The sequence below is a fragment of the Anastrepha obliqua genome, chromosome 3, assembly GCF_027943255.1.
Source record: "Anastrepha obliqua isolate idAnaObli1 chromosome 3, idAnaObli1_1.0, whole genome shotgun sequence".
Taxonomy (NCBI): domain Eukaryota; kingdom Metazoa; phylum Arthropoda; class Insecta; order Diptera; family Tephritidae; genus Anastrepha; species Anastrepha obliqua.
Genome location: NC_072894.1, coordinates 30,763,192 through 31,051,549, shown reverse-complemented (window position 1 = coordinate 31,051,549; position 288,358 = coordinate 30,763,192). Strand labels below are relative to the sequence as shown.

Here is a 288,358-nt window from a genome sequence, read left to right as displayed (position 1 = left end):
GAGGAAACTGTTTGTGCAAATTCTAATATCATTTTTTCATTTATAAGTTCATGTACTATTTCTCTACTCGCTTCAACTGCAATACAATTATTATATTCCAATATATTATTATTAGTTTTTCTAATAATTCGTGCATGATTATGCCATTCATCATTAGGATCATTAGCAGCAATATTTAAACGTTTAACAAATGCAGATCTATTTTGTATAAATTTAGGATTATTACGTAAAAAAAGTTTAGTTTCTTCAATTTGTTTATTAATTTCTTCCCTATTAATTGTTTTCATATTATTAAGTCTTAATTTCAATACAGGAGGTTCATTTTTTTGAATAGTTGTAATGGTATGAATATTTGACATTTTGGCAATTTTAATGGTTTACAAAAATAAATTTATTATTTATAATAATAAAAAATATTCAAAAAAATTTATATATATAAATTATAAAATAAATTAAAAATGAATTCAAAGAAAATGATATCACCAGCACAATATTATATACCATCACAACCACCTCTAAAAAAACAATCTAATTTAAGTATTGTAAAACAACATATATCTAGTTTGAAAAATGCAAAAGTTGGTGTAAATATACCAAAAAATATGAATGAATTAAATCAATTTAGAGCTGAAAATTATGCATATGAGTATTTAAAATCTGCACTTGCTCTCAAGATAACTAAAACTGATTTTTGTAAACAAAAACATATTTCCCCTAATACACTAAATATTGGACTAAAAAACATTGGTATGAATACTATACGTAAAACTAATAAACAAGAGAATAAACAAGAACAATTGCGAATAAATGAAAATCAACAAGAACAATTGGGAACATTTGAAAATGATTCAAACCAAGAAAGAAAGAAAGATAGAAAAAAAGGTGGATATAATTATAAAGCTGAAATTATTACTGAAAATTTCTAAAAATTTGGTAAATATAATAAATATAATAATTATCCAAATAAATAAATAAATACATCACATTTTCTATTATAATAAATGGTACGATATTATGGTAACGGTATTATAAATAATCTTATAAATAATCTTCCATTTGAATTACATTCTCCAGGATATAATTATTTAGGACCTGGTACTAATCTTGAATTAAAACTTGAAAAAGATATACATCCAATTAATAAATTAGATGAAGCAGCTAAAGAACATGATATTGCATATTCTAAAAGTAATGATATAAAGAAAAGACATGAAGCTGATAAAATTTTAGAAGATAAAGCATGGTCAAGAGTTTCAGCAAAAGATGCTAGTTTATCAGAAAAAGTAAATGCATATTTAACTACTAATGCTATGAAATTTAAAAGAAAAATGGGTATGGGTTTAACAACTCACAATTCATCAACTGAAGAATTGATAGATAATAAAAATGAGAATAAAGATGAAATTAATTTTATTCCAAAATGTGGACGATATATTAAATATCCAATATCTCTAAATGAAGATCAACAAAAACAAGTTTATGATGCTATGAAAAATAAAACAGATATTACTATAAAATTAGAACCAATTCAATTACAAAGAACTAAAGAAAGTGTAATGAATGAAACATATTTACCATTAACTAGAAAACAAATTAATTCTATAAAAAAACATGTTTCACAAAGTCAAACAGGTTTACAAAGTAAACATTTGGATAATAATAAAACTACTTTTAAAATTTTTATATTAAAATTATCTATGTCTCAGTTACAAAGTTTTAATAATGAAAAAATTGGAGGATTTTTACCAGCACTATTACCACTTATTCCAGCAATAGGAGCTGCAGTTACTGCAGGAACAACATTATATAGAGCATATAATGATAAAAAAACTAACGATAAATTATTAGAAGAAAAAATACGTCATAATAAAGCATTAGAAGAAAAAAATATAAAATCTGGTAATGGTATGTTACTTAAAAAATCTGGTAATGGTATGTTACTTAAAAAAAATTTGATTTTGAATTAATTCCAATTAAACCATTAAGTAATTATGATTTAAAAAAATATGCTAGAAAATTTAATATAGCAAATTTTAGAGGTGTATTCATGAAAGATAGATTACCAAAAAAGATAAAAGATATAGAATGTGGAATAATAAATTTAGATAATAATAATGGTAATGGTACACACTGGGTAGCATATAAAAAATATAATAATCATATTTTTTACTATGATTCCTTTGCTATAAATAAATTACCAATATTAATAGAGAAATATTTCAAAACTAATGAAAATACTGTAATTTTTAATAATAATATTGATCAAGAAATAAATGAAATAATTTGTGGTCATCTATGTTTAAAATTTTTACTTAATTAAATAATGCCGACTATATCATTAGATGGAAATACTTCAATAATTTCATGTAATTTTGATGAACCAATAGTTTTAGATAATAAACATGATTTTGAAATGTGTTTGCTTAATTTTTCTACTTATAATTCTATACCGAATATATCTGAAAAATTAAAAAATAATATTTTACATTATGTTTCCGATGGAAATGATTCACAAGATAATTTACATACAATTAACAGTGTTAATAAAATAATTACATTCCCAACTGGTTCATATGAAATAAATGATATAAACAATTTTATAAAAGAGAAAATAAAGGGTATTACTATTAAACCAAATATGACAACATTAAAAGTTGAAATTAAAAGTAATTATATTATTGATTTTACACAAAAAAATTCCATAGCTTCATTACTAGGATTTAGTGAACAAATTATTCAACCTAATACATTAGTATCATCTGATTTACCAGTAAATATTATGAATGTTAATTCTATTAGAATAAAATGTAATATTGTAGGAGGTAGTTATGAAAATAATAAACAAACAAATATTATTCATGAATTTTTCATTAACGATAAACCTGGTGAAAAAATAAATGAAATACCTAGAAATTTAATATACTATCCAGTAAATACAAATACTATTAGAAATATAACTATTTATATAGTTGATCAGGATAATAATTTAATTGATTTTAGAAAAGAAAAAATTAGTATAAGATTAAATATTAGAAAAGTGAATTGATATTTTTGAAGAAAATAGTTAACAAAGTTAACATAAATTAAAAAAAAAATTCTTAATAAATTAAAAATGGTTGAAAATTTTCCTGAGGAAACAATTCAAAAACAAAGATTATATCAAAAAATAGTAAATGGTCAAAAAATATGTTTATCTATTATAAACGGTAAAAAAATATGTTTTTCATGTTTGGAAGAAAAAAATATTTCTGATTTTATTTCAAATAAAAGATATTGTAAAAACTGTTACAATCAAAAATATGCATATCGTAACACATTACCACATAGAACTCAAAGAGTAGAGTGTGAATGTGGAATGAATTATACTGTATTAAATAAACAACGTCATTTTAAATCTCAATTTCATATTAAATATATTAATAATAAAGAAAATAATTAATAATTTATTATAAAGTAGCGAAATTAATTTCTAAATTACATCACAATTAAAAGTATTATGATATTATTTAGTGAAGAGTAATCAAAATATTTAAAAAAAATTTTTCTATATAAATAAGGAAAAATTAAGTAAAAATATCAAATAAATAAAAATGAATTCATTTAATATTAAAGAATTGAAATCCAAAAATTTAAAAAATCTAAAAAAATATATTAGAGCAAATAAACATATTTTTCAATTGCCAAAATATTGGTATAATAAAAATAAAAATAGTTTATTAAACATAATAAGTGTTTTAATAGAAAAGCATAATAATGATGTTATTCAAAATATATTTCAAAATTTTGATGATTATGATTTTGATATTATTGATGTTCAAAAAAAGCAAATTAACAATGGTTCATGTTTTAACAATATGGTTGCTGATTTAGAGTTTACAAATAATGAAGAATATAATATTCAAAGACACTTGGAATTAATCAAAAGAGATTGTTTCAAATATTTTTTCAAAGGTTTTAAAAAATATAGTAATTTTAAAGTGTCTTTAGGAACAGCAGTAAATATTGTTGTTATTGATAAAAAAACTAATAAAATTAATGAAAGTTATGAATATTGGTATAGATCAAAGATACATTATGTTAATAAATTAAACTATTCAAAAGAATTTAATTTAATGATTGAAGAAATAGTTAATAAGTTCTCAGAAAAATGTAGAAAAGAATCTACAGCTAGCTTTGTTAAAATATTAAAAACACATGTTAGTACAGATAAATCACAACCATTACTTGGTGGATCATATATTCCATTTACTAATATGAATTGTATTAACATTAAAAATATTGATAATAAATGTATTTTATATTGTATCTTATATTCTATACATCAAGATGTATTAAAAATTCATCCAGAAAGACCAACAAAATATAAAAAATATCTTGAAGATTTAGAAAATGATGATAAATTTAAAAATCTAAATTTAGAATTTCCATTTATAATTAATGAAGAAAATGTTAAAAAATTAGAAGATTATTTTAATATTACCATGAATTTTTATCATTTTGATTCAGAAGAAAATGATGCAACTGAACAAATTCAATTAATATATAAAAGTAATTCTTTTGATTTTCAAAGAAAACATATTAATATTTTATATTTAGAAGAAAATATTACCAAAGAAAATATTTCCAAAGAAGAAACATACAAATCTCATTTTGTAGTTATTAAAAATTTATCTGCATTTTTAAGTGGTAAAATTCATCATCAAAATGAACATCTATATATCTGTAATAAATGTTTTAAAAAATGTAAATCAATGAATGACTTGGAAGAACACGTTCACATATGTTACACATTAAAAGATGATAATAATATAATACAAAATATAAAGTTACCTAAAGAGGGTGAAAATATTTTAAAATATAAATCTAATGGTGCAGAACTATTTCATCCATATACTTTATATGCTGATTTTGAATGTACTTTGGAAAAAATTAATAAAAGAAAATCTAATAAATGTACAAATACAACATTACTTCATGAACACATTCCAAATAGTTATGGTATTTATAATACTTATAATAAACAATATATTACAAAGAATAATTCTAATAGAAAAGTACTATTGAAATCATTCTTGAATAATTTAATAGAATATGCTAAACAATATAATAATGTTAGAAAATTGAATAATAAGTTTCCGAAGGATTATGAATCAATATTAAAGTATAATAATACTAACAATTGTGAAATTTGTGATATTCCATTTTCTGAAGAAAATAAAAAATGTTGGGATCATGACCATACAACTGGTAAATATAGAATGGCTTTATGTAATACATGTAATCTAAAATTAAAGATGCCAAAATTTTTACCAATTATTATTCATAATTTAAAAGGATATGATTCAAAACTATTTCTAAAATATTTAGATGAATTTCATCCTGAAACTGAAACTAGTGTTTTAGCAACAAGTACTGAAAAATTTAAACAAATTAGAAAACCAGTTATTGTAGATGAAACTAAATATTTAAAATGTAATAAATGTAAATATAATTATAATTTAATAACAAAAGACACCTGTTATAAATGTGAATCAACAGATTTAGAATTATACACAGTTGCCGAAAAAATAGAATTAAGATTTATAGATTCAATGGAATTTATAAATACTTCATTAGATAAAGCTATTAAAAATTTATTAGATGTTAATGATATATATTGTGTAACATGTAAGAAAATAAGAAAAATTGATTATGTATCTTACAAGGTAGGTAAGAATAGTAATACCAAGAATAACTTGTATGCTTGTAGTACTTGTTCAGCTTGTAATACTAAAAATATAAAATATATTAATTTTGATCATTTAGAAAACTTTAATAATGTTTTTAAAGAATTATCATTAAAAGATAAATGTTATTTACTTAGAAAAGGTGTATATCCATATGAATTTATTGATAATTATAAAAAATTAAGTATAACAACACTTCCACATCTTGAAGATTTTAATTCATCATTAAATGGAAATATTAATATTAATGATTATAAATTTGCAAATAAATTTTGGAAACATTTTAATTGTAAAACATTTAGAGACTATCACAACTGGTATTTAAAATTAGATGTTATACTTTTAAGTGATGTATTTGATAATTTTAGAAAAGAATGTTTTAAAAATTATAATTTAGATCCTATACATTATATAAGTTCACCACATTTAAGTAATTCAGCTGCTTTAAAATTAACCAAACAAAAATTAGAATTATTAACAAATAAAGATATGTATGAATTTTATGAAAGTGGAACTAGAGGTGGAATATCACAAATTGCACATAACTATGCTAAAGCTAATAATTGTTATTATTACATTAACAACGATTCACAGAGTCAAAATGTTGACATAGTCAACGGTTCACAGAGTGAACACGCTGATATTGTAGAACAAGTTTATAAATTAAGTAAAGAGGAAGCTTCTCTTAAAGGTATATACGATTCTAAAAAATTAACAAGTTATATTTTATATTTAGATGCAAATAACTTATATGGATGGGCTATGTCACAAAAATTAAGTGTTGGTAATCATGAATGGTTAAATGAAGATGAAATTAAATACTTTTATAATATTAATAATATAATAAATAAAGATTTTGAAAATGGTAATATTGGATATACATTAGAAGTTGATATAAATATTCCTACAGAATTACACAACTTTTATAATGATTATGCTCCAGCACCACATCATTATGTTCCACAATTTGAAGATTTATCACCAAATCAAACAGACTTAATTAATAAAGGTATTGGTAGTAAACCAAATGATAAAATTAAGAAATTAATGTGTACGTTATTACCTAAGAAAAATTATATAATTGATATAAGGTTATTAAAAGAATATTTAAATAATGGGGTAGTTTTAACTAAAATTCATAGAGGTATTAAATGTAGACAAGAAGCATGGTTAAAAAATTATATTGAAAAAAATACAACGCTTAGAAAGAATGCTAAAAACGATTTTGAAAAAGATTTTTTCAAACTTATGAATAATAGTGTATATGGTAAACAAATGGAAAATGTTAGAAATAGATTTAATGTTAGAATAGTTAAAACTGAAAAAATTATGAGAAAACTAATAAGTAGAAATACATATCAATCAAGAAAAATAATAGATAGTAATATATGTGTAGTATTTGGTAAGAATACAAATATTAAATTAAATAAACCTATCTTTGGAGGACAAAATATTTTAGATTTATCAAAACTATTAATGTTTAAAATGTATGTACAACTTAAAACTAAATATGGTAATAGAATGAAATTATTAGGAACAGATACTGATTCATTTATTCTTTATTTTGAAGGTAAACATATTGATGATGATTTTGATATTTATTCTGAAATGAAAGATGATCTAAATATTTATGATACTAGTGATTATATTGATAATTTTCCAATTGAAGATTTAAAATCTAATATTAATAAAAAAGTACCAGGAAAATTCAAAGATGAATATAATGGAATACCAATTAGAGAATTTTGTGGACTTAGAAGTAAAATGTATGCATTTAAGACAGATGTTTGTGATAAAAAAGTTTGTAAAGGAATAAAGAAAAATAATATTAAAAAGTTATCAATTGAAGATTATAAGAATTGTTTAATTAATTTACAAAATAAAAATGAAACTGTTCATAATATTAGATCATATGATATGAAGCTATATACTACAGAAGAAAATAAAATTGGATTATCACCCTATGATGATAAATTTTATTTCAATAAAAAATTGAATAATAATAACAACTTAAATATTACCTACAAATTATCTTGGGGACATTATGAAATAGGAAATGTAGGTAACTAAAACGAACCCCCTCTCTACTATACATTAATATTAACTTAGATTATTTTAAGTATTTTGATATTGACAAAGTCAACAGTTTCTGAAGGAAATATTTAAATTATTAATTACATTAGATTAAGTTTTTTTAAATTTTTTATATTAATATTTTTTTTTAATTTTTTCCATTTAGATAAGTAAAATTTTTTAATTATTTTTCAATTATATTTGTTTTAATCTGTAGTTTACTTTTTTCAATAGTTGATTCACTTTTTTCAATATCTGATTCAATATTTAATTCACTTTTTTCAATATCTGATTGTTTTATAAATTCGTCTACTTGAATACCTTTATCAATCTTATTATTAGTTTCATCATTTTGGTTAGTAGTATTATTTTGAATAATATTATCTTTATTTTGTAAAACTAAATCTTTAAGATAATTATCAATTAAAATTTGTTGTTCTGAATAACTATCCAATTGTTTTTCTAAACTGTTTTTAAAATTTTCAATGTGTGTATCTATAAAATCTACTCGTTTAATTATGTTAATAATATTAGACTTATTATGATTTATATTCTTTTCTAACTGTTCTATTTCTTTATTTAAAATAATAATAGCTTCCTGATTCAAATCTACTAATTTACTAATACTCTCTTTTGATTTATCACCATTTGAACGAATTTCTTCAACTTCATTTTCTAACGATATTATTCTATTAAGAGAATATTCGTTAGATGAATTTAATTCTGAAAAAGATTTTTGTCCAAACTTATCAATTCCCATTTATTAGAATAAAAACTTTTCAATTTATTTAAATTTATGTTTAATTTAATTAAATAGTCAACATGTTTCCTTCGGAAACCGTTGACAGAGTCAACATATTTTCTTCTCTTAATTCCTCAATAATATTCATAATTTCATTATGTATTTCTGGACTATCATTTCCTGCATTATACTCGCCTATCAACAAATTTAATCTATCTTTTAATTCATTAATATCATTCCAATAAACACGTTCACATTGTGAACGATTCGCAAAACGAACATATTCAGTAGGTAAACTAGTTTTAATTTTAAAATTTTTTAATGATTTTGAAAGATTATTTTTTGAATTTAAACCAGATCCTACTTTTTCTTTTATAATTTTATTTTTAATCAATATTGGTCTAATAAAATTCATATATTTATTTCCAACGCTAGATTTAATACGTTTAGAACTTTTGTCATTATTTTGCATGTAAGCATATGTTGATAATATAATTTCTTCATAAGTTTGTAAATCATTATTTGTTACAGCTGTTGATGGTTCTTTTAAAGTTATTAATTCCCATAACCCTTTTGTTCCATTATAAGTTTTATTATTTAAAATAATATCATTATTACTAATTTTTACTTCAGTATTACCAATCCATAAATCTTTTCCATCTTCAGATCTTAGACCAAAAATATTGTCACATAATTTCATATCAGAATTATTTAAATTTAAATATTTCATTGCCATATTTCCAATTTTTTCTGAAATAAATTGTACTGGTGTAGATAACGTTTCATTTGCACTACGCAAAAGAGCGTCTTTTGATGTTGATGGAGTCAACTGTTCGCTTCGTGAACATGTGCTAGTTGTTGGTGTACTTTCAACTAATTTTTGTTTGTTTGTTTTTCTAATTGGTGATAGTTGCTTTTCGTTAAATTCATTAGTTTGTAAATTCATATTATTGTTAGGTGGTTTATATTCATGTTGTGAATCGTTTCCTTTGGAAGTATATTCACTTTCAGTGTCGTTTCTTTTGGAAACTTGCTTGACATTGTCAAACGGTTTCGACTCCGTTGAAACATGTTCACTCTGTGAACCGTTTCCTTCGGAAACGTGTTCCTTTCGGGAACGGTTTCCTTTGGAAACATGTTCACTTTGTGAATGTCCATCTATTGTTTTTTTATATGATTGATTTGATTGATTTAAATCTACTATTAAATTTTTAAAGCTATCATTTAAATTGTGAACATTAATAACTGATTGATTTAATGGTTGAATAATTGCTTGAAGATCTTCATTAATTTTTTCTTGTTTTATTACTTTGTTTAAATTAAATTGTTGAAGTTTATTTTTTAAGTCTTTTTGTGTTTTAATATATTCTTTTAAAACTTTATCTGATATCATTGTTATTTAATTAAAATAAATTTTAAATATTTTTGAAATGGATAAAGATGAATTTATTGATACTAAAAATAATTATTTTCAAATAGCAAAAGAGTTGCATAAACCAGTAAGAAAAAATTTTGAAAGAAGAAAAATTATTACTAAAGGCATAAATGAATTATGGGCAGCAGATTTACTAATTATGACAACAGTTAATGTTAGAATTAATAGAGGATACAAATATATGCTTAATGTAATTGATACATTTTCTAAATTTGCTTATATAGAGCCATTAAAAAAGAAAGATGGAAAAACAACTTCTGAAGCATTTTTAAATATTATTAAAAAAGCAGGTTGTGCACCAAAATTACTTCATACAGATTCTGGTAAAGAATTTTTAAATAAACATTTTCAAGAAGTTTTAGATAAATACAATATTAACATATATCAAACATTTAGTGAAAAGAAATCATCAATTGTAGAAAGATTTAATAGAACCATTAATGAAAAACTAAAAATACGATTTGAAATTCAGAAAAATACTAATTGGATTGATGTAATTGATAAAATATTATATGAATATAATTACAAAGATGTACATAGAACTATTGGTATGAAACCTTGTGAAGTAAATGAAAAAAATGAACAATTGATTTTTGATAATTGTTTTAAAATTAATAGAAACAATTTAGAAAAACCGGTTTTTAAAATTGGAGAAAAAGTAAGAATTCAGTCACATAAAAAACAATTTGAAAACAAATATAAAAATAATTGGACTCGAGAAATATTTTATATTAGTAAAATTTATCCATCTAATCCAATAACATATTTAATAAGAGATTTAAATTATGAACCAATATTGGGTAAATTTTATAAATTTGAACTTCAAAGAGTTCAAATTTGAAGTTTCAATTTTTTTTTGCGTCCACCCTCTTCTAACGCTAAATACATACTGCACTTTGTAACCATGTTTGACAAAGTCAAACGGTTTCGACTCTGTCGAAACATGTTCACTCTGTGAACCGTTTCCTTCGGAAACATGTGTTGATGTATAAAAGCTTAATTGAATATTCTAGATCAAATATTATGCTTATCTTGCAATTTGTGACTCATATTTACTCTGTCAATGGCATACGCTTATTCTATTTATAGCTTGTAAGCAGTGTTGATAAGATCAGCATTGCTTGCTTTGCATACTACTCAGCTGTAATTACATTACTTCAGAATGTACGGTTTAGCTGAGTTGGTTAAGCGGTTGGTATTGTAACAATAATTTTTGTTGCGAGTTCGAATCCGGGATATTTTGCGTTCCATTTGGAACGCTTTTTTCTTTTGGAACGCTTTTTTAAAAGATACTTGCAAAAATGAAGGTGCTCTTTTTTTTTTTGTTTTGCTTTTTTTTGAATAGATTACTTTAAATATTTTGTAATCAATATTTTAACATTTTTTCACTTAATAGACATCGACCCAACTTTCAAAAAATAGATATATTTATATTATTTTAATCAATATTTTGTATTATTTGAGATCGACCCAACTTTCAAAAAATAGATATATTTATATTATTTTAATCAATATTTTGTATTATTTGAGATCGACCCAACTTTCAAAAAATAGATATATTTATTTTAATCAATATTTTGTATTATTTGAGATCGACCCAACTTTCAAAAAATAGATATATTTATTTTAATCAATATTTTGTATTATTTGAGATCGACCCAACTTTCAAAAAATAGATATATTTATTTTAATCAATATTTTGTATTATTTGACATTGATCCAACTTTCAAAAAATAGATATATTTATATTATTTTAATCAATATTTTGTATTATTTGAGATCGACCCAACTTTCAAAAAATAGATATATTTATTTTAATCAATATTTTGTATTATTTGAGATCGACCCAACTTTCAAAAAATAGATATATTTATATTATTTTAATCAATATTTTGTATTATTTGACATTGATCCAACTTTGAGATCGACCCAACTTTCTGGTTGGACTACAAAATGTACCACCCCCAAATATTGATCACGAATAACTATAATATTTGGGTTTTAGCTTGAAATTAGCGATCCACATTTCAATTTTTACTTCATTTTTTGAAATAATGTAGGCTTAAAAAATGAAGTAAATTTTAAAAAATGTTAAAAATTGAGTTACTCGTAGTTAAAAAAATGAGGTAAATTTAAAAAATGTCAAAAATTTGAGTAAAATTGATAAAAAATGCTAAAATTTTTGACATTTTTGATATTGTCCTGGATCACGGAATATACATACTACTAATGTTTATTTAAATCGATAGTGCAGTCCATATAATTTAATGTATTAAGATTATTTCATGCAAATGTTGACCGCGACTGCTCTTCAATTGGTCCATCCGCTTAGTCCAATTTTGGCATACTCTTTTCAATGTTTCGGCCGGTATCTCACATATAAATGCTTTAATGTTGTCTTCTTTTTGTTTGTTTTTTTTATATTATTTTTTGCAAGCGATATCTCATGTAAATTCAAAGGCTGTTTTGAATTTCTTTTGAAGAAATAAAAAACTGCTGGACGGACTGGCTGACTATATATAGAACTCTGGAGATGGTTTCATCGCAAAACGAGAGGATTGGGGTTCCCTTGAGCACCCATGGTATACTCTTGAGTTAATTCAGCGAGCGCTGAGCTAATGCGCAAACGCGCATAGTGACGAAATGCTTCCGGCTACTGGTGGATCGGGGGCACTCGAGGGATCTCTTGAGGCTAACGAAGCTGCAACTCTCGTACTTGGATGGTATTCTTACCGGACATTACCCGTTAGGTGTTCGGTGAGACTTAGGATTGCCTCAAGTCCTTTTTGCAGAAGCTGTCTAGAGGATGAGGTGGAATTATCTTAGCATCTTCTTGTCAGCCAGCCTGATCTCGCTGGGCAAAGATTTAGATATCAGAGCGCTCACTATTCTGTTACTCCCACGGATATTGCGGGTCTAAATATCACACACCTGGCGAAATTCATCAGTAACTTGAAGCGGTTAGTAAAAATGTAATAAGCCACTGTTGGTCGTCATCAAATCCAAAGCCTTTTCTTCCTTCTTCCACCCCCTTCCTTTTTCTACACCCTCCTTTAACCCCCTTTCCCCTTGCTTGGTATCACAACGGACGAATTTTGAGTATTTGTCCAAGTGGGCCCCCTCGCATGGGCAGCCATTTATACCTAGTCAATTCGAATGCTAAATAATACAATAGTTATTATCATTATTATTTATTAGCACACTGGAACTAATAAATAGTTGAATACTTCCGTTGAAATTCCAAAAAACACAGCTACACAACAACCAGAGAATACTACCGTTCGTCTTAAGACTAGAAAAATCTCTGCTCGCATTCCCCTCTCCACAGCTGACAATGGTTGCAGATAGCGAACTTACGTCTTGAGCTACTTCTCTTCTGTGAACGTTGAAGCACATTCCTCTCGATTTCTCAACTTCTATGTTTACTATGCCCGCTGCAATTTAAATAATATTTGAAAAATTTGATTATTGTAAATATAAGTTTTGCCATTTTTGGCTTATTTTATACATCCTGAAGGAATTTTGTTGAGATCCTTAGCAGTGTGCTTTTATTTGACACTATTTCTGACGTTGAGTGCCTATTCAAAATGTAATAATGCACATCAGTGAATTACGCTCGTATAGGGTTTGGAGTGCCTAAACTTCCTACCATTTGTCACATGCACACCTAAACTTGAAACCATTCTTCTGGCATTAATTCTCCTGCCACATTATCAACGCAATCTGTCGACCTCAGCTAACAAACGCATTGTATCCACTTGTAAAATTTCAACACAATTTATTTATCCCATAATTTGGTTGCTCATACGACGGCGCATACCCACTCAGACGCTTGTCCGCCTATAAATATTTATGCAGCATAAAACATATGAAACTGGCAGCCAGTGAAACATACACACCCTACCTATGTTTCTTTTCTCCATTGTGGATAGGGAATTGTAAAATAAATTTCCATCTATTCCCGCTAGAACATGGCCACGTCCACACACACACACACATACAAATACGCACTGTAATTTAAATGTGTACTTTGGACTACTCTCCGAGCCCAGTTCGCCGTCAGGCGTAGGTGGTGGTACAATTGAAATCCCTTTTTAATGAAAAAAAAATGTGTATACACACTTTTCATGTGAGTTAAATTTATTTTTGAAAATAAAATAAATTTGTTAAAGTTTTATTTTTATTAGTTTTATTTTTATTAAAATGGAACAAGTTTGATTACACTTCAAAATAATTTGTTCTTTACTCTTCAAGGTGACTTTGAAGACTGCCTTTAACATTAAAAACTATACTTATTCAATTTATTTTAACAGTTAGATTTATACTTAAAATGAAGAGAGAAAGAGTTCCCCATTTACTATTACAACAATTACAACAATTAAATATATAACTTACATAGCTATAATAATTATTCCAGTTAGATAATGAAGAGAGCGAGAGCGAAAGGGGAAAGTTACTTATAATATATAACTCGCCTCTCCTTAAAGAATTCGAGTCTCGTCGAATCTTTTACAAATATAATATACAATCCGAAAATTTAATAGTTTCTTATAGTGATACAGATTTAAATCACACTTAACTAATAACTTGAAATATATTTAAGTTGTTTAGCGGTTTTTTTTCCAAGATAAATATTAAACTATATTAGCCATAAATATTCATTTCTTATTCTATAGTTTACATTTTAAAAAAATAAATATAGTGTGATTTAATATAAAAAAAATATTAACGAATAGTTTTCCATGTTTTGCTCTACAAATCCATTTCATTTTTTTTATTATTATTATTTTTTTTATTTTTTTTTATTTTATTTTATAGACTTTAATGGGCGTCTAAATTGTGCAGTGTCTACTTTATTAGGGTTGCTGTGGTGGTATCTGTTAAATCTTTTAGCAGTTTTTTGTCTAATTGCAGTAGGATTTTTAATATATAAATTAGATTTTTGTAAATTAAGTGTAATATTTTCTCTTTTAATATTTTCTCTATCAATGGTTTTCTTTTTAATTGCTTCAGATCTTACCTTAACCTCTTTTAAATTTATGTGTAACTTATTTATAAAATCAATTGGTTTTAATTTAGTCGTGCTGTGAATTGTATTATTATAGAAATTAACTGCTTTTAGTACTAATTCTTCAGAGTCATTAATATTTTCAGCGTTTTTTAATATTCTTATATGCTCTAAGAGAGTCGAATGCATTCTTTCTACATCTGAATTTCCTGTGTGCGAATTCGGTGTTGTAAAATGAGTTTCTATATTATTTTCTTGACAGAACAGCTTTATAAGTGCATTATTAAATTCATTATCCATAATAATTTTATCAGGTTTTCCTAAAAATGCGATTCGCTCTTCGATTTTAGTTTTAATTGTTACCATATTTTTGTCATTTAGTTTATGTGCCGTTCCTAATTTCGTAAATTTGTCTATTGTTGTCAAAAAACTAGTCTTTTGTATCTGAAAAATATCCATATGTACTATTTCATTTGGTTTTTCTGGTGTTGGAGTATGTTGAAATATTTTATTTATTGGTTTTCTGTCATATTTGTTTTCATTACATATTCTGCAGTTATTACAATATCTATTTATAAATTTTAATAATTTAGGATTATAATAATTATCTTTTAATTCTTCGAAATTCTCCTGGATTCCTCTATGGTTACCTTTAATATGAATATCATCAATGATATTCAATAAAGATTCCTCGGATTCAATATCACTAGCAACTTTAGTACAATTTATGAAATTTATTTTATTGTTATTGGAAAATAATTCAATTAATTTGTTCTTTATTATATTATATTTATTATTGTCAAGCTCCGAGTATACCCCAATTTTTCCTCTTTTTATTTCACGTCTAAATAAATCATTCAAATAATGAGTATTATTTAAGTCATTCTCAGACACATATATTATTTTATATTTTTTAAAAAGTATTTCGGTTTCTTTATTTTTATTTTTAACTATTCTTATTTGCGTCCTATATTTATTAACAATTTTATTTATTCTAAAGAAATTAATATTTACATTTTCTTCCGTACTATGATTTACTTCAACTCTGCTCAAAAAATCAGCTACCTTATTCTCATTTCCCTTAATATATTCAATATCGAGATCAAATTCATCTAATAATATTTTCCATCGGATGATTCTAGAATTGGGCTCTTTAAGTGAATAAAGCCATTTCAAAGGCTGATGATCAGTTTGAACTAGAAACTTTCGACCAAAAAGGTATGGACGGTAATATTTCACTGACCATACAATGGCTAATAATTCTTTTTCCAGCGTTGAGTAGTTTTTTTCATGTCCATTTAAAGTCCTACTGGCGTAACTTACTGGTTTGCCATCCTGGCTCAACACCGCGCCAATAGCAGCATTGCTTGCATCCGTGGTCAATACAAATTTTTTATTAAAGTCTGGATAGCATAATATTGGTGGATTTGTTAAAATTTTCTTCAATTTTTCGAAAGCGTCAATATAAGATTTGTCATTAATATCAATTTTACTATTTTTTTTAAATATTTTATTATAGGGCTAGCAACAAAGGAATAGTTCCTAATGAATTTCCGGTAATATCCGGTTAAACCTAAAAACGATTTAATTTCTTTTACTGACTTTGGTAGCTCCAAGTTTTGTATTATATTAATTTTCTCGGGGTTGGGCTTTATCCCATTATTTGTTATGATATGACCAAGAAAGTTTGTTTCTTTCGATAAGAATCTACACTTATCTATTTGAACCTTTAAATTGTAGTCATTCAGTTTATTAAATACTTTTTGCAAGCTTTCTAAGTGTTCTGTTAGCGAGGTTGAAAAGACTAGTATATCATCCATATAAATTATACAAATTTTATTTATATAATCAGCCAAAATGTAGTTTAGCATTCGCTGAAATGTAGCGGGCGCGTTTTTGAGACCGAAGGGCATTCGAATGAACTCGAAGTGACCACGGGGCGTTGAAAAAGCCGTTTTCTCAATGTCGCTTTCCTCCATCAAAACCTGATGAAAGCCTTTCGCAAGGTCCAAGGACGAGAAATATTGTGCCTTACCTAACTTGTCAAATAATGACTCTATATTTGGCAGAGGAAATTTGTCATCCACAGTTATTTCATTTAGCTTCCTAAAGTCTATAACTAATCGCCATTTCTGCTGGTTCGAATTATCGGACTTCTTTTTAACAATCCACAAAGGGGAATTATAAGGCGATTTGCTGGGGCGTATTATATTTTCTTTTAACATTTCATTTATTTGCTTTTCTATTTCATTTTCTAAAATCTGTGGATGCCTATAATTCTTGCAGTATACTATTTTATTAGAAGTAGTTATTATTTTATGTTTTACACAGGTAGTTGTAGTTAAATTTTGGTTTTTAATATAGAACGTCTTTTTATTTTTATGTAAAAAATTTTCTAATAACTTATTTTCTTCCTTATTTAAGTTTGTAGGCATTAAATCTTTGAATTTATCCAGCTCAAATTTTTCTATATAATTAATTTCCTCATAAGAAATGTTAAATTTATAGTCAATTAGTTTTATTTCGTTATTATTTACTTTAAGAGTATTATTTTGAAAATCTATTATAGCTCCAAAGGGCTGTAAAATATTTATTCCTATTATGCAATCGAATTTTTTATCAATAAAATTAATTAATTTAACAGACATGGTGCTATTTTTTTCTTTGAATTCATCCGGCACATTTACTATCACTTCATCTATAATAATATTATTACCGACCAGGGTATTTAATAAAATTGGTTTTATTAAACTTTTCTTTATTCCTATATTGGAAAAAAAATTATAATCTCCGAGGGTAGTAGCAGCACCACTATCAATTAGGCATCTTGTTTTTGTATTATTTATAGTTAATATTACTATGGGTAATGATAATTTCGAGGCTGCACAGGAAAATTTTCTGTAACGTGAATTGCATCAATTTCCATTGGTTCTTCATTATTACTTAAATGTCTATTATATGAATTTTGTTGATTTTGTCGTAAATTACTAAAATTTTCTAAGTCATAATTTTGGGTTTGTTGTTGCTGATTATTTCTGTTAAAAGTGTTAAAAGTTTGCGTTTGAAAATTTCTGAAATTTCTGTTACAATTATTAAAACCACCACTATTATTTCTGTTATTACGGCTACTATAATTAGGAAAGTTGCTTGAATTTTGAAATCTTTGAAAACCATTCCTATTTAATGAATTATTTGCATTTTGAAAGTTATTATTTGGAAAGGTATTGTTATTTGGATAATCATTATTGTTTTGAAAACTTTTATGCGCAAAACTATTCGCTTGTTTATTATTTACTAGTTTTATATCTTTTAATATATTATTTTCTAAATAAAATGTATAAGCTATGTTAATAGATCTAATATTATTTTGTAGCAAAAGAGATTTAATACTAATAGGTAAGTAGTTTACATAAATATCAAAAATTAGTTTTTCATTATGTTCAGGTGTATACAAAATGTCAGGTTCTAAGCTATACTTTGTGTTCATTAAACTTAAAATTTTACTTAATTTATAATGTAATTCCTCAATGTTCCTAGCTTCTTCGTTTAGTGCGTCACTTCTTAAATTAAAAAAACTTCTTTTTACTCCAAATTCCTCCTTAAGCTTAACTATTATACCCTCCCATGTAGGGTTAAATAAGGTTTCAACCGCCTTTAACGCCTTACCTTGCAGTCTGTTGCTTAATACTGTTTTTATTGTCTGTACATGTTCTGCTGGCGTTAGCTGCAACACAGTTGCGACGTCCCTCAGGTAGTTGCTGAGCGTATATTCACTGCTCCCGTTAAATGCAGGCAAGCTCCTCGCTTCACGCAAGCTCTCAGCTAGCGTCAAAGCCATTGTGGGTGTTGTTGTTTGTTCTAAGCAAACGCTGCTCTGCTTCTTTCTCTAATGATAGCTGGCTTGCTTTCTCTTTCGTCTTTCACGCCGTTAGCACTGGAATGCACACCGTACACTTTCTTCTCTTTTTCCGTTAACTTTTAACTTCTAGTAATTTCTTTTCCTTTTTTTTTTTTGTTTTTTTACGAAGCCAATCTTTTTTCTTGTTTGTCAAAGATTTTGTCCGCTTTAAATATATATATGTACAGTAGTCATATCAATTTGGGCAGTAAAATTGCTCACAAATTATGCACAAATTTGCCGTTTTGCACTCAACTGCGCTAAGTTCAAATTATTTTCAACGATCATAAATTTGTTAGAACTATTCTTTCGGATTAGTTATTACACGAAATATTTTTTTTTTTTTTTTTTTTTTTTTTTTTTTGGTTTAGTTTTTAGTTTTTAAGTTTACAAAAATTTCGCTTTTTGCCACACTTTAGTAATGTCCACTTGAATTATTTGCGGTTCACATCGGTTTCTTGAAAATTTTAAACTTTTCTTTTGCCGATTATCACTGGATATGTTTTAACTAACATATCCCATCCTCGTCGCCAGTTAAATTTATTTTTGAAAATAAAATAAATTTGTTAAAGTTTTATTTTTATTAGTTTTATTTTTATTAAAATGGAACAAGTTTGATTACACTTCAAAATAATTTGTTCTTTACTCTTCAAGGTGACTTTGAAGACTGCCTTTAACATTAAAAACTATACTTATTCAATTTATTTTAACAGTTAGATTTATACTTAAAATGAAGAGAGAAAGAGTTCCCCATTTACTATTACAACAATTACAACAATTAAATATATAACTTACATAGCTATAATAATTATTCCAGTTAGATAATGAAGAGAGCGAGAGCGAAAGGGGAAAGTTACTTATAATATATAACTTGTGTGCGCATATGTATTGGTATGGGCAACCGTATGTGTGAATTACCATTCCATGTCTTTTCATGTGTGGTTTTATGAAAAAATGTCGCCTTTATAGGTGCTTATGCACACGTATCCAAACGTGTGTGGCATGTATGTAGGGTGTATGTATATATGACTTGAAGCACATACTTGGTGGCATCTGTTCCGGTCACATGCCGACTACTTCTGTATAAGGAATTCAAATTTTACAATATGCGTGAATATTTGCTGTGCTGGTTGGATGCTTTAGCTATGCTAAGCATTCCATTCACTTGTGCATGCTCTTGTGTGCGTACATATTTTCATTGTGGGTGTATACTCCTTGTTATATACTTCTACACCTTTCATTTCTTTGGCGTACATAAGTGCAAAAGCACAAAGTACAAACAAAAGAGCACATTCAACCTGCAACTTTTTTTTTTATATTCATCCTTTACTTATTTTATTCTTCTAAATGGGCTAACATTTAATTTACGGAATAAATTCTACTCCCTTCCTCTTTCAAGCGTACGCATAGTTACATAAAAATATGATGATGCATGACAGCTCAAGATGCGCTACTTTGTATAGGCGTTGAAATATGCACCTTGTAGGAATACTCCTTGGCTTACTTGAAATGCACTTGTTCACACCATTTGACTGGCCAAGTCGGCAACTGCAGCTTTTCGCATCATTTGTTCGTATCTCAACAACGCCGCCAAGTGCTTTTGTCAGCTGGATAAAGGAAATCTCATCCAGTTGGTTGAGCCAATTCAATTCGCACGTGCTCACTGCAGTAATTACTTAAAGAAAAAGTTCATATTGGCTTGCACACATAATAAGCAAGTGATGGAGTGGATTTTATAAATCCAACTAAACTAAGCAATTAGCAACACTTCACGAGTGGATATGAGAAATTTATTATAAAAATACTAACGTTTTCATCAGCACAGTTCCTTCCAGGAGCTGTGAAGTTTTTCTCAAATATTATGTATAAGGTTTCTTCAGCAAATTTTAAGTTTTCAAATTTCAATGAATACAAATACTTTTTTTGTAAACTTAAAATTCCATTTAGCCGATGCCTTGAACAAAAATTAATATGTTTCAATCAAACTCAGTACGTATTACGCTTTACCCAAGCTGAGTTGGAATTGAAAATGAACGTAATTGGTCGATAACCACGCCCACCTTCACCTTAATAAGCCGTCCTCTGCACAGAACCATGCACCCGCATAAGAGATGTTCGACTGTCTCTTTCTTTTCTAACTATGCTGACAGCTTCTACAATAGTCATTGGATGGTGCCCCTAATCTACTTATACAGTGCTCAGTGCTTTCTACGATTCTTAAATCTATCCTTCTTATTTTATTGCGACCCATGTTCTATTCGAAACACGTAATGTGCGATAGAAATTCACGTCGATAGAAAAATAAACAGGGACGTCTTGGGAGAGGTATTTGTGAACATAGACGTCTTTTGATTATTTTTATTCAGTTCAATCACTTTAAAGAATACATAATTTTGTATTTCAAAACAACAGACAGTTGAATAAGATTAATAAATTAAGGCGTCACTAGTGAGGTAAACCAAAAGAAAGCCTACAGGCGATTTCTTTTATGATACTATATGACACTATCACCTTCAAAGTATTCCCCATAAAGCAGAAAAAGAGTCATAGGGAACCATTCAGGTTAATTCGATGACAGTTGGTATTGGTAGTCGTTCCTTTCTTGATCAAAATTTCACGGAGAATGATGCCACTCTGCGACATTGTATTATCATGGTGCGAAATCCACGAGTAGTTTTCCCCGTTTTGACTGAAAACGACGTCGTTTCTTTGGTCTTGATTAACTGAAAGCTCTCCCCTCAATCACTTAATGTCTGGATTACGCGTCGTACTCAGAAACTCTCGCCTTAGCTCCTGTAATGATGTGCTTGTGCGTTTAATGAATGTTGGAACAGATTCAGCTTTGAAAATCAAGCAAGTGCCGATATCAACGTGATGCTTTTTTTTGCACGAAATACAGGTCATTTGGGAGCAACTTTGCAGCAATCAACCAACACGGCGCAAACCTAAATCATTAACTAAGAGTTTTCCAATAACAGGTATTATTGGTGAATGGAATGCGCTACCGAGAGATGATTAACGATTTTTTATGGCCGGAATTGCATGGTATTGATCTGGACAACGTCTATTTTCAACAAGACGGCGCTACGTGTCACACAAGTAACGAAACCATTGATCTTTTACGGGAAAAGTTTCCGGACCGTGTTATCTCTCGAAGAAGTGGTCACAATTGGCCACCGCGATCTTGTGATTTAACAACTTGTGACTTTTTTCTTTGGGGCCACGTGAAAGGCAAGGTCTACGCCAATAGCCCAGGGTCGATTCAAGACCTCGAAGATGGAATTCGTGAGGCTATCGAGGACCTAGGGTAGCCACTTTGCAATTCGGTTATGGAAAATTTCATGAAAAGGATATTGTCCTGTAAGCGCGGTCGTGGTGGTCACTTGCCTGGTATTATTTTCCACTATTAACGGCATACCTTCTTCTTTATAATGAAATAAACATCCGATCATTTATATTCAAAAATAGTATTTTTCTTTGAATATCAAAATAACATCTCTTATTGGAAAACCCTTTACATATATGTATAGCGCTTACGTTTACTATTTATGATGTGTGGCTTGGTGTTGTTCCACAAATGAAGGGACCTACAGCTCTATGCCGCCTACAAGCAGCAGATATTTTTTAATGAGGAGCTTTCTCATGGCAGAAATACACTCGGAAGTTTTCCATTGGCTGCCGAGGGACCGCAGCTATTAGAAAAAAACTTGTTCTATCATTTGGTATTACATGCACGGAGGTTTGAACACGAGCACTACTGCTTGGTAGCCACACACCAACGCATTCATCTGCGGCAACCACCACGTAAATATTTACAAATATTAAATTCAACTGACTCACATACAAAACGAGGCCTTACACATTCTGTTTACTGAGCAAGAAATTTGGTATTTTATAAGCACTTAATCTAATCGACAGGGGTTGGCGCAGATAGGCTCTGGGTGGGCATTTGTCGGCAAAGAAAGCGAATAATGGCTTGAGGTATGGTTATCTTTTGCCAGCCGGTCTAAAAAGAAGCAGCCCCAAGGAAGCAATTTACACACACAAAAGGATTCAATAACAACATTTTTTACTTATTTAACCACCAAATACTCAATTTCCTGGGATTTAATTTAAAAGTATTTTTACAATACCCTTCTAAGGATGCATAAAGGCAACTGGAAAACGAATTTCTCTTGTATTATCCTCGACGAAGTTTTCTCGCTTTCGCTAACATTTACTACATATAAATACATCATAAAAGCTAACTAGTCTGGCTGTCCATTCATCCTTTTATTTTCGTCCGTTTTCCTTTTTTGGCGAAAACGGAAGCATTTTTCAGCACTTTAAATAATTACAAAAATAAAAAAGAGGCATGCAAATCCAGCCGGATAATAAAACGCATTTACATGAATAATAGCCAGAAAAAACCGAACAAAGTTTACACAGAAAAGAATGCTGCGTTGCCACTAAATAATAAATCTAGGAAAACCAACAATGATAAAGAACAAAAACAACATTAATAACAATGAAAGCTGCAACGTCAGCAGTGATTTTTTATTAAAAACAACAAGCAAATTACAAAAACACAATAAACAAGTAAGGAAGTGCTAAATTCGGTCCGGAATGAACTTTTTATACCCGTATAAATTTTAGTAAAATTTTATTCGGGCTGAATGTTAATTTTCTTTGATCCCAAACAAACTCATAGGCAATGAGTTGCATAAACAATTAATAATACAGGGTGCATAAGGTAACTAATGACATGCATTTATGTGGCTATAACTTTGCGAAACCATTATTTTTCTTTTCACTTTTTTCTGATAAGACAGGACTACAACTTAAATCAAGAAATGAAGAGACATGCAGTTAACATCGTCATCGATCTCGAAAACTCTAATTTTCCTAAGTGCACCCGTTCATAAGATTCGCTGTGAATTGGAAGTATCAGCCGGCGTTGTAGAATCTGTTGTAAAACGAAAAAAACATGAGGAACTTTCTGGCACTGCCCGATCTGCTGAATTTTTTCCACAAGTGCAAGCGATCATTGACGAGAACCCTTCAAAATCAACGGGGGCCTATGCGTTAATGTTTCTGAGGGTCTCATCTATTGAGTTGTTCAAGAAGATCTACGGTATAAATCTTACGTTATTTACAGAGAACAGTTTATGTCGGGGCAAACACGAGAACAGCGAGTTATCTGCTCAAAACGCATTCTAAACAAATTTAAATACCTTGAAGTGCCTGAGATGCTAAGGTTTTTTTCTGACGAAAAAAATGTTGGCCAAGACTAAAAGGCCAACGGTAGAAAGACCCGGAGGAAAAAATGGCTATGCTCTTACCCTATAGAGGTTACTGTTGTCATGCACACAAAGTTTCTAGCCAGTTTTATGATTTTAGATGTTGTGAGCAACTAAGCGCAAGTCATGCAACCACACTTCTCAAAGACTCAAAGATTTCGAGTGAATTCTGCTGCATATATCAAGTTTCTAAAGACAGTAGTGGAACCCTGAATAGAGAGTATACGTGGTTACAGCCCATACATCTTTCAGCTAGCCTCTGTTAATTCACACAAGGCCAAGGCGACACTAGATTGGATTGGACTGAGAATTTCCATGACCACAAAAACCCGAACTTGTGACCACCTAACTCCCCACGCCTTAACCACCTAGATTACTAGGTATAAGGCCTAGTTGAACGTAAAACCAATCAAAAATATTTATAAGATATTTTCTTCTCTGAAGGCTGCAATTAATACTGTTACGGTCAATATGCATTAGGAACATTTGATGAGAGCAAGCAATCGTTTTCGGACCCGGATCGAGGAGATTAATACAACTAATGGAAATTGTATTTATAATATTTATTGAATATTTTTAGATATGTAATAAGTAAAAGTTGTGTAAAAAATTTGTAAAGTTTCACTACAAAAGCTTTTGTTCAAAACAAAAGCTAATTCGTTTTCCTTTTTCATGTTGCCCTCAAATACCGTACGCATCCTGTATTCATATCTGATCTAAATGAGGTGCGAAGCAAATGTGTATCGAACCAAATGTGTACCGAATTTGAGCGAGTTGCAGTAAATCGTGGCGAGGCACCGCCAATTTTTTTTTTAATTTCTATTTTTCGTATTTCTGTTTAGAATTCATCACTTGGGCCAAGTTTCAGTCATTTTTTCTATTTCCATTTCGAAAATTTCCGTTACGAGTCAGGTGAGCGTGGTTATTAGCCGATTTCGCCCATTTCCAATACCAAACTACATCGGAAAAAGTGTAAATTTTCTCGTCATATGTGCGAAGTTTCATTAAAAATATTAATTTTTCCTCGGGCAAAGCTAAATCGACTGCTCTCACCATTCTGAGCATTTTGATTATAAATGCCTGTATGCTAGCTGCTGCAGTGCACGCGGGTATACGACAAAATAAACGAAACGGAACACAAGCAAGTCCAACGCCGCTGCATTACACCAGCAGCCAAAACAAAAACCACAGCAAAGTAGCAAGAATAGCAAAAAAGAAACCCCAGCTAAATCAACGTTGCCACAAAACTACTCAAATAAAACAAAAAAAAATGTCTATGTATGTGGTTTTATTAAAAAACATATATTTTTAAAGATATAAAGATATGCATGTGTGTATATGTTGTTGAGCACATAAGTAAGGCAACTCCCGTGTGCCGCCGACACAATTCAACCTGTCGCTGGGCATAACTTCCGCGAACTGTTGTCGCCATTTATAAATAGAGCAAAACGTGCAATGATGCCAGGAGCTGCTGCTGCTGTTGCCACCGGTGTGGCACCGTCAACAACCGCAATAGCAGTTGACTGCAATTTTCAGACATGTGGCGACGTTTTACAGATATTCGCGGTTGACTCATTGCTTTGTCATTTGACTGCACTCGACTCAGCAGCCGGAACGGAAAGCAAAGGCACATTCATGGCCCAGAAAAGTCCGCATTCTCAAACACTTGCATCAAAATAGAATGGAAAGCATTATGTTTGCTACTTTGAAGAAAACGAAAAATGTATGCAATATTTCATGATGTTGAAAACTGCCGAGACCGCATGATAAATTACTTCCTTAATCATATTAAGCTTTGCTGCCGAACTCCCTTTTTGTTATTGATTGATATGCTAATGGCGTAAGAGAATTTTTAGAGTTCAATAAATACTTCAATAATACTTTCAGGAAATTTGAGCAGCGAAAAATTAGATAGAGATATGCTACCCCTACATAGCATCTGTTGAAAGGCGGTGATTTCAGCCTTTGCGCTTACGAGGGCATCAACCAGCCGGGCGGAGGCACCTTTCCCTTTAAGGAACAGGACAGTCCAGATGCATACCTGCAAATTATTGTCCTTAAATCGTTTGCCATTAGGTCAAGTTAGGTTAGGTTAGTTTGGCTGAAAGCCATCACATAGACCTATTGGTCTTTAGTGGTAACAGATGGAGCTTAAGCCTTACGCTTCCTTGTAGTAGGCTTCTTGTAATAAACCTGTGTCTTTTGCGAATCAAAGTAAGCTATGAAGCTCTAACCCCGAAAGACATTCTAACCTCTTATACTGTAGAGCTCCTAAACATTTCATTCGGGTTCTAGCTAATGCAGGGCAAGACCATAGAAGGTCTTCAAGATTTTCTACCGTTTGCCGTAGTAGTCATCAAAACAGGGAGCTATCATCCGAGACATTGTTTCTCTGCTCATGGGATTTCTTTTTTATGTGCCGGGTCCCAAACCCAATACACAACCAGAGATCTTGAGCTATTTCACCTTCTCACTTTTACTCGCACTCTGACGGATGTTCGGAAGCTACCCAGAGGATATCTTGGTGAAGCTCAAAAGTTGTGAGCTATTTTAAGCGCATGCAGAAGGAATTATACCATCTCGAATGAACCGGTTTCAATTACGATTAAAAAAATTAAAAATCGCAAGTCTGCAGGAATGGATGGAATCCTCAACGAAATGATAAAATGTGGTGACGAAGCTTTTTCAGATGAATTAATCAATTTTTTTGAAAAGATTCTCGATACGGGTGAGGTAAAAAAAACATCACAATACCCATCTTTCAAAAAGGTGACAAAAAGGACCCAAGTAATTATCGGGATATAACTTAGATCTATGTTAAAGCTATTTACAAAAATTCTCTCTCAGGAAATAGCATGCGCGGGAATAAATGAAGCCTCAGGAAAAACCGATCACCAACTGATGCTATATTTATACTAAGACAAATTATCGAAAAAATCCAGCGAATTTAACTGCCCCATTTACCTCTGCTTTATTGACCTTACAAAGCCATAGTATTTCTTAGAGATGTTATAGATGTACTTACGCAAAAAAGTTGAGGATAACAAAAGCACACACAGATATCAAATCGAACAGCATCGTCAGTTCTAAACTACCAATTGCAACAGGTATACGACAAGGCGATAGGTTAAGCCCAATCCTATTAATTACTATAATGGATGAAATTCTTAATGACGTTACACACGGTTTTGACATCTCTAACTCTGAAGTAAAAATATTATGTTATGCGGACGATACAGTGCTCATGGTGAATTCAGAAGATGATCTTCAACGTTTGTTATATTCTATTGAAAAATCTTCGGAAAACTACAACATGCAAATATCTATAACAAAGACGAAATCACTAACAATTTCAAACGACCCATTAGGATGCAAGTTAGCCGTATATGGCAAAAGCATCGAGCAGGTCATGGAACTTAATTACTTGGGCACAAAAATAACATCTTCAAAAAATGTCGCTGATGAAGAGCGAAATCAGGTCGAAAAAGCCGCACGGGTGTCCAGGTGTTCACGCGATATTATATGGAGAAACAAAACAATGAGCATCAAGAGTAAAGTTCGCTTATATATATAAGATATGCGTAAGGCTAATTATGACATATGGAATTGAGACTCGAGCGGATACAACTGCAATAGAGCGAATAATATCCCCCGTCGTAATTCAAACGCTGCGAGCAATAGCTGGCTACATAAGGCGCGATCTCAAACGAAACGAGGAGATACGAGAGATATGCGAAATCACTGACGTAGTAAAATGAAGCTGCAAGAGAAGGAAATAATGAAACCAGTATGTAAAGAGAATGAGAATGGGAGACGATCGATTGACAAAGATTGTGATGGAAGGTCAACTTAAAGCACCCCGACTTCCAGGAAGACCACCAAAGCGTTGGCATGAGCGCTGGACGTCTGATTCCTGACCCGAATGGTGAAATAATTATATTTTATTAAAAAATAATACAAGAATATATTGTAAATTTTTTTTTCATTGAAAGAACAGGACACAGTCCTACAATAAAGATTAAAAACAGCTTCAATGATGCAGTTAAAAGTACTCCTGGGGAAAGTTTCAGCGACCGATATTGTATTTTTGTTTAGAATGCGAAAGTTTGTAGAGCGAGTTTGAACAAAAACAATATTAAATTTTATATAGGCTTGTTTATTCTAACCATGTGAAAGCATATTTCATTAAAAAGCGTGAGTTTGTATTGGAGCATTTCCAAAAAGAGGAAAGTCATATCGTAAAAAAGCTAAACTTGTACATTTAAGTTCTTCAACAGTTGAGCACATTATTGAACACTTTATTGGATTAAAATCGTGTAGTAAATAAGGGACTACAGGCTCCAAATAACGATTTTGCAAAGAAAGAGTGCCACTGGTTAGTACACCAAGAGAAGAAAACTCCAGCAGCACACAAACATGCGCTCAAAAGTGAATTAAAATGCCCAAAAAATACTTAGGTAAGACTTGACATCTAGAAAGTGTTCGCATTGAATGGTAGAATAGAATAGCCCGTAATAAACCTTTTGTAAGTGCACGGAATAGAACTGCAGTTTGCGCAACAACCACATGCGGCTCTTTGGATGTGAAGTTGCGGCTCTTCAGTTCCATTCGCAAATATTATGTAAAAATCTTTCTGAATAGATTAACGAGGATAATGCACCGATATGCTACCTCTCTGACTCTTTTACTCGCTGGCTGTATTGTATATTGTGATCAATCATGAGGTGCTTTTTTCAATAGTTAAAAAAAAACAAAAATGTAAATTATGTTCAAAACCTTTATTTATCATTTGAAAGGACATTCTTTGACATTTACTTTTTGAATATGACTTCATTCAAATGTTGGCCGCAACTACGCTTAAGGTGGTCCATTCTGAAGGTCCAATTTTCAATCACTCGTTCGAGCATTTCGTGAATAACACGCGTAATGTTGGCTTCCAGAGCTTCAATCGTAGCTGGTTTATCAGCCGTTGTTTTCTCTGGGTGTAAAGGTAGCTCTTGAACCTGTTCTGGTTGCTCTTCATCCCAAATACGGCAATTTTGCTTATTGACGTAACCATTGAGCCAGAAATGCGCCTCATCGCTGAACAAAATTTTGCTCGAAAACAGCGGATCTTCTTCAAACGCTGATTTTCATAATACAGTTGAACAATTTGTAGACGTTGTTGCGGTGTGAGTCTTTCCATGATAAAATGCCAAACGCTGTTCAACAAATCCACGATGACAGTTTGCCACAACTCGCGCGCGATCTGTAAAAAAAACGCAAATGAAAAAAACTCCTCTTAATTGATCACCCTATATAAGAATTATTGAACGAAATTGAGACTCCTTCTTCACAATAAAGTGCGTTGGCTGTGGAAAGGTTAGCTGCTGAAACGTTTTGCTTTGTGGTCGAGTGAGATAAATATATTCCTAAATGGAAAAAGGCATTCATCACCCTATTTTAGAGAATGACAAGTGGCTGCAAAAGTTTTACTTTATGGTGGATATCCCAGCGAAATTATATGAGCTGAATCTAACACTGCTAGGAGAGCCCATGTTTTGTTAGAAGAAACGGTTATAGTAAATGTCAACATAAATATGTAGTAATGAATTCCTCATTGGGCTATTTAGAATGGATACTGGATCACTAGAAATCATAGATGGGCAGTTTGCAGTAGCAACAAAAATGCAGAAAATATAATTTTTCATTGATATTGCAATTTAGTTTGCATTAACAGTAAAGTTTTACTAATTACTGGAAAAATTGCATTATCTGTAGTAGTCAAAATGTAATGCACTCTCATCAGGGAAATTAAATCATTTTTATATATACTCAATAAAGATATTTAGTTTTGGATTATTTTCATTTCCTCAGGAAGAGAAAAGGCACATATGGCACAATAAATATAAAAGAATATAAGAAAATATTCAGAAAAGGCTGAAATAAAAATAACGTGCAAATGTATTTAGTATTATGAACGGATTGAGCTCATTAATAAAAAAAGTCCACCTTACTTGAAACGCAATCTTAAAACAAATTTTTCTTATGACTATATTACAGGGTCCGCCATATAACTTTACGGAATTAAAAATGCTATAAAAAAGAAACTACTCAATATTTTTCCAAACTGTTTTTTTATTTTGAAGTACAATCCTTCCGGTTAATGATGAAACACAACTTCATTCATATGGCTGCCTCGGCTAGCCATGCACCATCCCATACGATCGGTCCAATTTTTCAACACATTTTCGATTGTATGCGGCTGTATTTCAGCTATGACATCGCGTATGTTGGTCTTCAGTGCATCAATTGTTGCTGGTTTGTTGGCATAACACTGGTCTTTGACGGTACCCCAAAGATAATAATCCAACGGCGTCAAATCGCAGCTCCGAGGCGGCCAAACGATATCAGAATTTCGGCTGATAATGCGATATTCGAAGACAGTGCGCAAAGTAACGCACATACGCTTCATTCGGTGCTTTTCTTCTTCCCATTGCCGTACGTAATTTTCGTACACATTCCGCAACATTATCATGATTTTCAAAGTAATGTCGCAATATTTCCCAGCATTCTTTGAGCGTATACACAACCATTTTCGTTCAGCGGAAGAATAAAACTAATTTTCTGTCAAATCAGATGACAGCTAAGTGTTACCATTCTTCAAATAATATTATACCTAGTTCAAATCCGTAACGATAGATGGCGGGCCCTATATATTAGATATAAACTATAAATTCTTGCACAGAAAACCAAGGTTGAAAATCTTGAGTTGTGACTCTCTGCATTTCGCGTACGACATAACAAAATCATCACCTCATAACTGTTACTGCTGTACAATCCAAGCAAAAGAATTGTGTGAAGAAGCAAAGAGATTTGAGAAGTACTTCCTGATTCAGCCTGATGCTTGGGATGCTGTTATTGCCGCTATTTCTATCTCTGACATTAAATTGCGTTTTTTAAAAACCATTTTAGATGTCAGCCTGAAAATCAAGTAGAGAATAACTCTTGCCAACACTTGTTGGTATGAATAGGCAATCGAGAATAAGAGCTCTCTCCAAAAGACCAAACTGTCACTACAAAACGCTCATCATTCCCATCCTGCTATATGGCGCAGAAGCATAAACGACGTCAACAGCAGATAAGCAAGTTTTAGAAGCTTTCGAGAGAAAAATTCGCCGTAAGATCTTTGGCCTTCTTCATGTTGGTAAGGAGTATCGTGTATGGGGGAACAGCGAGCTATGTGGGCTATATAGGAACATCAACATAGTTAAGCGGAAAAATACAGAAACTAAACTGGTTCAGCTATGTCACCCGTAGAACGAAGACACTCCAGCCAGGCGAGCCTACAAAACAGTGTCCCAAAAAGGAAGGCGCTAAAAGAGAAGACCACATGGTTGGGTATTGATTTGTAACTACCAGTAACAATTTTCAGTAAAGAGCAAATATTTTACTGATAAAGCAAATCAAATTACATTATCAGTATTTTCTCTGCAATTTTTTCCAGTTATCAGTTCAAAAATATTTTTACTTCTTTTTTTCCTGTGTCAGTAAAAACATATTTGGAGTTCATCTCCATGGTGCTGGATCACTGCACACCGACGCTAGGTCCGGGCGGACCTTTTTCCACTCATATTCCCTCAAATTGGACGAAAGGATTGGTGCGGGAGTATTTTGTAAGAAGCTCCCCATCAAGCTCAAATTCAGGCTTCCACTGTAGTGTTTTCTAAGCGGAGGTAGCCGCAATTAAGGAAGCAGTAGATTGGCTCATAACGAACGTAAATCAGCCACCGTCGCCGTCGTCGTAAATGCATGGTCATCTTCCTCTAATTTCAAGGTTCCTTCTTCCTTCCCTTCTCCTTTCCCCTGTATGGCATCACAAATGGTGAATTTTGAACATTTGTCCAAGTGAGCCCCAATCTAGGGCAGCCATTTAACCTAACCTAATCTAACCTAAAAACATATTTTCACTGGAACCATTTTCAGTAATCTGTAAAAAAATATTTTTACTGAAACTTTTTCCATTAATCTGTAAAAAAATATTTTTACTGCAGTTTTTTACAGTAATCAGTAAAAGTTTACTGGTAATGCAAATTTAATTTCATTATCAGTAAAATTTTACTGTTGCTGCTGTTTGTAATGCAGTAAATACGTAATGCAATGTGCCCATCTCGAAATGTGGTTTGAAGAGTTAAAAAGCAAGTTGGAAGAGTTGGAGGGCCAGAAATGTACATTTGTACGTATGGCAACAAAAATGAGGCACGCATGGAATAATCTTCCAGATTGACACAGTGAGGTAAAGAAATTGGCATTTCGAGTGCTGACTATCTTCATACCCACATATTAATGCACGCAAGCGTTCTCTTGCGTGAATATAATTAAAAGTTAACTAAGAAGCCAGCTAACAAATGAATATTTAGAGTTGTCTTTGAAGCTTAAAACAACAATTTATGAGCCAAATTTATCCAAACTTTCCACAACCATGGAAGGCCAACACACTTATTGAATTTGTTTGCTCAGTTGTTTGTTATTGAAGTACAAGTTAGTGTTGTAAGTAAATACTTCATGCTTTTGATTTTGAAAACCACTAATTTATTGTGAGAAAATACTACTCTCATAAATAGGAATTTTTTCTAATAAATAAATAGATTTTTTACAATCGAAAAACTTTATTTACGCGAATAATATTCATTGTGTGCAAGAAAAAAATGTGTTCCCTCTTTTAAACGTCGAAATTGTGTAAATTGTTATTTTCGACTCCTCCGGCTCAAAAGGTTGTCAACCCCTGGAATAGACCACATAACTCGAATAGAGCGCAACACTCGGACATATTCCGAATATTATAAAGGGTGTTTTTTTAGAGGTTAGGTTTTCAAGATGAAATAAAACGTATATAATTTAATGTTATGGCCAAGAATTTAGCTTTATCTATACTAATATTATAAAGAGGAAAACTTTGTTTGTTTGTTTGTTACGAATAGGCTCAAAAACTACTGGACCGATTTTAAAAATTCTTTCACCATTCGAAAGCTACATCATCCACGAGTAACATGGATTATATTTTATTTTGGAAATAGGGCTCGAGATATAGGTCAAAACGTGGACCCGGGTAACCTTCGGATGTGTATGTACAATATGGGTATCAAATGGAAGCTGTTGGTGAATGCTTTAGTCCAGAGTATTTTTCATGCCGCTCTGTGACTGGGGTCTCGAGATATAGGTCAAAACGTGGACCCGAGTAACCTTTGGTTGTGTATGTACAATATGGGTATCAAATGGAAGCTGTTGGTGAATGCTTTAGTCCAGAGTATTTTTCATGCCGCTCTGTGACTGGGGTCTCGAGATATAGGTCAAAACGTGGACCCGGGTAACCTTTGGTTGTATATGTACAATATGGGTATCAAATGAAAGCTGTTGATAAGTGCTTTAATGCGGGGTTATTTTCATACCTATTGATGACTAGGGTCTCGAAATATATGCCAAAAGGTGGACTCGCCGTGTCTTTGAACCGAATTAAACCAAACTTACACACATTGTTAAGTAGGTATTGAAGATGATTTCCGTATAGTTTGAATACCTATTGGTAGATAGGGTCCCGAGATATAGGTCAAAACGTGGACCCGGGTAACCTTCGGACGTGTATGTACAATATGGGTATCAAATGAAAGCTGTTGGTGACTACTTTAGTACAAAGTATTTTTCATGCCGCTACGTGACTGGGGTCTCGGGATATAGGTCAAAACGTGGACCCGGGTAACCTTTGGTTGTGTATGTACAATATGGGTATCAAATGAAAGCTGTTGGTAAGTGCTTTAATACGGGGTAATTTTCATACCTATTGATGACTAGGGTCTCGAAATATATGCCAAAACGTGGACCCGCCGTGTCTTTGCACCGAATTAAACCAAACTTACGTACATTGTTAAGTAAGTATTGAAAATGGGTTTCGTAAAATGTGGTTGTAGTTCGGAGCACTGGCAACGGGTACATCGTTCTTTTGAACCAGCCATAATGTCGCTTACTTTCTTAACGCTTGGGGCGGAACTGAACTGTCAAATTGACAGTGTGAGTTACAATGTGTCAATATTTCTTTCTGATTTGGATGCCATAAGGAAAAAGTAAGTGCAACATGTAAAAATTGTTTGTGAATTTTTTTGGAGTGGATTTTGGAACAGTGAATAATTTCTTACGAAATTTGAGAATTTAATGTGAAATCCGAATGAAATTATGTGTTCGTGGAAAAAAAATTTTTTTCGTTTTTTTTTTTTGAAAAATATAAATGGATAATGGTTAAAAAAGCTCCAATGCTTAATAAAACATATAAATTGAAACGAAAAATTCATGGATGATCATATGCGTTGATTTGAAATTTAAAAACAATCTTCTTTTTTCCTGATTTTCAATTTATATTTTATATTTACTCAAAAACAAATAGAAAAACAAAAAATATTGTTAATGCCAAAGCGCTTGAATAAAGAATAAAGAAATAAATAATATGAAAAGCATATATTTTCTGTTCTAAACCATATCTATTCTATTTTAGTGTGCCCAGCGAAGGGGGCCGGGTTTGCTAGTTATATTATAAAGATAAGGGTTTGCCATTATGTTTTAAAAATGATTTCGGACAAGTGGCCGCCGCGGCTGGCTCGAATAAATTCCAGCCGAGAGGCCCAATTTTCGACCACTTTTTGCAGCAATTGGGGCCGTATGTCAGCAATAACGTGCCGAATATTCTCTTCCAAGACGTCAATCGTCTCGGGCTTATCTGCGTAGACAAGCGACTTCACATAGCCCCACAAGAAATAGTCCAGCGGTGTTATAACGCACGATCTTGGAGGCCACGCCACAGGTCCACGGCGCGAGATAATGCGCTCACCAAAAGTTTCCTTCAATAAATCGATTGTTGCGTTGGCTGTATGGCATGTAGCGCTGTATTGTTCGAACCAAAGGTCGTCCACATCAACATCGTCCAATTCAGGCACGAAAAAGTCATTAATCATGGCTCTATAGCGCTCTCCATTGACTGTAACATTATGGCCGGCTTCATTTTTAAAGAAATATGGACCAATGATTCCCTCTGCCCATAGAGCACACCAAACAGTGACTTTTTGAGGATGTAACGGCGTCTCAGCAATGGCTTGTGGATTATGTTCACTCCAAATGCGACAATTTTGCTTATTGACATACCCATTCAACCAAAAGTGAGCTTCATCGCTGAACAAAATTTTCTTCGATGCGTCGCGCGAATCGAACCATTATTTTCGTAATAAATTTGCACGATTTGCAAACTTTGTTCAGGTGTAAGTCTATTCATTATGAAATGGCAAACCAAACTGAGCATAAATCAAGTGACAGCTGTCAAAAAGACCATCTACGAAAAAAGTAGTGCCAACTTGAAAACCTAACCTCTAAAAAAAACACCCTTTATATAATAATATAGCCATGAAATTATCTACCAGATTATAATTAACAAAAATTCATTCCGACAATACTTCTGTTTTGTCCATCATTTCAAGTTCTCAAGTTCTTGATGAAACGCCCGATGTATACATAATGTTCGGAAGTTAGAATATCAAAATGTTGAATTTAATGTTTGTTCAAAAGCTAATGATATTTTGCACTCTTAATTCTGAGATGGAAAGCCAACTTTCTGCTAGGCTTTCAAAAGCGATTCAAAAATAGAAAAATTCACTCTACCCTAATGTTTATACTATGAACGATATGAAGTGTTACCTATTCAAAACACCATAACTTTTTGATGTGAAATTAGTTTTTATTGATTTCAAAGATAAAATTGTTCAAAAATGATTACAGTTTTAACATATATTCACTTTAGAACGATATGACCACCTTTTGCCTTGACTATAGCCTTCAAACGGTCAAAAAATGAGTTGCATGCTGCACGAATGTGATCTTGAGGTATTTTGGCCCATTCTCGTATAATCGCTTTTTTCAGCGCATCCATACTGGCATATTTTTTAGTCCTCACCCTGCTCTCCAAAATGGACCAGATGGAATAGTCCTTCGGATTTGCGGCTGGCGAATTCGAAAGCCATTGTGTGGACGAAATGAAGTGTGGAACATGAGTTTTTAACCATTCTTGGTTCACACGAGCTTTATGAGACGGTGCCGAGTCCTGTTGGAACGTCCATGGTCTACGACCGAAATGTTTGCATGTTCGCGGCTCTAAAGTAGGTTCTAAAGCATTTTCCCGATAATAAGTCGTATTCACTTTGACACCAGGCTCGATAAAAACGATTGGAGAGCGTCCATCAGCGGTCACTGCGGCCCAAACCATTACTTGCGATGGGAAATTGCTTTGAGTGGCCATACGTAGGCTCAATTCTCGTATGAGCGTTCGGTCAAGTAAACACGATCGTTTTGAGTGTTTATGAACTGCTCAATTGGGAAATTTCTTTTCATCAGAAAACACAATGTTAGGAAATTTGCCACGTTCGTGCAAGCGCAACAACTCCTTTGCTCTTTCGCACCGAACTTTTTTTTGCTGGGGTCAAAGATAGTGTGCTTTTTGGAACTTGTAAGCCTTGACCTTGAGCTTATTTTTCAATATGCGTCGAATGCTGTCTTGCGATATTTTCAGTTCTTTGGCCATTTTTCTTCCACTTCGACATGGATTTCGTTCAAGTCAAGCCTTCACTTTCCGAACCATTTCTGACGTTGTTGCGGTTTTTTTTGGGCCACCTTCATAGCGTTTTGCAATGCTACCAGTATCATTGTAACGTTTTATAGTGCGATACACCAACATTTTATTCAGTTTGAGGTGACTGAACTCACGAACAATGGCTGGTTGTAATTTTCCAACCAAATATGTATAACGAAATTACACTATTACGTTTGAATTCCATCACAGAAAAAAAAAATTCATCAAAACTGAGACACAAATGCTTTTGATGTCTTATAACCAATATATTAAACTGTCATTAGAACAATTTTGACGTTGATGTCATGAGCAGTTTTACAGATACAAGCAGTGTGAAGTTGGTAACACTTCATATCGTTCACCCTCTATATGCTCCTACATCACTTTGATTTTATTATAATGGCATTTCGAATGTAACTGCTTGCACATAAGTGCCTAAGTACATAAGCCTGTTTCCATACTGCTCACTGAGGCATGAATGACATCTACTTACATACCTCTATGCGAATTTATAACGAAAGCCCAACGTTTCTTAACTAAAATCAAAGTGATTCCAAAAAGAAAGTTCCCCTCCATCTTTGCCTTCCCTAAATTATTTATCTATTTTATAGTCACGTCGGAGTAAATAAGCGGCAATCGATATGCCTGTCACCGAAATCGGATGCTGCTGACCGGATATGACGGTGGGGTCCATTTAATTTGCGTAGATGTATAAGCGCTTCTTCGATATATAATATGTTGGGGTGTGTGTGCATGTTTTGATATGCAATGAAAAACCTCTAAAGTGTAAGGCGAGGGTGCGAATGACATTTATTGGGGATTACAGTTTTTTATTTGCCCCACCTCTTCGATATTGAAATAGTTTATTAAAGCATAGATATATTCAAGCGTACTAACAAAAATATAAATTTTCGATTATTGAATAGAATTCATTTTGTGGCCATTGAATGGCCAAAACCAGTGAGCACATAGCGAAGTTGTTTGCTGAACATCTTGAGAAACCCCGTGGCTCACATGACGGCCACGACGTACCCAAAGCTACAAAAAGTTTGAATGATTGCAATATTCACATTACTCTAGCAACTCCAAAATAATTTGGCAAAGAAATCAATAAAATAAACTTGAAAAAGCCTGCTGGTTTTTAATTTGTTAACCGTTAAATTGCTAGGAAATCTCCCACTGAACTGTATAATTCACTTGACCAACTTAGTTGATAAATGCTTGAGCTTGAGATATGTGCCAATATACTGGAAATTCGCGGAAGTTATATTGATACCCAAGCCTGGATACTCTTCACTAGGGAAGTCTCCTCCTATAGGTCAATACCGCTGCTAACAGTAATGTCAAAATTATCACTTCATCTATTTGGTCTCAGAAAAAAAACATTGAACAATCGACCAAATTCACCGTGTAGGAGAAGAACGTAAGTTCTGCCTTTTTTCTTGTCGTGACACAATCACTTGACAAGTTGCGGTACGTAGAGCTACTCCAAAAGCTGAATTCGATGCTCCCAGCATAAGTCTGCGAGGTGCTTTCGTCACATCTTGATTACAGGTACTTTTACTCTAAATAGGAAAATGCCTATTCTGATTTAAAAAAATAAGCGCTATGGTACCACAAGGGAGCATCTTGTGGCCTCTACTGTATCTCCTCTAGACACAAGACCTATCGTTGGTAAACCAGTATGTAACTGCAATATTTGCTGCTACTAGGCTTCAAGATGCTGTCCATTTTCTGCTGCCTCCTGGGTCACAAAGTCGTGGGTTAACCTAAACAAAATAAATCAGTCCACGTAGTTTTTTCTCTGTAAAATACAGAATCTCTGTGAAAAATACAGAAACTATTTCAATGAAACCAAATATTTACTTAGATATTACGCTCGACGCAAAACTGCGCTAGAAAGCGCACTTACAAAAACAACGGGACGAGCTCGATTTGAAACTCAAACAACTACATTACCTAGTTGAGCGGTGATCTAAGTTATCAACTTTCATCAACTTATTTATTAACAAACAAATTTTAAAGCCTATCTGGACCTATTTCATCCAATTCCGGAGAAGTGCATAACTTCCATTAAACGTCTGCAGCACAAAGTTCTTGCCCCATACTAAGCAGTGATCATCACCGTAATCTTGACTCTAAACTGTGACTGAGGTGACGAAACACTTCGCCATTGCTCACAAACAGCGTGCTCACAAAAACCATGCCAACGTGGCTGCTTCCAGCTTACTTCAGCTACGCAAAGACGACTAAAGCACCTCATTCTTCTTCTTAATTGGCGCGATAACCGCTTACGCGATTTTGGTCGAGCTCAATAAACGGTGCCAGTCGTTTCTTTGTTATGGTAACCGGTGCAAATTGGACACACCAAGTGAAACCAAGTCCTTCTCCACCTGATCTTTCTACCGCAGAGTAGGTCTTTCTCTCTCGTCTGCTACCACCAGCTGGTGCTGCATCGAATACTTTCAGAGCCGAAGCGTTTGTATCCATTCGGACGACATGCCCCAGCCAACGAAGCTGGATCTTTATTGGCTGAGCTATGACTATGTCTTCGTTAAACTCATACAGCTTTTTCCGCAGAATCTTTCTCTAAAATACTCCAAGAGACGCCTCACCGGATTTTGTCATCGTCCAAGCTTCTGCGCCATACGTTAGGACGGGCATGATGAGAGCCTTATAAAGTGCTAGTTTTGTTCATCGAGAGAGGACTCTACTGGGCATTTGCCTACTTAGTCCAAAGTAGCACTTGTTGGCAAGAGTTTCTCCTTCAAGTTTCTGGATTTCAAAGCGGACATTTTTATCGGTGTTAATGTTGGTTTCTATATAAACGAAGTCTTTTACTACCTCGAAATCACAACTGCCAAAAGTGACGTGGGTGCCGATATACGAATGCGCCGACTGTTTGTTGGATGACATTTAATTTTGCCCTCGTTCACCGCCAGACTCTTTTGCCACACATCTCATTGCAGATCATAAATTCAAGCGGGTACTTTAAGCTGGCACGCCTTGTTAAAATTTTATTGTTTGTTTGTTATAAAGTCGCATACTCTTTAAGTACAAAAAAAAAACAAAAGGGTCCTTGAACTAATATAACATTCAAATAGTATACGCAGAAGCAAAAAAATTGGTTTATTTTTAAACGGTTAAATTTGGATAAAAATGTGGTAAAATGTAATCATGTAAAGTGAAACTTGTATTGTATTATTGTATATTATTTAATTGCTATAATTTCGTTTATTTTAATTTTATCGCTTTTTGACACTGGCCATTAAGCGATGTATATAAATCCTGACCAAATTGTTAAACAACATACTTAATGTCAAAGGACAGATGTATAAAATAAATGGGGAAATGAAAAAAAAAAAAAAAAAAAAAAAAAAAAATTTGGATATGTTACCAAATTAGTCAAAAGCCCAGTTTAATTGAAAAAATATGGTATAAGTCATCAAAATATATAAACAATTCGACGGAGTATAGACAAACTTTAACCGATTTCATGAACCCTCGCCCCTTGAATGTCATTATTCGAATTCAATCACTACATGTAACAGGCAAAACGATTAAGTTGGCCCGCTGCAACGTTGCATAAAGTCATCAGAGGCAGTATAAAAATGTAGGTCTCTCCATTTGTGAAAAATCCTCAAGACGCACGCACAAATAGGAAAAGGAGTTCGATCAAACACCCAACAAAGGGTGTAAGACACAATTATTATTATTAAGAGAAACACTTACCTCCCCGAAATTGACCGCAACATTAAGGAATATAATAACTATAAGCGCCGCCAGCATCATATGAATTTTAACACGCTTTATATTTTAAAAAAGAAAAAGGAAAAAAGGAAAAAGGAAAAAGAAGTGGCAATGGATTGGCCACACGTCAAGGAAAGGATTAAGAGGTATTAAGACAATGTCGCTAAACAAGCGCTACGCTGGAGTCCATTTCAACAAACTGGTAGAGGGATTGGCAGACCAGCGCTCAACAGAAGCCGAAATGAAGTATCTTGGTATATCGTAGAACGAACTATGGTCCCTAGCACAAAACCCAATCCGTTAGCGAAGAGGAGTGGTTGACGCCCTATAGTTGCTCCAAATAGTAGTTAAAGGATAGCAGATATATTCATATTTTACCCATATTCCTCTATGGCTTACTTATTCTGCTCGTCTCCTTAATAGTATCCTGTATGATCTGAACAATGTACTTAGAAGACTAGCATTAATTTATTACAGACTAGCATTAAATTACTACAAATACATCAACAACATCTTCCAAATAATAAACTCAAGACATGAACGGCGAAATACGGTGAAGATACTCCGCATGACATTGACCACCTCTTCACATGCCTATTTAAAAATACTCGTCTAGCTCCTTTCTTAGCTCTTTCCCTTTGTTTCCTTCCTGCTGAAACATCCGCCTTCCTGGATCCATCATTAGAGGAGATTTCCCAATGAAGACTGATGGCTTCAAATCGCTAGGCAGGGACCTGTAAGCTGTTACAGCAATAGCATTGATAATTGGCAAATCAATAATTTTTAAGTCAGTTGACAATTCTTCAGCCAAAAAATTCCGCTTAGATGTTATCTCAAATTTGTCATATGTCTGAGAATGTGATGAAAAATCGTGTTATTTTGCCTTAAAAATAATTTCGATGCAGCTTAATTAATTTTCCTCATACGACTGTGGGCAAAAAGTAAGGTGGATTTATATTATTTGTCAAACTTCGCGGGATTAAAATTTCGCTCTAGTTATTTTTTTCATGAGTTGGCAGCACTGTTAATAACATCTGGGCCAACTTTCATGTGAATGTCATTAGCAGTAACACGCTTGTGTTTACCAAACGACCAAGAGTGCCTTTTTCGATTTTTACAATGTCTGATTTAATTGAGCAGAGAAGTGCCATCAAATTTTGTTTGCGGAATGAGATTTCGGCTGCGGAAACGTTTAGCATGTTGCAGAAGGCATTTGGTGATTCGACCATGTCGCAGAAAAATGTTTTGTGTACTCGTACAAAGGCTTCAAAGAGGGTCGAGAACGTGTTGATGACTTGGAGCGCTCCGGACGACCATCGACGTCAACAGATGACCAACACGTCAATAAAGTAAAGGAGTTAGTGCTCAAAAATCGTCGGTTGACTGTTAAGGACCTTACTGATATGATCGAAATATCAGAAGGATCTGTGAAAACCATTTTGAAAGACCATTTGGGCTTACGAAAAGTCAAATCTCGTTTGGTACCGAAAACTCTCAATTTCTTGGAAACAATTCGTCGCGTTGATGTGTGTGAAACAATGCTTTCAGTCTATCAGGACAAGCTCAAATGCATCATTACGGGAGATGAGACTAGGATTTATGCTTACGACCCTGATACAACCGACCCATTAACCGAATATCGTGCTAAAGGCGAGGCCAGACCGAAAAGAGCACGTCAAAGTCGTTCAAAAATAAAGGTCATGATGACAGTTTTTTTCCATTTTCGTGGTGTGGTGCATTATGAATTCCTTCCACCTAGCCAAACTGTTAATAAGGAATATTATTTGAGCGTTATGCGTCATTTACGTGAAGCAATTCGTCTAAAAAGTTCAGAATTATGGGCCAACAACTCTTTGTTTTTGCATCACGATAATGCACCGTCTCACACTGCACTCGTTCTTCGTGACCATTTCGCCAAAAATTCCACGCATATCGTTCCGCAACCACCGTATTCGCCTGATTTGGCTCCGTGAGACTTCTGGCTATTCCCAAAACTCAAGAGACCACTCCGGGGAACGCGTTTCGAGTCGATTGAGGAGATAAAAGCTGAATCGAAGAAGGTGCTGATGGCTATACCGGAAATGGACTATTTGGAATGTTTCGGGGATTCGAAAAATCGTTGGCATAAGTGTATTTCATCGAGAGGGGATTATTTTGAAGGGGATGAAATTGATTTACAAGAATAAATAAAGATTTTTCATTTTACAACCAAATTCCCCTTACTTTTTACCCACAGTAGTATTTTTATGAAAAAACTACCACCAAATTATACTTCCTTTAGAGCAACTTTTCAACCAGTAATTCATCATTGCAAAACTTCCAACGTTTCTTTGCCTATTATCAATTAGCCATTTAGGAAGTGAAAAGTTTTCGCAGCCTTAAAGCAAAGTTTTTTCCATACCATTTTGGGTTCCCGCATATTTCCCATTAAAAAAGGTGCAAATTAGAACAACTTTTTTCTGACTTCTGACTTTCACCCCGCTCCAGGCAATTAACTGCAAGTATACTGTGAAACTTACGTTTTGCTAGTTTTGCTTTTGTCCTGTTTCCTTCATTTATTCAAAACTGCCAACTGCAAATGTTGCGTATCCGCCTGACCTACTGCTTTTTCCACCAGCCATTCGCAAGCATGCACCACAAGAACAAAAAGAAAACTCTCACGTTGGCACATGACAAAAGCACAAACGTAGGTAACCGCTCTAGTGGCTAGCATGGTGGTCAAATCGCTTTTCAATGATAGTAACGGTATGTTGTTCGGTGGCTTCATTTTGGCACCAACCTCTTGCCGGCTTAGAGTGGGCATTGTGTAGAAAAAGTAGTGGCGTTGCCAACTATACATTTTTTTGGTTTTTTTTTTTTATTGAACTCAAATTGCTTAGGAGAAATTTTGTTTTATTTTACTAATAACTTTTATTCAAACTCTTCTCAATTTTATGCTCAATGGGTTATAACAGTGATGACTTGGCGTTGCGGTTTTTGTTATTGCTCGAACTTGTGAAATTCATACTTTAAATACCAATAGTTTGGAAGTTTCGTTTAATTAAACTCAGCCAAATAATTGTTGAGCGTTCAATACCTAGCAGTCCTCATCTAATATATCAACACTTTAAAAAAGTACAGCATAGGATATTGCAAACGCAATATGAATTATTCTTGGAAACTAATTCCAACTCCATCCGACTTAATCCTACCTTAACTCACTTAATTTTTTTTTCCTTGCTCACTCCTCTCTGGACAATAGGCCTCGACAAGACTTGTCTTGGGTTAGTTTCATTAATCTATTTGATTTCTGACAGGGTAGGGTATTAGCGGGAGGCTCACTTAATACCTGTCTCTCTTAATACCTGCTTAATAATATATATTTACGTATCATTAAATATAATTTAAGACTGATCAACGTAATGAACCGCTACCTTAAAATATTGGGCGTGATGGATAGACGCAGTCGGAAACGATCTTAAGGACTTGGGAATACGTACCCATGCAGCAAAAGCTCAACATCGACCGCATTGGAGGAGCTTCATGAAGGAAGCTTTGACGCACCCTGCGTTGTAATGCCGTGAAAGAAGAAGAAGAAAACTTTAAAGTATTCCACAAAATTATTCGTAACCCTCACATCCACTAAGTGCGAGTGCGCCATGAGAGGCTTTCAATTCGGCTTTAAAAACGCATTGGGTACACGTGAAGCTCTACTATGCATTAATATATCAATTCAAAATTGGAAAAATATACTCAGGCTAAAAACTAGCGTCACTATACATAAATGAAAGAGATTTGGCGGGAATACAACATCAGTACTGGAATCAAACCGAAGAAGTCAAAGGAAACAATGAAAATACAAATAAAATTGAAATATTAAAAGAATTTTGCTAATGATGCATTTTGCACCGATGCAACTATAAAAAAAAATACTCTGTAATAATAAATTTAAATTGCGATTAAAAAATCAGTCCGTTAAACGCTATTTATGGTCAGTATTCTTCGAAGGAAAAGTCGAAGGACGACGTGAGATTGGGAGGATAGCTGCGATATAGATATTAGGCACTAGACGGGGTATTTGCTATGGGATATTGCAAAAGACATGGAAGCTTTTTCCGAAATTACAACGAATATTTTTTAAGAATTTAAATTTATACATAACAAATTCAATTATATAAATACATACACTTTTGTGCGATCGCTTACGTTTGCAAACGAACATGCAAGTAAAGAAGAAGATTTTTTTTTCGGCCAGAAAGTGGCATACTTCGAAAGTAGCAATTCCGAAATATGGAAAACTTACTCAGTACTGTATTGTGAATACTGTCATCTATTGAAGGCAAGCTTCACCAGAACTGCAAAGTCATGTATGATAGATGGCTCTGTTAACACATAAATTTGGCTTAGCCAATGCATCGGCAGAGAGTAACAGTTTGATGTCAATTTTTGAGTAATGGCTTCACTATCTTTTTTCGAAAATATCACTGAAATTGCTTTTACGGCTAAGGAGCCATAATTAATGACTTTCTGTGAACTAAAAATTGATTTTCTGAACTTATATGATATTTTATTTTAGCAAGACGGCGTAGCTTATAATATAGATCATCTAACAATTATTCCTCTGCTACTATATTCACAAATTTGCGGTGCACTTATTTTGTGAGTCATCCTAAAATATTGATATTACGTAGATAATCTAAAAACTATTGAGACTCTTTAAATGAATGTTAGTTATAATCAGTCACTTGAATAACTAGAAAACTAAGTCGCACGATTTAAATATACTTAGTTATAATACTTTTTTAACGAAGTCAGTTTCATTTAATCATGTAAGTATTAGTAAACAAATTTGCACACTTTCCTTCGAAATGGTCACCATTTACTTTTACACAAACGTTTAAACGTGTACGCTTTCCATAGTTATTGACGTTGCTGCTGGAACCAAAGATTGTTTGAGACTCTTCAAATGTCTGTGAGGTATTCAACAGGCCATGTTCTCTAATTCTGACCACAAACTGTAGTCCAATGGATTCGGCTATCTTCTGCTGCTATAAACCCAGAAATATTGTTTCTTAATCACTGCTGTGTGGTTTTTATCTTATGAGCTGGAGCGGAATCTGGCAGGAATATTCAACGCTCTCCATTGAGAAGAGTACTGTTCAACTGCTTTTCCATGCCTTCTGAGACATCCTTCCGTGATATTTTTGGCCCAGTCTTAACCCCTTAACCCCCAGAAATGAAGAGATGTAACGCCTTTATAAGACACTCTCCACCAAACCATTACGGAGGCTAGATGGTGACCACGCTGAACCCTTGAAACAACATTTTTGGGTTTTTAGAAGTTTTACCATAGATTTTGTCGTTTTATTGATAAAACTTTTTCAACAGTGAAAATTTTTTCATCTCTGAAAAAAATATTGTCATAGCCGTTAACCGCCTGCAACCGAAAAAGCTGCTTGCATCTGTGGAATCTAATTTTCTGCAAGCGCCTTGTCAAAAGATGATCAGTTGAGCGACGAAAGGCTTTCATATAGAGATCGTCTCTAAGTAGCCTTGACATGTATGTGATCCATGGATATGATTTTCTGCTTTTTAAGGGGATTTCAGCGAATTCTTTCTCGAACGACTTTCATGGCTGCTCTGGTTTGAACCACGCGAGAACGACGTCTTTTTCTGTCTGTCACTTCAGACATTTGGGAAAAATGATTGATCGTAAACAAAATATTCTCGAAATATTAAGTTTTTTTCGAAATCTCACTTACGCTTTTATTTCATCTTTGAAATGCAATCACTGCAATGCGCTTTTTCTTAACTCCCTTCTCCATTGTTAACAAATGAAATTTGCCACGAAACTGAGTATAGTTTATGAATAGACAGTGAAAACGAAAAAAGAAAAAATAACGGAACTTTTTTCTGCGAATTGGTTCCCGCCATATACGTTGCAAAATTTGTCACTGAATTTATGGCACGACTAAATATATATAATTGGCGCGTACACCCTTTTTGGGAGTTTAGATGAGCTCCTCCTGCTATTTGTGGTGTGCATCTTGATGTTGTTTCTCAAATGGAGGGATCTACAGTTTTAAGCCGACTCCAAACGGCAAATGGTTTTTTATGATGAGCTTTCTCATGACAGAAATACACTGGTAGGTTTGCCATTGGCTGCCGAGTGGGGACCGCATTAGAAAAATTTTATCTTCATTTAGGTATTTGATAGAGACTCGAACCAACGTACTCGGAATTCCGAATGGCAGTCGCGCACCAACTCATTCGGCTGCCGCAAGAGTTTATTATTTGTAGTAAAGCAAAAGCGATGGTGTTTTATAATAATCGATAAAAAACTATCCAACGGCAAGGCTGTTCCTTTTACCTACACATTTTTAAATGAAAAAAACGTACACACACACATTTTACTTCTTCTTCTTCCTGCTCCTGTTCTGCCTTTGATCGTCCACCTATTTTTGGGTAAAAAGTAATAGTCCATTGCTGCCAACTAGAAATTATTGCTAGTAAAGGAGCACACGACCGACCTTTGCATATCGAAATGAATATTTTTCGGCAAAAACTCGACCTGCTTTCCACCATTATCGGAAACTCCTACGTACGTATGTATGTGTGTGCATATTTTTGTTAGAATGTGCAAACGTAGATATGTACTTTGCGGGTGTAATAAATAAATTGCACGCTCGCCGCAAGTCCCATAATTCTCCATCATCGCAAACTACATGTTCACTAATATGGTAATATATTGTAATGATTATACCATTGCCATTAGCGTTGTCACATTACAATTTACTGCGCATTTCGGAATTAAGTCAAATTTGGCACTTAACTACCTTCGGATAAATTGGTGTGCAGATGGGCATGTATACATATACATATGGACATATATGCATATATATGGCACATATATATGTATTCAGCAGGTAGGTATATGCATTGTATGGATTATATAGGGTGCCAGGTAAGTAATTTTAGTAAAACACCAACGGTGTGAGATGCTGCATTCATGAGATAATGTCAAACCTTAGACTGTATTTCCGACAAGAGAAACCTACTCATAAAAGACCATCTACCGTTCGAGTACTGTATGCTTCTCAATTTGTGAAAAAAGATCAAAATGCGCACTTCAAATAAAAAGCGGAACTCGTCCAAACACCCAATAAATGGTGACGTTGCCTAAAGTCGTAAGTGTCAAGTCGCACAGTCGCAGCGCCTATTTACTGAACGCTCACCGTGAGATAACTCAGTCGTCAAATTTCTTCTACAACACAGCTTTGTCAAAACCACAGCTCGAATATATCCACGTTAGCGTGGCCTAGTCACAGAAAGTGTGATAATATCGCTCTGACAAGAAGACCATTGATGGTAGCAGTGTCTGCTTACCCATTTTAAAAAAATTAAACTGCACCAGTGCATCAATCTTTGCGGATGCATTGATGTTTCGTCAATTATTCACTTGTGAATTTTATTCGATCGAATAATAACAATTTCGCCTCTTGACATAGCCGCAGAGCCAAAAATATTTTTTCGATCAAAATTCAGATCTCCGCATGTACAACTGGAACAAAATTCGGTAACATTTTTAATCATTTCCACCCGTTCGGCAAGCGGGAAACGTTGCAAGATGAAATGGCAAACCTTCGTAAACATTTTTGCAGCTGAATGTCTTTACTAACTTTCACAGCTGCTGAAACATAACAGTTGGCCAAACCATTATTACTATCTAATCACCCTGTATTTTATACACAAATCGAAAAGTTAGTGCATTATCCCGCTTGTGTAAGTAAGAGATAAACGCGCATTAGTGCTAATAACCGAGAATTTGATTGTCCTAATGGCATTGGGTCCGTCATTGAGGTTAGTTTAAATTCATTCATTAGCGCATGGCCGAATGAGTTTGTGCGTTTTTGTTAGCAAAGCTGGCTTCGATTTACAATAAAACATGAATTTAGCTAGCATTTTACAGACTATGTTTTTATTTCAGGAGAACATAATTCGATTGGTTCAGAGTTTGTAAAAATTAGATCGTTTTGTTGTTTAATTAAAAGTAAATCTATCAAATTCAATTATATAACGATGAATCTTTTCTTAGTAAATATTTTTGTTGGCATTTGGCAGAATGCCTACGCATATTTCAAAATGCTGTGGCTACCACAACCAAAGAATATGAAAAACCCAGTTGTTCAGTAGCTGCATGTAATGTAGGCAAAGTTCGGTCTGAACCAAACTCAAAGCCGGTGAGAGTTATAGTTTGTAATCTCAAAGGGATTGACGGGACGTTTGTCCCGAAAAAATAGCATTTGCGGAAAGTCATGCTTCATTACTACCTTCTAAAGAAAAGTGCAGCTGAAGCGTGTCGTATTTTGATCAATATCACGCTCCACCAAATGCAACTTGTAAATAATGGTTGCGATGCTTCCAAGGAGGAAATTTCGACGTGAATGAAAAAGATCGAACGAGCGAAGGGGCACCGAAAAAATTCGAAGATACTCAACTGCAACAGTTAATGGATGAAGACGCATGTCGAACCTTTCATAATATGTCCAAAGAGTGAGATGTTGACAGATCAACCGTGGGTAAACGTTTGCACGCGATGGGAATGGTCCAGAAAGCAGGTAACTGGGTGCCACATCAATTGAAGGAGAGGGATATAGAGAGACGTTTGGTGACGTGTGAGATGTTTCGTGAAAGACAGAAAAGAAGAGATTTTCTGCATCGGGATCTTTTATGATAACCCTAATCGTCGAAAATGTTGGAGCCTGCCAGGTGGATCAGGTACATCGACAGTGAAAAAATATATTTATGATTCAAAGGTTATGTCGCGCATCTGGTGGGACCAAAAAGGAGTAAACTATTACGAACTCCTTAAATCATCCGAAACCATTACTGGTGATCGTTACCGACTGCAGGTAATGCGTTTGAATCGAGCTCTCAAAGAAAAGCGGCCGGAGCGGGACAGTAGACATGACAAACTGCTTTTACTGCATGACAACGCCTGGCCACCCGTTGCTAAATCGGTAACGAAATATTTAGCGGGACTTCATTTGGAATTCTGCCCCCCCCGCCGCATTCCCCAGACATTACACCTTCGGATTACAATCTGTTCCGATTGGAGAGCGGTTCCTATTGGAGAGTGGTTCACTTCTTACGAGAGCATCGCAAATTGGCTCAACCAATTGATCAAGAACTCGAATTTTTCGTCAGAGAAAGATGGAGTAAAGTAACTTCTAATGGCATGTACTTCACATAATATCGAGTATTATTTATTTATTTAAATAAATCGTAACTTTGACTAGGAATGGACGGAAATTTATTCCCATACCCTATAAGTAGAATGCATATACGTGGTCCAGGTTGGGCGAGTTTTATTAAATTGTTATCGCTGAGGCGTATTTATCCAAAAGTAGACGGAGCACCGACGCAGTACTTTCGACGAACAAAACTAACACTTTAGGAGGCTCTCATCATGCCCATCCTATCTTATGGCGCAGAAGCTTGGATGACGACAATATCCGATGAGACGTCGCTTGGAGTGTTTGAGAGAAAGATGGGTTGGTGACAGCGAGTATCGCAGGCGATGCTCCAATGAGCTGTGTGAGCTTTACAACGACATAGACAAAGCGCTGCGAACATACTTATAGATCGAGTGTCTACATTGGCTGGGGCATGTCGTCCGAATGGAAACAAAAGCTTCGGCTCTGAAAGTATTCGATGTGTTAACAGCTGGTGGTATCTCTAAGTTGGAAAGTTCAGGTGGAGAGGGACTTGGCTTCACTTGGTTTGTCCAACTAGCGTCGGTTAGCACGAGAATGAAACGTCTGGCGCGATTTGTTAAACTCGGTCAAAATCGCGTAAGCGGTTATCGCGGCAATCAAGAAGAAGGATAAAAAGATGGAGCACAAAGATAAATGATACTGCTTGAAGAATACCTCTGACTAGTCAATCGGCAACGAAAATCGAATTATGATCCGGTATTCCGGTCTAAAATACTGAATGAATTTAGTGCGAAACGCACATAAATGTTTTCCATTTATATAGACTGCATGATAAGGTCTCCAAATAAAGGAAGAGTAATCTAATTTGAGCCAAATAAACGAAGATTATAATATTTTAAGAGCATGTGGGTCAGTGAATGGCGATGAGGGGCGTCTTACGAAAGCAAGCATAACTAGCGCATTGGAAACGGCAAAATTTAAGTGTGCGATAAAATTGGGCCTTGAACCAAAGAAAACTGCTAAAATTTTAATCACATCAGATATTTTTCAGTACTAAGAAGCTGTCGATTCATAACGAACCAAAAAAAAATTATTTAGCTTAGACTTTAGGACTAGAATTTTGTATTTCAGCATACACTTTTAGATCATGAGCATAGAGAAGACAATTAGCGGACAAAAAACACGAACAGATCAATGATGGTAAATGTAGGGAAAATTCCCTACATGTAGGGATTTTTGTCGAAAAATGTGGGTGTAGGGAAAAGAAGGACAGATTTTTTTAAATTCTGTAAATGTAGGAAATTTTCAAGAAGGACAGAAAAAATTTTAAAATAGCGGGGAAAAATTAAAAAAGTTCATTTAAAATAAAAATCCGCAGTAAGATTTCATGCCAGACTTCTTTTCCTTATGACAGCATACTTTTAAAAGCGTTAATACGGCAGCATTGCCTTTTTTTACTTCGTTAACGCTAGCACGAAGTAAGTTTGCAATTATTTTAGTTTTAGCTTTTTTTATATTTAAAATGAATATATTTTACAGAAATGAGCTCTTCGACTGACTCTTCGGAGGAACACCAGGAAAAAAATTCCAGTATCGGAAACAAAAGTTCAATAACAAGTGGCTTGACGACGATAATTTTAGTGGCTGGTTGAAAGCTGTGGCTAACGATTCATTCCCAAGCAAATGCGCTGAGTGCGATAAAGTCTTGAACTGCGGCAATTCTGATTTGCAGAAGCACATCGAAGCAAAAACGTACCAAAAAAATGTGAAGACAATAAAAAAGACCCCTAAAATAAACAGCTTTTTTTAGAAAAAGCGAGTAAACCAAATGGCTCCAGAAATTTCGAAATAAGACTTAGCATGTTCTTCGCTGAGCATAATGTTGAGCTGCAAGTGGTGGACCATTTAATCCCACTCTTAAAAGAAATCGTGCCCGACTCTGAAATAATAAAAAAATCTGAGCTTAGAAGAAAGAAGTGCACCAGAATAATAAAAAATGAATTGGCAAAAGAAGAAAAAGAAAATTTATTATAGTTAAAAAATTAAAAGTAAACAAATTTTCCATAATGATCAAAGAGAGCACAGACATCGGACTCAATAAGCATATGTGTCTCATGGTGAGATTTTTCGACGAGGAAACCGAGCGGCTTGTGGTTAAGCTGCTGGATCTAATTCTAATAAGAACTGATTGCACTGCAGAAGCTCTGTACAGAATTTTTAAAAAATCTTTAGCAAACAATTCAATTTTGACGTTGTAAACACAGGAGAAAAAAATTTAGGGAATTTCGTAGGGAAACTTTGTTGTAAGCGTAGGGAAAAGTAGGGAATTTTTTTAGGCTGTGTAGGGATTTTTCAAAAAACCATTTACCATCACTGGAACAGATATCATTAATAAACAAAACAAATAGCAAATGTCCTAAAATATTACCCTAAGGTACACCAGATGTGGCAATAAACTGTTTCGAAGAACATCCATCGCTAACTACTGTGCTGCACCTCTTTATTAAAAGCGGTCGAGTCCAATGAAGGAAAGTCGAATGAAAACCGAGAAATGATAATTTAGTTACTAAAATCGTATGGGAGATTTTATCGAAGGCTTTAGAGGAGTCCACGTATATCGCGTCATTTTGGTATCCGCTCTGAAAGCCTGCGTGGCATAATTTACGTACTTTGGGTTATAAAAAAAAATAAATAATTGGCGCGTACACTTCTGTTAGGTGTTTGGCCGAGCTCCTCCTCCTATTTGTGATGTGCGTCTTGATGTTGTTCCACAAATGGAGGTTATGTAGATATATTTAAATGTAAAACTACGTATAGCGTAATATTTAGATTACTAAATGTGACGGCGACTATCCAGCAATGGAAAGTTAGTTCAAGCAATTTGAATAAATTTGGGGAATTCAATTAAGTTAATCTTTTTACATTCTTTTCATCTTAAACTTTTAGTTTTCATTCTCATTAAAAGTCGAGTTAGAAGAATACAAAATTAGTTTCCCACACAAGTCATCTCTTGCTAGGCTAAAGTTTTTATCTGTCTTCACAACACTTCTAATAATGAAAAAACATCTGTGATATGCATGTGACACCAAATTGTAACTGCCACTATTTAAGGCACGATATCTTGACGCATACCTCACATCAGAAGAGAATATTCATCCATGAACGTAAGCTAATATTATTAAAATAGTATATCAGTTGGACCCAGTTTAAGTTAACAAGTTCTTCCTATACATTTGGATAAAGTACATAACATGCTTCAGAATTTCTGTTAAGTTAGAATTCAGGGGAAATGATAACATTTAAATGTTATGACTTCAATGAGATTTCAATAGAGCGCCATGTTTGAGCCATGGAATTTGCTATGCTGTGAAATATCTTTGTTTATTTTATGAGCGATGTGAGGTCTTTAGAGTTGCGGCATATGTTTGTGATGGTTATTTCGTGGTAACGATAGCAGAGTTTCTAACGCTCTGCACCATCATTCTGCTAAATTATTTGAAGTTTAAGTCATTACAATCTATTTAGTTCTTAAAATATTTACAATGAATGTATGAATAAATTCATACATTTTCAAAGGCATTGGCATTTATTGCACATTCTGTCAAAAAGTACCGAGAATTGTTCAATAAACCGCAAAATAATTGTTTAATCAACAAAATTTTTTTTGTCCCCTTCAAAGTAGGATCCATTCGAAGCAATACACATAAGCCAATGACTTTTCCAGTCATCAAAGTAGCTTTTAAACGCGTTTGAAGAGATCTTCTTCAGCTCCTTCAGCGAATTCTCCTTAATGGCCTCTATCGACTCAAAGCGGCGTCCGTTACAATTTATGTTTTGGGAATAAAAAAGAGGCTCAGTGGCTCAGTTAGATGATATTTGTCGAGTTTTTGGTCAAAAAAGTGTTCACAATATGAGCCTTGTGGTGCAAGGTCCATGAGTTTTTTTCCACAAATTGGGGGGTTTCCAACACACATTCTCTCCCAAACGTATCACAACTTCCAAATAATATTATTTATTTACCGTAGAACCATTTGTAATGTATTCCAAGTGCACAACACCATGATAATCAAAGAAAACGAGTAGCATGGCTTTCACTTTTGGCCGATTTTGACGTGGTTTTTTGGGTTTCGGCTCATGTGGATAGCGCCATTCAGCAGCCTGTTCACTGCTTTGCATGTCAAACTCATATACCCACGTCTAACCAGCTGTTATGATGCGCTGGATAAACGTTGAGACCGAATTCACTTGCTCAAGCAAGTCTTCAGCTACCTTTTTCTGATGAATTTTTTGAAAGCAATTTAACTTCCTTGAAATGAGTCGTGTAGCCACGTATCTCATGTCCAATAGATTGTGTAAAATATTGCGAATTGCGAGAGACACGCTAAGGTCACGAGCTACCTCCCTCAAACTTAAATGATGGTTTTCAAGCACCATTCCCTTGACATTGTCGACGTTTTCATCCGTTGAAGACGTTGATGGGCGATGGGGCAAATCTTCCACGACTTCTCGGCCCTCTGCACAAGCTTTATACCTTTCATACGCCCGTATTTTTGATAAAGCAAACTCGCCATAGGCACACGAAATCCCATTCAAAACATAAAATTTGAGACAAATTCTTGGTGCGATATTTTTATCCATATTGAAAATTGTAGAGCACACCTGCGGTTGACTAATATAATGCAACACGCGCTTTTTAAATGAACAATTCCCGATATTCTTTCTACAGAATGTATTTTACTAAAGCCACCTTTTGTAGTATTATATTCTGATAATTCCATTTATTTCAGTATGAATTTTCAATAAGCAAGAAACTGGGCACAATGCATTGTAAGGTGAGCAAGTTTGTGGCTCTCGCTTCGTTGAAAATCTATTATTTACAGAGTAGACACAATAAAATAAATCTACTTTACTATTGTTGCTTGCCTCATTTTTCCTCTTCTATATTTGTAAATTCTTAATACAAATTGTAAGCGATCACAGTAATGAATTGTTCATTAATTTTAATACAAATGTGATGAATAATTCTTTATTCTTTCTTAGTTTTTACATTTAACATAACTATGAAGTATTAGACTAAAAAATATTCTATTTTATTATGTGATATTTGTCTCTGCTTCGTGCTGCTTCACCCAATTGTTCAATAGTCAACAGTCCTGAATCCTGTCCACTCTCTTATGTTACGTAACCAAGGCATTTGCTTGCTTACAATTTCTCACTTACCTTCGATTTTGCCTTGCCGAATCAGTTGCAACAACTCATATTCAGGACCACGCATAATATGACAGAAATAAATGGTCTTGCGGCGCTTTATCGTCAGAGACATCCTCCATCCTTTCTAAATTTCTTTAAGACTTCCTGTTACTAACTTTGTCTGTCCACGATATTCTCATCATCCACCGTTAGCAACACATCTCTTTTTTTTTTTGTTAATTTTTGTAAATGTACGAATAAATATATTTATATGCATCTAAAACTGAACCAAAAAAGAGGCTTTAAGAACAAAAATTAAAAGCGGTTTGAAAACGAATTGAATAAAACTTTCAAAAGAAACACTTAAGCCTGTTAGTCGTAGAAATTCTTACTTGTCATCAAAGCAAAAATCTTGAACACATTTGGAAGCACAAATAATTCGCAGCCCATTCAGTGCAATCGATTGCTTCATTTAAATTTATGTGAACGTACAGGGTGCGCCGTCTTAGTCTAATAAATTTGGAAAATTATATTTTTTATTATTAATTATTATATAGTTAAAAATCGTTAAAAAATATAATATTAGTTAAAAATCGAACAGAAAAACCCAATTATGCCATAGAAGATATAATCACTGAAAATAGGATAACCAGGGCAGTGAACACTTTTAAACGATTTAAATCACCGGGTTCAGATGGATTATTCCACGCGTTGACGCGTAACACTTAGGCCAGATTTTCGTTGAGTTAAATGGCACGGCAAGGAGTTAAGGGCATCACTGACTGTTCAGTTCTACTTGAACGGATAAGGTTTAACGTTCCCCAAAGAAGTCTTCACAATTTTTACCCTTTTTTATTTTTATTGAAACTAAATTTGCGAGGAATGCATCTATTGCTCGCGCTTTTGGAAACTATAGTTCATTATATAATACCAGTCAGCTTGATTTTGCTTTATCCAGATCTAATTTTGTAAAAAATTTAAACTTAGTTACTTAGTATTGTATTTGTATTAATTGCTAATAGTATAGTTGCCAAATTTGGCTTGCTTTTCTTTACATTTGTGTCGAGTCTGCAAGGTAATTTTGCACTGTAGATTATTAAATAAATAAATCACACATTTGAGCGCAGTACGTCAACAATATTTGAGATCGATTCTACAAATCGATTATTTTCAATGCAAGGCGACACTATTTCGGCGCACTCGTTGGACGTTTATCGGTACTTAGTTCAAGTTATACTGAATTAATGTTTAAAAGACATAAATGATGTCACCTATTTGTTCAAAATTGTCAGAGTTATTCAATATTTCCGTCTCTACACTTTGCGCATTCCATACAATTGTAAGTACGCATTTGAGTAATTCATATTTGAAACTCCCTTTAATAACGCCTGAGTAAGCTTAAACGAGAAAGGGCTGAGATGTATGCACATATATGAATATATTGCTTACGTAGTTATACGTAAACATGTGCATGTGAAATTTGTGCAATTGCATTGAGATAGATTTCCTTTCGGAAATGCCCGAATCCACAAAAGCAGTTTTACAATCTAATAGTCGCATTTAATCTGTGTACACCACTTTTCACAGCAGCATAGGCATTGCATACAGATATGCATACAGATATATGCATACAGATATATGCATTACATTGTACGAGAATTGGTAAATCGAAATAGAATTCGAGATAGATTGTGCAACATTCCTTCTACCGCAAGGAAAATCAATTTCACTATGTGAAATTGAGCCTCGATTGTCTTTTAAATGCGGTACAGTATTGAAATTGCATGAAATTACTGCGTTTTAAATGTCGGGTATTTTAAGCATTTGATGAAAGACAGAGGAATGGGTAAGGAGATATTTTGAGCGATAATGATTGATATTGAAAAAATATACCACATGCTAATGAGAAAATTCTACTGCATCTTAAAATCTAGGCTTGTTAACCACTCAGCCGTACTAAAACAAAGAAAATACAAGATACGCAACCGTTTGCCGCTTGTAGGGTAACTGAGGAGTAGATGAGTGAGAACAAAGGTAATTCTACTTCATTGTCCTCCACACCACTTTTCTGGTAGCTGTAGGCATTGAAAGTTATGTTGAGTGTAACCGCATTTCTACCTATTAGGCAGTGCTTAATTAAGACCTTCATCAACCTCGAGATTTGTGAGCGGTTTTGCATATTCTTTTTCTTGTTCGGCTCTATCTGAGTTGACTTGAGACATACCTGAGCACCCTACATGTGGTCAAGAGCAGAGTTTAAAATTACTCCGCTACTTCTTAGTTTTAATTTTTGCTCTCGCTACTGCTCTGAAATTGAACAGATGAGTAGTGGAGCAGATAGCACAAGACCCGGTGTCGCGGCTACGACTCGGCGCTGGGTTGAAAGGGTTTGCTTTTAACGCATATGGCAATGAATGGTTTATCCTGAAAATAAATTCAATGTTGTACATTCTATATTTTATTAATATAATATCGAAACTTACCGCAGTTTTGCACCCTTTCTTCCTTGACTGAACGTTATTCTTACAAAAGCAAATGAAAAATAGAAATAAAAGGAATACGAAGAAGAATGAGTGCGCAACTTTGGTTCACAATCAGAGTTGTACTAAATAGTATTAATTCCAATAATTACAAACTTTAAATATCATTTGTCAACACGCGGGATCAACTGTTTTGCTCTGTTCCAAGCTACACTTCGTTAGTGCTAGTAGTAAGAAGATTTAGCAATTTCGTATTACATCAGTTAAACCTGCATGCGCCTCAGATTGCAGTTTGGAGAAAATGAGATTCATTATTTTCGCGGTATATGACTGTAGTGATCGGATAATCCTAAAGTATCGATCACAAAATTTCAAGTTTATGCTCGTTGTCAAGGTGACATTTCACACTAAAAATTGTTGTTTGCTGTTGTGTCTATTTCTGTTTATTCAATTCAGTTGCGAGTTACAGGGTGTTGACAATGGAGCAGGGTATCAGCAAAAAATGCGTTATATCTTGAACTTATAAATGGTTCTTACAGTGTTCTAATCAAAGGCGCTTTCGAGTTAAAAACAGCGCTAACTCGCACTAGGAAGAATAAATAATTACTCCGAAGATTTTTTCGAGGTATGTGAAAATCAATGCACTCTAAGAGTAAAGGCGACTCAACTGCCCCATTTACAATATCGAAAACAAAGCAGAATGAAACAATGCTTATTCTACTTTGTTACTATTTTAAATTTAATATGTAATGCGCACCTTGCATTTTATAAAGGAATCGGAAGAGTGTAGTTCAAAGATCTGAGTGCAAAACGAAGAAATTTCTTTTCAATGAGTTCAAGTCTGCTGATGTCGCCTCTTTTTGACACTAGACGGAATTTTCGTTGCAGAATTTCAATTGATATATTCGCAGTGTGGCATAACGCACCGTCTTGTTGAAACCATTAACCGTCTAAACCTTTCTCACGCATTTGCGGGCAGACATAATAAGCCAATCATGGTTTTGGCGCAAATGTTACTTTCCCGTCATGCAATGACGTTTCATGGCTCTTGTGTAGATTTTCAGTTTCCCAAATGCGGCAATTTTGTTTATTCACGCTGACAGAGAAGTTAAAAAGTGCCTCGTCAGTCATTAAAATTTGCTTCCAAATTTGGGTTCAGTGTCAACCATTCGAGCGACTGTTTGGCCATATTCCAAGCGACGTGAATGGACTGTTGGCAATATTCTTTGTGACAAATGCTTCTTATATGGAAACAAATTTAAATCATCCTTTAAAATGCGCCTCATTGTGGTTTCACTGACGCCAAAATGGTGAGCGCGACGACAATACGCCACTGTTGGCTCCTGGGCAACGCTCTGCTTCACTGCTTCAACAAGTTCATTGGAACGTCTTGATCGTTGCTGAACGGCATGTTGACGATCTCCTACTGTCCCGTGCTCAAAAAAATTCGACACCAAATGGCGAATGGTATTGTCAGCCGGTGTCTGTTTCCGCCATACTTTTTGCGATATGCGCGTTGACTTAGAACAATAGAACGACTACTTTCGATGTATAACGTCACTATTTCAGCGCGTTGTTTCGGTGTAAAGTGATCCACGGTTGAAATTGTACTGAATTAACGTATCGAAAACATGTATGTTGAAGTCGATAGGTTGATAAATGGCAAAGTTATTCAGCGTTTACACTGAATACCATCTCAATCAACATCAACAGTTAACTGGAGAGGACTAAAATTAACAGCGGAAGCAAAACTTGCTCCATTATATCTAATTGATTCTGACGCAGGTTCAAAATTGGAACTGAAAAAGTCAACAGACTGCTCGGTAGAGGAAGCGTAGTTTCCATTAAAGAACACATCTGAAGGAATATAATTCAACTAAGCGAACAGTTTTTAAGCATTTCCTCGTTTTATTTTGATGATGAAATTAACAAATTTATTGTAAAATTTATATCAGATACGTCCGTTTTTATTCTATCACTTTTCCCCTTTTCGAAGCCGACGAGCTGACCAGACCTGTGAGGTGGTGTGCCCGCGAAAGGAGAGGATCGGGATCCCCTTGACAACCTGCGCTCTACTCCTGGAAGGATGGGCTTTGCACCAACTCAGCGAGCGCTGGGTAAGTACACGAACGTGTAAGGTCGCGAAGTCCTTCTGGCCACGTTTGGATAGGAGGCGTTCGATGGATTTTCTGAGGATGACAAAATCTTATTTGCACTCCCGCACTGCCCGCGGGATATACATGCCGTGAGACTCGGAATTACTTCGAGTTCTTTTTGCGTCAGCGGTATGGAGGATAAGGTAGAATCATTTCAGCACCTGCTCCTTAGCTGTCCAATTCTCGCGGGACTAAGATTTAAGCATCTTGGCTCTCACTTCTTCTTCTTCTTCACTTATGCGCCTGCTAATGCAGCAGGTCTTGATAACAAAAATCTGATGAACTTCATCAGCAGCATAAAGAGGCTAACACAACCGCATACTAGTCACCGTTCATAGTCCACAAACACTCAACCCTCCCCTCCTTTCCCGTCCTATCGTCCTTTTTCCTTCACCTCTTTTCCCCCTCTTGCAATGGTATCACAAAGGATGAACCAAACTTCTTTCGTCCAAGTGGACCCACTCTCTGGGCAACCACCACTACCGAACCTAACCTAACCCCTTTTCGAAGATCAAAATTACGCAAAGTCCTAAATAAGAACCAATTTGACCAACTGAAGTTGTATAAATGCTTGAAAAAGCGACAGCCGCTTGATAAACCATCTAGTTTAAAAGATTGTGTGAGGCTTGTCGCTGTCTGGACGGAAGACAAACCCCTATCTATTCGTCAATTCTGATCGTTGTTGGTCTATCCCCTGCTTCGATGAAGGTATTTTCTCACAGCAGAAGTTCGAGCTGAGTGTTTAGTCGAACGAGACAAGCTCATAATTGATGATTATCTTCCAAATTTACCAAAAACACAGCAAAACTTTTTTTTGGCAATTACCACAGGCTAGGCGATAATGGGCTGGCTCATTGTATCATAATTTTGCCACAAATTCCTCTTGGCTTTTGTATGTAATATAAGAACCATTTATTATCGCTAGCACTCATCTTCTACAAAGATTAAATGACTTTTTATGTGTTTTAGTAAAGAACTGTAAAAGGTCGTTTTGCGTCACTCCAACAGGCCTCGAGCTCTTCTTGAGGACATCCAGATACAAGTAATTCCAAGCGATTCCAATGGGTTGCTGAATAATCCATAATTTCAGGGTACACTACGACTACGTGATTTCCCTGATTTTTCTCTTTTATGCTCATATTTGAGTGTAACACTGAACTGGTTTTATCAGACACAAAACTGCCAAAGAATCTTTTATGAAGCCAATATTAATATTACCATTGGGTGATATAGAAATAATTTCTTTTGCTTTTTTAATAAAATTTCTTTTTTTTTATGGAAGCTTGTTTGTGCTGGTAAGCTCATTACTCCGAATCTATATGAAAATGTTATAGCAGGATTTGCAATTTATGTGAACATCATTTATTTTCCTCTTTTCAATAATTTTACAGTAGCTCTCAGAAGTACTGCTACTGCAATTAACCAGCTAAATTCGTTGCGCTGCTGACACAATTTTCACAGCACTCTACTTTTAGCATAGCACTTTTACACTTCACTTTTGCATTGCACTCTTTTCGCTCCGCATTTTTCATTTTCCTCCTTGATGGCCTATAAGCGCCCGGCTTTCATTTCATTGCATCGTTGGCGCATAACTGCAAATGAAGGCACATAATATATTATCGTTTTACCCCTTTTATTCATTCATTCGTTCACTCATTTCTCATTTTGTGCACAATAAAACAAATAAAAAGGTCCAGCATTGGAGAGGAGGAAAAAGTGAAAAGTAATCAACTTCACTGCCTACCGCATGCGGCTGCCTTCATCTCCTCACCGACACCTATTTAATGTCCCATATACATATAAAAATATATATATATATATATTGTTTTTTTTTTGTTTTTAAGAAAAGCGAATGCTCCGAACCAACATTGAGTTGTGCTTTGGGAAGTTAAATATTTGCTGCCAACATCACCATACTGCACCGTTGATCAACTATTGAGCCAACTCGTTTCATCGCCATCTCACGATTTCGCAATCCACTGAAAGCTCCGATTTTCTTATGCTGCTTATTTTACGAGTATATTTTCATCACATAAACTGAAACTTTCATTAATGCATGCCAACAAATATGCAACCACCATTTATGCGTTTATAAGTACAAGACCCTATTTCTGCAGTTGTGTGTATAAGCGCTTTTTGCATGAGAATGAAGTGTGTTTGATACGCATAGGTAAATATAAATGCACGAGGTTGCTTATACGCCCCGCCAACACGCAACTAGCGTGTTTGCCACATAACAACAACAAAGTCAGTCACTTCGATATAGTGTAGTGTGTGAAATAAGAGCGAGCATTCAAAATTGAAATTCTATAATTTCCTTTGGCAACGCTCAAAATATACTGAATGCAATCGCAATAACAATTGCTGCCGTTATTGCCCTATGGCTCTGTGCTGTCATCAGCGCTGAAGTGCAAAACTTTTCCTCTTTGCAACTGCTTGAGCTGTTGCTCTTCTAGTGAATGCAGCCGTACAATCACACAAGCGCATTGGTAAGCACACGCGTTTGCGGAAGTGCTCAGTGGCACTTCCCTTTAAAGCGCACTCCTCTCTTGTACTCATGCATCTGCATATGTAGGCATATATACATAAGTAGATAGATGCTCAGTGGCTTATGTATGCCATGTATCTTATTTTATTTGTACTTTTGCTTTTCATTGGTATTTTATTATTGATGTTGATATTTGCAATGTTATTGCTGCCCGTGGCAGCCGCAAAATAAATTTTGCACACACTCTCAGCCATACAAACCAATGCGAATACATGGAACTGTAAAATATATATTATTCTTTCTTTCGCTTGCATCAATGTGCTATTGCAATGCATACATTCAGATTCTTTATGAGATGCCACAAGTTAAGCTTTTTCTGTAGTGTCGGCTATGTATTTGTCTGGAGTTTCACTTGCGTACTACTTTGTGCACCTTAATCCAAAATAAACACCCTATGTATGAATGTGCGAAAATATCATTTTTAACACAAGTTATTCATACAAAATACCATTGATGCCTCAAGCTCACGGTATACGACATGTTGATCTGGATCCATTTTTTCGCGTACAGCATCACCTTCGCCCGTGACGAGTTGGCATGGGGAACGAGCAACGAGTACGAGAAAATTCATTAAATCAGTTTTTACCGATTTCAAAAGGCGATGCTTGCTCACCGAATAATAATTTTGGTACACCAATGCATTCTTGCATCTGTTTATCTACGTCGAAAAGTGTTAAAAATAATCGCGATACATTTTTAAAGCCACTAATATGGCTCACCGTGGCCGAATGAGTTGGTGAGGGGCTACCATTCGCAATTCAGAGAGAGAACGTAGGTTCGAATCTCGCTGAAAGATGAAAATTAAGAAAACTCTTTTCTAATAGCGCTCACCCCTCGGTAGGCAATGACAAACCTACGAGGGTATTTCTGCCATGAAAGATCTACTCATAAAAATATCTGCTGTTCGAAGTCGGCTTGAAACTGCGGAATAACATCAAGACGCACACCATAAGTAGTAGGAGAAACTCGGCAAAACACTCAAAGAGGGTGTACGCGCCAATTATATATATATATATATATATAGTTTTCGTAAAATGAAAATATGCGCTAGTTGCGTGTTGGCGGGGCGTATGAGTAACCTCATGAATTTATATTTACGTATGCGTATGAAACACACTTAACTAATATATACCTATATATATAATATGGCTCACACATCAGAACTTTTTGAGAGCGTTTATGGTAAAATGTAATATGTGAACCTTTCCAACGGATGGTGCCAGTCACAGTAGAATATTTGAGAATAAGTGCATGCAGAAAGGATATTCTAAAAGATGCGTGTAGAGATTGTATGTAAAAATTTAAATTCTTCAAGTTTCACTATTCCTATTTAAAATACGGCTCTTAAAAATTATTTGTAAAAAAAGCATCATTAAAATGTTCACCGTGAGCACATCTACATGTCAAATCTGCCAAACCGTTGACTCATGAATGTCTAATTGTTGAAAACGTCGAGATATCGATGTTGAAAGTTTTTCATTAGTCCTTTTTCTATCTTCTAGAGAACCAGTTTCGTGAAATTTTTTCACTAACCTTTGAATTGTCGCGTTATTCGGAAGATTATTTCCTCCAAAATAACCCCGAATTTTGCGAAATGTTGTCCCTAAAGATCGACCTTTTCCATAATAAGTTTCAATAATTTTAACGCGTTATCCTGTCTTGTAAAATTGTGCATCTATCTACCTTCATCCAGGTGGCAAAGAGGGTCGTCATGGATACAGAGGTACTAAGCTGAAAATTCGTTGCAGTGAAAAAGTGAGAAAGGTTGGTGAGATGAACGTTTACTTTGAAACACAAGTCATCGATGTCATTGCGAACGCCATCATCGCAAAATCGTCTACATAGGGGAATCTCTCTCTTCGACGGGAGAGCTTCGAGATATATAAGTTGAAAAACAAGGGCGAAAGAACGCCACCCTGTGGACATCTTACTTTATCCTTCTCTCTTTCGAGCTTTGGTGACGAAAATGACAGACAATTGCCGACCACTCACATAACTCGCGGACCACCTCTTCAGTCCCAGCGAGACGTCGATTGTATCGAAAGCATTTAACAGGTCCAATGCTACTAGGAAAGTCCTCTCGCAATGGGGGCTTTGGTTGTGCACTTCACGAAAGCCATGTTGATGTGTAGTTGGGGTCAGGGGTTTCATGTAGAATGGGAAAAGGAGGACCCCAAGCGCTTTTACTTTTGAGGAAAGGTAAAGTTACCTACTTTAAGACTCCCCTTGGTTAGGTTTCCCAGGTTTCAATAGTGTGACCACTCTCCGCGCTTTCCACTTGTCAGGAATTATGAGAGTGGTCGTGGACCGGTTGAAAGAGCTTTGTGAGATTCCCTACTTGCAATAGGTCCAAATTTATCAGCATCAGCATGCTATGCCCGTTGGGGCCAAAGGCTTTTGAAACGTTTGCTTTATAAACGAATACCCGCACTTCATCGCTGAAGAGAGTAGGTGCCGCAAAGTGGTTGCGTTTACTTTGATATGTGGTTATATTGTCTGCTCCAATCTACAATACTTTTTATCTGCATTTAATAAAATCAATTTATTTTGCTTTTGTGGCATTCTTAAGCTAATTTATTTTAATAAAATCTGAAACAAACGCAAGTTTGCTTACAATGCAGCGATCGCTACATAAATCGCATATTGAGTCAATGTCTCTCAGTTTGATTTGTATAACAAGTTTGTTAAGGTCAAAGACTAAATATGAAAATAAATGGAGTGAAGTGAAATAAAGTAAAACGAAGTAGTGCCACATATTCTAGGCAAAATGGCAGACATTTATAGCAAAACATTGAATCTATTAGTAAATCAATTCAAACCATTTATCATCATCATCATCCTCATCATTGCTTCCTTGAATCCCTACATAGCGCACCAACAACTCCCACGCGTCATCTCGTCCGATTACTGGTGGACACCGTCACCTACTTCCAGCTTAACCCGATTTCAGCCGTCTCGTGATCTACATTCTTTCGTGATCTATTCTTTTCCAAGTTTCCCTTGGCCTGCCAGGCGCCTTTCCTCTCGCTGTAAGTGGGTTCTATTCCATTGCATTATTCGGTATGTTACCGTAAAGTATGACCAATACACTTCCATTTCTGTCTAGTTTGCTTTGCTTTTTCGAGCAATTCCTTGTTTGTTTGGCATTATTTTTGACCAGAAAATTCGCATTACTATCCTTAGACAGCGGTTGATAAACACTCGTAAGCCACTGGTTATAACGGTGGTGATTTTCCAGCTGCAGCTACTTTACTACTATGGAGATGGCAGGTAATCCTATCAAACCATTAATAATTGTACATAATAATTGTGCCATTAACTCTGCCTTTCTTTATATTCCTGCTTTTATTCATTATCATTTTTGTATAATTATTTGCGTAATTAGTTCATTTTAATTACCCCACTACGTAATTGATGAAATATGTAAATTCGAAAATCTATTATTATACGCTCGTCCTCAGAATTATCTTAAGCACACCCAAGAACATCGGCTCAATTAGCTAAAGCGAAAGTTTCTAAGCATGTGGGCGCACACACGTCCTACGGGTGTAATGTGCAGTATTCCGTGAGCGCCGTCAATTCAGCCAACTTTGCAAAGGCCAACTTAGGCAACAGGATACACACAGCACTTCGGCAACCTTCCAAATCGACTTAAATACTACACAATATATTTGTTTTTGTAACTTGTTTTTGTGTATTAGCGGCAACTTTGATACTACGAATATAAAGTAGCAAGTTCAGCAGGCTGCAGCAACAATAAACACCAAAAATTGGAAAGCATCAGCGTTTTGGCACTCAGCATAGTGGCACTTTGGAACGAATCGAGTTAATAGCGGAAGCTGTAAGAGCAAACTCGTGTGCAGGAGTTTTATCAACTACAAGCACACGATAACAAGGATAATGCCATGAATGAATAATAACATTAACAGCCATGCACATCAACCCCAAATGAAGCAGCACATAAAATACGGCATGTGAGGAAGAGTGTGGACGTAAATACTTCGGCGAAGAAAGATTCTGCTAAATAGCCTCCATAAAAGCATACGACTACACACATGAAATTTTTTAGTTATGCGTATCGTTCTGCGTGTTTATGTGAACTTACTTATGTGTCATGTACATATAGAACCGAAAGGGTTCATTTAAGTGAACACAACTTTTCATAGACTGGAAATTTTGTTTGTTATAAACGAAAACTTTTATTTGCCTTCCAGCGCGAAGACTGTGACTTTGACTTTTCACTTCGAACAACAAGTCTGACAACTAATTTCACAGCATTAAAAGGCAATGATTCGCCATGGATATTGAAATAAAAACTAATTTACTTCTGGCTACAGTTGTTTACTCGTAAAAAGCAAACCGTTGACGTATGAATAACGGAAACGGCGCAAAACAATGACTGGAAAATATTTATAGAAATAAAGCGTAAACTGTATAATGACTCTTTTTGCAGAGTCTCCTTCTTTTCTTCTTGTAACTGTTTGAGTTTCAATATAATGAATTAAGTTGCTTCAACTTTGTTAGAGTTTCCGTGAATGGCGTTAAATGTGAATGAATGAATGGATAATTAAATTTTAAACAAAAGGCTGCAGTAAATTTTTAAAATTATTCAAAGGCAAGTAAAATAAAGAAAACCTTCAAAACACCAGCCGGGTTTATTGTAAGTGCAGAATGAAATTAATGCGGATGTCTCAAGCAGAATGAGCAGCTTATTCGACTATGGATTAGATTTAATGAAGAAGTAATAAATGAGAGATTTAATGAAGAAATAATAAATGATAGCGATGAAAAGCCAACAAACTTCTGCGCGCATAATAATCTAAGAATCAACAATACTCTCTTTGATCATACCGAAAAATGCAAATATACTTTTGAAATTTCACAAGGACAAAAGTCAGTTGTTGTTGTGGTTGAAGTGGTTGAATATAATATTTCCACTGAAATAATCCTAATTAGTGACCAGCACCGTTTTACTACCACTGTCTCGTGTGATGATGTCCTTTTGTTTTTTTTTTCCAAGTCAGATCCATTTAGTGAGGTCCAAGTATAACAGCAGATCCTTTATCTCGATGTCCAAGGTCTCCTTAATTTGCTGTAGGAAAGGCTTACCGAAGGAGCGGAGTCGTACCCTAGCTAGCCCTGGACATTCACATAAGTAGTGGAAAAGACTTTCCTTCACCCCTTCTGCTTGACACCTTCTACAGATGGGATTGAAAGGGAGGTTGAGTATGGATGCATGCTCCCCTACTTTCCAAGCACCTGTGAGGATTGCAGTGATGCGTGAGATGTTTGGCCGAGAACATCCTAACAGATCATTCATACTTTGGATTTTCTATGACGGCCATGTATTTTTTGTTGTAATACATGTAGCTATTTGCTTCCATCTTCGTTCGGCCAAAGCATAATAGTGTGAAGCAAGTCTAGTGTCTAACCTTTGCTTGCTAGCTCATCTGCTATCTCATTACCCCATATGTTCCTATGACCGGGAACCCATATCAGAGTAATTTCAAGCCAATGACTAAACAATTCCAGCTCTTCTCTACACGGTAAGACCAGTTTGGATGAAATGGAGTTGGAGTCTAAGGCCTTTATAGCTGCTTGACTGTCTGAAAAGATAGCTACTCTTGCACCAACTTCCTTATAGAGCTTTAATGAATTGCATGCTTCTATGATCGCTAAAAGTTCTGCCTGGAACACGCTGGCTTAGTCAGGAAGAAGAATTGAATGAGTTAGGTTGAATGGCTCCGAATGGAGGCCAGCTCCCACACCGCAGTTCATCTTAGAACCATCGGTATAGATTTCGAATCGTATCTTCGAATCACCTTCCCTTTGCTCCATTCGGTTCTCGATGGAAAACGTACCGAAAAGCTTTTCTTGAAGTTAAGGTCGGGGTCTGTGTAGTTTGATCTGTTTTTGAGCAACGGGACCCTCGCTGTAGGAGGATCTTACTGTGGCCGTACGACCTTGTTGTCCAGCTTCCTATGTCTCTGAGTCTCACCGCGCTGCAAGTAGCTATTGTTTTAATGTGTAAATTTAATGGTAGCAGATGAGTTAGTACATTGAGCGCTTCAGTGGGACTGGTGCTAAGCGCTCCTGTAGTTAAGATATACGCAGTTCTGTGTATCTTGTTCAGCTTAGTTTTGTTTTAGTTCTTTTCTGTTGCAGGCCACCAAACTAGTGCCGCATATGTTAGTATTGGCCTTAAAATGGCTGTATAGGACCAGTTGGATAGTTTTGGTTGGATACCCCATTTATTACCCAACATTCTCTTACACGTGTTAAGTGCTATATTCGCTTTCTTTACCCTGTAAGGCTACGTTGGACTTCTAGCTGAGTTTGGAGTCTAGGATAACACCTAGGCATTTTGCCTGTTGGATTAGCGTGAGATGGACGCCGTTTAGTTTTGGGAGATTAAAGTTTGGTACCTTGGTTTTCCTGGTGAATAGCATCAGTTCAGTTTTTCTCGGGTTTACACTTAAACCACAGTCCTTGGCCCAATTGCTGAGTAATACCAGAGCTCCATAAATAATCTCACTGATTGAGGTTGGAAACATTCCTGAAACCATAAGCACTATGTCGTCCGCGTACGCCACTACTTAAATTCTCTTTCGGTTGAATTTGGTAAGGATGTTGTTAGCGACTAGTAACAACAGTCAGTATTTGACTATATTATTACAAACAGACAATTCACACCACAAAATATATTGGGCGTACGATCACTCAATTCGGCCAATGTCGGAAGTGACCACAAATTGGTATTATGTAAGATAAGAATTGGCTACATGTATTAAAAAAAAAAAAAGAACGAAAAAATAGAAAAGTACGACCTAAAAGCTCTTCATCACGAAAGTACTAAGATTTTTCTAGCGCACAGATTGTCGCGAAAAATTACTAAAAATTACATAAACAAAAATGATGATCCGAATGCAGTATGGAAAAAAATTAAATCCAACATTTTGGAAGCATCAGAAGAAGCTCTAGGCAAACGGCTAGTAAGCATTGCTAAGGCTAAAGGGATCAAAACTCCCTAGTTCACCGAAGACGTAAAACGGATAACTGAACAGAAAAAGAAGGCATTTTTAGACTACAAGACAGCAAAAACAGGTGAAAGAAAAGTACGTTACATTGAACAAAGATATGTATGGCGGAGAGTATCTTAATCAAGAGATTGCACATTTTTCAACATTTTATTGAGAATTGAGAAAATACCGCAAGAGTGGAAACCAAGCGATACGAAGACAATTGTTAAAAAAGGCAAGAAAGATGTTCCACAGAATTATCCCTCAGCTCAAAAGCTTTTCACTAAGATTTTGTTGTCGCAACTACTTACAAAAATAAGAGGAGGCTCTCGTAAAAATAAGTTCACAGTGGATTGTATATTTATTTTACAACAAGCTGTGGAAAAGTCAATCGATTCCATAATCCCACTTTTGTGTGTTTTGTTGATCCTAAAATAGCGTTTGATCGAGTCAAACTTGAGAATGTACTGCAAATATTAAAAGAAAGAAAGGCGCATCAACAAAACCTACAAGTCATCCGCGATCCCAATACCATGTGCTCAACAAAAATAACGGTAAATGGTAAATATACTAAAAGTATTGTTTAAATTGCGCTACCGGAATACGGCAAAGTGACTCCTTAAGTCCACAACTTTTCAATCTTAATATGAATAAAATTATCTCAGAGGTAAGGCAACAGGCTGGATACAAAATGAATAATGAAAACATATTGGGTGGTTAAATTTTAAGGGCGGATGTTGAATGTAAACCACACCTAAACGTCAAGTCTTTTTGTACATTTCATTTGATATTTTTCAATTTCAAACTAACTCAATTCAAACCATGGAAAGATACATAATCGAACAACGCGTTAAAGTTATTCAGGCTTATTATGAAAACGGGCGTTCAAATCAAAATGCATATCGCGCACTTCATCTTCAGGGATGAGGCACATTTTCATCTTAGTGGATTCGTCATTAAGTAGAATTGCCGCATTTGGGCGAATGTTAGTCCAAGAATGATTGCCGAAAAACCAATGCACCCACAAAGAGTGACTGTTTGGTGCGGTTTATGGGCCGGGGGTATCATTGGGCCGTATTTTTTCAAAAATGAGGCCGGTCAGGCAGTTACTGTGAATAGTGTTCACTATCGTGAGATGATAACGAAATTTTTATGGCCCAAATTGGAAGATATGCATGTGGACGATATGTGGTTTCAACAGAACGGTGCCACTTGTCACACAGCTAACGAATAAAAGCTCTTTTGCGCCAAAAATTTGATGGCCAAATAATCTCACGTCGCGGCGACGTCAATTGGCCGCCAAGATCATGTGATTTGACACCGTTGGACTTCTTTCTTTGGGGAGGAGGAGGTGTGCCGCCGAGGCCGCGGCAGCTATTTGGCCAATATTTTATTCTATACGTAATTAAATAATACCAATATTATCACAATAAAGAGAAATGAAAAAAATTTTTTAACAAAATTATATTTTATTCAAAATCAACACCGGCCCTTACAACTTAACCACCCTTTATAATATGTGTCGCAGACGATGCTGTTTTGGTAGCTGATTGCGAAGTTAATCTTCAAAAACCATTGTTATAACTTGCAAAAACAACGAGTACAATATGGAAATTCCTACTGAAAAAACGAAATCTTTAGTAATATAAAAAGTAGCTAAAAGATGCTAGTTGGGGATCGGCCGCCAAATGATTTAACTACTTGCCATTTAAATATTTGGGTGAAGATGTATGTAGCCTATGATCTGAAAGTACCGCAAATGTTTAAATAAAACAAAACAGAGTTAAATTTCAGGCAAATTTATTTTATCTCCTTCAAAATGTGACCCGTCTGAAGCAAGACACTTGTGCCAACGTTTAACCCAGTCCTCCATGCACCCCTGGTAGGCCGAGGAAGGGATGGCCTTCAGCTCCTTCGTCGCATTCTCTTTGATCTGCTCTATAGACAGAAATCTCCTTCCACGAAGTGGTAACTTCAACTTGCGACACAAAAAGAAGTCGCACGGGTGCTTGCACGACAGTATTTGCTTGGTGTTTGGTCAAATAATCGAGCACAATTTGGGCTCGGTGCGATGGCGCGTTATCATCATGCAAAATCCATTAATTGCTTTCCCACATTTCCGGCCGGTCAGGCAGACACTAATGATCCGATAGCGCTAAAAAGCCGCATATATGTATCTTACAGTCCTACCAACATAAGACAAAAATATGGACCAGTTCGCACGTGCGCGGTTCGTCTAAATTAAACATTCCCGGTACTTTCTGATCATAGGGTATATAGCAATCAAAATATAACAACAGAGTTCCAAGAGAGATGCGCAAACGGTGTACGGATATCAGGGCGCCTGCGAGAAATCGTGTGGAAAAATAAGTATATGAACATGGAAAATGAAACTCAAATCTACAAAACAATTGACTTATAGAGCACAAGCTCGTGCAGAAAACATGAAAGCGATGCAAGCAATTGCTACAGACGACCGAAATGCATGCCCTTGGACCATAGCTGGAAAAGCTAGACTAGGGTACATAAGAAACGAGGGGATATGAACACAGACAGGAGTACCGACATTGCAAAATTCGTAAGGGCCAGAAGGCGAGCATGGAACGAACATGTGACACGAATCTCTAGCAATCGGTTGATAAAAATACTCGAGATGGGATACCAGAAGGAAGAAGACAACCAGGAAGACCACCAAAACGATGGGCAGAAAGTTGGATATCCACATCAACAGAAAATCAATCACAACAATGATATAAAATTTATGCATTTTATTGTATATTGTACGTATATATAAATATTAAAATGTATTTATATATCAATGTAAAGGGTTTTTAATAAGATATGTTATTTTGATATTTAAAGAAAAATGCTATTTTTTAATATAAATGAACGGATGTTTATTTCATTATGAAGTGGAAGATATGCCGTTAGTAGTGGAAAATAACATCAGGCAAATGATCACCACGACCATGCTCACAGGGCAATATCCTTTTCATGAAATTTTCCATAACCGAATTGCAAAGTGGCTGCTCTATGTCCTCGATAGCCTCACGAATTCCATATTTGAGGTGTTGGGCTGTTGGCGTAAAGCTTTTCTTTCACGTAGCTTCAAAGAAAAAAGTCACAAGATGTTAAATCACAAGATCTCGGTGGCCAATTGTGATCACCTCTTCGAGAGATAACACAGTCCGGAAACTTTTTCCGTAAAATATCAATGGTTTCGTTGCTTGTGTGGCACGTAGCGCCGTCTTGTTGAAAATAAACGTTGTCCAGATCAATACCACCCAATTCCGGCCATAAAAAATGGTTAGTCATCTCTCAATAGCACAATCCATTCACCTGTAATACCTGTTATTGGAGAACCCTTTATATATGTAAACTTTAGTGTATACTTATATATATATATGTATTGTATATATGTATGTATTCTCATTTTTATATAAAGAAAATTAGGCAAAGCCTATAATAAAAGATAAAGTAGAAGAAGAAGATTAGAGGCTGATGGATGGATTAGCGAAATTAAATATAAATTTAACAGCAGCTTCCTGAACATATTTCTCACGTCATAAGCAAGTCGTATTTTTTTATATTTTAACTTAAAGCAAGAAGAGCAAATTTTTAGCCCTCCAATTCCGTAGGCAAGCTGAGTTAAACCACACGCACATACAAAGTTTTTGGAAAAGTCGCTTTAATTTCTAAGAACTATTATTTCTTATTAATCCGGTTATTTCAAATGTTCTCAAAAACTTACTGGCTTTCGAGATATTCGATTCAAAGATTTTTCATAAAAAACACAAATTTGTTTCCTTTACGCCCAATTCTTTAAATTTTAGTTCAAGGGTCCTTTTTTCCGCTTTTAGTTAAAGAATTCGAGGTGTGTTCAAAAAATACTTATTTATTCATCAATTTCTATTTTCTTCAAAGTAGTCCGCCTCCGAGGATTTCCAGTCCTCAAAGCAGTTCTGATATGCACTTTTTGGTATGTCCTTCAGCTCTCTCAGCGATTTGATTTCATCTCCTCAATCGTCGCAAAATGCCGCCCTTTCATGAGTTTCGTCACTCTTGGGAACAGAAAAAAGTCACAGGGGGCCAAATTTGGTGGTGGCTGAGGCATGATAACAGTGCTGATTTTGGACAAATAATCTGTCACAAGCAAAGACGAGTGAACAGGTGCATTATCATGATGTAAAAGCCATGAATTTTTTTCCACAATTCCGGGCGTTATTTTCGTATTGCTTGACGCAAACGGTGCATAACTTCAAGGTAATACTTCTTATTTACCGTACGACCTTGTCTGAGTTTACCATTTAACCCCCATTGCTGAAGCTGTGGGAACGTTTCAGAGATGGAGACTGTTGAGAATTTTCTCTGCGAATGTCCAGGATTGACAGCTAGACGATAAAACGTCACTGGGTGCCCCTTTCTTCAACAGCCTGAGGCATTGTCCCAACCTATATCCCATCAACCTTCTCCGTACATCAACAACTCTCGTTGGCCATAAATATCTGCCCGGGTAAGGGTCCCATTCAAATTCGTATTCCGCAACCTAAAAATTGCCTGAGCAACGAGTTTAAAGTTAATCAGATGAATTTAAAAAAATGGTCGGCCATATCGGAATCTTATTTTTTCAAAAAATTCACAAATTTCATTAAATCCATAGAACAATTTTTATATTATAACTTGTTCTGAACAAAGGAGTGTTGTACCCTTGACTTGAACAGACCATTTAGACGTATGCGCAGTATATTTATTGTACACAGCATAGTTCCTCTATATGCATGGCACACTGCGGACACAAATTAAATTTGACGAATCGTGCAACATTAACGGCGGCACTCCATTATAGGTCCAATCAATTCATTTGTGTGTATCCCCGTTTGTCCGCCACGATTCGCTCGGCAACCTGCATGATTCTGAAAGCAAACACCAACTATTTGCGTGCGTATATCTGGGCAGTGAACAGTTAGCCAGGTATAAAAGGATGCTGTTGCGTCCATATGCCACAGATGTGCCTCATAATTTATTCAGTTTCAATGTGAGCCATAGACAGTCTTCTGTAGTCACACTGGCCATTAAGACGCCTCACTGGCCAGATACTCGTACTAGCCAACTCACGCACATTTTGCATTTAACGCATTACCATTTGAATAAATGAATCTAATCAAATTTCAACTCGCCTGTGCCACCTTTATTGGAGCACATTTTTCATGTGCCTATGAACACGAATTGCGAATAATTTAGTTTTCTATGTTCGGATATTTTCTTTCCCTTGTACTTACGTAGGGGCTGTAAAATATAATATTTCCTTAACATTTTCATTTCAACCACATTTTTATGTTATTTTGCGTTTTAGTCGACAAAATTTAATGGAAAAACATGGTTTCTGTAACACCATAAATGCATTTACTTTGGCGACATGTTTTTCACTTTATAAGTAATGCATTTATGCGATTATTTGCTCATGCAAGCCGGAGAAACTCACTCCTTTAAGAGGGCATATGCACCGATGTAAGTATACGAGTATGACTCACCCAACAATTTGGTTAACGGCTTGGTTTCGCCGGAAGCAGGGATTGCTTACACATGAGCATGCATGGGTACCATATATCGCTAACAATACCCACTTCCTTGCAAGTCACATCTACTTTTTTCGCACAAATACATAAATACGCAGCGAATTCTCTCTACCAGGCACGCGAATAAAATTTTCTTTTAGAAGCGGTCGAAATTCACTTATGCCAGCGTGTGCAAGTAAGTGCTAAGTGCAGAGAAATGAAAAACAAGAAAGGAGGGCTAAATTCGGTATAGAGTGAATTCTCTATACCCGCGCACATATTAGTAAAACTTAATTTGGACTTGCTGCTAATTTCTAGAATCAAATACATCCATAGGCAATGAGAGTTAAAGCTTGTAACGAATAGAAATTTAATCTTGAAAGTCTTCGTTAATCCGACATAAATGGATGTAAATGGAGTGGGGAGAAATACGGGTACCAAGTTTGGGCATATTTTATTGAGTCGCAATAGATTAGTTCTTAAATTAGTTTTTTCTTGTTAAAAACAACCCTAAGATACCAAAGTCTGCTTTCTAGACCTTCGAACTCGACGTAAAAAATCATTTTAGCGAACTTAGCGTTTTGCAGCATCCAAAAATTTATAGAAAAATATGCATTTATTTTATTACCTTCAAAGTAATCTCGATTGTAACTAATACATTTTCTTCAACGTTTCTTTGAATCATTAAAACATTAATCGTATACCAAATTTGGACTCGTCTTTAGCTACTTTAGCTCGTTCTATGAATTCTACTTGATCGCTACAATCATCTCAAAGCACTTACCGTGAAATAGTAATTTTAGGCTTGGGAATGGGGGAAATGCACAAGGGGTCACGTCAGATGAATGCGGGGTTTAGGTGTTATATTCATTGAGATGAAAAATCAATACTTAATTTTTTGATATTGGAGGAGAATCAAATAGATAATTACCCGTGATAAAATGGATTTTGGCGGCCGCCGTAGCCGAATGGGTTGGTGCGTGACTACCATTAATTAAAAAAAATATTTTTCTAATAGCGGTCGCCCCTCAGCAGGCAAACCTCCGAGTGTATTTCTGCCATGAAAACTCTCCTCATAAAAAATATCTGCCGTTCGGAGTCGGCTTAAAACTGTAGGTTCCTCCATTTGTGGAACAACATCAAGATGCACACCACAAATAGGACGAGGAGCTCGGCCAAACAGCCAAAAAGGGCGTACGCGCCAATTATATATGTATATACAAAGGGTGGTTAAGTTTTAAGGGCCGGTGTTGATTTTAAACCAAATACATTTTATTTAGGAATTTATTATCATTTCCCTTTATTATGATAATATTGGTATAGGTCAATTATGCATGAAACAAAATATAGGCCTAACGGCCGCCACGGCCTCGGCGGTACACCTCCATCCGATGGTCCAAATTTTCAATGACGCTGAGGCATAATTGAGGTTCTATGCCGTTAATGTGCCGAATTATCTCATCCTTGAGCTCTTGAATTGTTGCTGGCTTATCGACGTACATCTTTTCTTTCAAACAATCCCAAAGAAAGAGGTCCAACGGTGTCGTTGACGTTTAGGTGTGGTTCACATTCAACATCGGCCCTTGAAATTTGACCACCCATTATATAACAGGAAGAGCTTTCAAGAGTATATTAGAATTAAGAGTAAATGGAACCACTAATTATATCATGAACAAACATAACAGATTGAATTGTTCTTCTGCTTTAAAGAGTCTTTAAACTTATCAACATACACCGGGAACTACATATAAGAAGGAAGGGAGTCCTCAAATGTTATGGATTGGAGTGTAAAGCGATTGAACCTATGTTGCACGGTTTCAATTTTAGCAGAGTTCTATTTGAATTAAAGTATTCCTAAGAACCTTGCTGGTATAAATATTTTCTTCTTATCAAAATGCTTAAAAAAAGTGAACTTTTTTACTACAGAACTATCATAGGTTGCTAACAGGTCATAATATATTGGCTGCACATTCGTATAAGATAGGGATTGCTAACAGCAACAAATGCAGGAAGTCCAGAGGGGGTGTTGAGGAAACTTTAGATCACCTTCTGTGCGTTTGTCCGGCATTATTAAAAACGCATTTAAAATGCCTGGGAGCCGCATTGTTTGAGGGTCTGGAGGACGTCTCAAAAGCGGATCTCCCAGTGGTGCTTTGATTCGCAAAAAGCACTGACATCCTACATGATGTCTACTTTCGGTATTCATAGAGGTCGGTCTTCCATCTGGTATTGCTAGGGACCAAAAGGTCTATGCGTGGCTTGTTGCCAACCAGGCTAACCTAACGTAACCTAAGGCAAAAGAGTGAAAAGCCAAGTTCCAAGTGAGCAAGTTTCAGGTCGAATGTTGAGATTTGGTGGGATGTTCGCGGTGCGCAATCCATTTTACTATGAAGCGAATTGCGGAGGCAAAATCCCACTATAATAAATCAAAAAGATGAACAAAACGCATAAGTAGTGAACAGGAAGACTGAAAACTGATATCCGAGTATGTCAAGGCTCGTAAAAATCCTCTTTTCCATTTTTTCTAATAGCGGTCGCCCCTCGGCAGGCAATGGCAAACCTCCGAGTGTATTTCTGCCATGAAAAAGCTCCTCATAAAAATATCTGCCGTTCGGAGTCGGCTTAAAACTGTAGGTCTCTCCATTTGTGGAACAACATCAAGACGCACACCACAAATAGGAGGAGGAGCTCGGCCAAACACCTAACAGAAGTGTACGCGCTAATTATTTATTTTTTTTTATTTTTTAAAGATGAAGTGGGCTCTCCAATACCAACATACCTATAATTAGCACTTTCTTTGGTACTTGGCCGTACTCCTTCTCCTGTTTGCGGTGTGCGTCCTAATGTTTTTCTACAAATGGAGCGACCTACAGTTTGACGCCGCCTCCGAAAGGCAGATGGAGAAATACAATCGGAGGAGCGATGATCGAAATTTGAAAAATTGTTTTATTTTCTTCCGTTGTTTCATGCTTCATTCGAACCTGTCCCTTTCCGAATGGTAGTCACGTATCAACCCATTCAGCTACGGCGGCCGCCTAATTTATTGTTGATATAAATATTGGCCTATCATTCCTATTACCTGATTTAAAAATAGGGTTGATTTAAAAAAAAAAGTAATGTATTAAAGATCAACATGGGAGCAAAAGTCGTCAATATCACTTTTCACAGAAGTCTTTAGTACAGTAGTACTACTTGTGGGACCATTTTCATAGCCAGGCAGAGATTCGAAATCTCTTGATTGGGTAGAGTCAATACAGAAGGGCATTGAAATTTGACCTGAAGTAGTCTGCAACGAAATTGACAGAATTACACAGTGACTATGAAAATAACCCATTGAAATTCATGCAGATTACGGTACTAACTGCAAATATTAATTTTTATATTAAGTATAACCTTTTTTGGCACCCTATATGTATATTGCCCCTAACCTTGCCCCTAACCTTGTATATTGCCCCGGCGCACCCTTCCACGAGCTCCCTACCGAAGGTTATATGTATCTTTTCACATATAACGTTTGCGCCATTTGTCCTAAGTATACATAATCAAAGTCGAGATTTTTTAAGTGCAGACCAAATAGAATGTATTACCAACAAGAATTACCAAAAAAACTAAACGTGGGAGAGGACGAAAGTCAATATAATGATAGGAACGTATTTTTTCATTTTTCTTCCTTCTCGTTTTAAGGATCCTAAAACTGTTTGTTTACTTGCTCTTTCTGGTCATTTACTAAACAAATAAGTAAAGAGATTCTGACCGTAAATTTCATTTGCATAAAAAGGACATCAAGCGCTTGCGCACATTCATATCTTTGTGTGCATATGTGGCCAGGATGTGTGCCCATTTACAACATACATATACCCAAGCACACATGTATATGTATATGTATATGTATATGTGTATTTATATTTGTATATTTCGCCAGCTCTTATAGGCCAGCGAAGCAAGAACGTGCCGATTTTGTGCACTTAGCAGAATGAAAATGCGAGAAAACTAAGAGACTCAAAAAAAAAAAAAATAGAAAACCTTTTTCTGATTGCTTATTGCATACTTTTGGCCCTAATATGCTTGGGGAGCAAAAAAATACGTTAATAACAATTCGTTTAATTGGAGTTGCGGAAGTCTTTATTATACGCTTTTATGCTCTTACCACCAACGTTTGCAAATAATTTGCATAACTGCTTAGTGCGTACCTGTGAAGATGTATTTGCTTTAGCAAATTTTAATGCCTTCTGGCGTGAAATTTAACTCGTGCGAAATGGCTTGGCTGAAAATATTGATATGCATAGTTTTTATGTTGCCATTTTTTATTAATTTAACAGATTTGCAATAAGCTGGCTTAAGCCAAGCAGAAGCCATTTTGGTCCATAGTGATACCAGATCAGAGTCTGTTTTTGTTTTTTCAGCGAAAATACACATCACTCGAGGTGCGCGTACTGTTCGCGAGTTTTAGTAGTGGCTCAAGCTCCAGTTCAGGGATAGATTCTAGTCGTGTGCAGCTGAAAGCACCCAGGCAACATATTCTAGTTTTCAAGAGAGCCGGATATTAGCAAGGCTCAATACAGGTCCTGCAAGCATCGTTAAGATTTAGATTTTGCGCTGTCAGTCTAGAGCTCCTTCTATTGAACGATATGTCCGACTTAGTGTGCCTGCCACGTGTTTACACAATCCTGGTAACTTTGCAGTTGATTCAACTAAGCCATCTGCGTTTCGCCTTTATTAACATGTGTTCCTCTAGTTCTTTTGAATTGTGCTTCTGGGCTTAAGTACCTGACTTATTTGATCTCCTGCAAGTTTTGCGTCCTCTTTAGCTATGCCGTCTAATATCTTATTTCCCATACAGCCATTGCTGCTTCCTTGCATTCATGGAAATCTTTACAAAAAGTTTTCAGATCATTTTTTAAGTGAAACACAAACTTTTTTTGAAGTTTTGTCATGAAAAAAAAGAATGTGGTTCCACTTAATGGCATTTGCGGGCATGATAGCCGTTTAACTGTTAAACTGGTACTATGAAATCTTCATCCAAGTCTAGGTGCCAGATTAAAGCCTGTAATTAAATTTACTTTTAACTGCATTTAAATTAATTTCATCAACAAACTCAACTTTGTAAAATAATAAAAAAAAAAGAATGAGTTGCACAGTTGCGAAATTGCAAACTGCAAAAATAGGAGATACCAAAGAAAGGAAGATGGCATGTTTCGTACACAATTTTACAAATTTCCTACGCTTCCTTGAAAAAAGAAATGATAAAAATTACAGCTTGATGCGTTCATTGAATTTATTAAATAAAGTTCATATAACAGACATACCGCCTTGATCAAACAGTACCGGGATATATTCAGGAAATTCCAAATACAAGTTTATTTTTGAATTGGTATTCCTCAAGTGGTATTATCACTTTCAAACTACTCCTCACTCCCCATGTACTGGCATAAGGGTGTTGTTCCAGCTATCGAAGCATTTCTGGCACTCAATTTTCTCTGTAAGGGTATAGCCATCAGGTTCGTCTTCGATCTTTCTATTACTTCCTTTTGGCTATTAAACTCGTTCCCTGTAGTGGTTTTTTGACTCAATCCAATAGAAAAAGTCTCTGGGAGCCATATCAGGTGAATTCTATGGAAGGAAGATATTCGTCTCATAAAGGCCAAATAATAGTCCTTATTAACTGACCTTCTGACAAGCATTCGTGGAATACAATACTGTTGTGAGCCGAAAAAAACAGTGAACATCACTGAAAAGGACATGGTTTTCTTGGTCTTTGTTCATTCGGAGCTCACTACTCACTCGCCTGATGTCTGGATTGGGAGTCGTACTCATAAACCCACATCTCGTATTCAATCTACGTAATGATTTGTTTGATAAATGTTGGGTCGGACTCAGCCTTGGAAATCACGTCTCGCAGTCCCTCTTTTGCATGAAATTCCGGTCCTTTGCCAACTTTGCAGCAATGCAGTGCAAAGCCAAAGCACTAACTGCAAAGTCCTGAACGGATCCACAAGCAATATTCAAGTCCTCTACCAGCTCTCTGATGGTTAATTTACTGCTATTGATCAACTTCTCTTTCACTTTGGTGATGTGCTCATTAGTTTGCGATGTCTACGGCCCGCGATTATGTTCGTTATCCTCCATGGACTCACGTTCTCTTCTGAAGCGTTCACGCCACTTTCGTAAACGGCTGGTTTCTTTAGAGTATCATTACCGAAACAGTTTCACAGCATTTCTAAAGATTGATGCGAAATCCATTTAGTCCATTTTAAAGCAAAATTTTATAAAAATTCGTTATTGTAATAGTTGTAATAAAAAGAGTTATCTCACAGCGTCACCTAGCGATAATTCTAGGAACATTTGGATCAATGTGGTATAGATATATTTTCAGTTTTTGGGTAAGGGTGAGAAATTCCGTAAATTAGTACTTTGTACTTTTGTACTATTTTTTACACATACATATGAATACCTTGTACTAACCTCGACCAGCTGCAGCCGGAAGAAAGGCACATAAGCACAGCCCAACTCAGCTTTATCTTATGTTTACTGAGAGAGCTGGGCTTGGATGAGGTACTGTGGTAAGAAGAAAGCACAAAAGACCTAGGGGTCGACGTGCATACCTCATTTTCATTCATTCATACTATATAATAGACTTGTTTGGGGGTCGTCTGTGTAAACTAAAATAAATTTTATTTCATTTTATAAAAAATAATCTCTCTTCACGCTACAGGGCAGGGTAAGCATACTGGCTAATTAAGAAAAAGTGGCTGGGTAGTAGTATTGGAATTTTTATTGACCGTCAAACTGCACTAACAGCTCTTTTTAACTCTTCGAAATTAGTCGATGAATGTAAGACAAAACTGAACAGTGTTGCAAGCCCCAACAAATTTTGTCTTATTCGAGTACCTGAACATTGTGCTATTGCAGGGAATGAGTTAGCTGATAAACTGGCTAATGAAGACCGTGCAAACATACTACTAGGCCCTGAACTCTTTCTAGGTGTCAATTCTGCATCGATTCAACTATGGATCGACGACTTGATGAGGGCTACTCATAGAATACGTTGGTCTGAGTTGGGCTCCTGCAAATTAGATAAGTGCTTTGTGAAAAGAACCAAACAGGAAAATAGCGACCTTTCTCCTGCTAAAACCTGGGAGTACTGATGGGTGTAATCCTAGGGCACAACGCCTCTGGTCACCATATGGCTACCAAGGGAAGCATTGAGGACCCAATACGCCTATCCTGCCGTGAGAATAAGGGCATTGCAGAGCATTTTCTCTGTTGCTGTCCTGTTTTATAGAATCAGGTACTGCGATGTACTAAGTATGGATAAACTTCGTAATCTTCATCTTCCGGATCTCTTAAGATTCATCAATTAATCCAAAAATTCGCAGAAGAGTGGCATCAAACCAATTTCTCCCCCTACCATCCATACTGCATCTATCCTCTCTCTCTATTCCTTCCAATGTAAACAATTTGCGTGCAGTACAATGATCTTCCTGACTGATTGCTTGAACTTGTCCAAGACCCCACAAATCTAATCCAATCTAATCCCATCTCGAAGTACCGTAATTTATTTTTAACAGTTAATATTGTGGCAACGCTGCCAACAACATGAGCAAATTATGAAACTTTAAAAATCTTTGCATCCGTCAAAAATTTTACATGAAAGTACCTTCTCTTTTATCACAACTTTTACTAGTGTAAGGTATTGTTAATATGAAATGCCTGTTACTATTTATTCCATTCACATTCCATTGGCTAAACAAATTTCAAACAGTGACTATAAAGTTTCTGTATACAAAATATTTATTGGAAATACGCTCATGTGAAGGTTTACATAAACTCGTACATACATACATACATACATACATACATACATACATACATACATACATACGTACATACATACATCCATACATCCATACGTACTATGCTGAATAAAAGTACTCTGCCATAACATAACATTTGCTGCAATGATCACAACTTCCAAATTAGTCCATTGGGAATATGCGCTTCTTCTCGCAACACTTTTAGCCTTTCCGCTCTGTTTAATCCACACAAAGGGGCTGTGTAAACAGGTCTCTTTCGAAATTGCCAACCTAAGCTAAATTTCAGAAAGTAAATGAAAATTTGTACATCCCTTGCGACCAGCCTCACAGCCCTCCAAACTAATGTTACCCGCATTGTGCCTGAACGTATTTTATACTTGACCTTTTCGCTTGCCTTGGCAATTTGAAATTTATAAATTTGGAAGGCTTAACTTTGCTGCAAATTTCCACCAAACGGCATAGAAGCCAAAGCCCTGCACATGGAGTTTTAATAACAGTTTAATTCAATGTACATACATAGCTTTATTCGTTTCTAAATTGGCTAAACACTCTTATAGATTTCAGAGAGTTTTCATTTATGCCAAATACCGTATAAGTTGTGATTTTTGTTATTAAATTTTGCTTAACTATTCCTTGGCAAGTTGGCTGCTTATATATGTATATATAATTGGTGAGTACACCCTTTTTGGGTATTTGGCCAAGCTCCTCCTCCTATTTATTGATGTTGTTCCACAAATTGAGGGACCTACAGTTTCAAGCCGACTCCGAATGGCAGATATTTTGCCATTGCCTGCCGAGGGCGAGCGCTATTAGAAAAATGTTTTTCTTAATTTTGGTGTTTCCCCGAGATTCGAACCAACGTTCTCTCTGTGAATTCCGAAGGGTAGTCATGCACCAACCCATTCGGCTACGGCGGCCGCTGGCTCCTTGGTTGCCACTAAATTCGTTCTCATTTAATTTTTAGCTACTAGGAGGGCAGCTCTCCTATTACTATGCTCCATGTTCATATATTTATACATACATACATACATACATAGAGCACAACTTAAAGTACCTATGTTTTTCAAACAACAGCTTTTTTGTTGAAATTATTTCATTTGTAAACAAACTCTTGGCAATATATAAATATTTCAAAACTCAGAGCATAGCAAAAAAATTGAAGAAATCAGAAAAAGCAATCCTACGCACACACGCAAGTGCTTTTTATACCTTTCATACTCGATATATATAGACGATGGTTTTTACAATTAAATACACAACTAACAAGCAAAAAATGAAGAATCGAGCACTAAACAGTACGGCCAGAATATACAAAGAACTGGACTATAGTGTAAGTGAAAGTTATTTTTTAAGTGTCACAAAAAAGAAATTTTAATTTCACGGACTTTTAAAGCCAAAAGTAGTTGCATTATGCTTAATGGCCTTTACAATGAAAACTGCTCTTTGTGTAACTTAAATGACAAAGGCACAACCCAACATTTTCTTGGAAGATGCCCAATATTGAAACAATAGCGCTGTACTTTCTATGGAAATCCCGTCCTTAGTAATACCGAAATAGTTCGTGTTCTAAATGATATAAATGATTTTCAATGGAAAAAATTAATCAGTTTTATTACTGGTGTTTCAAAGTACAGGTGATTTATTATAGGTGAATAGTTTTGTAAATTGGAATTGGATGGTATTGATCTGGACAACGTTTATTTTCAACAAGACGGCACTACGTGCTACACAAGCAACGAAACCATTGATCTTTCACAGGAAAAGTTTCCGGACCGTGTTGTCGCACGAAGAGGTGATCACAATTGGCCACCGCGATCCTTTGATTTAACACCTTGTAACTTTTTTCTTTGGAGTTATGTGAAAGAGAAGGTCTACGCCAACAGCCCAGGGTCGATTCAAGACCTCAAGATGGAATTCGTGAGGCTATCGAGTACATAGGGTAGCCACTTTGCAATTCGGTTATGGAAAATTTCATGAAAAGGATCTTGTTCTGTAGCGTGGTCGTGGGGGTCATTTGCCTGATGCTGTTTTCCACTATTAACGCCATACCTTGCTCTTTATAATGAAATAAACATCCGATCATTTATATTAAAAGATAGCATTTTTCTTTGAATATAAAAATAACACCTCTTTTTGGAAAACCCTAAAGTTTTGTAAGATATTTGGGAAAATAAGTGAATATATCTAGCAATTTATCTATATTGATTGATGGTGCAGTGCAAGTGAGCACAAGAAACGATTACTTGCACATTATTATTGTTCTTAATAGTTGGATTCTCAATAGAAAAGAGGAGCTCAGGTTTCACAGACTAATATACATGACTCCATACTTTAGTTGGAAGAGAAGGTTTCGCACTACAATTGAAGAATTGAAGAGGAGGTATTTCACAAAGGCATAAAGCCTGGCCATAGAACTTTTCACATCTATACAGAGGGCTCTGAAACTTTAGACGGAGGGGAAGCGAGTATTTACTGCTCAAAACTAGGGATAAGGCAGCCTATCAAGCTGCCAGACCACAGCAGTATTTTCCAAGCGGAAGGTTCTGCTGTAGGGAAAGCCGCGGAGCTAGCCTACACTAGAACAAGAAATAACGTAAAAATTAATATATACGTGGGCAGTCAAGCAGCAATAAAAGCAATAAGCTTCTATTGTATTTAGTCCAAAAATGTTCGACGGAGCAGGGATGCCATAGAAAGGCTAGCCGCAAACAGTAGGCTGCATATCTACCGGGTACCTGGTCACATACCAAAACCGCGAAATACAATATACAACGAAATGGACGACTACATGAAAAAACTTGTGGAAGCTAGGTGGACTAATTTGACCGCATGCAAAACAGCAAAAGTTGAGTCAGTTAGTACTTACGATCTCGCGAAAAGACTGCAAAACTATCCTAAGTATGCTAACAGGTCATAATCTATTGGCTGCATATGCGTACAAGATAGGGATTGCTAACACGGACAAATGCAGGAAATGCAGAGAAGATGTTGAAGAAACTTTTGAACACCTTCTGTGCGTTTGTCCGGAATTATTAAAAACGCGTCTGAAATGCCTAGGCGCCCCATTGTTTGAGGGTCTGGAGGACGTCTCGAAAACGGATCTTCCAGGTCTGCTTAGATTCGCCAAAAGCGCTGACATCCTACATGATGTCTACTTTCGGTATTCATAGAGGTCGGTCTCCATCTGGTGTCGCGAGGGACCAAAATGTCTATGCGTGGATTGTTGCCAACCAAACTAACCTAACCTAACCAAATAGTTTAATTCCGACCAATTGTGCATCGATAATTGTTTTACAAGAAAATGCCTTTAAACATAAAAATAACCCTCTTTCTCTTTTAATAACATTTGTTGCAAAATATCACTCGGTCAAGAGTGGTGAGTGAATTTTTTGAAAAAAAAACATTTTAAAGAGGCAAATCATTTCGATGCACCATTCACAGCATTTACCTGGTAGGTTGGTTAAAGAAAATATCTATCACTTTGTACATGTACATATATATACAAACATACATATGGTACACACAAGCACAAATGTATACATACAAATAAAATGTACCTTCTATTCATTCATTCCTTCATTTACAAAATTCTTTCTTTTTTTTCTCGCTTCACCAAATTTAATTTCATTCGTATTGTTGGCAACAATAACAACAACTGTACGATTTACAGTGACAGAGCTGAAACACAATTAAATTCCATTAGTTGCCAATCCATTTCGTATTTTATCATAGACAAAATTCCTCTCCATCGGTCATTCGACAATGCAGCGTGCAACCAACCAAAGCGGGCTTCTATGTTCGGTAGGTAGGGGATTAAGCTTACTGTTGGAAAATGTCAATTTTATTATTTGCGTGCCATCAATAGCGAATTTGTCCTTATCAGCTTGAGGCCACACTAAATGGTCGTAAATATTTTACTGTTTGAAAGTTTAGAGCGATTTGCGGGCTGTTGATGCAAAGTATTTAAGTAACTGAGAATGTGTAGAAAAATGTAAATATAATACATAGATCTGAAACTGAAACCGTTCACTGCAGTGTTTTTGTTTTCATGCAAATAGACATGTATACATATATATGTCCATGTATTGATTTACTGCAGGAAATTTTTGCTGCGAATGTTCATTTCACCATAAACCGAATATTTTAAAGTTAGCGAGTTGCACTATAGTTAAAGGCTTTACCAATTAATTAAACTCATCAACAAAACTTGAAGCAGGCCTTTACAGGCCTGCTTGATAAACTGTTTTCCACTTGACATCATTAAAAATGACTTTTGTATGCAAACTATTCCTCCTAGCTGTCCAAAAAAGTGTAATATTCTAAGAAAAATGTAATTGAGTCGACTCTAGGCAGCAGGTAGTCCAACTTACCGAAACATTGATCGCAAAAACTACCTGTTTAGTACTTGGCATAATAAAAATAATCGAAAAATCGGGCACCTTAAGCAACATTGCATTTTCGTCTTCATTAAAGAGAAAATGTATTGTAAAATATACCAAATTTTCCCTTTGTCGATCCCATTGTTAACACCCTGTAACTCTCAACTGAGGTAAGCAAAATTCTCCTTGACAATGAACAGCAACTTTAAATTGTTGGAACGATGCTTTAAGAGGTATCTATCAGTAAAACTATTTACCAAGAAAATAATGATTTATTTTTCCTCAAACTAATATTCGAGGCTGCCGTTCTCGAATGAGTTGGTGCGCGACCACCATTCGGAATTCAGAGAGAACATAGGTTCGAATCTAGGTGAAACATCAAAATTAAGAAACAGTTTTTTTTAATAGCGGTCGCCCCTCGGAGGGCAATGGCAAACCTCCGAGTGAATTTTTGCCATCAAAAAGGCCATAAGAAATATCTGCCGTTCGGAGTCGGTCTGAAACTGTAGAGGTGCGGCAGCAATTCATGCAGTTTGATGGTGACAAGCTGCAGATGAATGTCCAATAACACACTCAGTGATCTCACTCAGTTCTTCCTTTTTCTAAAAAATCCATGAGGAAGACTCCGTTCGCATCCCAAAAAATCGTCGGCATGTCCTTTACGACCGATAGGACTGTCTTCGCCTTCTTTGGAACATCTCACTTAAATTGCTCCAAACACTGCTACGAAGTTAACAACCATCCGCTTGTTGTTGCTTGTGTGCAATGGCGGCACCCCTCGGGCCGACAATTTTTTCATCGCCAACTTATCATGTAAAATATAAATTGCCGTTCCGATCGACACACCTATGCCTTCATTACTTCGCGCATTTTCGTTCTTCTATCAGCGAGAATCATGTCGTGGACTTTTTGAATGATTTCCTCGGGTACCACGTCTGCCGGGCGTTCTGGTCATTCCGCATCAGAAACGGACGTTCGCCCACGTTTAAACTCGTCGAGTCAATATTTAACTGTGGTCATAGAAGGCGAAGCATCCCCAAAGACAACATCCAACTTTCCTTTTATATCCTTGCATTTCTCCCATCCAAAAACAAAAAGCGAATTACCGACCGAGGCTGCTCTTTTTCCGTTTTAGTGAAAATCACGAAAAACGTTTCACTCGAAGAGCTCCCAAATCCAAACTCACCTATCAATTAGTCTGAAATTTGTTTTGCCGTCGTTTGATACATGGCAGACAGCACACGAGGCTAATACCAACTTTCCTCAGGAACGCGCTCTGTCATCAAACATGGCTACTTATTGAACCGCCCTCGTATAATTGTCACTCTTTAGTGAGTTTTTGGCCGAGCTCCTCCTCATATTTGTGGTGTACGTCGTGATTTTGCTCCACAAATGGAGGGGCCTACAGTTTTACACCGCCTTGGAACAGCAGATGGGTTTTTATGAGAACCTATTTTATGACAGAAGTACACTCGGAGGTTTGCCATTGATTGCGAGGGGCGACTGCCATTACAAACAGCATTTTCTATCATTTTGGTGTTTCGTGCACGGAGCTTCGAGCCTGTGCAATTGCGAATAGTAGTCAGGTACCAACCCACATGACTGCGGCGTTAAAATTCTTCACTCTTATTAAGAAAGTCCGACATTATCTGATTCTTGCGATTAGCGATGCACATATTTTGATTCCCTGCACCATTCAGTCCTCGGCACGACTACAAGCACACCTTGATTTGGGAATTGTTGGCATTTTAGTTTTCAGAGTCTCTCCACAGACCTATCCAATGGGATTGAACCTGGGCTGGCATAGCTCCTTGGTTCATTGAGCCTACGTAAGCCCTTTCCCAGCGGCAAGGTGAGCAACCGTCAAAAGGAATATTAAGAAAGTAGTCGATCTTTAAGAGCAACATATCGCAGAATTCCTGTTTGTTTTTTGTGGAAGCAATAGTCCAAATAAGTCGAAAATTCAAAGGTTGGACGTTTCAGAATATTGCTGCTGTAGCGCGAAATGTTCATAAACCACCCTCAATATCGATATTTCGACGTTCTCAACAATTAGGCACTCATGACTCAACTGTTTGGCGGATTTTACGTCTAGACGTGCTCATGGTGAATATTTAAATGATGTCATTTTTCACAAATGACTTTCAAAACCGTTATTAAATAAGTGAAACGATTGAATGGAAAATACCAATGAAAAGAGAATCGACACACACCATCTTTTCGTCGATTTCAAAGCTGTATTCGACAGTTTAGAAAGGAGTTACTTGTATGCCGCGATGTCTGAATTTGGTATCCCCACAAAGCTAATACCGCTATGCAAGATGACGTTGCTCAACACCAGCAGCGCCGTCAGAATTGGGAAAGACCTCTCCGAGCCGTTTGATACCAAACAAGGTTTCAGACAGGGTGACTCGCTCTCGTGCGACTTCTTTAACCTGATGTTGGAGAGGATCGTACGAGCCGCAGAACTTAGTCGCTCAGGCATAATTTTTTATAAGAGCTTACAATTGTTGACGTATGCCGATGATATCGACATCATCGGCCTTAACAACCGCGCTGTTAGTTCTGCCTCCTCCAAACTGAATAAAGAAGCAAAGCGAATGGGTCTGGTAGTGAACGAGGACAAAACGAAGTACCTTCTGTCATCAAACAAACAGTCAGCACACTCGGGTATCGGCACCGACGTCACTGTTGACAGTTATGATTTCGAGGTTGTAAAGGACTTCGTATACTTAGGAACCAGCATTAACACCGAAAACAATGTCAGCCTTGAAATCCAACGTAGAATCTCTCTTGCCAACAATTGCTACTTTGGACTAAGTAGGCAACTGAGTAGAAAAATCCTCTCTCGACGAACAAAATTAACACTCTACAAGGCTCTCATCATGTCCGTCCTAACGTATGGCGCAGAAGCGTGGACGATGACAACATCCGATGAAGCGACGCTTGGAGTGTTTGAGAGAAAGATTCTGCGTAAGATTTTTGGACCTTTACACGTTGGCAACGGCGAATATCGCAGACGATGGAACGATGAGCTGTATGAGCTTAACGACGACATAGACATAGCGCAGCGAATAAAGAACCAGCGGCTACGTTGGCTGGGTCATGTCGTCCGAATGGATACAAACGCTCCGGCTTTGAAAGTATTCGATGCGGTACCAGCTGGTGGTAGCAGAGGAAGAGGGCGGCCTCCTCTGCGTTGGAAAGATCAGGTGGAGAAGGACTTGGCTTCACTTGGTGTGTCCGATTGGCGCCGGTTAGCCCGAAAAAGAAACGCAGAAGCGGTTATCGCGCCAATTAAGAAGATGAAGAAGAAACAATGAAATCTGAGCAAATCTAATTTTTTTCCTGCTTAGATTTAAAACAACATCTAGACGCTTCTTTTGAAAGACCCTTCATAATCAAAAGATAACTTTTGAGCACTCTCCTATATAACTGCATATATGGGGCGGACGAGATTGCTATGCAAATAAGCTTCAAAACTGCCAAGTTTTATAAATCTTTTTATAAAACAGATATATTTGTTACTCAAATGGGCAGCTTTTCATAGTTCGACACAACTAAAGTACCTGTATTGGGAAATTTGCTAGAGAAAAAAAGCTATTAATTTATTAAATCACGGTAAAAAAACCAGTGTTTTCATGAATAAAAACTGCTGGGCTACAGATAAAATTGTTGACTTTGTCGCATGAAATATTCTCATTGACATATGCGATCACAATTAATTAAAATTCTTGCAAATACATTCTCGCCGCTTACCAAAGGCTCTGAAAATGACAAAAATTTGCATACTTTAACCAAGCATTGATGAGTTTTGGCAATTAAATTAGCGCACAAATTGCAGTGTCAAACAATTTCAATAAATGTAATAGTATTAATTTACAAAATTCGTCAAATTTCTAAGCTCACATTATATACACACATACCTTCATATTTAAGCGCTTTGCCGCCATAACACCTGCTGCAGCAACAAAATAATCAGCACTCAAAATTGCTGCAATAATTACATACGAACAGTAAACACAAGCCGGAATACTCAGTTTAGCAAATATTGCGATATACTCGTAACTTGACACACAGCAACAATTATTTAATCATAATAAATGGCAACTGCTGGCTGTCGACCTGTGTTTCGAGTATAAATCTATAATACCGAAATTGCTTTGTAATTAGCATTTGTGCAACATATGTCCTAATTTTGCTCAGATAGATGGGAAATGTGTATGATAGCCAGACATCCGATTGGTTGAAGATAATGTGCAGGTGCATATAGGGTTTCTTGCATACAAGGTTGGAAAAAATAAAGGGTGATTTATATTCTTATATAAAAATATTTATTTACAGAAAGTAACTCTAAAATAAAATGCATTTTTGCCAGGACTTATCCAATTCTCGAAGAAATTTTGATACGTGCTTTTTGCAATGTCCTTGAGCACTTCCAAGGATGTTACCTTTCCCTCCTCAATTGTGACAAATCCCCGAACATTCATGACTATTTTCAGCTTTGCGAATAGGAGGAGGAACCTAGGAGCGATCAAGTTTGGTATATACGTCTAAAGCAAAATTGCGATTTTTATTTGCTTTTGACACGAGTAAAATCAAAATTACGCAAAAGCAATGGCGGATAAGCTGTTGACTTATCATGGTGCTATATCCATAAATGATTGATCCACAATTCTGGAGTTTGGCACAAGTAACTGACCATAACTTCAAGGCACGCAATATAATTGATTGCATGACCTGCTAGGCCGAATCTGCGGAAGAATCTTCCTGGTAAATACTCATTTTCCGCAAAATTCTTTTGTCCAATGTGACATCGTCGGCACGAGTCGACAGTTCGGGGTAACTCGATCTTTCGCAGAAATTTATACTGTCTGTTGACAGAATCACCTGAGCAATCAATAGTTTTTCCCCTTTAGTAAATCTCCTGCTTTTGACAATATCTTGCCTGTGATGCTTCAGAAAACAAGAACCTTGATGGTTCCTTTCCTGCAAAAAAACTTAAATGGCGTGTATTGCTCTTAATCACGTCCGCGCTCATCCACGTTCGGCGAAAATTGGGGACTCAGGACACAGGTCGTACTTTGGATGTGCAACGTAGTTGTTTTGCCAATTTTAACGTTTGGATTGCTGGTTTGGTGGGAAGCTCTTCGAAAGAGTTGTAATGTAACTAAAGTGAGGTGGGAGCAAAGGACTGCATGTATCGGCAGCGCCAGGGCATGTAGAAATTGCCTTGTGCAAACGTTTTTTCCAATCTTCGAAACAGTTAAAAAAATCTTTTTTTTATCTTGTTCAGCTCCTCTTCGATGCCCGCGCAAATTGCCCATAACTTGCAGGTAATATTCCTTATTGACTGGTTTACCCTGTGGCAAGAGCTCATGATGCACAACGACCCTGCAATCGAAGAAAACGGTAAGCAAAACTTTTACATTCGACCGAACTTGGCGCATATTTTTCGGTTTTGGTTCATGCGGCAGCTTCCATTGAGATGATTGAGCTTTGATTTCCACGTCATAACCATAAAGGTACGATTCGTCACCAGTTATGCCCATCTGGAGCAAATATGGGTCGTCGCGGACAGAGTCCAACATCTCATTAGCAATGCAATGCTGCTTTTCGTCGGAACTGAGCAGTTTTGGTATGGATTTTGGTGCGACACGTCTCATGCCCAAGTTATTGAAAAAAATCGAATAGCACGAGCCAATTGATATGTTTAGATCCTCAGCAACTTCTCTAACGGTGATTCGACGAAAGGCCAATACCATTACCGGCACTCTTTTCGTCGTTCACATCTTCTCGGCCTTCTGAGAACATTTTGTACTACCGATAAACGTTGCTTTGGTCCAAAGTAGCTTCTCCATAAGACACAGTCAAAATGCGGAATGCATCTGCACACTTAATTTTGTTTTTCACACAAAATTTAATATAGGTTCTTTGATCCATCTTTTTGAATAGGTAAAACTCGAAGACGAGCCGAAACACGTCGAAGCAAAGCAGCTGTCAACAATTAAATGAACATTGAAAATGGCCGAACTCGTCGGCATGAGTGAGAGACATGAGTACCAACATATCGCCACAAAAAAATCGAAATTCGAATACACGTAACCAGCGAAAATTCAAAATTCGCGATACTTTTTGAACACACCTCGTATTTTTACGCAGTTAACATCACATTTCTCTGGGCTTTGGATAGATCTCTCTATCCGCAAACTGGAGTTTAAAGGTCGTGCCAGTGTCATTTTTCCAAGTAGGCAGGGTTGGAAAATCTTTGCCGAAGTTGGTACCTCTGTCTGCACTAACAGCTCCAAGATGGAATCGAGAGTCGGAACAGGAGTTTTCTCAAAGCCTACCAATTTATCTATTTTATTATGAGCAGAAGCCTTTGCGCTCATGCAGGCATGGGAAATACTTAGGGAACGCGGGAGCGAGAGGTACATTAATATTTTTCCTGATAGTCAAGCTGCAATCAAGGCTCTGAAGATGGCATGGTGCAGATCCTAATTAGCCAACTCCTGTAAAATTTAACTGCTATGGATTGCAGGTCATAGGAATATAGAGGGAAATGAAATTGCTGATGAGCTTACCATGAAGGGGAATGAATTTGTATCAGAGACTTCCTGCGCGGGGATCGGCATCCCCCTGATTGTTGTTAAAGGGGAATTCCGCAACTTTTTTCTCAAGAAAGCGCAGAAGCGATGGAGCTTCTTTTCTTCATGTGCTATTTCGAAAACTCTGTGGCCCCATTATAAAAGACGCAGGATGCAGATAGTCCCAGGGACTCCATGCCATACAATTGTCAAGCTCGTAGCAGTGTTTACCGGTCATTGGACGATCGGCTCAGATAGATTTTTCCATTTAACACCCATTGCAGAAGCTGTGGGAACCTTTCAGAGAAGAAGGCTGTTGGGCATCTTCTCGGTAAATATCCGAGATTAGCAGCACAGGGTGTTACTTTCTTCGACAGCCTCAGGCAGTGCACTAATCAAAATGCCATCAATTTTCTACATTACAGCAACAGCTATGGCTGGCTGTAGATATCCGCCTGTTAGATGTCTCATAATGTACTTGGGGAGTGCTAGAGTGGTGCTTGAAGCATTTCGTTTGCCAACTTTCTTTGATCTACTGCCAAGAACTTATGTCATTATAAACGAGTAAAATAGTTAGCAAAACCTTCGCGCTGCTTTGCTTTCGTCGTCTCAATCATATACCAATGTATCTTCCTGAGTTGTGACCCTTTAGTAAAAATTTAAACCGTTGCTGACGTCCTAAGGGAGGCTTGACGTATAACAATTTTTTTGAGCCATATTTACAAATTTCTAAATATGTCAAATACATCTGGCATTTATATCTGTAAAAAAAATTAAATTCTAAAAATGGTCTAAGGTATCAATAATTTATATGGTAATTTGGAGGCAGGGATGCAATAAGATATAAAGAATAAAATTCGAAAAAAAAAACTTCATAAGTCAAATTCGTAATTAGGTATATATACTTAATTGATGATGTACTTCATACGTATTGTCTGTGACATGATGCAGCAACAAATCGAACCTCTTGCGAAAGGTAAGAGGATGTGAGTAATGAGGAATAGAATTCTCTACGTAATTCTAGCATAGTAATGTTAAGCCAATGGCACTCGTTGCAAAGCCGTCAACCTATTCCATTCTAAATGCATTTGCATACATCTTCCAATTTACAACATACAAATACAGAAATGTGCAACATACTACGTGCGTACCTACATACATATTTGTACATCTTCACATGCCCCAACCATCGCTCAAAGTTCTAAGTGTATACGATTCTGTCCATTTACTCACTAACCAAACAGTTTTATCGGCTTCAACCACACAAAGCTCGTACACTTATTTAAATAGCATTTTCCTTCCGATCTACTCCAATCAATGTTGCTGTGCAAATGTGCGGCAATGACATGTTGCTTGAAAATGATTGCACGTCCATCAAGACTAATTCCAACATGTCGTGTAAATGTAGCATCGCTCAAAATACTTACGACTCATATCCCACACCTCGAAATGTCTGCAGCAAAAAATGTAGACCAGTACACATGTTTTGCAAATGGCATAATGTGCATGGTTATGTATGTAGGTGGGCAGGAAATTGCTTTAGAGTTTTGTTAACATTTATTTGCGTTTAACTTGTGCGAAAGAGAAGAGTTGCTATGTCTGTTAACTGGCAAAGATAGACTGCGTTAACACAAATATTCAACAAAGTGTGTGAACGCCTTTATTTAAATTCCAAAAAAAAGTTATTTTGTCATTAAATGCTTAATGTGTACAAATTAGAGCTGTCGACTTTTAGCACATTTTCGAGCCGCCAGGGCGTATGAGCAACGAGCACTCGCACACCTGTTCGGTGCTCATTATTTAATTTTTTTTATTATTATTCCATTGGAATAGCCACAGCTTATATTTCAGCTTAAAAACATTACAATTAATAATTCCAATTTGAATGAATAAAATCGTACAGCTAAAGCGAAATAGTTCCAAGTTTTATGATTTACTGAAAAGTAAGTATAGAATCATATAAACTAGCAGGCAAAGAATAAAAGACAGGTGATAGAGTTCTGAAGTACATCTCATTCGGCATTGGTTAGGTTAAAATGGTTGCCCAAAGAGAAGGCACACTTGGACGAAAATCAAAAAACTCGTCCTTGGGGATATCATTGTTAAGTAAAGGGTGGTTAAGTTTTATGGGCCGGTGTTGATATTGAATAAAATACATTTTTTTTTTAAATTATTGTCATTTCTCTTTATTATGATAATATTGGTATGGTTCAATTATGCATGGATCAAAATATCGGCTAAACAATCGCCGGGGCCTCGGCGGCACACCTCCTTCCGATGGTCTAAATTTTCGATGACGCTGAGGCATAATTGAGGTCCTATACCGTTAATGTGCCGAATTATCTCATCCTTTAGCTCTTGAATTGTTGCTGGCTTATCTATGTTCACCTTTTCTTTCAAATAACCCCAAAGAAAGAAGTCCAACGGTGTCGTTGACGTTTAGGTGTGGTTCACATTCAACATCGGCCCTTGAAATTTAGCCACCCTTTACATAAAAAGACTGGGAAGAAAGGATGGTGGAGAGGGGGGATGTGTATTTAGTGAAGACGACCGAAGGTGCTAAGATGATTCCACCGCATCGGTCATATAATTGACACAAAAGGACACGAGGTAATGTCGAGTCTCACAGCATGTACACCTCGCGGCCAATATCTCCTAATGGCACCTACGAAATTCGCTGAGCCAAGCTGAGATTTTGTCCACCTTAGGAGAAACCTCAAGCGCCTCCGATCCACTCAGATCCACTGACCAGAAAGATTTCGTGAACTTACAAGTTTGTGTACTTGTCCACCTCTCCATGAGCAGACCGCAGGTAGTCAACGCGATCCCAATCCTCTCGTTTCGGGGAGTAACTATCTTACTTGTCCCCTGTCTAGCCATGCCATTCACCTCACAGTGTCCTGCAATATGCCTATTAGCTGGTCACACTAGTCAGCCAATTTTAAGTCCCAGGCCCTTGATTGCCCCTTGGCTGTCGGAATAGATATTAACCTCCGTGACAGTTATTACACAAGTGAGCAGCTTGGTCTTTAATTGCCGCTACCTCTGGTTAGAGTACAATGTAACCTTAACATGAGTCTACCACCCTTTCCATCCAATTTTGAGCCATCCGTGAACAAGTTCACCGAGCCTTGCTTTCGTAGGGCTAAAATTTAGTTATCTTGGATCTTATCTCTTTACTACGCCTGCTGATATAGCAAGCATTGATACTAAAAACCTAATGAACTTCATCAGCAGTACGAAGTGGCCAACACTACCGTAAATCAGTCATCGTTCGGTCGTCTTCACCAAACTCGTATCTCTTTCCGCCTCTTGCTTCTTTTTTGTTTACAAAGGACGAGACTTTTTTTTATTTTTGACTAAGCGTGCCCTCTCAGTGGGCAACCATTTTAACCTAATCTAACCCTAACCCTGCAACTCCAAGCGTTCCTCAAGGACATATTTTTGGGTCTCTGATCTTTGCCTTGTTGCTTCTTTTTCTTCAACTTTTTGTTATACGCGAAGGTGACAAATAGTACCAAAGAAGATCATGATATGTGTTTGGTGGGACTGGAAGGGCATGGTACCCACGGAAATGCTTGAAAAGAATGCCACGGTCAATAAAGGCTCTAGCCAGCTACACGGCATGGATGTGACTATTCGACTGAAAATACCAGATCGACATGGTAAAACTATACTCCTTCAAGACAACGCCAGACCCCATGTTGCGCAAGTTGACAAAGCCGCACTCCAAGAGCTCGCATGGAGGTCCTTCAGCATCCGTCGTATTTTCCGGATGTTGCACCGATCAATTACCATCTTTTCCGCTCCCTGTCAAATCATATGACAATGACCTTCGATAACAAAGAGTCCCTTAAAAACTGGCTCAACAACTTCTTTGACACCAGACCAGGCGATTTATGGTGGAACGAAATCAACAAATTGCTCGAGCGGTGGGAAGAGGTTGTAAACAGCAACGGCAAATATATAATTGGTTAACTTATTGATGTAATTATTATTTTTTGTTTAAATAAAAGTCTTCAGTAAAAACGCGACGAGCTTACTCCCCAACACTCTTACTCCTCAATTAATGCTACGGATCTCAAACTTTCACTTTTAAAGACTAAATAAGAAGTAAATAAACCAAATAAATACTAATAACCAACTCCTTCCACTGCTATTGACGACCAAAATATGCATAATTTAATACCTCCTTATTGAAATTATTTCTACGAGTAAATACATCTAATTGCAGAAGTCGAACGTCAACAATGTATTCACTTACTTCCACTAGACTTCAGGGATATGCAAACTTAATTTCGTTACATGTCATTAACGCTGAATTCACGCCAAGCACTTTGATAATGCCAGTTGTGAAATATTCCTTTCAATTGTCAGAACTTTGAACGCGTCTTTATTCTCCCAAAATTCTCACACTGACTCAAATTTCGACAATTTCGCGAAAGTTTCCTATTGTGCAAAACAAAAGCAGACGCCTTTAGTAAAACTAATAATAGCGAAAAAGCAATGAAAAAGCAAAGTCTGCATACGTAAAAATAGAAACCATTATGGCTTAGTTGCGCGGAAGGCAAGCGAGAAATTCATAACGGGCACAAAATTGCACAACATTGCGCTAATACGAGTAATTTGCTCGAGAATAAAGTTAGCAACAACAATAATTCGCAGAAATGGTATGGACAGAAGTGAGAACCGAGGAGTGTACATATGTAGCGATGTGTAAGTAGGGAAGTAAACTTAGTTGTTGGTTGGAGCCAACGAAAATCCACTCTATTCCGCTCCACTTTACTCAACTGAAGAACTACAAGGAAGCAAAGCGAACTTGAAGATGTCAACGTCGAAAAGTCATCAACTCACACAACGCGACTTATGGCAAAGCACACATTTATTTACTTATATAAATGTGTATTTATTTTTAGGATATTTATGTGTGTGCGCGCGTGTGTTCTTTTATCCTTGAATGCATTTAAACTTAAACTCGTATGCATGAAAGTTTGAAGTTAATGTTGACATGTGTGTTTGCTTAAGTAGCTTAGCGAAGTTTTTTTAAATAGCTTTGCATATTTTTAAGCGCGACGAGCTAACAGTTGCACAAGCAGGAAACAGCTCCTAACCCACATATACATAGGTATGCAGAGTACAGGGTATCCAGTGGCAGAGTTAGGAATTAAAAGCTGAACTATAAATTGCGTGCTAATGATACAAGTGTAGTCCAGTAACTACTACAAAGTAGACAAGTGCGGAATTTAATTTGTAAAAATTAATTCCTCTAAATATTGACCGTCATGTCGCATACAGTTTTAGAACCTTGCGTCCGTACTCCATGCCAGTGAGATTGAGTGAATGGAGAAGTGATGTTGGGATGTCATAAACCTCGTGCCCGATTTCTGCCTGCTTAGTGCTGAGATGGTCTGTGGATTTGTTTCATATATTTTACTTTTGAGTCACCCCCACAGAAAAAATTCCACAGAGGTAAGATCGAGCGACCTGGCTGGCCAAGATTTGTCACCGAAACGTTTTGTCAGTTTGTTAGGAAAGCAATCACGCAGTATCGCTAAGGTCTTTATGGTCGTGTGCAGCGTGGCGCCACCTTGCTGAAACTAGGTGTGTGTACTGAAGAAAGGTTTCTTCTTATTGGCAAAAAATAATAGTTCAGTATACGCTGACAAGAGACATCGTGAACATAAATTGCATGCCTTCGATGATGTGGTCCATTTATTACACTGCTTCCCATTGCACACCAAACCGTCACTGGCCTGTGAAGTGGCTAGTGGCTGCTGGGCTGTTAGGTAATTAATAACGGCAATTTTGCTTATTTCTTCCGATTTTGACCGAGTTTAAGAGAGCACGCCAGTCGTTCCTTCTTGTGCTAACCGGTGTCAGTTGGACACAAGTGAGGCCAAATCCTTCTCCACCTGACCTTTCTAACGCAGAGGGGATCTTCCCCTTCCTCTGTTACCACCAGCTGGTACCGTATCGAATTCTTTCAGAGCCGGAGCGCCTGTATCTATTCGGACGACATGACCCAGCCAACGTAGCCGCTGGATCTTCATTCGCTGCGCTATGTCCATGTCATCATACAGCTCATTGTTCCATCGCTTGCGATACTCGTCATACCTGATGTACAAAGGTCAGAAAACCTTCAACAGAATCTTTCTCTCAAACACTTCAAAAGATGCCCAATCGGACCAAGCTTCTGCGCCATACATTAGGACGGGCATAATGAGAGCCTTATAGAGTGCTACAATAATTTTATTCGTCGAGAGAGGATTTTACTATTCAATTGTCTAATTAGTTGAAAGTAGCAGTTGTTGTTGCAAGAGAGATTCTACGTGGGCTTTAAAGGCTGACATTGCTATCGGTGTTAATGCTGGTTCCTCTTACAACCCCGAGACGTGGGTGCCGATACGCGAGTGCGCCCACTGTTTGTCTGATGACAAGAAGTACTTCCTTTTGTCCTCGACCCATCAAGTTAAAGAAGTCACACCTCACACCTCGTTTGGTATCAAACGGCTCAGAGAGAATATTCCCAATTCTGACGGCGCTACTTTTATTGAACAACGTAATTTTGCATAGCCGTATTAGTTTCACGGGAATACCAAATTCAGCAATCGCTTTATTTATTTTGCTTATTTGCACTTCTATTTAAACTAACATGGGCTTCATCACACCAAAAAATAGTATTTCCCGTATGAAATAGCTCCAACATTTTATTGCAGAATTTTTTCCGCGCTTGCACGATTTGAACTTTCAAGGGGGGAGGCCTTCTTTAGTTTTTCATACACACAATTTTTGGAAATTCTAGGACAGCAACTCTCTTGCTCACACGGACTGACGCAGATTATCGTACAAATTTGTAGCGACGTTTTCAATATTTTCATTAGCTCTCGATGTCCGGCTGGGTCCAGGTCGTGTGCCCGAAACCTTCGCACCAATGGACGAGTCAAATCTTCATTTGAAACGTGAATAAAATCTACGAAATCCTCTCATCAGTTGCCTTGAAATACCCTTCGACTGTGAATGCACGTTGCTCACCCGTCTACTGCGACAACAGGACTAAACAACTCGCACGAGTAACGTAGCCAACGTTAGTCCCCTCTCCGCTCATACGCGCAGCGGTTACGAAGTAAATTTATATGTGAAACCTAACTCTGCTACCGAACACCCTGTACTTAGGTACAATATACTATAAATATTTGCGTGTTTGCGAGAAACAACGTATTTAATACATCCGCCCCCACTAGCATTAATGCCACCTCTGCCACTCTAGAGACTTTGTGTGTTAATCCATTTACAGCGCTGTCTGAGACACATTTATTTCTTAGCTCTCTAGCGCTTTGAAATCGCATTCCACTTGAAATTTTCATATTTACATATTATACTTGAATTTTGGTATTCATCCATATACTGCGTGTACAGTACAGTGGGTCACTTCATACAAGTCGATGCTCGAAAGTCAGTAAACGATATTTTTTCATTGAAAATTATATTCTACTTCATTTTTATGGTTAATCAAGAAAACAAAACAAGAAAAACATGTTCAGTCCTATGAGCTAAGCTCAGAAAATATTTAAGAGGTACATAAAAGAAGACTCCTGAAAATTAAACTTTTACGTATTTTACCATATTTCGATGTTTCGTCAGAATTTCAAATAAAATCGCACCAAAGTCATATGAGGTAATATGAGTAGATAAGAAACATTTACTAATTTCATGTAGAACAGCTTGAAATATATCATTCAAGAAAAACTAAATCACTTCGAAATCGATTCGCATTTTACATTTGTTGTACATTCTGTGTTTGAAAAGACTATCTGCAAAAGAAATCATAAATAAATGGTAAATGTGTTTTCAACTGCGCATCGTTAGGCCTTCGAGTTGAATGGTAGTCATACAAGGGTGCAAGATGAACCACATGATGGGTCATGGTTAAGGGTCAAATTGTTGACATTGCTTGACTGACTTCCCCATATTTTCCCTACCGCTTGTAAGTATTATTTTTATCATTTGCAAAGCTAATCGCTGCATCTCTCAAAGGACTTATGAAGTGATAAATTGAACGCCGATACTGTGTGCCACATACTTCAATCATTACAACTTAGAACAAGTATCAATAAGCTCTTCACATAAGAGGATTTCTTACAAGAATCCCCGAGGCAATTTATTGGAGGTTCATTGAAATAAGTGTGTTGAAATTATGGGATATCATATTGATGACTTCCAAATATTTAGTTTTCGTATTTTTATATTGTGAGTTCAATGCCGGTTTAGTAATAAAACAAGAAATTCAATTATACTGCGACCATAATTAGAAGTCATTTTCAATAACCCTTGGCTGTACTTGGTCGATAACATGAAACAAGTGTAAACATTTTTTTTAAATATTTTAAAATATTATAGTATCTGGTGTTCTGTCACCCCTTGATTACGGACAAGTCTTCAATTTTCTTATCCACGTCGAATGTTCTTTTTTTGTGCTTCAAAATTTTGAGGTAAATTATGCATTTATTTTCTTATTCAAGCTATTAAGGGGGAACGCCACTGTGAAAATTCACAAAAATCTATTTTTTTGGCATAACTTTTTAGTATAACTACTCAAGAAAATGTGGTAAAAATTTTAAAGCGAAATTCGCTTTATTCCCGATTCTATGTGCACTTAAGTCAGCGCCCGTCGGTTCGGCCCCGTAGCGCTTACAATACGATGCTTTATTTCAAATGCGTTTTTCTCGAAACGACTTTTTTTTATACGGCGGCCACGATTTCTCGAAGTCTAATGAACCGATTTTAATTTTCTTTTTTTCAAAATTTTTGTTATCGCATTGGCTATCGTTGTACGTGGCCGATTTTCAAAATTTTGAAAATAACTATTTTTTTGGGCCTATTGAAAATCAAAAACATGGTGAAAAACACACATCGAAATTCAAATCACCACCATTTTGTCAAAACACAAAAAAAAATACGGCTACGTACAACAAATAGCCACTATTATGGAGATTAATAAATTTTTTGGGTTTTTGATTTCAGATGATTATTCATTGCTGTATCGCTGCCACCAGATGACGTAATTTTTTTTTAACTCGTTACGTTTATTTAAATAAATTTGTCAATTTTCAATATTTTTTAATAAAAATTTACATCAACATAGTTTAATACATATATAATAAATTCGCTTTTGTCCGATCCTCGACTAATCATTCCTACATGCAACAAAAAATTCCCAAAAATCGACTAATTTTTACCGCCACAGTGGCGTTCCCCCCTAAAGAGCTAGTTGAGCTGAATCGAGGTCCTACCTATCCTAGAGTAGCTCCCAATGGAAACGCCATCCTTGACTTGCAGGGATAAATGGCCGCAAGATTCTTCTTCTTCATTGGCGCAATAACCGCTTAAGCGATTTTCACCGAGCTTAACAAACCGTGCCAGTCGTGTCTTTTTCATACTAACCGCCGCCGATTCGACAAGTGAAGCTAAGAACTCCTCCACCTCATCTTTCAAATGCCATGAAGGTCTTCCTCCTTCAGGTACCGCATCGAATGCTTTCAGAACCAAAGCATTTGTATTCATTCAGACGGCATCAGGTAGCCAGTAGAGCTACCGGATTTTTATTTGCTGCATTATTTCTATGTCTCCCCATTCTATCGTCTGAAGAAGAATCTTTCTTTCAAACACTGTAAGAGACGCTTCATTGGATTTTGTCACCCAAGAAAACCCCAGCATGCGAGGAGTATAGAAATGTATCATTTTTGATGGTTTGGATAAAAGATTTTCAGCAGTCAAAAAGGATTCTGCATGGAATTTACATGATTTTCTTCATATATATCCACACACAGGATTACCAGGAAAGTATTCCTACTTACCTAAGGACAGTACAAACAAAAGATACTCGCCGTGAGTGACGAAAGGAGGCAGCATTGAACTACCAACTAAAAAACTAGGCGTTCAAGCAAAACAAATATATATGTTTTACGGCCGTAGCCTCATTTCAAATGGTATTTTTCGGGTGTTTCTTTAAAAGCCCCTAAAACGGAAACGAAAAAAGATGTTTTGGTTTGAGTATTTTATTCTCCAATCCATTGTTAAAAAATACAAGTTTTTTTTGGCCATACGAGGATCGTTCAAAGTGTGGTTAGCCTTCAAGAAATAGTCTTCTGAAAAAGGTATGTCGCTGGCGACACGGATTCTGGGATTTAGAGGTGTCTGAAATCAAAAACACAAACGAGGTTCTAATTCAGTATAAATGCCGCTATCGTGTGAACTACGTCCTTAAAAACATAAAATTGACAAAATGGCGGACGCTCAAAGATGAAACCCCGTTTTTTACCCTTTTTTGACTTTAAAGGTCCGAAAAAAGTACTGAAATTTTTTCCCCCCAAATGATCGTAGTTCGCACGATAACGGCAGCAATTCTACGTCATTTAAATGTTATTTCATGTATGTCCATTGTTCGCTTCAAGACTATTTTTTGGAAACTGACAACTTTTTGAACGTATCTATACGCATAGCCAAACAAATTTTATTTTTTAACAATAGATCCAGAAATAAAATATTGCAAACAAAACTAAAAAATTTTGTTTCCTTTCCGTTTTGCACGCTTTTAAAGAAACGCCCAAAAAACACCATTCCGAATTAGGCGAGAGCCCTAAGAGAAACTTTATAACCGAGTATCTCGAAATTAATCCGAAATTACCTAAATAATAATGCCTTTAAGTATCTGCGACGACTTCCCCGGTAACCCTGCATAAGGCACTGTAAGTGACTCAGCTTAAGGCTATGCACTAAAGAAAGCCGTAGACTAAACTAAACCATCTCTAATATACCTGTAAACGAAAATAAAAACACGCTTTTATGTATGTATAAGGTTGGCAAAAAAGTCTTGCGGTATTTCCGCAAGCTTGTCTTTGCAAGCGCGTAGTTCTAGTTGTATTCGTCGCATCGATTCACGCTAGAGCTTTTTGGAAAGCTCTTTTCACGTGCTAACACGTGTTTGATTAATTGTTGTTTGCTTTTAGTCGTTCGTGAGTTATAGCGTCGCCAACATGGAGCAAAATAAAGAGAAAATACGGCATATTTTACAGTACTACTACGATAAAGGCAAAAATGCATCTCATGCTGCCAATAAAATTTGTGCAGTTTATGGACCCGATACAGTTTCCATTTCCACCGCACAACGATGGTTTCAACGTTTTCGTTCTGGTACAGAAGTGATCGAAGATGCGCCACGGTCCGGAAGGCCTGTCGTCGAAAATTGCGATAAAATCGCTGAATTGATCGAAAGAGACCGGCATAGTACCATCCGTAGCATCGGCCAAGAGCTGGGCATGAGTCATCAAACCGTTATAAACCATTTGAAGAAGCTTAGATTCAAAAAGAAGCTCGATGTATGTGTGCCACACGACTTGACGCAAAAAAAGATTTTTGCCCATATGGATGCATGCGAATCGCTTCTGAATCGCAACAAAGTCGACCCGTTTTTGAAGCGGATGGTGACTGGCGATGAAAAGTGGGTCACTTACGTTAACGTGAAGCGCAAACTTTCGTGGTCGAAAAGCGGTGAACCTGCCCAGACGGTGGCCAAGCCTGGATTGACGGCCAGAAAGGTTCTTCTGTGTGTTTGGTGGGATTGGCAGGGAATCATCCACTATGAGCTGCTCCCCTATGGCCAAACGCTCAATTCGGACCTGTACTGCCAACAACTGGACCCCTTTGGTGACGCGCCAGAAGCTCCGGGAGCTCGGATGGGAGGTTCTTTTGCATCCACCGTATAGTCCGGATCTCGCACCAAGTGATTACCACTTATTTCTGTCCATGGCGAACGAGCTTGGTAGTCGGAAGTTGTCCTCAAGAGAGTCCTGTGAAAATTGGCTCTCCGAGTTTTTTGACAATAGGGAAGCGAGCTTCTATAAGAGCGGCATTATGAAGTTGGTATCTCATTAGGAACTCGTCATCGAACAAAACGGCGCATATTTGACTTAAATCGCATTATTATAACCAATTTTATGAACAATTGAAAATTCAATAAAAATACCGCAAGACTTTTTTGACAACCTTATATATGCTACGCATACATATGTACGCATACATATGTAAGTAAGCATGTGCGTGCATTTTTTTAGTGAAATTTGATGTGACTGGATCAGTTGTCGCCTCCGCTTCTTCTTTACTTTTATTGTAGTTTTAGCTGTTGTTACTGCTGTCGCTCCAATCAGTCACTTGCACTGTCAGCGTCTCCACAATCCGCTTTTCTTCCCACCATCGTTAATACAACTCCTGCGCACTCATTCTCATTTCTTTTTTTTTGTTTTTTTTTTTCACCACAAGCCATACAATCTACTCTACCAGCTATTGTTACTATCGCCCGCAATGTTTGTATGTTTGCATCAGTGTTAGTGTACTTACTCTTTCATTACTGAAAATTGACGCCGTTTTCGCTTTGCCTTTGCTACATTGTTTTCTTTACTATCTTTTTTTTCCAGGAAAACTTTGGCTCATTATTTTTTGCCAGCTTGTGGTTTTTGCCAGCCTGTTCGTTCGCCTTTATTCATTGTTGGTCCACAAGTTAGCAAACTGACAAACTCACAATGCGCTTTTGTTGCCCGTTTTCACTTCCTTTAACCATTTCGCCTGTCCTTCTTACTTATCAATTAGAAACATGAACATTCGGTGTGCAAGGCTTAAGCAACCGCAGATTTGTTCGCACATGTTGCAGTCGTTCGTTTAATAATAGATTCATTCTAGCGCTAAATTAATTTTCATATCCATCAGCGGATTAGCAGATTAAAATACATGATTTTTGCACTTGCCACTTACCCCAGCTATGAATATCTATCAAGTATAATTAAGTAGAATTTTGTCTTCAGTTCGGAAACAGAATTCTGCACTCAATAGATAAGAAAATATATTAGAGATAATGCCAAACGCTTTAGAATGTATTCGCATAATATTGCACTCGTATGTGCGTAGCGGTTATCTTACACTCATCATCCCTTCTAATGTAATCGAGTTTTCGATTGCCCCCAGCTCTTACAATTCAAACAATTTGCCTTTCTCTGCTTCAATGGAGCTCAGCGAAATGGGCGCAGAAGTCACAACAAATTTAATTTTTATCACGTTTCTTTGCGATTGCTTAACGAAGGCGGGCTATTTGTTTGATACTTCAATGGTCCAGAATACGCATACCAAGAAAATAACTACAATGAGCTCCGCGTTGCCTTCTTACTAAAGAAATGATTCAATCCTGTGCTTCTATTGAACATCCAATAAATGTTGATGTTTACGTAACGAATTCTAAACCCCTCACTGAAATATGATTATGAGAAAGGACCTAACTTCTGCAATTGTCCGGATGAAATTGTGTACCAAGAAAAAGTCGATAAATGTACTAGCGTCATAACATGGAAACAAGACTTCCCATTTTTAACTTCGAGTGCCTGCAATTTGAAAAACTAAAAGCCAAATGGCCCCCTAAGGAACCTCAAGCGCCAAGCTGCTAAGCGCGGATATTTGTAAAAAAAGTGTTCAACAGTTTTATTCTCTTCAGGATTCCCGCAGCTTCTCCAATGGGGGTTGCACGGAAATCGAAGCTGATCCGCGTGTGCTCCGATTACCCAGTTTGAATTTGGAAATTGAATGGCGGCGCATCCCCAGCACTTTAAGCGTGCTCCTTCTGCCGTACTAAGATCAAAGTGGATTTGAGATAGCAGAAGATAGAACTCCATCTGTCCTACTCTTTTTCACGAAAGAAATTGTGTAGTTTCTCTTTAACAACCGTCAATAGGATACCGATGTCTGAGGTGGGAACAACTAAAACCAGTTCTTTCGAGCGCTTCCTGGCAGGCTTGTTGGCAATTCCATTTCTCTCGATGTTCCTGTGCGCTGGAACTCAGATAAATGAAATGTTTCCTGTATGTTCGAGACGTTTGATCTCCTCCTTGCAGGAGTTGATCAAAATAGAGCTGCAACATGGCGACGACAGGGCCGAGATCGCAGCTTGACTATCGGAAAAGATATTTATATCTCACTCCCAACAGCGAGTGATCACTTCACTCCTTAACATTTAGCATGCCTGCAGGATCGCGAAGGCCACTGCTTGAAAAACACTACTAGTTTTCAGAATAATAAGGAGTCTGATATATTGGCTGATTTCAAGAAAACACGCTCTCACATTTCAGGCTCGATCTTGGAACCATCGGTGAAAACTGTCCGTGCAGACTCTCCTCTTCTCCAATTCAACCAGCTTGCGAAAATAACCCTAGCACAACCCTCAAAACCGAATTTGTGGATTGAGAGTTATATATAAAATTCAGAGAAGGAAGAAGAAATCTGGCTCAAAATGCTACCATATCCTGCAGGATATTACAGAAGCCAGAATGACGTATTTTCTGGTGAATAGCATCAACTTCGTTTTATCAGTGTTGGCTCCAAGGACGCAACTAGCAGCCTATCTACAGAGCACAGCCAATGCTCCCTCCACAATTTCAGGCTTGACTTCGGGAAGGGTTCTAAAATCAGTAGGATCAAGTCATCAGCATATGCTGCCATCTTTACCCCACACCTGTTTAAACGGTATAGAAATTTTGCATTCGCTATTAGCCAAACGAGAGGCAAGAAGACACCACCCTGCGGTCTACCCCTATGCATGAATCTAGGGATTCTGGCGCCTCCCGCCACTGCATTAATTTCCCTACAGCCTAGCAGGAGCGAGATCCAAAGACCGATACTCCCTACCTATTAGTGCAGTGACAATTGACTCAGCCCTAACATTATTGAAAGTGCACCCCTTGTCTATAAAGGCGGCTAAAGTGAATTGTTTCTCTCCAGAGATTTCTTTACACTCTCTACAACCTCATATAAAGCTGCTTCGGTAGATTTCCCTTTCAGTTAAGCGTACTGAGCTGGAGATAATTTGGTTTCAGAGCACTCCCGGATGTGATAGTCGATCAGTCTCTCAAACAGCTTTACCAAAGTGTTTGGATCACTGTCGTAAATTTTTCTGAAAATTGGTTTATTTGTAGGCTTAGGTTTAGTAAGAAATAAACTCAAAGCATTTTGAAAAAATAAATAAATAAAAATTGTAAGATTTACTCAAAGTTGAAAATTTTGGTGCATAGTTTTTTGAAAGTGCAATATTTCGATTCTTTTTAATTTTACATGAAAAAATTAAAAATTTTTTAGTATACAAAATTTTTTAAAAAAATAAGTTTTGTTAAAAATTTTGTAATATATAAATATTTAAAAAAAATTTTTTTTAACGATTTTCTTATGGACGTATTTGAATATATGTATATTAAGAAAATGGAGAAATGCGAAATATGGATTGCTGAATATCTTTTAAGCTACTAACGAAAATAATAAGAAAAAATCTGAGGGGTGTTTTTCGAAAATGATTCAAAAACCAAAATGTTTAACTATATTAATTTTATAAAAAAATTTAAATTCTTTCGAAAATAATTTTTTTTTTAAATATATTTTATCTTAAAAAATAAACAAATATTAGGTGCGCAACTAAGTTCTAGCTGTTTTTTTTTTTTTTTGAAGAAAATACAACTTTTAGTGAGAAAAGGGTTACAAGTGAATCAATGAAAGTACATATTGCCCATCGCGGGCTACTACTTTTTCTCATCTTTCTAATGGACCTTGTATACCGTCGCGGTAAAACTGTTCATCTTTTGAGGCTATCCACGGATCAAGCCATTTCTTGACGTCTTCATACGGATGGAACTGCTGGTCAGGTAGACCATGCGCCATCGATCGGAACAGGGGATAATCGGACGGCGCAATATCTGGAGAATATATGGCGGGTCGGGTAGGATTTCCCATTTCATTGTTTCCAGGTAGGTTTTAACGGGTTTAGCAACGTGAGGCCGAGCGTTTTCATGCCTCTCCACGTATTGCGTCCGCTTCTTGCACAGTTCTCATCAATTGAAGTCGATACCGATCCCCAGTGATGATTTCGGTTCGTTTTAACAGTTCATAATAAATAACACCAACTTGGTCTCACCAAATACATAGCATAGCCTTCGCAGCGTGAATATTCGGTCGAGGAGACGACGTAGAAGCATGACTGGGCAGCTCCCATGGCTTTCTTTTCTTTGGATTGCTGCAATCAATCAATTTTTCATCACACGTCACGATGCGATGAAGAAAACCCTTCCTTTTGTACCCTGGAGCAGGTGTTCATAGACCAAAAAACGACGTTCAACATCCCTTGGTTTTAACTCATAAGGAACCCAAGTCCCCTGTTTCTGAATCTTTCTCAAAGCATGCAATCGCTTTTAAATGGATTGGCGGCTAACTTCTAATACTGAAGCAAGCTCTTCTTGCGTTTGACATGGATCCTCATTGAGCAATGCCTCCAATGCAACGTCTTCGAAGGTTTTTGGCCTTCCTTCACGCGGACGGTCGTCAACATTAAAATCAACGTCTTTGAAGCCGCGGAACCAATCTCGGCATTTTCACTTAAACTTTTTGTAGCTCTCGATGCGCTTCAGACGCCGTTTTTTTTCGAATGAAAGAGGAAAATCAACACTTCCCGCAAATGACGATTATTCGGCACAAAATCAGACATATTCACAAAACCAAAATTACATGATACCAAAATAAAATCACTAATGTGTCGAAACAGTTTGTTTACTATATGTCTAAGCTTGGTTTATGACGTTTAGGTTATGTTAGAATCGACTAGCGCACACTGCTGGCGGCATCTATTGACAAAGAGCGGGAACTTAATTGCGATCCTATAAATGTTTTAAATGTTGAAGAGAACCGAACATATTTCAAATTAAAAACTCTATAGCAAAATGTTCAACCATGAAAGAATCTCAACATTTTTATTTTTTTGTTTCAGAATATTTACCGCTTACTTCATATTATGCCTACGCTTACAAACAAACCAATTTAAAAAAAAGTGACGACAATATCCAAAATAGTTGTATCACTTGGCATGGAATGCTTTAAAGCATATACATACATATACACTGGCACAACAGCGTATTAGAAGGCTTATATTTTCGCCATCTTTTGTTATCTGTAAATGATGTGAGTGCCTCTCTCGCTGTCTCTGGCGATTACTATTCGATTCTAATTCTCGTAGTCGTGAGACTTCTCTCTTAGAACAGGTCACAGCTTCTAAGAGCTGTACAATAAAAACAAAAAATTCCTTTAAATTTATTTGGTTTGTAGTGAACTTACTTCAAGGTACCTAACTTCTGATGAAAGCCGAGTGTGGAGTTTTATATTTTCTGATAAATAGCACCAGCTGACTCTGAAGCCGCAGCTGGCAGCCCAGCGAGTAAATGCTGCCAGCGACCTTTCCAAAATTTCTGCCATAACTTGGGAAAACGGTTCGGATACCATTAGAACCACTTCACCGGCGAATGGTGCTACCCTAACCCCACCCTTATTTAACATTGCCAGAACATCATCATTAGCAATTAGCTTTTTTTTTCAGACAAAATTAGGCACCAATATAACGGTTATTAATTTATTACTTCTTAACAACTGGCAACTCAGCAATTACGGATTTTCTTTAGAAAATCGAAGACAAGTTTTTCAGGGAACTAAATAGCTTTATTCTGTCATAGACCCAGGCTCTTAAAACTTCTAGTTTTTAATAGCAAAAAACTGAACCAGGTGCGATTTGACATCATCACCATTATTGAAATTTTTACCACTCAAGAAGTTTTGTAAAGATCGAAACAAAAAATAATCAAATGATGCAAGGTCAGGACTATATGGGAGATGTGGCAAAACATACCAACCAAGCTCCAATAATTTTTGCCGAGTGGCCAAAGATGTGTATGGCCTTGAATTGTCATGATGGCACACAATACTTTTTCCAATTGTCAGTTCGAGCCGCTTTTCTTCAACTGCATTGTTTAATTTCGTTAGTTGTTCAATGTAGACATCAGAGTTGATCGTTCGATTGGGTGGTCAGAGTTCAAAGTAGACAATTCCTTTGTAATCCCACCAAACTGATAACAAAACCTTCTTTACATGAATATCAGTTTTTGATGTTGTTTGAGTTGGTTCACCTGGCCTGCTCCACGATCCTTTCCGCTTGATATTGTCGTAAACAATCCATTTTTCAACGCCAATTATCAGTTGTTTTTAAAATGGAATATTTTCATTACGTTTCTTTCGCAAATCGCAGCTCTTAATGCGTTGCGTTAAATGCGTTTCTTTCAGTTCGTGAGGAACCCATGTATCGAGTTTTTGAACATGGCCAAGTGGTTTTAAATGATTTTCAATGCATGTATGTGATACATGAAGCTTCTCTGCAATCTCACGTATTGTACTGGGACGATCCGAATCGATTATTGCTTTGATTAGGGCGTTATCAGCTTCAACTTGACGACCAGAGAGTTTTCATTTTTGAGTGAAAAATCACCAGAACGAAATTTGGCAAACCAATTCTGACACTGCCTTTCTTTTAAGGCTTTGTCACCATAAACAGCACGTAACTTTTTATGAGCTTGCGATGCGGGTTTCCCTTTGCCGACATAAAAAGGCAAAATATGACGGAAATTTTCCTCTTGATTTTTCATTTTTCAACGAACGCCAAAAGAAAACTACGCAACCGATCAAAAAACTTTGTTTACTAATTGACAGCTGACTTGCCAAATATCAAATAATATGTGTTTTACATTTGTACTTCGTCTGCAAACTTAAAAGTTCAACTGAAACCATCTACGAGTGAAATCCGCAAATACTTTGTTGCCAACCCAATAACATAACAAATATTTTTTGGTTGCCTGATGACTATTATTGCCCGGCATTTATTTCATAACTCTTAATGGCCAAAAAAAATATATATCTCATCTAATAACTATTATGGTGCAACGTTTTTACGTTAAAACTCATAACTATTTTGTCCTTACAAGAAATTATTGCGGTCAACAAACACTTACAAATTCATCTTGTTTTTCAAAATATTTCCCCAACACAAATTGACGTCCATTGCATGATAACTGCACCGGAATAAGTCGAAGATTGAACTCAATTGATTACAGTTGGAAATTTAATGTGATTAAGGAATTAATCCCTACATCAATCACGCAAGTCCAGTACAAACGAGTTTGCGGCCAAGAGTGCATACACTACAGTAGAACCTTGTCAACTAAAACCTCTGCTAATTCCGGCAACTCGTAAGTCTAGTACAACAACCTCATAATTATTTTTTTTTCATTTCGCATATTTCTTTACCCAATGGCCAGTTGTTTTTAAAATTCAAATGCACTCCACATATCATGTTTGTAGTTATAAAGTTCTTACTGTGCTTATGCGCTAGAGCTCAGTTTGGTTGGCCTATCAGTCGCCACTGTCGGATTACTAAGCAAACTTGATGCAGAGGAAAATCAAATTCTCTTCCGGTAAACCAACGTCAGTCAAAAAGGATGAGTGTGGAAACATACACATAAGTCTCCTTGCCACAAAAACACGCGCTGCAAATGCTCATACGACACGTCGTCCCTTGTACAGTTCACTTATTATCATACTCTATATGTGTGTGCAAATGGTTGCATGTATGTGTCGGTATCTTTCTACGTGTGCGAGTAAGTATGCCTGTCTGTTAGCTCATGACGTTTACTTCTACCCTCGTCGTTGCTTTATAACGGCATTGCAACGATATCTTTTTGTTCACTTGTTTATTCTTCTCTAACAAGCAGCAGCGTACGCATTCACATACACACAAATATTCACAACAACAAAATCACTATTCACTAACACACCACAGTCACATTCGTGCATACAAAATGGTAACAGCTTGTTTCAATAGAAACTGGAGATGGCTTTAACTCACTGTACACTCACACAATTCCTCCTTTTCACTTCATTTTCTTCGTCTACTTTCTAACTCCTACACAATACACATTTCACTTGAGCGTCTTCATAAAATGTATCAGCAATAAAGAATAAAGCAAAACCAATATAAAAAGGATGTAAGAGCAAAAACTATTCAAAAAAATATATTTTTTTTTTCCTACAATATTTATCTGTGGTGTCATTGAGATGAAGGATTTTTTAACGTTTTTGACATTTTTGGCTTATTATATGAGAAAGAAAGGACTTTTCTGTTGGCAAGAGGCTGTCGTCGGTCGTTTTGATGCTCCATCACAGATATGAGCCAGCACGGAAAGCCTGTTATTATTTCAGTCACTTTCTGGGAAAAAAATTTAACCCTTCAAATCAGTAGTTTTTTGTGGTGATAAAATCAGATGATTTAAATTTAGGACTCAAGGAATTTCGTCACTCAAAGCAATTCGCATGCAAAGGACATTACAAAATCATTTAAGATGTGTTTGTGAGGGCGTATGTGTTCTTGAAGAACAGAAACCGAAACAAAATACTTGGTAGGTGGAATACTGATTCATGCTCCCAACGCGTTAATGGGGGATTTGTTTCACAAGTCAAGAAGAAGTTCAAAATAATTCAGACGCTGGCCGCCATTGCAAGTCAAATGCATTGATGGTTTTTTTTTTTGGAATTCATGAAATTCATACCAACTGAACTAAATGGAAAAATCTCCAACTAAAAGGTACGAAAAACCAACCCAATTTTTTACCAGGAATAGATCCAGTATCAAAACAATCGAAGCAATCAGGTAGTACACAACATGTTGCCAGTGTCATATAGTCTTATGTCGTAACATTTTTAACGGCTAAATAAATCGTTGGAAAACTTGAACCGCAACCAATTATTTTTTAAGGGGTTATGTACATACGTCCAGAATTTTCAAAAAGCCGATTTTTTACAGATTATTATTCTCTATAGTCCTAGGCGTATTTCTGTGGAAGCCGATTGTAAAAATTCCCCATGGATACAAAGTTATGGTAGAAAATGTAACTGTCCGCCGAGAGTTTGATGCGCACAAGCAGCGACCTCGTGCGAAATGCACTTAAAATTTTAAACTCCTTTTTCTCCAAACTACTTTTTCCGGCACGGTCTGCATAATAACTCATACATTTGTTAATATTTTTTGAAGCGCATTTTTTAATATTGGAAAATGTTTTCAACAAAGTCTGTCAAGCCAGAAATTTGGTATTTTAATTTAAAAAAAATTTATAAACATAATTAAAGTGTGACATTTATGACGTAAAACGCATACTATCTTTTTAAATACCGTAAATTGCAAAATTTTTCAAAATTCAAATTCCGGCTCGACAGACTATAACTACAACTTTATTTTACAAAAATTTGTTTACTTTTTACGGATCCATCAACATTTCAAACAGAAATGATGCAGACCGCAAAGCAACTTTTTTTCATTGTTTTTTGGCTCACGTGATTTTTTAGATACTAATTCTTGTAAAGAAAAATTTAAATAGATTTTTTTTTTATAAAATACAAGTACTAATAAACAATGTATAAAACTTTTTATATATATTTCTACTGTTTTCACTTCTAAAAACAGTTTTTCTTTTAGCGCATTTTCGGCGCTGCTGGACTTATGTAACCCCTTAACTATGTGGGAGTTCATAATATGGCATTCACGGTACCTTATGAGTTCCCTAAGTATATTTTTAACCGTTTACAATAATACGACGCTTACAATACCTTTATGAGTACCCCAAATATGCCATAAACTAAAAAATTTAATTTTTTCGAAAATTCATCAAAGCGCGCCAGCTCATTCCGCGGTGTTTATCAACAAGTTCCTAGCCAAATACAGCAACCAAAAATGAAAATACCCATCTAATTCGCCGAACATTGCTTCACGTGGTATCTATATGCTCCTCAGGTTGAAATATGAACTCAAAATAAAAGTAACAAAGTAAAGTAACACACCCCGCCTACATTTTTTAATTTTTATATAACACCTGCATTAATTAACCTTAATAACAACGGAAAAATTCGTCTGACAACGAGCATAAACTTTAAATTATTTTATAGACATTTTACGTGATATCGATCACTACTTCCCAGTAAATAATGATTTTTTCCCCCATTATTTATTACACATTACACTTCTCCTGGGTATTTGGTCGAGCTCCTTTTCCTATTTATGATGTGCAATTTTGCTATCGTTCCACAAGTGGAAGAACCTACAGTTTTAATCACCTCCGAACGATAGAGAATTTTTATGAACAGTTTTTTTTATAACAGAAATGCATTGCCTGTGGAGACTTGCCTTTGCCTACCGCTATTAGAAATCTTGTTCGATCACTTTTGTGTTTCATGCAGGGTTTTGTTTTTTCTATTACAATATTAAAAAATTGCATGTGAAAAATACACCTCTTCCATTTCAAAGAGAATATGTGTTTTATACTCGCGTAGAAAAAAATTCTCAATATCGGATGCAAAAAAATTGTCACAAATCCAGACCCCTTCTTGACAACTTTAAACTCTCACTTTTGTTATATTGAAATTGACTGAGCTATAAAACTGCATACCTAAAAGTTTTCTGAAAATTATAATGACAGCATTAAAAATGCCTGAGAAAGATGCATCTGATATTGGGCAGAATGGAGTAATACTTAGAGCCAAATGAAATACTTGACAGCGATGTAGAAATTGTGAACGAAAAACGTGCTGACGATCAATTTTTCTACGGCACAGTTGAAACAAAGTGAAAAGATAATCCATCTGCGGCTATTTGTATTCGATAACACAATATATGCGACTTCGCTCTGGGCCAAGGCATCAAAATTACGTTCCTATTGAGATATTCAAGAAATAGTGTACACCCAATATTACATTCATTATCATTTCGGAAACAAATCGATATACAATTGAAGCCAATAAAAAATGGAGTGAAGCACATCTAGATCCAAAACAATGATTTTGGAGTGATCTGACTAGTACTGAGATTGATGCATTTATTACATAGTATTTCTTTGGCCATGGCTGTAACACACAATAATATGCAGAAAGCGGAAGTTTTGTGCTGCAAAATTTTAATTTAATTATAATTTTCCGACGATTTATTTGTTTTTCCAACGATAGAACATGTGAATTTCACCAAAGAACCGATTAACCTGCGCACACTCGTGATATATGGAATTTCTTAAATGAAAACCTCAAGGATAATTATGATTCGCATGAAAATACTACTAAGGACGAACAACTATTGCCATATCAAGGCCGAACTAACTTCGCACAATATATTCCACCAAAACCGGCGAAATGCGGCATGAATACAGGGTAGGCCATTTAAAGCGGGCCCATTTGTTTCTGAAAAAAAACATTGAAAAAAACATTTTTTTTTGTGTTGATATGAAAAATCATTTATTTTGATTCAAGGAGATTTGTTCCAGCTAGTTTTTGAAAATGATATCCTTCAAATGTTTGCCTCTGGCCTTGATGGCCAAATGTGTCCTTTTTTCGGCGTTTTCCATCGTTTTGGCCAATATTTCGGCCGGTATGGCGGCGATTTCGCGTCGGATATTGTTTTTAAGTTGAGTTAGAGTCCTTGGCTTGTTGATGTATACCTTGGATTTCAGATAACCCCACAAATAAAAGTCCGGTGGCGTCAAATCTGGTGATCTCGGTGGCCACGGAAAATCACCATTTTTCGAAATCAACCTTCCAGGGAACAATGGCTTCAAAAAATCGATTGTTTTTGTGCCATTTGAATTTTGTACGGAAACATTTTCAAATCGATGCGAATTATGCGCCTGAGTGTTGTCCTGGGGATGCCTAATTCCTGAGAACGACGATAACTCGATGTTCGCGGAGCCTCCTCAACACTGGCTCGTACAGCCTCGATATTTTCAGCAGAACGTCGTGTACGTTGTCTGGATGCGTGGCTGGTATTGCTGAGACTACCGTGGTTAATAAATTTTGCGTATAAACGCTGTAAAGTGCTTTTGGATGGCGCACTTTTAACTTTATTTTTTTTTTTAAACGCACGTTGAGTTTTCACAATTGAGAAGTTATTTTGGATGTAAAGCTGAATTATTTCAGCGCGTTCTTTTGGAGTGTACTGCTCCATGGTAAAAATTGTCTTGGACTGACGCTTCCAACGCGCTATGTCATTAGTCGATCTGACGTTCCTGTCAAAAGTTATAGGGTTGCCAGATGGGCCCGCTTTAAATGGCCTACCCTGTATTTGGTGGGCATGTGACTCCCAAATAAAATATGCTTTGCAAGGAAGACTAACTTGTGGCCGATCAGAAAGAGACCATATTGGCCGAACAGTGGCCGTATAATAATAGCCGATAACTTTTTGGTCACATTGAATGGAGGTAAGCGCCTCGCTGTTATAGGACTTGCATTAGTTGGCACCATACAATCCAACAAACGCTGCATTCCACCAGAGAATGAAAAAGAATAATTTTCGTTCAGTACATTCGTCATTGTTTTGTTTTCATGTTTGTTACAATCAACAGCTATATACTAAAAAATAATAGACTGGTTAATTTACTTTACACCTTTCATTATACAAAAGGCTGGGAGCGCGGAGCAAGAAACCATCGCCCATTATTGCATAAATCAAATGGTCACACATTTGACATCCAAACAGCCAACAAGTGGATGGACTTTTACTCTCTTTTGCAACATATATAATAGCATTGACAACCTTTTCGTATTTGCCTGGAAGTTAATGGGCTCAGAAAAAGTGTTGCGAGACGAAGTTTTTTAACGACTTTATCGAACACATTGGTCCCTGTAAACATAGAATATCGTATGAATAATGCAGCCGATATTTCTCAATTCCTTACTTGTTTGGCTATGGCATCATTTTTCAACACACCAATTACTATCCCTGGGAATATTGTTGCCAACCAGCTAACTGGAGCCGAAATACTCACAGCAAAGAGAGATTGTCGTTTTTGCTTACAAGGAAGCGAAATAATTAATGTGGGAATGGTGTAATCCCTAGTCCCACTTTCTTGTCTTGGCAAACTTGGTTGGCAACATAGGAAAGCGAGAGAAGCATCAAATCTCAAGTGCTTAGGAGCCATCCTAAGTGAAAATGGAAACATAGGCAAAGATGCGGCGTGGTTAAAGTGATGCAACCTGATGGGCGCATTATGTAGCAGAAAAATGCCATTAGCGATTAAGGAAAATGTGCACAAGACCTGCGCGAGACCAGTAATGTTGTACGGGTCGATCTTAAGTAAGCAAGGCAAACTAAGCACTACCAAAAGTTGCACGTGGTGGAAATGAAAATTCTTCGCTGGGCAACAGAAATAATGGCAGGAAGATATGAAAATTGCACCATTCTCTGACAAAATGAGAGAAGGCAGGCGAAGACGGTATGGACACGTAATGCGGAGAGACGAAGGCCACATCGTCAAACTGGCCTTGAACATGACCGCGCCTATAAGAATACGATACAAAGGGGCATAATATACACCTTGATGATGTGACAACACAGGACAGAGGGAGCTGGCGCATGAGCACAAAGAGGGCCAACCCCGAAGGCAATGAGAGAGAGAGAGAGAGAGAGCAAACTTAGTTCTCAGAGTAAAAAATTATCAAATAATTTTCCAATTTGAGAATGGGAATTGTGCGCCTTGGATGTTTTTTTTTTGGAAACTATTCGTATGATTGAAAGGTTTGAAATTTTTATAAAAAATTGTCGGAAATTGGTGAAAATAAATTTATAAATAATGTATCATATTTGTAGAAAAGATTAAGGGGCTACATGGGTTTGTCGGCCCATTTTCTATATTTTTTTTTTATGTAAAAATTATTTATTTAATTTTTATTTAATTCAAACTTTTTTCTGTCTTTTAAAAACATGTTTAAATAATAATTTCCAGAAATTAAGAAAAAAAAAATTAAAACTCCTCCATTGTGACGTCATTTCCGGTGACCCCTCGAAGAAAAGGTGCGTGCCGCGTTGTCAGCATAACTCCTGACAGGGTCGGCAAAAATGAAAAAACAAAAATAAGGGATTTAGTTAAGACCATAAACTCGTGATTGAACGAAGGAAAGAACGAAGAAGAAGTAGTTTTCGAGGGCATTTGACAACGGACTTTGAAAACACGGTTCCGAGAAAAACACGTTTAAAGTTTTGAGTAACAATAAAAGTGGCTTGGAGCGCACACATTCCAAAGGCTGTATCTCCGAAACTATTGTTCGGATTAACTTGAAAATTTAGGATAATTTTGCGAGATGTTGTAGAAATTAATAAGCCAAAAAAAAAATCGATTTTTTGAACCCTCGATACCCATGTAACCCCTTAATATGGATTTTGTTATAGAAGCAATCATATAGCCCCTCTATCTTTCTATATGTTGATCCAAAGTATTTGAATTAGTTTTTCTAAGAAAGTTGTCATCCTTCTCAAATATTTTCCACAAGCTGAAGAGGAAGTCAAACAAAAAAGAAGATTTTCTGCCTTGAGTATGCAAGTTAATGGCCCACAAGTAATGGTTAAATCACTACACTTTTTGTCACGCGCATAAAAGTACAAGTAAAAAGATGTGTAATTATACCAAGTAAAGATGGCAATAAAAATTATATAAACAAAGAAGAAATTGAGTCACCATATCACATGAAAGAACCTGACCTCGCCCCCTGTCTTCCAAACATGGTAAAACACTGACTTGCGAAACAAAATCATTTAGGAAAAAATTAATGAACAATAAATTGTACATTTCATTACATTTTCAACACTTCCCATTCTGCAAAGAGCATACAAAATAAACATGAACTTAATAGAAACTCACGCCCCATAGATACAAAGTGTATGTACTGTATACTTTACCTACCTACATATATGAATAAAGAATTACGAGGGGAAAATTAAATCATTGCAAACCCTTACAAATGCAGACAAAAATTTCCGACAATTTCCATATATTTAAACGACTGTCTAGACATTCAACGAGCGCATCATAGCGCTGTCGTAATGATGATGACTTTTTAATATCACAAGGGATGAGTGATGGTCGCAACATCAGCCTAGTCGAGAACTCAGAGTCAAACACGAAATCAAATAAAATTTATAAAATGAATTCAAATTACGACTACCCTGGTGTGCATGCGACATTGCGTTAATCATTTGATTATAATGAAAAAGAGTTCGCTGCGATAGCTGTAGCTGCTAAAACAGAACAATTAAAACGATAAAAACAACATAAACAAAAGCACCATCAACAGTTTAAGCCGCACAATAAGCACAAAATAAAAAACAGAAAAAACACTTTGTTCATTTTGAACTTATTGGATTTCATAGAAGTTTTAGTCCTACGCTACGAATAATACTTACATGCACCTTCATACATTTTTAAATTGATTTAATTGTTGCTGCATCTGTGCGTATATGTGCGTGTGCATTTGTTGTTCTTTTTTTTCGTTTTGACTTTCGATAGCTCGTTGCCGTATCCGCCGTTTGCAATAAATCATCGGCAATGTGCTGCTATTGTGGTTGTTTACTTTCGGTCAGTTTGTCCATCGCTATTCGATCCCAACACACACTTGCTCATTGGCCATTGTTTCTGTGTGTTTGTCTTATTGTTTTTATCGTTGTCGTCAATAGCGCTGACAACAGCGACGACAAGTTTGCCGCAGAGCGTGTGTTTTTCTCGCTACCATTTTCCATAGTTTTTGTGTAAAGAGTGTTCATGAAAAAACACCGTTTTATCACATTGACACCAACAGCCGCATCAGCAGCAGCAGCTACACTGAGAGGGAGAGGGAGAGGGAGAGAGAGAGAGTGCGAGAATTTGGTGAGAATCTGGGTTGGTGGGTGCGTTCGATAGCGAACAACCAACAATGCAGATGTGATTGCTGCTGTTGCTACTCTGGTAAAATTCATTGTTATTTTGATTTCATTATTGTTGCATCGTGCTGGAGTGACTGCTCCCACCCCACCAATTGCAGTCGTGTGATCAAAATGCACTTTAATCAATTTTCGACATAGTTTTCGAGCATTAAACTCTAGAGACCAGTGGCGTAGCAGGTGTACGCAGTAAATAAAATATAAAAAACTTTAACAGAATTTCGTTCTGTATACTTGTATGGACATATCCGTGGAAGCATTAAAATGGTAGTACAAAAATTCAAATAAAATAAAAGAAAAATTTTAGTACAGAAAAAATAAATAGATGATATTGGAAAATTCTTAGTTGAGGAATTCACACTGAAACACTACCAAAAAAATGTTATATGAATTCATGATTTTTTTCCATTGCAGAATACGGCAAAAAAAACAAGCGTAACTGTATTTATATTCAAAAATGACATATGAGTGATTTTTTTTTAAGTATGTATTTTTTTTACAAGCAATAAGGAAAGGATGTTTTTGTTGTAACAGTAATACAAGCCCTGTCAGTGTAGTATATATCACCGGCCATCTTCGTCTAGCTCATCTAAAGGTAGGCCCAGGTTAGGTTTCGACAGGTTGAGTCCAGAGGTAGTTAGATGATTGGGCTTTAAGGGCATGTGAAAAGGTTGCTAGTGTCGTGCGGGTTGCCTGCAGACGCAGAACATATTTTTGGTATGACGTGGTCAATTCTGGATAAGTAGGAGTTTAACCTGCTGCAGTATCCAGAACGTAATTGTGCCAAGGTTACGCGGGTCTCACAGGGAAGCTGGAGCTCTTCATCTGCTATAGTTGGTGGTAGGACTCCGGTTACGGCATTCGGTTGTCGAGAGCTTAGGAAGGTGGTGACGGTATCCCGATGAATTTCGTTTATTGTTTGTCTAAACACTGTCTGCTCCAGTAAATGTCTGCTTCTTTTGTCCTGGATCTCATCGGCGTAGTTAAAGAGGTGTCTTCTGATGTACCTGGAAGGCGGCTCAGCCTCAAGCAGGTATCTGCAAGGGTAAAACCTGTGGTAGCACCCTAACAGGAACTGCTTGCTGAGTAGTTTATTATGCTGCATTACAAGAAACATCTGTGCCTCGTTGTGAAGGTGTTGAAGAGGAGACATCAGTAGGCAGCCGGTCGGTGTCCGAATGGCAGTGTTTCGGCGTGCCTGGAGCTTTACCCACTGCGTGTCACTATTTCCAGGCGACCAGACAGGCGCAGCATAGTTTAAAACCGGCCGGCCAATAGCCTTAAATGTCGCCCACAACATTTCTTTGTGTTTGCCCCAAGTGCTGCCGGCAAGCAATTTGAAGACCTTGTTGCGATTTTGAAGTTTAGCGGCAATTGCGGTTGTATGCGCAGAGAAGAAGAGCAAACTGTCGGAGGTTATACCAAAAATTTTAATATTGTTTACAGTCGGAATTGGTGTATTAGCGATTTTTACCTTGAGAGGCAGTTTGACCTCCTTTGTCCAGTGAAAAAGCGAGAAAGGCGAGGTATACGTTCACTTTGGCGCACAGGCCTGGCGCCATTATCGTGCAGTCGTTAGCGTATGAGACCAGAGAGACTCCATCTGGTGGTTGTGGGAGCTTCGAAAGATAGAAATTGAACAGCAAGGGTGATAGGGCACCACCCTGCGGAACACCTTGCTTGATCTTCCTCTATTTGGATGATTGGTCTCGATGTTTAGTCTTTTGTTTTACATAATCACTTAACGGAGGGAATTTCTAACGGTAGAATTTCTTTCCCATCAAACCACATAATAATAAGAAATAATGGTTTTGAAGTGCATGTTTATGAATTTAATTAGATTTGAAAACATTTCAAAGGTCGAATAGCAAAAATAGAGCAAATGACTTTTAAAGAACTGAAAAAATCACCTGTAAATTACCAGGACTTTTTAGTGGTAGATCATCTCAACAAATGGAACAACATTAAGACGTAAACCTCAAATTGGAGGAGAAATACGTACATATACACATATAATTCCAAATTTATTGGGGTTCAAACACACAAAATTTTTTTAGAAATAAAGGATGACACTCCTTATTATAATTAACGCGGCTAAAAAAATTTAGTATTCTTGCACTCTAGTCAAAAATTATACTCTAAAAAATATAAAATAATGCCAGCAGAAACATGTAAATGATACAGTTTTCCTTCGCGTTTTTACACCAACGACGTAATGGTTTTGCTTCTAGGAAACAATGCCGATATTTAATTAGAAAATTGTGCAACAGCACTCGGAAGCAAGCTGCAGTTAACGGTTCTTCAAAAAAAAAAACAAAAAAAAACCCACACTTACGATTTCTGAAATACTAAGCGTTGAAACGCAATTTCATAATGGTTTGGGGGTAAAAAAACTTCCTTATTTTCTGGGCACATGGCTGTACTGGTCGATATCTCGTATCATGACGATAATTCTATAGGTGCGTAACTAAGTTCCCGCTGTTTGTCAATAGATGCCGCCAGCAGTGTGTGCTAGTCGATTCTAACATAACCTAAACATCATAAACCAAACTTAGACATATGTACTTTTAATGTACTTTTGGTTTTATGAAAATGTTTGATTTTGCGCCGAATAATCGTCATTTGCGGGAAGTGTTGATTTTCCTCTTTCAAGTGAAAAAACGGCGGCTGAAGCACATCGAGAGCTACAAAAAATTTATGGGGATGCTGCTTTAAGTGAAGCAATGTGCCGAGATTGGTTCTGTCGCTTCAAAGACGGTGATTTTAATGTTGACGATCGTCCGCGGGAAGGAAGGCCAAAAACTTTCGAAGACGCTGAATTGGCGGCAAGAAGAGCTTGCTTCAGTATTAGGAGTGACCCGCCAATCCATTTCCAAGCGATTGCATGCTTTGGGAATGATTCAGAAACAGGGGACTTGGGTTCCTTATGAGTTAGAACCAAGGGATGTTGAACGTCGTTTTTTCGCCTGTGAACAACTGCCCCAGCGGCAAAAAATGAAGGGTTTTCTTCATCGCATCGTGACGGGTGATGAAAAATGGATTCATTACAGCAATCCAAAGAAAAGAAAGTCATGGGGACTGTCCGGTCATGCTTCTACGTCATCGCCTCAACCGAATATTGACACTGCGAAGATTATGCTAAGTATTTGGTGAGACCAAGTTGGTGTTATTTATTATGAACTGTTAGAACTAAGCGAAACCATCACTGGGGATCGGTATCGACTTCAATTGATGCAACTGAGCCGAGCACTGCGCGAGAAGCGGCCGCAATCCGCGGAGAGCCATGAACAAGTGATTCTACAGCATGACACCGCTTGACCTCACGTTGCCAAACCCGTTAAAACCTACCTGGAAACACTGAAATCGGAAATCCTACCCCACCCGCCATATTCTCCAGATATTGCGCCGTCCTTTTATCACCTGTTCCGATCGATGGCACATTGTTTAGCTGACCAGCAGTTCCATTCATATAAAGACATCGAAAAATGGCGAAATAAAGTGGTTTAAATAGGCTACAAATATAAGAAGTAAGTGAGAATTTTCGGCCAAAATCGCATGAGCGGCTATCGCGCCAGTTAAGAAGAAGAAGAGTGAAAATTTTGAAAAGTGTGCTAATATAAGAAATTCTCCTTCTCAATAATTACAAAAAAATGTCAGTGGCTTTACCGAGCTTCTCCCTCAATTTGTAGTGCGCTCCTGGAAGTTATTCCATAAATGAAGGCACCTTTCATGCTGCCTCCGAGTGGCAGATGGTTTTTTATGAAGGCCATTTTCGTGGCAAAATTTTTCGCAGAGGTTTGCCACTATCAGGCGAGTGGCGATTGGTATTAGAAACAACAACAACAACACGCCACAAATAAGAAGAGGAGCTCGGCCAAACACCCAAAAAGCGGGATATATATATATATATATATATATAATATATATAATATCTACCGGGATAGCCGGTACTCGGAACTTTTTTCTTCATCTAGGGTTATGAAAAATATTATTCCCTCATAGCAGCCATCTACTACACTTAAAAATTAACATTTATGTAATAGCCAGCCTTCATCTATACACACACGACACTGCTCCACAACATGTACATACTTGATCAACAAAATGACTACAGAGCTTCCTTGTTGCGAAGCCATGCAGTCAGTCAGTCTGTCAACTATAGTAAACAGCTTGTAATAAAGTCTATTGAGTGGCGCTTGCTCGAAAACTTTCCCACTGTTTCTCACGTGTCAGTTAACTATACAGAAAAAATACAGATAGATATTTGAGAAATAACAAATAAACAATAGAATACCTGCGCCAGAAAGCCAACTTCTATCCGCTACTACGTAAAAGCTTCAGCTTTGCGCACGCGAAACGAAGGGAAGAGTTGTGATCGACTTGATTTTATTCTCATATATACGCGTAAGTAGTAGAGGAAGAGCAAGAGAAATAAAAACACGCGAAAAATTTTTATTGCATTTTTCGTGATGGAATAAATCAAAACTGTTGTTAAAAACATAAATCCAGTTTCTTGTTTTCCTGCCGTTGCAATAGTTTACATTCGAAAACTTTTAGCATCAATAAAGTCGACTAGCGAGGAATTTAAACAAAAATAAAAAAGTTACTATGCAACTTAATCTTCACGGAAATAGATGCATTTAAAAGGGTATGACGAAGCACGAAGTGACGCAGGCAGGCAAAATGTTATTTTTACGCGATTATTAAGTATTTTATCTGTCTTTATATTTGAATACAAAATAAAAGTACGAACATAGACTTTATTAAACTTAAACGAATATTTTTCTAAACAGTAAAGGAAATGGATTACGAAATGTTGATTAGGATATCTATGTCCATCCATTTTACCCTTTGAGTGCATCTGTAACTCATTCAATCACTCTCGAAAATCCCTGGCATTCGTTGTTTCTTCTGACTTTATTTTTCCCGCAATTTATCACATCTGTAAAATTTCAACACTTAGTAATTTTTATAACAATTATGGAAATCAAAATAAATTACTATTTAAAATATATTTATTTTTACGGCATAAGAGGGATAATCAGATAAGCATTACAGCTGATATCTATTTTAATGATTTGGCTTGGACGGTTTGCGTAAGACTTTTATTTAAACAAAAAGCAATACTTATATCAATGATTTGATCAATTATTTATTCGCCGTTGCCAACGCTCGATTAATTTGTTGATGCCGTTCCGCCAAAAATCGCTTGGTCCTGTGTCAAAGAAGTTTTTGAGCCAGTTTTTAAGGACAGGGAGCGGAAAAAGTGGTAAACGATCGGTGCAAAGTCTAGAATGCTGCGGAAGCTGAAGGACCTCTCATTTGCACTCTTGGAGTGCGGCTTTGACGACTTGTGCAACATGGGGCCTGCCGTTGTCTTGAAGGAATATGGTTTGACCATCTCGATCACGTTTTTTCAGTCGAATAGCCTCATTCACGCGGTGTAGCTCGGTAGAACCCTTGTTGACCGTGGCATTCCTTTCGAGTATTTCACAGGGTACCATGCCCTCACAGTCCCACCAAACATATATCATGATCTTCTTTGGATGAAGATCCGTCTTGACTCTCGGTTTTGGCGTATCTACTGGAGCCAACCACTATTTTTTTTTGCTTTATATTGATGTATAGGCACCATTTCTCGTCTTCAGTGACGATTTCGCAGTGACGATTACAAAACGCACTGCTTATGACCGCGTGTTGCTCGACTACGGGCAAGATGCTAAGAAGCAATTTGAAGGCGACTTCTTTCATTTTTTACGTTGAGCTCGTGAGGTGCCTAGGATCCCAATTTTTCGGTAAATCCCATTGAACAGAGGTGATCGAGAATCGCTCTATGATTGCAGTTCATTTTTTCCGCCGCCAATTCACGACTGCTTTGGTGACCGTTCTGTTTCAAAAGTGATTTGAAACGTTCTTCATCGAATTCAGAAGGCCTTCCACTATGGACGCGTCATCGACGTCAAAGTCGCCATTTTTGGACCCAGCAAACTATTTCCGTGCTGTAGACTCGCCTAGGGCACCATATACATCGCAAGTGTCCCAGGCTGCTTCGGCTGAGTAATTTCTTCCTGTTGTTAATTTTTTCACCCTGGGTAAAATATCATAAAAGAAAATATAAAACGCTACGAACTTATTCCCCAACCCAATACTTTACAATAGGAAGTAGTACTATATGCAAGGGCTTTCGGAGTCATTCCGTTTTTGCATTTCTGAAAGTGGAATTTTCAGCATTCGTTTGTGTATTTCAGTAGTCTATGAATATGATTTGCGCTGCATTCTCGAATCACGTATTGAATAAATATAATTTTAAAGTACCTGTGTATCGTCATTGGTTATGTACCAGCCTGCGTTTGTGAAAGACCTCAAGATTTTTAATTGTAGTTGTTCCATTATTTTAAGGTTTCATTTGCTTGCTGTTTCCCATAGTTCGATGCCATATTTTTACATTGGAGTCATAAGAGTAGATTGTCAGTTATTTACCAAGTGAAAGTCACGAGTTGTTTCGTACCAGCCAGTAGAATTTCTTTAATCTATTTTGGACTTTATTTCTCCTTTTGAACATCCTTCGAGATCAGTTTGGCATCAAATATTATGCATAAATATATTTAGTATTTGGATTTTGTATCATATTTTTAGAATGTTCCAGAAAGGAATTTTGTGGAAGATATAAGGAAAGGGAAGTTTGCGTTTTAGCGACGGCAAAAATCACAGACGATGGGACGACGGAACGATGAGCGAAATGAGTTTTCCATTCACAAGAGCATAGAGCAGCAAATAAAGATCCGTCGTACAGATCTACATAAATGCACCAGCACTGAAAGTATTCGATCAGTTTCAGCAGGTGGCAGCAGAGGTAGAGGAATGCTATCTCTGAAGGAGGAGCGAAACTAATAATGACAAATCATTCAAAAATTTTAATTTTTTTCTCTTATTCCACGTAATAAATAATGGCTGAAGAGGGTAATAGCGTATCAATAGTGAAGAGAGAGTTAGGACAAAATAGGAAAACGTTTTTATATAAAAAATATACAAAATAGATGTTTATAGGGACATCCATATGTATGTATTTAGGACACAAAAACCAATTTCTTTTGATGACGATGATATGCGACGGCGTTGACAGGGGCAAATATACCCTACTGTACCTTTAACTGCTGATCAGGTCGGGCAGCTTTTGCCTGTATCACTTTTAGTTCGAAGGACGGTAGTGCTTGAAAGCAAAAACGACTTCATTTAAATGTCCACCACACCACTCCGCTTTTTGTCCTCAGCAAAACCAGTTTTCACCAACCTTTGAGATGCAAGATACGAAAGTGCTCATTGATTGTTTGATAGTTGAAGGTGTTTCATTTTGTGTTCGTTAAGGCGTTCGTATCAAAGTTTTCACTTTTATATAAACTTTTTTTTATATTGTATTAAAATGTATTCTATTGATTTCCAACTAACTAAACTTTATTACAAAAGATTTAACTTTTTTAATTTTTTTCAATGATAAATTCGGCTGTATGGCTGCCCGAAGTAGCTCCTATAAAAAACGGTTGACTTGATATCTCACGTTTGGATGTAGACCATAAAAATAACAAAAATTTGTAAAGCATAGGCTTATGGTTTTGACATAAACTACAATGGTTGAAATCCAGAAATAAATTCAGAATGGTGGACCTTGAAATTAAAATTTTTTTGTAACCGTAAGTTATAAAAAAAGGATTATATATTAATAATAAGCAGAATAGTCCGCAAAATTGTTATCCCGATCAGGTCCATATTTTTTTCTGAATGATGTCCAATGGGACGTAAAACGTTGTTTTGCGAAAAAGGCGTTTAAAGTTAAAAGGGGCTTTTTGAGTGTTTGAGACGCTTAACAGTCGTGTTGTTTCGTGTTTGGCGACCTGTACTCGATATTTTTTATCAAAATAACGCTTTTCCCAAAAACTCTACAAATGTTTACTATAAAAACTTGCACTTTTTCTAAAATCAATTTTATGAAAATTCACTTTGTTACTATCCCCTTAACTAACAGCCCCATCCTCTTTGTTAACTTACATAATTAAACGATGACGAAACACAGAAAGGGGTTGGCGCAGTCGAGGATGTTAATTTAGCAGCAACTGCACTCTTTTGGAATACTATAGATCGTATCTATTTGAAACTATTCTCCCATATCAACCGATTTTTAAATCTAATTTTCGTTTGTGAGTGTGAATGGTTAGCGATCGAATGCGCCCACTTTTAGAACAACTTTCCTAGCGAACAACTAAATTTTCTTTCGCAAAACTATATGAACTTTTCTCAAGTTATAACATGCAACATCAGACAGAGTTACGAAAATTAGTCTTCTTCTTATTGATTGGCGCTATAACCGCTTACGTGATTTTGGCCGAGTTTAACAAAGCGCGCCAGTCATTTCTTTCTCCTGCTAACCGGCGCCCGGTGAAAACATCAAGTGAAGTCAAGTCCTTCTCCATCTGATCTTTCCAAATCAGAGGAGGTATTCATCTTCATCTACAACCTGGTACGCATCGAATACTTTCAAAGCCGCAGCGTTTGTATCCATTCGGATGACACGACCCAGCCAAAGAAGCCGATAGATCTTTATTCGCTCCACTATGTCTACGTCGTCGTAAAGTTTATATAGCTCATCGTTCCATCGCTTGCGATACACGCCCAAAGGTCCAAAAATATTCCGCAGAATCTTTCTCTCAAACACTTCAATAGACGCCTCATCGGATGTCGTCGTCCAAGCTTCTGCGTTAAACTATAGGACGAGCATGATGAGACCCTTATAAAGTGTTAGTTGTATTCGTTGAGAGAGAACTTTACTACTCAATTGTCTACTTAGTTTAAAGTAGCACTTGGTCTTAACATGTGATCTTAACAATATTTCAATCGAATCAAACTGAGGTTCGAAGCGAACCGTGTATCGAGTTTGGGCGAATTTTATTAAATTGTTATCGAGCCATGCGCATTTTGCAAAAGTGGGTCCATATTCCAAAATTTTACTTGCGTCGTATTTTCTTTTCTGGTTCATTATTTGTACCAAATTTGAGTAAGTTTGCTTAATCATAACAAAATCACCATTTTATAGCAAGTGGGCAGAATACCTTGGTAAAACTATCGCGACCTCGGGCAAACGAGCGGAATAACAAAAATGGTGAAATCGACTCAACATTTAGAACCATTTGAAATATACGAGGATCGTTTGAAAAGTCTGTGCAAAAATAAAAATTTCTTAATTATATAGGGTAAGCCTTTTTAAATTTTTTACATAGTCCCCTTTTAGGCATATACACTTCGTCCAACCCTCTTCTAATTTGATCCCTTGCGAATAATAGGATTTGTACATTTCTGAAAACTTACCACCCGTTTCTGCAATCACCTCCTCATTTGAATAAAATCTTTTTTCCCGCCAGCCATTTCTTCAAATTGGGGCACAAATACTAGTCCGCGGGATCCGAGAGAACCAAGTCTGGAAAATAGGGAGGATGTGAAACGATGTGGAACCCTATTTTCATTAATTTTGTGACCAGAACCGGTGAGACCTGAGCTGGTGCGTTGTCATGACGGAAAATCTCTAAAATGAATGCCAAACACAAAAAATATACCGATCTGGCTAAAACTTGTTGTGTATTCCTTCCTCGATACGCGCCATCCCTCTGACTGTGCACGGACTTTTCAAACGAGCGTCATAGACCATACACTCGTCTACTTGCATAAATATATCCCGAATCTTTTACGCTGCTACATACAACTGGTATGCGCCTTCGAACAAAGCTTGGTTGCGCAGCTACTTAAAACAAAGAAAAATAATTCATTATTTTTATATCAAGGAAGTGGGACTTCACTCACTCGAAGTAGCTTATTATACTTCCTTTTATGCTTTATGCTGTTATTGTTATTGTGCAATATTTGGGTGCTATTGTTAACTATAATTAACCAGCGTATAATTAATCCGTTAACGAAATCATTTGCGTAAAATCGTTGAACTTTAGCTTTTCAATTCTTTATGTTTCCAATTCGTCTACATACATAAATACATATAAGTAAGTATATGCATACAAAAGCTAAGGAAATATATACAGTCAAAATTCCTTAACTCGAACTAAATCGAGTGGCCAGTGACGGGCCTTTTCCTAGCCATTCTTGGTTTTCTCGAGCTTTGTGAGACAGTGTCAAGTCCTGTTGAAACGTCAATGGTCTGCCACTGAAATGTTTGTCTGCCCACGACTTCAAAGCAACCTCCAGAATATTTTCTCGACAATATTTCGCATTTACCTTGACGCCAAGCTCGATGAAAACGATTGGAGAGCGCGCATCTGTGGTTACAGCGGCCCAAACCACCACGGATGCTGCCTCTCCTGGTGACCAATCGATGACCCAAATTCTCAATCGTTTTGAGAAATTGTCAATTGCTCAATTTGAAAAATTTTCTCGTCAGAAAACACAATGTTCGGAAATTGACCGCTTTCGGCCAAGCGAAGCTATTCCTTCGCTCTCTCAAGTCCGACTTGTTGCTGCTTTAGTGTGAGATCTTGCGCCTTTTGGATCTTATAAGGCTTGCCTTTGAGATCATTTTTCAGTATGCGCTGGATGCTACGATCAGATATTTTCAGTTCTTTCGCCATTTGATTGGCACTTTACCGGGGATTTCGGACCCTGTAGAGATATTGAAGAAAATTGCAAAGCTGTTGAGCTAGCCAGAAAGTGTACTAATCTTCCACTGCTTGAAAACAGAGGCAACATTGCAATCCTTACGGCAACTTGCAAATTAAGGATAAAAAAATATTCTCCAGGAGGCCAATAAGGCATGGATTTGTGTAACAACCAGGCTAATTTGGCCGCAAATAGAAAAGAAAAGTTTAGGAAAATTGCTTAACCTCTCAAGAGAGAACATCTCGAAGGTCGTGGCTGTTAGGTAGGCACTCTTCTAGGCTAGGAATATTTTCGCATGAGTACTGCAGAATTTTCGGCACACGAAAGTGGAAGGATCAGTGGAGTGCTTCCCGTGTAACTGACCATCTTAAGCTAGGAGTAGAGTTAGGAAAATACTCGTTTGACCTGGTGTTGGCATAAAACCTATTCTACACCTCACAAGAGCATCTAAATGGTTTCACGGTGAATAAACACTGAGGTTCCTGTATTATACATTGGTACTACAAAGGGCCTGCATGGCCTAAGTGAGTTAGCTGTTCTCACCCGGCTGCCACAAAAACTTAACCTAACCGAACCGACTTAATAAATATTTTTATTATTTGAGATTTATCTTGAAAAAAATAAGAATATTCTGTAGCTCGAAATCTTCATAAGCCGAACATTTTCATTGGGCAATGCTGATTCGAGTTATAGAAGTTTGACTGTATGTAGAAACAAGTAGCAGTACAAGTCGCCTGTTAAGATATGAAAACAAAGCACTTAACATACGCATACTCACACATACACAAACAAGTAAAATCCATTGTCTTTATGCTCATTTTTCTCTTTATATTCGCAGATGTAATAATGACGATAAAATGGCGGCAGAAATTCAAATGCGGAAAACATACAAAAACACGAAACCAAAAGAAACAACAAAATCAAAGTTCAACAAATATACCAACACAATGCCACCTCTTAAGCAGATGCTGAACATTGCCGAAAATCACACTCACTGCTCCTTGGTCAGCAGTGATAGCAATAACAATAACAACAACAAAAATAACCAGCATCACTCGCCATCGCCGAAGGGAAGCACCAACACAAAAGAGCATCAACAACAGCAACAGCAATGTAAACTGGATGTTTTCAAGGCTTCCACATACGCCCCGTGGTGCCTTGCCAATCATTCAGCAAAGGCCCCTAACTACGCCGCTGCAATCATAAAACGTGCAACGCTTACAAAGGAAGCCAACGCAATACGAGCTTCAGCACCAACTCCAACGTCAATTCAACATAAATCTTCTACAATACAGAGCACAAAAACGAAAACAAAAGCAATGGTTGAATCACCAACGATGAAGGCTGAATCAGCGAAGGCAATCACAGCGACAGCAGAAGGGGCAACAGCAAAATCAAATGGCACCAGTTGCAACTACTTGAATTGGTGGCGTCAAAATTGTGTGCTGGCTTTGGATTGCAGTACGCTTTTTGGACGATTTTGCTTGCCACCAAACACGACAACAACAAGAAAAGCAAAAAACGCGCCACATCAGTCCACCAATGGCTGCTACATAAGAAGAGCAAAAACCGCACTTATTACAAGCAGCCACATCACTGCCCTAAAGCTGATGTCATTACTGGTTTTGTGCTTCCTCCATATCGCTGCGGCAACCACAGCGTCTCTGGCAACAACCAATGCAGCAATAGCTATGTCTTCCAACTCGTCAACATCCACTGCCATGACAACAAATTCGGTGGCGGCCGCCTCTTCTCTGTTGCCAGTGGCGCCTGTAGTAGCTGCAGTGACGGGCACTGTCACAGCCAAGCCGAGCGGCAGTGGTGCACAACAGCAATGTTCACTTTCCGAATTCACCTGCTCGAATACGCGCTGTGTGCCGCTCAGCAAGTACTGCAACAACATTAACGATTGCGGGGATGGCAGCGATGAGCCACGCTTTTGCACACGTGAGTACCTTCCAACTATTTTTACTGCATGTCAGCAGATAAATGTCATATATAGGTGAGTGAATTTCGGACAAGCCGACTAGGTTTCAGTGGTTCGCTAAAGAACGCTTTCCTGCTGATTGGGTGGAAATGATTACGCTCGTTACTAGCGGTCGACATGGCGCAAAAATAGCCAGCAATTAAAAATAAAGTGGATTAAATTAATGTCGTTAGCACGCGTCAGAGATGAGAATTGTTGGGCGGAGGGGGAAGAAAATCAATGTGGGAGTAAATAAATAAATAAAGAATGATTAAAACAGAGAAATGTTAAGTCGTTATATTGTTGGTGGTTTTATTATTTTGTAGCACCATCATATATATATATATATATATAAGTCCCTATAGCACAGGGGGTTATTGACAAGTTTTCAAAATTTATTTGTTTTTCATTCATTTCATTTTTTTTTATAAAAAATGTAGTTTTTTCTCCTACAAAAACCATGTAAATTAAAATTTGTACCAATAAAAAAGACAATAAAATGTTATCAAAATTTTAAACCTTTTAATCAGAACCTTTCGAAAAAATTCAGGTTTTCAATTGAAAAGCCCATTGAAGTGACGCAAAAATCGCTTTAATTAAATTTTTTTTTAACCTGACGAGCTTCGGTGTTTTGTTTCATACAAAAAAATTTCGGAATTCGTTATATCAAGAAAATGCACAAGAGCGCCAGAAAAAAACTTCCAGAAAAAAAGCTTCCACTTTCTTGAAACAAAATTCTATGGGCTATACAGCTGCAAACTCAGAATTTTTCTAAAACTTCAGATTAAAAGGTGTGAAATTTGAATGAAAATTTTTTGAGTTATTTGACATTAGCGCAAAGTTTTTAACTTGGTTTCATATGCTTTTTGTAGGAGAGTAAACTAAATTTCCAAAAAAAAAGAAATATTAAAATTAAATAAGATTAACTTTTGTAGGTGAACTATAGTTTCAGAAAAAAAAATCTTAAGTAAAATAAGAAAAACATAAATTGCCAAAATTTGTCAGTAAGTCTTAATGATAAAGTTAGTTATGTGTAGATGTGGGACAATGTAATTACAAATTCGTACCTCATCTCTCCGAACTTCGGACAGATCTTTCTATCCACAAACTGCAGTTGGAGGGTCGTGTTAGGGCAGTCTGCCTAGTAAGCAGGATTGGAACGAGGGGGAAAATCTGTACGGAAGTTAGCACCTCGGTCTTCACTGGCGGTTCGAAGATGAAATCGGGAGTCGGAGCAGGGGCTTCCTCTAAGCCAGCCTATTTAACAATTCCCTTAAAACTGCCGAAAACTGCTACAGTTTTTCAAATAAAAGCATCAAAAATACTTATGGAACGTGACTACTGAGAATTAACATTTTTTTCGATAGCCAAGGCGATCAAGGCTCGACTACGAGATGGTGTAGATCCCAATTAATCAGCTACTCTAAAAAGGAGATTTACCTTTTGGATATGACCTCCCACCCGGTCATCGGCATCTCCCTGTCTATTGTTAACGGAGAATTGCACAACTTATTTCTCAGGAAAGCGCAGAGCAGATGGAGCCCTTTCGAAAATCTGTGGCTCTACACAGTGGGGATTTTTTGACACATTTTGTTCATAAATCCTAGAGAAGGTAATTATTGTCCGATTTTAAAAAAATCTTAAAATATTCGTAAATGACCTTGAACTGAGCTTCAATTAGACTCCGAAAGGGCAAACTGGTAACGAATTCGGACTCAGCAACTCCGAAAAATTATATATTTTTTAATTCTTTGGAGAATATTCTATGTTTGACCTTGGACTGACCTTCAATTCGACCCCACAAAAGCAAACTGACAACAAATTCGAGCTTTTCTGGTGAATATTCTAGGTTTGTCCTTGATAAAAACTAGTTTCTAAGTTTTTAGGTAGTTAGGGATTGGGGTGACTTCACCCCTTAAGGGGTGCTGGAATTTTGCGTACTTGCCGGGATGTATTACCATTGAATTTAAATAAGGTATATACCTATGAAATGAGACTTTTTTCAATTTCAAACGTTTATTAACAAAAAATGGTTACAAATTTAATCTTCAAAATAATAGCCATCGCCAGCGACACATTTTTCCCATCTCTTAGGCAATTTGTGGATGCCGCGCCAAAAAAATTGGCCGTCTTTGGCCGCACACCAATCATCGAGCCATTTTTTGGCTTCTTCGTGAGAATTGAAGCGCTGCTCGGAAAGTGCGTGGCCCATCGATGCAAACAAATGATAATCGGAAGGCGCCAGGTCTGGTGAGTAAGCCGCATGCACCAGCGGTTCCCAATCGTACGTCTCCACCAACTCCCTGTCGCTCTTGTTCGATAGGGCGGTGCATTGTCACATTGTCAGTTCATGCGGCACCCATCTTCCCTTTAAAATCATGCTCATGCCTTTCAAACGTTTGGAAATGGTATTTTGGGTCATTCGCAATTGCTCTGCCATCATTTCTTGCGTTCGACCATCATCTTCATCAAACAATGCTTGCAATTCGGCGTCCTCAAACTTTTTCGGTGGCCGGCCACGGTCCGCGTTCTCCACGCTAGAATCACCACTTCGGAATTTTTCAAACCACCTGAAGCACTGTGCTCTACTTAGAGCATGTCCACCATAAGCTTCTATAAGCATCTGATGAGCTTGAGAAGGCACGAAATTCGATATTTTTAAGAGCGACAAAAATACAGTGTTGTTTGAAACGTAACAAACAATGCGCTGAATATTGTTGACAGATGGCAGACGAAAAAAACAAGACATTTGGGAAGGTCTAAAAATACTCCTAGCATTATCTATGGACTAATAGCTGAAAGTCTCATTTCATAGGTATATACCTGGTTCAATAAAAAATGCCAAACCGAATTTGAATATAAACAATTTTCTAGCTTTACAGTTTTTTTGAATTTTTCACAAAGGTACACCTATTAAAAACAAAATTTAGGCATCTCTTTCTTTGTCTTTTTCGGACATTCTCTTTCTCTCGCAGTATAACAGCGTCTTCTTGAAAGTAGTGCAAATAAAGAGGCCTATGAATGTGTTCGAGCGGGACAGAGTTAGTTTTAGTAACTGTAGCGTAGTTTAACTTTTAAGGCTTTGCATTTAGACTTTGCATTTGGCTGCACACATGGCTTTGATTGAAGTGCAAATAGCTTCTAAAAATTAGTCTCTACCCTATCCTGATAATTTCAAAAAGATTTATAAAAACCAGACCCTAACAATTGGGAATTCGGGTCGCCTCAAGTGAATTCTGCTGAAGCAAAGAACTGGTTAGCCACTTCTAGCTTTACATGTGAAATCAACCATGGGTGGCCAACTGGATGTCAACATTCGGAAGTGTTATTAACGAGATGAGGTCTGTCATGCTGGAAAATATTTATAAATATCAAATGCAAAGGAAATTTGCGAAGTACATAAAGGAAAATTCTAGCTACTTCATTGAGTTTTGCTTCGGTTGAAAAAGACTTTTTGCCTTTAATAAAAAAAATAAAATTAAAAAAACAAAACTCTTTTGTACATATAATTCTTCTATTTGCCTTGCATGAGTTGAAGTCATCTCTTTTCCTCCCTCTTCATTTTATGTAACCAAAATATTTATCTTACTTTGCCTAATTTGCCTCCTTAATTCTTTGTGAATGGCATTGACTAAGCTTAACATTTAGCTGAATCAATTGGAAGTCGTTATCCTTATTCCTCAGCTCTGATAATTGCCATTAAAATGTTAGCAAGCTAATAGTAACTGACAGCATAAGTCGAAACTTTGTCATCAACGCCTTGTATGTTTTTTCAATACAATCAAGAGAATTTTGTTTACCGAACTCCAGCTGGTTCCATATTACACAATTGATTAACTTTATCAGTATTTCCATTAAAGTTTTGTTATTATTTGCTCAACAACACCTTTTCCCTCACTGCACCTTTGCTTTGTTGTTTGCTTGTAATTAATTTATGACAAACAAACTGACATAATAAAAAGCATACGTACACCATTTACCTCACCGATCGAAGCGTAGGTATGTAATTAAAATTCTCATAATAATAAAATGAATATACGACTTTTGTGCAGAAAAAAGAATTATCCAGTATACTTTATTCATTACTGCTGCTCCATAAAGTTACGTTGGTGCGATGCTACAGCGAGGAAATCAGCAAGAGCTCAATGGCTACGAAACTGAAAAGCATTATGGCGTTAAATTAATATTGTAGATGATTAAAAAGTATGTCCTTGTGTTGAGGTTGGCTGTCATCTCACATTAATTCGCACAAAAACGAAACAAAAAAAAACTTAAGCCATCACAAGTACTATGTAAATAAATACTCTGAAAGAGCCCTACAGTGGAAAGCTAAACTACTCAGCAGAAATTCTATGTAGTTAAGAACTGGTTTTTGAAGGAGGAGGTCGAACTGGTGCGACAGGGACTTGAATTGCAGCAGTTGTTCAATTAAGGTTTATTTTATTATTTTTACTGTTGTTCTATTTTGAAATAAAAATATTTAAAAAAATTTTATTTGAAATTGCTTTCCTCTATATAAATATAGGAAAAATAAAATTTGTCCAACTATCCAAAATACGCATTTGTCTAGGCGATGACTTCCTCGTTTGAACTACTTTTTTCCAGCGAGCCACTTCTTCATCTTAAGGAACAAGAAAAAGTCGCAGGGAGCCAGATCGAATGAATACGGGAGGTGCGGCAGCAATTCATGAAGTTTAGCGGCGACAACTCCGAATAAATGTGCTCCTGCGTTATCGTGGTGAAATAGCACCTTCTTTTTCGCCAAATGCGGTCGTCTCCCTCAATTTTTTGTGAAGACGGTCCGATAACACACTCAGTGATCTCACTCAGTTCTTCCTTTTTCTAAAAAATTCATAAGGAAGATGCCGTTGGCTTCCCAAAAAATCGTGGCCATGACCTTTACGGCCGATGGGACTGTCTTAGCCTTCTTTGGAGCAGATTCAGTACTGACTTTCAAATTGGAGCACCAGTAGAAATCCCTTGGTTTGATTGTTGTTTAGTTTCTGCCGTATAATGATGAATCAAGGTTTCACCAACGGTGACAACTCGGCTCATAAATTCATTCGGATCTCGTTTAAATTGGTCCAAACACTACTTCGAAGTTAACAGCCGCATCCGCTTGTTGTCCTCCAAGCAATCGCGGCACCCATCGGGCGTGCAAATTTTTCATCGCCAATTCTTCATCAATGTCTAACTGTGATCATAGATGGCGAAGCGTCCCTATAGACAACATCTAACTGCCAAATACAAACTTGTTTTGCCGTCATTTGATAGATGGCAGCACACAACTTCCTACAGAAACGCCCTCCGTCATCGAACACGCGTACTTATTGAACCACTCTCGCATATAAAGGGGGTTAAGTTTCAAGGGCCGGTGTTGATTTTGAATAAAATACATGTGTTTTAGGAAATTATTGTCATTTCTCTATAATAGTATGATAATATTGGTATGGCACGATTACGCATAGAACAAAATATCGGTCAAATGGTCGCCCAAATGGCTATGACGCTAAAGCATAATTGAGGTTCTATGCCGTTAATGTGCCGAATTATCTCATCCGTGAGCACCTCTTTTTTCAAATAACCCCAAAGATCCAAAATCCAGTTGAAACCACATATCGTCTATATCCAATTTTTCCAATTCGGGCCATAAAAAGTTCGTTATTTTCTCACGATAGCGAACACTATTCACAGTAACTGCCTGAACGGCCTCATTTTGGAAAAAATACGGCCCAATGATGCCGTCGGCCCATAAACCGCACCAAACAGTCACTCTTTCTGGGTGCAGTGGTTTTTCGGCAATCACTCTTGGATTATCATTCGCCCAAATGCGGCAATTCCGCTTATTGACGAATCGACTGAGGTGAAAATGGGCCTCATCACTGAAGATGATTTTCTTCGAAAATTGGTAATTCACTGTTGCCATTTCCTGACACAATTCTGACCATTGACGACGCTTGAAATGGTCAAGAGGCTTTAGTTCTTCAGTCAATTGCACCTTGTAAGCGTGTAAATGCAAGTCTTTATGCATAATGTTCATCAACCACGAGCGTGAGAGGTGCAATTGTTGTGCACGACGACGAGTTGAGGTGGACGGCTCTTCAACCGCACTATCGCGAACAGCAGCAATATTTTCTGCAGTACGAGCTGTTCCAGCATGCACTGGTGTTTTCACATCTCCTACAGACCCGGTTTGCTCAAACTTTTGCACAATTTTTCCGATTATATGCACATTTGGACGATTAAATTGATCGAAAAAATCACGAAGTGTGCGATATGCATTTTGCTCGATTGTGTATCTTTCCATTATTGAAATTGAGTCAGTCTGAAATTGAAAAATGTCAAATGAAATGAAAAAACTTTACGTTTAGGTATGGTTTACATTTAACATCGGGCCTTAAAATTTAATCACCCTTTATGTATATAAATAATTGGCCCTTACGCCCTTTTTAGGTGTTTGGCCAAGCTCTTCTTTTTCAAGCAAACTATTTCACACCAAAATTTTTGTCCACCATTGGAACCTGAATTTGTTCTAGCATAACTAAAAATTTCCATCGCTTTTTGGCTGATTTTTATTTTTATTTATTTTAATAAAATTGTAATTATTATTATTAAATAAAACTAAGTTATTTCAATAAAGTTTTTAATAAAATAAAAAACAAAATATATTTTTAGTACAATAAACTACATTATATTTAAATAAATTAATATTATTCCATAAAATGTGGTTCAATTTACATTTGCAACGAATTTTATGATATGTTTGTAGTACAAGTTTTTGTAATAAAATTTTTTTAAAAGCTCTATTTATCAATTTCTGTTTCATCCTGTACTTTGAGGAAATTTTGCCCAATTGCATATTCAAGGTCAATTATTTCGGCTGTTTTCCATAAGATCTACGTGATACTCAGCTGTTTCACGCAAATTGAAATTGTACGCTGACTAGAAGAAGCCATAACAAAAATAATAATCCTATATTTTGGATACATTTTGCCCAATGAAATTCGCAATAATCTTGTGAACACAAAAAACAATTCCGAGAAAATAGACTTACATTGGTTTTTGCAATTCCAATACGACAAATTTATTTGTGCCGCGAAGTGTGAAAGTGCATCTGAAGTAAACATTGTATCTATCTAATCAAAATATGCTACGAGTAAAGCTTTAAGAAGTAGAGAACTGTTGAGCGAACCAGAAGATGAGACTCAAAACGATGGATCGAAAACGTATGTGCGCACAACAAGCTATCACTAGGTCGACAAGCGGACTCAAAATTAGAAAAAACGTATTGGCTTTTCGCAGAAAATTTCCATTTAACAGCACATTTCTTCAAAACCAACAACATACCGGACTTAAATTTGTGCGCTGTGCACTTCCATTACCAACTTCGACTGGTAACGCAAGTGTGTACCAGAAGAAACCGTAACTGCGCACCGGAAAGAAATCAAGAGTTGCGAGTCATATTCAACCTAAAATGTGTCTCAAAGGTCACCTACAACTTCTGACAACTTTTTACCACATGCGATCTTGCAGCTGAACTTTTGAATAGTTCAGTTTTTGATAATACACGAAATCAATTAAACCTTTTTCTTATGTTTGAAATGAGATGTTTCTTATGTTTCACTTAAAAAAGATCGGAAAATTAAGGACAACTGTCTGAAGAAACCCGATAAAATTGTATATTACAATATATCGAAAGCAGGGTAGCGATACTGGATCGGACTTGTCCGAACATGCACCTATAAGTAACAGGTGGCGCTAAAGTAATCCTCCTATCAGAAAATGCTATAAATTTTGCGAATGGCCCCTAATGTCAGTTCTGTTTTGACATTTGTGTAGTAAACACGAAATACAAGTAAATAAACAATGTTACGCTACACTGCTCCAGAACGCGGAATATTGCTGACTATTTATTTGACCGACCGATTATTGGCACAACGGTGACAGACAACGTGCCACGCAAATGGGTATCAGTCGACGGTCTATACAGCGAATTTTGGAACTAGATTTGAAGATGTTTCCGTACAAAGTCCAGACGGTGTATCAGCTGTTAGCTGTTGACCGCCAATCGTGTCTAACATACGCTCAAGCCATCCTTAATCACCACCAAGAGGAAGATGATTTTTCATCAAAAATAATCATGAGTGATGAGGCCCATTTCCATCTTAGCCGGTACGTAAATTAGCAAAATTTACGCTTCTGGTCACTGTATGGTGTGCTGTTTTCGCTGGAGGAGTCATCGGACCTTTTTTCTTCGAAGACGTCGCGGGACAAACGGTTACTGTGAATGGTGAGCGCTACAGAGCAATGATCAACGAGTTCTTTTTGCCGCAACTTGATGAATTGGGATTGAAAAACATGTGGTTCCAACAGGACGGTGCAACGGCACACACTGCACGTGCAACAACCGATGTGCTGAAGGATGCATTTCCCGGGCGCCTAATCTCCCGTTTTGGCGATTCGCACTGGCCAGCAAGATCACCTGATTTGACCGCTCCAGACTTCTTTTTGTGGGGCTTTTTGAAGTCGCTGGTTTATGTCAACAAGTCTCAGACTCTTGCAGCTCTTAAAGACAATATCCGTCAAGAATGTGAGGACCTATCGCCGGAAGTTTTGGCCAAAGTGATGGAAAATGCCATAAAAAGGGGCTCAAATGGCAATCAACTGTGGCGGCGGCCATTTACATTACATCATATTCTCGACTTGATGCAAAAAAAATTAAAAGACCAAATAAAAAGAATCCACAAGAAGAATCAAAGTTTTTCATTTTTTTTTAAATTACAGCCAAAAAACATCGCAAGGTTACTTTTGCGCCACCTTGTATAAGGGGAAGGCCAATAAGTGGATTTGGAGTGGTGTAAACTTGGAGCGGAACAAAGAAAATCTTTTTCGGGGAAAACTTTCGCTGAAACAATTGAGGTGTAGGAGATTTTTTTTGACAATAAAACGGTCGAACGAATAACACAACCTAAATAGTTCATACAACATAGTTCTCTTTCAGGGGTACTAGGTCCTTCAATAAGTTTTGTGATTCGATAAGCAAATCAAAACTTTATGGCTTGAAATACACCTTTTTTTTTTTTTTTTTTTTTTTTTTTGTCGGGACAACTAGCAAGTGCAGCACTCAGACATTAATTGAGTCCATTGTACTACACTTGGATTCCCTTTTAATTTTCTTTAAATCTACCCGATCTCCGAAGAAATCTGAGTAGATCTTGTGGTGCCAAGGAGCCAAGATGGTCGCTTCTTAACACATCAGTGCCAAAGACCTCAAACCTGATTCGGGCGAAGGCGGGGCAGACACACAGGAAGTGATCCGCCGTCTCATCCTCCTCTTCACAAGCTGGGCAGAGTACACTGTCTGAGATGCCCAACCTTTCCATGTGCTTTGCCCACAGAAAGTGGCCCGTCATTAGTCCAACCAGCCGTCTGCACTCCCCTCTGCCTAATGACAGAAGGGTTTGCGACAGTCGATCGGACATGACAGGTAACATCAGTTTTGTCCATCTGCAGCCTCTCTCAGCCTGCCAAGCTCGCTTGTGGGTAGTAGTTACCCATTTGCTAACCGTGGCCGTGATGGCCGCAGAGGGGAGTGGCAAAGCGGGCTCTGGGCCAAAGAAATTGGCTTCAGAGCCCATCTTAGCTAAGGAGTCAGAGGTCTCGTTACCCGCGATACCCACGTGTCCCGGGACCCATGTTAGCATCAGGCTGTTATGTCTGCCGACATAGTTCAGCCTGGATTTACAGGACTTCACTACCCCTGATGTGGTTTGAGGGCTATCTAAGGCCATAAGCGCAGCTTGGCTGTCGCTGCAGACACATATAGATCTGCCTCTCCATCGTTTTTCCACAACAAAGTTCATCGCTTCTTGAACTGCATACACCTCCGCTTGAAACACAGATGCATGCATTCCAAGAGCAAAGTGCAGTTTTGTCCCGCTGGATTCCACGTAGACCCCAGAGCCGGAGCCATGCTCGGTCCTGGAGCCATTCGTAAAAATGCGAAAACAGTGTTTGCCGGGCTCATTTTCTGAGTCTCCCCACAACTGAGCCTCTGGTAGCACTACACTGTATCTCTTTTCAAGTACGACTCTTGATGGCATTGAGTCAAGGGGCATGGAGAGAATCGTTGGATCGATGTCCATACCTTCTCTGTGTTCCAATGCCGGACAAGGGCCGTACCAGTTCCCACTGTGTTTCAGTCTGCAGATGGCCTTCAGGGCCTCTCCTCGGATGAAAGCATCAAGTGGTGGTAAACCAATCAGAGCATCTAGTGCCGGGCCTGAAGTGGTCGGAAAAGCTCCGGTGCAACAGATGGCCACAGTGCGTTGTAGTCTCGATAAGGTCCTCCTGACTCCCACTAGGGATAGTCTACTCATCCAGACCACTGATGCATAGGTGATAATGGGTCTTATCATAGCTGTGTAGATCCATAGGACCTTGCTAGGAGAGAGACCCCACGTTTTCCCAAACACACCTTTGCACTGCCAGAAAGCTGTCAGCGCTTTGGATGCCTTTGTGTCAACGTGTGATTTCCATAGGAGCTTATTATCGAGGATTACTCCTAGATATTTAATTTCCTTGGATAGCTGGATTGTGACTCCTTTTAGCTTTGGCAGAACGATTCCGTCAAGCTTCCTCCTTCTGGTAAAGAGGACAATACCAGTCTTGACGGGATTTGCCGACAGCCCGTTCGCACAGCACCAAGTGTCAATCCGATCCAGAGTTTTCTGCACTTTCCTGCAGATGTTCATAAGCGAAGAGCCTGTTACCAAACAAGCAACGTCGTCCGCATATGCTTGTGCGTAGACTCCCGAATCGTTTAAGGTGGTGAGTAGAGGATCGATTACCATGCACCAGAGCAACGGAGACAGCACACCGCCTTGGGGGCAGCCTCTGTTAACCCCAGATGACACCAGCAGATCTTCCTCTGCTCGCACCGAAACAATTCTTTGGGCCAGCATCGAACGAATCCAATTTACTAGCACCCGGTCTACGCCGTGTCTACTAGCAGAGTTACACATACTATCAAAAGTGGCATTATCAAACGCCCCCTCTATGTCTAAAAAGATACCCATAGCATAGTCCCTCCTGTCGATGGCCAGCTCTATCCTAGCAACAAGATTTTGCAGTGCCGACTCGCAGGATTTTCCACTCTGATAGGCATGCTGAAATAGAGACAGAGGGTGAGCCTTCAGCGACTTCTGACGTATGCGCAGTTCCACTAGTCGTTCGAGACTTTTCAGCATGAATGAGGTCATGCTGATTGGTCTAAAGCTTTTGGGGCTGGTGTAGTCGTCTTTTCCAACCTTTGGGATGAAAGCGACCCTCACCATCCTCCAAGAGCGTGGTATGTAAGCCAGTGCCAGGCATGCCGAGAAGATTTTCTTCAGGGCTGCTGTCACGAACTCTGCTCCCTCCTTCAGCATGGCAGGAAATATGCCATCTGGTCCGGGGGACTTGTAGTCGCCAAAAGATTTGATGGCAAATCGAATGGCGGCCACATTCACCACAGATCTGGCAACGAACCAGTCATGCCGAGAAGGTGTATCAGCTCTGACAACTGCCTCTGTCAATAAGGGCTGTTGCCGGCTGATGCTTATCTGATTACCAGGAAAGTGAGACTCCATCAGCAAGCTGAGTGTCTCACTTTTCCGCTCCGTGAAGGAGCCATCAGATTTCCTAAGTGACCCCAGCTTTGCCGTTGGGTCCCTTTTCAGGATCCTAACCAGCTTCGCCGTGTCACTCAGAGATTCAATACCGCTGCAGAATTCCCTATATGAGGCTTTTTTCGATTCCCGAATAAGCCTCTTGTAGTTCTTCTGAACATCACGGTATCGCTCCCAGTCCTCTGCAAGGTTAGTCTTGAGGGCCCGGTTTAGAAGTTTTCTCGACTCACGCCTCAACATCTGGAGCTCTTGGTTCCACCAAGGAACGGGAGTCCGGCTCGGGAGAGGTCGAGTTGGGCAGGCTGACTCAAAACAGTCGGTTAGGGCAGCGTTGAGTTTCTCAACAGCCGCCTCAATGGCCTGTTCTTTTCGAAGTCTTGGTGGCGCAACGTCAAGGTCCCGCAACGCCTCCCTAAACTTCTGCCAGTCTGTTTTTCTTGGGTTTCTAGAGGGCAATGGCATTTGTGCCTCCTCGCCACACTGAAACTCAATGTACCTGTGGTCCGAGCACGAATCTTCGGCAAGGACTCTCCAGTTCTTGATTGACCACCCAAGTTTTGAGTTTGATAGGGTTAGATCAATCACCTCCTGTCTTCTAGACGTTACAAACGTTGGCTGTGAGCCCTTGTTTTGTATGTCTAGGCAGGAGGACGCGATAAATTCGAATAGTCGAGAGCCACGTCCATTGCACTTGCTGCTGCCCCAGATTGTATGCTGGGCATTAGCATCGCAACATAGGATGAGGCCCAGACTGCGCCGCTCACAGAACCTCACGAGACTGGTGGCCTTCCCGGGTGGTGGCCCTTCCAGAGCATCGTAAGGAAAGTAAGCAGATGCAATCACAAACTTCGACCATCCGCGTCTACCTCTATAACACACCTCAGCCGCTACCAGGTCTTGGCAACAGAATTGCTCAAGACCCGTCACAGTGAGATGGGATGATACTATAAGACCGGTCCTAGGTCTGCTAGAACTCCTGTCATATAGTAACGTGGCCCCTTTCAGCGCACTTAAGCCACAGAGACGGCCCCTAAAGACCCAGGGCTCTTGCACTGCTGTTATGTGGGGTAATGTGTGCAGCTGGGAAAGCCTTCTACTTAGTAGTGCAGTAGCGGCTTTGGAATGCTGCAAGTTAATTTGCGTCACCGTCAAGGGACGATAGCTACAGGAGTCGTCCGAGTCAATCATTTGGGAAAGACATGAAAGCTGGCCGTCCCAAGGAAGAGACTCAGACGGTTCCCGTACCGTAAGCCCATGACATCAGCACTGGCCTCGTCCACTCGCACCACAAGAGTAGCACCTTCCTTCCCGTCCCGGTTTTTACTCTTGGTGTACGAGACGACTCGCCAAAGCCTCGTGTTGATGCCCGGATTCTGGGCACGTAGACAGGATAGGACATCCGCCGTAGACAGGTCTGGATCCGGAATCCAGCAGATGGCCTTCCTGAGGGGTACACTCTCCTCGCTGTAGACTGCGAAGCGAGTGGTCCCCATGGGGGGCACGTTATTGACCGCGGTCCTGATCCACTCGAAGTTGGCCAGAGACGCGCACGTCACCTTTATGGTGCCGTCCTTTGTCTCATAGCCCTTCGCGTTGGCTTCCGGACCGGAGGCAATAACCCGACGCATCAGCTGGCTTTTGCAGTATTTGATTTCTGCATCCGTCAGCTGATGGTCGGGCCCCTGTTTTCCAATCACAGCCACAGGTCGTGGGCCAGCAGCCTTCTCGCTATAGGATGGCTTGGCCGCACCCTTGGATGAGCTTGGGCGAAGGTCCAGCTCCCGATCCTCCACTGACGAAGATTTCGCCGGGCAGACAGCTGTGCTGGACTTTTTGTCGAGGCGCCGATAGAGACGTGGCTCAGCAGAACCTTTTCCCGCCACATTGACTGGCGCCAAGACCGAGCTCGTACCTTGGGGGGTCGTGGCTCGGTCATTGGCGGCAACCGCAGGGCAGGGAGGTGTGCTGCTTTCAGCCGCCGTCTTTCTCCGCTTGCCTCGAGAGCGAGACAACTTGGGAGTGCCTGTGCCCACCGAAGACTCGGTAGCTTCCGTGGGTGTCACTTCCGCTGACCGAGGTCGTTTGGAAGACACAGACACAGAAGGGCCGGCGGAGCCACATGAGGATTTCTCCCGCATGAGCTCTGCCCGCCGCTTTCTTCTCTTCCTCCTTGCCGCGCTCTTCGATTTCCCTGCTTCTTTGGGAGGTCGTGCAGCCACCGAAGAGACCTCACAACTCAGGCCCTCAGAAGCAGGGAAACGTTTTTCAGACTCTGAAGGAGAGGAGATTGCGATAGCAACCCCCGTCTCCTCCAGGATGCGCTCTCGCTCGTAGAGCTGAGAGACTTGGGTAATGGTTGGGGCCTCCAGAATCCATGCCCCTGCCGCCGAAGCGGGTGGATTGCCACTTGTGTGGATTCCACCTGGAGTAATAAATCCTTCGTTTTCCATTACCTTTTTTTTTTTTTGGTTTTTTTCGGGACTCCTCCCTAGCCAGTTTGGTTCGCGGATGGCACCCTGATTCTATGCCAACTTTGAGTCATCACACGAGTGTTGAACCCACCCCAACAGGGAAGGCCACTCTTGTGATGCCAGGGCTCCCTATCCACCACCTGGGACGCGCCCGATGGGAGATCAGGCAACTCCACACGGAAATACACCTTAGTATTCAGTATAATCTCCCTGAACGATTTTCCAATTTATGTAGTCCATTCCTGAAGTGAGAATCTGAAAGGACTACAAAATACGATTCTAAAGCTATTAGGACCTCATCACTTGATGGAAAACCATTTCCACGCATGAATTTGATTAGATCTGGAAACAGCTGAAAGTCGCTAGATGCCAAATCTGGTGAAAACAGTGGATGCTGTAACAATTCGAACTTTAGTTCATAGATTTAGCCATTATCAAAATGCTCTTGTGACACAGTATCAAAATGATATATATTTTTTTCCTTTTGTAAGCTGGGTCTTTTTTCACGAATTTTTTCCTTCGGTTGGTTCAAAAGGTTACAATAATAATCAGAATTTATATTTTACCAGTTTGCAAGTAGTCCGCAAACAAAACTCCTTTTGCATTCCAAAACACGGATGCTTAGCCGATTTCTGAGCACGAACTTGTTTCGGAGCCACAGAACCAGGTTTACACCACTCTTTAGTCTCTTGTTTTTACTTAAAGTCATGTTGATAGAGCTAGGCATCTTCCATATTTTTGAATCGACGCACAAAATCCACTTTATCCTTTCGAAAATGCTCAAAATGTTGCTGAGAAAGTCGCATTCGAATGTGTTTTTGTTTCATTGATAACGAATGTGGCACCCATTGTGCACACTGCCCTCTGAAACCCCCTTACTTCAGTCAAAATATTGCTTGCACTGCCCAATGAGATGTCTACTTCTTCTATCTTTTATTCTAGTTTATTACCTGGTATGATGCTGATACCTAGGCTGATGATTGGCACTTTGTTGTATTGCGTGACAAATACCAGTTGCTAGCAATGAAAACTGTAGGGGATGAAATACTTCCGCTAGAAAGTCAAGTAGTGGTTACATAACTTGTTCAGAACTTATAGGTTTAACTCTAAAGAACGTTTCGGTCAATACACAAACTTGCATACATACACACATACATACATATGCATTTCAAAAGGTGTGTAAAGTATTTAAGGAGGACCGCTTCCATGGACCGCCACCGCAGCCGAATGGGTTGGTGCGTAACTATCACGCAGAAGTGCACAGTGCACGCAACAGCAATTGATAGAAAAGAGTTTTTCCTAACGCGGTCGGTGGGTGGGTAGTTGTTTGACCGAACTCCTCCTCCTATTTGTGTTGTGCTTTTCGACGTTTTTCCGCAAAGGGAGTGGCCTGCAGTTCTTTGCTACCTCCGCGCGGCAGGTAGTTTTTTATGAGGAACTTTTTCATAGCAGAAATACACTCGCAGGTTTGTCATTGTCGTGCATGTACATATGCAACGGAATAATCGGCTGCTGAAAGCTTAAGGAAAAAAGGAGGGACAAAATGTTTGCTCTCCCAACTCAATTTTATAGCAAAGAAGGGCTGAGAATTGAAAATGCGCTAAATAGATTTTGATTTATATTTAGATTTAGATAGAAATTTGTATGTTCATTCAATACCGCAAGTGAACTTAGAGACAAAAATAAAATTAAAAAAAGTCCGTGGAGCGTAGTACATATAACAAAAGTGACACTTTCAAGGCAGACAAGGAAAGAAGGAGAGACCCGAGAGGGAATGAGAGAGAGAGAGAGAGAAAGAATATATATCTAAATAAATTCACAACATTTGCAGAGAATACAAATAGACAAAATTTACAAAAACCGGAGAAGGGTCTACCGGTCTAGGTGAACGCCGGACACAAACCGCGGCAACAACGCGCACTACTCCGAGCGTTTCTTACCCGCACAAACACAGCGTTTCTAGGACCGCAGCAACGGCACTAATTACCGCAAGGAAATACCAATAAATCCGACGCCGGAATGGATAGCACTTTATAGTACGCACAAGCACTAGCCAGCAAACGGAAATAAGCGTCAAAAAGTAGGCACCAAGGAAATATAATGCCAAAAAGTAGGCACCAAACAAAACGCCAAAAAATTGGGACCAAAAAACGCCCCAAGCAATGGGCACCAAGGAAATATAACGTCAAGAAGTAGGCACCAAAAATATATTTCCCACAAGTTTGCACAAACAAGCGCCAAAAAGTAAGCAGTGTTATTTCTCACTAGAAATTAGCAACCACAAGGAAAAACTCAGGAAAAATAGCCTGAAGTGTATCTAAGATATAAATAAGGTATAGCTCTCTCTCTCCTCTTCCTCTACATTATATCTTTTTTCTCTTTCGCGGAACGAGAATGCCCAAAACGTTGCATCGCCTTGAAATTTAACTCTTCATTCTCGATCGTCCATCGACGCTTAAGAAGTTTCACTACAAAAATTTTAAAAAAATTTTCAAGATGAAATAACGTTTCGGATGGGTTGGTGCGTGACTACCATTCGAAGAGCATAGGCTCGAATTTCCGTGAAACACCGAAATGAAGAAAATATTGTTTCTAAGAGCGGTTGCAGGCAGTGTCAAACCTCCGAGAGTAATTCTGTCATAAAAAAGTTCCTCATAAAAAATATCTGCCGGAGTCGGAATCGGCTTGAAGCTGTGGGTCCGTCCATTTGTGGAACAACATCAAGACGCACGCCACAAATAGGAGGAGGAGCTTGGCCAAATACCCAAAAAGGGTGTATGCGCCAATTACAGGTACATACCTATATATGACAAGGAGAACATTTAAGGACCTCGCCTCATTTCAAAAGGTGTTTTTGGGTGTTTCTTTAAAAGCATGTAAAGAAAAGATTTTTTAATATTGATTTCAGTATTTTATTTTTTGACCTATTGTTAAAAAATATGTTTTTTTACCTTACAAGGTTCGTTCAAAAAGTTGTTAGCCTTCAAAAACTGGTCTTCACATTAACAACGGACACAGATATAGTCGATTCTACTGAACCCATTTTGATGAAAAAAAAATAAAATGACGTAGAACTGATGTTGTTATCGCTTGAACTGTGATCGTTCGGAACAAAAATTTTTTTAGTATTTTTTTCGGACCTTTAAAGTCAATAAAAAGGGTTAAAAAACGGGGTTTCATCTTTGAACGTTCGCCATTTTGTCAAATTTTATTTTTTTAGATCGAAGTTCACACGATAACGGCATTCATTTAAAAATATAATTATGCAACTAAAAAACGAGGAAAAAAAACACAATGACTTGTCACATCTGCAAAACGCTATTTTTGCTTCCTTTGGTCTGTAAGCTTACCTCTTTAAAATTGTACGTTCTTTGCTTAACAACATGCTTGTGTATATACATACATGCACGTATATATGTGTATATGTATGTATATGAAAGGACTTGCGTTAAAAGTATGAAGCGAATATTGCTTGACGAAGTAATTGACTTTTGTTGTATGTCATTGTGTACTGTCAATTAAATTGGTAATTTACAAGCTCGACATTTATCCACAAGTAATTAATTTGGAATGCACACAAGCATGCAAACAGAGTCCCGAATTTTTAAAGAGTGTTTAAGTATAATTGCATTTGATGGATTTCTCCAATTGCATGGAATTTAATTGGATACAAATTTCATTTACAATTTTTCGCTTTTTTGAAACAGTTTTTATTTCAATAACATATTTTAATTATATAATGGATTTTCGTGCTAAGTAGTAATTATTTCCAAGTAAACACAGCCGCTGGCTGCAGGAATTTAATGAAACTCAGACCCGCAGCGACACGCAAATCAGCTATACTTTTTTGTTGATAAAAACAGCAAATATTTACAAACAGCAGCGATAGCCCAATTGAATCAGGTAAAGTGTTGTCATTGATAATTAAAAATACCTGGACAAAATTCCCACGTAATTCATTTGTCCTTTTTTGTACTTATGAAATAACCGGGATGGTTTCTTGCTATGCTGATGGTAGTGGAAGTGTTGTCTGAGTGACATATCCTATATCCAATTAGCACAAAAGATGTCATTTTGATAGAGCACTTATTGGAACCACTGCTTGCAGCATTAGTTGCACCATCTTGATTTGACTATGAATTTGCCTATGTTGTCTATTTTCTTTTCTGCAATTTCTTTCAAGTTACCCATCGATAATTCACCCAGAATTCTATGTCGTAGAGCACCCAGACTTGGGCACTCACACATATAGTGAAAAACTTAGATGCTTAGATTCTTCTTGAATGCAGCTTCCACATCTATCGTTATACGGCCACCCCATCTTCTTGACATTTTCTACCAAAGGTCAGTGACCAGTTATTGGTGACCTAATCTGAAAATGACTGCTAGTGGCTTTCTGAACCTCTCGTTAGTTATGGATTTGTTGAAATTGGACCTCGTTTGTTTAGTTATTTTGCAGGTATCCGTATAGTTCATCCATCAACGGCCTGCTTCTGGAGTAGCGAGAAGATTTCCCTTTTGCGTACGCCTTGGAGATAGCCTATTTTTACCGCTTCGGACCTGTTACAGGAAGCCCCTGTCTTGTCAGTTCATCAGCTTTCTCATTTCCCTCTATGTTGGTGAGAGTGATGTCTATCGTGCGCGCTAAAGCATTAGGTTCTACTTCGTATTATCTAACGATTTTTGAATTGGTTTCTTGAATTTTTAGTGAGTTGGTGAGTCTAAAGTTAAGATGTCTGCTTGACTACCTGAAGAAGTACATACTTCCGATAGTTGTTGTGGATGGTTTCCAATTATCCTACATGCTTCCCATATCCCGAAAACTTCTGCTTGAAAGCTAATATTCCAATTCCCCAGGCAAAAAGACTTGGAAGATTCGAGGTCTTCCGAAAATACACCTACACCGACCCCGCAATCCATCGTGGATCCGTCAGTGTAAAGTGCAGTTGTATTCTCTTTAACTACAGAATTCAAATCAGAATGCTTTCGCTTGAGGAACTTTACCTTAAACTCTATTCTATAGTTAAGAGTATCTCTATTCTATATTTGACACTAGCTACTTGTCAAGCCTTGGCTGTCTAAAATAACTATGACCAAACATCCTATGGGAGGAATGGCAACTGTTTTTCAAATGGAAATTATTGCCATTCTGAAAGGATCAGATTGGAACATTGAGAGGAGATGGAGCGGGAAACAGATTGGAGTCTTCAGTGGCAGTCTGGCTACACTAAAGGATCTGGAGAATGCATAGCAAACCTCAAGCACTGTTCAAGAATGTAAGAAGAAACAAGACGGAATAAGTTCTCCAGACTCTTGTATTTATAAGGATTCCACGACACTGCGGGGTTCTAGGGAATTAAATTTCCGATGAAGTGGCCAACTGTGCGGGCCCTCCTCAGTGACCAGAACCAGTAATCGGAATCAGTTCCGCAGAAATCGAGATGTGCATCAGCAATTATGTAAGCAATCTACATAAAGAGCGATGAACTGGTCTAGAACGCTGCAGAACTGCAAAGTGCTTTGTGACAAGCCCGAAGAGAAAACTTTCCAACTTTCTTCAAAAACTCAGAAGAAAAGACGTGCGGCTGATGGTCGGTAATATTACAGGACACAATCCATGGGGTCAACATATGTGTGCTGCTTAGAGAACGAATTTTATGTGCCGATGTCATGAGAACAAATAAAATTAATTCTCTCAAACTAGAGGGTGTTTTCAGATTTATCAAAGAATCTGGAAAATTCTTACAGGTCTAACTACCTTTATTCCTCTATTCTATCCTATCTACAATGGGCTTTTTAGCCTGAGTGTTTTAGGAACGACCAAATCTCTCGGTGCTTCTTGGCTCGACCTCTCAAATTTCAAATATCCTAGCATTCCAAAAACCACCTTATTTTATTCTGAAGGCGCTACTCGTTTCTGTTGGTAACAGGTAGAGCATGGCATTAGGTGCCTCTGCTGGACATGATTTCATAGTTCCAGTTATTCCTGGTTTCTAGCTATAGTTGAACCCGCTAAATAGCGCTGGGGTTGATATTTGTGGATATGCTCGTACATATTTTTCTTACCTATAAATATTTCGAAAAAAAGAGAGTCCACAAGTTAGATTGCCTTTTTTCTTGTGGATTATCTTAGATAGTAGACCTAGATAGAATAGAACATATCACTTGAGCATCAGCACTCCATTGTCTATATAATAATATTGGCGATTCGGGAGAACAGACAGGGCACTTTAACATTTGCAAACACTTCTCTGCAACAGAATGATTATCCTAGCTGTGCTGCTAAACCCTAGTGTAATTGAAAAACTTTATACACACTTTATAAACTTTATAAATTTAGAAATGAAGTGAAGAATATAAGAGAAGATTTTTGAAATATCCCCCCACTTTTTTGTTTAAATAAGAGCTTTTTCTATATTTTTACATCCTAGTCCGACTACATACAGTCCTCTTACCGTATCAAGCCATGGCACTGATGTGCTAAGAAGCGAAAACCTTGACTCCTTGGCACCACAAGATCTCCTCAGATCTCTTCAGAGATCGGGTAGATTTAAAGAAAATTAAAAAGGGAACCCAAGTGCAGTACGCAGTACAGTAGACTTAATGTTGTCTGAGTGCTGTACTTGCTAGTCTGTCTCGACAAAAACCCAAAAAAAAAGGCTATTATGAGTTGAAAATAGCAAGAAAGCTAATTAAATAAATTAATTAAAATTAAATTGAGGATAGCATAAAACGCGCCCTATGAAGCTTTCAACGTATTAAATCGCCGGGACTAGATGAAATTACTCCCGCTGGTCAGCAATATATTTTAGATGTGATAGCACCTATCTTCCAGATATTTTGGAGGCAGCGATCTGGCTTAATCTAATCTTCAAGAAATGGGCTGATATAATAGTGCTTTTGTTCCCAAAAGAGATAAACCCACACATAAGAGATCAAAGGATTTCAGGAGCGATTGCTGGATATGCTTATCAGGAGAAGGTTTGGCAAGAAGCTATCACCATGAGTGCATATGACAGTTGTCTGTTGCGCCTTTGCTGCACTACGGAATGTGAACTGTAATTCTGTATTTTTATCGGAAAGTTTGGTATTTTCTTCATACACTTACATATAAAAATTTCACTAACGGGCTTTATTTGTTCTTTTTTTAATTAGTTTAAAAATTCATTTTGCCCAAAACAAGGAACTCGTTAAAATTTTCGTCGGAGGATTTATTATGGCTTTCGACGTGGTCTATCGAGAAAGAAGTGCATTAATCTACTTACTTGGGCATTAAGCATTGAAGCACCACACTTAGACACCGCGGATCTTGAAAAATTAATTTGGTGAAGACGCTCGGTTGTTGAGCCAGAAACAATCGATGATAGCGCAAGGTAGCCATGTAATATATCGCGAGATAAAGGCATTATTGGGCAATAGTGGAGCCCGCATACATTCAATATTGCAGCAACATTTGGTCATTAAAAAGATTTGCTCTCGTTTGATACCGCATAATTTGCCCAAAAAAAGACTGGAGTCAATTGGTGCAATGAAACTTCGAAGAAATTCAGCTGCGGTGGTTTCGAGCATGTCTATGACATCATAATGGGCACAGAATCTTGGATCCATGAAAATGAGCTGGCAACAAAACATCAATCGATAGTGTGGGTGTTCCAAAGCGAACTTAATCCAACAGAAGTGGGTTGCAGAAGAAGCAAAAGTTAGCCTGTTTTTTCGGAAAATCTTATTATGCCATAATTGTAGCACTAGAGAAACTTAAAACAGTCAACTCTGGGAGATCTTCTTCTTCTTAATCGGCGCTATAACCGCTTACGCGATTTTGGCCGAGTTTAACAAAGCGCGCCAGTCGCCCTTTCTCGTGCTAACCGGCACCAGTTGAACACACCAAGTGAAGCCAAGTCCTTCTCCACCTGATCTTTCCAACGCAGAGGAGGCCTTCCTCTTCCTCTGCTACCACCAGCCGGAGCGTTTGTATCCATTCGGACGACATGACCAAGCCAGCGTAGCCGCTGGATCTTTATTCGTTGCGCTATGTCTATATCGTCGTAAAGCTCATACAGCTCATCGTTCCATCGCCTGCGATATTCGCCGCTGCCAACGTGCAAAGGTCCAAAAATCTTGGAAGTTGACTGTTTGTTTGAAGACAGGAGGTACTTCGTTTTGTCCTCGTTCACCACCAGACCCATTCGCTTTCCCTCTTTATCCAGTTTGGAGAAGGCAGAACTAATAGCGCGGTTGTTAAGGCCGATAATGCCAATATCATCGGCATACGCCAGCAATTGAAGATACACAATCAACTCTGGGAGATACACAATCATTTATTTGCTAGACATTTCAGGAAAGCTAAAAGGAACCAATCGTCCAAGGCGAATCGTCCAATGCGAGCTCTCATTTATCGGCTAACCCAAGAGAGTATTTGAGCACTCAAACGATGGAGTTAATGGGTCATCCGCTCTATAGCTCTGACTTGGCACTTAAGGATTTCTTTTTGCTCCCGAACATCAAAAATATAATGTGAGGTGAACTTTTTTAATGGCTGAAGAAGCGTTAATGGTTTTAACCCCTCATTTTGGAAGCATCCACTTCTGAGTGGCAAAAGTACTTTGATTATTCAAGTGAATGCAATAGTTGACTATCAAGGAGAATATTTTCAAAAGCAATAAGGCTTTCCATCATTATTTGGCTGTGTTTTCATTATTAGACGCAATATATGAAAGGCAGAAAAAGCCGAAACATATATTACAAAATTTCCGGGCAGAGCTGTATCCCAGGGTGTGAACTGAAGGCAATAATAAAAGTCGTCACGCTGGTCACTCACTGGGCCTCATAAAACGGACGACAACCTCTAACATAGCCACGACATGCGACAAGATCCGTTGTAATGGCACACTGTCTAATAGGCACGCACGCCCAGAAGTTGGATTCTCAGACACGCAACTTCTGTAGAAGCTGCATAGATGTGGAAGAGGAAGAGATTATTTTGAACCTTCCATGCCACTACACTACTCTATCCAGACGTAGCTTCACTATTTTAGATAGACATCTTTTCAATGAAAGAAAGTTCACATTGGTTTTAACAGAGATGAGGATACGTTTTTCATGCTGCATAATAATGGGTTAGGAGCCTGTCTCTCCTACAGTAGACAACTGATATAGCCTAACCTAAACTCTATGTAACTATCTTGTCCAATATTATCCGAAATCAAGTGGATTATCTACTATGTGCGGAGACTAGGCGCACCAGCAATGGAAGCTCTAACGCCAAAACTGTACTTATCTGCAACCACCTGCCTCGCATAAAAGCAAGGCTCGGAACTTTTGGATTCTATAAATATATGGCACATGAAAAATTAAATGAGGGACTTTAAGAAGCTCGGTGTGACTATTAAAAAAAATATATAGGGCACTGACAATACATTTGGGGTGTACCAAAAAGTCCAGCACCCGGGTGAGTCGCGAGTGAGTATGTTAGTCACAATTACTTTCTTATCCACTGAGACGTCAGCTGTGGAAAGAAGAACCGCACTTTGAGTGTGTTCGAGAAAATTCACTGAAATCTGTTAATTTAATAAATCCTCGCTAACAAATTTTGTATAATCATCAGTTAAACACTGGCAAGTCTCACATTTATATTTAGCTCACCACCAGATCAGTTGCAAGATTCGAGTATTCAGTATATTTAATTTTCAAAGAAGAACAACAAAACATTAAACCCGTTTGACGCAATTGAAAAATCATAAAAATAAATTGTGTGAGCGCGTAAGTGCCTTGACAGTTAAGAGGAATAAAGGTAGAGTGAAAATCGTTGGCGCCCTGTTACGATGTTGCAGATAAAAAGCGACGCAATATTTTTAAAGCTGTTGCAGCACCAACAAAAAAAATTTAAAATTTATTTAAATATAAAAGATTAAAATTTATTCAACACAATTTGTTAAAATTAAAGCAACTGAATGGAAAAGTTGCTTATACGCCCCGTACTCGATGTGGGCTAAACAGAGGCGGACACACAATGGTAGTTGTTGGTCCATTAAAAAACTCGTTGTGCAAATTTAACACCGACAAAATTCAGTTGCAAAATATATCACCTCATCTCATAGATTCTCTGTAGTGTTGAAGCTTTGGTAAAAATAACGCAAAATGCTCGTAACATTTAAATGAAATGCCTGCAACAACTAAACAAAACTTGAGTTTTAATAAAAATTAATTATCGTTTGTTTTTAACTTCAACCGGAATAATAAAAGTTGTATATGATTTGTGGCTACACAAACAGCTTACTTGTACAGGGTGATGCGGGGTGCTGCTAATGTAAACTTTTTTTTTAACAAATGGTACTACAAGCTTTGGCAAGCATAGTCGTGAAGCGATGCTCAGTTGCTGAGCATTGAGACACATTTTCATTTAAACTAATACTTTAATAAGCAAAACTGTCGCTTTTGGGGTACTGAAAATTCACGTGTCATTCAAGAAAAAACTATGCACCCACAACTAGGCACTATATGACAGGGTTTTCAAGCTATCATCGTCATCGGACCAAACTTTTTAGAAAATGAAGCAGGTTGCGGTGTTACAATGAACGGTGGACGTTATCATGGCATGATAACGAACTTTTTATGGTCAGAATTAGTTGACTTTGACTTCGACAATATGGGGTTTCAACGGGACGGTGCCCCCTGACATACAACGCATGAAACAAAGCCCTAATTGACGCTATAAGATTTATTTCTCTGGAGCTACGCGAAAGTATGCCCTATGCCTATAAGCCCGAAATGACTCCAGAGCTGGAATAAGATATACTTCACGGTATTAGTGATATACAACCTGAACCTATGAACCAATGAATGATGGGTAATTTTGATATGAGCAAACAAAGTTGCCGAGGAGTTGTGGTGTCCCATTAAACAAATCTTGTGCTTCATAAATGTGGAATTGACAGTCGAACGAAGAACTACCAGAAGTGGACATAACTTTTAGATTATAATATAAGTAAATGCATCTCTGCATATTGAACGAACTTAATTGTAATGGGCATCACTAACCGAACGAAAAGGGCTCGGAACTAAAACGTTAGGAAAGCGGGCATTCATTCAAATAGGAGCACATTAAATTAAATAAAGATTGTAATTTGCCCGTTTATTTTGTTTCGATTTTTATTTGAACGGAAAACGAGTCCCACATAAATAATTCGCATAGACTAAGAAAAAAAAGGGAAAGAGGAATCATAATTTCGCCAAATTCTGTTGTGTTTTATATATAAAACACAATCTGCGGTCTTTTGGCATCACCCTGTAGCAGCACCAGACCCATGAATTGCGTACCGCACAACAACAACAACAACCACCGCAGCCATTGCTGCATATTCAGAGTCTTGTGCCCCACGGCTACGTTGCCACACCTGCAACCACTATACCACGTCAGCCTGTAAACAATAGAAATTATTTTATTTTATGTATGAAACTGCGAGTGTAAGCTTATGCGCCTGACTGTGCGAGTGTTTCTGTATAGTGATGCGACATGTGGCAATGTTTTAGTCACCTGACACAAAGCTGCAGCGTACTTTGGTCCTCCGTCATTCTCTGCAAGCCTGCCATTGCAGTTGTTAGTAGTTGTTGTTGTTGTTTTTATGCTGCTGTGATGGTGTTGAACAAGTGAAAATAATTTAAATTTACATGCATTTTGTTTGTCATTTCTACTTTGTTTACTCATTTATTTTCGCACTTGGTTGCCCGTTGTTGAATTCCGCCTGGTTGCCTGCTTAGTTAGATGGTTGTTTGGTTGGTTGTTTGTTTGGTTGGTTGGTGGCTATATTGGATACGATCCTTCTCTCATCCGCCTAGCAACGCCCGGCTCACACTCAGTTATTAAATGTTTAAATATATTCGCAGCTGTAACTCTTGTTTTCTGTTCACAGTTTGTTGGGTTTCTGAACTACACTCTTACATACATACATGCAAACCTCACGGGCTATATCTATTTAATTTATCTGGAATTGTTTTTATTATTTTTATTTAGCTAGCAAAAATTCATTGCTGCCTGTTTTAGTCCGCAAAAATGTGCACATAATTGTCAGTTATGTTGGTTGACGTTTTTGCAACAAATTACATAACGACTAAGCCCCCAGTTAAATATTTTCGTTATTTAAAGTTAAAGAGCTTTCAACTATTATAAATATTTGTTAAGGGAATTTGCAGAGCGTTTTTAGAAAGTCTTGGAGAACGGACTGTTATGAAAGTTAAAAAAATATTTCAACGCCAAGAAAGTTAGGAAATATAAAAACCTATAAACTTTCGCGTCTACTTATAATAACTTACAACATAAATTCTCGCTTAACCTCCTATTTTTCGTGACAAGGACTACACCATGAATGACTTTCAGGGAAATCAGCATTGTAGCAACTTTAAAACTTGTTGGCGTATGCCGATGATATCGACATTATCGGCCTTAACAACCGCGCTGTTAGTTCTGCCTTCTTCAAACTGGATAAAGAGGCAAAGCGAATGGGCCTGGTGGTGAACTAGGACAAAACGAAGTACCTCCTGTCTTCAAACAAACAGTCGGCGCACTCGCGTATCGGCACCCACGTCACTGCTGACAATTATAATTTCGAGGTTGTAAGATACTTCGTTTAATTCGGAACATTAGCACCAATAACAATGTCAGCCTTGAAATCCAACGTAGAATCTCTGTTGGCAACAAGTGCTACTTTCGACTAAGTAGGCAAATGAGTATTGAAGTCCTCTCTCGACGAAAAAAACTAACACTCTACAAGGCTCTCATCATGCCCGTTCTAACGTATGGCGCAGAAGCGTGGACGATGACAACATCCGATGAAGCGACGCTTGGAGTGTTTGAGAGAAATACTCTGCGTAAGATTTTTGGACCTTTGCACGTTGGCAACGGCGAATATCGCAAGCGATGGAACGATGAGCTGTATGAGCTTTGCGACGACATAGACATAACGCAGCGAATAAAGATCCAGCGGCTACGTTGGCTGGGTCATGTCGTCCGAATGGAGAAGGACTTGGCTTCACTTGGTGTGTCCAATTGGCGCCGGTTAGCACGGCCCAGAAACTGCGGCCTCAACCCATGCCGTGTCTTGCCAATACCTGTTTCAGCGCATCCACCACTGAAGCGAACGTCCCAGTTTATCCTCCAGACATCTTAAGATCCCTCCTTTTGGTCCGGTATTAACTGCAGTTCCATTACGACCTACTATTGTTAATTCCTCGAAACCATCCTCTTTCATAACTGCTTCATAAATGCTGTCTGTAATATCTACAACGCTGCCTGATTTCGGTGTAACGTGAGCTAAAAATTGCGATCCAGGCTCAGATAAAATCGAAATATGTTCTTCTTTGATCAACTAACGATAGAATTTGCTTCCCCTTTTGACCTGAATATACAGGGTGGGCCATATAGCGTTTGCTTTTTGAACCACCTATTTTTTTGAGAATGGTAACACAAATGACATGTCAAATGTGTTCATAATTTACTTAAAGGTTTGACATTTACGAAATGGGACGCTATACGCTTGGACAAAATTGGGAAACATTGAAAACATATTTCCAAAGTGGCGAGTCTTCTTCTTCTTTTCTGATTTTCACATCGGTGGCTCCGTCAATAAGCAAAATTGTCGGATTTGGGGCTCAGAAAATCCACACGTTACTGTAGAGAAGCAAATGCATTCACAACGAGTCACTGTTTGGTGCGGTTTTTGGTCTGGCGGCATCATCGGGCCATTTTTTTCGAAAATGAGCGAGGAGCCGCGGTACTGTAACCGGCGAACGTTACCGTGACATGCTCAACGAGTTGTTTCCAAAAATTGAAGCGGATGACATGGACGGCATTTGGTTTCAACAGGACGGTGCAACTTGTCACACTGCCAAAGTTACACTCGAACTTTTGGCTACCGTTTTTGAAAACCGAATAATCAGCCGAAATTTCGATATCAATTGGCCGCCTCGGAGCTGTGATTTAAGACCGTTGAACTATTTTTTATGGGGAGCCGTTAAGGACAAACGCTATGCGAACCATCTAGAGACGATTGATACTTTAAAACACGAAATCGAAGTTGCCATTCATGAAATTGGAGCCTAAACAATCGAAAATGTGCCTAAAAATTGGGTTGATCGAATGGCCCACTGTAAAGCCAGTCGTGGCAGTCATTTGAACAATATTATTTTTCATTCATAAATGTCAATGTTCAATCTTCAAAATAAAAAAAAAGTTTGAAAAAATATTGATCAGTTTTTTTTTTATAGCCGATTCAAAAAGCAAATTTTACATGTGACGCGATCTTTGAGTTGTATTTCACGGCGCACTAGATTTTTCTCGCCTCTAATTTTGTTTTTATCTGTTATGAGGTTTCGTGATTCGGAAGAGATCAAACCAACATCTGTAAGTACTGAATTAACAAGCATTGCCGTGGCTCCATCACTTTCGCCATATCGCTGGCTTATAACTGCAGTTTCCTGTAATCTCATATGCATTTGAGAAGTAGAGGGGGAATCAAAACCAATGAATAAGTTTGGCTGGCTAAGTACCAGAATTAGAGGTGTCACTTTCTCAACCATCATTCAATTCCGATATATTGCAGACGAACGTAGAGCAAGAGGGATAGTTTTTTGGGCCACCGAATTTTTTATTAGTAATTTGCTTGGTCATCTCATCGCGGCGTCATTGTCTTTCTATAAGTTTCTTTGTTTCAGGTATGTCAACTTTTCCGATACCGCCTATACGAGCACCTCTTTGGTCTGACCGAAAAACTTGCTCTTTTTGAGGAACTTTTTTATTCTCTTGGACATGAACAAGTTGTAAAATCTTGACACTTACAAGCTAAAATATCAAAAAGTCGGAAAGCATTCGCCTTAAAGTCATCAGCACGTTTTTTCAAAGAAGAAGACGTTTCAGCAGACCTGCCTTCTATGTATGAATGAAATACAAACCCTTTTTAATTTCTCTGTACATTTTATGATACTCATTTATCATGTAAAGGGTGGTTAAATTTCAAGAGCCGATGTTGAATGTAAACCACACCTAAATGTCACGTTTTTTCTGCATTCCTTCGATATTTTTCAATTTCAGATTAACTCAATTTGAACCATGGGAATATACACAATCGACTAACGCGTTAAAGTTATTCAGGCTTATTATGAAAACGGGCATCAGTGAATGACCAATTTTCGAAGAAAATCGTCTTCAGTGAAGAGGCACATTTTCACCTTAGTGGATTCGTTAATAAGCAAAATTGCCGCATTTGGGCGAATGATAATACAAGAGTGATTGCCGAAAAACCAATGCACCCACAAAGAGTGACTGTTTGGTGCGGTTTATGGGCCGGTGTCATCATTGGGCCGTATTTTTTCCAAAATGAGGCCGGTCAGGCAGTTACTGTGCACAATGTTCGCTATCATGAGAAGATAACGAACTTTTTATCGCCCGAATTGGAAGATATGGATGTGAACGATATGTGGTTTCAACAGGACGGTGCCACTTGTCACACAGCTAACGAAACAATGGCTCTTTTGCGCAAAAAATTTGATGGCCGAATAATCTCACGTCGCGGCGATGTCAATTGGCCGCCAAGATCATGTGATTTGACACCGTTGGACTTCTTTCTTTAGGGTTATTTGAAAGAAAAGGTGTACATCGATAAGCCAGCAACAATTCAAGACCTAAAGGACGAGATAATTCAGCACATTAACGGCATAGAACCTCAATTATGCCTCAGCGTCATCGAAAATTTGGACCATCGGATGGAGGTGTGCCGCCGAGGCCGCGGCGGTCATTGGCAATATTTTGTTGGATACGTAATTGAGCTATACCAATATTATCATAATAAAGAGAAATGACCAAAATTTAAAAAAAAATTATATTTTATTCAAAATAAACACCGGCCCTTGAAACATAACCACCCTTTATATTACGCGTAAATGTGAAACTGTGGGAATAGAAGCCTTGTTATAAATACAAATGATTTTCTTGGCAACTTGTCCGGCTATGATCGAAAAGGCCGGCTCTCTGTTTCCTCCTGACTCTATTCCCAGTTGCCGTCTTTGAAAAAACGACATCTCATTACATCTTCATCACTTGGTAGTTGATGATCTGGCAAATCTTTAGGACTTCCAAACAATGGGCAATTAAACGTTTGTCTTAGGGAAATTTTGATTAATGCCATTGTCGTCATATAAATTTTGAATAAAAGATTATAATTAAATGCTTTTATATATAAGGTTGTCAAAAAAGTCTTGCGGTATTTCCGCAAGCTTGTCTTTGCAAGCGCGTAGTTCTAGTTGTATTCGTCGCATCGGTTCACGCTAGAGCTTTTTGGAAAGCTCTTTTCACGTACTAACACGTGTTTGGTTAATTGTTGTTTGGTTTTAGTCGTTCGTGAGTTATAGCGTCGCAAACATGGAGCAAAATAAAGAGAAAATACGGCATATTTTACAGTACTACTACGATAAAGGCAAAAATGCATCTCATGCTGCCAATAAAATGTGTGCAGTTTATGGACCCGATACAGTTTTCATTTCCACCGCACAACGATGGTTTCAACGTTTTCGTTCTGGTGCAGAGGTAATCGAAGATGCGCCACGATCCGGAAGGCCTGTCGTCAAAAATTGCGATAAAATCGCTGAATTGATCGAAAGAGACCGGCATAGTAGCAGCCGTAGCATCGGCCAAGAGCTGGGCATGAGTCATCAAACCGTTATAAACCATTTGAAGAAGCTTGGATTCAAAAAGAAGCTCGATGCATGGGTGCCACACGACTTGACGCAAAAAAAAATTTTTGCCAGTATAGATGCATGCGAATCGCTTCTGAATCGCAACAAAATCGACCCGTTTTTGAAGCGGATGGTGGCTGGCGATGAAAAGTGGGTCACTTACGACAACGTGAAGCGCAAACGGTCGTGGTCGAAAAGCGGTGAAGCTGCCCAGACGGTGGCCAAGTCTGGATTGACGGCCAGGAAGGTTCTTCTGTGTGTTTGGTGGGATTGGCAGGGAATCATCCACTATGAGCTGCTCCCCTATGGCCAAACGCTCAATTCGGACCTGTACTACCAACAACTGGACCGCTTGAATGCAGCACTCATGCAGAAGAGGCCATCTTTGATCAACAGAGGCCGAATTGTCTTCCATCAGAACAACGCCAGGCCACACACATCTTTGGTGACGCGCCAGAAGCTCCGGGAGCTCGGATGGGAGGTTCTTTTGCATCCACCGTATAGTCCGGATCTCGCACCAAGTGATTACCACCTATTTCTGTCCATGGCGAACGAGCTTGGTAGTCGGAAGTTGTCCACAAGAGAGTCCTGTGAAAATTGGCTCTCCGAGTTTTTTGACAATAGGGAAGCGAGCTTCTATAAGAGGGGCATTATGAAGTTGGCATCTCGTTGGGAACTCGTCATCGAACAAAACGGCGCATATTTGACTTAAATCGCATTATTATAACCAATTTTATGAACAATTGAAAATTCAATAAAAATACCGCAAGACTTTTTTGACAACCATATATTCCATAAACGTATTGCTTGATCAAACAAACAGAGTGGAGTGTAGTAAATTAAATTGTTTCGGTGGGCCTTCTCATATAAAATTTGTATTTAACATATACCGATAGGATAACAAATAGTGCTTTCAAAAAAGTTAAAATTGTTCAGAATTTAAACTGAAACTTCAAAATTTGAGGCCTCTGCTGGCGACAGAAGATATCGTCGATAGAGCTGAAATTTAGCACACAATTTATTAGTCCAACAGTGCAACTTTTCCGCACTATTAGAATTCGATCCTACAGAAAAATTTTTTTTTCGGCCCACTCACATAATAACACCACTCCTGTCACGGAAAGTGTGTGAATGGCTGCAAAATTTCAATTTCAACTCGTTAATTTTGCAATTTGTAAAAGTTTCATTCAGAATTTCAATTTCAAAACTCAAAACACCATTTCGCTAGCGCATCATAAAACTGTGAAAAGAGTCATTGCATTGTAACATCAGGCAATGCATAGTGAGTGTAAGAAATGAAGAGAAATAAAACAGCAACAATGGTAAAGATTAAAAAAAAATAAACAAAAGGCGGAAATGGCGCGCTTTGAATTGTAATTCCGAAGTTTAATGGCACTTTGGGCCAACGTTACGCCAACCATTCCTTTTTCCGCTGGTCTACGCCCTTCATCAGCTCGCAGTGCACGCGAACTTTACACCCTATATGCATATATATGCACATTGCTTGATAATATACATATGTATGTATTTCAGCCGTCTGTTGTTCTGGGCATCCGAGTGTCCAGATGGTGCCACTATCTTGCCCAACAAGGCAGGCAGCAGTAATTTAAGCGCTGAAGGATTCTGATTTAGATAAATTGTATGCCCTCGGACACTTGTAAACAATTGCATTATAATTTTGGTAACATTGTTGTTGTGCTTGTAGCAGCTTGAATATTCCCCATACATATACGGGGAATGCTGCTGAACTGGCAGTCCTTGACCGGATATGAATCCGGATTGTTCCGGGTCGTTCCGTTTACGTATAACCGACTGTGACGGCAGAAAGGGTTCGAGATAGATAAAGACGTACGCGCATCTGAGTACATCTTGTGGTGCCAAGGAGCTTAAGTAGTCGCTTCTTAACTCATCAGTGTCAAAGACCTCAAGCCTGATTTGAGCGAAGGTCAGGCAAACGTACAGAAAGTTGTTCGCCGTCTCATCCTCGTCTCCACATGCTGGGCAGAGTGCACTGTCTGAGATGCCCACCTTTTCCATGTGGTTTTCCCATAGAAAGTGGCCCGTTATCAGTCCAACCAGCTGCCTATAGTCCATTCTGCTTAATGACAGAACGATCTGCGACAGTCGGTGCGCAGCTTGGATGTTGCTGCAGACACATAAAGATCTGCCTTTCCATCTGTTTTCCACAACAAAGTTCTTCGCTTCTTGAACAGTATACACCTCCGCTTGAATCACAGACGCGTACATTCTAAGAGTAAAGTGTAGTTATGTCCCACTGGATTCTACGTAGACACCAGAGTCGGAACCGTGCTCGGTCCTGGAGTTATCCGTGAAAATGCGAAAACAGTCTTTGCCGGGCTCATTTTAAGAGTTTACCACAATTTAGTCTCTGGCCAAGTACGACTCCTGATGTCATGGAGGGAATCGTTGCATCGAAGTCCAAGCCTACTTTGTTGTCAAATTCCGGACAGGGGCCGTCCCTATTCTCATTATGTTTTAGCCTGCAAAAGGCTCTGTTATAAACAAACTCAGACTTACTGAATGAAAACATCAAGTTGTGTTTGAACTTGCAAATGCTATTCTTAATTGTAATATAAAGTAAGTATAAGATTAATGTATTACACTTATATATGAGGTTATCAAAGGGACTCAGTAGGATGCAAAATGCGAAGATAGACAACGAGCACATAGAACTGGCGTTCTGTTACTAGGTAATTGTATTTATTACTAAATAAGTTAAGAGATCGAGACGAGTTACTAAATTGGAGTTGGTGCGTAAGATATTTCGGCTTCTGAGGTGTAAGAACTTTGTGAAATCTTATGGAAAATATTAGCTTAGAAAAGGCGGATATGTGCTCGTGGTGTTTTACAAAGGAAATTTAAAAAGGCACGCCAAGATCTTGTTTTAAAATAATTTAAAGCCGTCGTAGCCGAATGGGTTGATGCGTGACTACCATTCGAGATTCAGAGAGAATAAGGTCCAATTCTCGGTGAAAGACCAAAATGAAGAAAGAAAAAGCCGTCGCCCCTCGGTAGGCAATGGCAAATATAAGAGTGTATTTCTGCCATGATAAAGTTTTTCATAAAAAACTATCTACCGTTCGGGGTCGGTTTAAAACTTGTGGAACAGCATCAAGACTCATGGGAGGAGGAGCTCGTCCAAACACCCAAAAAGGGTGTACGCGCCAATTATAACTATATAGCATTAAGACTTAAACCTCATACTAAATGCATAATTGGTAGCGACCAGGCCGGTTTTCAAAAAGGAAAATCAACGTTTGACCAACTTTTCATATTGGAAAAGTCTAATGAATACGGCATTCATCATCTTTTCGTAGATTTCAAAGCAACTTCTCAGCGATGGCCGAGTTCGGTATTCTCGATAAGCTAATACGCTTGACGCGGATGACTATGACCAATGTAAGGAACGTCGTAAGAGTCAAAAAAAATGTGTCGCGAGAGTTCGTTATCCTGAACGAACTCTGGCAAGAGGATGGCCTCTCATGTGTCTTCTTTAATATTGCAATTGAAAACGGTTATCAGAGATTCAAGCGTAAACACAAAGGCAAATATTTTATTTAAATAGGTTCTGGCGTACGCAGACGACATAAACATTATTGCATCATTGCTGCTTGAAAGAAGCCTTGTAGAGTATGGAAAGAGCAGCAAAAAATATGGGCATGCAAATAAATGAAGCCAAAACTGAAGCTCTTTGGAAACTTCTTCGGACTTCATCAGGCACAATGTGGGTCAAATGCAAAAACATCGGTAGTTATAGTTTTGAAATCGTAAAGGAATTTAAGTTACTAGCGAACCGCTGCTATTTCTCTTTGTGCAATCACCTCAATAGCCGCCTTTTCGACAGAAGAGCGAACGTTTCACTTTACCGCTTAATTGTTATTCTAACCTATACTGTATACTGTAGCGAAACCTAATCACTCGGAAATGCGGATAAACAGAAATTGCTGATACTTGAAAGAAGAATTTTTCGAACAATCTTTGGCGCGATATGTGATAAAGGTGAATGGCGAAAGCGCTACAATCATGAGCTTGAAAAACGATACCTGAATATCTGTATACCTGTAATATCCACAAGAATGATCAACAGACTGAGATGAGTCAAGTCACATATTATGGGCTAATATCGATTAGCCAGCCCAACAAATACTCTTTGGAAAATGCCACAGGCAGAGAAGAAGCAGCCACTCAGATGGATTGAAGGTGTAGATGAAGACGCAGGTTTTTTTGGTTTTCGGGCATGGAGGACGCAAGCACGAAACCGAACCAATTGAAGGCATATGCTGCAGCAGAAGACCGGACTAGGATTGTACAGCCAACAATGATGAACGGTGATGATATATTTAAAGAATTGAAAAAGAATGCCGTGAAGCCCATAACATTAAATTTGACACCAAGTACGGGCCTAACCTCTTTACATTCATTGACATTTATAAAACAAATACTCTCTACCTTTCATGGCATTGTGACTATTATAATCAGGCAATTGTACAAAATTACTCATTCAGTTCGTTTATGTTTATATTGTCAGAGACTTGATTGCATTTATTGCCAATCCCCAGCTCACGAACACATTCCCAAGCTTTTTTTTTGGTCCCTATCGCTACGAGTTTGTTTGATTTCAAGAATTATCAGCCCTTATTCGATTTTAATAAAATGTGCGTGTGTTTATAAATTTCTATTCGGACCAAATTTAGCACTTCCTTACTTAATGCACTTGCAACGTATAGATGGTATCTTGAAGAAGCGCAAGAACAAGGAAGGCTTCTGCATCTGTGAATTATGACAAAAGCAAGCAGCTTCGCCTGAAATAACTTACGAGTAGATGACTAAAAGTAAAACAATACAGCAAACCGAAATAGTCACATAAAACCACATTAATGACAATGGTCGTTGCAGTTGCCTGAGTTGCCTGTTGCGGCTGTGGTGCATGCAACAGCACAGACACTCAACCGAAGCAACTGCAGTTGTCAAACAGCGATGCTACTTAAGCAGCCAATGTGGCTGCAACAGTTGCATTGTCTTCCATCCGATTATACTCGTATACCACCTCCAATGCTGCTGGCACACAGTGACAAGCGATAGTGCAAAGGATTGTAGCAACCAGCACAGAGGGAGATCGCGGCCAAGCAACTAGACAAGTAATGAATGTCAACAACTTTGGTCACAATTTAATAAAAGGCAAACGACAAAGAAGTAGTGGGGAGGCGGGAGGCGAAGTGTGATGACAATTTTAATCTTCGTCTTTCGCGGCTATCAACTCAAACTCTTTTCCTTACATTTACTTGCATAAGTAGTCTTAAGGAAGTGTGCACATACAAGCTAATTGGAAATTCCGTTGCTATTCTTTTGCATGTCTCTTGACGTTCTGAGGTGCACTTACAGCGGAGTTTTAGTATTTTCTTAAAATTAATTAAATTGTGAGTGGTACTTCTGCCACCAGACACTGGGTTTTTAACTTTTACTTATTGTAACAATTATTCTTTTTTCCGTACAATTGCAGGTTGTAATCGTACTTACTATGGAGACATCGGATTAACCTACTCCTTGGAGCTGTACCGACCCAAACAGGATCGACTACCGTATGTTTGTATACTGACGTTTACTGCCGCAGGTGGCCAACATGGCGATGTCGTTCAGGTTAGTACAAAAATAATGGTAATCGAGCATATTCCTACATACTTGCGGCATAAAAGAAATCCGCAATTTTTTGACGTGATAACGTCTTATAATTCGATTTAGCCAGCTACACGCACCAAAAAATGTGTCGTTATCTTGCTATGCGGCGTTACCCTGCTTGAACTGCAAGCGAAAACGCGGAACGAACGACAAAGAGGCACATGGCTCCCACGTTCGGCAACGTTCGACATCTGGCTCTATCTTCTTGAGTGAGCATATATATGTATGTATAAGCGCATATGTATATAAATTCACGCATTTGTATTTGCATATACCTTTTTCCTGTGTGCATGGTAATGAACTATTTCTCTGTTGAGAATAGGACGATGATAGGAAAAGTAGGAAATGAAAGGGCGTGTTTCGAGTGTAATGTGTCTTGAAAAAGTCAAATCGATGATGGTGCCTCTTAGTGATTAACGTCTGATGCACAATCGAAATTGAACATGTCTTTCATGAATTTGATAAATGTTTCGTCATTTTTCGCGTTTTCTTAAATGTAACTTGACGTATTCCATTGCCATTGCATTTACCTCCTTCTCTATATCCATACAAAATATCTATCAAACAAATAAAATTAAAATTTTGTTTTGAAAATTGCCACCATTACATGAGTATTTTCTTATGACGTTGTCACCTTAAACTATCGGCAGTAAACCGACTTTACAGACAACCTCTTTTTTTTTAATTTTTAATGTATGTACTTTCTTATATCGCAAGTAGAAGAGTAAATCAAATAAGTTCATAGTCGTCAAAAAGATGTGTGTGGCCAGGCTGCCCGTATAACATACCCCTGACTACTTTGATAAACATATATTATAAGTATGTAATTCGACTCCAGCCGCCAAATCAAACGAAATTACCTGGAAATGTGATGAATTATGCTTTGTGAAAAATGTTGTAAATGTTTTGTAGGCTGGTTCTGCAACAGCATTTCGTGCAGTGTCCGCCATGACTTAGACTCTTTGTACATTTTCACGAAGCACACTGGGGAAACTCAAAAATACTCAAATACGCCAAACAGCCTAATTTCTGATGGTACATCGACTCACCTCATCGTTTCGCGTATCAGATCTATCAACACAAACTATTGCCACTTGGGTAATAACTGCCACGAAGGTAAATATTCACTGATATAACCAAGCGGCAATTAGGGCCCTGGGCTCGATGACGGTGCACTCGAAATTGATCAGGGAAGGTCTTCACTTTCGATTGCATCCAAATTCTTTGATATAAGATTTATCTGACGAGGGATCTATGAGGTAGTTCCTGGCGAAAGGAGAGCATTGAGATCGCCTTGACCATCTGCGGTCTTCTGAAAGGGGGGCGTTGCGTCAGCTCATCGAGTGCTGGGCAAATACGCGAACTGGTAAGGTCGCTATTTTTTTCTTATTATGTGTCGATCTGAGGTGTTCGAGGGATCTTCTGAGGTTAACAAAATCTCAGTCTTTCAATTTAATAGGTGTCCTTACTGGATACTATCCATGAAGTATGCATGCTGTGAGACTCGACATTACTTCGAGTCCTTTCAACGAGTCTCAGCACCTTCTCCTTAGCTGCACTGCTCTTGTGAGGTTAAGATTTAGGCATCTTGACCCCCCCCTTTCCCTAGATCTGTTCTGCGCCTGTCTCTTGTCTTCATTCAAGGTAAAACTCACGGCACTTATTTCCAAATGCAACAATCGTCTCCAAGTTTTCGATGGGCTTCCTCGTCTATGGCTGCCTTGGGGATTCCACTAAATAGCGGCTCCTATTAAGTCGTCATGTTATCTACGAAGGACGTAACCAACCCAGCTCATTTTTCTTCTGCAAATCTCAAGGAATACTGGGGTTTGCTGAGTTATTCTCCGCTGATCAGCATTCGGGATTGTATTTTGCCAGAAGATTTTCGGGATTTCGCGAAGACATCGATTAGTGAAGACTTGCAATGCGTTTATATCGGCCGCTGTTGCATTCCAAGCATCACAAGCATACAGTAAAGATGATTTGACATTAGAAAGAAATATCCTCGGCTTTGTGCGATGTGCAATATGTGATGCTTTCCAGACTGGACGTAGGGAGCCAAATGTTGCTAGAGATTTCCTAATGTGGTTTTTGATATCCTCGCTCGAGACGCCTTACACCGAAGTGATCCTCCAGCTGTGCACCATCGATCAAGAACCGGCGCGTATTGTAGTGTAGGTGTCGCAAACCAGCCGAATTTTAGCGGCGGCCTCTTGTTCCGATTGGAGATGCATTGCCATGTCTGAAAAATTATGTGATAGTAAGTAAATGTCGTCCGCGTAGTTGGGGTCATCAAGCCGGCGCTGCAGTCACCAGGATACTTCACTCTAGTTCTTATAGCGTTCTTCATAGCGATTTCAGTTATCAGGTTGTTTTAAGATTGGTAGGTGATTGGCCCACCGCATCCGGTTCTGGTGCTAGGACTGCCAGTTGATCCTCCAGACAGAAGGCCAGTTGACTGGGTGGCTGTAGAGTTTCCTCTGCGCAGGGTATTAAAGTTATACCGTATCCACTTTATTTCTTTTGCTATGGTATCACAAATGATGAATTTCATTTGCTCGCTAAAGTGTGCCTACACTTTTCGCAACCATTTTAACCTAACTATAGCAACACCGTCTGCTCTGTTGACGTATTTGCATATGTCCTTGATGGATTTGACTGAGTGACCATATTTGACGTTGATATGGGCTTTGAATACACAAACACATTTATATTCATTTTTATATATTACATTTTTGCTGCCACTAGCAAACAACCCAAATTCTTCCACCAGATGTGATAAAAACTCTTGGTAACATTTTGCAGTACACACTTTTCATCCTGGCATGTTACATTTCGAATTCCATAGTGAGCTTTGAAAAAATTTAAATTTTTGTGTTAACGCATTTACTAGAGTTCAAAGACGGAAGTACGGAATTTAAGTTGCTTTTTTCGTACATTTTGCACACTTCCTCCCTCCACTTTCGACTACTTTTTATGCCTCCCTGGTGCCATACAGCAGCCGCAGTGTTTTGAATCGTAAGGCTGTGTGCGTTTGATGTTGCTGGAAAATTTGCATATTTTGCAAAACATAGCAAAAAAATCTGTTGTTGCAAACAATTTGGTGGTGTTTTCTTTGATGCAGAACTCATGCAAACTAAAGCATTTATTTACAGATAATTTTCCACAGTTTTAGGCATTTCGCTTTAGTAAAATTATGCAAATCATTTATGAAAAATAAAAACAACAATAAAATTGTTGGCAAACTACGGCAAAGCAAATTGTTCACATATGCATAGCACATGACACCCAATTTTATTTATAGATAATCCAAAAGAGAAAATGTTGTAGTTTAATTTGTGTTATAACTAAAAATGTTAATTTGCTCTCTAAAGTCCTAAAATTTCAAGACTCTAGCGCTGGGAATTTATTTATACCGTATATGCAAAAACTAAATGATAATAAATTTTTTTTTTCAGTAAATGCATTTTTGAATTAGTTCTTTACTAAATAAAAAAAATATGATTTTGATTGCTGAAAATCTTTAATTGGACTTCTACGCGCTCCATTGCTTATCTGTTTCTATACCGGCGCTGTCTACTTCACAAGTGTCGAATACGATTGGCATACGACGATTTGCAAAAATTATTAATTTTCCGGTAGAAATTGAAAACTGTTGGTTCCTTCGCAAAGGTCTATTTCAGATACCCTCTTGCGTCCAGCTTCCGGATGGGTACAAAATTTATATCATACAATATTCCCTGCTTAAGGCTCCGGCTGTTAAAATTCTGTATTGCAATATTCTATTGGTTGGGGAATAAGTTCTGTTGAAGTTATTTCTGGCAACACTATGCGTGTCATCTATTATTACTTATTATTCTGTTTCTTCTTTTTTCTGTGACAATATTAATATCGTTTTTTGTAAAACTCTAAATAAATATTGATAAATAATTCGTGCATCTCATTAGGTTATGGGCCCAGATGTCCAAAATAAAGCGTATCTAGTCTTATAGTTTGTTCATGCGTAATATTTTCAAGAAAACTCAAAGTTTGGTAAATCAAATCGCATAGAAATATAGCGATACATTTAGCGTGATGTCCTCGAGTTCTGCATCCAGCTCATCCCGGATCGAGTTGTTGTCGAAGGAGAATTTTGATACTTGGAGCATGCAAGTAGAAGCATTGCTGATCAAAAATGATCTTTGGGAATATGTAAGTGGTCATGTGGCGATACCGTCAGAAACCGAGCCTGCTGCGAGAAGCACATGGTTGAAAAATGACCGTAAAGCTAAAGCTGATTTGATTTTGGCTATACATCCATCTGAATTGAAACAGGTACGTGGATGTGAGACATCACGAGAAGTATGGGTCAAATTGGAGTCGATTTACGCGTCAAAAGGTCCGGCGCGAAAGGCAACGTTACTGAAGCAGCTAATGCTACAGAAGTTGACGGAAGGCGAAGATGTGAAAGAGCACATTGCGAAATTTTTTGATGCCGTAGACAAATTGGAGAGCATGAGCGTGCAGATAAATGGAGATCTTCTTTCAATTATGCTGCTATACAGCTTGCCGTCTACTTATGAGAATTTTCGTTGTGCAATCGAGTCACGTGATTCACTTCCAACCGCTGAAGTGCTTAAAGTAAAAATAATGGAAGAGAGCGAAGCACGTCAGCAGTCATCGAGCAGTACAGTAATAGCAATGACTGCTAAGTCACGTGAAAATGCTCGTAAACATTTTTCTAAAAGTAAAAAGGAAATAAGATGTTTCAAGTGTGGTGTACTAGGGCACAAGATCAGCGTATGCCCTTCAAAGAATGAAGGCGGTAGAAATTCCAAAAGTTTAGCATATAGTGTTGACGATACGTATGTTGCATGCCATTCTGGGACAACAGACGGGACATTTGCTGTGAGTACTAAACGATTAAAGCGCGGATGGGTGTTAGACAGTGGATGTACGGCGCACCTGTGTGGTGATGAATATAATTATAAAACGATGGAAAATACGTCAAAAGCGAAGCTCAATTTGGCAAGTCAGGCTTGTGCAGATGTTAAAGGCAAAGGCGTGGTGAAGTTGTCAGTGTCGAGTGAAAATGGTCAACGGCATATTGAGTTTCAGAACACGTTGTTTGTGCCCGAGTTGCGTACGAATTTAATTTCGGTGGCAAAAATTACCGATAAAGGACACAGAGTGACATTTTCCAAAGAAGGTGCTTATGTATGTAATGCAAGTGGCGTTACAACTTTGATTGCAGATCGCAAGGGCGATTTATACTTTGTTCGTGAAAACAGCGAGTGCGCTGCTGCTCAAACGAAGTGCTCCGAACTGTTGAAGTGGCACTGTCGTTTGGGTCATCTAAACGCGGCAGATTTATCAAGGTTAATGCATGATGGTGTCTTTCCTTTATCAGATTTTGGCGACGTTAAGCAATTGTCACAGTGCGAAGTATGTGTGGCCGGTAAAATGTCTGCACTTACTTTTAATAAGGGCAGAGTACCTTGTTCAAAGCCTTTGAACATAGTGCATTCGGACGTTGTTGGACCGTTTAGGGAACAGTCATTTTCCAAAGCAAGATATTTCGTTACCTTCATAGATGACTGCACCAGGTGGTGCGAAATATACTTATTGCGTGAGAAGTCTGGTGTCTTTGAAGCTTTTAAGATGTATCAGCAATTCATGGAAAGGCAAACAGGATTAAAAATAAAGTGTTTGCAGTCCGATAATGGGCGTGAGTATGTAAATAATGATTTTGATAAGTATCTTTCAGATTTGGGCATTGCACGTCGACTGAGCATCCCTCGTACACCTCAGCAAAACGGTATTGCAGAGAGGATGAATAGGACATTGCTGGACATGACTAGATGTCTTTTGTTGCAATCCGGTCTGCGTAGAAGTTTTTGGTCAGAAGCTGTGGCGACTGCTTGTCATATAAGGAACAGATGTCCATCGAGAAGTTTACAAGGGAAGACGCCTTATGAGTGTTTGAACAAAGTGAAGCCCAATGTAAAGTACTTTAGGACATTTGGATCTAAGGTGATGGTACTAGATAAAGTAGCTTCAAAAAGTAAACTTGCTCCCAGGTCATTTGAAGGCGTGTTTGTGGGATATCCACGAGATAAGAAGGGTTATCGGGTATGGTTGTCAAAAGAGCATAAAATCATATGTGCGCGTGACGTCAGGTTTATAAATGAACAACAACCGGTTTATTCCCCCCCAACTCGCGATATTGATGAGCTGCTGTCGCTGCCAACATTTGCAGAAGAGAATAATAGCGCCAGTCCCAAAAGTGTGGAGTTCTCACCTCATCCAAATAACCAGAGTGTAAGAAGCAGTGAACCTGTTGCCAAGGTTCAAGAAGATGTAAAAGAAATGAAAAGAGCACCAGGAGCCCCAAAATTACTGCGAACTGGAAAGAGAGGACGACCGCGTAAATTATTTCAGTATCGCGAAAATTCAGAATCAGTTCCGCTATCATTTAGTCCAGAGGGCGACATAGGCAGTAATGTTTCAGACGAGTATGAGTCTGCTGATGATAATGTTTTCGTTGGTATAGCTGAGGTCAATATGCAGAGCGCATTGCGTGGGCCCGAAAGCAATGAATGGCGAGACGCATTGGACTGCGAAATCACTAATATTATAAAGAATGATACGTGGGATATTGTTAAGACTACTGAGAAGGAAGATGTAGTTGGTTGCCGTTTTGTTCTGACGAACAAGTGTGGGCCAGATGGTAAAATAGAGAGGCGAAAAGCTCGACTTGTAGCTAAAGGTTGCAGTCAAACATACGGGGTTAATTACTATGAGACGTTTGCACCGGTAGCACGATTAGATACAGTACGGTTAATGCTCGCTTTGTCGGCACACTTTGGCCTCACAATTTGGCAGTTTGATGTTGTGAGCGCATATCTGAATGGAGCATTAGATGAAAAAGTGCTCATGAAAGTGCCAACTATGTTATACGATATTTTGCAACGAATTATATTAAATAATGATAAGGAGAGTGAAATTGGTAGAAAAGCATCCAAAATGCTGAACGATTTAAGTAATGGTGGCCACGCCTGTCGACTTAAGAGAGCACTATACGGCCTAAAGCAAGCTGGACGGCAGTGGTACTCCAAACTTAAGTTGAAGGTTTTAAGTATGGGATTACGAGCCACAAAGAATGAACCATGTTTATTCTATGGAGAATTCGATTCAAATTTAGTTTTGTTGTTGGTATATGTGGACGATTTACTAATAGCGTCACGCGAACCAAATATAATTCACAAATTTAAGAAGCAACTTTTAAATGATTTCGACATTAAAGATGTCGGCAAAGCCAACTATTGTCTTGGATTAGAGATTCATCAAGAAAATGGTGTAATTATTTTGAAGCAAATGGGTTACATATTAGAACTATTGAGACAATACGGCATGAGTGAGTGTAACTCAGTAGCTACGCCGTCAGAATGTAATACGGTTTTTGATAAATCTTGCGAGAAGCTTGATAAAACCTATCCATATAGGGAAATAATTGGGGCTCTTATGTATTTGTCCGTTGCCACAAGACCCGACATAGCTAATACGGTGGCAAGATTGGCGCAGTTCGTAAATGATCCTTCGAAAGCACACTGGAATGCGGTTAAACGTGTCTTAAGGTATCTTGCTGGCACGGCTGATAAAGGTTTGGTGTATCGGAGGACAGCCCTTCCGCTTATAGGTTACACCGATGCTGACTGGGGTGGATGCACAAATGATCGTCGTTCTTATACGGGCTATGCATATTTGCTCAGCAATGCAGCCATTAGCTGGAAATCACAAAAACAACGTACTGTCGCACTTTCGTCAACAGAAGCCGAATATGTTAGTTTGGCAGAAGCAGCTAAAGAGGCAGTTTATCTACGTAGCCTCTTGCTCGAGATTGGCACTAAAGAGTTTACTGATATTACAATATATGTGGATAATAGAGGCGCGCAATGTTTGGCGAGTGATCCAGTTTATCATGCGAGGACCAAACACATCGACATAAAGCACCACTTTGTTCGAGAATGCGTCAGTAAAGGGTTATTCACATTGGCACACATATCAACGCATGAGATGCTTGCGGATGTGATGACAAAACCATTAGCACGAGTAAATCTCGAAAGATGTCGTACTGGACTTGGTTTAACTGCTTAGATGATCCGCATATTGAGAGGGCGTGTTGAAGTTATTTCTGGCAACACTATGCGTGTCATCTATTATTACTTATTATTCTGTTTCTTCTTTTTTCTGTGACAATATTAATATCGTTTTTTGTAAAACTCTAAATAAATATTGCTAAATAATTCGTGCATCTCATTAAGTTCATAGCGCTGTTATATTTTATTTCATTTTACAACGATTTGTTTGATCTTTGGCAAATGTTAAGTATTCATTCGATAGAACTCTTTCTGCTCTACAAAACTATATTAATTGTATTTTTAAGTTATTTAACTTTTTATTAGTTTCCGTGCTTAGCAATGAAATACCCAGGAGTCAAAAACCAACTTTTTCAATACCTGCTTTTCTTTGCGTCTCATCGAGGTCAAAAAGTTGCCGTAGCCGCCCGGGACTTTTGCAAAGTGTATGGAGAAGGTGTCATAGGCGAGTCTACAGCCCGTAAATGGTTTGTAAAGTTCAAAAATGGCGACTTTGACGTCGATGACTCGTCCCGCAGCCGAAGGCTTTCTGTATTCGATGAAGAATGTCTCACATCACTTTTAAAGGAGAACGGTCGCCAAACCAGTCGTGAATTGGGATCATAAAACGATTCACAGCCACCTTCCTTCAATGGGATTTACCGAAAAATTAGAAGCCTGGGAGCTTGAGTGGCTCATGAGCTCATTGAAAAAAACAAAGAAAATCGCCTTCAAATTGCTTCTCAGCATCTCGCCCGCCATCGAGCAACACGCGATCATAAACAGTGCGTTTTGTACCAAATCGTCACGGGAAATGAGAAATGGTGCCTATACATCAATATGAAGGGAAGAAAGCAGTGGGTGGCTCCAGAAGATACGCCAAACCCGAAAGTCAAGACGGATCTTCATCCAAAGTGGATCATGATATGTATTTGGTAGGGCTCGGAGGGCATGGTGAACTCGGAATTGCTCGGGAAAAATGCCACGGTCAACAAGAAGCTCTACATTGCCCAGCTACACCGCGTGAATGAGGCTATACGACTGAAAAGATCTGATCGGCATGGTCACGACAACGCCAGGACTCATTTTGCACAGTCGCTAAAGCCACACTATAAGAGCTCGAATGGGAGATCCATCAGCATCCGCCGTATTCACTAGACCTTGCACCGACCGGTTACCATCTTTTCCGCTCCCTGCCAAACCATATAAAGGGCGTTACCTTCGATAACAAAGAGTTCCTTAAAAACTGGCTCAAAAACTTCTTTAACACCTGGCCAGCCGATTTTTGGCGGCACGGCATCAACAGATTGGTCGAGAGGTTGAAAGAGATTGTAAAAAGGCAACGGCAAATATATAATCGATTAACTTATGTTTTTGTTTAAATAAAAGTCTTCGGTGAAATCACTACGAACCTATTCCCCAAACTAATACAGGGTGGCTGATGAATTTTGCTACATTAAGAAACTTAAATAACTTTTTTTTTAGTGTATGGAATTGATTTTTTTTTTTTCAAGTTGAAGGTCATTAAATTTTATTAAATGTAGCTTAACTTGTTTTAAAAATAATTGAATTTAAATGCCCCCCATGCTCGTTGACACAAGTGCGGCATCTTAGTAAAAAGTTGTTCATTGCTGCTTTGAGAGTTGCGACAGGAATATCCGCAATGTTGCCCGAATGGATTGTTTTAGTTCATCCAAATTTGTTGGCTTTGTTTTATAAACTTCTTGTTTACATAAACCCCACAAGAAAAAGTCAGGTGCAGTAAGGTCAGGCGACCTGGGGGGCCAACGAAATTCGGAGTTTTTTGAAATCAGTTTATTGGGAAATTTTCGTCGCAACTCTGTCATAACAGTCTGGGCTATGTGAGACGTTGCCCCATCTTGTTGAAACCACACAGAGTTGAAAGGAATTCTCTTTCGGCGTAGTTCTGGATAGAAAAATTCTTTCAGAATTTTCAAATAACGGTCTCCAGTAACCGTAACGCTGTGACCATTTTCTTCAAAAAAATAAGGCCCGACAATACAGCGTGAAGAAACCGCACACCACACTGTCACGCGAAGAGGATGCAATTCCGTCTCGTGGAGTATCTGTGGGTTAGAAGTACTCCATATTCGACAATTTTGTTTGTTCACATTGCCGTTTAAATCTAAATGGGCCTCATCAGACATGAAAAGGCAGTTTAACATGTTTTGGTCTTCTTCCACCATTTGCAGGATCTTCTGACAAAATTCCAAGCGAATCGGCAAGTCTGCTGCATTCAGTTTGTTAACCATTTGAATTTTGTAGGGAAATAAGTCTAAATCTTTGTGCATTATTGTTTGCAAAGACTGTCGGCTGACACCAAGTTGAGCAGATAAGCTTCTTGTTGAAACCCTTGGATTGCTTTGTATAGCTGCAGCTACAGCAGCGATCGTTTCCTCCGTCCGAACTGGTGGGTTTCGATGATAAGGCCTTCTTGCGACTGTTCCTTGCTCAGCAAAATTATTCACCAGTCTCATTATGGTCCATCTGCTCGGGGGATCGCCGCCACACATCCGCCTGTACTCTCTCTGTACCAAAACTACGGACTCCAGTGCGTGATAGCGGCGGACTATCCAAATTCTTGTTTGCGTGTCCCAGTTATCCATTTTAATAAATTTTAAAGATCAATCTGCAAATTAAAACAAAAATGGAACAGATAACTTAAAAAGAAAAAAAGTTATTCAATTTTTTTTTGGTAGCGGCTTTCATCAGCCACCCTGTATTTATGTACAGACAATGAGAGACGGCGAATTGTGATGTCGTATGAGCTTAAATATTTACTTATATTATAAACAAAAATAATTGTAAACATATTTTGAGCTTCTCAAAAATATATATATGTGTAACTACTACTACTATTACTATCGATAATATCGACTAATTTCGATTCACAAACCTCCAAAAATTATATCAGAAATTAATAAAAAAGATATCAAAATTTTTTATTTTTTTTCATTTTGGGGCGTTTTCAGGTGACTATGAAAATAGTTAAACATTTATTTTATTTATTAAATATTATTTTCTATTTTCCTTGAAAGGAAAAAAATACTCTTGTACGAAAGAAGTCGAGAGTAAATAAATACGATTAATATATTTTATACCTCAGAGGTAAATGTCTTGTAATTTCGTATTTATATAATACTATGTACAAATGGTTATGAAATTTTATTGCTGACTGATATTCTCTCAAATATGGCAATAGAATGCGTGTAGAAGTGCCTTCGAAGAATCCTTTAGCTTTGGGGGCCTAATAATACTAAACTTCGGGGGGAATGCCGATAAATACAAATTATCGAGAAAATAAATCCGTAGTCATTTACCGAGTGCAACGGGGTGCAAAGGACTGCATGCATTAGCATCACCGGAGCATGTAAAACTTGCCCCAGTGATGCCCTGAATGTCCTTTTGCTTACTTCCCATCGACTTTTCCATCATTTCCATCGCAGCTCAAAGTGCAATCAGGTTAAAGGAGATCAGTCTCTGGAGGCAATCTCTCAAGGGACATGGTAGAATTTTCGGGCAGTTAACATCGTATTTCTCCGAACTTCGAACAGATCTCTCAACCTCTCTCGCAAACTAGAGTTTAGAGGCGGGATTGGATCGAAGGGAAAATCGGCACTGAAGCTTGCACCTCAGTCTTCACTGACGGTTCCAAGATGGAATCGGGAGTCGGAGCAGAGGTTTTATCTAAATCAGCAAATTTATCTATCTCCTTTAAACTGTCAAACACTGCTAGTGTTTTTCAAGCATAAGTTTTTGCGATCTTGCAGGCATGCAAAATGCTTAAGGAACGCGGAGCGACGGAGATATTAACATTTTCTCCGGTTGTCAAGCCGCGACTAGGGCTCTGACAACGCCATGGGGAAGAACGAAATTAGTAAACTCCTATAAGGAGAAAATCAAATCTCTTGGATGTGCAGGTAACATTTCTCTGATATGGGCTCAAGAACATAAGCACATAGAGGGAAATGAAATTTCTGATGAGCTTGCCAGGAAGGGGACTGAATTGGCCTCAGAGACCTGCTACCCGGTCATCGGCATTCCCTTGACAGTTGTTAAAGGGAAAGTGCACAAATTATTTCTCAGGAAAGCACAGAAAAGATGGGGCTTCATTTCTTCAAGTGCTATTTCGAAATCCCTTTGACCCCAATACGATATACGAAGGGCTCAGAAAGTTCTTTGGACTCCGCGCCATTCAATTTCCAAACTAGTAACTGTGTTTACCGGTCACTGGATGGTCGGCACACACGCGGAAATGCTAGGGTTACCATTTAACCCCCATTAAACAAGCTGTGGGGACCTTTTAGAGAAGGAGACTGTAGAGCATTTTCTCTGTGAATGTACGGGTTTGGCAGCTAGACGACTAAGGTCACTGGGAGCTCCTTTCTTCGACAGCCTAAGGCAGTGCGCCAATCTAAATCCAATCAATCTTCTCCATTATATCAGCAACTCTGCTTGGCTGTATATATCTGCCTGTTGGAGGTTTCATAATGGTATAAAAACGGCGTTTTAGCGCTACTTAAGGAGCACCAGGTACACTTCAACCATTTCACCTACCTATCTACCATTTACTGAGTTGATCATGCCCCGCGGAAGCCATTGAACGCGATCTTCGGCCAATCACTAAAGTGAAACCAACAGAGAAGAGGCCACAGCACGGGAGACCTAAATATAGTACAAGGAGAGACGCACGCTTGAAAAAGTTTTGATGACCTCTTGCCGTGACCCTGAGATCCACCAAGAGCTAAAGGAACTACGAAGAAGCAAAATGTCAGACGGAAGCTTTAAAACAGTACAGTAAATACGTCGTGTATGCCAGACATAGCATAAGCCCTCGTCAGAACTTGTTATTTCTGCTTTGTTTGTTCTCTGTGCTTTGCACTGTGTAACTCTAAGCTAACATGGAGAGAGGATTATGCTGTGACAATCAATTTTAATTAAATTATCAAAACCATTCAAATTTGAAATGCATAATTCGATTAGAAAAAATAACTAATTTTCTGCTTAAAGCAAATACAACACACAAACACCCATAATCTGTGTGAAAATAAACAAACTTCAACACTACCACAGCTCTCACAGCCAACTAATGTGCCATTAATACCAACCGACAACTACGAATTTCACACTGAGTTGCAAATGGTGAACGTGCAACATACTGACAGCTGGGTGTTAACATCAAACGCCAGCAGTGCTAACAAACGAAGTGTTGGCAAAGTAAACGCAAAGTGCCAAAGGAATATAGTTATTACGAGTATACGTACATGGTCGCATACATACATATAGGATAGTATATAGGTATGTACTTATATACACATGAAATACTATACATTCAGGTATCTGTTGAAATGCAATACTTTCCACGATACTGCACTTCAGCGAGTAAATATTTCACTCAATGTCCGAACAGCTTTGTAACTCGAAACTCATCTGCAAGGTGTGTTTGTAGTAGTTCTGTTTCTGTTTTCTAGGGTTATTGCGCAGCCCCTCCACTTCGCATTCACTATGAGCATCCACGCTATTATTCACACCTTCAATGGAAATTTATTTGTTTCAAGCAGGCAACAGCTCTATCAAGTATTAGGCACTCACTCGCCGTGGTACCTGATACAGAATTGCTTGCTATTTCAACAAACCTGAAACTCGATGCACAGCACACATATGCACATACATACAAGCTAGGTATTTACTTTTGATGCTTATATATGGTGCACTCATAGGTATTTATTCGACTTGGTTCGCTCGCGTTACAAACCAATAAATTTTGAATATTGGGTATGAGTTTAAAGGCGAACAAAAATGTGTGAGGTCTAGAAAAATAGAAAAAATGTATACCTACCAAATTCGAATAGTGAATGAATTCAGTTCTAGATTGCTCGCGTGTGTAGACGTCCACGCAAGTGGAGAAAATCTCTAATCGTCATTCGCCATTCTACTTGCGATTCAAACAGCTCACCACCTCCGGGCTTCACATAAGTATCCGCTGGGTAGCTATCGAACACTCGGTTCTGAGCGAGCTACTGAGAGAAGGAAAACAGCTCGGGATGTCTGGTTGTGCGCTGAGTTCGGGGCCCGCCACATAGCAAAGACTCGGATGAGAACTGCCTACTCTGATGACGACCACGACAAACGAACTAAGGGCATGCACCTGGATTGCCCAGTGACTCTCCCTTAATGGGAAAGGTGACTCTGCACGGCTGGTTGATGTCTTCGTAAGAGTAAGGGAACAACATCAGATACACGCCACAACTAGGAGGAGGACCTCGGCCAAACACCTAACAGGAGTGTACGCTCCAATTCTTTATATTATTTTTTAAGAGTGAGGGCTGAAATTGCCGCCATGCCCGAGATGCGGTGGGCATGGCGAGGCAAGAATAACATAAGACCTTGGGACGTTTACTATAGTTGCCTTGTAAAGGAGACCGAATTTGCGGTTGGATTTATGGTGGGAGAGAGACTTCGCCGCCAAGCACTTTCGGTTCAGCTTCACCAGAGCCAATGTGATCTGTAGTTCTAGATTCTATCACGAAATAATCCATCAAGCTGGGTGCGATAGATGGAAGACACGCTTCTAGTGTTTTAGATATGTATACGAAACGAAAACATGTCCGACATCGAAAAGTTGCAATCGGTACAGACAGCCAGAAGATTTGCCAATCGGCTCACACTCCAGCTTGCAGAGAGCGCTTCCGCCCCATTTTGTTGCAACATCCACGCTACCAAATTATTTATCGGTTCTTTACGGCATGACTAAAAAAAATTCCCATTTGGCGGCTTGTTCTCCGACAAACCAAAAGCCAGTTATGACTGCCGTAAGTCTCCAAGCATCCCGATGTTTCATATTTGTCAGTATTGATGCCTTTTTGTAGTTGTAGATGGGCCATAACGTTTTGCTAATTTTTTAAGTTGTCTGGTCCCTCCGTCTGCATTCCGAGTTATGTGTATATATTAAGGAAATTCCATTCTTGATTACCCCCAGTAGTGTGAAGTCCGATTCTGTAAGAGTGTTATTCACAACAGGTCCGCCTCTTGCCAGTTCATTCGCGTTTTCGTTTTCTTCAATGCTCCGATGACCCGGCACACAGATAACTTTAGGGTTTACACTCAAGGTGGTAAGACTTTTTGGTTATTGTAACTTAATCCAATGCCTCAATAGCAGCTTTGCCATTCGAGGGACTAGCGATATTCCACTTGAAAGATAAGTCTGCAATTAGTGGTCTATAAGCTTCCCCTATTGCCAGTACTTCCGCCTGAAAGACACTGCAAGTAAAGAGAAGACGCACAGACATTTCAATTTTAATTCTATGAGAACATAAACCAGCTGTAGTGTCCAAGTTGTTTAGGAAATATCTCTTATTCCAGTCCTGCCGAGATGGAAAGAGAGTGGCCTCTTGAATGTCACCGTTGGAATATCGTTGGAATCAGTCCTTCCCGAGGTGAACTGAGTTTGTCACAACAAAAGACTGGCATACGTTTCTTCCCTCCAGCGACCCGCGTCATTTAACGTAAATGTAAATGGTAGCCATTCTCTTGATATGTAGATCTACCCAAATAACGTGTGCCAGTGCGTTAAGAGCCTCCCTAGGACATTATCTGATTGCACCGACTGTTATTGCATAGGTTGATTTTTGAACTCTGCCAAGTAATTTGATGTTGTATTCTCTCTCTAGAGCTTTCCACTAAACTACCGATCCGTGTAATAAAATTACTCATATAGCCGCCTTTTATAAGTATATTTAGGTTGCGGACTGCATAAATTTGCAGGCAAAGGAGCACTTTCTGCTTCCCTCATCCATTCTTGAATGTTCAGCCACCAGCTAAGTTTTTCGTTCGAGATTACTCCTCGCATGATAAATCTAAGCATAAGCAAAACACAAAAATAAATATTGTATATAAATGTTAAAGGAAGAGTCTAAAATTTAAAGAGCTTAAAACAAAGAGCTTCACAGTTGGGTTAGAAAAGGAAAAACCAAAGTCTATAGAAGAAAACTAATACTTAAATTGAGAGAGCATTCATGTTGTATTTTTTGCTAAGACCAAGCAAGCGCTTATAAAAAAATCCTTCTACAAAATTATGCGCCATTTAGCTATTCCACTCACAGAAAATCGAACAGTCGATTAAGGGGACCTGGTGGTCTAGAAATTTCAAAAATTCGATTTTTTGCTTTTCAATATGTCTAAAGTATAGTATCTTAAGAACATACTATACTGTGAAATTTCCATATGGAAATGCCCAATATTATAGCTTCTATAGCCCATTAACTAGGTAGAGAAACTTCTAAACCGGGCCTTCAAGACTAACCTTGCTGAGGACTAGGAGCGATACTGTAATGTTCAGCAGATCTACAAGAGACTTATTCGAGAATCGAAAAGATCCTCCTATAGGGAATTCTGCAGCGGTATTGAATCTCTAAATAGCACGGCGAAATTGGTTAGGATCCTGAAAAGGGACCCAACTGCAAAGCTGGGGTCACTTAGGAAATCCATTTCAGTATGCCTATCAAAGTGGAAAATCTTACGAGTCGGCACTGCAAAATCTTGTTATTAGGGTAGAGCTGGTCAGGAGGGACTACGCTGTGGGCATCTTTTAAGAGAGGGCGTTTGACAGTATGTGCGACTCTGCTGGTAGACACGGCGTAGACCGGGTGCTAGTGAGTTGGAGTCGTTCGATGCTGGCCCAAAGAATCGTCTCGGTGCGAGCAGAGGAAGATCTTCTGGTGTCATTCGGGGTTAATAGAGGTGGTCCCCAAGGCGGTGTGCTGTCTCTATTGCTCTGGGGCATGGTGATCGATCTCTTGCTCACCGCCTTAAACGACTCGGAGGTCTACACACAAGCATATGCTTGTTTGGCAACTGGCCCTTCGCTTATGAACATCTGTAGGAAAGGGCAGAAAACTCTGGATATTATTGACAGTTGGTGCTGTGCGAATGAACTATCGGCAAATCCCACCAAGACTAGCATTGTCCTCTTCACCAAAAGGAGGAAGCTTGATGAACTCATTCTGCCTAAGCTAAAAGCAGTCATAATACAGCTATCAAAGGAAATTAAATATCCTGGAGTAATCCTCGATAGTAAACTTCTTTGGAAGTCACACGTTGAAACTAAGATATCCTAGCAAGATCCTATGAATCTACATGATTATGATAAGACCTATTATCACCTATGTGTCAGTGGTTTGGATGAGTAGACTCTCCCTCGTAGGAGTCAGGAGGACCTTATCGAGACTACAACGCACTGTGGCCATCTGTTGCGTAGGATCTTTTCCGACTACTCAGGCCCGGCATTATAGGCCCTGATTAGTCTACCACCACTTCATGTTTTCATCCAAGGAGAGGCCGTGAAGGGCTTCTGCAGGCTGAAACACAATGGGAATTGGTACGACCCCCCATTGGCCAACAGAGTAGGCATGGACTTCAATCCAAAGGTCCTTGCCATACCCCTTGACTCCATGCCATCCAGAGTCGTGCTTGACAAGAGATACAGTGTGGTGCTGCCAAAGGCTCAACTGTGGTCAAACTCAGAAAATGAGCCCGGAAAACACTGTTTTCGCATTTTCGCGGATGGCTCCAGGACCGAGCACGGCTCCGGCTCTGGGGTCTGGGTGGAATCCAGCAGAACAAAACTGGTATTTGCTCTTGGAATGCATGCCTCTGCGTTTTAAGCGAAGGTGTATGCTGTTTAAGAAGCGATGAACTTTGTTGTGGGAAACAGATGGAGAGGTAGATCTAAATGTGTCTACAGCGACAGCCAAGCTGCGCTCATGGCCTTAGACAGTTTCCAAACCACTTCAAGGGTAGTCGAATCTTGTAAATCCAGGCTAAAGAATGTCGGTAGACATAATAGCCTGATGGTAACATGGGCGGATAATGAAATCTCTGGCTCTTTGGGCTCTGAGGCCTACTTTCTTGGCCCGGAGCCATCAAAACCACAGTTAGCAAACGGGGCTCTCTAACCCACAAGCGAGCTTAGCAAGCTGAGAGATTCTGCAGATGGACAAAACTGATGTTACCTGTCAGGTCCGATCGACTGCCGCAGTTCCTCCTGTCAATAAGCAGAAAGGACTGTAGGAGGCTCGTTGTACTGATGACAGGCCAATTTTTATGGGCAAAGCACATGGAAAAGGTGGGCATCTCAGACAGTAGACTCTGCCCAGCATGTGGAGAGGAGGATGAGACGGTGAACCACTTTCTGTGCGTTTGCCCAACCTTCGCTCTAATCAGGCTTGAGATCTTTGGCACTGATGGGTTAAGAAGCGACTACTTAGGCTCCTTGGCACCACAAGATCTACTCGGATTTCTTCGGAGGTTGAGTAGATTTAAAGAAAATTAAAAAGGGAATCCGAGGGCAGTACAATGGATTTAATTTTGTCTGAGTGCTGTACGCTCCTCTGCCTTAAACTCACGACTTTTTTCAGCCTGGTGTTGTCGAAAAAAAAATTATTCAACCGAATCGTATGAAATTTTAATATGTTTTTTACAACATCAATGGCTATCCCTCGTATTAGAATCATTTATTATTTGAATTATTTCGTATTTTTTTTATTAAAAAACTGAAAAATCCCCAATAGAGTGTCAAACTCAAGACCGCGTCATTTTGTCAATTTTTTTTATTCTAGTAGCGAGGCATAGCTACAGTTATACTTATTAACAATTTTTTTGATTTTTGTGTTTCAGATAAATAGAAAAGCCAAAATGGACAGCAACGTTCAGGTTCAGGGGGTCAACTTCAGCGCCATTTTTAAATTATTAAAATTAAAAAAAAAATGTTTCATATTTGCATGTAAAAGCAGTTAAATAAAAGGCCTAAAAATTTGTATAAAAATTTGTTTTAAATTTTTAATTTATTGTAAAAAAAATCCTGAAAATACCCTAATTTTTGAGCTCTAGACCACCGGGACCACTTAAGTTTTTGTTGATTATCTTTTGCACCCTTTATAAGCTCTAACATGCATATGGAAGTTTTTAGAACTCTTAGATTCATATGTATTTTATATAAATTCATATGTGCATAAATTTGTTATTGGCTTATCTCTAACCATTTCCGTATCTGTTACTTTTCTCTTTTATTGTAGGTGACACTTGATAGCTTTACGATTGGACGCTTCACTTCATATCTGCATGACGGCTGCCCGGATGGGTATATGCAGATCGCCGAGTCGGCTCGCACTCCCATCGGTGGAATGTGGTGTGGCACGTCGTGGGGACCAGTACTATTTTACAGCGAAACCAGATCATTGATTTTCACAATCAAATTGAATAAGTAAGTGGATTTTTTGTTTATTTTTTTTCAATTTATGTTAGTTTATTGATTACCGTTGCTTGTATCCACCATCAACTATTCATTTTAGACTTAACTTGCATCCTCTTTCATCCTTGATTAAGAGACAAATTGAAATTTCAAATGCAATACTAATTCGTACTAAAAACTTTTTGCTTAACATTCTGCACAAACGAGAAACTACTTGTTACTCCATTACATTTGATTTCATTGCATTTCATTTTCTCTCAGTAGTATTCATTTTCATGCCATTATGTCTTAACTGTTTTTTCTGTTTTTTTTTTCTCTTTTTGTTCTCATTTCTCATTCGAAATCTATTCAATTTTTTTCATTTCCATTTACCTATTTCCATATCTGCTACTTGACAATGGCAACATTGACGCCCCCTGCGATCCGCCATTGTGATTCCACGTTTGCTCGCTGGCCCACTGGCATGCTGGTTAACTTTGTCGCATCATCTATACTGTGTCGCAAACGGTAAACAGGTTGGCGCGGGATCAGAGCGGTTATAATTTCGACTTTCGCATCAGATACAAGGTTTTGTCGAAGGACAGCTCGGTAACTCGCTATGGCGGCATCAAGCTCGAAGGTAAATAAAAGCAAATGCAATTGAAAAAGCACGAATGCCTTACTGTGTACGATATCAACCAGCCCCCATACCACCCACCAGTTCCTTTCATCCGCTCTAGCTTCCTGCATCATTGTTTTGCTTCCTCCCCAATGTGTTTCTCCAGTGAACTTTTATACACTTCGTTGGTTGGCTGCGTAGGTTTCCATAGGTTAAATGGATTTGAAAAAAACAAACACTGAGATTAAAAACATTAAAATCAACCAAAGCTATTCTGTTGGGAGCAACAATGCACATGCACGCATACAAATAGCTAACGAAAACTTTAAAAATAGTGAAACTTTTGAAATGTGTAACTTTTAACAACATATTTTGGCTGCATAAAAAGTTATTGATAGTTGGTAGAGAGTACGACTAACTTTTTCATAGTTTAATTTTTTTTTTTTGTTGGTCATAGGAATATTTCTTATATGGCTTAACGCGCCATAGTATAGTATTAGGACTTATTCACTAGTTTTGACAGTTTATTTGTTTAGTTTTAATAATTTTTAATGAATATATAGGTCATTCTCTTACAAAAACCATATAAATTCAAGTCTGTGCAAATTAAAAAAAATTTCAAAATTTCACTCTTTTTAATCAAAATTTGTAGACAAAATTTTAGATATGCTTAAACAGTTTCATAGCTGATTGAATTTGGGTATAATAAACTGGCGGCCGCTGTAACCGAATGCGTTAATGCGTGACTACTATTCGGGAGTGTGTAAGTTCGAATCTCCATGCATTAGCATCAAATAATAGGAAAAGTTGTTTCTAATACCGGTAGCCTCTCGGCAGACAATGGCAAACCTCCGCGTATATTTCTGCCATCAAAAAGCTTCTCATGAAAACCTCCTCCATTTGTAGAACAACATCAAGAAGAACACTACACATAGGGAAAGCAACTCGGCCAAATATTTTTTTCTATGTGAATAATTAAAAAACAAACATCCGGTACACAGTTTCATAGCTGATTGAATTTCAGTATAATTAAGTAACAGTTTGAAGAAGTTTTAAAAAAATCTCAGGTGTACAGTTTTATAACTGATTGAATTTGGATAATTCAAGGCGGGGGTTGAGTATTTATGGAATACGAACGGTGACTAATTTGCGGTTATATTAACCGCTTTATGCTGCTGATGAAGTCCATCAGATTTTTGATATCAAGGCCTGCTTTACCAGCAGGCGCAGGAAAAAAGTGAGAGTCAAAAGGCTTAAATCTTAGTCACGCGAGAACGGGGAAGCTAAGGAGAAAGTGATGTGTGGTGATTCCACCTCATCCTCCATACAGCTGTCGCAAAAAAGACTCGGCATGTATACCTCGTGGATAGTGCCCGTGAGGACGCCTACAAATTTTGAGAGCTGAGATTTTGTAATCATTAGAATATCCCTCGAACGCCTCCGATCCACTCATGACCAGAAGGGTTTCGCGACCTAACAAGTTTGCGTATTTACTCAGCAATCGTTGAGTTGACGCGAAGCCCATCGTTGCAGGAGTTGAGCGCAGGTTGTTAAAGGTCGTCCTTTTTACACGAATTGTTTACATTTAACACGATTTTCAATACTTTATGAATTTTTCTTGAATCTCATAGAGCAAATAGAGTGAGATTTTTCGACGCATGTACGAAGCGTTTGACTCTAAAAAGAGTTTTTAATATTGTTTCCACCTAATTCTCTTTTTCCACTAATTTTTTATACGGGTTTTTTGTGAATGTATCTATCGTGTAAAAAGATAATTACGTGTAGGTGCGACACCGTCACTTTCGAAATGAATAAGTGTTTTGTAACAACCGTTACATAAAAACTTATAGAGTCTTCTGAGATTTTGAAAAAATCGTCAGAGCAGAATTCCCAAAATATGCTGATTTACGAAGCTATTAGGCACAGGTTGTGCTCAGAAGCGGCATATAGAAACCTGAGAGACGTTCTAGTCCACGGAGAAAGAAATATTTCGACGATATCTCTAACGCGGCTATTTAATTTAAAAATTCCGGCTACTTTTTGTATAGAAACATTCAAGTACATGTTATTCGCGCCCCTCCCTAATATTTCAGCGGCGCCGCATATGTCCCTCCAAGTGCTGTTACAATTATCGAATTCGCATTCACGCTCTCTCATCACTGCAGTTGTTTTTGGTTGTCGCTAACGTCGCTATTGTCTTCGTTGGAACTCAGGTCTACTTATCACTACTACGGTCGCACTTTCGCTTAGGCATTGTTGCCACCCAATAACTAACAACATAAGCATTATTTTTTGAACTATTTTCGCTCATTTCATTTTTACCTGCTATTTCAAAAAATCACACGATAGGTGACCTTAACATTGTAAAAGGGGAATAGCAAGACATTTCCATTAAATCATAAGCGTCTTAGCTTATGCATATTTTTGCCAGAGCTCAATAAAGGAGCGTCGTTAACTTTTAAAAGCTTTAGTAATTTTTAAACTTTTTTTTCAATTTAGTAGTATAGTGGAAAATGCTTGAGGATTCATCACATTTATTCCAGACCTACCAAGTATTAGAATATCAAATAAAATGTCTCGCATTAAAATTAAAAAGGCAAAAAGTCACGGCAATCATCGTTCCCACGACAGTCGGTTCTACGTTAGCGGAACAACCCCGAATGGTATCCGGTCAAAAACTATCACTAACTATTTAGGGGAATGTTTATGCTGTTACGGCAAATACGTCGAAGAGCCGGCCAATCACCCAAAAAGGGTGTAAACACCAATTATTTTTTTTTTTTTTGTTTTATGCTCTTACAAAAATAACAGCCGCCTATGCCGACTATTAACTCACCTCACAAATATTAGAATTTAGTCTGTCGTATCCAAATGCCTTTTTGAAAAAGAAATTTAGAGCTTGATTGCTTCAATTTTAAAAATTTTCTACTTTGGCACTATTATAAAAACTTCAATCTCATTACACACAAGTAATCTACGATTGCTTTATAGCTCTTCCACTTCACTTTTTCAAGCAAATTCACAATGGAGGCAGAAAATCAGTGAAGGCGCACTCTTTCGATATTGTCTGCCAACACTTTGCCAACTGATAAAATCTTGCATCGTTTGCCAAATTGATTTTAAGCAAAAAATAAAAAAAAAAAACAAAAAAATTAATATGAAAAAATGTCACTCCAAAGCAGAAGCTCGATTACACACAAAATTATTTACGAAGAAAAGGAAAATAAAAACGTTTGCATTAACTAACGATTAAGTCGTCCTGAGCCATACACACTTGCAGGCTCCCGAACGCCAACTGCTTATAAAGGGTGACCAATTTAGAGGTATCGGATTTTAAATTGAAATAAAACAACAAAAATTGGATTGGACAATCTTTATTAATTTTGTTCAGAACCATTCATGAAATTTATTTTTTAAAGATAAGCCCTTTCAAATGTTGGCCGCGATTGCGCCGTAATTCGGCCATCCGTAAACACCTATTTTGAATGACCTCGCGACTCGCTGGAGGACTTGGGTGTCGATCGGTATCTCGTGAATAACTTTAGTAATGTTGGCTTTCAATGCCTCAAACGAAGCTAGTTTATCCACAAAGCATTTAGACTTTTCACTCTTCTTCTTTTTCTTAGCATCACAATCCTTGGTGAAGCATTGCTTTATTCACAACCCGGCGCCATTTGTCTCTATCTAGGGATTTAGATTTAAAATATCCTCACAGAAAATAAAGTATAAAGGTGTGATATCACACTATCTTGGTGGTCAACCCACTGGTCCGAGACGAGAGATAAATTGCTCACCGAAACGACGATGCAGTAAATCCATTGTTTCACGGGCTGTATAGTAAGTAGCGCCGCCCACCGTCTTGTAAGATTCAAATGTTGCGGAGTTCATAGGCTTCAATTTCCGGCATAAAAAAGTAGTTTACCATAGCGCGACAACGCTCGCCATTCACTTCTACATTCGCGCCAGCCTCCCCTTTGAAGAAATATGAACCGATGACTTCTTCAGCCCGTAAGTCACACCAAATGGTTGTTTTCAATGGATGTAGTGGCTATTCTTGGATTGGCCCAAATACGGCACTTTTGCTTATTGACGTAGCCATTAAGCTAAAAATGCGCCTCATCACTTAACAAAATTGTAGAAAAAGTGAGCGTTGAACGCTTTTTACAGCGCATCGATTTTCGTATTGTATTATAATCGAACGATTCGTAAACATTGTTGAGGCGTAAGTCTATCCATGATGAAATTTGAATTCACACTGAAAAAACCTGTGCATTTAGTTTGACAGTAGCCACACGTGATCTGTCAAAAAAAAACTCTATTAGAAAGAGTACCTCCAATCTGGTCACCCTTTATGTATGTCCTTCATCTTATTATTGGAATGGCATACTCACTAATATCCTTGCTTTTATTGCAGAACTACGACACTGGCACAATCGCAGCAGTTTTCAAAATCAAAATGCAATCGAAGATTTTACCAATTCCAGTGGCGCACATTCGGATCGTTATGGCCAGGACTTTAGCTTGTTCAGCGCCTATGCAAATAATAAAACTTTTACGAATTCAATGCAACGCGCAGTTGACAGAGATGTACACAATTACACCGAACCCAAGTACTATTTAGGTGAGTAAGATTGAAGTCAATTTAAAATTGCACGATTAAATGAAGCAAATGAACAGCAAGAAGACAAAAAAGGGAAAATTATAGCTAAAATATGTGGCAATAGAAATAAATTATTCACCCTAATAATTTCCTTGGCATTTAACTTGTTTTAAACTAAAATTTGTTCTTATTACATATCTCCCTTTAGGCGATCTAATACCCGGCACTTATTGTTCACGCATTTTCAGCGATTGCGACAGGAAGGCGTGTCGCCTACAATCGCCCAACTTTCCAGGCATCTATCCACGCAATCTCACCTGCTACTATGCGGTGCGGCAGGTGAGTGTATAATCCAAATTAAGACATACACACAAACGAAAACATATTCAAATTCAACTGTCATCAATTAAACAAGCAATTACGAATGCAAGTTAGCGTGAAATCTCCAATCGGTGCTTTGATATGCAGAATGAATTTAATTAAGTCCCAAGCCAAAAGGAATTTCAATGCAACGCATGAGTACACTGAAAACGCTGCGTATGCCACTGACTATTGGAGAGACACCTGTTCGCAGTCACTCAAATGTATTTTAATATAACTCAAGCATTGGTTTCCAATTCATTTTCAAGTGTCTTTCGGTTATCTCAACGAACAAGACTTCCCGTTGAAAAAAAAACCTCCCTCACAAACAACACGATTTTTGAACACATCTCGGAGGCGTGTTAACACAAAGTATAAAGTGCACGAATGGTTTTAGCAACCGGAGAGAAAGAATTAAAGCAGAGAGAGTGAAAAATGCAGGCAAAATGCGTGGACGGAAATTCCAAAAGCACTCAACGTAATTAATAACACTCGTAGTGTTTGCCTCCCGCTTGGCTGAAAATGCCAACGAAATGGCCAAAGGCATCAAACGGTGTTGTATTTGCGTTAATCGTTGTGTGGCCATAGAAGCTACCACTTAAAGAACAAATTTTACTTTGTTTTCAGTGCGAAAACAAACAGATATTTGCCTATTCGACAAAAATAAGAAAAATATTAAAATAATAATATAATTGGCCAAATAAAAATGATAGGAAAACCAATTTAAATGAAGCAACAACGGTATAGAAAATTTTTTTGTAAAGGCATTACTCGAAAACAAAATTTTAATTTTTTAAAAACTTCCAGCTCATGGATACTTTGCATCACTTTAGGCGCCTTCAATTGGCCACTTCTCTGCGCGCTACGTTTGCCCTTTGCGCTTTTAAAAATCCCTTAAGGCCCTCGCCCCATTTGCAATGGTATTTTCTGGTGTTTCTTTAAAAGAATGTAAAACGGAAACGAAAAAAGATTGTTTAATTTTTGTGTACAGTATTATATTTTCTGAACTATTGTTAAAAATGAAAAAAAATTTTTGCTCATACGAGTTTCGTTCAAAAAGTTGTCAGCCTTCAAAAAATGGTCTTCGAAAAAAAGATATGTCGCTGGTGATATAGATTCCGGGACTCACAGGTGTCTGCAATCAAAAAGACAAAAAGGTTCTTGTTCAGTATGAATGCCGTTATCGTATGAGATACGACCTTTAAATAAACAAAATTTGATGAAATGGCGGACGATCAAAGATGGAAAACCGTTTTTTGACCCTTTTTTGACTTTAAAGGTGCAAAAAAAGTACTAAAAAATTTGTTTCCAAATAATCATAACTCACACGATAACGACATCAATTCTACGTCATTTAAATTTTATTTCATCAAAATCAGTTCAGAAAAACCATCTATATCTGTGTCCATTGTCCATGAAAAGGCTGACAACTTTTTGAACGACCCCGTATGGCCAAAATTTTTTTTTTATTTTTTAGCAAAAGATGAAAAAAATAAATTACTGAAAACAAAAATAAAAAAATGTTTTCTACAACATATATTTCCCTCTATGAACGCGGTCTAAGTAATACTCATTAAGTGCTTCCAAAAAATGTAATTTTTAGCAGCTTTCCGCCAGTGCTACCAAGATATGTTTATTTTCACCAGTTGCTTTATCTATTCACCACTAATTCATTTAATTTAATAATTTATTAAACAACGGTAATAATTATTAAGAAATGGGTATCAATGCAGAAACATTTAAGAAAGGTTTAAGGAGCTGCTACCAAAGTTTTCACCTCTTTCTCAAGAATCATTTTTATATTAAAGCAAATTTTCTTAAATAAAACTTTTTACACATTAGTTTTTACATCGAATAGTATTATATAAAAATATTGTTTCAATAATAAACCTGGCTAGTGTGGCTGCCTGAAGTTACCTCCATTAAGAAATGGTTCACATGATACCTCAAGCTTGGAGTTTGAAAGCAAAAAATTTTATTATGTAGTTAAGAGTAGGCGTGTCGCAAAGAGTGTATGAGCTTTACGACGGCATAGACAGAATTCAGCGAATAAAGATCCAGCAGCTTCGTTGGCTGGGGTTATTTGCCTTTACATCTGCGCTGGTTTGTTCAGCAAAGCAGGTGGAGTTATTCTTGGGCAAAGATGTCATATAAATTCTGAAGTAGCAGAGGATTTCGTTTGAAATCGAACTGAGTGAATATCTTGCCAAAGAGTGCTATATGCTTAAAGTGCCAAAAAGTTCTAGTGCTTAAATGAATTTTTTGTCGGAATTCAAATAGTGTTGAGTGAATTTTCAATTAATACGATTTTTTTTCAAAGTTTTTGAATAACCGTATTTCTTTCATCACTTTTCAACAATTTTATTTCTGATGAAATATCGAAGTTCTTGCATTTTGAGAAATCACACCTAATCATCCCCATAGTACGAATTAAATACATGCCGAGTTTTCTTCAGCTAGACCACGTATGAACCAGATGCGCTCGGGTGATCTTCTGAGGTTGACAAAATATCAGCTCTCGAATCTCGTGGGTCACAGGTCACTATACGCGAGGAATGCATGCTGTGAGACTTGGAATTACCTCGAGTCCTTTTTGTGCTGGATGTATGCAGGTTAAGGTGGAATCATCTCAGCACCTTCTCCTTAGTCGTCCTGCTCTGGCAGCACTAAGATCCAGGCATCTTGGCTCTTACTTCTTTGTTAAGCCTGCTGATATAGCTAGCGTTGACATTAAAAATCTGATGAATTTCCTCAGCAGATCACAGCGGTTGACACAAACACAGCATAGTCATCGTTCGTAATACACACACTCTAAACCCACCCTCCTAACCATCCCAGCACCACCTCTCCCCGTCGGCTCCCTGCATCCCATCGGTCTTGCTCTTTCACCTCACCTCCTTCATACGAATCCTTTGTGATACGAATCCAATTTTCTTCATCCAAGTGTGCCCATTCCTAGGACAACCATACCAACCTAACTTAACCTTCCTTAAGGTTATTAGGTTAGTTAGGTTAACCTAACTATTTGCTTGATTTGTCTCTTTCACAGACGAGCGAATAGATAGACCAACAATGGCAATGTATATTTTTTCTCGCAGAAAAATGCACCTGGACGAGGGCAGCTCCTCTAGTACCTTCAATTTTTTTTGTTTTTTGTGCTTTAAATATTCATTTACAATCTAAAGAATGTCCTTACAATGTTTTAAGCAAATGGAAAGTCCAAAAAGTCATAGCGTTGAACGAAAGACGAGTAAGAACGAACACTTTAGTCGTTTGTATGTTTATTTAAGCATGAATAGTAATATGTAATTTATTTTAAGCTAATAAATACTCGCAGTTTTTCGCAAAAAATTATTGAAAAACTCGTTGTCTGGAGGAGCTTTAAAATGTTACGTATACGCTCAGGTGACCCATATATAAGGTTATCTACCTCTCTATGCTGAAGCTTATCTTTGACCATCTTTACATGTGTATGTGCCTGTACATACCTACGCACATATTTATGAAAAACTTTATTAGCTCTTGTGCCAAATTCCAACGTTGAGCTAGTCAACTCCAATTTCCAGCCACAGTTGATTTAAGCCGCTTAATAGTACAATATACTTTCTCAATCGGATGCCCTTAATCTATGGATTGGATTCTTTTTACGGAAATAGGCTTACAGGGACTTTTTATCACTTACAATTTAACATTCGCACCATTACTGCTGATATACATACGGTCCCGACTACAAGAAAAAAATAGTAAAAAATTAAGGCATACACTAGAAACCATATTCAGCCAGGAAGGGCCATAAAAACTGTTCCAATGATAATTATAACGTTTTTGCATACTTAATTAGATATCATATTATGTGAAACGTATTTTATTCGAGGAAAAAATCCCTTAATAAATTAAGTACATATATACGCCGATGCATATTTCAAATGAGCTGAGGGGAACAATTTTTTTTCTTCTTTTTTTTGTGTACTGTATTCTCTTATTTTGCAAACCAGTTCGGTTTTTTTACTGCTGCTTTCTCCACTTTTAGCATTTTAATTGCATTTCAAGTAAATGAAGTATTTTCAAAGACAACATTAATATTTTCCTTTTCGCTTTACCATCCGTCATTTCATTAACTTGCCTCAGTGTGGAAAAATAAAATAACGGCTATGCAACAAACACTGGTGCTGGTCAAATGTACGGAAATTGAATTAGCCATATTTGATGTTTTTTCTCACTTGAGGTGGAAATGTGGCAAAATGAATTTAACTTTTCTGGTAATTCACTTAGTTGAGTATTTTTTCTAAAAGAGCTCTGAACTAAATGGTATGAAAATAGTTAAAAAATGCAAAGCGATATGCAGGAATATCTTTTTTAATTCAAATATGGTCATAAAAGAAAATATTAATTTTTTTTGGAAAAAATTATAACACACAGTTTCTAATGTTGATGAGCTCCAATTGCTAAAAAATAATATGCAGAATGAATGAAGGCAAAGTGTATAGTAAGATTGAACAAGCAAATTTTGATAAAAATGAATACTCCAAGTCTGTGCATCTGCTCACTAATGCACGCCGCTTCTATCGATTTGCAAACGGTCGTTTTTTACGAGTACAGTACTATCTCGATAATCCGGACACCCTTAATGTTAGGGGTCGTCCGGATTATGGGGGTGCCCGGATTATAGATGATTTTTTTTTTTCAACTAAACGTTGTTTTTTGAAATGAACATAACGCAATTCAGATATATGTATGTACATAAATAGTTTTATTAAATACAGTACAATCATACTTACATAATAATATGTACATCTGTACATAATCAAACATTTTTTTTATTTAATATGTACTATTTCAAAAAAATTATTAATTTTGGTCTGCTGCGAGTTCGCCAGCAACATTTTATCTGCAGCAGCAACATTTTATCTGCAGTCTTAAAACTAAAATATCCATAGCCGAAGCGTCAATTTGTTCTGCCCATTGTATAGCCTTGGAAAAAATATTCTTTGCTTCACCGCTACTTATAGTATTTACCGCTTCAACTATGGTTCAATCAGAATCAGCTTCGTCTATATTATTATTTTCATAATAATAATGTCCACTCAATTCAGTTTGTCACTAAAGCATAAACACAACGCGTGATTTATGCTGTTGCATTTCGTATACATATATTGTTGTTAAAGTACCGCTATTCTACGAAAAACTCACAAAGCAAACTAAAAATTAAAATACATACATATGTATGTACATATTGCGAAGCAAATTTGAAAAATGTCCGGATTATAGAGTAAAAAATGTTAAACTGTCCGAATTTAGCAGTTGTCCGGATTATAGATGTGACCGGACTACCGCGTGTCCGGATTATCGAGATAGTACTGTACGTAAGTCAGCACCTAACACCTCTCCATCAAAACCAGTATACGTATAGGACAGAGAGTTCTACGGACACTGCGATATAGGTAACAGCTATGTACGGAGATATATAGTGCCTTTGACTGTGATTAAACAGTTATCTGTGCCTTCCTCGATATCGAGGGAGCTTGCGAGAATACCTCTCACTCGGGGGTATGCCGCTCACAAGAAAAGAGAAACATGCAGGCACCCATCTGCAGATGGATAGAGTTCCTGTTCTAGACAAGGATAGCTTACACCGCAGCAGTGGACAGTATTATCCAGCTACAAATAAGTAAGGGATGTCCGCAGGTGGTCGTCTTATCATCCGTCCTAGTAGCAGACGACATGCTTCAGCTGCTGAAAAACAATGGAATCCTTTGTCAGGGATACCCAAATGACGTTGTAATTAAAGCAAGAGTCAGGTTCGAGAACATTCTTTGCGGCAAAGAGCTTTAAACCTGACAAGAAAATGGTGTGCTGGTGTGGGTCTGGATAGAAACCCGTCCAAAACGGCCATCATTCAGGAAAAGAGTTTTACCAAGAATGATAGAGATCAGCATGGATGGTACTGCTATTGGTTTGGTTAGTCAAGTTAAGTACTTTGACCTTGTCCTGGATGCCAAGCTTAGCTGGAAGAGGGATGTTGACGCTATTTTGTACAAAGCAACAAAAGCTCACATGATCTGCAAACGTCTAGCAGGAAAATCCTAGAGCTGTGGCCCAATAATCCTGAGATGGATGTACATGATGATAATAAGACAAATGGTGACATGTGGAGCGCTCGCTTGGGCATCGGGAGTCACTCTCTCGACGGTGCAGGTACCGCTAACTAATACTCTACAGCTGCGATGGAGATGATGCTTGAGCAGACACCGCTTCATATAGTTATTCAGCAATCAGCTAAGCGTACGATATTGAATATGACTAGGGAAGGCTTCGGGAGGGGAAAAGTAACGTTATCTAAAATCATGGAAGTGCTGAAGCTGTAGCTCCCACTTACCTAGCTATCGAGAGGTGACATCACCAAAGTCATTAAATTCGAGAAAAAGTTCAGAATTTAACTGAAGGATAACTGTAGTAGACCTGCATTTGAAAGGAAACTCCAGCAGTGTAGACTGCACTGGACCACGGATGGCTCGAAGATCCCAGAAGGCATAGGCGCTTCAATTTGCGGTTCCAGAACCAAGCTTTCTGTGCCGATTAGTGGATTTCCAAGTGAAGATGTATGCCATCTGTCTATGTGCAGAGATAAGCTTATACAGAAATTTCCAGAATGTGCAAATGCCATTCTGAGGGACAGTCACACGGCACTTAAGGCCCTATCATCCTGTGAGGTCAAGTCCTCATCGGTCCTTGAGTGTATCGAGCAACTCAATCTATTAAGAACGCGCAATCGCATCCGGCTATTTTGGATCCCAGAGGACACAGGTAGTGGTATAGCTGGAAACGAAATACCAAACGCATTGGCGAGAGAGGCTGAGGCCTCGCTTTTAATAGGGCCCGAGCTCTTAATACTTACTATGGGACAACACACGATCAAGGAGAAGGTTGCGAGTGAAGAGCTACTGCTAAGGGAGGTTTGCTGGAGCCAAATTATGTGGCTACCCCAGACGAAATCCATACTGGGAGTGAATCTCAGGAGGCTTCAATGCACCTTCTCCTGGAATGCAGCGCTATAGCGCGGAGAAGGTTGATACATTCTGGCCAGCTGCAGCCAGCAGCTCTATCCTACGTTTAATAAGGGAACTGGGTCTGGATGTGGTACTTTGATGAGTAGAGGTCTCAAAAGACCATAAGGTCGAGGTGCAAGCCTCATAAAGTATCTATCTACGTAAGTTATGGGAATCCGACTATGTGCATAGTTTCAACTTTTAACGAAAATCGAAGACGGAGTGTTTTTAAAAATCACAAAAAAATGTTTACCCAAAAACTTTTAATAGAAAAAAAAATTTTTTTAAATTTAAAAAAAAGTATTTCATTACAAAAAATTAAAAACAAGATTATAAAAATGCTACAAAGAATCAAAAATACTTCACTCTAAGCAGCTCTATGCAAAATTTTCAACATTGAATAAACCTTAAAATTTTAAATTTTTTTTTGAAATTTGTTCAGTTTACTTCTTATTTACCTATTCAAGTTGATAGCAGTAGTATGAAAAGAAAATGTACATATATTTTTTTTTTGCTTTCCGCTTTTACAATATATGTATAAGCAGATAATTTCTAAGGTGGATAAATTCGCCTTGACAGAAATAATTAATTTGCAGAGCATCGTTTATGATTGGATTGTAAAATACGAACAAAATTGTGATTCTACTTGAATTGCCCTAATGCAATTTAGTGCAAATATCTGAATGTATGCCTCTGCCAATGGAGCATACCGCAGTTATTCGCACAATGGCAATGAAGGAATTCGATGATTTTTTGGATGCTGAGATTTTCATAATTGATACTCACATTTTACAGCATCCAAAAAAACTCCACGTACTTCGGATGAATGCTTCCCGCCGTTGCGCCGCTGCGCTTGGCTGGAAGTCTCTCCACTTCTAACTATCTTTATATCTCTCACCATTTCCGCTATTTTCGGCAAATTAGATTTAAGAAAAGACATACAAGCCCAGAACACAGCTATTTTTTTCTTAGTTCTTATTAAATTGCATTAAATTGTCAACAGACTTTAACTTTTTTTTTACTTCAAATGACGTCTTAACCAAATGATATAAGCTTGTCCAATATCAAAAAAAATTTGCTAAAATATCGAAAAAGGTTTCAACTCACACGTTTGTGTTTTGCAATTTATTACGACTCACATGACTATTAACTAATAAATATTGTGATCTTTAAAAACAATTGACAAAATGGTGGACGTTCAAAGAAGGGAAACCTTTTTTTGACCTTTCTTTTTGACTTTAAGGGTGCGAAAAAAATATAAAATTTTTTTTTCCTCTCGAATAATTGTAGTGCATGCGATAACGGCCTCAATTCTACATCATTTAAAGTTGATTTCATTAAAACCGGTTCAAAAGAACCGGCTATATCTGTGTCCAATGTCCATATGGAGATCATTTTATGACAACGTTTAGACCGAACCTCGTATGGCCAAGAATTTTTTTTTATTTTTTAACAATAGATAAGAAAATAGAACCCTGAAACCATATATAAAAGACTCTTTTCGTTTCTTTTTTACATGCTTTTAAAGCAAAACCCAAAAAGCAAAATCAAATGAGGCGAGGGCCTAAAGTTTTTAATGGAAGTTTGGCACTTTTTTTTCGATATCAGTCGGAATTGATGAGGTAGCTAGCTATACGTGCGCAGCTTTCTAATTGTGCATCACTCAGTCTTGATCGCCGGTTATGTTTTACTATTTATTTATTTAACTCCTTATTGGGGGTTTGTTCGAGCTCCTCCTCCTATTTGTTGCTTGCATCTTGATGTTGTTCCACCAACGGAGGGAACAGTGAATGAGAGTTGGTTTTTTAGGAAGAGCTTTTCATTGCAGAAATACACGCGGAGGTTTGCCATTGCCTGCAAAGTGGCGACCGCTATTAGATAAACTTTTGATGTTTCGTGCCCGAGGTTTACAACCCATGCCCTGTTTTAAGTTAAATAGGTTTAATTCAAACAGGTGGCAGCGATTTTCGAAAATATTTTGTAATTTTTCTTTCAACTGATACCTCACGAATTATTTTAATTAGTTGTTATTAATTTTGAAATTTATTGGTAAAAAAAGTTATTAAAACTGAGATCTTGACATCTTTTGCGCTAAGGTATTGCCACAAAATCAGTACTGATTTTCTCCCTTCTCTAGAAAAAGATTTTTCAGGCGTTGTTGTTGTAGCGTCGGTTTCATTTGATTATCAATTACTTTATCTTCCACAACAACGCTTTGGCTACCACGTAGTAAGTAAGTAATATTTAAAATACCGTTAACATGTTTTCACAGATATGCAAGGATATATCTAAAAATAGTTTAGCCTTGTTGCCTTAGAAGATTTTCCCTGGGAGGCTCTATATAAGATTCCAATTGGCAACTGTTCAAACAAAGCTCAACAATCCTATTTTTCTTCAAAGACGGAAAGTTCTGCTCGCAAGAATTTACAATCACAAACCATAGGAAATTCCAATGCACAAAATCCAATTGGACACAATCAGGAGCAAGTCAGAAACAACTTTGAACCAATTCAATTTTTTGAGTGGTGAAACTTCTTACCCAAATCTTGTTAGAAAAACGAACCAAAACTGCAGTTTTAACTTTCACTCCAACCCCTTTGATATATCGAACTCGCCCTCAATAAATGTTTCCAGGTGGAATACTTCTAACTTTTCTTGAGTTGATGAACATTTTCCATGCCTTAGGAATTTTTAGTGGCTCCTTAATAAACTCATACATTTTATAACTCTTCACAGAAACTACAAAAATTATCGATATCCGGACTGCGCCACTCATACCGGTTGGGTGGAAGTAGGTAACCCTTGGGTTTATTAAAAAAAACAAACAGAAATAAGTCGAGAGGGGGCAAACCCTATGATCAAAAAGTACCGGGAATGTTTAATTTAAATGAACCGCGCAAGTGGGAACCGATCCATATTTTTTTCTTATGTTGGTAGGACTGTAAGAGACACACATCTGTCACTATTTATTTATTTTGAAGCATTTGGGAAATGCTGTACGTCGCAAACGGCCGGAAATATGGGCAAACAATTCTTGGATTTTGCATGCAGATAATCCGCCATCACACCTAGTCCAAATTGTGCTGGATTATTTGATCAAACACCAAGTAAATACCATCGTGCAAGCACCGTATTCACCTGATATGGCCCCGTGCGACTTCTTTTCGTTTCCCAGGTTGAAGCTACCACTTCGTGGAAGGAGAATTCAGTCGATAGAGTAGATCAAAGAGAATGCGACGAAGGAGGCCTTCAAGGCCATCTCTTCGTCCGCCTACCAGGGGTGCATGGAGGACTGGGTTAAACGTTGGCACGTGCGTATTGCTTCAGACGGGTCATATTTTGAAGGAGATAAAATAAATTTGCCTGAAATTCAACTCTGTTTTGTATTATTTAAACATTCCCGAAACTTTGTGATCATAGGGTATGTAAATAGTTCTCTTGATGTGGTAAGATTTAAGGTTTGGTTATACTGCTGCTCCCACCGGTAAAAGCAGGCAAACAAACAAAAAAATTGAGAGGAAAAGAAATGTGGGACAAAGATGATTTAGAAAAGTAGTTAGTAAACCGTATGTTCAAGCAGATATTAAAGCAAACGAAGCAAAAAGTGGGTGCTTTTTTAGCTGGATGAGAAGTATTGATATCGATAACTATGGTTTGACATCTGAGAATGGCAAACTTTGTTGACATTTTTCTTCAGTAAAGTTTCGTAAGTCACCATGAATCCGTTAAAGCCAGAACAACACTTCTAAGTGGAAATCTACTGTAAAACGTAAAACTGTTCGCGAAATTCATAGCGCACTAGCGATATCATCGGTATTTAATTCCTTCCAAATGAGGAAGAGCTGCCGTTACGCCGAATGGCGAGCTCTATCAAGCTATGCTGACTGGTTTTTCCCCCAAAAATTAATCAGCTAAACCTCGACGGCATTTGGTTTAAACAGGTTGACCAAACCTTCCATATACCGCGCTTGGCAATCAATATTCGTGTCAACATTGGTGTCATATGTCAAGATTTATTGAAAAAAGTAGTCAAAAATTGGACTGACTCGTAGCCGTGGCGGCCACATGTCGGATATCATATTCAAAAAGCAAATGTCATGAAATTATCTACCAGTTTATGATAAAAGAACTTCATTACAACAATATTTCCATTTTGTAGTATCATTTTACATTCTCATGCTCTTAAAAAAAACCCCGATATAATACATTTTTCCCTTCAATTTTCCAAAAGAATAACTAGCAATTCTCCTTTTTTACATTCGTTACCGTCCAAGAATTTTGCTATTGATTCCAAATAAAATTTCGTTCACAATCTGACACACTCGCCTTCCTACTTTATATTTGCCAGCCGTTGGCTACAAACACAGACACAACGTTAAAGAAAGAGATAAATCACGCACTGATGATGCCAAAGCTTACGAAATTATTTGTATTTTTTAGCTAACGTTTGAAAAATCGAAAAACGTTAGCTGGAGTTCTCCCAGTTACCAAAGCTGCACATATAAAACCATTTTCGGGTGGGCAAAGTCCACCCGGCATTTATGATTTCAAACTTCGATTTCGCTAAAACTTTATGTAACCGTATTTTATTAAATAGCACCAAAGTATCATTTTTCAATAGAATTGAACGAGTGCGGATAACTAAACAAAAAATTGCTGCGGTGTGGATACGTTGCAGCGAAAACAAACCTACTTGCAGGTGTACAAATGAAGTCATATATTTTGGAAGAACACCAGCTATCATTGAGAGATAAATGGTTTTCTCGTTGTTGGACAGTTGCACATTTCTTGGAAATGAAAAAGGGCAAAAGAAGTTCTTGTTTTTCCTGTGAAAATTTATTGAAGAAAATGAATTGAAATTCCACTACCGAATTTTCTGCTGATTTTGAAGGAACTTTCATTCATATGTATGGGCATACATACATGAATGTTTATAATTTTAACGGGGAGAAAAGTTGTTGGCAAAAGAGATTTATGGCATAACATTTTTTGGTAACTTTCCATTATACACTTAAAAGTAAAATAGGAACTATAATAAAGAAAATTTACCTTGTAGTAAATGGATGATTTTTTTACTATTTTTTCTTTTTTAATTCTATTTTATAAGGTTGGGAAATAAGTTCGTACCGTTCTTACCGAAGATTTTTGTTTAAACAAAAAATAATAATTACATCAATAAGTCAATCAATTATATTCTCGTCGTTACTGTTTACAACCCAACTTACTTGGTTTCTTCATTGCCAGAAAAATTTTTAAAAACACTTTATAAGTACTCGTGTAGGAAGGATCAGAACTGACTTCAGATCATTCTATAGTTTATTTACAACTGAGGGAACATAAATAGAATTTAATTTCGAGAATTTAAGCAACAAGCGGTTATCTTAATCAACGTGTTTATTGATTGGTAGTATTTCAAATATTATACAAGGTAGGTAGGTAGGTGAAATGGTTGAGGTGCTCCTGACACTCCTCAAGTAGCACTGAAGCGCCGTTTTGATACCATTATGAAACCTCTAACAGGCAGATATCTACAGCCAATCAGAGCTGTAGATGTAATGGGGAAGATTGATGGGATTTAGGTTGGTGCACTGCCTCTGGCTGTCGAAGAAAGGTGTACCCAGTGACCTTAGTCTTCTAGCTGCCAAACCCGGAATTTACAGAGAAAATGATGTACAGTCTCCTTCTCCGAAAGGTCCCCACAGCTTCTGCAATGGGGGTTAATCGTAGCTTTTCCGCGTGTGTGCCGAACATCCAGTGACCGGTAAGCACAGTTACGAGTTTGGAAATTGAATGGCGCGGAGTCCAAAGAACTTTCTTAGTCCTTCGTATATCGTATTGGGGCCAAAGGGTTCTCGAAATAGCACGTGAAGAAATGGAGCTCCATCTTTTCTGCGTTTTCCTGAGAAATAATTTGTGCAGTTTCCCTTTAACAACTGCACCATGGCGTCGTCAGAGCCTTAATCGCGACTTGACTGTCGTAGAAAATGTTAATATCTCCTTCGCTCCCGCGTTCCTTAAGCATTTTGCATACCTGCAAGATCGCAAAAACTTATGTTTGAAAACACAAGCAGTGTTCGGCAGTTTAAAGGAGATAGATAAATTGGCTGATTTATCCTGGAATTTCGGTGCAGATTTTCCCCTCAATCCAATCCTGCCTACTTGGAAGGATTACCCTAGCACGACCCTCAAACCCTAGTTTGTGAGAGAGTTTGAGAGATCTGTTCGAAGTTCGGAAAATACGGCGTTAACTGCGCGAAAATGCTACCATGTCCCATGAGAGATTGTCTCCAGAGGCCAATCTCCTTTAATCTGATTGCACTTTGAGTTGCGATGGAAGTGACGGAAAAGTCTCTGGGAAGTAAGTGCAAAAGGACAATTAGGGTATCACTGGGGCAAGCTTTACATGCTCCGGTGATGCCAATGCATGCAGTCCTTTGCACCCTCCCCGCAGCACGGCCTGTGGCTTGAGTCCCCATTTTTTACCGAACTTAGATTTGCAGGAGTAGAAGGCTATACTGGCCTTCTTTACCCGATTTTCAATGTGTAGCTTCCAATGCAGTTTGGAGTCAAGTATCACTCCAAGATACCTAACTTCCGATGAGAGTGGGAGAATGTGGTTGTTTAATTTGGGAAGTATTTCAAATACAAACTGAACCAGTGTTGAACAACAAAATTATCTAACGTCGTATAATGACATTGATGATGAAGTACTTTTTCTTACCCAACGAAAATGCCGCATGGCATAGCAAACCAGTTCAAAGAACAAATCAAGTTGAACTTCGTCATTCGAATGAAATATTTTCACTTATAGGTAGAAAAAGAAAATTAAAGAAAAAATGACAAGCAGTGCTAAAAACTTTACTCAATAAAATGACACCATTTACTCAATATTTACGCCAAGAAGTTAGCAAACTAAATAACTCACTTTATTAAGGAACTAACAGCGAAAAAAATCACTAATTTTTCTTTGCAGAAATATAGAAAATGTCTAAATTGAACAACTGTACGAAACTCACCTATTAAAAATCCCGATGCAATGTGGCTGAAACCGTTAAGCCTTGTGAAGGACGTCATGTACCACTGCTCACTGGCATACTAAACTCAGTTCTCTTTAGCTTCGCTTGCATAGATTAAGAAATAAATAAATCTCCATAATCTCACAGTCTCCAACTGGCCTTATAAACGCATGCACCAGTTCAAATTTCGATCAAAGCAGTCAACAATTAAACAAGTGCTCAGAATCACAAGCGCAATCGGAAGAAAGTATGCTCTTCCATATTTCACGATGTTGCTCGGGCCTTCGATAAGGAGGCCCACAATGAAGTGTCCTTGAGTCTATACTCTGTGTGCTTTTCACATCTGTCCTTACGGATTCTAAAAATAGCATAGCGGCTACCTTCACTAACGATACGTGCATTTTAGTAATCAGTGATGATGATTCGCAGTTCGCTCGTAAACTCCAGGAGGGCGTTAACAAGATCATTGAATAGACTATGAAGTGGCGTATAAAACGTATGACTACTAAATAAATTTGTGTAGATTTTACCAAAACAAGGTCTAATATTGTCCTATATACATATCAGGTACGAAAATTCCCTACTGCAATACTGCGAAATCCTTAGGAATGACGCTTGACGCAAAAATCTGCTGGAAAGAGCACATTAAAATAAAACATGCTGAATTAAACCTTAAAATGCGAAAATTAAATTGGCTTACAGAAAGAAGTTCACCTCTTTCCATTCAAAATAAACTTGTAATTTATGGCATAGAGCTGTGCTAAACAAACACGGACTGAAAAAATTCAACGATTTAAAAACAAATTTATAAAAAGCCTACCAAACGCACTGTGTTAGGTGAGGTACATTGACTTATATCGTGTCCTTGGTATCTGAAGTTGTCAAACAATATGCTGCAACTCATACCCAAAGGTTCGAAAAAGTACCAACCCTGAGGCTTGGCGACTTGCCCATCTAGATGAGCAATGCCGGAAACTTAAACGGAAAAAACCGCATGTCTCGTTCCAGAAATTTGAGCGGGTGTCCAACAGATATAAATTTCTGTCACCAATATTCCAGTATATTTATGTATTTCCTGTAAATACTGTCGCATTTTAATTATTAGAAAAATATTACTTGCTAGTTGTAATAAAAGTTGATAACATATCAATAAAAAAAATAACATAAAGAAATTATGATTAAATTAACAAATTTACGAAATGGTATCGATAGTCGCAAAACTATTGATATATCCCAAAATAACAGCCACTACAAAAACTGGGGCTTAGTTTTAATTTTTCCTCTGTGTCTCCTCCCAAAAATATTGCGCACAGTTCGATCAATTCTCGGTAGTCATCTCTTACAAAACCTTTGTCTAATTCTGCCTTATAAAATATTAACAGAACTGGAATGTCTGTCCCGACGACACGTTCTTTTCAGAACTTAAGAGATGGTTCAGTGTTACTAGAATCGATGTTGTGCCACAGCACATTATTTCTACTTTATCTCTAGTTTTGGCACTGCAAGAAGTTGTGAGTTTCGTACATCCAACCCGGTTAATATTGTAGTTTTCCATCCTAATGGACTGTGACTACTTCGGGTATATTATTTTGAAAGTTAGATTTTATTGCTGCTGCCATTAAATTTCTAGTTTCAGCTCGAATTCGCTGAATTTAGGATTTGTTAATAGGGAAATCATCGCTACTCAGACCAAGTGGTTCTATTACCGCATTAAGAAAGTAAACGGAGTCTCTAATGCTTAACTGGCTTCGATCTAAAGCTGCAACTAGTTTAGGTGCTATGAGATTCTTTCTACCTCTTTTTGAACTTTGTTCACAATTCAATCCTTGTTTACAAACTGAGTTCAAAATTCAAGATCTGCTCTTCGTCTGAATCTTATACACTTTTTAAGTTTTTTATGGTGGAAGTAGATGCAACAGTCAGTGATTCTCTTTGTCTTACAACCCTTTTTTCTCCTTCCCCTCGTCGTCGTCTAGATATTTCTTCTTTTTCCGCCAACTTTTTGTCTACACCACCTAAGCATCCCTGTTGACCTGAATGCCTCTCTGTTTCATTAAAAATAATTTATTTTCCTCTATTTTTATTCTCATCAAAAGCATCAGCATGTGCAATATCAAACAAATTATCAAGATGAGTTTCGAAATTGTTCTCACAGCTCTTGAACGTAACCTGAGTTTTCTTACAATTTGTTTGTAACTGTCTCCAAAATTGATATAAATCAAGAAGTTTCTTTACACAGTTAGGATACTCGTAAACCTTTGTCAGGATTCTCGCTTCTTCCCCATATATGATGCACTCCCTAATCATAAGATTTGCACTTTCACTAACAGTCAGTTTACCCTCAGAGAACCTCTCGATTAAATAATAATTTACAACCATTTATTTGATAGCTAGGTAATCTGATAAGGAAATATTTTGTTTGTCACTCCGTAATTTCATCGACATGTTTACTCACTAAGCAATGGAGCACTAATAATCTAAAAAATCACATATGAAATGACAAATAAAACATATAGTTACAAGTCACATTAGAACTCTTCAAAATTTAAGAGTTATACTTTAGACTGGATCGCCAAGGGCGTCTATTTTTATGACTCTAAAATCCATTCAAAGCATGCGTTCAAAGTGGTATTTCTCGTAAGGGGGCCGGTCGGTCTAATATACTTCTATTTCGCGTCACAATCTTAACTGTCAAACTCCAAAACTACAAAATTTAAGCTATTTACCAATTTTCGAAAATGTTTGCTTTCATTACAGCATGAAGTGCCACACGGCAAACACGCCATGATCCTGGTAAAACAATCAAAAGGAAATCTCATCTGGATATCTACCCAAGACACAGGCGCTGGAAACAAATTAGTTCCCAGTACAAGTGAAAAAGATAAGAAATTTGAGCCGCGCTTAAAAACATGGAATGAATGCGATAATATTCAGGTAAATAATATTAAATAAATATAATTTGAAAAAAAATCCGAGCATACAAATTATGTACCCATAATTTGACTCTACGAGGAACATGCTAAATGGTGCAAATATAGGGTGGCTGATGAAAGCCGCTACCAAAAAAAAATTGAATAACTTTTTTTCTTTTTAAGTTATCTGTTCCATTTTTGTTTTAATTTGCAGATTGATCTTTAAAATTTATTAAAATGAATAACTGGGACACGCAAACAAGAATTTGGATAGTCCGCCGCTATCACGCACTGGAGTCCGTAGTTTTGGTACAGAGAGAGTACAGGCGGATGTTTGGCGGCGATCCCCCAAGCAGATGGACCATAATGAGACGGGTGAATAATTTTGCTGAGCAAGGAACAGTCGCAAGAAGGCCTTATCATCGAAACCCACCAGTTCGGACGGAGGAAACGATCGCTGCTGTAGCTGCAGCTATACAAAGCAATCCAAGGGTTTCAACAAGAAGCTTATCTGCTCAACTTGGTGTCAGCCGACAGTCTTTGCAAACAATAATGCACAAAGATTTAGACTTAATCCCTACAAATTCAATTAACAAACTGAATGCAGCAGACTTGCCGATTCGCTTGGAATTTTGCCAGAAGATCCTGCAAATGGTGGAAGAAGACCAAAACATGTTAAACTGCCTTTTCATGTCTGATGAGACCCATTTCGATTTAAACGGCAATGTGAACAAACAAAATTGTCGAATATGGAGTACTTCTAACCCACAGATACTCCACGAGACGGAATTGCATCCTCTTCGCGTGACAGTGTGGTGTGCGGTTTCTTCACGCTGTATTGTCGGGCCTTATTTTTTTGAAGAAAATGGTGACACCGTTACGGTTACTGGAGACCGTTATTTGAAAATGCTGAAAGAATTTTTCTATCCAGAACTACGCCGAAAGAGAATTCCTTTCAACTCTGTGTGGTTTCAACAAGATGGGGCAACGTCTCACATAGCCCAGACTGTTATGACAGAGTTGCGACGAAAATTTCCCAATAAACTGATTTCAAGAAACTCCGAATTTCGTTAGCCCCCCAGGTCGCCTGACCTTACTGCACCTGAGTTTTTCTTGTGGGGTTTATGTAAACAAGAAGTTTATAAAACAAAGCCAACAAATTTGGATGAACTAAAACAATCCATTCGGGCAACAATTGCGGCTATTCCTGTCGCAACTCTCAAATCAGCAATGAACAACTTTTTACTAAGATGCCGCACTTGTGTCAACGAGCATGGGGGCATTTAAATTCAATTATTTCTAAAACTAGTTAAGCTACATTTAATAAAATTTAATGACCTTCAACTTAAAGAAAAAATAAATGAATTCTATACACTAAAAAAAAAGTTATTTGAGTTTCTTAATGTAGCAAAATTCATCAGCCACCCTGTATTAGAAGTATATACATACGAAAATTAAAGAAATGTTTTCAATCTCACGTACATATATAAGAGTATACGTATGTTATTTGTTGGGTTTGTTTTAAGATCAAACCAATCTATTTAGAAGTAATCCGAACATATCTACTTGCCTCTTAGTTGAGATATGGTGCCTCGAAAATATCAGCATCAATCGCTAAATAATAAATTTCCATTTCATAAAAATGGATTGCTGCCTGATATAAGTGTTTGTTTGCCAAACATCATAAAACCTGTCGTATATCCTTGTGGCTCCACAGGAGAAAATGTATACAACCTTGGTCAAAAAGTTCCCGGAATATATTCAGAAAATTCAAAATACACAAGTTTTTTCATCAAACTGGATATTAAAGTATTCAATAAATACTTACTTATATATGTGTCTAAATCTTTCTCGATTCATTTATGCTGTTACTTACAACCATTATGTAAATTAAATTGTAAAGCCCTCGCGTAAGAGTGCGCGGGTATAATAACATAAAATGTGTAAGGAAGTTTACAGAATATGTAATTTCTATTTGTTTTCATTGTCTTGCAGCAATTTAATTCCTTACCATATTTCTCTGTCCATTCAGTTCAGCAAATCCCTTTTGAAATAACTTTTTTTCTTCGCACTGCACAGCCATTACTATGCAGTTGTTTTCACAAGCCTTAGTCTTTTCCAGCGCATCTCATTTTCTTAAGAATAATCCGCCTTTTGTTTTTGTGTGCTCGTATTCACACTTTTCCTCGAATTTATTTCGCAGATTCCTTCCGTGAAGAATTTTTGTTTTTACTTAACCAACTTATTAAAGGGAGAATAGAAACTGGAGAGAAGAAATTGTTGGTGTTATTGAGTTTTTTTTACGTTGCTCCCTTTCATAGTTGGAAGAATATAAAAAGAAAAATTTGTGAGCTACTTTAACGAAATTTCCTCGAGGCAGAGCCAAGAAACTCTTTTATTTTCATTAAAATGACGACGATTAAATTTGTTTTGCCTTCTTTTCGTAAACTCGTTCACGGGTTGTTTTCACATTCTCAACACGAAATTTAATAACCAACGTCAATCGAAAAATCCCAATAACGAAAATTATTTAAAAACATATTTGTGGTTCTGTGGTAGGCAAGCAAAGGAGTTTATCGATTAATGACACCAACAACATTTTTCAGTCACCGAATTTTTTTTTTCCTTATGCCAGGTGAAGTAAAGAATGCGTAGGCAGTGCGGAGGTAAATTTGCAAACACAATAAAATACAGAAGTATACAGGGTGATCCAACTGAGATATATATATAATTGGCGCGTACACCCTTTCTGGGTGTTTGGCCGTGCTCCTCCTCTTATTTGTGGTGTGCATCTTGATGTTGTTCCACAAAGGGAGGGACCTACAGTTTCAAGCCGATTCCGAACGGCAGATATTTTTATGAGGAGCTTTTTCATGGCAGAAATACACTGGGAGGTTTGCCATTGCCTGCCGAGAGGGGCGCCCGCTATTAGAAAAAACTTTTTCTTAATTTTGGTGTCTCACCGAGATTCGAACCAACGTTCTCTCTCTGAATTCCGAATGGTAATCACGCTCCAACCCATTCGGCTACGACGGCCGCCTGATCCAACTGAGCTGCAAGTAACATAACTATATAGGCTACCGCGCACTACGACCAAAAGAGATATATTATGCAAGGCTTGCTGACAAACTCTATATTTTAAGGTTTTTTTTTTTTAATTTTAGCCCATTCTGAGATTTATTGTGCCAAAAGCCCAATCAAGCTAGTGTAGCCGTTTTCTGCCTAGAGCAGAAAACTTTTACAAAGAATGAGTTCTGAGCTTTCAGTGTCCATTTCACATAATCAGCAGAAGATGGTGTCAGAAAGGCCAATTTTGTTTAAGTAGTATCTCAGGCTACATAATTTTAAGTCTTCTTCTTCTTAATTGGCGCGATAACCGCTTACGCCCCAAGTTAAGCTAAGTCCTTCTAAACCTGATCTTTCGAACGCAGTGGAGGCCTTCCTCTTCCTTTGCTACCACCAGCTGGTACCGCATAGAATACTTTCAGAGCCGGTGTGTTTGTGTCCTTTGACCGTGGGACTGGGACGCCATGACCCAGGCAGCGTAGCCGCTGGATCTTTAAAAACAAATTTTAAGTCTACTTTGCTTGAGTAGCTTATCAGAAATTTCTCTGCCCGATGTTAGGAATTCTTTCGCTTATCGCTAGCCGATAGAATTTCGCCAATTGAGTAATTCGTTAATGTTGCCCTTTGTAAGTGCACAGAAAAACTCACGACTAATTAGAGGCATGTTTGCCCCTTTTTAGCTGGAAGTTCCGCTATTTAATCCTTTTGTGTCCCTCGTTTCCAAGAGCCAAGTCTAATAATACTGTATTAAGGGGACAGATACCTGTAAAATTTCGAAATAAAAAATTTGTTTTGCATAAAATGTTAATATAATCCTTTAAGAATATGTTAAACAAAATTTAGAACGTAAATTTAAGTATTTCTTATTTTATAGATTGTCAACCGTGACGACTTTATTCATTCATTGAATCTATTTCTATCATTGAATTTTCATGTATTCAAACTTTAGACGAGTTTTTCTCAAAACTATATTTTTCGAATTGGTGTACACGATAACTCGAAAAATTATTGACAGATCTCCCTGAAATTTTGCACACATCTTTTTTATGATATTACTTTGTGGATTTTCAAGTTTTCGAAAATTTTTCAAAAAAATAATTTTTTCGAAGCAAAAATAGTAGGAAAATTCGGAGACATTCCCTCACACATATCTCAATGACGTGTATTTCTACCTGGAAGATTATTGGGTAAAACCCATTGGAATCGATATTTTGAATTTAGGACCATTGATTTCCGCCGAATGCTTTAATTTTAAAGTTTAATTTAAGCGAATTAAAACTTCAAATGTAAATAAGCGATCTTCATATAAAGACCCATGAGACTTCTCGCCATTCTATCAAAGATATATGGGAGGCCTATACTTGTCAAAAGATGAGCCTATACTCATCAACAAACCTGCTAATTATATCTGGCCACTAATTTGAATTTTGTCACAACGCTCAACTAATCGACGAGTTCATAGAAAAGTTCTTAGAGTTCCCAGTTGGAGCATAAGGCCTTGACTTAAGAATGACTTTGATTAATGATAGCAAATCGTGAGTCGTTATAAAGGGTGGTTAAATTTCAAGGGCCAATGTTGAATGTGAGCCACACCTAAACGTCAACGACACCGTTAGACTTCTTTCTTTGGGATTGTTTGAAAGAAAAGATGTACGTCGATAAGCCAGCAACAATTCAAGAGCTCAAGGCACATTCGGCACATTAACGGCATTGAACCTCAATTATGCCTCAGCGTCATCGAAAATTTGGGTCATCGGATTGAGGTGTGCCGCCGAGGTCGCGTCGGCCATTTGGCCAATATTTTCTTCCATACATAATTGAGCCATACCAATATTATTATAATAAGGAGAAATGGCAGTAATTTTCTAAAAAATTGTATTTTATTCAAAATCAATACCGGCCTTGAAACTTAACCACCCTTTATTAAGACGAATATTGGCAAATACTTTCGCATTGACTATACCATTGAGAATTCCAGACTGCAAAAAATAAAAGTTGGAACACCTCAAGACAGCACTCATGGTCCCATTCTCTATAACCTATACGACAGCAGGTGGCAATACATCTATAAAGGCTGTACGTCCATAAAGGCTTGACTCTGCAACAAAGTAGATATAAAAAGTCATATTTAAATAAAAGAATAGCAAATGGAACAACGAAATCGATGAACAGAAGCCGTTGCATGTTACTTACACAAGCTTAACGATTTACACGACTTGCCGCATTAAAATGAACAACCCGGCTGTGTGAAATAGTTTATTAGTATTCATTCTAAAAACTTCACAAGTTCAACATAAACTGTACTGCAATCCATCAACCACCAGAAAGTGAATAAAATCATGGGGAAAAATGCGGAACCCGTCGTTAGGACACTAAGCGACACGTTTAATGTGTGGGCGTGACACGAATTAACAATGGCAAATTTAATAGATGAAAAATAATAATAAATAACAATAACTTATAAATGCACAAATAAATATAAAAATCTTTAAATAAATTTGAATAAATCGGAATTTCAAACTAGCGGTAAATATTTCATTGAAAATAATTAGTAAATAATAGGGTAGAGTCGTGTTTTTCGGACCTCCCGCGTTAATTAAAACTTTCTTATTAATTTAATCTGTAATTCACAAAATTCGATTTGTTTGTTTGACTTAGACACATCATTTTTTCACAATGCCATGTGTTAAAGTTGCTGGCGGTTGAGTTCAATGTAAATGTTGTAGATATTTAATTGTTGAGTGCGCTAAATTCGTTAAAAAAAAGATAAAATGTCCACAAAAAACACCTTGTCGATTCACTTCAAAAATTATACAGATTCATTTTGCTGATAAAATATCGTCTAACAGGAAGTTCAAGCGTCCAAAATGGTTGTGTCAGTAAACAACAGTTGACAATTCATTTAGTTACGCTATTCTCCAAGAAAGCTCTCCTCTTTCTTGCCAGAAATATAAATTTATAATACATTTTTACGATAAGAAAATAACCAACAGTGATGTTACATTCAGCACCATGTGTATGTGGTCAAAAAAGGTTGACGGTGGACAGCCCAACAAAAAAATACCGTGTGCTAAGGGCAGCGAAAATTTATTGCCAGCTGATACTGAACACCTGCAGAAAACCAATAAGCAGTATTGCTGTAAGCAAAGTACAAAAGCGCGCTGTAATTCAATTCTAATATCTCCTTGCTTAGTTTCTCCGCCAAGAGATGGTGTGCTGGCTACTAACAACTCTAACTCAAATATTTCAGTGCCCGTCATCGCTGCCGACTACTTCGGTACCCGAAAGGCCTAATCCGTTATCGCAGTGCAGCAAGCAAGAAATCAATCTGCAAACTGTTTTCGACGAGCTTTAATCTCTAAAATATGCGCATCAGAAAATGATAGCTTTAATTAGCTCTTTGCAAAGCGACAAGAGATGTTCAATAAAAAAATATAGAATATTAAGGATTTATTAGGTTGGAGAACAAGTTCGTAGCGTTGTTACCAAACACTTTTATTAAAAAAAAAACAATATTTGTATAAAAAATGTATTCAATTATATATTCGTCGTTGCTATCTACAACCTCTTTCCACCTCTCGTAAAATTTGTTGATCCCGTTCCGCTAAAAATTGTCTGGCTTGATGTCAAAGAAGTTGTTGAGCCAGTTTTTAAGGACCTCTTTGTTATCGAAAATAACCATTCATATGGTTTGACAGGGAGTGGAAAAGATGGTAATCGGTCGGTGCAAGACCTGGAGAATAAAGCGGATGCTGAAGGACTTCCCATTCGAGCTCTTGGAGTGCGACTTTGACGACTTGTGCAACTTGCATGGGATGGCGTTGTCGTAAAGGAATATGGTTTAACCATGTCGATCAGGTGTTTTCAGTCGAATAGCCTCATTCACGCGGTGTATCTGGACAATGGAGAGGTCCTTGATGACCGTGGCATTCTTTTCCTGCATTGCTCGATGGCGAGCGAGATGCTGAGAAGCAATTTGAAGGCGACTTTCTTTGTTTTTTTTCATTGAGCTCATGAGCCACCCAAGCTCCCAGGCTCCCAATTTTTCGGTAAATGCCATTGAATGAAGGTGATTGAGAATCATTTTATAATCGTATTTCATTTTTTCTGCCAATTCACGACTGGTTTGGCGACCGTTCTCCTTTAAAAGTGATGTTAGACATTCTTCATCGAATACAGAAAGTCTTCGGCTGCGAGACGTGTCATCGATGTCAAAGTCGCCATTTTTGAACTTTACAAACCATTTCCGTGCTGTGAACTCTCCTATGACACCTTCTTCATAGACGTCACAAATGTTCATGGCTGCTTTGGCAACTTTTTGACCTCGATAAAAATCAAAGAAAAAGAAATGTCGAAAGTGTTAATATTTGCCTTCGTGGGTACTCCATTTCTAATCCTCAGAACTAATAAAAAATTAAATAACTCAATAATACAATTAACGTAGTTTTGTAGAACAGAAAGAGTTCTATCGAATGAGTACTTGAACTTTGCCAAAGAATAAACAAATCGTTGTGAAATAAAATATAAAAACGCTATGAGCTTATTTCCCAACCCAATACATCATAAAATGTTAATCATACGCCATGTAGCCCCAAGCTGCTTTGCGCCTATTGAAGTGACGCTGTTTTTGTGATATTTTTTAAATCAGTTTTTTAATAAAAAATTAATTATTTTATAGCTAAAAAATTTGTTATTCATAAGCATTTAGCATCTTTTGAACTCTCTTTCCGAAGACATTCTTCGATGGCATCATGAAATCTTGTGACATAGTACTCCTTGCTCCCGTTTCTGTTTTCTACGAAATTGTTAAGTTTTTTACAAATGGTAAAATCATAGGGTTCGAGTGTGGCAATAGTACCGACCAATTTTGAGTGCCTATGATTTCCTGAACTTTATCTTTCAGACAATTTTGTAAGCCGTTTGCTTTGCGCTTATAATAAAATATTCATGACTCTGAGCTGAACTGTTTTACAGTTCACGGTGACACGCTAACCTCCAGCATTGGCACCTGATTAGTACGCAATATTTCAATATTTGACTTGTCTTTGAAATGAAGCAGAATTACTTAACGTTGTTTTTGATTGAAATCCTTCCATTTTTTTCATTTAGACCATGAAAAGTCACACTTAAAATTATTTTTCTATAAATACGTTGTTTTGCTTACTCAATAGCATGTGAGCAAACTTATACCTAATAGTAAGTTTAACGCTGGGCGTTCTTTTTGTTCTATATTTGATATGCCGATTATGTGTACTAGAGTTCGGATGAGTCTACAATTTTTTTAAAAATTTTTCTATGCTATTTTGTATTTCGTCACCGATTATGAGAATTTGAAGAGCTTTCTGTGGAAAAGAAATATTATATTATTAATTGAATATATTCGAAATAATGCTCTGGTCTGCTTTTGAAAATAAGATGATACTTAATTAATTGACCCACCCAGTGCAACCACACACACAAACTGGTTGCCCTTTTCCACAATGTAGTACATATTATTATAAAAATAATTGAGAACAAAAGAAAACTTAGCACTTAATAATCCGAATTTCAAATATTTTGCTTAATTAGGACAATCTAAGGCCGAAATGGAAATCAACGGTAATTAAAAGTGTTTATACGTAAATTGCAATCTCTCAGCGACATACCTAGTACAACAAATATTCGCCAATGTAGCATTTTTATAATAGAGCTTGATTAATTTATTTTTAATTAAAACTCATTTCTAAAACAACATTTTAAATCTAAATGAAAATATAATGAAAAACCAATTAAATGAATATCAACATATGAATAATTTAGCACACTTTAATATTGTCTGTAATCGTAGCTTAACAGTAAAATATACTCAAATTCCAATTCATATTGTATAATCTCCTACCTTTGCCCGCGCTCACACTTGTAAGTCTCTCTCTCTCTCTATGCTTCTTCTTTTCATATATTAGTGCACACGAAATGCCAAATTTAGCATCCATCACAAGCCGATGCCTCTTCAATTTTCACTCATTGCATTAGTTAGCATTATATACTTGTATGAATAAATAAGAATGTAATTAATCAATGAAGTCATTTATTTACTGCACACTGAACCGCCCCTAAAATTAACACAAGCACACTCTCACACTTAAAAGCGTATTAGCCCAACGGTCATTAAACCTCTGAACAGTATTGCGAGTACACTTTGGCAAGCAAATGTTGTATGTATGTATATATATATATATATATATATATAAGTACATATGTATGTTAGTATGAATGTAAAGTGAACACTTTGTGGCTAAGTAAATGAACGATGTATTTAAAGTTAAATCGATTAGCACAAATCTTTTTCGGTTCATTGACATAAGCATCAGGTTGTTGAAGGATTTCGCGAATTTATACCAGTTAATAGCAAAAGACTGTACAGAGTAATATTTTCTTGATTTGATGGAGCCATGGATTTTAGGTTGATGCGTGGCTACCATTCTGAATTGCACTGGTTCGAATCTTAGCAGATGAAACACCAAATGATATAAAAAGTTTTTCCTAATAGCGGTCCTCCCCCAGCAGGCAATGGTAATTCAGAGTGTATTTCTGCAATGAAAAGGTGCCTCATAAAAACCATCTGCCGTTCGGAATGACCGTAAAACTGTAAGTTTCTCTATTTGTACAAACAAATTAAGATGTACACCTCAAATAGGGGCAAGGAGCTTGACCAAACACCCAATAAAGGGTTAAGAGATATTATATCTACTTACATGAAGGGTGATCAGATTGGAGGTACCTTTCCAATAAGGTTTGTTTGACAGATCACACATGACTACCGTTAAACTAAATACATAATTTTTTCAGTATTAATTGACATTTCATCATGGAAAAACTTACGCCTCAACAAAGTTTACGAATGGTGTAATTGTGTCTCGAAAACCACCGCTCTGTGAAAAGGGTTCATCGTTCACTTTTTTCACAATTTTGTAGTATATGTGCTGAAGAGCAAACCGAAACCCATCAAGAACAGCCATTATATCCATTGAAAACAACCGTTTGGTGCAGGGCTGCAGGAATTATTGGCTCAGATTTCTTCAAAGACGAGGCTGGTGCCAATGTAACAGTGAATGGCGAACGCTATCACGCCATGCTAAACGACTTTTTGATACCGGAAATTGAAGCTCGTAATCTCCACAGCATTTGGTTCCAAAAAGACGGCAGAAGGCGCTACTTGCCATACAGCCCGTGAAACATTAGATTAACTGCGTCTCTGCATTTCCTGCATTTGTCCGTGTTAGCAATCCTTATCTTGTACACATGTGCAGCCAATAGATTATTACCTGTTAAAGACTTATAATAGCTTTAGAATCGATTTGAATAAAATTTGGCTAAAAATATTACTGTACTTCTGCCAAAAACATAAAATTTCCGAAGCTTGCTTTAAAAAATGTGTAATGACAATGTCAATTATGCTGATGGGGAAGTGTCTTTGTCTTCCCAACGCAGAGAAAATTTTATTCTTGCTCAACTTCACTGACAACCAGCGAAGCAACTGGCGAACTATTATCAAAGTATGAGCCCTACTGAGATCACTACAATGGGTATCCAGGGTCGGTGTATCAGTGAAAATGGCTGGGAGGTAAGTGGCTCTCTAAGGAACTAAGCAACTCAAAACACCTTTCAGTCAAAATAGGAGCAAAGCTCTCGAATAAGACGCGCTCTTTTCGATGGCGTCCACGGAATCCGAATTTTTTGAAGGCATTGATAGTAATAAATAGTTAGATAGAATGATATTATTTCAACGTTACTAAATAACTTGCTGATCGACGGTGGTCCGGCATTTTCAAAAAATGTTTCAGCTCTAAGTTCAAATGCCTTGGAGACGCGAGTGGTGCACATGGTTTGTTTATGGTTACTACAATCGAATTTTGACTTCCATGAAACTGGTTTTCAAAATCGTAAGCTCTTTTAAGATCCACTAATGAGACATCATCGAGAGTGATTTTGGAAAAACCGTGACAGTGATCAGATCTATGCATAGTCAAGCCGAGGGGTATGACATTTGTCTAGTTTCAGAAATTAAATAAGATAGGAACTTCCGGAATGAGCGAATTGCGATTCAGAGCGACAGTCAGACGCCACTCAAGACTTTTTTCATATAGTGAGATTAAGCCTTCACTGGTCCTTGAGTGTACCAAGAAACTGAATCTGTTAGGTACGCAAATCGATGTTTTGGCAGAACTATCACAGTGCTTTGTAATAAACCTGCTCTGGGTGCCGGGTCATAGAGACATAAAAGGCAACTGCAAATCAGATGAACTAGAGAGATTGGGTACAACATTACCGATCCAACCAGACAAAGCGAACATACCTATACTTTTAGCAACTTGTAAGATGCTTCTATACAAACACACTATCATAGCTGGCAATAGGCTATGGGCTGAGTCCCTGACCTGTGCAACAAGTAGAATGACGTGGCCAAAATGAAACATGGGCCGCACAAATCGACTGTTGAAATTGAACAGGAAGAACATGAGAAATCTTCTCGGGGTCCTAACAGGGCATTGTCTGAATGGCGGGCACGCCAGTAGACTGGGAGCACTCTATAATGACTATTGTAGAAGCTGTAACGACATTGAAGAAGAAGAGACTATAGAACACTTTCTATGGGGGTGCATGGCTCTGGATAGAGGAAGGTTCAATATTTTAGTAAAAAGTTCCCTCAATAACTTAGCAGAAGATGCCAATACAAAAATAACAAGCCTTGTTAGATATATTAAAGCCACAGGTTGGTTCAATGAGAACAATGTAGAGTGAGGAGAGGGGACAGCCCTGGTGGTATCACAATGGGCCTACAGCAGGCCTAAGTGTGTCAACCGAATACTTACCTACCTACCTAGGAATGCACAACAGCATTCGGTTAATTTGGGTCCCAGGATACAGGGGTATTTGGCCAATCCCAGGAGGCTCTAATGCATCTTCTTCTTGAATTCAGCTCTATAGCGCGGAGAAGGTTGATACATATTGGCCATATGCAGTCGGAAGAAAGGCACATACGCTTAGACCAACCCAGCTCTATCTTAAGTTTAATTAGAGAACTGCAGTTGGATGAGATACTGTGATGAGTAGAGGGCACAGAAGACCAAGAGATCGAAGTGCAAACCTTCAATAAGTCTATGTAAGGGAGTTCCTACACACTCGTCTACAATTTCAATATCTATTTATCAATATCTAGTGAAGTTTTTGACCTTTTGCGGATTTAAATGAAGAGATGCTATAAATTTGGTTCGGGAAAGGAATTTGCAGCTCAAAGAGAAAAAACATCCTAGAATGTGGGAAAAAAGGTGAATGCATCGCGGGTCAACAGAAAAGGCTACCCAGAATGCCACGTGGAGCATAAAATAAAGAGGAACGTATCTAAACCCAGGTGAAACATTACCGATTTCTTATCATCGCTAATGGTTAATGAAACTTTGGTTGGCACGAGACTCCTTATCCATTTTTGCTACTTGTTAAAGTTATTTTTAGTAAACCTATTGCTGAAATTGGCGAATGGTTTTCGTAAGGATAGTCCACAGAGTTGTTTGGCATGTAAAAAGTCAACCTTATGAGCTTTTCAAGAGCTACGTAAATATTTGTAACTTCTCCAGGCGGAATTTAATAGCTTTTCTTAGCGGGGATCACAGTAGCCGAGTGGATTTGCGAGTGACGACAATTCGGTTGATCCCAGGAATGACTTTAAATATCGAATGGCATAAGCTGTCGCTCTTCGTCAGTCAATTGTATATATAAAAGTCTTCTTATAAACTCTCCGCGATTTGGAGGATAAGTAGCACCTAACACCTTTATATACCTACAGATAATTCGAGAGGCTTCCTTTCTTTTTTCGTTTCCATTTGCCAGCGTTCTAATCAAATTTGAAAATTGAAATAGCTGGGTACGTAGCAATCAATCACCAGCAAATGCTTAAATCGCTTAAGCTCACAACCATTAAGATGGGCATTTCCATACTTGCTTATATATGCACAAACACAGTCAAAGCATGCACACGAGTACATTTCTCTGATGCTTGTAAACGCGCATATGTCCACTGTTGGCGAGCATGCGAGGGTACATATGGCAAATTTTCAGCTGCGCACACAGCACCGCATATATATGCACAATATACTCGTGTATACAGATACATATTTCACACATACACATATATTCGCGTATACGGAAATAAAGTTGAGTTTGTGCGCGTTGATCCGCTTAAAGCACCACAGTGCCAGGGCGCTCAAAGGCCAGATGGTCGTAGCGGATGTTGCGGGTGCTTGAGTGTATCTACCGCGAACTTTAAGCATACTAATTCATCATATTTATGAGCACCATTTGGCCCGGAGTGGTGTCCACTACAGTGGCAATTTTGAATGCCTCTCCTCCATAGGAGTTTGGTCAGCACTAACGTTGGGATTTTCGCACGTTCTTTCATTTAAATTTTTTGAGAAAAAGTTTTTTTGTTTTGCTTTTTTTATTATTTTTACTTGTTTCCTATACTTTTTTAACATTTTTGCCTTGTTGGGGAAAAAGTTTTCCCATCGTTTGCACACTTTTTGTCGCTTTCCAGTTGCTTTGCTCTTCCACCCTTTTTTATTTTAATTTTTTTTTTTTTTGCTTCACAGTTTGTGATCGTAGAGTTTGGATTCCAGCAAGGCGTATTAGCATCATAATGGGGGCGCGTGTCCTGCCGCTAAGTGTCGAGAGCAACGTGTTTACTTTCCCACTTAATGGCTTCACTGCACACCGCCAACCCTTTTAGGGATTTCGTTTGCATTTTTACTTACTTAATCTGCGATTTTATTTCTCTTAACAGCATTCCATTTCAATTTTTACATTTCATCCTCATTGCTTTGTGTGTGTGTGTTTTTATTATTATTTTTTTTTTTTTATTGTGTCTCTCTAGCTCAGTGCACTAAGTGCTTCCGATTCCGCATTTCCCACCAACAGTATTGGTTTTACTCTGTTGAAATTGGTGCTAGGCTTGGTGTGTGCTCTCTTGGCTGCGACACCGGACATTGAAACCACTTGCTGGCATAGATGAATACATGTGTTTGTGGACGTTGAAGAGTTGCCTATCACTCATGCATGCTCGTCTATGAATGAATAACCGCAGGGTGATTATGCTGGCGTTTCTACAGAGGAATGCTGAGCAAGTCAAAATGGTTCTAAAAATAAATAAAATAAGTAAGCGCGTACCATTCTGGTAGGTTTTTGGCCGAGTTCCTTCTCCTATTTGTGGCGTGGGTCTTGAAGTTGGGAGGGAACTAGAGTTTTAAGCCGACTCCGAACGGCACATGGTTTTTATGAGAAGCTTTTTAATAGCAGAAATACACTCCAAGGGGCGCCCGCTAGTCTAGCATTAACAACATTTCAACCAGTTATACTACTTATTCAAACCTTAGGTGATTAAAGATAAACAAACTAATATTTTTCGCAAATATTTTCTTTAGGAAGGGTCTCGAATGAAAAAATATCACAGCAGTCGTAGGCTGAAGGCTTCATCTTCTTCTTTATCGGGGCACTGTAACCTAACAGGTGATAAGAAGACAGAAAAACTTGCAAGAAATAATACTTCCAACTTTCACTTTTAGAAATGGCAGTTAAGAATTATGACTCTTTTCATATATTAAGTTTGGCGAAAAATAAATCCATTATTTTCTGAATAGATGGCTGTTGTGATCGATATCTTGTAAAGTATCGATAAAAAAATTTAAAGTTTATGCTCGCACAACATCCTTTATTAGGCTTTGGTTGGCTGAACTTCTCTTCCAATTTTTGGTGTACATTTTGCTATTGTTCCACAAATGGAGGAACATATAGACTGTGGAGGCACCTATCACAGTGGATTTCAAACCCGTGCCGTACCGAATAGTAGTCACGCACTAACTCATTCGGTAATAACAGCCATTCGCTTAATGCTCGAAACAGAATTCCAAACGCACAGCGGGTAACGGATGGATGGGTGGTGAGCAACTGATCCACTTCCGTCGGAAAATTCAATCGGTTGAACAGAATTGCGACGGAGACGGAAAACACTATTGCGATGGGACGGTTTCCAGCTGACATTCTGTGGTTACAATAAAATTCATTTTGTGGTGCAATCTTTTCGTTGGCTGTATATGTAAAGCAACTCGTTTAAGCTCATCGTTGCCAAAACAAAACAATTTATTTCTAAATTATTGATAATTTGCAATGCTTCTTGTGCAAATTGAGTATTATTTGGTTATCATTTGCCTGTTGTTGCTTGTAAACAAATAAATTGTCATTAAGTAATCAGAAAAGCATCCCTAAGAGTCGCTGTAAAAATAACTGACGGCTAAATATCTGTCGCCCCGCAATTCTGTGCAATTTAGTTCTATTTAATGTGTTCTAATTTTGACAGGGGCTACTCGTCAACTCCTTACCCGATGTCCGCTGCAATTCTGTTCAAGGAGTCATACATACAATCTCAGTATTAAGGAACTCTTCCTCAAATAAACTTTTCCGAGATATAAACAAGCGAAAACCTAAGGCACAGCTAAACTCTTTGGGCTAAAATGGAAATGCGAACAAATCGGAAATAGGAGAGACATATCAACTACAGGTCAGCCTCAATGGATTTGGCAAGAGCTGATCTGACGGGAAAGAGCCAGAAATTGCCAACTTTCATTGTATATGACTATCTCGTTGTATGCAAAGGAAGGTGCAAAAGCAAGGTTTTTAGTGAACTTGGCAGAATACCAGATCAGAAGATCCAACATATGCTCAGGTTTATTAAGGCCTTTGTGTGCTGGCAATGACTTTCGTTCTTTGATTTTATGTACAAATGCACTTGTTTTCGTTATCCTCTCAAGTGTGCCGAAGAAGATACTTACTCAGTCAGACGTTGTATTTGTATGATTTTTAAAATGTTTTGTCTTCCTCGGACTTGCATACAACAAATTTCTAAAATGTCCCTTGGTAGTACCTTTTCATCTTCATGCTATGTCTACTAGTTTTTAAAGCTGCATTTAGTGCTGCATTTATTTAGCCACAATCGTAACCATAGCAGTCATCTGTTCTAATCAAACATATGGGCACCACTGCAAACGACTATAGGTGGCGCTGCAAAGCACCACAGCCATAACCGTAGCCCTATCTATTGAATTTTGGATTTTCCCTGTAACCGTAAACAGCTGTGAAATACTTTACATTTATTTCGATACTTGCGTTAAAATTTTTATTAAAATATTAGAAATGAACAACGAAAAATGAATTGACTCAGTGGCAATTATCCGCGTTTGTATGACAAAATGCAAATGTTCACATTAATTCTACTTCAATATCAATATTTTATGGTTACGGCACGACTAATCGACAAGCACTGTAATTTCGCGGCTATGTTTATAGTTACGGCTATGGCGTTATAGCTACAGTACCTCTAATTGTAGCTTCAGTTAGATTTGCTAGCAATGACGGTTGCTCCAAAATGGTGGGACACTTTGCATGCGTGGCCAAAAAGTACTTTGTTTTTCTCTCTTTCGTCCCTAGACCGGCTTATTTTGAGTACTTCTCTAAACTAGGTTGGTGATTTTCTATGTACAGCTTGTGTCAGAAGAAAAGAACCGGTTTTTTCTTGTTACTTCAAGATATATTTCGGGACTTTTTAAGCGGGACCCTTCTTTGTGACTACGCCAAGCACGATCAGTTCTTGCTAAAAAGGGAATAGATGTGAGTATCAGCACCATCGAACGTCTACTGAAGTAAGCGATCATATCCTACCGTCCCACAACATCAAAACCACTGCTCTCAGAAAAATACATTGAGGAACAACAAAACAAGAAAATGGCGTCACAGTATTCGGCTGGTCTTTCCAGTCCCCAGACGCCACCCCCTTTGAAAACGTATGGGGAACTATGAAAACGCATCTTGTCGGAAGGCCAGTCCATGATTTAAAGCAACTCGTGCGTCAAGTTCGCAAAATCTAGTCCTATTTGTCGACGAGCTACGCAGAGAAGCTGGTTCAAAGCATTAAGAAGATGCCAGGCTATACTTGTCAACGAAGAAGGCTACACGGCTTATTGAGTAACTGCGACTCGTAGTTGTGTACATACTTTCATGTAAAAAGTTTTGTACATACTTTCATGAATAATTGCGGTTTCTTTTTTCTGACACAGTCTGTACTTCTGATTAATATTAGGGGCGCAACTAAGTTATCGCTGTTTTTTTGATGAAAATACAACTTTATTCTAAAAAAATGGTTACAAGTGAATGATTGAAAGTATTGCCCATCGCTGGATACTACTTTTTCCCATCTTTCTGGCAGATCTCGTATACCGTCGCGATAAAACTGTTCATCTTTTGAGGTTATCCACGGATCAAGCCATTTTTTGATGTCTTCATTTGAATGGAACTGCTGGTCAGCTAAACAATGTGCCATTGATCGGAACAGGTGATAATCGGACGGTGCAATGTCTGGAGAATATATGGCGGGTGGGGTAGGATTTCCTATTTCAGTGTTTCCAGGTAGGTTTTAACGGGTTTGGCAACGTAAGGCCGAGCGTTGTCATGCTGTAGAATCACTTTTTCATGCCTCTCCTCGTATTGCGGCCGCTTCTCGAGCAATGCTCGGCTCAATCGCATCAATTGAAGTCGATGCGGATCCCCAGTGATGGTTTCGCTTGGTTTTAACAGTTCATAATAAATAACACCAACTTGGTCCCACCAAATACAAAGCATAACCCTCGCAGAGTGAATATTCGGCCGAGGCGACGATGTAGAAGTATGACCGGGCAGTCCCCCTGACTTTCTTTTCTTTGGATTGTTGTAATAAATCCATTTTTCATCACCCATCACAAGGTGATGAAGAAAACCCTTCCTTTTGTTGCCGCTGGGGCAGTTTTTCACAGGCGAAAAAACGACGGTCAACATCCCTTGATTTTAACTCATAAGGCCCCAAGTCCCCTGTTTCTGAATAATTCCCAAAGCATGCAATCGCTTGGAAATGGATAGGCTTATATTATAAAGTTCTGTCTATTGGTATTTACAAACTATGAACAAGCTACAAGCGTGAAAATGCTGTAGTAGAGAATTTTTTTTTTACTCAGTAAAGCTTAAATTAAATTTGAAGACTTTTAGCATCCAACTCTCAAACCCCACTGCTAACTTTATATATAATACCATTTACGCTAGCAATTACAAATTTGATACATAGATTACGCCAGTAACTCCTTTGCCACTTTGTCGCCTTTTCTACATTTTGCTTGCCCTTCTTTCACCATTATTTTCCACACTACACGTGTGAATAATGGCAGTTGGTACAATTTTGCTCATTCAGCAATAAAACTTGATGGATGGCCGGCAAACTGTATCGGCCGCACTGCAGCGCATCGTGCAACGCCAGCATCTTCTTGACTGTCCAGTAGCAAGGCAGACATTAGCTCGACAAAAGCAGATGCATTTTGGCGCATCTATATGACGAACGAGGATCTACAAACGCGCAATTCAATGGACTAACACACTCATGAATAAATACATACATACGTAAATAAAATGAATGTGAATTCTGTCAAAGCTATACTGCAACGCCTAATTGATATTTGTGCGTGGTGAATCAAACTATTCGTCTTCCGTCTTTTGTTGTTTAATCAGCAGAAGCGACAAACTCTTTGCAATTATGGCAATAGAATAATTATCTAAATGATTATGAAATTAGATTGGTGGAACTATTTGAGTTGTTAGCACAAACATTTATTCCGCTCAATAAAAATATTTCTAATAGGTGGTTAACTGGGAGATATTCCGTAAATGTTATTAGAGGTGATGTAATTCAATTTCTTGGCTCATCGCTTTGCATTTGGGTGCAATGAACCCATGATACTTCAAAGATTATATCAACATATTTTTCATCATAAGTCACACAGATTCCTAGTATTTGGAAATATTTTCCAATAACTGTACTAGCCACTCCTAAGGCTCGTGTAAACATTTTTATTGACAGCAACGCAACGCTCAAGGCGATTCCGGCGCCTCTTAGTTCATTATGGATATGTGTAACATACGCACAGATTCCTTATTCCAATTATCAGCTGAATTCAGCATAAAGTCTGCAATATTTTATTCGTTTAAGATTTCATAGGTTTCGGGAAGATAGCGTGGGAATTGGAACAAGACGAGTTCAACAGTTAGCCCAATCTGGTAAATTGTCATAAACAAATCTGTGGAGGTATTTTCTAAATACCGCGTGCCCTGACAGGAATTGAGTTAGGTAATAATTTGACACCCCCGCCTAGGGTTGCTAACCACAACGTAAGGGTGGGTATTAACTCGTGTGCCCATCTGCATTTAGGTGATCAGTTCCACCGCTTTTGCCAATAAGCGATCGAACAACACCTTTCTTCTGCTGCAATTTCTTTACGACTTGCAATTTATTTACGCCTTGCTCTACAGCCATGTTTTGATAGCTTTATGTATGAGAGGGGTTCAATAAGTACTCGTGTTAGAAATGAAGACACGATTTTTTCAAAAACATAGTCACTTTTTATAAAAATACACTTCTCCCAACACTCCAACCATTTTTTTACACCTCCAAAAAATAGGATTTGTCAAACTCTCCAAAGTACGGTTTTGTCTCGGCGTTGACTTCCGTGAGCCATTTCTTCATGTTAAGGAACAAGAAAAAGTCGCAGGAAGCCGGGTCGAGGGATAGCGCAATTCATGCGGTTTGGCGACGAAAACTCCAGATGAATGCGCACCAGCACATGTGGTGGAACAGCACCTTCTTTTTTGCCAAATGCGGCGGTGTCTCTCTCCAGTGATCGTTCGTCCTTTTTCCATGAGGATGACGCTATTCGCATTCCAATTAGCCTCGCCTTCTTTGGACCAGATTCACCTGGAGAAATCCATTGTTTTGATTGTTGCTTAGTTTCTGATGTGCAATGATGAATCCAGGTTTCATCAACGGTAACAACTCAAAGCAAAAATTCCTTTGGATCTCGCTTAATTTCCGCATCCGCTTTTTGCTCACCGTGAGCAATCGCGACACCTCGTCATCAAAAACGGATGTTCGCCCACGTTTAAACTCGTTGAACCAATATCTAACAATGGTCATAGATGGCAGAGCGTCCCCAAAGACAACATCCAACTGTGCTTTTACCTCCTCGAATTTTTTTCCCATCCAAAAACAAAAAGCGAATTACCGATCTATCTTGGCGAAAATCACGAAACATGTCTTACTCGAACAGCTCCCAAATCCAAACTAACCTATCAATCAGTCTGAAATTTGTTTTGCCGTCGTTTGATAGATGGCTGCCACCATCAACTTCCCTCAGGAATGCCCTCTTTCATCAAACACGGTTATTGAACCCCCTTATATACCTGTATACTGTCTTCATTTATTTTGCCAAAATGTCAACCAGAATCAGGCCCGCAATGACGAAGGAAGCGTCATCAGAAATTGTGTAATAGATAGTCCGCAAAGCACTTAGCCGATAGATGGATAAGAGTTCTCTTGAATGGCTGTTTATGTTCAATGCTGAGAACCCTACTATATAGTAACCTTTCGCTGTGGCTAGGGCCACCGTTGTTCGGGATTATTCATACCAGACAGGTATGCACATTCGTTGCTTTTTTCACAGTATTTTCTGAGTTTAAACGACTAGCTATCATCACCCCGAGGTATTTAATAGCAAGTTTTGAATTGATGGTTACCATACCAACATTTACCTTCATAAATTCCCGCTGCTTATTAAAATCGCATCAGGTTTGTGCTCAGCTAATTCCAGGTGCATGGATGAAACCTTGATCCTATTTACAAATTCCCTGGCGATCCTCGTGGCTACCGTAACGCGGAGGCATTACAAAGGACAAGTCACACATCAACCTATCTCTAAACTGCTTACCAGCTAAAGAACTAAGTCGGGCAGAGCAATATCGTTGAATTATTTGTGTTGCCATGGACGCATTAGTATTTTCTAAGGCTATTGAAGCCATGCTTGGCTCACATAATACAAAAAAAACCAACTATCTTTTGGCATTTGCAAATTGTAAATTGGTCTAAATTTCTCTTTGATTAGCGCTTAAACTCCATACGCAGATTTACTTGACTTTAGAAATGCGTTCGAGTAGATTTTCTTTCGCGGGCTAACTGATTATTATAAGCACCAAATGTGTAATCTTTGAATGAAAATAGATCTGAGCTTCTTACAGTATAATCTCATGAGCCATTCGGAGTAGTTCTTCTGCCATTTAGAGTTGACGCAACTACACTGCGAAGAAAAGTAAGCTAGGTAGGTAGGTAGGGTGGTTGTCGTAAGACACACTTAGACCTTCGGCAGGTCCATTGTGATACTACTGGAAAAGTAAGCTAACTCGGTATGAAAATCTTTGCAGCCTTTACTGTAATTTTTCAAAAATCCTAAGTATATAATCTCGGTACATATTATTGAATACCGTTTTCGAATCACCAGACGAATAAGTCCCTGGATTGAGCGCGTTGTTCTCTATCGACTCTCTCTCACTCTCTCGCTCTCGGCGGCATCAAGATCTACGCGGGCCTATTATTTCTGAAACTGATTCAGCGTCCTCGAATCTTGACTGTAACTGGTTATTCAAGTCCTCCGTGAATAACTTTTTCTTTGGTTTTCGTCTTAAAGCATCGTAGGTATAATCCATATACTGGATAAGTTCTTTGCTCTATGTAAACAGAATAATTGAAGAGGTATTTCACGCCAAGCGGACAGCAAAAAGGTCAGCCTGTGGAATTCGTTCATATTTTGAGTAACTGTACTTCTACTAGGTATGAAAATGTACACACAATATTTTCTTTATAATGATTATTTGTGGCCTTCTAAAGAGAAATAAAAATGAAAATGAAGACTCTTTGTATTAGTTTGCCGTACCGAAAAAAATTTCAAAAAAATTTAACTTAGCAAATTTATATAGAAAATTTGTTGCGTTTGTAAAATACGAAGTCAAATTCCCACACATCAAACCGGAAATACCAAAATATTTCAAAACAAAATTTTGGGAAGTTCGGCCAATTTTTTTTTTTTAATTTTTAAAAATATAGCTTAAGCTTACAATAGTTTAGAAGTTAAAGAGTGAAATCTGTATCAGTTAAGGCAAGTTAGTGCAAATACATTTCGTACTGAGTGTAGGTCGGTAGGTGTAAAATGGTTGGACTACCACACTGGCACTCCCCAAGTAACACTAAAGAGCCGTTTTGATACCATTTTGAGACCTCCAATAGGCAGATATCTACAGCCAACCAGAGCTGTTGATATAATGGAGAAGATTTATGAGACTTAGATTGACGCATTGTCCCAGGCTGTCGAAGAAAGGAGTATCCACTGGCCTTAATCATCTAGCTGCCAACACCGGACATTTACAGGGAAAGTGCTCCACAGTTTCCTTCTCTGAAAGGTCCCCACAGCTTGTGCAATGGGATTTAAATGGTAATCCTAGCTTTTCCGCGTATGTTCCGATCTATTTACTGAGGTCAAAGGCTTTTCGTAATAGCACATGGAGAAATGGAGCTCCATCTGCTCTGCGCTTTCCTGAGAAATAATTTGTGCAGTTCCCCTTTGACAACTGTCAGAGGGATGCCGGCGACTGGTTAGGAAGGCCCTGAGGCCAATTCAGTACCCTTTCTGGCAAGCTCATCAGCAATTTCATTTCCCTCTATGTTCCTATGTCCTGGAACCCAGATCAGAGAAATGTTACCTGCACACCCAAGAAATTTGTTTTTCTCTTTGCAGGAGTTTACTAGTTTGGTTCTGCACCATGGCGTCGTTAAAGCCTTGATCGTGGCTTGCCTATCGAAGAAAATGTTAATATCTTGCTCGGCCCCACGCTCCCTAAGCATTTTGTTTGCGAGTTTGTTTACGTCGCTCGGTTCACCTGAAAAATACATATTCACAGACATGTCAAATAATTATTTTTCTACAGCTGTTTAGCAGATGAACTGGCAAGAAAGGGGTCTGCCATAAATAACAGAATCGGTATTCACACCACTGAGTGCAGTCAAAAATATAATTTCCATAAAACACCTCCGAACCGCGCATTGTAGATGGAGAGACCAGACGACGACCTCGAACAAACATCAATATTTATAAACATGAAACGACGGGACGCATGGAGACTCACAGTAGTCATAACTGGTTTTTGGATTGTCGGAGAACAGCCAAAATGGGCATCCCTCATAACACACACTGTTGCAGATCCAAGCAACCCTAAAAAAACGATTTTCCATTTCCTCTGTGAATGCCCTGCCCTATGTAAGGATAAAAGAGCAAATCGCAGCTCGAGAGCCTCGAACAATTGTACGGCTTAGATGTCAACAACTTAATATGATTCTTCAACCGCACACACTGAATAAAGTCATGCTGTAAATAACCGTTAAGCAAGTTGGTCACGATGATATGGTAACACAATGGTGCGGAAACGCTAGTTGGCCTCTGGATGAACTACCACTTCGACCAATCAACAGTTGTTTGATTGTAGGTGTTTTGTTATTTTTTAGAAATAGACATATTTTTTTTCATGCCTGGAAATTCCACGCGAACAGCGAACCATTCCATGGACGGTGTTACTGGATTGGAATATTACGGGCGCAAATGCACTGAGTTGAATGGAGATTATTCTGAAGATTAACAGTGCATTTACTCTTTAATTCTGATTGTAGGATTTTGGGGCTAGGGATATGTTGAATGACTTAGTATATGGACACTTTTAATTTAAAATGTTTCCACTTTGCTCTGCTGGAAGTGCACTTATGCACTTTTAAGAGGTGTGACAACCACAAGGCCGGAAAATAAATCGTTTATATTTCAGGTGTTAGTTTTGTATGTGCAAATTGGACTGCCGGAAGCTATAAACCTCAATATCGCATTTATCCACAAAATTGCACCCACACACCCATACAAACGTACTACATACAGATTTGCTCTTCGACATGAACATCAATAAAAGTACCACTAAACAAATGTTTTTATATATCTAAGTATCTGCGACATATTCTCCTTTGGTATATTAGCGTAGACTATCCTTTATCTTGCACACAACTGTAAGCCGTCTCCTCTATGCACTCATCCTATTACTGTAAAATTTTTAAATAATTACTTTTCTAGAAAAATTGCATCGTCTAGTGTAGCTCAATGGAAACATCGCACGCTGAATCAGAGAACACTTGAAACCGTTTAAATAATTTGCACTATGTTCTGTGAGCTTAAACTACTTTTCAGAACCTTTCGACTAAAAAATTTAGTAATTGTTTAAATACTTAATAGTAATACTTAAAGATCTGTCTAGCAGCTAATTATTTCCAATTCAAGTATTTTATATGTCTTCACCTAATTTTTTACTATTTTCCCTCGCCTATGTGTTTTCCTCTTTGATACCACCACCTTCACCAATCGATTGCAATCTCTTTAATCACTTTTGGCTCCAACGCTTCGGCACAATGGCTAACATGATTATTTTTGCAGGACTACGTGACAGTCTACGATGGCTACACCACGCGTGACCCGGTCGTATTGAAGTTTTGCGGTGGCGGGCAGGCAGTGCCATCAGCAGTCTCTAGTGGGCCTGAATTGCTGGTGGAATTTACTACTTCGCCTTTTGGTACATTTACTGGCACATCTTCACAAGTGTTGCCGCTCTATGGCTTCCAATTGGATGTATGCAGAGCGAGTATTTATATAATAATAAAGTAAATTCATTTGCGCAATATTTTTTCAGGTCGAGGTGATTTTTGTGGATATAATGAGTCCGACGTATTCGAAAAATAAAAAGCCATGTGAATTTTGGATACGCGGTGCTGGACGCGGTATACTTGAGAACCCCAAGCATTCGCTGGCGCCTAACACCACCTGCCTTTACCACTTACAAGGTATGGGCGTTTTTAAAACGTTCGATCACTTAAGTTTATCCCGCCGCACTAGCACACAAGGCATGAATCAGCCGCTTTCACGTTTTAAAGTATGGATCTCAATGATGAAATTCAATTTGTATCCCGAATTCGGACAGATTGATGAGACCTCTGTGGGCGCTATTGGTGTATTGCAAACGCATGAGGATTGTAGTGGCATGCTACGTATCTGGGATGGCGCCTTGAGAGAACCACCCGCATGTAAGGACCTCAATTGGTAAGCACTCAAACAAGCAGTGTACATTTTCTGTAATAAAAATATCAACGTAACCGTTTGCAGTGCGAGCGACACACCCTCACACCCGCTAATCTCCCAGTACAGTCACAATTCCACAAGTGTTATTGCGCGTTTTTGTCGTGGTACCATACCGCGTACCTGTGATCGTTCGAACATCAACGAAACCTATGCACGACCCTGTACGGTCTCTGAAAGTTATGTCTCCAGCAGCGATAGCATTACATTAGAACTTAAGAACAGTGAGTCGACGGTATTGCGGTAAGTTGGAAGCTGAAGTTCTGTTCGTATGTACGTATAAGTTGATTTATTTCATGGGTAATTGAATACTTTCAGACCGCTGGAATTCAAATTGAAGTACGAATTTATCGATCTGCATCAGGATGGCCTTCCGCTGGCTGGTGGTGAGAACGATTGCAATCGCAAATTCGTCAGTAGTCTCATGGACCGCAAGGATGCAGCCATTTTTCGCAGCGTGCGCAATATATTTCTCTTCGGGCGTGGCGGTACACGTAACTTGAAATGTATCTACAAGTTTGAAGGTCAACGAGGCGAACGTATACGCATCAAATTGCGAAAGGTGACCACATTAAATCGGCCGTGTATGTCGCGCGTAGACGAGGATATAAATCGCTCATTTTGCTACGGTAACACGAACGCACGCATTGAGGTGGGTAATATTACGAATTGCAAATTGGTTCAAGGTATGGTTACAAGTAGAAAAGCGCTACATAATGGATGCACCACAAATGGCATTTTAAGCAACACCTAAGCGAAACTGGCGAGGAAAGTGTCCACTAAAACATACCCTAGAATGCCAAAGAGGCGAAAAGGGTACTACTACTAGAGATGATATTAAATTAAAAAAAGATGTTCAGCCTATTGCCTCTTGCACCCAGAGAAAACGCAGACAAACGCCTGCACTCTGGCCGATTAAGGCAATCCTTGGGAAAGCTTTTCGTTGCTCAATGGAAGCACAAATCTGGTTCTCAGCTACACCAATACCAGTTTTACTCTGCCTTATCGTATAAGTTAAACTTTCGGCTAAGAGGTTAACAAAAAAAATGATTCCGGACTAGACTGGTTTTTATTGGTTGCTTGATATTTTACTACTGAACTTACAAATTAGTTTAATTCTAATATTAGGACTAAAAGCTAAGTCCATGTGCTTGCAACGTGACCGGTACTTTGCTGAGTAGCGTTTCCCACTGGAACGCCAATCGGTGCTTTGGTATTTCCTCAATGACTTTTTGGTTGCGCGTGTGGAGTGTTAGGTTACCATTACATTTTGGTTGGATCGTGTGAAGCATTTCGTTAGGTTATACCAGTTTAGCTATATGAGACAGCGGTTTCCGTATGGTGCGAATGGGTTCGTGCGTCACTACGATTCAAAAGCCCGGCCATGAAACACCAAATGAGAAAAAAGTTGCCCATTGGTAAGCAATTCCAAACCTCTCAGTGAATTTCTGCCATAGAAAAGTTCGTCTTAAAAAAATGTGCAATTCGGAAACAGATTGGAGCAGAGACATAAAACTGTAGGTCCCTCCATATGGGGGAAAACTTCAAGACGCATACCACAAATTGGAGATGGAACTCTGCCAAACAGCCAACAAAGGATGTAAGCGCCAAAATGCAGCTGGAACTTGAGTAAATTTTTAGGTGTAGTTACTTGAATATCAAGTTTATTTGACTTTGAAGTTCTAATGTGATCTGATTTCAGACCCATTCTTGGTTCTTGCAAGTGTATTCATTAGTGATGAGACTGGCATCTTTCCTATTAAAAATATTTTCCCCCTTTCTCTTTTGAGCAGATACATACTGGACTAAGATGTTGAGATGAGAATGATCGTCAGATTATGGCAAGGCTTAAGATTAAAGCAGGTTAAAGGTTTTTTATTGAGATTTTAAATTGTAGGGAAAGTTTTTCAGCATTTCATATCCTTTCATGAGGATCAGGTATTACATTCTTTTTATCTGACTTTAAAATAGTTTATTGCCTGCTGGGCCCGAAAGCGTCATTCTTCGCTTGATCTCAACTGCAGATAATCTACGCTGTTTTAACTCTAAGTAAAATAGGTTTTCAGTAGAATCAAAGAAGTAACTAAAACAATAGAGGGTGCGAGTTTTAGTATTTTTTTAGTGCTTGATTTCATAACTCCAACAAAAGTTAGAGAATCATGTAAAAATAATATAAATTACCGAAATTCCTAATTATGCATATCTTTCAGATCTTCGAACGACCCTATCATGACTCAATTTTACTGCCACGCGGCTGCCTCTGCAATTCGTCGAATTCTTCACATCTGCCTGTGGAATATACGTCCACTAGCCGTGATCTTGAGGTGCATTTTACTGCAATTAATATGACTACGCTTGACGATCCGGACGCCATTAACTTTGAGGGCATGTTTGAGTTCATAAAAGGACCAGCGAATTGCAAAGATGGACGTCGAAAGTTTGGTCCTAGTGGCACCATACAAATGACATTCGGTGATGTGAGTATGACTGGCTTAGAGTTTTCGGAGAGTAAATACTATTCACACCTTTTAATCTCCTTTCCATTCACAGATGGAATGCCGCACACGACCTTGGCTAATAGAACCATCGAATGGCAACAAATTCTTATATGTACGCCTAAAGGCAATATTCTTGCGTAAATACAATCCGAAGAAAGCGATGAATACTACCATTGTGGGCACAAGCTCATATCGGTGCGAAACCAAAGCTCGAGTCGTGCTAACAACTTCTGAGGGTAAGTGAAAATGAGCTCTACCAAGTTGTAGAGAAACGAAATTAAAGTGATACTGAACTTTTCGTACATTATTTTAATTTAATTTTATATACATTTCTTTAATTTTAAATATATATCTTGATAATCTAGGTTTGACTATCACCGCATGCCCGCTGTCGCCTGACTCAAAAGCTTACGAATTTGTGGAAATTTTCAGCAGTGGCTGGAATGAGCGACCCATTTACTCAATTTCGAATCGTTCCAAAGCCATTAGCGTCGAGTATCTACGTCCTGAGAATGGTGACTTTACATTCAATTGGATGGAATTGGTTCCTAGACCAGTATTAAGTATAGCAGGTGCCTGACATGCTCCATTACCAAACTCTCATCTCCCAAAGCAAACCAAAAAATGTATTCACTTTTTATTTTACTTTTTTGCAGAAGACTGTCAGTACAAGTGCTCCGAATTGGGAGCTTGTGTTAACGCGAGCATTTGGTGCGACGGCATTGTACACTGCCCTTCCGGTGACGATGAGACCTTCCTACAGTGTTCGGCCATTATGAAACTGCCTACTGAGATATTGGCCACTTTGTGTCTCATTATCGTGTTGCTGTGTTGCGCCTTTGCCGCTTTCGCATACAAGTGAGTACTACTGCTCCCAACACCCTATTGACAGCCTAACCTAATACAAAGGACAAACGAAAAATCTCATTTAGGCGTTTTAATTTCCATTGTAGAAAAATCAAACGCAAATTTCGTGGTTCATCGGTACTACAGACACGTCTCAAATCACTAAGTTCTATGGATACGGCCGTGCTCGATGAAAAGGAGGTGATCTGCTGACAAAGCGACAATTCTGTGCGATATGTCGAAATCGATCGTGTGACCACAGTCTGACCACTTTCGATGGAAACTTTAAAAATCGTACAGAATTGTGCCCCGGAACGATTCAAGATAATACTAAGCCTGACAAAAATTGTTCGATTATTCGTTTAAATGCGAAATGACAAAAATTACAAAAGTAACAAAACTAATATGTATGTACGTGTACGACCCGATTCACCTGTTTTTATGCATTTGAATTTTATTCAAAATTTCGTATGTAAGTTTTTACCCGTATACTATTACAACTACATATAACTGTCGTCTCTATGTAATGATCTCTGTAATGTTTTGAAAAGGAAACACTCAAGAAAAGTAAAACTATACTTTTTTACAACTAATTTTAAGCTGCAAATGAAGGCAGTAATCGAATCGAAGGAACACAAACAAACATTTTTTTACATTAATGCATATGTGTATGTATATCCTAATCTAATTATATAATGAACAGATGTACTAGAAAAAATTTTGTATGTGGGATAATACGTCACTGGATAAAGCTTTAGACTCCACTATAAAATCATATGAGTTAAATACGAGTAAGTTTATACGAGTACTGTACGCCAGTTCCAACCTCTGCTAACGCTGTGCGCTGCTTAGTTCCAAACTTTGTGTAGTAAGCATTAGGGTAGGCTTTAAAGAAACAACGAGGTAATATTTTATTCCATAATAGTTAAGGCATATATTTTATATCCTCACGAGTATGCAGAATTTGATTTTAGTAATTAGATTTTTAATATCAGGTTAACAAAGTAGATTATTTATTCAGTATGCTGTCTGAGAGCGTCTACTTCTTCTTGATTGGCGCGATAACCGCTTGCACAATTTTGATCGAGTTTAACAAAGCTCACCAGTTGTTTCTTTCTCGTGCTAACCGGCGACAGTAGGGCCCACCAAATGAAGACAAGTCCTTCTCCACTTGCTCTTTGCAACGCAGAGGAGGCCTTCCTTTTTCTCTGCCACGACAAACTGATATTAGATCGAATACTTTCAGTGCCGTAGTTATCGGTTTTAATGCTAGTTAATAAATAAATGAAGTCGCTTACAACATCGAAATCACAATTTCTAACAGTGACGTAGGTGCCGATACGCGAGTGTGCTGACTGTTTGATTGAGGACAGAAGGTACTTCGTTTTGTCCTCGTTCACCACCAAACCCATTCGCTTTGCCTCTTTATCCAGTTTGGGGAAGGCAGAACTTATAGCGCGGTTATTAAGGCCGATGATGTTAATATCATAGGCATACGCCAACAAGTGTACACTCTTATAAAAAATTGTGCTTGAGCGATTAAGTTCTGCGGCTCGCACGATCCTCTCCAACATCAGGTTAAAAAAGTCACACGGCAGCGAGTTCCCCTGCCTGAAATCTCGTTTGGTATCAAACGGCTCGGAGAGGTCCTTCCCAATTTTGATGGCGCTGCTGGTGTTGAGCAACATCATCTTGCATAGCCGTTTTAGTTTTGCAGATATTACGTTAGCGCTATTCTCACCTCGTCATTGTCACTATTTAGAAGGTTTGAGAAGTGTTCCCTCCATAATTCAAGCAAACTCTGGATATCAGTCACTTGATCGTTGTGCTGCTATCTTAAAACTGAACGCCAACTATCTCACCCTGCTGACGTTTTACACTAGTTCAGAGTTAGTCACGAAGTGTATGGTAGAGAACCATAACAGATCACGCAATACGCGCTCCAAAAGTGGTCCGCGTCTGCGTGTGACATCACAAACAAACTAAGCGATGTGTTTACATTCACACCACGGTGCCATAAATAATCAGTTCATTGTTCAATTTTATTAAAGAACAAGTAAGGAAGATTAAATTCAGTATGAGCCGAACTTCATACAGCCGCCCATATTTTAGTAAAATTAATTTTGGGTTGGCTGTTAATTTTTTTTAACCAAACTAACTCACAGACAATGAATGTTATAGCTGGATACGTCAGACAGATGAACCGAAATTTAGAGTTTATATAATATAAGAGTGGGCGTGGTTTTATTCGATACCATTAATATTAATATTGGATCTAAATAAGGTGGGAAGCACTGAGAAGCAAAAAATCTGAGATTGCATTGGTGATATACTAGGAAAAAAATCAACCAATGACACTTCGTTGCTATCTGCACAACGACTGATTGGACGAGTGTGTGAATGCATGTGAAATGATCGTGTAGAACTCGGCCGCCGAATCTCCCACGTGACAAAGCAGCCGAAGTTACCCCCACTATTTTGTTAATTTCTTGTTTCACCTTTTTTTAGTTTTTCACCTTGTAAATCTATCATCCTAGACGGAATAATATTAATTTTCCCACCAGTTATCGTGCGCACGGATAGACATGACGAAATCGAGTCTTCTCCTCATTATGAACACTCTACCATACATATATATGTATCTCGTTTCCTTTCTGTTGCTAGTATATGCAACCGTTATATGAGCAAATTTATAAAATCCTTGTGCCCAAGGCGTGCGAGTACTATAACAATTACGAACCTGCGCAAAGCGTAACGCGACCTTTGCCCGAACTTTTAATAGAGTGTAAAACTTTACGATTTTATAGAAACTAATTTCCCCTGATTTCCAGTGATATGTAAAGCCAGAAAAGCTGCAATGTCAATGTGGTAAAATTGTAGGCAAATACGCATACACTCACACATAGGTACATACTTACCTGCAGCAGAGAAATGGAGTGCATACGAATACAAATCATGCCTACATACACAGATTAACATTAAGTAGTGATAAATAACCTCCGGTACTTTGAAAACCCATGATGTAAACTCATTGTGAGCTTACATACATACATACATAAGTTTTTAGAAACTCGTAGCATTTATTATGCGACGCACAACACTAAAAATTATAAAACTAGAAATATTAGTAATCAATACAAATTAAAGAAATACAAACAAAACATAAAATATGTATTTAATCAAAGATGGATGTCCCGGTGCTAACACAACTACTTAAACATAATTACGAAAAATAAAAAAAACACTGCTATTATTACAGTTAAAAAAGAATAAAAACAAAAACAAAAAAAACAAAAATTGTTTTGAAATCAATAAACTTCTAGTGCCAACTTCGAAGTTTTGCAAAACATAATAGGTGAAAAAAGGTGTGGAAACTTTTCGAATGTAAGACTACAGCCGATTGATTCAAGTAAAAAAGAAAAAATGCAAAGTGGTGGTATTTTAATTATGCATGTATGTATGTATGTAACATTTTAAGTATAACTTTGGCTGAATAGATGTTGTTTATGTATTTGGTGAGGCTGGTCAAAAGAAATTAATAAATCCAAACTGAAAGCAGCAGCTTTCCAGTTAAGAGTGCATAAATGAAGTTGTGTAGACTTGAGTGATTGTGCGTGCAGCCTATGAACAAGACTTTTAATTGTTGTATTAGTCATAAGGATGTAAAACTAGAATATAAAGCAAATTTCTTTTACTTATTTATCAAATCTAAGTATGATATGTTTTTTAAGCAAAGAACCATGAAACCTAAACCAAAAATTAAAAAAAAAGTTTCAACACCTGCATGCCTAAGTTGATTATTTAATAATTAGTGCATCAATGAAAGACATACATACATATGGTATACAGGGTTGGCCATATTAAACTGACCCATTGAGTAACCCTATAACTTTTTACTGTAATTTGAAATCTAAGGTTTACGTCAACAAGCCAAAGACACTAGGCGCACTTAAGGCCAATATCCGACGGGAAATAGCCGCCATATCGGCCGAGACGCTGGCCAAAACTATGGAAAACGCCGAAAAACGGGCACATTACGCTATACGAGCTAAGGGCGACTACTTGCGCGATATCATATTCAAAAAGTGATGTAAACGAATCTCCTTGAACTAAATTAAATGTTTTTCACAATGAAACACAAAAAAATGTTTCTTTTTCCATATTTTTTTAATAATCACATGGGTCAGTTTAATATGGCCAACCCTGTATATATATATGGATAATGCCATTTTCGTTCGTTTTTTATGTAGTTAAATTTATAGGCAGGTGAAAATAGACATTTTAGTACTTAAACAGTTAAACCACAAATAAATCAATTTTTTTAGGAAAATTTAATAATGTTTATTAATGTTTATAGCCTAAAATTATAATACATATGAACATATATATGTGCAAAACGCGCATGTAATTTTTAAATTCTTATGCTTACATTTTTTGTGTCGTCGGTTAGTTTTTTAAAAGAGTTCGCCTAAAACAAAAAACTGCCAAATTAACGTGAGTGACCATTAATTAATTTATTTATTTATCTGTTTATACAGTCTACAAAGTAATTTCGACACTTTTGATTTGAATCGAATTCAAAAGAAACTTATAGTCACTCTGACGTCAACGATTGAAATCAAATGATTTTTATTATTTTAAGCGTTTCAACAAACAGATAAAATAGAATGTTCTGCTTCCTGCTAGATGTATTTTATGAGCCAGGTCTCTCCCTCTATGTACGAGTATATTCATTGCCATACCGTCGACTTCAAAACGCTTCAAACAAGTTTGAAAGTTTTCTGCTTAGTGAAGCCAGTTTTTATTTACAGCATTCCAAAATGGAGATAAAAGAAAAAGAAATTCAATAAATTTTTCAGTATCACTAAAGCGAGCATTTAAGTGATTCCATTCAGGTAATGAAATCATGAAAATCGTCGTAGTGAGAAGACTTCCTTCCTAAGCTTTTACCTAAGTAAAGGGTTTTTCAATTGGCGCGGGTCGATTTTGGCGCCCTGTGGCACCCATTTTGTTTTGGTGACATCTGTCAAATCTTTTGTTTATTATTCAGTTGTTTATACCAAATCATCATGGCAAGTTACACGATTGAATAGCACGTTCAAATGATAAAACTTTATTATCAAAATGAGTGTTCATTAACGCAAACATTACGCGCAATGCGCCCATTTTTCGGTAGACGTGGTGGCCCTTCCAACTTCTTATGGCCCATATTGAACCATATGGACCTAGACGATATGTGGTTCCAGCAGGACGGCGCTACGTGCCACACAGCAAACGCCATTTTATTCCGTTTCAACATCTACCCGCCCTTATTGAAAAACCCTTTCTAATTTTAATTATGGTAATTCCATCGCCTAATAATCAAATTCGGTCACCGTAGCCGAAGGGATTAAATGATGTGATATTTAAATGATGCAATGCCGCCGTATTTGAATGGGTTAGTGCGCGAGCTCGTAGGTTCCAATCTCCGCGCATGAAACACCAAAATGAGAGAAATAGCAGTCATCCCTCTGCAGCCAATGGCAAACCTCATAGGAGCATTTCTGCTACGAAAAAGGTCCTCATAAAAATATCTGTCGTTCGGAGTTGGCTTGAAGCTGTAGGTCCCTCTATTTATGGCACAACATCAAGACGCACACCACAAATTGGAGGAGGAACTCGGCCAAACACCCAAAAAAGGGTGTACGCGCCAATTATATATATATATTATATATAGTAGGCTGGAGACGTAGCCAACGAAGTGGTAATGAAGTGCGGCATGGATGCGCACATTTTTTCGGTCTTTTTAGTAACTGTTGATTGTAATTGAATTCGGTAAATGTTGGAACTTCGATATATAAGCGGGGACTTGAATTTTCCAATAGGTCGAAGAAACACCGTCAAAATATATTATAAGAAAAGAAGAATCATGTTAGAGGCCTACGCTATTTCACAAATTTGTAGATTTTATAAGCATTGTGATCCGGAAGTTGCCCCAATGGAATCGCTTAATATCACTTAAGTTACGAAATATCTAATCTACATAGATATACGACACATGAGAATCTCACAGCACAGAGCGAAAGCGGGCTGTCGAGAAGAAAGGAGGTGTATTGTAGAGGAGGCCATGGTCCACCTCGGGCTCTAATGACAAAACGATGATGGAAAATCTAAATACAGCATATGGCCAAACACTTTTTTATATCTAGCTTGCAGACCCCAATTGTAGCAGACCCCAATTGTAGCAAAATACGATTCTAAAAGACCTAATTTTTATTATCCTTAAATCCAATTCCTCTTTGGCTTCGAAATCGAAAATCAGACCATTTTAAAAACTGGAATTCATATAATGGCAATTAAAACGTTACACAAATTTTACTTGAACACTCAAACACTTTGCCACAAAATTTTCTTTCATTATTTTATTAGTTTAATAGTGGTTGACTCCGTGAAATATATTTATATATGTGATTTAGTGGAGAATCTCGATTTGAGCTTGATCCAAAACCAATAAAATAAGGTTAATGTCTACCATCAAAGAGTTATTATTAATTTAAAAATAAAAATGAAAATAAGCACTGCCTAGAAAAGTGACCAAACTATAGTTCAATTTAAATATTTGAAGAAAACCCTTGGAAATAATTTTTCCCATTATGTACTCCTTTTAAAAACTATTAGCAAGTTAGCAAGTATTTTATTTGTTTGTTTTATTTGAGGCCAAAATTCGAACTTTGTTTACATTAAAGTTTCAAATTAGACTTAAAAGCGTACATACTAGCGAAAATATATAGAGCATGAGCATGCATACATATTTACAAGAAGTTTTAAATCAAATACAAACATACGCAGACAATAAAATCACAAATTAAATACATATTTATGTTAACTCTGTAAACTATTTTGAGGGTAAGCAAATAAATGGTAAAGGAACGAGATGAATACTTAGAAATGAAATGCATAAGTAAAATATTTATTCTTAGCGCTATTTATATTAAAAAACAAAATAAAAAAACGTAATATAAAAAACTATAAAATTATTTTTCAACAAATTACATACAAAAAAAATCAATATAGTAAAAAAGTTATAAGTGAAGGAAGCAAATGCAAACATACATTCTTGTGAGATGCACATACATATACTGCTCAAATTATACTGTAACTCATTATCAGTGTATATAAAACATGTTCACAAAGCGATTCGGAAGAATGTAGAACATTTAGAAGAATATTTTAGGTTTTGAGACATAAATTTACAATTGTTTAAGTAAAACATGAATATTTCAACTTAAAGGCATTCAATTGCAATTAAAGATATACGAAACTAAAAATACATATTAAATAACAAAAGCGTTCGAATTGAAAATTATAGGATGCGCGTCTCTGAAAACTCAGCCAGCAAAAGTTTAAATGGTTAAGAAATAATTCAATGTAATAAAACTATTAAACTAGTGAATTTAAAGAAAAACCATTAAATCCAAATTTTTAAACAGTTCATTAACAACAACAAAAAAAAAAACAAATGCATTAAAGATTGAACGGTAAAAAAATAATTAAAGAAATTAATAAAGTTCGTAATTAAAAAAAAAAAAAATTTAGCGAGATTTTTTTCAGTCTTAGTGCAGTAAATTACAAAAATAGAATGGTATATAATTAATACATAAATATTTAAAAAGTTGAAATCATATCATAAGAATTGAAATAAATAAAAGTAAATAAAGGAAATGGAAAATGTTTATAAAGAAAGCACTGGTTTTATTTTATTTAATTATTTAAGTAGGTGGGAAACTGTGTGTCTTCAGAAGGTGCTGGTATTGTCACGCCACCAGTATCAACAGCAGGCTCATGCGGCAGCGAATCAATACTTTCAATCGGTAAGAAACAATCAGCAGACATCTGCAAGAGATATATCAATGTGCAATAAAACATAGCCCAATGTGCGGCTAACAAAGCAAACCTCATTTTTATCACGTAATTTAAGTGGATTTTTCGAAGCTCCAGCACATGTCGCATCCATGGAATCTGAAAGATGATAAATATATAAATAAATATATACACGTCTTGCAGAGAAGCTATTATGGGCCAAAAATAATAATTTGTAAATTATTCACCTTCGTGATTAACAATTAGTCCCTTACGATGGTCACTTTTATGCACCTGCAGCCGCTCTGCGCTTATTGTGACATAATTGCACAAATCACATGCAATCTTTCTGTACTCTTCCACATGATTCAAACGCATATGACGCTTGTAAGCGCTGGTTTGTATGCAAGAAAAATCGCAAAGCTTGCAATTAAGTTTTTGAGCCTAAAAATCAATACAAAGAACTTAGTAAAAACGCTTGATTTAACATCTATATGTGCATACTTTTTCATGCCGCTGCTGATGTTTATGTAAAACACTAGGATCTCGGGTCGAAAACTTACACGTCTTGCAATGTAATGGTTTTTCGCCCGTATGTTGGCGCATGTGTATCTTTAATGGAAATTAATTAGTATGCATTAAAAGGAAATAAGCAAACACAACTTACAATCAAGCTAGCCTTACGCGCCGTTTTCTTGCCGCATACATTGCAAATGAATGGTTTGATTTTATTATGTACCGCTTTGACATGCTTCGAAAGCGTTTTACCATTCACGAATTTACGACCACAAATGTCACAGGTCTTTTCTGCATAGTACCTATTTCTGTTTACCGGCGCCGCTTGAACTATAAGTTTATCGGATTTGTTTGCATCTTGCTGCAGACGTTTCCTTTGAACGGCACGTAGCGAACGTAGAACTCGAGTACGCCACTTTTTGTGCACCCTCATGTGACGCCAGACGAGCACTAAAGACATAGGAAATATTGGAAATATTGAAATTATTGCAGAATATTTGTCTAACCTGAGGCATGTGCTTTGTATTCACATTGCGGGCAGTGCAATAGGTCCACGTCTACTTGATGTGCTTTCCACAAATGTGCAGAGCAACTTCGCCACTTTGTCAGCTCAACATCACATTCATAGCATTTGAATTTCTGTATTAAGGTCGCATTAACATGGCATTTGGTGTGCAAAGACAATTTATTTTCACTCTCGAATTTGTAAGGACAGGAATGCGTTACTGGGCAGCTGAAAACGTAAGACGTAAAACACCTACTAAAAATGAAGAATGGTGCATAAATACCGCAATGTCATTTTGGAGCGCAATACAATTCTGAAATTTTTAAACGGCATTGGGCGTATTTCGGGTATAAGCACCTCCGTTGGTGCTGGATCAATCTGAGGCTCTGATATATCCGTTAATTTTTCTTCTACTGCTGCTTGGACATTTTCAGAATTTTTTAATGCAATTTTTTTCTCCGCCCTTGGCTGAGCTTCTATTTTCGGTCTAAATTTGTGATATTCAATCATATGTCCACGCAAATCCTCCACCAGCATATATTGGCGAAAACACATATTGCAAACATAAACTATTCGCGTAGTCATTCCGCGCGTCTCAGGAGATTTTGGATAAAAGTCAACCACATCGTCACTGTTCATTTTCAAACTTTTTAAAATTTTTCCCGTCCGAATTTATTTGCTTTAACTCCTGCAAATAATTCAGCACTATTCACAATAGCAAGTAAATATTTACGAATGTCACGAAAAATGGAGAAGCAACTAGAAAAGCCATAAAAAGGAGCCGTACCGTGGAGCTCTCCGAAAATTATTACTACAAATTCTGTACAGAAAATTTCATATCCAATAAGACAGCAATCTCTGCGCGATGCGGCTGCTGGCAATACTGCTGTTTCCGTGGCGCCGCAATCTGACGACGGATTCTTAAGAACTCGACAAAAGAAAACGAAATGAAGAAGTAAAATTTTTTGATATCTCGCTTAGTTTTCAAGTAATTTAGTGTTAAAGTTCTCTAATTTAGCGCAAAGTTGGTGCTGCCATACACCTGAAATAAAAACGAAGTTCGTATGCAGAGATGTTCAGTAGAAGGTTCATTGTAAAACTGCAGTATTTTTTGCTCTAATTTTAAGTTGAGAAATAATTTTGAAAATAAAAACATACAACTCATTCAAACTTAAAAACAATGATATTAAGCGTATCTCAAAAAATAATAAAGTAATTAAAATTAAATTAAATAACACAGTATTTTTTTGTAGAACTCCTTTTCGCGTGGGCGGCCTTCGGCCGCGCTTCAAAAAAATAACCCTCATCAGTCCAACTCCGGCTACGCAATCCACAGTATTTTTGCGTAGAACTTCTTTCCGTGTTAAAACCATTGAACCCAAAATTAAAACATCATATGCATGTATGTAGTATGGAGACACAATAACCCCCATCCCCAACATTAACACTAAACTTAAATACTTAATTTTTGTTCATATTTTGGTTCATATTTTTGTTTTATTTGCAGGCATCCGGCAAGACCATACTGTTGTCATTCCAATCTTCTTCACATTCGCGTTTAAAATTGGAGAGTGACTGCATGAACAAATTTAAATTTTATTTTAATAAAAATAATTCGAATATAAGGATAAAAATAAGTAAAAACACGCGTGTGAGCGTATATTTCGTGAATTTTAGTGTAGTGTTAAAAAATATATAGTGTAATAGGCAAATTATAGTGAAGTTCCAAAGGGCATTTTGAGACCTTTTTTATTCAATATCTCGAAAACTAAGCGAAATATCAAACAATTTTACTTCTTCATTTCGTTTTCTTTTGTCGAGTTCTATAAGAATCCGTCGTCAGATTGCGGCGCCACGGAAACAGCAGAGTCCCCCGGCTGCTAAATCTAACCTATGCCCTGGAATTTCAAACATATTTCGTTGGGTAAGCCCGGTTTTTACTAATGACAAGTGTTTTAAACATTTTCAAGACTGTATATCGGTGGATATAGTTGTGAATGGAGTTAGACACTTAATAATAATGTTATAAACTAGTAGTGAAATTAGTCTAAAACATAAACATGCTGGTATGTAAACCCGAGTCAGCTGACTCGATCTATCTTATCAGAGCGTGAAAATTCAACAAGGAAGAATTTTAACTGTAGTTGTAGCCGGTAACGCAAAAATATGCGGAACCCAGCTTTTTCGTATCAGCTGGCTTATTCCTTTCATAGATTGTTGTTGTACTTTGAAGAATAAAAACTACTTCACGTTTTTTTAAACTACGATCTGTTATAGCGGAAAGAGTATTTGTTGATAAGGTAAGTTTATGAAATCGCATAGTGGAGTGGCAACACTTAAGTAAAAAAAACAGTGGAGAAAATGTAGGTATATACACACATACAGAAGAAACTGCAGCCAATATCCTATTCAAGGCGAATTTATTACAGGTGACAGCAAACACATATAAGTAAAACCCTACATGTATTTGTTGTTGCGTTTGGTGCAAGCATCATGTCAAAATCAGCAAGCAAATGTAAACATACGAATGTAAACATACCAATACATACAAACAAAGCATATCATTTTGACGTAAGCCATCCCTACGGCGAAAAATTCAGCTGGGTGAATGCTGTCACCTTATTAAATCCACCTTGATCCTATTCTTAATGTATATACTCCATTATTTCAAGCCGCAATTAGGGGTGTCTTAGCTATAACTATAACCACAGCAATCAATTGTTCTGATCCCACATATGAGCATCTCTTTAAACGATTATAGATGCCGCACCATGACGATATAACCATAACCAAACCGTATGTATGTATGTATCTATTGAATTTTGGTTTTCCCCTGTAGCCGTAAACAGCTGTGAAATACTTTACCTTTGTTTCGATGTTTGTGATAAAAATTTGAATATCATTATTTGAATAACCAGAAATTAATTGACTTATAATACGTTAACATATAAGTAGATGATCTACTTTTTCGCGCTTAACTCAAAATCCGTAATTAAAAAGCGCGATTTCCCATACAAAATTTCTCTCCCAAAATCTGAGATTATAAAATCTATATATATAAAAATAAGTTACATTTCCTTGGTAATCTTATAACTCAAGAACCGCCTAACCGATTGACACAAAAATTTTAGAGTTCTTTTCTATCTTTGAGGAGGTGGTTTGTGTGAAGTTTGATTGAAATCGGTGCAGCCGTTCCTGAGTTATGACATTTTATGTGAGTAATGGTTTCCTCTCATACGAAATGCCTGTATGGGAAAAACAACAACAAATACACAGCCGCTTATGAGCGTTTCTGTTGTACTGTTGTGGTTGTAAGTGTATTATGTTAATATTAATTTTGGACGAAAATGTAATAAAAACTGGAGCATTCAAGGAACTGGAAAAACATTTTTAACTTTATTTATTTTAGCATAATTTATTTAGCGTAAAAAATTGAAATGGAAATTAATGAATCAATGTTTAATTACAAGTTTTTATCGGCTCTTTCACCTTACCTGTATATAGGTGACCAACACAATCAAATTTTAAAAAAGTACAGAAAAGGCTATTGTGACATCTTTAGAAAGAATGTTGAATGAAAAAAATCAACTAATTCAACTGTTTAAACATTTTACGAGTTCAATAAAGAAAACTTAATATGAAAAATTTCTTGCGATATATTATAAAAAAAACATTTTATGTGTGGTGGTGCGAAGCCCACTGGGAAATGCTAGTAATTCTATATAATAACGATACTTTTCGACATACAACCCTGTGTTTTCTGTGTTATCGATAATTATTATTACGAATGTGAGGAGAGACATCAAAATAAAAACTAAATGAAATGGATGCCGGCAAAGAAAACACGTCTGCAAACATAATTCTAATAAAATTTTTGTTAAATATTATTAATTAGGGATTCATTTTACAGAAAAAAGCGTGTATCCATAAACGTTTTGTCCTCTTATTATACTTATTATAAAATTTAATATAGAATATCCCATGCGCATTGCTGCGATACTTTTTTGCAACCTCGGTAAACGTCGCATACGGATTTCCTCCAACTGTTTATTATTAGCAGCCAATTAATTGCGCAATTAAATTAGCTATTACTTCTCCTTGTATTTCCTTTTTATCGTTAGTAATAATTAAACAAACCAAAAACTCCAAAATATTCCACCAAAGAAATTTCTATGACGAAGAACCTTTCAAGACAGTGTTGACAGCTGATTGTCAATTTTGCAGGTAATATGCCATCTGTGAACGGGTAGATTAATTTGGTGGATTTATAGGTGATTATTGCATACGTGAACGTATTATTAGTTTCCGTAGAAACTTAGAGATTGTTATGCTGAGAACAGTGAACACCGCACGCAATCCCTTATCGTGCACAAAAACTCACCCCCGAGAACAACTGCGTTCTTTTAATTACATATTTACACAATACATCCGTTTGTGTGTGTATGTGTTTGGTTGTATCTACACAATGTTGCCATTGATATTTTTGCTTACACACTTTTTCATCAGTTACAAATTTTTCATTGTTTAATAAACCTAAGCCAAAAAGCAACAAATGCAAATAGTTCATTTAACTATAATTAATATTATTCAACAGTATTTTTAAGCTATTTTAACAAAAATTATCATTTTTCTAACTTTATTTTGAAAATGATTTCGAAATGTACTGCTTGGCAACACTGTGTGGTGAGAAAGCAATCAGCTGAGTCAGTATTACGGCATTTTTTAAGAATCGTGAAATAAAATCTACGGTTCTACGATACGGAAGGAAGGAACTTTTCATTTACATGGGGTTCTCATTAGTTTGATCGGAACAGCTGAGTCGGGATTGCGTTTACGGTGTTCATTGTTTTCAGCATTACTCAGTACGTCAATAAGGTTGCACCAGCCATATAAGTTGTTCATCGAACATATCTAAAATAATTTAATTTTTTTGCTTTGTCTTTATGTTCAACAGGTCAAATCACTGTTACCATATGTTTAACATTTCTGAGAAAAATTAATTTTGTATTGTATATTTGGAGGAATACTATTCAAAATACGTGAAAATATTATAAGGCAGCATGATTCTTTCACAACTCTCTTTGCACTTTGAAACTTAACTTAGGAACCTAAGGCCTACAGCTTTCTATGTTTTTTAAGTTAAGTTTAGTTTTGGCGGTGCCTCATCTGTAGTAGAAAATCTCAATTGAGTCCGCAATTACATATCGTCGACTTAGCGTGTAAACCTGCGGAATACTTCCATAGACATTTTACGGAGCAGACCAACTACTATTTTTTTTGTACCTTAGGAAGTCAGAATATTACAATATAAAGCAGATTTTTATATTAGTTGGTTCGCTTCCTTGGTTACGAATAAAATCAGAAGTACTTAACACTATAAATCATTTTAAATGTTTGAAAATGTTTCGAAATGTATAAATATACATTAGTTAAAAATTAAAATATTACTTAAACTAATCCTTGATTAATTTAATTTCTTAATGCTTATACCGAATGAAAAATAAAATGGAATATATGAAGTGCACATCGTCGGCTGAGAGTTTAAAGCTGAAATAAAAAAATATGTAGTTAACGATGAAAAAACAAGTCGCTTTTTGTCTGAGCTCTTGAATGTCTATGGAGTTAAGTAGCAGGTTTATACTCTTAGCCGACGGTATGCACTAGATATATTCCGTTCTGTTGTTGTTGTTGTTGTTGTTAACAGCATAGGTAACCCTGTCAGTGTAGTCATATCATCGTTCGTCGTCGTCTGGCTCATCTAGGGGTAGGCCCAGGAAACATGCTGTTTCGACAGGTTGGGTCCAAAGGGAGAGGTCCGTTCTATTATTGGTTGGTATCAACACTAAGGCCAAACACCCAAAAACACACCTATATATATATGTATCAACACTAAGAAATTGAATTAATCAAAAAATAAAAAAAAAAATTATTCACACTTTTAGAAAAATTTAGAAACATTAAAATAATTTAGAGGCATTTCGACAAGTTATCTTTTAACAAATCTATTTCATATCTAAATAAAGCAAAAATCAATTATTTTTGTGCATATTACGTTGGTAGCACTAGGGATTTAGGAAAATTTAAGCCATTCAAAACAGCTAGAAAAATAATACAATAAAGTTGTAAGAATAATACATTATGTTTTTTTTTTTCTTAAAAACTGTTTCTGTACACGGTTTTCATACGTCTTAAGAAGTTGTAGGAAGTTATTTGAATTTGCGCGGAGTAAGGATAATCGTGCCTTAAGTTTGGGTTCACACAACTTTTACACCCTGTGCGTAATTTTGACATGACATTAGGCTATAATTCTTTGAGCATAATGAACTGTCAAATTAGGAACCTCAAACACCAACGGCTTCTATAGTATATTTATCTCTTTCTAACAGCTGTTAGTTTATTTAGAATAAAATATAGCGAGCCAGACGTTTGTGTCACTGAAAAAGCAAAAATCTAACCACCGAAGACTAGCAAGGAAAGAAACAAAGAATTTGGAAAAGTTCGTGTTTGGCAAATTATGAATTTTTAGTCAAGTCATTTGCTGTACACTTCGCAAAAATATAAATTACTAAAAAATATAGAATAATGGCCAGCGCGTTGGAGAACTATGTTAACAATGTGCGGACAAAGAGTGCCGAAGGTGGGTAACGATAAAGTTGTTGAGACAGTTCATCTATGCATCTCTCAGAAAATGCTATAAATTAAGAGCGGAGACCGGCAAATCCAATATTTTTCAAATATTTTTCGATATGATTGTAATGTCTTCGAACAGGTAACTTCCGGATAATGGTGGAACAACTAAACGACTCTGTCGAGATTCTTTCAAGGTATTTGGACCTGCTAGATAACGTTCTGGAGACGTTGGACTTTCAGCAGCATTCGCTGGGCGTACTCTACGTCTTGCTGGTGAAATTCAACGGCGCTGCGGTTAGTGAAATAAACGCTAATTAGTTTAACTTTCGATTTATTTATGTATTTCACCTTTTCAGAATGTAAATACAGATCTGCCGCAGCTGTTCAACCTTTACAAAGAATTTATAAGTCAGTGCAATGGAGAACAAGTGCGGTATGCTACGTACACCTGTAAGTAGATAATACAAAGTAACCATTTTAAATCTATGCAGTAAAAGCTCTGCTGATGGGCACCTCCCACATGTTGGGGCACATATTTAGATGTAAATATGCAAATACATTCAAAATCTCCCCATATAAACGTGCCTATTATAACTTTCCACTCCAATCATTAAGCATTTTTTAAATATTGACACTTTTCCCATTCAACAGACTATGATCTATGCCACATGTTTACAAACCTGGTTGTTGACCATCCATATTGCATTCAAGGCATCAAAGTTGTAGCACAAGCTATCGAAAAAATTCGTCTCTGTGACTCGCAACAAACCAGCATTCACTCTGATCTCTGCCAGCTGAGTTTGAAGGCAAAGTGTTTTAAAACTGCATTGGGCTTTCTGGATGTAGATATAACCACCATATCAACTGCATCTGAAATACGAGGGCAACACTCAACTGTACGTAAAAAGTCTGAAGCTTTTCAGTTTAAATATTAGAGCTAAATTACTTTATTTTCTCACAGGACGCGAATAATGACGCCAAATATTTTCTGCTCTATTACTATTACGGCGGTATGATATACACTGCCATAAAGAATTTCGATCGCGCCTTGTATTTCTTTGAAGTCTGTATATCAACTCCCGCTGCAGCCATGTCACATATAATGTTAGAAGCATATAAAAAATTCTTACTGGTTTCTCTAATTCTGCATGGAAAGGTACTCTACTTTCATCTTATTTGTAATATATAAAGTCATATTTCATATTTGTACTACAAAATGCAGGTTTTGCCACTACCAAAATATTCAGCACAAGTAATTCCGCGATTTATGAAACCTCTCGCTCAGGCGTATCACGATTTGGCAACCGCCTACGCGACATCATCAAGTGATGAACTACGCATTATAATGAACAAATCTAGTGAAACCTTTATTCGGGATAAAAATATGGGCTTAGTTAAACAGGTAAAATGCTTAACAAGGCGCTCAAGATTACTTTATAAACATTTTACATACTTTATAGGTTGTAACTTCGCTTTATAAGAAAAATATACAGCGGCTAACCAAAACCTTTTTGACGCTCTCTCTTTCCGACGTTGCTAGTAGAGCTCAACTTGCAGATGCGGCCGAGGCGGAAAAATATATTCTTAATATGGTGAGTTTGCGCAAATTATAAATTGTAAAAGTACTTTAATCTAAAATCCTTTTTCCGTTTTTTTTTTTTTGCTTGTTAAAGATTAAATCAGGTGAAATTTATGCAACAATAAATAAGAAAGACGGAATGGTAGTCTTCAAAAATGATCCTGAAAAATACAATTCTCCCGAAATGTTCCTTAAAGTTCAAGAAGATATGGCACAAACGATGGAATTGATAAGGCAGATTAACAAAATGGAAGAAGAAATTTTACTCAATCCAATGGTAAGTAAGCTTCAAATATTTCAAGTACAGGAACTAATAGCCCAGTAGAGTGAGCTGGATATTACGTTCTGGATACTGAAGCAGGTTAAACTCCTACTTATCCAGAATCGACCCTGACATACTAAACATATGTCCGGCATGTGAAGGCACCCCGCACGACACTAACCACCTTTTCACGTGCCCCATCAAACCCACTCATCTAACACCCCTCTCCCTCTGGACCCAACCCGTCGCAACAGCATATTTCCTGGGCCTACCGTTAGATGAGCTAGACGAAGACGACCGGTGATTACACTACACTGACAGGGCAAGGTTACTGCTACAACACCAACAACAATAACAATAATTGCGCTGGCTGTACCATAATACTTTGCAACAGTATTTCAGTTTTGAAATCAAGTTTTTGATACAAAAATAAAATGATGTGAAAGCATCGCAGACTCACACAGATATCACTTCAGAATAAACACTTGTCTACTTATAGCTCTGTGTCTAGCTCTACATACTTAAATATTTTGAATCATATGCATTTAACAGATTTTTATTTATTTCATATTTTTTCATTTTTCTACAGTACGTTAAGAAAGCTTTGGGCAACCAAGAGGATGAACTAACGTCTCAGCATGCAAAATCTTTTTCCGGGTAAATTTCACGATTACTTATATAAAGAAGATATAATCGTAAAGTTTGTTTTTACACATTTTCAGAGATCCAACGGATTGATGATACCAAAAAAGCGAATATACTCTATCCGCGCTTTTGTTAAAAGAGAAAATGTACGAAACCTACTTCATCTGCTTCATGCTCAAATGCATTTCTTCTGTAATCAACAAAGAACTTGTGTGCAGCAAAACTTTGCCTATAAAGAATTATTAAAAAATTGTTTTTAAATTCATATTCTAATTGTTATTATTATTTGAAGGTGCAAGGTGTAAGGCTTATTTATTGTATAGCAACAATAAACTGTGTTGTAATTCAGTTATGCAAAAGTGCGCACCAAAGCAGCATGCACATGTTGAGGTTGTAGCGACATTAAACATTGGCCAATATGAGTCCTAGTCGATTTAACGCATAATCCTTGCTAAATTGTCTTTTCGTCTTTCGAATATCAGTTTAACAAACCCAAACAATGTCAACTGAAATATCACAGCCATCTTGTTAAGGCGGAATTTCATGGCTACAGACCGAATGAACACCACCGCAAAGTCCATGGCGACTCTCTTTAACACCTGAACAAAGGAGGACAAACTGCGACTTAAGCTCAAAGTCGGCGACACACCAATATCGATTGTTAAGAGGTTATATACCTTGTGAGCCCGAAAAAATGGACGATTGTCATAATTTTTTTTAAATATGTTTTAGAACTTTTATTCAAATTAGGCATATATCATACTGAAGGGTAACTCTCGAAGAATACATTTTGGTGTTTTTATTTTAAAAAATGTTATTATTTATTGTTGATATCGCCCTTCCCGCGAAACGCCGTTTTTTAGAAGAGGCTTGCGGTGATCACGGTAGCGCATGAGTAGCTCAACTGAAATCAAAAAAATTAAATGATTATTGTAGAAAAATGTTTTTTAGTGAATCTGAACGGTTTATTTACACAAACAAAATTTTTCTCGATATGAAAACTGCTTTGCACCAAAAGAAAAAAAAAACCGATTTTTGAGGAGCTGAAAAAAAATTAATTCCAGCGATATATGCAAATATTTATAAAAAGTGATTTTTTAGTCCCTTAACAACCCTAAAATTTTGGGTGCCACCATCGACAGTAAGGTCCAAATCGACACTAAAGTCCAAAACCACAATAAGATTCTGAAATCGCTATCGCACAGTACTTAGGACAAAGAAAAAGAAATTTTGTTGGCGGCATTTAAAACAATTGACCAGCCGATCCTGTCGCCTAGAACTAGTTGTTGTTGTTGTAGCAGCACAAACAATCCCCACACATATATATAATGGGAATGCTGCTGAAGAGACATGCATTGGCCGGATATAAATCCGAGTCGTTCCGGTTACGTACCACCGACTGGCGTGGGAACGGACTAGAACTAGTAATACGCAGTGGATGAAGCTTCAGACCTGCCAAAACACTGCCATTCGGACAGCGACGGGATACCTACTGATGTCCCCACAACAAGGCTCGGATGATTCCTGTGAAGGAGCACAACAAACTGCTCAGCAAGCAATTTCCGACAGGGTGCTACCGCAGTTCCCACTACGACACGTGCTTGAACCTGAGCCGCCTCCCAGGCACGTCAGGAGATACTCATCACCCGCCACCCATAGCAGACTCCAGCTACCTCGAGAGACCCGCGTAACCTTGACACAATTTGACAAATACGTTCTGGATATTGTAGCAGGTTAAAATCCTACTTACCCAGAATTGCCCCCGACATACTAAACATATATTCAGCACGCGATACTAACCACCTTTTCACATGCACCATCAAACCCACTCATCGCTCTGGACCCAACCTTTCGAAACAGCAAGCTTCCTGGGCCTACCGTTAGATGAGCTAGACGAAGACGACCGGCAATCTACATTGCACTGACAGGGCTTAGTACAACAAAAACATCGCCCCAAATTCTCGCATTGAGCCGATGCTCATCCGCGTGCATTTTTGATGTTATAAAAGGGTTAAAGTATATTTTTTCACTAAGTATTCAACTGCTGATGATTAAGATTCACTGTTGAAAGTTTTTTAAGATATTTTTGATATATTTAGATAATACAGAATGTCTACAAGGCGTGTGTTTTCTGGATTAGAAGCAGTTCGGCTTATCAATCTATGACCACGCCCACGTAAGGCACCGTCTACACTCTTCATATGGCTTAGTCATCTCTAAATATGGGCTTGTTCATAAAAAGTTTATTCCTACCTTCACTTAAGATTCCATATCAATTTTTTATAGAATTCTTTTACGACTCCGAGGCGACTATATGGCATTTTTTACGTTCAACTTGATTGGGTAAATTCAATTATCAATTAGATACGTATGTGTGCATGTGTAAATGTAAATATAGAAAATAACAATCTTTAATTATTTCCATTATGTACACTGTGCACATCTATATATTTTATGATTATTGTTTTGATTGTGAATCATGGCAGCTTTTTTGTTCTGGAAAACAGAACAGGCAATCGATGCCGTTTCGAATTCTTAATATGTTTTTGAACGTCGTTGCGGGTTTGTTGCCTTTAACTGATATCACGACGGTCATATACCCATGACATGCAGTGAGGGAAGTAGATAAGATTAGTGACTGATTTATACAATGACTTGAAAAAGTGTGCAATACTTAATCTGATAAGAAATGAAATCAGTTGGAATTTAAATGATAGTTTTCAGATATCCCACAGGCAAAAAGTAATTGCCGTGTACGACTGGCAACATTTATGGATAATACAAATTGTACTTATATATGGATATGTATTCCACACGCATACCATCTCTAATCTAAACTATATTTTAAATAATAGATAATAAAATAACTGAAGAGGAAAAACCGAATATCGCTTTTATGGTCACGGTGCACGGAATGGACAAGAAAGCAATATTTAGCACAAATAGAAAATATAGACAGCGCAAATAATACTCCTTTAAAGGACTAAGTCTAATTGATTTCACAGTGGCGGTGTATAAAAAGAACCAAGAGTCTACGGGTTGTCACTCTATCAAAAAAAATCATACGTGAGTGCATCCAGTGGCACTAAACGGAAAGTCTAGCGTTGTTTTTGTTGTTGTAGCAGTTCATCAAGACCTGCCAGTACGGTGCAGTCACCAGCCTTCATCGCCTATCTCACCTAACGGTAGGTCCAGCAAACATGGTGCTTCGACGGGTTGGGTCCAAAAGGCCAATAAGTGGTTAGTATCGTGCTATGCCGGGCATATATTGAACATGTCGGGGTCGATTCTGGATAGGTAGGAATTTAACCTGGTACAACCAGAACGCAATTACGCTAATCATTCCCACGGAAGCCAGCACGTTACCAGAATAACTCGGGTTTTCCCCACCAAGCTCTGTCGGTCCAATAAACTAGCCCTGTCTAGCGAACGCCAAAGTAACGCGAACCGCCGTAGCCGAATGGGTTGGTGCGTGACTACCATTCGGAATTCATAGAGAACGTAGGGTCGAATCTCGGTGAAAGACCAACATGAAGAAAAAGTTTTTTCTAATAGCGGTCACCCCTCGGTAGTCACCGACAAACCTCCGAATGTATTTCTGTCATGAAAAATATCTGCCGTTTGGAGTCGGCTTGAAACTGTAGATCCCTCCATTTGTGGAACAACATCAAGACGCACGCGACAAATAGCAGGAAGAGCTCGGCCAAACACCCAAATCAGGGTGTACGCGCTAAATAAAAAAAAAACGCAGGTCTTACGAGGCAACTGAAGCTCTTTATCTGCGATGGGTGGGGGTTGAGATCCGATGGTGGCATTCGGTGGGCTGGAGTTTAGGGAGGCTGTATGAGGCTCCCGATGAATGTCGCTTAATGCCTGTCCATAAACTGTCTGATTCAGTAGTTGTTGTTATGTTCGATCCTGGATGTCGTCAGTATAGTCGAGGCGATGTCTCTTGATTCGCCTGGGTGGTGTTTCAGCAACCAGCAAGTGCCTCCAGAGGCGGCTACGAAGGTGGCAATCCAGCAGGAACTACTTGCTGAGCATCTTGCTATACTCCTTAACCGAAGCATAGTAGCCTTGCTGTGGAGATGTTGTAAGCAAGATATCAGAAGACATCTCGTGGCTGTCTTGACGGCAGCCTTTTTGCAAGCCTGGAGCTTTGACCACTGCAAATCAGTAGTGAAAAGCGACCAGACGCATGCAGCGTAATTTAGAGCCGATAGGCCAATCACCTTAAATGCCAGCAACATTTATTTGTCTTTGCCGCTCAAGTCCTACCAGCTAGTGATTTGAGGACCTTGTTGTGATTTTGTACCTTAGTGTCAATTACGGTTGTATGCGCCGAGAAGGAGAGTAAACTGTTGAATTTGATGCCCACAATTTTGGGAGGTTGTAATGCAAATATCACTATAACATTCCTCCTCCTCCACCGATTTCCACCCTGGAGCCGCGGTAGCATTTCTTCAAGATGGGCCCGCGCTTATGTCTATTGACACAACAAATTCCTGCGCCCAGGTTTCACTCCTTGCGGGCGTATGGAGGCTTTATACCATCGATACTCTTTACTCCCTCCACTTCGTAAGCGGAAAATGTGTAATAGTCCGATACTAACAAACTATAATATTGTCTTCTGTTCAGGCCCGACGAGAGGGGGGGCTTCGGGTACTTTTTCCCCCGGGCCCGGAGTTTTCAGAGGGGCCCGGACTCGAGATTATACGTATTTATATGAATTAGACATCATTGGAAAGGGCCCGCATTTGCAATTTTCCCCCGGGGCCCGGGTATGCTCTCTACGGCTCTGCTTCTGTTTGATACTGCAGTGAGTGATTGACTGAAGCGTCTATATCTGTTGTCGGTCCGTCTAAAACAGTTCATCTTCATTGTCAAGTTACTTTTAATGCTGCTGTCGTTGCTGGGCTTTCCTCTCCCAGTCAATGTGGTTAAGTCTCATCACGACTGTAACCGGGAACGTCTTTACGACGTCCTATTTACTGATTGAGGAGCACGTATCCAGGATAAATCTTGTGTAAGACGGCGGATATTCGAATGCCTGCTCGTGCTTTGCTAAAATGTTTGCAGTGAAAGGCCACCTGTTCTGCATTCTGAACTATATTTGAGCAAGTGTGCCAAAAAGGACTGTCAGCCAGCTGGAAACAGTGTAGGCATTCCAAGAAGCAGCCGTGCTCGGTGAGTATCTGAGTTAGCTGGTAGTCTATATCGACATGCTTCCCATTCATCCACCCTTCAAGATCTGGTCTAAGTTTATACGCCCACCGGTCATTGGCAGACTCTTTCTGTGGTTTTTTCGGCTGCCATTGGTTTCACTCCTTGCACTCTGTATAGGCAATATAGCTCCATCGCATCGATGTCAGCTGGTATCTTTTTGGCAACAACGCATATTGCATCGTCTGATATCATTCTGTAAGCGCATGCAGTGTGTCGCTGCGTCTATGGATACGGAGCACCTCACGTATATGCTTATGTTTGATCTCTGCCCATATCGGCGTTGCGTATTAGACAGTTGATATAAGTCGTCTTCTTCCTCCGACTCATATCAATCGACACTGGCTACTGGTACTGATACTCGATCGTTGTTATTGGTGGAAGCTAAACACTTAGGAACATCATTACTCAGGTCATTTCTGACTAATTTTGTTATATGTCAAGATGTCCAAAACTTCACCGTTATCGAGATATTCGCTTCTAAAGAATATTTAAAAAAATATAAAGTAAATAATAAAAAATATATTTTTTACTACCATATACGCCCACTTTTTTGTTAGTGTTAGTTCAAGAATCCGATTTTTTGTTTTTGTCTTTTATTAAAAAGTATTTCAATTATAAAAATCATCATTTAAATTTGAGCCAATCTCAGACAGTTAAAAATGGCTGCTTGAGTAAGATTTAAACTTACGATTTTTCACTAAGTGTTTCCTAAGCGTCTATGACGCCTAGATGTCAGTAGAGAATAATTCCTAGACGCTATTTACGTACATATGTCATCTGTGACATTTGTCAAGTAGGCAGAGACACAATTTTACACAATAGAACTTATTGAAACTTGTTTTGAAAATAGTCGTTCCTTAAGAAAATCAATAAATTCAAAATCAAATTCGCCAATTTTGCTAAAAATAATCATCCGAATGAGTCCACAATCCAAAGGTTGGTGCAATAATGTCCAGAAACTGGTTTTTTCGAGAATAAAAAAAGGGTTGGCAGACCAAAAACTACACCTTTTCTTGAGAATATTGCTACTGGGGCGCAAAGTGTGGTTGAACAGCCCTCAACATCGACGTTCTGAACTGAATTAGGCATCCAAGAAGCGATCGTTTGGCGGATTTTACCTGTAGACGTGGTGGGCATTTAAATGATGTAATTCTTCGCTTACAATTGTTAAAAGCCGTTTTTTAAGTCAACCTGAATCATAGTGGAACCTGAAAGAATCTAAATTTGCATATCTTTTATTTTAAAACAACTTCTATGCGCGTCTTTTGGAAGACCTTTTATTTGTATGGAAAATATTCTGCAATTGTTTTAAGGGGGGGTAGGGTTTAGCGCTAAAAAAAAACACTTTTTTTTTGAATTTTTTACAGAAATATGGCTTAAGATACTTTAATAAAATCAGTTGCATGTTATTGTACATCTTTTCAATAAGTTTTTAAAAAATATTAATAATAAAATATTGACAAATAAGCCCATGACAGAGTTTTTTTGGAGATATGTTTTTCGAGAGGTGCTCTGCGGTGCCAATCGGCATTCGTCGTAGAATCATCTGAAACTAAAAAAGTCGAACGTAAAACGAGCATTTTTGGCGAAAAATTTCGCCATATTTGTAAGTGAAAAACAACCTTAAAAAAAAAAATAAAAAAAAACAGTGTAGGGGGGAGGTATTTTTGATTTAGAAAACGTGTGCCAAATTTGAAAAGAATCGGTTGAATAGTTTCGGAGTTGTGATTGGCACCGACTTTTAAGAAGTCGTTTCGGGAAAAACGCGTTTGAAAAAATGACTCTGAGAAATTATCGATGCTCCGCATTCGAGGTAGAGTGCCTACAAAGGCTATAACTTTGAGAGTTCTGCTCCGATCCACTTAAAATTTTGACACAACATTCTTGAAATGATTTACTATAAGATGAGTGAAGAAAAAAAATTTCGATTTTGTGACCCTACCCCCCCCTTAAAAACAAGTATGTCCGCCTTTAGCTATCTAGAAAAAACATTAATTCATCCACATGTACGAGTATTTCACTTTTGTGTGTGCCACATTTGGAAGTACAAAAGTTGTTTTCGCTTGCGAACTCAAAGTCTGAGCACACGCAGAAGCCCGTCACTCCTCTTTACAATGCTTAGTTCAGTTAAATTAATAATTCAACAACACGTAAATGTAAATAACTGGAAATATGATATGTATTTTTCATTGCTATAATTGGCAATTGTTTTATTTAATAGAAAGGCTCTCTTTTACAAAAATATGATTAGATATTTTTAAAATAGTTTTTTTTAATGCGTTTATTATAACAATTCATCAGTATTTTATAATGTTATGAAACAACTGCATATAGATCATGGACTGAGAAGCCCCGGGCCTAACACGTGGATGGCACTAGTTTTATTGTCTTCACCTCTTTTTCGGTTAGCACTTACCTTAAAAAGACACTTGTTAAAATTTCATGATATTCTTATCATTAGTTCGTGAGTTATTGTGCGAAAGTGAAGCTACTTTTGTTATTTTCCAAACAGGGGATCAAAAAGAAATGGAGATCAATGTCTTGAAAGATATTGTGGGAACTCTGCTGCACCAGAAACAACAATAAAATGATGGTTTACTGACTTTAAATGTAGTCCCGTGATCATAGAGACACCGATGATGTATCACGCAGTAGACGTTCAAATAAGGCGTGGTTTACTCACATGAGCATTTGACTATGAGAAAGCTCTGTTCAAAGTGGCCGTCGCATTTGCTCACTGTTGACCAAAAACAAGAACGTGTTAATGATTCTGAGCAGTGGCAAAACTAAAGGGTTTTCCAATCACAGGTGTTACAGGTGAATGGATTGAGATTTTTTATGGCTGGAATTGGATGGTGTTGATCTGGACAACGATTATTTTCAACAAGACGGCGCTACGCGCCATACAAGCAACAAAACCACTGATCTTTTACGAGCAAAGTTTCCGGACCGTGTTATCTCTCGAAGAGGTGATCACAATTGGCCACCGAGATCTTGTGATTTAACACCTTGGGACGTTTTTCTTTGGGACCACGTGAAAGCGAGTGTCCACGCCAACGGCCCAGCGTCGATTCAAGACCTCAAAGATGAAATTCGTAAGGCTATCGAGGACATAGGGCAACCACTTTACAATTCGGTTATGGAAAATTTCATGAAAAGGATATTGTCCTGTAAGCATGGTCGTAGTGGTCATTTGCTTGATGTTATTTTCCACTATTAACGTCATACCTTCCTCTTTATAATGATATACTATAAACATCCGATCATTTATATTAAAAAATAACATTCTTCTTTGAATATCAAAATAACATCTCTTATTGAAAACCCCTTTACATTCATTGAACTTCGAATTGCTCCCACATCCAACGTATTCGCGCGATTTGTCTCCCAGTGACTACTGTTCGCAGACCTGAAAAAATGCTCGCCGGTAAGAAATTCCGCTCGAAAGAAGAGGTTATCGCTGAAACTGAAGCCTTTGAGGATTTTGCGGCAAAAGATAAATCGTTCGACAAGAGTGGCATTGAAATGTTAAAGCGGCCCAACGACTAGTGGTTGTTCGCAGACCTGAAAAAGAGGGTGGCTCCGGAATGATTGCGTTGTTCTTGATAGGAATTACGTTGATGAATACAGCTAATTTCGCACAAAAACAAAACATGTTTTCTTTGTTTAGAATAGGACTTTTCAGCGTACATATTTGCTCCAGTTATATGTATGTACTACAAGGTGAAGTCCAAAATGAACAAGACTGAGCTAAACGACAGGAGCTTTGTTCTGATAACTTCGAGCTTATTTATGTACTCAAAATAGTCCGCTCTGGCCTCGATACACTAAAAGCTTTTCGAAAGAGTGTTTCAGGTCATTGACCGTAATGTCTTTCAGGATGTTGGTACAAACCTTTTAGATGGCCTCTACGGACGCAAATGCAATTTTCCGTATAGGTAAAAGTCACAGGGAGCCATATCAGGCGAATACGGTGAGTCACAAGAGTGGATCGGAGGGTGGATTATCATGCAATAAGCGCCAACTTCCTGCTTCGCGGTATTCAGGGTGTATTCGACGAATGCGATGCAACAAACGCTTCAAAGCGCCAAGATAGAGAATTGCATTGACGGTTTGGTCCGTTGGCACGAACTCCCTACAATTCCCTTTGAATCGTAAAAACAAATGAGCATCGACTTGATTTTTGACTTCTTCAAACGCGATTTTTTGGGAGGCGGCTCGTCTGGAGCCTTCAATTCGGGACTTTGACGCTTAGTTTCAAATTGATGTTGGAAACATCACGTTTCTTCACCAGTTACAATGTTGTAAAGGAAGTTCTCGTCTTTTTTTCGCCTCTTTAATGAGGACTTCGAATGTTGAATTCTGAGCAATTTTTGGTTCTCAGTTAACTTGTGCGGAATGACCAAATGGTCAGTTAAATTTTTTGATGATGTTCAACTCAAATTCCATGAATTTAACCTATGATTTCGGTTCATTTTTGATAAATTTACGAACAATTTCGATGAAGTTTTTGGTGATTACTGATTTTGGGCCGCCCGTATCTTCATTGACATTTATGTCCCCACAACCATCTCTGAAACGTGTAAACCACTCATGAACACTGGCACGAGATAGACAATCATCGCAACAATAAACTTTTTTTATCAATTCAAATGTTTCGGTAAACTTTTTACCGATTTTAAAACCAAATTTGATATTAACTCTGACACTTAAACATACCGACACTTCAGACGCAATAACTTCGCTTCCACTGAACCGAATGTCACCAAGCCTTCATTGGAAGTCAGATAGGGATGTAACTTTCAACGCACTAACTCATTAAAAAGATGGCGTCAACAAAAAAAATTGTGTGACGCCAGAGTTGTTTATTTTGGACTTCACCTTGTATATAGTGTTGGAAAAATTAGTAGGGACCTACTCATCAACAATTTTTCTTATAATTACATTCTATCGATAAAATTATAATACTAATTTTTCCAAATAGCATCGAACGATGACGCGAAGTGTCATATTTGGCAGTTGTGAATTACAAGTAGACAGCTGCAGTCTACAAACAGACAAGCAGTGGATTGTGTTTAGGTCGAAATAAAAATGTCCATTACTCTAAATCATTTTTCTTTTTATTTATTTAATAAAAAAGATATTCAAAAACAAAATTGTGCCACCTTGTACATAGAAAAAGTAAGTAAATTCTTTCGCCTATTTTTTAATTATATTCTTAAATTATATATTGTCATATATTTTTTTGGTTAAAGAACTTTTCCGAAAAAAATTTTAAAATATCACTGAAATTTTTGAAAAAAAACCATCACTCAACAGCGTACAACTTAAATTAAAAAAAAGTTTGTGCTGTAAATCACATTTATCACTTAGAAGGTACTTGAATATGTAGTGTTGGTTTTTATTTACAATACACTTTATATATGTTTGTATACGTACTAGGTTGCTCAATAAGTTTTGCGGTTCGATAAGAGAGGGCGTTGCTACTAGCTTAATTGTGTTTGTTATGTAGGTGCACTCTTCATATGAACGCAGGTGAAGTTTGAAGCCATTTAGTATCGAATCGGAATTCATAAATTGTAATCTCGTTGAAATAAATGTATTGACGCTCAGTGAGGCTATACTGAATAATAAAGTTGAATAAACTCATTGAACAACCCAGTGTGTAGTGGTGTGTCTTTAGCGAAATTCTCGTAGATATCGCTATTTAGATGGAAGAATCCTAGAATACCTCTTTTTTACAAGGATTGCCTTTCATATTGCGCTGTAATTTGATATTTTTATCGCAAAGTTTGATAATTTCTATCAAAAACGTACAAATGAAGTTTGTGCTTTGTTTTTTTTTTCAGTGAGTTGAAAAAATATTTCGCCCAAAATATGGAATTAACTCATGAAAATTTATTACGATTTTCGATGTGGATTATCGAGAAAGGAATAGATTGATCAACTCACTTCGACTTCAGGCCTTGAAGCGTTACACTTAGACACTGCGAAGCGCTGGTATAGGGAAGTTCCAACGTGGCCGTTCATCCTTGCAGGATGAAATTCATGAAGGCCGTCCAAAAACGGTTTTTGTATAATAAAAAATAAAATAATCGATGCTGTGATATATCGTCAAGATCGTCAATGTGATATATATAAATAAATGATCGTCAAGTGACATAACGCGAGACAGAGGCATCTTTGGCCATTAGTGGGTCCAGCATGCATTCAGAATTCAACGGATATTTGGACCTCAAGAAGAATTGATGTCGTTGAATACCACATAGTTGACATTTGCCAAAAAAATGATTGTTGTTGTTGTTGTCGCAGTGACAGTCCTTGGCTGGATTCGTACAGCCGACTGCTGTGAGATCGCCCAAAAAAGGACTCGTGTCGTTTGGTATAAGAAAATGTTGAAAAAATTTAGCCGTGATGATTCAAAGTACGCCTTTGATATCAAAATCACCCAAAAACAAAATAGGAATCAGGAAGATTGGCGCGGAAGAAACAGTAGTCATATCGTAACTGTACTTCTAGAGAAGCTTAAAATGGTAAATTTGTACAGTGGTACACAACCATTTGGTTTGCCACAAGTTTTTGGAGAATTAAGGGAAATCAAACGCCGAAGACGAATCACCCTCCTAACTCCAACCCGACGAAGCACAACGACAAGGTGGCAATGACCTTCAACGGTTGTACTTCGTCGGACCCGAAGAGATGCGCGAGCTATTTTAGCTGACTTTTTACACTGCATCCTACGGCCGACAGAACCAAGCGTCGTGCCACCAGACGGCTGCACAAACTGACGAGCGACAGTGTGCCACTTACTTTTTCCAGCGATGAGGTTCAGGGGGCCATCAATAAAGCTAAATCATCAAAAGCCATTGGTCCTGACGGACTGAACACTCTGATGCTGAAGCACCTGGGACCATTGGGAGTAGGATTTCTCACAAGTGTATTCAATCTGTCCTTGGCCACTCTCATCATCCCTGAGAAGTGGAAAGCAGGGAGAGTGGTCCCACTACTGAATCCTGGGAAACCCGCCAACCAAGGGGAATCTTATCACCCGATAACTCTCTTTTCCCCAGTAGTGAAGACACTTGAAGCCCTCCTACTCCTACTCTTTACGAAACATCTGGCCCCAGCCCCACATCAGCACCGCTTCCGACGAGTGCATAGCACCACCACTGCACTCACCGCCATAAACGCCCAGATAAACCGCGGGCTTAACCAAAACCGCCCCTGCGAGAGTACTGTCCTAGTAGCGTTGGACGTGAACAAGGTTTTCGACACAGTCAGCCATTCCACGCTACTAGATGACATTTATCAGTCGACACTCCCGCCAGGGCTGAAGAGGTGGTCCGCCAACTATCTGAGCGGTCGTCACTCGTCAGTGAGTTTTCGTGACCATACATCTAAACAGAGGAAGATTAAGCAAGATGTTCCGCAGGGTGGTGTCCCTACACCCTTGCTGTTCAACTTCTACAACTCGAAACTCCCCCAACCACCAGAGGGAGTATCCCTGGTCACATACGCTGACGACCACACGATAATGGCGTCGGGAAATGACATCGATGGCCTGTGGTCCAAAGTGAACAACTACCTCACCGATCTTTCTAGCTTTTTCACTGCGAGGAATCTTCAACTTTCCCCCACTAAGTCCACAGCGACCCTCTTTACCACCTGAACAAAAGAGGTCAAAATTCCTCTCGAGGTAAAAGTCGATGACCAACCAATTCTGACGGTAAACAATCCCAAAATTTTGGCTGTAACCTTCGACAGTTTGCTCTCATTCTCAGCGCATACAACCGCAATTGCCACTAAAGTCCAAAATCGCAACAAAGTCCTCAAAGCGCTTGCCGGCATTACTTGGGGAAAAGACAAAGAATTGTTGCTATAGAAATTTAAGGCAATTGGCCGGCCGGTTCTAAACTATACTGCGCCTATCTGGTCGCGTGGAACCAGTGACATGCAGTGGATAAAGCTCCAGACATGCCAAAACACTGCCATTCGGACAGCGACGGGCTGCCTCCTGATGTCTCCAATACAATGCCTTCACAACGAGGCCAATATGCTACCTGTTAAGTAGCATAACAAACTGCTTAGCAAGCAGTTCCTGCTAGGGTGCTACCGTAGGTTTCACCATTGCAGACACCTGCTTGAGCCAGAGACGCCTCCCAGGCACGTCAGGAGACACCTACTACACTATGCCGACGAGATCCAGAACAAAACAAACAGACACCTACACGACCAAACAGTGTTTAGACAGACATTAAACGACATTCACCGGGAGATTCTTACCACCTTCATAAGCTCCCGTGCAGTGAATGCCGTAATCGGAGTCCAACCACCACCTATTGCAGATGAAGAGCTCCAGCTTCCCCGTGAGACACGCGTAACACTGGCACAATTACGTTCTGGATGTTGTAGCAGGTTAAACTCCTACTTATCCAGAATTAACCCCCCAAACATATGTCCGGCATGTGAAGGCACCCCGCACGACACTAACCACCTTTTCACATGCCCTTTAAAAACCACTCATCTAGCACCCCTGTCCCTCTGGACCCAACCTGCCGAAACATCATGTTTCCTGGGCTGGGCCTACCTTTAGGTGATCCTGACGAAGATGACCGGTGATATACTCTACACTGACGGGGCTTCTATTACTGCTACAACAACAACAACCATCACCCTCCACCCAAGACAATGCGGGCTCTCACTCACCGGTTCACACAAGAGAGTTTTTGCGCAATGAAAAGCTCAAATTAATAGGTCAACCGTCTTACAGCTCTGATTTAGCACTTAACGATATCTTTTGGTTGTTCCCGAATATCAAAAATGAAATTCGAGGTCAACACCTGAAGAAACTGTTGATGCCTTCAAGCAGTTCATTTTGAAGGTTTCCACTTCTGAGTGTAAAAATGCTTTGAAAATGGGTTGAAGCGGGGGAAGAAGTGTTTTGACTTCCAAGGAGAATATTTTGAAAAGCAATAAAGCCATTTTCATTAAGATTTTACTTTGTTTTCATTTTTGGTCGCAAAGGTGGAGAAGGTAACCCTCGTACGCTATGTAAGCAATTGGAAGAAGATAGGTTTATTTTTGCTTATAAAGTAAATTGAAAGCTCTAAAGCTGATTTTGTCGATTTATTCTTTTTTTAGAAATATGAAACTCAACCAGCAAACGCGCGATATTTAAGTATTTTTTAAATAAAAATAAATATAATATATTATAATATTAATTAATATATTAAAAATAATGTTATAAATATTTGCAATTTTCAGTTTGAAACCAGTATAATTTTTTGCTAATTTATCGTTTCGAACGTTCGTGATATGGAAGTTCAAGTACTTAAAAGTAGAGTAAAGTCTAAGCGAGAATTTTAAAAAATTAAAGATTCTTACAAATGTACTCATATATGTGCATATGCACTTATGCATATCAATCCAATTAAATTCATATTGTATAAACAGCTGTGCATATTTGTAGCTTAAAGCGTTCGCATGGCTTTACATGCCGCACTCTAGAAATAATAGAAACAAGTTTTTCAACTGCATAATTCCGTAATTAACCTCTTAAGCGAACGCCGCTAAAGTACAAATGTATGTATGTATGTAAGTATGTAAGTGTGCACAAATTCATATACATATTTGTATGTATGAATGTACTCGTATTAGAGATATCCATTGTACATTTTTTATATAGGTATATAGTATAAGTAAAATATCATACAATTAGAATGGTAATCATGGCCCCTACGAATCCTCTGGCGCAGTTATTTTGATATTTGCGAGCGCTTCAACGGCATTTGCAAAGGTGACCGATGGGCGTGCACTAAAAGTCGGTGCGCGGCGCTCTGCTGTTTCTTGATTATTTTTAGCCGTTTCTTCATTTAGTTGCAATCTCGTTGTGGAAGTACCAATAGATTCTATGACAGCATTGGTGGATGTTCCAATAATGTTCGACGAAGCTGTAGTGCATGCGGCATCCTGCTTCTCCTTACCCCTGCGAGAATTGCTATACAATTGACGTTCACTAACACAAGTCGGTGAACGATCAGCCATTGGTATTTCTGATAAGCGATCATAATACTTGATGAACTTATTTTGTTGTTGATTATCCTTGTTGCATTTATTGCCTTCCAATGTCACATAGGCCAGATAGGTCGGCGATAGCGAAACAATGATTCTTAGCGCTGCATTATTGTAGACGAATATTGATATTAGCGTTGATTTAACACATCGTCGGCAATGTGGAAAGGGCCATACGACAACACATTGCAGCAATTAAACAAATCCAAACAGCATGAAAAATATATAATTTAAAGGACAAAAAAAAAAACCAACTAGAATACTTGAACTTTAACTATTTTGCGCCAAACTCCATCATCAACTAAACAACAAGGAACAGCAGCATATCAACACCAACACCAGCACCGTCATTGACGCTCAACATTTTATATTTTTTACTATTGTACGTTTTACATTGTGCCGAAGGCTGAGTGGCGAGGTCGTAATGCTGAAGCATAACAATTGAACGCAGCAAATGAATGAAATTAACCTGTTTTTGTTTTTCTTTCTTGCAGACTATTTGCCGAAAGCAACGTGATGCCACTATGACTTTTGCTCGATGCACTTTCCTTGTAGTCCATGCTCATGATGCTTGCAAGTGCCGCATGCGCCACCGGCAGATTGTCATAGATGCACACATAAATTCTATGGCTGATGTAGACTACAATAAAGCACAGGATGATGACAAGCAGCGAAATGAAAACATACGCCAATATGGTTGGTATGTAGACTATCGTGTCCAGCATTGTTGCGCAAGTTAGGTTGAATGATTGTTTGCTACACAAAATTTAGATACGTTTGACTTCACTCGTAACGAATAAGCGGAGTTTTTAGTTGTTATTTTTAGTTGTTTTGTATGTAAATATACTGCGTGTCAAGAAATTTGAAACAAAATTTTTATTGTCACTAGATTTAAGTTGTTTATCGACAATGCTCAGTCTCTTCTCTTCTGCGAATCCAGTTCTTCATTCAATTCACTTTGTTTAAATGCTTAATTTTTGTTCTAAAGAAGCTATCCGTTGTATTGCTTTTTTATTTTTTGCTTACTCCAACAAATCACGATATATATGCAGTATGTATGTGCATGACAATGTGTGTGTTAAAATTATTTAAGTTTTTTATACTTTTTGATCTCCGTAGTGCGTACTGTCACGCTCAAACGCCCTGCACCGACTATTCGTGTTTCCATATAGATATTTGTTTATTGTTTATTGTTTTGGCTGCAGTCGACTGCATGATGACTGGTTAGACTTGTTGATTGTTGGGGAACATTCTTGTCATTGTTTACCCATACGAGTGTACGGCTATCAGCTGAGCGGGCAAAGACGCTCATAACTAGAACGCTCAGTGAGCTAACTGAAAGTTATTACTGCTGTTTGTCGCCTGTCTGCTGGCGCTTGCTGTGCCCGCATTGCTGCCTTCGCCTCTCCTAGTGTGGTCATTATATTCTCTGCACTCGCTGCTGTTGTATCGTTTCATTTGTTGTTGCACATCAAACTCTATAGAGCGCCACGTAAGTCAACTGCTAGACCTGGTCAAAGTTGTGTGGAATGAGTGAAGCAATGCAGGTTAATACAATTCACTGTTTGTATGCTTTTACAAGTTTCTGTTACACTCTTAATACTTTATATGCTTGTATGTAAGCCGAATAGAAGCTGGTATTTAACATTGTGTAATAAGCAGCAATAAATGGTCAAATCGGTTTGCTAATTAATTCATGCTTGAACAGGCATGGCGTATACGCAACTGCATTCTATTACACAGAGAAGGTACACCTACATAGTTACTTATACTCGTACAGTTTGTCTCATAATTCTTCTCGCAATTTAATATTGTTTGGTATGAATATTTTCTTAGTAGATTCAATTACGGTATTACATTGAATTCCTTTTTTTAGCAGAACTCTTTGCTCACGTCAGCTATTTGATCCTTTTAACAAAAATAGTTATTTGAACGCGCAATATGCAAAAACAACAACGAAAAGCAAAGAGCGGACTATTTTACGTTGTCTCTAAATTGTTTTCACAATTCGCAAAAACATAAGCAAGCATCAGAAAGTTAACGGTATACTATGTTTTTTAGCTTTGTATATTTTTGGTTGCTGCTGCATTCGTTGCTATGCATTAAATGTGGTGATTTTGGAAGATGGAATTGAGAGTTTTCAAGCGCATAAATGTAAGGGGATGGCCTGCAGAAAATATGATCAAACATAACATTTGTGTAAAGCTTGAATCGTGGGATAGCAAGAAAAAAATTATGGTGGCCAAAAGAACTGCTAAGAAGAAATTAAAAACCTCACTATTTTCCGACAACAAAATTAAAAACATTTACATCAATAATTGCTTAACTGGCTGTCATCGAGCTTCATTTTTAGCTGCTACAAAGGTGAAAAAGAAAATCACTTTCCGATGGCGGTTGAATAAGCACCCGTGTTTGGTGGCAGAGGGCGTTCCTGAGGGCAGCAAAACAAATTTCAAACTGATTGATAGGTTAGTTTGGATTTGGCAGCATTCGAGTGAGATGTGTTTCGAGATTTTCGCTAAAGTGGAATAAGAGCAGCATTGTTCGGTAATTCGCTTTTTGTGTTTGGATGGAGAAAATGCTAGGAGATAAAAGCAAAGTTAGATGCTGTCTATGGGAACGCTTCGACATCTATGATCGCAGTTAGATACTGGTTCAACGAATGTAAACGTGGGCGAACACCGGTTTTTGATGAGGGGCGTCGCACAGGACGCACAGCAGTCGTGGTTACCGAGGAAATCATTAAAAAATTCCACGATATGATTCTCGCTGATCGACGAACGAAAGTGCGCGAAGAAACAGAGGCCATAGGTGTGTCGACCGGAATGGCAATTAATATTTTATATGATAAGTTGGCGATGAAAAATTTTTCTGCTCAATGGGTGCCGCGATTGCTCTCAAGCAACAACAAGCGGATGCGGTTGTTAACTTCGTAGCAGTGTTTGGAGCCATTTAAGCGAGATCCGAAGGAATTTTTGCGTCGAGTTGTCATCGTTGATGAAACCTGGATTCAACATTACACACTAGAAACTAAACAACAATCACAATAATGGATTTATCCCGGTGAATCTGTTCCAAGGAAGGCGAGGACAGTCCCAGCGGCCGGAAAGGTCATCTCGACGATTGTTTGGAATGCGAACGGCGTCATCCTCAGGGAATTTTTTACAAAAAGGAAAAACGATCACCGGGCAATATTACAGTGAATTATTGGACTGATTCCACAAAAAATTGAAAGGTTGGAGCGTTGGTAGAAATGTATCTTTCTAAAAGGGGAATATGTTGAAAAATAAAGGGTGTTTTTTTTAGAGGTTAGGTTTTCAAGATGAAATAAAACGTATATAATTTAATGTTATGGCCAAGAATTTAGAATAAATTCCAGCCGAGAGACCCAATTTTCGACCACTTTTTGCAGCAATTGGGGCCGTATGTCAGCAATAACGCGCCGAATATTCTCTTCCAAGACGTCAATCGTCTCGGGCTTATCTGCGTAGACAAGCGACTTCACATAGCCCCACAAGAAATAGTCCAGCGGTGTTATATCGCACGATCTTGGAGGCCACGCCACAGGTCCACGGCGCGAGATAATGCGCTCACCAAAAGTTTCCTTCAATAAATCGATTGTTGCGTTGGCTGTATGGCATGTAGCGCCATCTTGTTGGAACCAAAGGTCGTCCACGTCAACATCGTCCAATTCAGGCACGAAAAAGTCATTAATCATGGCTCTATAGCGCTCTCCATTGACTGTAACATTATGGCCGGCTTCATTTTTAAAGAAATATGGACCAATGATTCCCTCTGCCCATAGAGCACACCAAACAGTGACTTTTTGAGGATGTAACAGCGTCTCAGCAATGGCTTGTGGATTATGTTCACTCCAAATGCGACAATTTTGCTTATTGACATACCCATTCAACCAAAAGTGAGCTTCATCGCTGAACAAAATTTTCTTCGATGCGTCGCGCGAACCGAACCATTATTTTCGTAATAAATTTGCACGATTTTTTTTAAATAAGAAAAAGGCAACGAATCACGTCATAATGGGTATCAACGTCACAGTGGCTAAGTAACACATGGGCTGATGTCCCGGGCCTATCAAAGAAAACACGTTTCTTTTCAAAATTAGATTTATTCATCAACGTAATTTTCATTAAGAACAACACAATCATCCCAACGCCGCTTTAACATTTCAATACCACTTTTGTAGAACGATTTATCTTTTGCCTCAAAATAGTCCTCAGTTTCAGCGATAACCTCTTCATTCAAGCGAAATTTCTTGCCGGCGAGTATTTTTTTTTAAGTCTGCGAACAGTTCGTAGTCGCTGGGAGCCAAATCTGGCAAGTAGGGTGGATGTAGATCAATTCACGTTGTTTTTCCACTGCTCAGAATCATCAACACGTTCTTGTTTTGAGCAAACGCGGCACCCAGAGCTTTCTCATAGTCAAATGTTCATGCAATATACGGACAATATTTCTTTTGATATCTTTGAAATGTCAGCTAACTCACGCAACTTCAGTTTTCGTTAATTCAAAACGATTTAGCGGATTTTTTGATGTTTTCTGGTATTACCGCGTTTGAAGTCAGCAAACCCTCGGAGTCCCCATAACATCTATCAAGCCATTGCTTTACTTACATGATATTTTTTCACGAACTAATGAGTAGAGTATCATGAAATTTTAAAAGCTATCTTTTTAAGGTTGGTAATAACTGACGGAATTCAGAGAGAGAAAAAGTTTTTTCTAATAGCGGTCACGTCTCGGCAGGGAATGGCAAACCTCCGTATTTCTGCCATGAAAAAGCTCCTCATAAAAGAATATCTGCCGTTCGGAGTCGGCTTGAAACTGTGGAACAACATCAAGACGCACGTTACAAAAAATTAAGGGAGGACTCGGCCAAACACCCAAAAAGAGTGTCATCTATGCATTAGGCCCGTGACTTTTCAGTCCATGTGTTATCTTGCATTTTTAGCGATCAATGGCTTAACTCCGGCCTGATTCTGGTACCTGTTTAAATCATATTGATTCGTACCCCTATTCCTCAATATCTTTTATACTCCGTAAATAACTAGCGCTTGGAAAATGCCAAAATCAAGTTTTTTAACACACCACAATCCTTATCGTCATCTTAATCTATTCTCATTTGCCTAGATGAGAAATACAACATAAAGTTATTGTCAAAGTCTAAATTGACTACTATTTACGTACAGTTTCTGATATCGTGAATGCCTTCGGCGGATGCGCTCTATTGCATCCGCTATTTCCGAACCTACTACTATTGTTTAACATAACATTGTTTACTGCTAGCATACCACATTGAACAAGAAGTACCCGGAATAATCGCCAATTGACGCTTTAAATCAAATAATACGAGTAACCTTTTTTTTTGGGTTGGTACATCTGTGACTGATTCTTACCGAGTTCTTGGTATTTGTAAAAGTTGCGCTGTCTTGAGTAAATCTACCTCGGCACTATTTTTTACAGTTTTAAAAATGTATTTGAATTTTCAATCAGAAGTTTTTATTAAATTTTGTATTAAAAATTGAGTAAATGGTGCCTTAGAAGTGTTGCGAATCTGTTTCGATATTGATAGCCTAAAGAAAACCGCCGTTTACGAGTGGCATGAACGCTTCAGAAGAGATTATGACTCCATCGAGAATGACTAACATAGTGGAATGGCCGTCGACATCGAAAACTGAGGAAAACATCAATAAAGTAAAAGAAAAGTTTATCAATAACCGCAAATTATGTAGCTATCAGCAGGCTTAAACATTGTTCACGCAATCCAGACATCAGGTGAGTGAGTGAAAGGCTCCGAATAAACCAAGACCAAAAAAACGGCATCCTTTTCAGTAAAAAAAAAAGAAAGCGATGCCCGTGGGTTTTATGGTTTACAACGGTGTTGTGCATCACGAATTTTTACCAGAAGGTGAGATAGTTAATAAGAATTAATATTTGGGCGTTATGAGACGCCAAAAAAGAAAGAATTCGTGGGAAAACAACTATTGGATTTTACACCATGATAAAGCAGGATCGCACAGTGCCATCATTTTCCGTGAATATCTGACCAACGGTGAAACGAAAAGGATCCAACAGCTATCGAATTCACCATTACGATTTTTTTCAGTTTCATCGAGTCAAAAAACCACTACGGCCGAAATGAAGTAATGGAAAAACCGAAGACGGCTCTGATGGCTACACCGAAAAAGCACAGCCAGAAATGTTTTGACAGCTGGATCAAACTCTGGCAATACTTTGAAGTCGATAATATCACTTTTGAGGAATAAACTTGTATTTTGAATTTTCTGAATATATTCCGGGAACTTTTTATCAAGGTAGTATTATCTCAAATTTTCCCCTAAGCTTATCTGAATCTCTTAATATAATATATGGTAACATGACAAGAATGTTGATTCCGGGAACTTTTCGGCCTTCCCTCGTAACGTATACTAATCATACAATTTTGTCTCCGGTGTCTTGAAATTATGGAGTTTCGCATTGGCATTGGGGTCACATGTTATGGTTAATGATACGGCAAGATATGAAGGATAGCTTTGAATAAGTTATTCATTTGCAAATAGCTAAACCTGAACAAGGGGTAAAACTAATGACTGTCGGTGGTCTTGACTTGGTGTAAAGTACATCCCACAATTCGTACGTAGGGTCAAATCTCCGTGCATGAACACCAAAAAGCAATGGCAAATCTCCGAGTGTATTTCTGCCATGAAAAAGTTCCTCATAAAAAATATCTGCCGTTCGGAGTCGGCTTAAAACTGTAGGTCCCTCCATTTGTGGAACAACATGAAGACGCACGCCACAAATAGGGGGAGGACTCGGCCAAATACCCAAAATGGGTATAAGCGCCAATTATATAGGTGTATACCTATGAAATAAGACTTTCAGCTATTAGTCCTTAGATGTCGCTAGGAGTATTTTTAAACCTTCCCAAATGTCTTGTTTTTTTCTTATGTCATCTGTCTACAATATTCAGTTCATTGTTTGTTACGTTTCATACAACAATGCATTTTTTTGCTCTTAAAAATGTCGAATTTCGTGCCTTCAAACTACCATTTGCGGACATCGAAAAACCACTTGTGCTGCTCTCCCGGTTCAAAAGGAAGTCTTTTTTACATCGAATCGTTACGGGTGATGAAAAATGGGTGTATTTCTCTAATCCCAAGCGTAAACGATCGTATGGTCCGGCCCGGCCACAAGCCAAAAACAACGGCCAAACCAAATCGTTTCGGTCGCGAGGCAATGCTGTGTGTTTTCTGGGATTAGCGAGGTATGATTTGGTACGAGCTATTAAAACCAGGTGAAACAGTTCACGCTACCATTTGAACAGCGCTATACACCGAAAACGCCCAGAATATGCCGATCGGCGTCACAAAGTAATTTTTCTTTTCATCGCCCCATCAAACAAGAGCGACCCGGGAATTAATGGAGACGTACGATTGGGAACCGTTGGATGTACGATTGGAAACCGCTGGTGCATGCCTCTTACTCACCAGACTTGGCGCCTTCCGATTATCGTTTGTTTGCATCGATGAGCCACGCACTTTCCGAACAGCGCTTCAATTCTCACGAAGAAGCCAAAAAAAATGGCTCGATGATTGCTTTGCGGCCAAAGACGGCCAATATTTTTGGCGCGGCATCCACAAATTGCCTGAGAGATGGGAAAAATGTGTCGCTGGCGATGGCTATTATTTTGAAGATTAAATTTGTAACCATTTTTTGTTAATAAACGTTTGAAATTGAAAAAAAGTCTCATTTCATAGGTATACACCTGTTATATATAATGACTGGCGACTTCAAAGCTACATTCGACAGTGCGAAAAGGAATTATCTGTATGCCGCGATGTCTGAATTTGGTATCCCCACAAAACTAATACTCGTACAGCTTTGCAAAATGTCGTTGCTCAACACCAGCAGCGCCGTCAGAATTGGAAAGGACCTCTCCGAGCCGTTTGATACCAAACGAGGTTTTAGACAGGGTAACTCGCTGTCGTGTGACTTCTTTAACCTGATGTTGGAGAGGATCGTACGAGCCGAAGAAGTTAATCGCTCAGGCACAATATTTTACCATATAAGAGCTCACAATTGTTGGCATATGCCGATGATATGGACATCATCGGTCTTAACAACCGGGGCGATAACAATTAATCATCACTAATTTTTTTTTAATAATTTTTTCACTAAAATGGGGTTTCTTAAATAAAAAAATTTTTTTTACTAAAATAAAAAAATAAATTTTTATTATAATAATTTTTTACTAAAATAAAACTATTTTTTACTAAAACTATTGTAAAAAATTATTTTGAATGGTGAAAATCTTTATTTTGACCTTTACGCGTCCCATTGCTTGTCTTTTTGTATACTGCAGCTGTCTAGTTCACAAGTGTCAAATATGAGTGACGTACAAGGCCATTTGCAAAAATTATCATATACATAAGTCTTCCAATAACGTGATAATTTTGACGCCACTTTGTACATATCTACATAGAAGCTTAGATCCATTTGATTTTAGTGGCGAATTTAGCTGCGTTCACTATTTTAATTATGACTTTGTTGTCAGTAAAATCTACCCAAAATAAGAAGGCATTCTAACGGGTGATTTTTAAGCTAGTATCTTTTTAAACAGTTGGTTTAAACAGCTGACGCACGTTTCGTGTTTTGTTTCACTGTCGAACATCTTCAGTTTGGCCTATAATTTAACAATGAATCGTCTTACAAACGAACAACCCTTGCAAAACATTGAATTTTATTATAAAAATGCGTGTTTGTTAGGAAAGTAATCGCGCGCTTCTTCCATTTTATGGTCAGTTCAATCGACCCACTGAAGCGGCTATTCGAGCTATTGCGACTAAATTTAGAATCAAATTTACATTATTGGACATTAAACCACCAACACGCTTACGTAGAGTGCGAACTGAAGAAAATATCGCAGCTGTATCGGTCAGTGTTAATGATGACCATCAATTATCGATTCGTCGCCGTTCACAGCAATTGGGCCTCTATTACTCAACAACGTGGAAAATTTTGCGAAGATTTAGGTGTGAAGCCTTTCAAAATACAGCTGATGCAGGAATTGAAGCCGAACGACCTACCGCAACGCAGAATTTTTGCTAAATGGGCTCTTGGAAAGTTGGCCGAAGATCCATTTTTTTATTGAAAAATTGTGTTCAGCGACGAAGCTCATTTTTGGATCAATGGGTACGATTTTAGAGTGAAGATCAGCCAGAGGAATTGCAAGAGCTACCAATGTATCCAGAAAAGGTCACAGTTTGGTGCGGTTTATGGGCTGGAGGTATCATTGGACCGTACTTCTTCAAAGATGCTGCGAATCGTAACGTAACTGTGAATGGTGAGCGCTACCGTGAAATGATATCCAACTTTTTTTGCCCTAAATGCAAGAGCTTTACTTGCATGACATGTGATTTCAGCAAGTTGGTGCCACATACCACACTGCACGCGTAACAATGGACTTGTTGAGAGGCGAGTTTGGTGAACATTTTATTTCACGTTCGGGACCTGTCAATTGGCTACCCAGATCGTGCGATATAACGCCTTTAGATTATTTTTTGTGGGGCTATGTTAAGGCTCATGTCTATTCAGACAAGCCTGCTTCAATTAACGCATTGGAAGACAACATTAAAGCATTTATAATTGAGATACCGGCCGAAAAATTGGAAAGAGCATGCCAAATTTAGACTAAGCGGATGGACCATTTGAAACGCAGTCGCGGTAAACTTTTGCATGAAATAATCTTCAAACATTAAATTATATGGTCTGTACTTTGGATTTAAATAAAAATTTCATGCATTTTTCTGAATTTTACGTGTTTTTTTTTTTGAAAAAGTTTTCTATAGCTCTTAAAAACCACCCTTTAGTTTTCCAATACTTCAAGTATACTTACGTGTTGCGATACGGCCGGTTACGATATGCGGTGTACTTACATATATTTTTCTTTTTAAGCCATAGTTTTTTTTTTTAATAAAAATTCATGCATGGCAAGATCAATAATCAATAATCAATACGTTTATGATACCCAATAGATCAATGTAATTATTTATTGCAGTTGTTCTTCTTGTGTTACTTATAATAATTTTGCATAACATAAATTTACTTTTGTTTCTTGAAATTCCATGTATATGTATTTAATTCCTTTTTGAATTCATAATTTGTTCTTTAAGCATGACATTTAAGTACCACAAAATACACGTACACAATTAGGGTATGACATTGTTTATATGTATGCATTTGGCTACCACCATAAAGTTTGCTCACCTTTGAATCGGACAACAATGCACACTCTTGAATGTTCCGTAACAGTAAAAACCATGCGTGGCCTTCTCTCGTTTTTCGGTAAATTCCTAACATACATATACACACATACCTATATTTACATACACTATCGGACAACATAAAGCGTAAACATGCGCATAATTAATTCAGCAGATTGATTTTAGCTAAGGAAATGAAAATCTGTTATATTCAATCTTAAATTTGGAATTTTCTCAAATGTCAATGGTATTATTATATGTGAAATTGTTTATGTGTGCACCTTTAGAATTACCCACCTCGAACCTCGTAAAAGCGAGATTACGTGTGACAAAATAAAGCGCAAAACTGCCGCTCGGGGGGAATATTTGTTACTTTCTCTGTGTTTTGTAAGAAAACGGCAATTAAAGAAAACAAAAGCAGTACTGCGATAGAAGGCGTTAAAAGTATTGAAACTTATTATGAAAATGGCCCGAAAAAAATGAATAATAATTTATGTAGATTAAATATACAAAAAATCCTCCCCAACCGATTTTCCAAAATTCCGAATATCCGATGCACGCCTAGCGGGATGACTATTTTTACATTCGCTTTTAAATACTTATGCAAAATATGAACCAAAAACTTTAAATGCGTTTTTTTCGAAACCACGTTTTTCGAGCTGGCGACACAGACATAGCCGGTTCTGCTGAACCGATTTTGATGAAATAAAATGTAAATGACATAGAATTTATGTCATTATCGACCATTTTTGGATTTTTTTCGGACCTTCAAAAAAGGGTCAAAAAACGGGTTTTCATCTTTGAACGTCCACCATTTTGTGAATTTTGTTTTTTAGTACGTAGCTCACACGATAACGACATTCATTTTTTTTTTTTTTTTTTTTTTGTCGGGACAACTAGCAAGTGGAGTGCAGCACTCAGACATTAATTGAGTCCATTGTACTACACTTGGATTCCCTTTTAATTTTCTTTAAATCTACCCGATCTCCGAAGAAATCTGAGTAGATCTTGTGGTGCCAAGGAGCCAAGATGGCCGCTTCTTAACACATCAGTGCCAAAGACCTCAAATCTGATTCGAGCGAAGGCGGGGCAGACACACAGGAAGTGGTCCGCCGTCTCATCCTCCTCTTCACAAGCTGGGCAGAGTACACTGTCTGAGATGCCCAATCTTTCCATGTGCTTTGCCCACAGAAAGTGGCCCGTCATCAGTCCAACCAGCCTCTGCCTAATGACAGAAGGGTTTGCGACAGTCGATCGGACATGACAGGTAACATCAGTTTAGTCCATCTGCAGCCTCTCTCGCTTGTGGGTGGTAGTTACCATTTGCTAACCGTGGCCGTGATGGCCGCAGAGGGGAGTGGCAAAGCGGGCTCTGAGGCCAACTTCCTTGGCCCTAAGGAGTCAGAGGTCTCGTTACCCGCGATACCCACGTGTCCCGTTAGCATCAGGCTATTATGTCTACCGACATAGTTCAGCCTGGATTTACAGGACTTCACTACCCCTGATGTGGTTGGAGGGCTGTCTAAGGCCATAAGCGCCATTCATACTGAACAAGAACCTTTTTGTCTTTTTGATTTTAGACACCTGTAAGTCCCGGAATCCGTGTCGCCAGCGACATAATTTTTTTTGGAAAACCATTTTTTGAAGACCGACAACTTTTTGAACGAACCTCGTATGGCCAACATTTTTTTTATATTTTTAATAACAATAGATCAAAAAATAAAATACTGCAAACAAAAATAAACAAACTTTTTTGTTTCCGTTTTACACGCTCCATTTCAAATGAGGCGAGGGCCTTAAGAACATATCGCAAAATTCGTGATTTTTTGGTGAAAATAATCATCAAATATTAATTCAACTAAATCGTTCATACCGGTGTTTCCTTCGAAAGAGGAATGGGATGACGGACTAATTGTTAACGAAAATGATATCAACATCTATACAGATGACTCAAAACTAGATAACAAAGTGGGTGGAGAGATTTACGCTTATAAACTTGGAGTCAGCTAGTCATTTCGTCTACCTGACCTTTGCAGTATATTTCAAACGGAAGTCACGGCTATTAAAAGGGACTTACAGACATTCCCATGGCAGCCGGTTCTACGCTACCGGATTTACTTGGTTTTTCCCGAAAAAATTGTAATTTATTTTATTTTTCTTAATTCTCTTATTTTGCACTTTATTTTGTCCAATGAGGAAAGTAGTAGTTTGTATTTTTTTTACTCTTGTGCACAAAGGAAAAACTATTGAGTTATTATATTCACATATTTTATTTTCTGCTCAAATGGGAATTAATTATTCGTTTTACTATATATCCTGAATGAATACGGTACCCAATAATTAGCACTTTATTTTGGCTGATAATGCATGTAGCCATGTGTATATGTATGTATGAACGCACCGATGCGCCAGTTGTCTTTATGAAATAAACAAATACTCGAGAAGCCTTGGTTAGGTTGCTCGTCATTTTACAATACATATCCATATGTATATATGGTAAATAGCTAGTTAATAATACATATATATCTTGCATATAGAAATATGCAAAGCAAATACAGTATATATATACATATATGAAAGACACATTGTTAGTTTCTCTGTTTTTGATTGCAGAGATTTTATTTAAGAAAGTCCAAAATGTTATGCTCGAGAGAGTTGGAGTGAAAGTACGTATGTATGTATGTATGTATGGATATGAATGTCACCATTTATGCAATTTCGAATGTACATATGTATGTATTCGTGTACTTTTTTTTATTCATATTGTATGGATGTGTGTTTTCTGAAAGTGTCGTATGCAACGGAACATTAAAATATATTATTTTTGTTTTTTTATGTACATATCTTAAAATAGCTACACGTTTTAATCAGTAATACAAGCATCGCATATGCAATTCAGTTCACAATTTAATATACATATATTTATATATAAATATAGACGACAATTAGGTAGTATACATTTTTGATAAATTTAACTTGTATAAGTTTTTCTGTTGTTCTTCAAATACATATATGTACATATGTATGTTGTTAAAATGGTAGATTTCCAAAGTACATTAGAGATATCGTGTGTTGCCATTAATTAAACCATTAATGAATTGAACATACCACTACAGAATACCGTTAAGCTATATGTATGTATGTATGTATGGTAGCAAGGCGAATTCATACAAGTGCATAACTGTAAATTTCAATCAGAATGCAAACAGAAAGACATGTCACTTTTACATTCACCCCAACAAATCGCAAATTGTATGCCTTCGCCTTGTTTTGCACAGTGACATGAACACTTAATCGTGCATACTCACATGCCAAAATAAAAATAAATTAGTTTGATCAAATTAATTTATCGTTTTGAAAATTTGTTTTAAAATTGCACGCTGCGTAAATATGTACGATTAAGCGTTGGAGCCACTGAAGACGTTCGAGACAGAAAGTCACCGCTGGCGACCTTCCAAAGTTGTTAATGACTGATTTTCGTTTTATAAGTAATTTTTGATTAAATTTTAACATTTCATATACTTTTAACCCGCCGGCGGGTGCTTTTCTTCGGCAAATTGTTGTTGCTTTTACCATACCGATCTTTTCCATTGTTCGAAAAAAAAAAACGACACGTACACGCGTCAGCATTTTAATTTCTCTTTATAATTTCACGCAAAAGTTTGTATAATATATATGTATGTTTGCACGTGAAGGATTTAGTTAAGTTATAAGTTATATTAGTTGTTGGTAAACCTAAATTAAACATAATAGAATATGTATGTACATGCATGTATGTGTTGCGTAGTTTAGATGATATATCTGCTTGTTAGTTTACATGCAGGAGCGCACCAGCACTACAATGTTATATATATAAATATGTGGGTAAACTTAAGACGATTTACTCGTTCTTGTTGGATTTTAGTAGTCTGCCATTTTGTGTTTCAGAGTGCAAAAAATTTCGAGTTGAATAAATTTTGTTTCTCATCTAAGGTCGAACGAAAGCAATACATGTAACTATGTACATAGTAACACATC

At 37.7% G+C, this 288,358-nt stretch overlaps 4 protein-coding genes across 4 annotated transcripts; 2 read left to right on the top strand and 2 right to left on the bottom strand.

The window, feature by feature from the left end:
• The first annotated feature begins 133,349 nt into the window (after positions 1 to 133,349).
• Positions 133,350 to 241,542, top strand: LOC129242692 (uncharacterized). Its single transcript, XM_054879486.1, has 16 exons — positions 133,350 to 133,743; positions 170,146 to 170,282; positions 189,532 to 189,719; positions 190,223 to 190,326; positions 194,720 to 194,926; positions 195,114 to 195,244; positions 212,085 to 212,261; positions 236,752 to 236,943; positions 237,005 to 237,411; positions 237,475 to 237,690; positions 237,766 to 238,099; positions 239,658 to 239,924; positions 239,998 to 240,181; positions 240,311 to 240,517; positions 240,602 to 240,803; positions 240,878 to 241,542. Exons 1-16 carry the CDS (start codon positions 133,407 to 133,409, stop codon positions 241,002 to 241,004), a joined length of 3,417 nt encoding a protein of 1,138 aa, XP_054735461.1. The 5' UTR covers positions 133,350 to 133,406; the 3' UTR covers positions 241,005 to 241,542.
• Positions 241,543 to 247,460: 5,918 nt separating this feature from the next.
• LOC129242535 (transcriptional repressor CTCF) lies at positions 247,461 to 250,423 on the bottom strand. Its single transcript, XM_054879223.1, has 7 exons — positions 249,935 to 250,423; positions 249,653 to 249,879; positions 249,298 to 249,596; positions 249,135 to 249,242; positions 248,879 to 249,074; positions 248,725 to 248,789; positions 247,461 to 248,663 (listed from the first exon to the last, which is right to left on the bottom strand). Exons 1-7 carry the CDS (start codon positions 250,288 to 250,290, stop codon positions 248,532 to 248,534), a joined length of 1,383 nt encoding a protein of 460 aa, XP_054735198.1. The 5' UTR covers positions 250,291 to 250,423; the 3' UTR covers positions 247,461 to 248,531.
• Positions 250,424 to 256,049: 5,626 nt separating this feature from the next.
• On the top strand, positions 256,050 to 259,032 carry LOC129242613 (COP9 signalosome complex subunit 3). Its single transcript, XM_054879368.1, has 10 exons — positions 256,050 to 256,288; positions 256,421 to 256,575; positions 256,638 to 256,731; positions 256,933 to 257,177; positions 257,243 to 257,437; positions 257,504 to 257,683; positions 257,742 to 257,873; positions 257,955 to 258,137; positions 258,712 to 258,779; positions 258,845 to 259,032. Exons 1-10 carry the CDS (start codon positions 256,234 to 256,236, stop codon positions 258,858 to 258,860), a joined length of 1,323 nt encoding a protein of 440 aa, XP_054735343.1. The 5' UTR covers positions 256,050 to 256,233; the 3' UTR covers positions 258,861 to 259,032.
• Positions 259,033 to 270,326: 11,294 nt separating this feature from the next.
• Positions 270,327 to 275,242, bottom strand: LOC129240799 (uncharacterized). The gene is made up of 2 exons (XM_054876799.1): positions 274,534 to 275,242; positions 270,327 to 274,168 (listed from the first exon to the last, which is right to left on the bottom strand). The coding sequence occupies exons 1-2, from the start codon at positions 274,787 to 274,789 to the stop codon at positions 273,729 to 273,731; spliced, it is 696 nt and encodes a 231-aa protein (XP_054732774.1). The 5' UTR covers positions 274,790 to 275,242; the 3' UTR covers positions 270,327 to 273,728.
• Between the last annotated feature and the right edge of the window lie 13,116 nt (positions 275,243 to 288,358).

Bases quoted from the DNA above. Each gene is read 5' to 3' on its own strand.
- LOC129240799 (XM_054876799.1), bottom strand. From the start codon at position 274,789: ATGCTGGACACGATAGTCTACATACCAACCATATTGGCGTATGTTTTC. The intron at 274,169-274,533 runs GTTAATTTCATT...ACAATAATGCAG, and splicing joins AGAAAGAAAAACAAAAACAG to CGCTAAGAATCATTGTTTCG.
- LOC129242692 (XM_054879486.1), top strand. From the start codon at position 133,407: ATGTCATTACTGGTTTTGTGCTTCCTCCATATCGCTGCGGCAACCACA. The intron at 236,944-237,004 runs GTATGCAGAGCG...ATATTTTTTCAG, and splicing joins TCTATGGCTTCCAATTGGAT to GTCGAGGTGATTTTTGTGGA. The intron at 240,518-240,601 runs GTGCCTGACATG...ACTTTTTTGCAG, and splicing joins ACCAGTATTAAGTATAGCAG to AAGACTGTCAGTACAAGTGC.
- LOC129242613 (XM_054879368.1), top strand. From the start codon at position 256,234: ATGGCCAGCGCGTTGGAGAACTATGTTAACAATGTGCGGACAAAGAGT. The intron at 256,732-256,932 runs GTAAGTAGATAA...CCCATTCAACAG, and splicing joins GCGGTATGCTACGTACACCT to ACTATGATCTATGCCACATG. The intron at 257,684-257,741 runs GTAAAATGCTTA...CATACTTTATAG, and splicing joins ATATGGGCTTAGTTAAACAG to GTTGTAACTTCGCTTTATAA.
- LOC129242535 (XM_054879223.1), bottom strand. From the start codon at position 250,290: ATGAACAGTGACGATGTGGTTGACTTTTATCCAAAATCTCCTGAGACG. The intron at 249,880-249,934 runs GTATTTATGCAC...TTACGTTTTCAG, and splicing joins CGCTCCAAAATGACATTGCG to CTGCCCAGTAACGCATTCCT. The intron at 249,075-249,134 runs GTATGCACATAT...ATTGATTTTTAG, and splicing joins ATCAGCAGCGGCATGAAAAA to GCTCAAAAACTTAATTGCAA.